The following is a 288,358-nucleotide window of genomic DNA, read 5'->3' on the forward strand; positions in this document are numbered from 1 at the left end:
AACATGGCTGCAACTTTACTGACTCTCCAGCTTGTTTTTGCGTCATTTTGCTGCCATCTAAGACTTCTGGATTTCTTGTTTATGCAGGCTGATGCAAAGAATTACATCAATGCAAACTTGTGACTGTGCTTGTGCATTAACATCATACATTGCTGGAACCTAACTCCTCCATCCATGCCAGGGCACAGAATGTATAGCAAGTTTGAGGACATGATGGGGCACTAGCACTTGTAAAACAAACTGGACTTTGGGGTCAAATGTGCTTTGGTGCAGTGCAAATTGCCTAGTTCACCCTCAGTTCCTTTATGCATGCATAAAAATAAAATGTATAAGTAGACTAGAGGTCAAAAAGTTTGTGGCTGGATAGATAAACAGGTTATTTGCGTCTATGTTGCACAGTTGCTTCCACCTTAACATTCTAGTATATATATTTTAGATATTTCAATAATCATTTTAATTGTTATTGTTATTATTTATATTCTAGAGGATTGAGCTGTCGGACATAGCAGCTCTATGTGTTTTTTCCCCAGATAACAGATAAAAGTGAAATAATCAGCAGATTAATCCCCCTTCATAAGACTCATTATTTTCATTCTCATACAAATAAAATATTCAGACATCAGTATCAACAGTCCAAAATCAGTAAAATCAGTTCAGGTTCACAGGAGACCAGGATCAGCAGTGTCTAAAAACAAATCTGTTGCTCTGCAGCTGGAGGCCTCTCAGATGTAATGCAGCTTTTCTCCACACGGTGGCAGCATTGCACTGAACAACTGAATCACTGCAGAAAAAGAGGAAGTCTTCTGTCCTCACAGCTGGGACTGCAGATCTAAGCGCACTGCAATTTTATCATATAAATTATTCAGCATCAATATGTTTGGAAATGCTGAATAGCGCCCCCCAGTGGGGGAAGGATTCATTACAGACATTTTTTAGTCTAACATCCAGTGGTTATATTATGTGTATTTAGATCTTTTATTTCTGAAAAAACAAATGATCTCACTACAATATTTTGTTGAAACTGATTGCTGTGTTAGATGATTGTCATCTGTGGTTTTGACATAATTTTATGAAATGATAACTATATCTTTTAAAGTTTAATATACTGTATTACATATAGGGTCTCCAAAAAACACTCCACAAGTCCTGTACAGCATGTTTCACTGTCCCCTATGAGTAACATTAATTTTTAGATCAAATTTATGATCATATTTCCTGTTTAACTCAGCCTATTGCCATCAAACAAAAACTGAAAGAAAGCTTTAAGATCATGCTTTCCACACGAAGTGATTGCAATGCAAAATGTGACTTTGTTCTCATGCTACCATGTGACTAATGTTGTGCATAATGAAATCCTGCCACTCTGATTGGGGACCCCTAGGGGTTACACCACCCAAACGTGGTGTGGTTCAGTCTGCAGCAGTGCATAATGGTCTGAAAGATCACAGAAGATTCTGCAGCAGTGCATCATGGTCCGTAGAATACAGTTAAGTCTGCAGCAGTGAATCATGGTCCGTAGAATACAGTTAAGTCTGCAGCAGTGCATCATGGTCTTTAGGATCACAGTAGAGTCTGCAGCAGTGCATCATGGTCTGAGAATCACAGTAGAGTCTGCAGCAGTGCATCATGGTCCATAGGATCACAGAAATGTCTGCAGCAGTGCATCATGGTCCGTATAATCACAGTAGAGTCTGCAGCAGTGTATCATGGTCTGAAGGATCACGGAAGTGTCTGCAGCAGTGCATCATGGTCCGTAGGATCACAGAAATGTCTGCAGTGTCTCTGAACTGTGAGGACTGAATGGTCCGGACTCACAGGTTGAGCAGAAATCAATCTAACATCATTATTGTCCTCAGCACTGGGACCAAAAATCATTTGACAGCCGACTGCAGGAAAATTATTTCTCATTTAAATGTGTTGGTAAAAGCTGTTGCTATAGTAACGCAGTGATCTAAGATGTCCCCCGTATAACTGTGATTTCAGGGTTTTCAAATCCTGCAACAGGAGCTTTCTGATGTTTAAAATCCTTCAAATCTTCCTATTTAACTTTGATTTCATTATATAAAAAAAATTATAAAAGATGCAGTAAGAGAAACGACTTAGAAATATTATTTCCTCTGGAAGACCTAAGAGCATTTATTTATTCAGGTTTTTAAAGTATTCAGAAAGAAAACTCCTTTTTAGGTTTAACTGCTGCACTTATCTTTAAGGCAAAAGTTATTAGATCCTAACCTTTAAACAGACAGGGGATTTAAAAACTTCTTACTAAGACTCCCTACTCGATCCCTACTAGATCCCGTATTAAATGGACCATTTTAACACAGCCTGTTTTCAAAACAGGTTTTTGTCTAGATAGCTCATGATTTTAGTAGTTCAATTAGGAGAGACTAAATAGGAGTTGACAATAGTTTATTTTACAAGTTTGGAAATGTGAGATATCTTTGGAAAATAGATGCCATTGTGATGCCTGTATGAACCTGAAGGGGTAGTGAGGCCAGCAGCAGGATAGGAGTCCAAACACTGGTGGTGGTGATGGACGAAGGATAAGATAAGGAAGAGACTTTTCAGAAGCTTCACCAGGATGCTGATGAGGTGGCTGGGGTGGAGGAAGATTAGGCAGTTGCACTGAAACAAAAGAATGAGTGAGGAAAGGAGTAGAGATATAATGTTACGTTAATATTTCTACTACTCTCATCTTATCCTGCCCCCTCCAGCACTACCACCAGTGCTAGTCTCCATAGGGGAGTATCCTTTCCTGCTGTAGGCCTTTGAGTATATTCGTCTATAAATTTTGTTAACCCTTATATTCTTTCCTGACTTAAGTATTAAAATCATGAGCTTTCTAAACAAAAACCTGTTTTAAAACCAGGCTGTGAACATGTTTCTGTTGTTAAAAAATGGTCCGTTTATGCAGGATCTAGTGGGGAGTCCTTGGGTTTAGCAGATTAGCAGCAGGTGGTGATGGAAGGAGTAGGATAAATGAGGAGCAGACTTCTGAGGAGCTTGACCAGGATGTTGAAAAGATGGTTTGGAGGTGGTGAGGAAGGGATGCAGGATGGTACAGAGGAGCTGGCACTAGACACAGATGGGATGGGCTGGAGGTGGCTGGAGTGGAGGAAGGCTGCAGCGGTCGCACTGGAACAACAGAATGACTAAGGAGAGAAGTAGAGATGTAACAGTGCTGATAATATTGATCTACTTCACTGACAGAAGCATCTCAATACCACCGTTTCAAACTAAGATTTCCAGGATAAAAAGCATCATTTTTTAGTGGAGCAGAGCAGAGGGAAGTGGAAACTTCAGTTACCATCAGCCTTTGTGGTCCACTCACTGGCTTGATCTAACAACACAGCGATCTGATGATGGTGTGATTCTTGCAGAGACTGTAGATGTCCTTGTGGAGGCTCTTAACTGATGGGTGAGGAGGCTGAGGTGTTGGTACTGCACGCCTACTGGACTAAAACAAAGATCCAGGCATTTAGGGATGCCTTGGATGCTTAACCTGACACACCAGATGGATGTGTTTTACACACATCCATCTGGTAAACCTCCCATAGACAGAAAAAAAATTTGGAGGGTGATTGGATGATTGTCTGTCACATCTTTATGGGACAATCAGAGCAACAAAACACATGACATTGTAGCCCCAAACCGAGGTGCGCCGCTATCAACGAGTGGACTCCATAAGGACTGCTGAACGCGAATCATGGCGACTGTTGACATGTCAGTACACAACCTTTGTTGTTTTTGGAAAGCAAAATCAATGCTGTTCTTTGTTCTTCTTTTGACGAAGAAATGTCATCAAGTTCTGATAAAGCTTTAGCAGCATCCTTGCTAGTCTCTTCTGCCATAATTGCGCCGGCCTCCTGTTGCTGCGTGCTTACGTCACGACTCTGCCACACCCGAAAGTACTGCCCCTTGTCTCTGATTGGTCCTGTCACTTTCTAGCCGGGCCCAAATGGTTCATATGGGAGCTTTGCAAGATGGATTCAGCAGTAAGAAACACGGAAACGAGCTAATCCATCTGCTTTGCAAGGTTATTGGATGCTGGCATTGTATGTGTGTGTGAATAGTAAGAGTGTGGAAGTTGTGAGCATTTTCCCCTACCTTAGCAGTGGAATCCCTTGACCTGCTAACTGCAAGGCTGACATCAACCGTAGACTTGGATTTGCACATGGGTGATGGGTTTGCTGAGCAAGACAATGTGACGTTCCTGGTGTCTGAGCATGCAGATGAAAGTCAGAATCTTTTGGTCCTTGGTCCCTCTGCTCTTACTATACTTGCGAAGCCTGGAGGCTGACTGATGTCCAGAGGCGCCAAAAGACTCATCTTCTCTTCCGGAAGGTTTTGGGTATTGCTGACAAGACTATGTGTCTAATGCAGATGTGCTCATGAGAGCTCGGATGTAAAGGGTCAGCTGTCTGATCAGGGAATGGCAGCTGTCCTTTCACAGGCACCTGATGAGCTTTGCTGGGCCTGATCCAGCTCACTGCATACAGCGTAGACCAGACACATGCATCCTGCAGGGGTCAACTGAGAGGACACCTGGAGATATGGGCCTGGTGCATGCCTGGAGGATGGCCATCAAGAAGCCAGAGCGGTTCAGGACCGAGGAAGAGCCGAAGTGGCATGCGCCCCTATACCTGACCTGAATTTGTGGATTTCAAAAATAGATAAAACTGAGAGTATTGTAACTGAGACTATGTCCATGTTTGGAGTCCTTGTATTCTGACAGGATGCTTTTAACCTGCCTAAAAACCTCTGAGGGCTGAAGCTGGAATCTTCATGACCTCTAAAAAATAAAAAATCCTCCTGCAGAGGTTTATTTTGAAAATAAAATACCATTCACAAGAAAAATAATCCTATGAGGACAAAATTTCTGTTTCATAAAACTGTGTTCAAGACTTTATTAAAATTCATATTTTTATCTCAATAAATTATGAATAAATAATAGGACAAAATTATTATTTTTTACAGTAAATTTATGACTTTAATAATGAAACTCATTAGATTTTTCCTCAACAATTTATGACAATTTGGTTGAATATTTCTGTGATAATTTGATCAGATTTATGACTTTAATTTTGAACAATCTGAGTTTTATTTTGCAAGCCACTTTTTTCAATTTCTCAGTATTTCAATTAAATGTAAATTCATTATTTCAGTATTCTAACATCTACTATGTGTTTTACATATTACCATCCTCCTCTGGCTCTCTAATATGTCCGCTTTTCCCTTACAATGGCTCTGAAGCAACAATTCCCCATCCCATTTCCACAGATCACCAAGGTCACCTTCTTTCAGCACTGTGTAACTTTGACAGCAGGCTGTGTTTCTCTTGTGAGTACATGTACAAATTTATGACCAGCTTTCAGCTAAAAGGAGGCCAGTGAGCCCTTCTCAGTGCTGTTTGCTACAATGGCTGAGGCTAAAAGAATGAGGAGGAGTGTGACAGCTGAAGCTAAGGAGAGGAAAACGGAGGGTGACCAAGCTAGAAGCCGAGCTTGAGTAAATATTGGACAGGCCTTTACACATTGGCAAGATCTTCGTGAAACAGTAGGCTGGAAGTCCAGTAATGAGCCGTCCATGTTTCTAGTGGTTGGATGAGTAATGCACATGCAAACTGTGTGCAAACAGGACGAAGACACTAGTGGAATCATATCTGCACAAAATCTGGTATTATTCCCGCACCTTGACTTAAGACATGGTGCTTTCACCTCTCACGTCTTTGCTGGCTCCAGGGAGGGTATGGAGTTATAGTTGTGTCTTAATTCTGCCTCAGTTTAACTAATCAGAGAACTCTGAGGATGTTAAACTCTGATTGGCTGCTTTGACTCCATTTTGTTTGCAGCATCCAGGAAGTATGTCCTTCCTGCTAACTACAGCATGTCCTAAAGTATTCATAAAGCTAAATTTAATCACTTGGTTAGCAGCCAGGACATACTTCCTGGATGCTGCAATCTAATTGGAGCTGAAGCAGCCAATCAGCGATTTACGCCCCCCAAGTTCTCTAAAGGGTTAACTCTGTGGAACATTGGTAACGCTGTGCACAACCTGAGTGAGCACACGGGAAGTTAAACATGGGTATAAGGGGCAGAGTTTGAGAGAGGGATAGACAGTTTGAGCGAGTGTGCTGTGGTCAGGAAGAGTTTGTGAAAACGTTTAGAATAAGACTGCGTACGGATTAGATTGTTTGCTCTACCTGAATTTTTCTCTGCTCAGGTTTAATTTTTCCTCACATGATTAGTGTGCTTGCACAATGTATTTTTCTGCTCTTTAAGTTTCCTATTGCCTGCTCAGAACTTAGGCACAAATACAACTCCATAGTAAGGTGGGGGTCCCTTATATCTGATGCTGTTATTTTGGGGGTCACGGTGTGAAAGGTTTGGGAACCCCTGGTTTAGACCCCTAACCTAACAAGCCAGATGGATTTGTTTCACACATCTATCTGGTAAACCTCCCATAGACAGAAGAAAAACTCGGAGGGTGACTGGATGAACGTTCTGTCTGTCACATCTTTATGGGCCAATCAGAGCAACAAAACACGTGACGTAGCTGCTACGGAGGTGCGCCCCTACCAGTGAGTAAATTCCATAAGGACTGCATGACACGAACCATGGCAACTATAGATGTGTCAGTACGTGACTTTTGATGTTTTTGGAAAGTGAAATCAATGCTGTTCTTTGTTCTTCTTTTAATAAAGAAATGTCATCAAGTCCTGATAAAACTGACGCTTTAGCAGCACCCACGCTAATCTCTTCCGCCATGATTGCACTGGTCTCTCGTTGCTGGTTGCTTACATGCCGGTACGACCAGCAAGTCTTTCTTCAAGGGGCAACGCACACTGAAATCTCTAGAGGCTAATGCCAAAGGTTGTCCTCCCTTGTTAGTCTGGCAGCAGTTTTGATCCAGCTAACCTGTATCGATGAGAAGGATGTTGCTTCAATACATCAACATTTAACACAGTAATGTGTTTACGTGCTGCTGCTGGCTACACTGTATGGTACATCAACTGTATTTTGCAGCTTAATTGGTTTAATGTTCTTTTTCCATGTTTAAATTACTGTAGGCCTTATAAACAGTATTTTAAATTGTAGTGTCATCATAATGTCCTTGTAGTGTTGTGTTGAACATCAGTATGATGATAATAAAGCTTTGTACTCATTAAATAAATCACAAACTGACACTGATTTATTTCAAATTCCAATGGCTTTATTTTATGTATATAGATTTGTATATATTTATATATATATTTATATATTATATATATACTCATGTAACAACTTTTACTCAGTTGCTTGATTATCATCTTTTGTTCAGCTTAAGTTCAAACGACATGACACTAAGACCAAAGGCATTCCACACGATCATATCTTACAAAAGAGTAAAGAAAACAACATGAGAGTGTGCACTGTCCTGTCGTACAAACGCACACATACATACATCAATGTACAGGTGTCGTGGTTCTGTTCGTATCGAAAGAACTGAAACGGAAAAAAGGGGGGAAAAGACGGAGACGAGCAGACAGAGTGAGAGCGAGCGGGAGAGAAAGAGAGAAACCAAATGAACCTCTGGAGTCGAACTGGAGGATTCTGTTGCATAGATTGAAGCAAACAGGAGGAGGATGTTTGACAGAAACCGACGGGATGAGAGCGAACGAGGGGGGGGGAAGGTGACGCACACACTGAGGAAACGCACCTTAACAGAGCCGACGCACACATGGAGACACACACTCACACACAAGGAAGCACAGGAAGTTTTATTTTGGCTCACAAACAAATCAATTCTGAGGCGAAGAGTCTGCCAACCAGGACCAAAGCTCAACTGAAGGACCCGAGGTCACGTCCTCCCAGTTTGAGGAAATTCATCCTCTTCAACTAAGCGAGACTGAGTCTGAAGACATGCTAGCAGCTCTGTGGCTTTGACAGAGCAATGCTAAAGCTAAATGCTAACACCAGTTTGTTAATGATCGCGGAATAGCGTCTGAGTTTGGCTGGTAAGTTTAGGTATTTGCTAATTTTTGCTCTTTGTCTTAGCTATCATGACAAATTTTGCTTGTGTATCACTTTTACCTTCTCACATTAGCACCAAAGTAGCTAAAGTTAATTTACATGTTCACATTGAGAACTAAGCCTACAACTGCAGTAATGTAAGCTAATTTATCACAGTAACCATAAACTAATACCATCTTCATTTAGCTTGTTAACATGCTAACATTTGCTTATTATTTATGCCTACCATCTTAGTTACATCACTTAATATGTGTTAATTAATACATTTAGTCATGTCAGTTATCTTTTAGCATGCTAATGTTTCTTATTTTGACATAAACCATTTTAGTTCAACTGTATGTGTGCTAATAGTTTGCTAACTTTTACTAAAATATCTTAGAAATGTCATCAATAAAATTTAGCCTGGTCTGTAGCCAACATTGGATTAGTTACCAAATTAGTATCTAAGTTTAGCTTGTTAATATGCTAATCATTTTAGTTTAGCTAATGCATGTGCTAATATTTGGCTACTTGACCAAGCTTACAATCATCTCATGCTTTTGTTAAAAAAATAATTTAGATTATAAGTTAAACCCATAAGTTTTTACATTTACCACATTACTCATTAACATGTATCCTGTCAAGATGCTCAAATGTGTCTATTTACTCATCCAACATCCAAATTTAGCCTGCTAATATGCTAACCATTCTACTTTAGCTAGTAAATTTGCTATTATTTGGCTAATTTACAGAGCTTACCATCATCCCAAGATTACTTTTGTTAAAATATAATTCAAATTATGTTTAAAATACGCAAATTTACCACATTCATCATGAAAATTTGGCCTGTTAAGATGCATACATATTTTGCTAGCATCTAAATTTAGCATGCTTATATACTAACCATTTTATTTAAGCCAGTACATGTGCTCATATTTGGTTAATTTACCAAGGTCACTAGCATGTCCTGCTAAGCTTAGCCAAAATGGCTTTAAAATTAAGAATGTTTAGTCTAAAAATATTCTGGAATTTGTTAATTTACCATGTTCACCATTGAAATTTAACATTTTTAACCATGTTAGCATGGAAATATTCCTGTTAACATGAAAATAATTAACCCCTAGTTGTTAAATTGATGGGCAACCAAGTTAAAATATTTATAAAATATTTATCCTATTGTGGCTGTTAGTGTCTGTATTATGGTGTCATGTCACAGCTAGGTAGAAACCATTTTTCAGTCATTTATTTTGGATACCAGCAGTGGAATGATTGATGTCTAAGTAATATGGCAGGGGAAACAAAGTACAACAGTAGTCTTAAAAACAAAGTACAATCTAAGAACCCTGTATGTGAGCAGAAATATTCTTACTAAGATGTTTAGGGTCATAAACTCAACCAAACTACAACAGATATCTAGTTAACCTTTTTTAAATGGTTGCTGGTTGGTGAGGTTAAAGTAAGGCCAATAGTTTGGAACTAAATACAAAGTCAATGTTGAAATGAAGTTTAACAAGCAACAAGGAAAGCCTGACTTCTTGGTAAGCAACAAAAACGATTGCCACCAAAAGCCCCTCTAAGTAGGCTACACATTTAAGGGTACCACTAGGTGATTGCATACAAAAGGATTGTTATCACCAATGCTAAACAGAAGGAATTTGAATGTCCATGTAAAAGAATCCTGCAGATTACTTTTGTTGACTAAGTCACACTGCAAAGATTATAAACTGACAGAAACTGAACGATAAAGTGGCATAAAGGGAAAGACTTCCTTCTGTTATATTTGCAGCAAGATGATGTTCCGTTCTTGTAATATCTTGACAAACTCAAGTCCCAACACTTTAACGTTTCCAGAAAGTCCGACAGTAATCTCCTGATGAAATGGAAAACTTTAATGGTGTAAATATCGTCACTGTTACAGACTCTTTGTCCACTCGTTAGTACACGCATCGCTGACAATTTAACAAAATACTCATGGTCTGTGTCTTATCCAGAGCCAGATTAGTGGGGTTTCCATCCAGATGTTTTGGAATATTTCAACAATGATTAAAAAACATCAGCAAAAGAAAACGGAAATTTGTGTGTATATCCATCGACTATTTTTATGGAAATAACTGTTATGGAAAAAATAAAGAAGAAGAGGGCTTAACGCTGGTTTGCATTATGGTCCAAGGACTACATCTGCAAGGCTACATAAAACACTTTAAATGTGGCTGGACACCTGCCATAAAATAATAAGATCATAGAGAAATCAAAGGAAGATTTCATCTGCAGGAATGGAGAGTTTGACTCAATTTTTTCAAATTTTCTTTTATCAATATTCCAACTTTTTTACCTCCTCTAAGCATACTTTTTTAAATCAATATTCCAAAATTTCAATTTTGTAGCTTTTCCAGTCAGTTTTTTTTTATGTGCAAATTGAAAATGCGCCTAAAAACTCATGGTTGGAAACCCCACTGTTTTTCCCCTTTGCTTATAGCAGATGTTGGACAAGGCCTTGTTTTAGCCTAGCTTAGCACAAACACTGAAAGTGAAGGAAACGGTTATTCTGCCTCCATTGAAAAAGAAAAAAAAAAAAAACAGCTTTCCAACAATCCAGACCCTCTGGTTAAACGCCATTACAATCAGGTGAAAAAGTAGAAAGCTTCAGGAGACAAATTTTGGTTTAAGCAATATTTTTGGTGTTGTAAAATGTTTAAAAATTATCATGATTGTGTTGTCTGATTTTGAGCCTGATCAGTACGGATTTAGAAACAATTTTTCACAGATTTGTGACTATGGCGGGTTTTTTTAATAGACGAAGAATGACCACTGTTGAATAGCCTCTTAAACATTCAATACTTTTTGTGATATATGACCTCATCATTAGGCTTTTGACAAGATGGAGGGATTTGAAGATGTCACCTTTTATCAAAATAAATAAACACTGGGAGATTAATTAGTATTGAAAATAATCTTGGTCGTGGTAACACAAATTTCACAATAAGTAAATTTAACACTGATGTTTCTTGTTAGCCAAAATAATATTGGGCTCAAACATGGATGTAAACAGATGAGCAACAAACTCCATTATCCTCATTTCTCTCCTGAAATGGACCAGCAGAGAGAAGCAGGAGGATAATGGATGAGGGGGATCAATGGATGTGATCGGTGAGATGATGACACCTGCAGAGCAGAAGCCTACCTGAACATCATGCTGAATGTTTCAGGCTTGTAAACTGTCATCGTCTCCCTCCTCCTCTCACTGCACAGATGAGTGGGTGATGGGTTCAGGAAACGTCTGTAAATCTGGGTGTTAGTTTCTGTGATTGGAGGATGAAAACGGTGGACAAGCAGACACATTGGTATTGTTTCTGACTAAATGAGGCGATGGGGGGGGTTATATCTTCATCTTTCATCAATCCATCCATCAGAAGTCACACAGTTTTTAATTTCCTCAGTGTGTTTCACCTCACAGTGCAAATACATGTAAGTGTTTGAGTGTATGCGTGTGCTAGTAATGTGTTTGGGGCGTGTGTTTGAGATTCATTTGGAAACAAGTCAACATTTGGGGATGTTTCATTCCATACTAAAACATGCAGAACACAGAACATTGAACACATATACTGAACAGTTAGTTTTATCCAAATGCAGTTTCTCTTTTTTTATCTCTTTTTGCACAGAGTGGCTTTTGGCTACACAGAACACGACAGAACCAATCGCACCAGGTTGGACATATTGCTTTAAACCACCAAATTTTGTATATATGTCATGCATGCCACATAGATGATATTATGTTTATACAAAAATAACACCAACGCCTATTACTGTGTATCATAGTAATTACAGAAAACAAATCTTTTTCAGTCTTTTTTGCAATGAATTTCAACTGAGAAACCATATATATGTCTATGTACTTATATCTAATATAGATATATATATACAAACATATATGCATACTAGATATAAATATATAGAGATAATATATAAATATATAGATATATATGTTAAGTGGTTATGACTTTTCCAACTGTGATATTCCAGTTCATTTGGACCATTTTTTAACCCTTGCAGTAGATGTAAAGTTTCTTCAAAGAATTCCTTAAAAATCCGATGACAGGAGCTGTTTTTGAGAAAAGGCAGTGCTCTGAAGAGGAAGCAGTCAAAACGCAACAATGACTGGATAAGAAGCGAGTTCCTTCACCATACAGAAGTCCTGCTGGAAAACTGTGGCAAACCATTAAACTCAAAAAAGAAGAGGAACCTAAAACCAGGTGAAGATTTTCAGTCAGCTGCTGAGTCTCGTCCAGACTTTTATTTGTGAATCCAGAAGCACAAACAGGCCTGGAGTGTCTCTGATGGCGAGGCTGTACCGTGCGCCTGGCATGAGATGTGAGGGCAACCAGTCCAACCAGTCCAACAGATGAGCGCCACAGCCTCATCGAGGCTATGGCAAGAGTAGGGGGACAATCGTATCCAAGCAGGAGGAAGGGACGGGGGCAGCGGATTTACTAACAAACTTGTGCAGAACAAGAAAAGAAAACAACTTTGGCAGAACATTCTTAAAGCTTTGCTGGCTGATGATTGGCTGATTGCCCCCCTCCCATTTCCTGTCATGGACACAGACAGCAGGTGCACTTCATTCACTTATATGACAATATTTACATTGTACTGACTAGAGGAGCACTGGTGTTCTGTCGGATTCATTCAATGAAACAAAGAGGAAACGCATCATCGTTTTGATGTGTGCCTCATTCACAGCCAACAGACACACAGCAGGAAGAGGAAGTGATGTCATGAGCGCTTTAACAGTCCTGCTCTCTTCCCAAGTGTTTCTAAAGTTGTACAAAATTACGATGACGTTTACTGCTGCGTGTCCCGTCATTGGCTCCACCTCCTTTTATTCCAGATATTATATCACTGAATCAATTAGTAGGACTGAAGAAAAAATGTGGCGTCCTTTTACATCTTTGGAAAAAAATTTGGTAATTGTGATCCAGGGCCAGCCCAAGCTTTTTTAGGGCTCTAATTTTAATAAAACAGCCCACATAGCCCCCCCTTGCCCCCCCAGTGTGCAAACATGTACTGGATTGGTAAAATGGCATTTTTAAATGGACAAAACACATCCCATTTAGAGCAACTTTTGAAATTATATTTGCAAAAATGTAATTTCTATTTATTTTTTTGTTGCTGGAAGCTGAGTTTATGTAATACTTTCATTTCAGACAATTTCAGAGGTGAACTCAATGTGAAAGTGCCTTAAAATGGCATCCTTTCTTATGATCAGCAGAAAGTAACTTGAGTGTTTGCAACAAGATGCAAGACTTTGAAAATATTGATGGAAAAATTACCTGGGTAGTCATTCCTTTATAGAGTTTTTGAATCATGTCTAGCTTAAAGTCTTCTTGAATACATCAGCATATTTGATTGATAAATTATGGTTCCAGTTATAGTGAGATGGCCAGTAAAGCAAGCTGTTCCTGTTGACCATGACGGCTAGGAGGAACTGTAGCTACGTCATCAAGTCCTGTATTCAAAATAGTTATAGCTCCACATCTTGGATCACTCTTTGGTGAGGAGCCAGTTCTGACAGGGTTGTACTGTCTGTAGGTTCCTTTATGCACATAAGGTGGGCCCCTGTAATTGACTGGTCCCGGTTCAGGGTTTTGCCAACCCAGTTACAGCTGGGATTGGCTCAAGCCCCCGCAACCCCGAATGGAACAAGCAATGTAGCAAATCGATGGACTGGGTCTTCTTTGGAGACCTCCATGCTTAGGATGGTCACGGGACTTGTTATATATTATAACCTGGGCCGGCTCTGCTTTAGTCACTTTCTGAATTTTGGTCCATCTTCCAAACTTTTCTGGATCTTTTAAAAGGAGGCAGAGCCTGTGGATGGACACAGCCTTAATCCTCTTTCAAGTCACCGGCTTCAACGTGAGTCAGTTAGAAAACAGCATCATTCCACTCATTCAAAGAAATCAGTCGTAGTAGCTTTAAAGTACAGAAACAAAGAAACCCAGAGGTTGGATAAATAATTATACACTCCCATTTAATGTTTGATACAGTTAGCTGTATTCACGTTGCATTGGCTGAACTCTAATGGAGTTGGATAACTGCAAAATCACATAGCGTGTAGTGTATCACAACATCTTAGATAAAGTGAATATATTTGTTTAAAAGGGGGGCTGATGAGAAAAAAATTGTTGGGATTCCAATTGAACGGCCGACAGGAAGTAAACAAGTCACTGCAGGTTTCTGAGCCCTAACATTAGGTGACGACACACGTGGCATAAATATTTAGAGAGCTGTAAAAAGACAGAGTCCACGTTAGATTCATCTCATTCATGTACTGTACTGTCACCAAACTCTTCAGCCTATACATATATATTCATATATCTCCAAAATATTAAAAAGTACTTAATATAAAAATACAGAAGAATTGTAAAAAATGAGCAAAACATTGAATTTTATATGAAAACCATGCAAGAAAGATTCCCCATTTAGTTAAATAGTAACTCTAAGATTCAGGAAAGCAAGGGAATGAAAGGGAAGTGGTCGGATGAGAGAAGCGCAGGCGAACTGCCACCCACTTGCTTTTCATGTAAACATTGTAGAGGTCCTTTAAACTTGGTTCGGCAGTGACGACTGAAGATTTTCTCCTTGCTTTTTTGGTCATGTTTGGAGCACAGGGCCAGGGAAGGAAGAGGGGATGGGCTGGGGTTGGGAAAGTCCAAAGGAAACCTTGATAACAATGAGATAAAAAACAATACAGACAACCTATAAAATATGGCTCTGAGTTACATAGAAAAAGCTCATCAGAGGGGAGAGGAAGAACCTAGTCGTGACAGGAAGGTTGGAAATATGGCAGTAGTAGCACATTACTTCGATAACGTGTCCTAGATCAAAGATAGCTTGATGGCTGCTAGTTGGACTAAGAGGGGATTAGACACATCACTGCCTCTGATTGGTAGATGATTCCTTCTTCTTTTAAGACAGTAATCTGCGGACAATGGCAGGCAAGAAGTACTGAGCGGCAGCACTGACACACAGTGGGTTTAACTCTACAGGCTGACTGGTGGCATCATCAGTCTCCCATAAACCTCAGCGTAGCCGCCACACTGATGAGTGTTAATCAATCACAGCAGAGTGGAGAGGGATGATGATCAAACTCTTTCTCTACTGCCAGCTGTGCAATGATTGAGTTTCTGTTCCTAAAACTGACAAATACAGGAACAGAAACATCAGAATTGGTACTAAGATTTGTCTTTAACACAGAGAGACGGTCCAGACACTGTTCAGAGATCTGTAACTTCTTGGTTGTTGACCTGAACATCTTGCATTGTGACCCAAAACAGACTTATCAATACTACAGCTATTTTAAGAGGCAATTATAGTGCCTCTTTAGACAATAGAAAGATGGTGAACACCAAGACAATTGCTTAACAGTTCATGTTGTAAAGAAATGTTTAAGGTGGTTTCCTTTCTGATAAGGATGCCTCCAAATAAATGAATCTGGACTAGGAACATCTTGGGATTGATTAGGAAGAGCTCAGGAATATTCCTGGGAGCAGATAAGGAAAGTTTGGGCTACCTTTAACAGTATGACACCACAGAAACTCAGATCTAAATGAATAATAGGAAACTGATAGAATCTAAAGTAGGAAATTATGGACCTCTTCCTACAAGGACAACTATTCTGGGGAGGAAATGGGATGAAAACTTCTCATCCAGTGGCAGTAATGATGTTTTTGTTGGCTCTGACTTAGTAAAATAGAGCCAAGCCCAAATGGCACTTTTTTTGTTGCTGTAAGGGTCCATTGGACACAATTTGGTCATGTGAGAACAGTAAAGCTGGGCAGTGATTAGCAATGGGGGTCTTACCTCACAGTGCCATGGTCAGGTGTGTGTTTTATGATTGGTCTCCAAAATATTCTACATCAACAATGGGAAAAGAGGCAAGAGAAGCAAGCAAGGCAAGGAAGTTGGCATTTAAGACCTTGATGCAGAATAATTGGTAACTCTTTACCTAGTTTTTTTTTTTTTTTGGTTTACTTTCTTTCTGTGTCTGTTCTTAAACTTTAATGACTTAATCCAATCAATCTGCAGTCGTTTCCATGAGAAGACGCCCATTTGGGCTGGTCCCGACATGATGGAATGGCAGCAGGCAGATAGTTTCCAAGTGAGTCAGCACTCTTTCCTCTTGGCAATGAAGCTATCAAGGCTTTTTTATTTTATCACCTTTGCAATGACAAAGCAAGAAAGGCACCAATTACCCAACTGGGAATACCTGACTTTTGCCCCATGAGAACCTGGATGGGCTCCAAATCCACAAAGACCCATGAAAAAAGGACTATTTGGGTCATGTGGAAGTCATACTTGCCTACTACCTTGTCTATGCATTTTTTTTGATTGCAAAACTTCTCTAATATATGCTTAAAACAGGGAAAGAGGCAAGAAAAGCAAACAAGGCAAAGAAGTTGGTATTTAAGACCTTGATGCAGAATGCCTGAAAACTCTTAACCTAAATATTATTGGTTTAGTGTCTCTGTCACTGTTTGTAACCCTCAGTGACTTAAACCAAGAGATTTCCAGTTGGGCTGGTACAGACACTTCAGACTTTCCAGATGATTTAGCACTCTTTCTCTCTGACAATCAGGTTATTAAGCCTCTATTATACTTGTTTGATCACCTTTGCAGTGACGAAGAAAGAAAGGCACTGTTGACCCAATTAGAAGTACCCAACTTTTGCCCCATGAGAACTCAGATGGGCTCCAGAAAGACCCATTAAACAAAGGCCTTTTTGGGTTGTTTTGAAGTCCTACTTGCTACTACCTAGCTTGTGTGTATTTATTTGGTCTACAATATCCTTACAAGAAAACAGGGCAAGGGGAAAGAGAAGCTAACAAGGTAAGGAAGTTGGCTTTTTAGACCGTGATGACCCTGGTTGGTTCTGACACTTCACACTTTCTAGATGATTCAGCACTCTATCCTCTTGACAGTCAGGTCATCAGTCATCTATTCTGCCCTTATTTCATCACCTCTACAATGGCGAAACTAGAAGGCACCAAAGACCCAAATGAGAGTACCCAACTTCTGCCCCATTAGAGCTTGGATGGGCCCAAATTCTACAAGACACCACAAAATGTTGTTTCTTAAATGGTCTTAATATAAGTCTAAAACAGGGAAGCAAACAGGGCAAGAAAGCTGGCATTTGAGACTTTGATGTGGAATGATTGGTTTAGTTCCTCTCTGTGTCCGTTGCCCCAAATTACTTAATCCAACCGGTCTACTGTGGATTAAGCATGAAGATGTCCAATTGGGTTGGTCCTGACACCTAAAGAACGATAGAATGGCAGTGGACAGTAAATTCCAAGGGAAGTCATGCCTTTATATCCTCATTTTATCACCTCTGCTGTGACGCTGCAAGAAAGGCACCAATGGCCCAACTGGGAGTACCCAACTTTTGCCCCATTGGAGCTTGGATGGTCTCCTGCCCACAAGGAACCACAAAGCAAAGGACTATCTGGGTTGTACAGAAGTCTTACTCTCTGACAACCGAGCTGTTGTGTAGTCCACTTTCTTGCACATAGATTGGGGATTCCACCTGAATACTGAAGACCAACCGTGGCACAATATGCATCAGATATTTAACAGTTGCCATCAGTCTCCTTTGGGCACAGATCCAGGCCAACATAAGATCCTTCGCAGCTGTCTTGTTGGCTACTGTGAATGGTCATGAATCATGGTCTATTCTTCCTCTCACAACTCTACTGCTATATAAAGACAATTTTAACTGTAACTCATCCAACCAAGTGTTGGTAGACTGCTTTAAATAAGGTCGTAACACCCTGCAACATAGACTCCAAAGCAAGCCTGAACAGATCCAACTTTTCTCCAGTTTTCCTAACGTTTTGAGAATTGATAAGTCTGATTTAGTCTTGTTGTGCAAACAGGAAGTTCAGCCCTTTATTCAGGAAGTTAACTGAGCTCCGAACAGACGCTGCTGCAGACGAACTAACATATGGTTGTCTAAACAGAATCCCAAATATTCATTCCTAAGTTATCATGCGACTCAACACGAATGAAACATAACATGCATCCTATAAGAGGGGGAAACATGAAGCACACTCCTGTTCCCAATCGACGCCGTGGACGTACGTGGGGTAGGGGCAGAGAGAACCAGAATCCTGACTGGATGAGATGAGCAGAGAGCGAGTCCTCTCTGGACGCCACCATGTTAGATATATTTATGTGTAGTAAACATTCTGTCCTTCCACATGCAACACAGCAGCTAAAGAAAACGCGACACATACAGACACAATAAAGGGAAGAACATTTTTTAACAGTTGAACCTTGCAGGCCGTAGTGTCACACTCACAAGACATTCTCAGGAGTTTGAATCAATCATCGATTAACAATTTTAGGAGGTTAAAAAAAAGACAAAAATAAAAGATTACATTTTTGCATTTGCCTAAAAATGTTCTGATCACCAAACCTGGCTGTTAGCTGTGTAGAAGAACGAAAGCGTATGTACATGAGAATCTCTGCACTCTTTGAAAAGTTCGGTGCCGTTTTTGAGAAGCAGGAATGGAAGCAAGTACAGAACACGACATGCTGCTGCGAGTCCCGCAAAATATAAAACAGAATAGAACCCAACATATTTAAAAGCTTTTAAAATGATCGAGTAAAAAATATACATGAATGAACGAGGACAGGCCTTCCACAGTGGAGACTCTGGACTCCACCCTCTGCTGATACATGTATGGTGGTGGTGGAGGGACAAACTTACAGGCAGAACAATGCCACAGTCAGTATGACTGTATAAGAAAGAACCTTGAACCTATGAAAAACACAACGTGGCAGCGATGAATGAGGGGGGGTGAAGACGATGTGAAGCATGTGCGTGCGTGCAGAATGAGGGGATGAGCAGAGTGATGACTTCCCTCCTCGGTGCGACAGTTCGGTCGGTGGGATGACAGATGATGCTTATAGGGAGGAGGAGGAGGAGAGAGAGGAGCTCAGATGGATAACTCGCGGCTGTGGGGGAAGGCGCTGGGCAGCTCTCCTCCTCCCCCTGCCTAAGAGGAGGGGCTGGGGAGGGGGTCGATCTCGTCTCCGGTCTCCTCGATGGGGGGGATGCGAGCCTCCTCCTCGGACAGCGGGACGAACTCGGGATGGGCCATGAAGCTGTGGATGGAGCTACGGGACTCTGGGCTCTCCAGCCCCGCGTACAGGGAGCTACGGAACGCATTCACCACTTTAATCTGAAAGAAAAGCAGAAAAAAAACATCAGTGGTGTGCCAGATTAATTTCATCTATTTATGTGAAAGTGCAACATCAAAACACAGCAGGGGTTGATGGCACACATGGTGGTCATGCCTCTGAATCTGGTCAGGGAGGTGCAAAATCACAAAACACCACAATAACACATGGAAAAGAGAAAACGGTAGGAAAACTACAACAAAGTGTCCACAGAACATCAACACAAGAGTTCAAAATTATATTGCAATGCATGAGGATAAACTGCAAAAAAAAAAAAAAAAAGAAAAAAAAAAAGAGGCAGGCGACTTAATGTGGAGGGCTTCATGTCACGATATGAACCTCACACCCATGCAAACATGACAACTTGAGTCATGATATTCAGTTGGCTTACTTTCATCTGATGAGGAATCACCAAACAGCTGCCTAAACCTAACCCGTACCTAATCCTGAACCCAGGAGTGGGCAACTGGTGACCTAAGGACCTAAGGTGGCCCTCCAAAGTGGCCAGCAAGTCAAACAAATAAAAATAGACACATTCTATAGTCACTGATTATTAGTTTAAGTTTAGTTCTTTGCAAGGTGTTTGAGAAATAATTGACAGTGATTGATTCTTGACTGTAGCTTGAGTTAGTTCAAGTTCATTACATTTAGCATTTGTGTTTGCGTTTGAGTTTAAAGATATGCAGTACAGTGCAGAACTTTTAGGCATGTTTGGGCTGAAATTTGAGGCTCAAGTAGGGCCTGGCTCCCTGTGGGGACCATTTGGTGAGATGAAGGATTGACACAACCCCAGTTGTGCTCTAGATGTCCTCGCATAATACCAGGGGCATTAGAAAAAACTCTATTGAAAAAAACAACGTCTACTCCTTTATGGCAGAATATAGCCCAAAACAAACCGGTGTATTGCGTCATTTGATGCGACTCAATTGCCTTCCCTAACACACACCGACAGTGCATCGACCATCAAACTCCCTGCCAGCCACTGCTGAGCTGGGTGCTTGATACTGAGAGCTGAGAGACTGCTCAGGGATTACCTCCCCTCCTCACTGGGTAAGCGAAAAAGCAGTTGTACTCATCACCAACGGCTGAGGCCTCCTATTCTACACTTTGAACTACAGATGGCACTAAACTCATCTTTCTCTGCTCTAAAACAGAGATGCTACTACTACTACAGCAGTCGAGATAGACAAAATCAGCTGTTCTCTCAGGGAACAACCCTGCCAGCCAATGGCCACCACTGGTGTGGGTTTGTTCATAGAAAATAATGGGGGCAATCATTTTAATGTGCGTCTGACCGGTGTGTTATGTAACCTCTCATGCCTCACAAACCTCCCATAGATGCTGTTTGAGAAAGGGCAGAGCCTTTGAAAAAAAAAAAAAACTCGCAGGGTAATTGGACGCCTTCCGCCATAATTGCTCCGGGCTCTTGTCACTGCTTGCTTACGCCACAACTCTGCCACGCCCGAAAGTACTGTCCCTTTATGCTGATTGGTCCTGTCACTTTCTAACCGGGCCCAGACTGTTCAGATGGGAGCTTTGCCAGATGGATTTGCCAGTAAGAAACATGGAAACGGGCAAATCTGTCTGCTTTGCAAGGTTATGTGTTTTGAACTAAAGGGGTGAATTTGCCGAGTAAGCGCCTAGGTAGGTGTCTAGGTAGGTAGTTGGGTTGCCACAAGCCCATGCTTGTGCCGCGGATGTCCCAAGGGCCCAAAACTGCTGGTCTTTGGGTTTATTACTTAGAGGGAAAAGGCCCAGACAGAGGGGATGCCATCGAGCTTGACTCTGCCTGCCAAGTGACACGTGTCGACATGTGTAGAGCTTGACCCTACCCCCTCTCCCCTCCAGCCCTGGGTTGAGGTACACCAGGCCCCGTGAAGAATCCTTAGCCTCTAACATGCCTAAAACTTATGCACAAGACTGCAAATTTTGGGATAAATTTTGATGAAAGCTTTACATTAGGTCCAGTTATCAAATTTACAGAATTCTACACATTTTATGAATTTGGCTCTCTGAGGAGGGACAGAATTAATGTGAACCTATTGGTACTGAAGTTGCCCACCCTATCCTTTCTCCTAAAATAGACACCAAAAATCTGCCTTTTATCACCCTTGGATGCAGATTTATCCCCTTAGTATACAGTGTCTGCCGCTAACATAGTGTAAGTTTTTATTGTATGTCCAGGAAAAGGACATAAGTTATAACCCACATCCACACACAAACACACATACTTTACCCATCTGTGGTTGGATTCAGACACTCCACATTTTAATATTCAAATACAACACCATACTCTATGTGTCTACGTGTCCAGTATGTGAACACCATTTACTTGAACATCTTATGAAGCTGTATCAACCTCAAACTCTTCCAGATTCAGGCTTTTCCACGTTTTGCTTCTTGTCTGCTGGGATTGTCCTCAAAAGCATTAGTGAGAGCCAACACTGATGTTTGGACTTGAAGCCTGGTTTCCAGTCAGCGTTCATGTTCATCCCAAAGTGTGATGGATGAGGTTCAGATAAGGGCAGTCAACTTCTTCCACAACAAAGAGGAAGAAATATGTCCTGTATTTATAGGATGGTTCTGGGAACAGGGCCACAAACCAACCTAAAAGGTAGACTCTGACTAATGTCTGAAAAGCATTTGATTGTTGGAGATTTCAAATTTACCTTCTTAAAGGGATATGAAGGATTTTTTAAATTGGGATTCTAAGTGTCCTTGATAGTTTATTTCCTACAAAATAGAAAAATGGTCAGATGAAATAAATGACAAAAAATATAATCCAGAATATAAGTAGCCAAAAAACACAACCTGGTCCCAGAGGTTAAAAAAAGACTGAACTATTTTGATGCATGACCATTTCGGTTGCATTTAGAAAAATCCTGAACCCATAATCAGAGGTACCGCCACAGCCTGCTGATCACATCCTCTGGTCACTTGTTTTCTTTCATTGATGGGTCTGTGATTAAAGCAGCACTTTGTATCAGGGTTCCTGCAGATCCTTGTAAAGTCTTAAATAGTCTTAAGACATGTCCTTATTCAATCTTTGTTTTCTAGTCAATCATATATGGTTTTTAATCATCTGCCCCACAAATTGTTACATAAATATTCTCCATAATTCAGGGGATTCAGTGTTGGATGTTCTAAACTTCCTGGAGGAGGACCTCCAGACCCCGCTGACTCACTGTGATTTAATGTTGTAGAACTCAAGAACAGTCTTGGTCTGAAGACCAGTCTTAAGACCACACCTTGAATGTCTTGGCCTTGTCTTGGAATTGAGAGCATTTTTACGCTGCCATGCCTTGGTCTGGCCAGATTTGGGATTTTCCATCAAGATTGGTAAAACAACAAACAACTTCTTCTTTACTCATGGTGGTGAGCTTAGGTTTTTGAGTATTTTGTTACTGAATTTTGTTCAAGCTGGACATATGATGCCATTTTCAGTTGAAATGTTCCTGACTGATTAATGTTGTAATTTGATTTAAAACAGTTGGCGCTAGCTCACTTGTTGTTAAGGTTATAATCTTGTTTCTGTAAATGCAGAATTATGACATTAAGAGGGAGAAAAGCTGCTAAAAAGTGGTGCAGCGAGCCAAAAGCACCTGGCGACGAGAACTCTGGGCTTGCACCCAAAGCACGGGCCTCATCTAGAACTCAGGACAGAACACACTGGAAGGCTCTTGTCCTAAAGTAAGCAGTGTTAATTTTGTTGACTAAAACTATGACTAAAAACGTTAATTGACAGCCTTTTTTTCCATGACAAAAACTAGACTAAGACTAACAAAAATAGATCTTTGATGACTAAAAATGACAAAAAGTAAGTTTAGTTTTTGTCAAGATGACCAAAACTAGACTGAAATGTCATTTAGTTTTTGTCAAACGTTCAAAATCTGTGATATTCCTCCACTGTGGGTAAATCTGTCAAAAAAAATGCAGCTGTAGTTATTCTGCCTCTCAGCTGTAGAAAGCAGGGAGTGCAGAGAACATACTTCCATGATTTGGTACCAGATTTAGGCAAGAGAATAAATGCCTGGACTAAAAGTTCAGACTAAAATGTGAGGACTTTATATGGACAAAAACTAGACTAAAATGTTTTTGAGTTTTCAACGACAAAAACTAGACAAAAACTATAAAGGGTAAAAATGACTAAAATGGGACTAAAACTAAAATGCATTTCATTTCAAGACTAAAACTATAATCAAAAATTGCTGCCAAAATTAGCACTGCAAGTAAGCAGCTGTATATTCGGTAGTTTTGATCAGGACTGAAGCTTATTAAAAGAATTCATCCAAGAAAAATGTTTTCATATTTTTTTTTTACTGAATATTTTTTGCAATGAACACTTTTTGTCCTGAATGGCCTTATAGGGTACAACAATTTGCACACAGTTAACTATAGACTACTAAAACTTTAAACTGGAATTTCCACATTTATCAGGAAAGAACCCTCCTTGCCCAAAAAAGCCATATGCAGTGGTAGAGACAAAATGATCACAAAATAAAACTGAAAAATTCCTTCTTGTGGACAAAAACGTCCAGAGATACTGGAGGGTTAACTTTTCTTTGGTGATAAAAGGAATCTGCATTTAATTACTTTGCACATAAAGAACTGTGCACAAACAGAAAATGCAGATTAACATGCATGGAAAATGTGACCAGTGGAGGCTGTGGGTCTCTGCCCTCTATTTACAAACAGTTAATTCATCCTTCATGGTGCTGGCGCTGATATGAAAACGTTCAAACGATACCCTGCTCCAGTAAACAACACATGCACAGCACACAGACACACACTGGGGAAAACAACAAACACATGCACACTGTTAAGTATTTATAATCACATTCAGAGTGGAGTCATTTTGTCCTCTAGCTGCTCTCTCTCCTTTCTGCCTTAAGTCATTTCCTCTGTCATGAATCCACAGAGGCTGCAGCTGATCACACTGATTTATACGCACCAGCAGACACTCTTCATCATAATTAATAACCCTGCAGTTCAAAGCTCTCTATTACTAAACCACAGGAGAGCTGCAGGCTGAGCACTGCAGCTTAGAGCATACATGTAACCATCACACTTGCACTCACAAGTTAAAAAGCTCTTGGCTTTTAAACCATGAGAGACTTGCTGAGCCTGACAGATTTAACCCTGCTCAGGATTAACCCATAAAATTATCTTGCTGCCCAGGCTGTCGCCACAGAGAAAGAGGAAGAGGAAAAACAACAGTGAAACTAGAACAGGGACCCCCCCCCCCCGCTTTAAGTCACGAATCAGAACGATCCGCGGTTGCTTTCTCTTGTGGTCGGCCAGCAGTTGTCATTGACTCGTCAGCCAGCAAGTCACACAAGGGTTAATAGATGCGTGTTCAGAGTCTAAATCTCCACAACATGCAGGAGGAGAAGCAGCAGCCGGCCGGATGGAATTGATGAAAGGTATTAAAAAAGGAAGAGAAAGGGATTAGGATGGAGAAAAGCTACAGCAGAGCACGATGAAGAAGAGGGAGGCAAATGCAGGGAAACAGAGCAGGTTCTCTGCACATTTGGTGGAACAATACAGCTGAGCTTCATCTAACATATGTGCTTTTCTCTATTTGATCTCTGACATTTTCATGATAAAGGATATCAAAAGACACTTTAACTTTAAAGGGGCATCGTTGGATGAATGACTCCTTAAAATCTGCAGGGAAACCTCAGCATCCAATTTTAACGGCACAACTATGTTGGTACCAAACAAACCGTGTGCAATTCAGAGTGTAGGAGTTCACCTGCAATGTTTGACGCAAACTGCATTTCAAAAAAAGCTGGGGCAATGTGTTAAATATGAATTATAAACAACATACTGATTTGCAAATCCTTCTCAGTCTACTGAATACAGTGCAAGTCAAGATATTTTATGTTCAAACTTATAAACTTGGTTCTTAAGAAAATATACACACATTTCGACTTTGATGCCTTCAACATGTTTTAAAAAAGTCAGGTCAGAAGACTGTCTACCTCTGTAGAATTCTTTTCCTTTCTTAACTCATCTTAGGCCTTCTGTAAGCACGGAACCACTGAAAACGCTGTAGTATATATGCCAAGCCTGTAAGTGGCGCTGTAACGCTGCCACAGAAAGGCACAAAAAGAGAGAAAATGACTACAGAAAACGGCCACAAACTTTCTCCTATTTGCCCTTCTGGTTGTTCTCTGAGGTAGGTTTTAGAACATCTGGTGTATGATGTTCTCGGTGGTGGTAAAGGAGCATCGGATTTTGCTGTAAAAGCCATTACGAGCTCAGTAGCTTCTGCAGCATGAACTCAGTCCTGTAACCCACCATTGTTGTTTTGGGATGACCCTTGCATCTGGCTTAAGTGGGCTACGCTATGTGTGACGTAATCGTTTCAAGAAAAATGTGTTTGGCTGTCCACACAGAGACGAAATGGTAAGAGTTTACAAATTTGTTCTCTCTGGGACCGGTTTCCAAAAGTAGCATTTACAGCCTTCCAAAATACCGTGTGGATGAAATGTCGATACGACAAAAAAACTTTTGTCATATCAGCGATCCATCTTCTTTCACTTATCTGAGGTTGAGTCGCGGTGGCGACTAGCAAAGTAAATCAACCCAGATGCCCCTCTACCCAACATTGTTTTCCAGTTCCTCCGGAGGAATTCTGAAGTATTCCCAGGCCAGATGGGACATGTAATCCCTCCAGCAAGTTCTAGGTCTGCCCTGGGGTCTTCTTCCAGGAGGCATCCACATCAGATGCTTGAGCCACCTCAACTTTGAGATTCCACTAGATGTCCAAGCTCCCCACCCTATCTCTTCAAGCCGAGCCCAGACACCCTCCCAAGGAATCTTAACTCAATTGTATGAACCTGCAAACTCATTCTTTTGGTCATTATCCAGAGCTCATGACGATAGGTGAGGGTTGGAATGAAGATGGACTGTGAGATTGAAAGCTTTGCCTTCCGGCTCAGCTCCCTTTTTTCCATAACAGTACGGTGCAAAACTGCTGATGCTGCACTAATCCGCCTGTCAATCTCACAGTTCATTCTACCCTCACTAATGAAAAAGACTCAGAGATACCTGAACCCCTTCACTTGAGGCAAATACTACCCTCCAAAGGGAGCAATCTACTGTTTTACCAGCAGAGGGCCAAAGCTGCAGACTTGGATGTACTTATTTTCATATCCATATTTGCCCATGAAGTCTTTCACAAAGTGAAAACCTCACACCATAGCTGATTGTAAACAATAAGCCTTTCAAAAGTGTTCAATTTATACCCATCATGGCACCATCACCAGCTCCTACTTAATCTACTCACCTGTGGAATGTTCCAGATGTTTTTTGAGCATTCTACAACTTTCCCAGTCTTTTCTTGCCCCTGTCCCAACTTTTATGCAACCTGTTACAGGCATCAAATAGATCGGAAGGGATTTGCAAAGATCTGTACAATGTCCCAACTTTTGTGGAAGTTAATCAAAAATGTACCTGATTATCCTGAAGTATCACTATTTAACATGTTACCCTCAACACTGGTTCCAGCTGGTGCTAGTTGCTGTTAATATTGATGATAGATGATTATTCTGTATAAATGTTATCTGATTATCTACCACAGAGTTCTCTTAAATTAAAACTCAATAATAATAGAATAATAATGATGATAATAATCTCTCAGAGATCTCAGATGTGCAGAGTCCTGCTGACCAAAGACACAGTGCGATGGATTAGTGTTGGCTAGCCATGCAGCATTAATTATTTTTCATGCATTTCAAACAGAGAATCAAATAGTCCAGAGGCTGAAGCGTGACGTTAGCTGGCCTCAGGTCACCAACTCACTGCCTGCAGTGGAGGAGGAAGCAGCAGCAGCAGGGGGCGGAGCCCCAGCCGAGTTGGTGAGAGAGGAGGAGGAGCTAAGCCCTACGTGGGTGGGGCTAGAGAGAGTTTTGGCGGCGGTGGCATCATTGTGCTGGCTGACGACGGACGGCTGGCGGCGCAGGGCACCAGGCACCGCCGCCTGGCCTGTCTGGAAGGTATAGACCACATCCATCTGAAGGAAGGACAGCAGCAACACAGTGTTAGAGAGCAGAGAGACAGAGACAGAGCAAGGAGACACCTACGGAGAGGTTAAACAGAGTTTAGCGTTAGAGTTAGACAGCCTGAATTTGAAGATCAGTTATTCAACAGATTAAGAGCAGACAGACAGTAGAGGAGAGAGAGAGCAGCAGCTGGGATGTGTTGATCTTGAGAGTGAATGTGATAAAATTGCAGCTTTTAAAGGAGATAAAACAGGGCAGTGGTGACGTTTGTCAAGAAACTGTCTGCTGTTTGGGCTTAAAGGGAAAATAATACAAGTTTGACGGCAGTCAGTGTTTTCTCAGCTGTGTCTACAAATAACAATCATAAACTCAACTTTGAAAAGGTCAGTCTGCTGTTTGCTTGAGATAAAACCATTTCAACTGACCAGCAACTGCGTCACTTAGCTCCTGTTTTTAGCACAGAAATAAATGTTCCTGGACATCAGAGAGATCACAACTCCACCTGGACTGAAAAAGTCTGCATAAAACATGGAGGCTGGAATCTTTCAGTTTATTCTGAGATATGTGGAGATGACATAAAGACCTGACTAAATACTAGATTAATCAGGGACAATTATAGTGCAAAAACTCTAGTCTTAGCAAAGTACATTTATCTCATTTCTGGTCACAGATGTTGCATTACCTAAGCCAAATCCTCCACGCAGGCAAGCTAACTTATTACCATCTCTTGAAATAAGATAAAAAGTTTCTGACAAAATCATATGTTTTGTTGTAATGTTAGCCATTATTGGTGGTAACATCTGCTTTTATTAGCTGTAAATATTGACCTATACTGGCTGAAAATATTGTCCTGTGTTGGCTGTGAAAATTAGTTTATATTGGTTGTAAATATTGGCTTATATTGGCTTTAAATTTTGGCCTATATTTGCTTTAAATATTGGCCTATATTGGCTGTAAATATTGGCCTATATTGGCTTTAAATATTGGCCTATATTGGCTGTAAATATTGTCCTGTGTTGGCTGTGAATATTAGTTTATATTGGTTGTAAATATTGGCTTATATTGGCTTTATATTTTGGCCTATATTCGCTTTAAATATTGGCCTATATTGGCTGTAAATATTGGTCTATGTTGGCTGTAAATATTGGCCTGTGTTGGCTGTACATATTGGCCTTTGTTGGCTATAAATACTGGCTTATATTGGCCAATATTGACTATGTTGGCTTTAAATATTAGCCTTTATCGACTGTAAATATTGGCCTATATTGGCATTAAATATTGGCCTGTATTGGCTGTAAATATTTGCATGCATTTAGTGTTAACACTTGCCTTAATTGGCTTTAGCATTATTTTGATCAGCCACTGAGCTTTCCAAGCCTTCTAACTCAAATGTTGCTCTTATTGATCTTTGGAGAATGAGACAGACAGACAGAACATTCATCCAATCCCCCTCTGTCTTTTTCTCTTAAGGTCTGCCCCTCTCTTACGCCGTCTATGGGTTGTTTACTAAAAGGATGTGAAATATATTCAAAGGCAGGGATATGTGAACAAGTCTGGTAATTCTGGTTAGGCCTGACATGAGCAGGAATAGTATAATGATCACACTGACACCACATACAAAAATAATGGCTGTGACAAGCTTCAAATCAGCCTTAGATTGGGTTGTGCTCCCCCTGACTGTTTTGGCCAAAACCGACTTAGAATCCTCCAAAGTGTAGACAGCAGTATAGAATAGATATTTTAAAAGAAATTGGACAGTTGCATTTGCTTAAATTGGAGTTTTTGCACTAAATGCCCTCTTCATTAAGATTTTTCCCACATCTCACCTGGTGGATGGAGAAGAGGATATACTTTAGGAATAAAAAGTTGTGTTTTTTTTTTGTTTTTTTTTTTTTAACAAAGATCAAGTATAAAACCTCATCTATGATTTTGTTCTTGGTAACACATCTTTTAATAGGATAAAGTCGACAGTATTGATCCGTCCTGCTGCAGAAACATAAATCATCATGTCAATAGAAAGTCCACAGACAAAAACAAAACAGAAAAGAAGTGGATGAGGGAGAAAAGCCATTTGAAAGAAAGATGTATAAAGAAAGTGAAAGCTGTCGTTTAGTTTAGTGAATATCCAGGAGCCACTCTGACAGAACGGAGGGATGAAGAAAGAGAAGGAACGATGAATAAAGAGCTTTTGAATGTGTCTGAAAGCTCTCAGCGAGGAGGAAGAGGAGAAAATGTGTCACTCGCAGTGACTGATAAAGTTTCGTCAGCGAGGTGCTGCTTGTACCAATTATTCCCCCACTGTGTTTGACTGGCGAGGCGTTGAGCGGCACAACGCTGCCCACCAGGATTAGAGAGGAGGAGGACAGGAAGAGGAGCGTGGAGAGATAAGAACCTAATTAGCTTGCAGCCTTTTTCGTTGCCTCCCCCTCCATGCCTTCCTCCTCCTCCCCCCTCCGTCCCGGGAGGACGACAGACTGATATTACAGATACACAGACATGGAGAGAGAGCAGAGAGCTCCCTCTCTGCTCAACAGCGTGTCGGATGGTTGTAGAGACAGAGGAGGGTGAGGGGTTTATTTCTGATTGTCCCCACATCACTCCCTTCTTTGATGATGGTCTGCAGCTTCACAAAGACCTGCTGGAGATGATTTTATGACACTCAATATACCAGGATGAAGCAAACTCAGCATGTGTGAGTCAATTCAGGCGTTTCTGATCATATCATGTGAACCTAATTAGCAAAAACTGAAGACATATTTCTAGTAAATTCTAAAATTTTGTGTTTCCTGAGCATCTTAAGGAAGCCTCAGTTAGCAGATTTGAAAGTTTTCTAAACAATCAAGAAATATGACTGAAGCTCAGCTGTTTTAGCCTGCATTAAGAGAGTTCTTTCCCTTTTTTGTGGGCAGTAAAATCAACCAGTCATCATCTCTAAGACAGGAAATATTCCTGCTGTTTCACCTAGGGTTTATGTACGAGTCTGGCTTCATCATGAGCACTCTTGTACACATAGCTGCGAATAAACATCTCACATGACATGCTCCTTGAGAACCACACCTGTAGAGTGTTGAGGTCATATACAACTATCTAATGTGTGGGATGTAAACTGCAAACATGGTGACACTCAAAGAGGTTGCTATAATGTTAATTCTGAGATCAGATCTAACATAATGTTAACATCAATAATCAATAGTAGCATTAGATCAACTCAGACTGATAATCAGTGTTCAGAACATCATGTGTGCTGCACAGTTTAAACATTTTTAATTTGCATGGATGTAACAGTCCAGTCTCTAGCTTTAATAAGCATCTGTTAACTGGTGACTTTGAGCTGATTCTGTTTGTGGATGCTGTCCTTACAGCAGCTGCTGAAAACAAAATCCTCACAAATACATTTAGTTTAGTTTTCATTATTATGTCAAAACAGTCTCATCAGAAATGTATAATGAAAACCTAAACCAACATTAGGGATGTATATTATCAACATGATATTAATAATAGCAGAAACGTGCTTAAAAGTTAATAATATACATATTTATAATCATTATTTTATTCATATAATGAACCAGGCATTCTCTGTATTGTAATGATCAATGTATGACATGCTGAGGTTTACCTATCAGCCCACATGAGGTTTTCTTACCTCACCTGCACAAACTCGCTTATGTATTTTACTTGTGAAAGTTGTGCTTATACCAATTGTAATTTCTCATGTGCAAACACTAATAAATAAATGAATAAATAAATGCATATTTACTCTTAATATTGGCCTATATTAGCTTTTCATACCAGAATTGACTGACTTGTTGTGCTGGCTTGTATCTGGTGTTAACATCTGCCTACAATGGCTGTTTACATTAGGTTGTATGGGCTGTTATTATCATCCTATATTGGCTGCCAACACTGACCTGTATTATCATATATTGCCGTTTAATATCAACCTAAATTGGCTGGTACTATCAGTCTATAATGGCGGGCAATGTCAGCTTCAATCAGCTGTTAATATCTATATTGGCTGTATAAACTGGCCTATTTTGGTTGTTTACATTATCTAAATTGGCTGTTGTCAGCCTGTATTTGCTCTATAAACTTGCCTATATTGGCTATTAGTATTCATCTGTTTTGGCTAATATTGGCCTACGTAAATTGGCTGATATATAATCCAGTATAATATTTTACAATTGTCCTATATGGGTTGTAATTATTAGCCTATACTGGCTATAAATACTAGCCTGTATTGAGTGTTAACATTGCCTTGTTTGACTGCTAATATCAGACTTTATTGGGTGTTAACATCATCCTATATAGGCCCTTATGTGCTGCTATTATCAGCCTGTATTGGCTGCTAATATTGTCCTATATTTGCTGCTAATATGGGCCAATATTTGCTGCCTTTATTGGCAGCTTATATTGGCCTATATTGGCTGCTAATGCGGGCTTTTATTGGTTGTCAATATCGTCCTTTATTGGCTGCTAATATCGGCCTTCATTGGCTGCTAATGCAGGCTTTTGCTGGCTTCCAATATTGCCCTTTACTGGCTGCCCGTATCGACCTATATTGGCTGCTAATATTGGCCTATATTGGCTGCTAATACTGGCCTATATTGGCTGTTAATATGGGCCTTTATTGGCTGCTAATATAGGCTTGTATTGGCCGCCAATATCAGCCTTTATTGGCTTCTAATATAATCCTATGTTGACTGTAAACATTATTAAATGTCAGTTGAAATGATTGGCCAACATTGGTGGTTTATATCTGCCTGTATGGGCTGTACATGCCAACTGCTACTGGCTGTAAATATTTGCATATATTATCTAAAAATATAGGTCTTATCAGCTGTAAATATTGATGGTTGTGTATGATTAGGTTTGTGTAGTTTAAGGCAGGACCAACAGATCTAAATCAGCTCAAGTCTTTTCTTTTTTAACCTTTTCCCCACTTTTAGAAAGACTAAGTGTGGATCTAAATTCATTTATTGGCATTGGTTGAATCAGTAATGAATCCGTAAATATCAGCACATCAAAACCCAATATCATGCATCCTTAACTAATGCAAATGAAGCCATGGATACACATAACTGAAGTCACCACTTTACATGGTCACTAAATGAAACGATACACTGATCATTACTTCCATCTGTCCCAGCTATTTTGACGGGCATGTTTGTTGTCATAAATCAAAAACACTATACCTATGAGGATAAGTGTGGACATGGTTAATCAGTTTGCTTTGTCAAACTTTCTCTCATTGTTATTCCTGCATTGACGATCACATTTAATCTGTCTCTAGGCTGCCGTTACCCAATATGCAAACTGGAGCTTACATCCATGTTGTGTTAATTTTTGAGGAAGTGTGCTGCTGACATGCCAAACTAACCCTGGAGATGCTTGGCAGCCATCATGCCTACATGTATGCATAGAATACAGTGTATCTCCAGTCTATGCAGTGTTTCTTGTATTCCAGTCTTTTAAAGCTTTTAGAGTACAAACAGTTAACGCCTGCTGCAGCTTTAACAGATGAAACTCTTTGTGTAGTTTATAACAAAACAATGAGCACTGTGGAAACTCAAGACGGATTTAGGTGATAGTTCCACTCAGGGTCAGTTTTTTATTAAAAAACACAAGCACAGAGCCTTTGCTTTAAAAATGTGGAATAATGCATAAGTTTGAGGTCAGAAAAGATAAAGTTTGTTATTGGAAAGGACAAACACTTTGAACAACATATTCTGCCTTTAAGTATGAGACTTTCAGGGAGTTTAGAGTTTTTCAAGAAGCTTGAGCCGAGGTCAAACAGAGAAAGTGAAGAAGACTCAGCAGGAGACAGATATTAGATATTATTAATTCAGAAGAGTTTAGCCTCCAGCAACAATAACAACAAGCTAGTCCACCGCTGAGAGGAAACACATAACCTCTGCAACTCTGTGTGAGTGTGTGTGGGAGCGTCAGCGCCTTGGCTGCTGTTACTGTAGGTGGGAGTTAGCATCGAGGCTAATGAAGCCCATAGGGACTGAATGGGGACTGCCTGTGGACATGCTAACGCTCAGTGAGAGCTGATCTGTGCTGTAGGAGGAAGATAACACTCACACATGCTCAGTAGAGAGTCCCAGACTGTGCGATGACTCACGGGGGAAGGCAGCACTGCGAAGGTGCTGCTGTTTGCCTCCGACACTCACTGACTGAAGTGTAAAAATATCCAAGAAGCTTTTTGTCCCATGCTGGATGCCGTCTTTAATTTTGTGTTTTAATAAAGTGGTTCAGTACTGCCGCTCTGCAGCAGAGTGTGAAATTAACTCCAGTGTGTTTGTGTGTGGCTGTGTGCGTGTGTTAAATATCTCCTTTTAACCTGCACACACTATACTGAGATTTAATTTCTCCTTAACTCAAACATGTGGCTGTTAATGCTGAACATGGAGGACATTTAGTGTCAAAGGAGACATTTTTATGTTAAATGTTAGATATCCTTGAGCTTATTTCCCTCAGTGTTTAACCTAAACCACAGAGCTGTTATAATGCCGAAAGGGGGTTCCAACATATTTTATATTCAATATTTTATCGCTGCTCTGAGATTTTCATAAACCTCTCCTTTTCTCATTTTTCTTTCGCTGTGAGGGGATTCAATGTTTGCTGCTCACTGGGGGGCCGTGCTGCTGCAGCTGCTCAGGCTGCTGTAGAGAGAAGCTCAAGTCAAAACTAAACAGTGGAAATAATATTATTCTACATCATCATCCAGAAAAACCCACTCAATGCACCTCTATTCATTCAGCATTCATGATGCATTTTTCTTCACCTAAGGGTAAAACTGCTGCTCCAAGACTACAGGTATCTAAAAGAAGCTGGGCATTCATCCACAAGTTCTTCCTCTGACTTTATTAAAGGTTGTTAAATATTTCAATAATGGACTTCATGTGCCCTTATTTGCAGTGTAACTTCCTCTAAACATTGCATTTTGCAAGCTTGCGTAGTAATTAAGGTTATATAAACCTTCACCAATGCTTTCTTCTGTGCAGCACAGTTACAGTGCTATAAAAATGATTCAGCCCAAGTGAAAACAGATTTCTACAAATTAATGTCAATTAAATACAAATATTTAGTGTTATATATGTGACTGCATTAATATTCACCCCCTTCAAGTCAGTATTTAGTAAATGCACCTTTGGCTGCAATCATAGCACAGATTCTTGTGTGGATAGGTCCCAGTCAGACTCAAACATCTGGACACTGCAACTTTACTCCAGTCTGCTTTGCTAAACTGCTCAAGCTCTGCCAGGTTGTGCAAACAGCCCTTCTCAAGTCCAGCCACAAATTCTCTGCTGGATTTAGGTCTGAACTTTGACTTGGCCACTCCAGAACATTCAACTTTTGTTTTAAACAATTTCTATGCAGCTTTCGCTGTATGCTTCAGGTCATATTGCCTTTCTATACAAAAAAAATCTCCTCCCAAGCCGTAGTTCTCTTAAGATTTTCCTCCAGGATTTTCCTACATTTTGCTGCATTCATTTTACCCTCTACCATTACAAGCCTTCCTGGGCTGGCTGCCAAGAAGCATTCCCACAGCATGATGCTGCCACCACCGTGCTTCACGGTGGGGATGGTGTGTTTGTGGTGATGTGCAATGTTGGGCGTCTTGTCTGATGGCCAAAAAGCTTATTTTAGTCCCATCAGACCAAAGAACTTTCTTCCACTTGACCATGGAGTCTCCTACATGCCTTTTGGTGAACTCTAGTCAAGATTTAATCTGAGTTTTCTTCAACAGTCTTTGTCTTTGCCATTTTCCCATAAAGCTTTGAGTGGGGAAGAACCTGGGTAACAGTTGTTTGCAGAGTCTCTCCCATCGCAGCTGCTGAAGCTTGGAACTCTTCCAGAGTAGTCATAGGTGTCTTGGTGGCCTCTCTCACTAGTCTCCTTCTTGCATGCTCACTCGGTTTGTGAGGACGGCCTGATCTAGGCAGATTTACACATGTGCTATAATCCTTCCATTTCTTGATGATGGAATTCCTTTGACTTATACTTTTCAATAACCTTTTCTCTAAGTTGCTTTGAGTGTTTTTTTTGTCTTCAAGGTGTAATGGTAGCAGAGAATACTGATTAACAGGTGACCAGACGATCCAGACACAAGTGTCTTCATACTACAACCACTAGATACACATTCACTGCACTCAGGTGATCCCCATTTCACTAAATGTGAGAATACTAGCACCAAGTGGCTGAACTGCTACTAAATTAGGTCAGCCACTTTCAAGGGGGTGAATATTTATGCAGTCATTTATTTTAAATTACCTATTTATATCTATATGACATTGACAAACGTGTCAGTCCAATCTCAGATTTTTACTAAATTTAGCTGATTTAACGAAGCCAGAATGTTAGTTAATGCAGAGCTGTTTGAGAGCTTAAACAGCCGAGCTGAACCAGATGATTCAGAAAGAAAGCGCTGAAATTCCTGACACTGTTTAACACTCGCTGGAAAAATGCCATCATGTGTGCAGGCGGAGAGTGTGCCCTTGTGTTCCGACCTCTGTGTGGAGATTTGGTCTGATATTTCAGTGGAACTTTAACCATCAACACTTTTAAAGTTTCCAAAACTGCAAAAAACAACTACCAGAGAAATATTACCTAGTAAGTTAAGCCCATAAAAGAAACATATGGTATACCATTTAAACATTAATCTTATGTTTCCTTAATATGATCTCTTAAAAGTGTTTCCTCGGTTTGTCAGTTTCCATTTGAAGTCGTTTGTTTATCATAGTTTCATTTTATTTATTTTTCTTTGCTTGTGCATAGATTGAGGGGTGGGGTGGTTCATTGTTCTGAATGATTTTCTGTTTATGTAAAACACTTCCTGTCACATTTCGGTGGCATGAAAAAAGCAGAACTGCTTCTTCCTGCTTGAGTCTGATTTCTCAAAGAAATGTCTGTAGTGATTTAAATCTCTTCTTTTTGTCTTGTAGATTTTCCACTGCCACAGGTCGACTCTCTACCTCCCTTTGCTTCATTTGATTAATGAGGACAAAGGTGAGGAGGAACTCATAGACCAAGTTTGATCCTCACATGATAATGATCCAAAAACTACCTGAAAAATCTCCAAGATAAAGCATCTTTTCACCTGCCATAAAAACAAGACAATAAAACCTTAAAAGGAAAGTTTTATGTTAAAAGTGATCTTCTCGTCCTCTTAAATTGCTGTGGAAAATGTTGTTTCTGCAGCTCACAAGAGAGAACAGATATATAAGTCTTGAACAGGAGAAGCCCGGTCTCAGAAAATCCTTCTACAGAAAGGAAAAGTTAAAAATTTAAATGTTTTAAGTTTGCAGGGAGGCGTTCGTACCTGCGTCTGGATGCGGTTAAGACCTCTGAACCACAGGATCTGGCCTCTCCTCAGCTCCATCTCAGCGTGGTCGATCTCGTCCGTGCCCTCCGTCAGCTCCTCCTCGTGGATCTCCTCCTTCGTGATGCCGTGACCAGCCTCCTTCAGGAACTTCAGGTGGTGTGTTGGGATGGCTGAGATCAGCTGAGAATGTCAGAAAAATAAGTTAATGTGCTTTATATGGATTACCTTAATGATTTCACACATGTAGGTCAGTTTATCTTAAAGATGTTGAGCGATTTTGTGGATCCTGGAGCAAAAACTGTGAGTATAACAAATTACAGATATAACACTGAAAAGACTTGGGGATTTTAACCTGGAAGGGGTTTGACATCTTTTCATTTAGTTTAACATATTATCTTAGCCTCAGCTGTTTAATCTCCTTTAATTTGTCCCTTATGAATTCCTTTAATAGCAGAGCAATAAACTGAACAGCCCCTTTAAGAGCACCATGGGAAAGTTTTTTTCTGAATTTTCAGAGGAAGTTTGACTAATTTGTATTTAGTAAAACATAGTTAAAGGTTACCCACCAGTAAGCACAAGAATAAAACTCAATTTTTATTTCACTTTAACCACCAAAAACAGCTGTTTCTTTTAGCTCATCTTCATCACATAATTCCTCAAATTTAAAGGGGACATATTTTACATTTTTAAGACAAGTTTATATTGGTCTCAGAGGTCCCCAAAACATGCCTGTGAAACCTCTCTGTTTCAGCCCTGCTCAGAATGAGCTGTTTCTGTGTCTGTGGCTTTAAATGTTACTGATCTGTCTGGCTCCACCCCTGACCAAACCCCTTTCAGGATGTGGCACTCCTGATGTTACAATGGCACAGATGCTTCTATCCAAAATTAAGGATCTGACTGTGATTAGAACCATCAATCTCCCTGACAGTCAGCAGGGTAACACACTGAGCTATCCAGTTGAGAGGAAGATCAGGAGAAGAGGACAGAACTTTCTTCCAAGCGGGGAGGGCAAACTGAACCTGGGAGCAGGGCTAAATCCCCACATGAGGTCACGAAAGGAATATCTGAGAACAACTTGTTTTAGCACACATGGATTTTCAAATTTACTGATTTACAAAAAAAAACTGAAAAAATAGTAAAGCACATTAATATTTCTTGATTAATATGCCAAATTATAGTTATTTACTTGCATTCCTGAACAGAAAAATAGTTTTAGTGGTTTAATGTTATGCTTGATTCATTTCTGACATCTCAGAGAAGACCAGTGAGCTGGCTCAAATTTGGGTGAATTCAGTTTGAAATCCCTCATTCCTGTTCAAAATGGTAAAACGTCAAGAGCTGACTGAAAATGAAAGAGTCTGCATTAAAGCACTTCATGATGCTGGATGGTCTTTGAGACAAATATGACAGGTGGTCTAATAAATTTGTTAAGCACTGTATCTCCTTTAAGAAAAACAGAAAACCAAAACAGCATCACTTGAAGTGTTTTATGTTTGTTTCTAGCTGCTCATCATCTTACTATTCATCATGTTTGTGTCATTTTTACTGTTTTTCTATTGTTTCCTACACAGACAGTTTTTCCATTGTGATGTATTATCCTTACATTTTCTTAACATTACCTACAATTAATCAAAAGGTCTCAAACTCTTTTATAAGTCAGATCAAGCTGAGACAAGTTTCCTTTACTTATTAAATTGTCCATTTTATTTTTATTCAATTTTAACTCCAATATTTAAACAACTGTTTAAATGATTGACTGAGATTAGGATGGATTTCCTTCCACTAGCTTGTTTGTATAACGCCAGCACACCTATTGCTATAATTAGAGAGTTAGAATGACTTTATTTTCTTTTTAAACAGAGAGATCTGATTTGTTTGTTCATTTTTAAATCATAATCAGAGAATAGTATCACACTGAGCCTCCTGCTGCTGCTCAGACTTCGTCTGTCACTTTTATTCCTCTGATAGAGAAAAATAGGATTTACCTCCAGCAGACCTGAGATCAGCCTGTTTCTGTCAGCGCCTCCATGTTCCCTGTTTCTGACCTCCAGCTGAACTCACAGCTGCTTATACTCAACCATATACTGTATTTAGAGGTGTGTGTGTTAACACAATCATGCAGCTAATTCTGAGTGTGCGTGTGGGCATGTTTGTGTGTAAACAGGAGCTGCATTGCTTTCATGTGCTGAGCTCATTACCATGGCGATTGTTGTGATGGTAACGCTGCAGAAGCAGAGTGTGACAGACGACACTTTTTCCTCCACAAACATGTTTTCTCCTCCTCCTCGGTTTGTTCACTTTCTGCTCTGGTTCTGTTTGCTCTGATAAGAACACCTGTGACCCTGCTCTCACCTGTCCCCACAGCAGCTCTCCCACGCCGATGAACACGCACCACAGCCACTGGTCGATGGTCAGAGCCGTGCAGGAGAACGGCTTCCCTCCGAACTGAACGATGACGATCTGAGGAAGAAACATCAGGAAGGAGACAGTTCAGTTTGATACTTTCTTTAAATTCAAACCAAAAACCACATTAAACCATCTATTAGTGAGTGACTACACTCTAATACAGTTATTCTCAACTGGTGGGTCGGGACCCAGGAGTGGAAAAGCTCTTTGCTATGTTCTGTCGTGTTTCTTTTGAGATCCAAACTGCAACATTTTTCATTAAATACATTCCAGCAGTTGAAAATTTGTCATGAACGTGCATCTGATTTCTCTTAAGGAGGTGATGGTGGGTCCTGATGCCTGACCAGTTGAGAACCACTGGTCTAATATATGGAATAAAAACCTTTAAAACAGCCTTTCTTCAAATTAATAATGCAAAGGACCAATTTGACATGATACTCAATTTATTTGCCTCAGTGAGATTGTTTATAAACAGATAATTTTGATGCGAAAACATTCTTTTCAGAAAACACTTATGTTACTAAGAGGGACTTGGTAGAATAACAAAATATAAAAAATGAACCACTACTCTTGTTTTGTTATCCTCAAGCATCTGCAAAATCACCTAAAGTTTCATTTCCAATATTTCTCTTTTTAACCCTCAGAGCCCTTAGCTATTTTGGTTAACATTTTGTTTTGGATTCATTTCACCCTTCACCTTTCTAAGCCTTCTAAGGCCGAATGCTCAGAAGCATCCCCACAGCATGATGCTGCCACCTCTGTGTTTCACAGTGGGGATGGTGTGTTTGTGGTGATGTGCAGTGTTTGGCGTCCAACAAACACAACGTCTTGTTTGATGGCCCAAAAGCACCATTTTGGTCTCTTCAGACCAAAGACATGTCTTCCACTTGACTATGGAGTCAACTATGAAGCTGTGAAACTCAAGTTAAGATATAACCCTCTGAGCTCCAGACTTATTGTCTTAAAAATCTTGTAGAACATCAAACCTGTGGTGCTAAATCTTTTTCTTGCACAAACTTGTTCTCCCATCTCTTGGGGGTCCAAAAAGAAAACAAAAAAATTCTGTGATTAAAAAGTCCTTGTGCTTCTTTGTATTAACTCTATTTGAGCCATTATTCTCAGCAGTTCCTGTCTGCAGAGACACAACAGGCCACATCACAGGCTCTCTGTCTCTCTTTCTCTCTGTCATGGGCTTGTCAGGCTGTCTTTAGTGTGAAGACATGTGCAGATGAACAGCCTTTCACTGGTTTTCATAGCCCAGTCACAATGCATTGTAGGGATACAAAACAGACAATATAGTGGACACAATACACAATACACTTGAACATCTGGGTTTTAGATCTCCATAGAAAAGCATAGGGAACTTTGATTTTCTCGTGATTTTCATGGCTTGACCACTTAGTAAAATGGTTAAACAACTAGTTTCTCAATGTGATCTAAGGAGATGTCTGGTTCGGGCTCAAAAAAAAGAGGGTGCTGATGAAGAAGGAGTTACCTGAAGGGCGAAGGTTCCCAGGACGACGCTGCAGAAGATGGGGTTTCTGTAGATACCCTCAAACACGTTCCTCTCTCCGTGGATCTTTCTGGCATTGATTTCATTGAATAGCTGCATCATGACGAACACGTTAAAGACGATGGTGTAGTGCTCTGAAGGCGGCGAGTGCAGGGGAGCATTACGGCCACTATCGATGTCAAAAAAGTTTTCACCTGAGCAACAAAGAGCAAGAAAGGTCAACAAAATGTTTTCTAATTTGCTGAATAGAACTGAAGATTTTTGCGTTTTAAGTAGTATCTCTGCTGTGATGTGACTCACCAGCGAAGAGCAGGGTGAAGATGATGACGAGTTGGTACACAGCGTGGCCTAGAATGTTCTTCATCATGGTCCTGGAGATGAGGGGTTTGTCACGGCCATAAGGTTTACGCAGCAGCAGAGACTCGGTGGGTGGTTCGGTGGCCAGAGCGAGAGATGCCAGAGTGTCCATGATGAGGTTGACCCAGAGCATCTGCACGGCTTTCAGAGGAGAGTCCTGCAGGAGGAAGAGGAGAAGACTCAGCACTTACATCCACACAAAGACACAGACTTAAAATGGGTCTGTTTTCATGTCTTTTTTAGTGACAACCAATTAAATGTCACTGTTTTCTTCATTTTCTGGCTGTTTGGGATACCGCTTTTCCTATCAGATGCCTCTACCGGTGTGCATTATGTTAAAAACATGCAGAGACAAGCAGAAGCACATATACTCAGACAGTTAGATTTATTAGAAATTTTAGGAGTGCCCCTGATGATATATCCAACAGATATTACAGTAATGCACGCTGTTGAGTGTCCATGCATGTTAGAAAATACAGCCATGGATTACATAAGAAAATAAATACATATTTGGTGCACCCTTTTATTTTATGTTTAGCTCACAGAAGATGAATCAACACAGATTCTATCAAATCCTGTTGGTGGGTCTGGGGATTTTAACAGATGTTGAAGCTTTTGAGCGGTTTGGGTAAGATGCTCATTGCTTCCTTTTGGTTTTTACTGATGTTGTGGGAACTCTGCAATGAAATATAACTTTAACCCATCAACAGTATATTTCATACAATGCCTTGGGTCTTCTGAGGCACATCAAACACAGAGAAGTAAAAAAGGACAGCTGAAGTTTGGTCCATAAAAGAGTAAAGACTGAAACTGGCTGTGTAAATAACCACATACCAGCCAGAAGGTTCACCTGGCTCTTAAAGGGAATGAGGCCTGACTCTCTAAAACGAGATCATATCAAGCTAACCTGAGTGCCTGACTTCTTTTTTTTTTTTTAATAAGAGACAAGATACCAGGCCTCCCACACCGACCGGGTTCTCATGCGTTCTTGTGATGTCAAATGATGTCTTAGCATGTCTTAGTACCGGTGATGTTCAACATGTAGGCTTTTAAATTTAAAAAAACATTTAAAAAGTGTTCTGTAACAACAAGGACTTGGACTATGGCAACCTAGTGGCAGTAAAAAAACTGCCTTTAAAACAATTTATATAAAGAATAAGGCATGCTCCCTGTTGCCTGTTTTGCTTTTAAAGGTCATTAAGAGTCATAGGCATTCATTCTTATCTGTTCAAATGAGAGATGGAGATCATTCATTTCTATTGACACTAATAGCCATATAGATACTCCTTATCAATCCAAGTTCTTATGAATACCACTAATGATGCTCTTCTATTATTTGGTGGAAAGATTCAAGATGGCACTGAATGGCTTTTAACACTTCATATAAAACCATTATTCAGCTCATTAAGTTCTGCTGATTAACTTTAAAGCTGCCAGTCCCACCACAGACTCTACACTGGATTAATATCTTTAACAAACAGGACTTGCTACACAATTTTTAGCTTTTCAGTGCTGATCTGACTAGACAAGGAGCAGAACTGTCCAGCTGAAGCTCGAGATATGATTGCATGCTACAGTCAATGCAGGTGGAGTCCTGTGTGGAGCTGATTGTTGAAGGAACAGCATTTTAGTTTTCAGAGTTCCATTTCATATTTTTTTTGGTGTGTTTGTTGTTTGGAGGTCCTATCGATCAGAGCAGTGCAACGTCACTTCCTGCTTAAGTGTGTGACTGTGCCTCAGATTGATTGGTTGTAGGTTAGAAAATGTTGGTAACAACACGATAAAAAGGGCTTTTGTTGTGTTTTGTGCTTTGAACAATTAAAAAGCCATAATTGAAGGCATGCTTTATTCTTCCCAAATGACAACAGTGTCACAGAAGAGTTCTGTGTCTTTGGCTGAAACTAGAGAGAAGTGGGCAAATGTTGGACCGGTGCTGCGTTCTTAATGACTTTAAAGCTAGTGATCGCTCTGTGACAGCAGGAGCTGTAGTCTGTCTGCCTGTTAAAGGCTTTTACACACACCAACTTATTAAACACATTCAAGTGTTAGGCTCCAACACACATGATGTCTGATTATGACATCTCCAGTCACAAGATGGGACTGACTGTCCAGTTTGACGAAAGGAGCCTGAACACACACTCATGTACATCTATAGTTTTGTTTATTTCTTATTGTTATGATGCAAGTATTTTTTTCATAAAGGCCTAAATTATATGTTTATCTTACCAGCAATAAGATTTTTGCTCCCAATAACGTTTAACTGTACGGTTTTCATATTTTTAGCTTTTAAATCCCTAATGACCCAATCTTCCCATTGACAGCCATTCATTTTAATTGGATGTTTCCCCCAGAAAGGGGCGTGGCTTTCATCATTTGGGCAAAGTATCTGGATTGGTTGCTCTGGTCTATGTCTAATACAGTTGGCTAAATAAAAAAAAAAACTTTCATACAGTTGAGGTTGTGCTAAAAAAATGGCCCCAGACATGAGCATGGTAAACATGTTCTTAATGGCTTTTATTTTTAAAGAAAAGAATTAACAAAACAACAACAATAGCCTGTGGACTTCTAGGGGTTAAGCACGTGGAGCAATTTAAAAATGATTTGGATATGTAAAAGTAAAGTAGAATTCGGCTTTCTTGTCCTAGTAACAATGAACGCTGGTGAGGAGCGCTCTGAAACTGAGGTTTTGGGTGCTGCCAGCTCCAAAAACGAGGATGTGGACACAGACCCTCAGGCTTTTCTGCACTGTCTTCACTTTTAAATCCAAGAAGTTAAATCCATGTCTCATTTGCAGTCTGTTGTACAAGACAAAAACATAACACTTCTTTCCATGGCTTTCGTCAGCGTAAAAATGGGCTTAAAATATGAGATTCAACTTTATGCCTTTAAACTTGGGTAAAAATGTCTTCCTGCAGGTTGAACAGAGGTAAGTGGGTCAAATGTAGAATTACTACCTCGGACGTAGCTTTACTTTTTTAACAATAATGGGATTTAGAGAGCATTTACATTTGTTTTCTGCCAATGTTAGTAACTGTTACACTGTAGTATGTTGGGATTTAACTGTATAGAAATGAAGAATCCACAGATCACAGGAGCAAACCTACGCCTTGGTCTGTAAACAATAAAGATCAGTTTACAGTCTTTAATGATCTGTGCCAACATGTCAGGAGGCGAGCGCTGATGATCAGTCGTATAAACAGACCTGCTGAGTCCCTGTTATATTTCAGGAAGATGATGGTGACGTGTTGCCATGGTTTCAGGCTGTATCTTAGCCTACTTTGAGCTCGGCGCTCTGTAGACGAGTTAGTTATCTGCCCTGCCAGCTGTGAGCCTTTCAATTAATACACAGCCGCCAGTTAGTCTTTTTTTATATTGTGTCAGGGGTTCAGTTTCCTGATTAGAGACACATTAGGAAACAAAAACTGTGACACGCCGCTTCGCCTCCTCACACGCCGTCACATCCAAATGAAAAAGGACTTGTTTTTTTCCTTTTTCTGGGGAGATTTGATCAAAAACAGAAATGTACTGATGCAATGTAGGAGCAGCAGATGTATCAGACACGACATTAACCTTCAAATGTAAAACAAACATCCCAAATATAGCTTCACTTTATGTTTAATCCTCTAAATTCACAGATGGAGAAGGGAGCGATGGTGGTGTTTTTTAAAACCTGAGCAGAACAGAGAGAAACAGCCACTCAGAGTTTGTTTCAAGTGCTTTTTCTTTCAATTTACCACCCGATCCTTCTTTATCAGAACCTGATCAGACCACAAACGCTAAAATATGAAGATGATGCTTTCATCTCTTTATATAAATGATGTTGAGGAAGTCAAACTGAACCCACTGTTCTTGTGACAAATGTAATCCTTTTAATCTACAACTCAGAAAGAAAGATGTGAAATGTTATTAAAGTTTTGTTGGTTTTTCTGCAGTCAAGGAAGCACAGAGTTCATTTATGTGACTGTTTTAACCCCTTTTTAATCAACAAGATTATGTGTCTTTTTTGAAACGCTGCATCTAATCAAAGGGATCAGGATTTGTTTTTTATTACAGTGCATGATGAGTCTGTCTTTAAAGACAGATAGTTGGATATTTAAGTTTGATAATCCTCAGGGGGAAAGTATGACTGTCAAGGCAGAAAAAAACAACAGAAACATCACACGAAGAGAAAGTCACAATGACCTTTAAAAGGTAACTGGTGTTAAGATTTAAAGACGACAAAAAGCATCAGGGTGCAGAGAAAATAGTGCTGTAATACAAATAAGCCACGATGTCACAAAACCTGGAAGAAGAATTAAAAAAAAACCAAAAAAAACCTCAAAACTGATTATGGACATTTCTAACCGCTTTAACAAAAACATGTATAGTATATATCGTTTGCAGTCATGTAATCCTGAATGCCAAATGTGGGACAGGAAGTCATTTAAAGCTCTAAATGGACCTTTGTGCTGCAACTATCATCAGAAAATTTCTACATTTCTACATACATTGAGTATGATCCCTACACTTAACACTATAACAAAGAGATTTTTTTTCCATAGTTTAACAGATCTGGAGGCAATCAATGTCATAATTTATTCAGTCCTGCAGACCTTTAAGTGTCTACAATTCAAAAATAAAAAATAATATCTAAAATAAGAAAACATTTCTAACATTTTTATTTTTTTCCCTTACCATCATACTCATACTCATTATCATTATCATTATTATTAATATTATTATTATTGTTGATTTTTAAAAAATATTGATTTTCTTGCTTTTCCTTCGTTCTGTTGTCTTAAGTTTTTACACTGGGTTTTTTTCATGTCTCTCAACATAATGTCTCCTCTTGTACTGTTGTGTCCTGCATCACACAATAAATAAATAAATAAATAAATAAATAAATAAATAAATAAATAAATAAATAAATAAATAAATAAAAACATCTAGCGTCATCTAGATCATGGGTGTCAAACTCAAAGCCCGAGGCCAACAAAATTATCTCATATTTTTGTTAGAATTGGCCCATCATCCTTGATGATTTAAGATATCCTTGTTAAGTCATAAAGTCTGAAAAAGTAAGGAGTCAAAATATTTAGATAAGAAGTCAGGAATGTGGGAACAGAAATTAATTTGTGTTTTAATATCATATTTTCGATTTTGCATCTCACACTTAGGAGTCAAAGTTAGGATTCTGACTTTTTATTTTGTACTTTCAGCATTTCAACTCATTATTTTGACTTCTCATATAATATTTTTAGCTTTAGGATTCATAATTCTACATTTTTAAGTTGTATTTTGACCTTTTTAACCAATTATTTTGTATTTTATCTCATATTTTCAACTCCAAACTTTGACTTCTTAATCCCATAATTTGACCTTTCAGACTCACAATTTAAAATTTGAATTATATTTTGATTTTAATTTCATGATTATAAATTTTATTTCATATTTTGACCTTTTAAACTCATGATTTGTCTTTCTTTCTAATATATTTGCCTTTAAAAAACATTATTTTTCAATTTCAATTTCATGTTTTTACCTCTTTAACAAATTAACTTTTCTCAGATTGTGAGCCTTTAAACTTACATTTTTAACTTCTTAAATGTCAAATTCATTTATCATTGCTAAGTTTTTTCATATTTTATTACAGGTGAAATGAGGTTGACAGTTCCCGGTTAAAAAGGTGACCCTGTCAGGCCCTCAGGTTAGACCTGAATCCAGAATCCGGCCCCTGATGTGCTTGAGTTTTAGACACCCCAGATCTAGATCAGCGGTTTCCAAGGTGTGAGGCGGGCCTTCCATGGGGGGGCGCCAAAGGACTTCAGGCCTCTTACTAACTCCTGCTGTACATGAGGCAAAATGGACAGATTTTTAGTTAAAGTAGAGTTCATAGTTAATGATGAGTCGACTATTAAAGTTAGGATTTTCCTGCACTGGTCCTGATGATGCTCATCAGCCACAGTTGTTATCCGCTAAGGTCTAAGGGTATTTTCCTCAATTTTTGCATTATTTTTTCCCCTTTTAAAGGTGCTTTTGTTTAATACCAAAATTCTATGGACAGTCCTGGCTTTATACATACTGAAGTCCATTTTGTCCTCGAGGACTGTGTAAAGGCCTATTTTAGCCCATTTCTTTTTTAAATCCAATTTTTGAATCTCTGTGAAAAAACATCTTCATTCATGTGGAGAAACTGATTCAGTGCTTGAAATATGTTTACCATAGTGTGAGCTTCACAAAAGCAGTGGTATTTATGAATAAAATAAAAGGTAAGTCCAGAAAACATGTCTAGAACTAAATTTTGTCATGTCGTTTGTTGAGCATAAATGTTTTTTGTCATTCTATTTTCACAAAAACGACGCTGTGTCATCTTCATCACTGCTTCTCAGTATTTGTTCCAAAGCTTCTGCAACATTCAAATTCATTGCATCCCTCCTCTCACTTTACCTCTCCTGCAAAACTGTGATAGGGAGGGCCTTAGGGATTCCAGAGTGTCAATTGGTTGGGAAAGATTGATGGACAAAGGATTCATCCAGTGATGCACAGTGAGAGGTGACAACGTGAGCTCATTGCTCTCTTATTGACCTTGTAACTCCGACTGTGAATCACGTTGGATGGCAAGTGAGGGTGGATGTGAAAGATGAGATTGTCTCATTCAGGGAAGTCTTTGAACCACATTTCTACAGCATAAAACTAGAAAATGTGCCGGCGAGTACTTAGACCTGAGAGGGTAAAATTCATGTTAGAATTCAATCTATCTGAAGTTTCAGATTCTTGAGATAAAAACTTGATCGTTAATATCAGATATGTATGGAGACAATCTGGTGTCAGTGTAGTAACGTCATTGTGGAGTCTTTGGCCTACCTGTGTGATGCACGCGCCGGTAAACGCCACGATCACGGCCACCACGTTGACGGTCAGCTGGAACTGCAGGAATTTAGAAATGCTGTCGTAAACATTTCTTCCCCACATGACGGCTTTGACAATGCTGGTAAAGTTGTCGTCAGTCAGGATGATGTCAGATGCCTCCTTAGCCACGTCTGTCCCAGCGATTCCCTGGAGAGAAGTAGAGAGATGATCAGATTGTGCCTTCAGACATTATGAAGGTGCTAAGTAGTTAAAAAAGTGCTGATACTGTTGTGCCATCTGATGGCCTTACAGAAACCACTCCAACTGTTCTACTAGAAGCAGCGATGCTTCTGTCTTTAGTTTGGAACAAAAGGAAAACTTTGTTTTATGACTAAACTTTAGGAATTTCAGAAAGCTGAACCAATCAGATAAAACCATTCTCATTAACCTCGTCCATGCTGCAGATTTGGGTTAAATAACACCTCAGGATATTCAGTCATCAGTTTCTTAAATTAAACTTTATCACTTCTTGTTTGTGACTGTGGATTCAGTTCATGACCGCTTTTTATTAGTTGTCTTTTCATGATCATAATTAGAAGTCTTTCCAAAATTACTGCCTAAGGAAAAATTCATGAAGCAAACTATCTTAGTTCAAACTTGCAAATCATTGTTTTCTATCCTGAATTTTCTCGTTTTTGAAACTGGAGAAATGACTTTATTTTCCTATGGCATCTGCAGGATTTGAATCAAAGGTTCTAACAGAAGACAAATCTAAAAAAGTCCTGAAGAGATCAGTAACCTTAGGAAAAGAATAAAATGAGGTTTCTGCAACATTAAGTCAAACGTCTCTTGTATCGTTAAGAATCTCCTGTCCCAATTTTTCTGAATATACTAAATGAATCAAATTCAGAATGTGTATCCCTGCAAAATAAAACAATAATGTTTGCCCATTTCAAATCATTTCTGTTTTTGTTCACATTTTACACAATGTACCAACATTTTTTAAATTGTGGCTTATGTACATGTCATCTGTGAACTCATCAGAGGAATGGTACTGCTACAGCCATACAGAAAAGCAAATCTTGCCTATAAGTTGTTTAACACCAACCACTAGCTCAACCAGAACTAAAGGAAGTGCTCACTTTTGATCCCAGAGGTATCACTGCTATGCAGATGACATCACAACACAGCAAAGTACTCTAGTTGGGGGGCAGGAAGTATTTCGGCATTGCCAAAGTATTTTGCGGTTTATGGCTGGGCAAACTGTTCAAATTGTCTTGAGGCACTTTTGAATCCCAAATGTAGTGACACCAGGATTGGAAGTAGACTCTTCTTATAGGGTATTTGACAAGAAAGAGTTGGTGCATAAATGATCCTAACTGTCACTCACTTTTAACATTGTTTTGACTAGTCTGTCCTGTATTTGACCCTAAAATATTTGCTGTGCTTCCTAAAGGTACACTCTGTAAATTAAAAGCCAATTTCCTACATTATGACTGTCAGACTTGCTAGAAATTAATATTTTGTGTGTTTTCTGCAGTCTCATCTAATTTTTACAGATACACCAGCTGCAGAGGAGAACTACTCTCATATGAAACTGAGTCAAATCATCCCAGCACACAGCCGCCTTATGAAGGTCAGCGTCAGTTCATGCAGGGTACAGCAGTCATACGCTCAGCTGTGATCAGCTGACGGCCAATTATCTCCTCACAGCTCCCACAGCTCTTCCTCTCAACACAGTAGTGTATTCAGATATGACGTTCTTCTCACTGATGCCTGTTTACGTTAATGCTGATGCTCCATGCTGCTGCTTGCAACGCCTCCTCCACCCCAGCCTCCTCCTTTACAGCATAAAGCTTGTTGCACCCTCATATTCAGATTCATGCTTTTGAACTAATTTTATTGTATTCAGTATGCACTGTCATAAACGTATCTATCCATATGAGGGTTTCTAGCCATGCACTACTTGACTGTACTTGTATATCCATTTTGCAAGAAAATGATAAAATGTATGACAAGAGTGTTTTGACTGACTTGTAAACTGCTTATAGACTGTTTATAAAGCCAGTAGGAGCAAGCAAAAAAAGAGGCTTGATTAATGTCATTTACTGTATCAAAGTCACTCTATTAGGTTAGGGGATTTTTTGTTTACTTGCCCTAGTGGCTGTAATGTTGAACTAACCTGGCACTGCTCAAAATTATGGGTTTGGCTGCTGGTGGGTGGTAATTTCCCACCCTATGTGATATAAAGAGGCAAAAAGTTTAAAAAGTTCAGTGAGAAACAACAGCAGATATGGAGGAGCAGAGTCAGTCATTGCTTGTGTATGGGTTGTTTCCACAAAGTGATCTGGGTTTGGTTCAGGACCATAAACCGTGATTGCGCTTGTGTTTCCAAAGCCAATGTTCATCCAGCCTTACTTACTGTGATGGGAAATGTGTCTCTGAAATTCATTTGGCTCAGCTCAGTAAAAGAGCCAGTCTTCTGGCCCTCGGATGGATAGTTTGGTACCAGTTTGGCTTTTTAAAAGTGTATCAAATAACGGAAAATGGAAGATGGGAAAGTGGCCCTCAAACATGAGCATCCTCCTGTCGTTTATATAAGAGAGCTGGCTTGTTTGTGAACACATCATTGCTTAGGCCCCTACCCCACAGATTTATTTGCTTAACAGTATGTCAGCATTTCCATTAAAAACATGTTTACTCCAAAATGAGGGAGAAAAGCTGTTAAAAAGGCACAGCAAGCCTCTTAGCTCAGTGCTTAGCTCACTATTCTTGTCTCCCTTCATCTGGCTAGATGTGTAGTGGTAGGTGTGCAGGTCTGAGTCATACGTGGTATCAAATGGTAGGTAAATTGGTTAACCAATGGGAAAAAAAACTCTACTTGAAAAGAGTAGAGATCATACCCAATGTGTGTAGGAAATATTTAGAAATCTAGGTCACATGACTGCAAACAACCAATAAAGCATTATTGGACGATAACTGCTAAATGGTTTTGAGACTGGGTAACAAACACTTCAGCTGTGTCACTAAACAATCTCTTTCTAACGGTAGAAGATTTAAGATGGAGAAAAGGTTTAGGAGAATCGGTAAAATGATTATTTGTCCATCTTGCAGGTTTAATCTTCCTGTTGTACCTGTTTCTCCAGGCTCAGCAGCATTTTTCATCCGTACCTGCAGAGCATTGTGACAGATATGCAGAAGAGAGATATGAGCTGCTTGACTTCTGTGTTTTTTGAGATAAAATCCTGTCCAATGACTTCCTGCTGATTTGATTTGAACGCCTTTGGTTTAAAGAAATCACGCAGCTCGAGTGTGCAAAGCTTCATGTGAGAAAATAGCTGACCCACTAAAGTGACAGCTTGTTAAAAATAAAACAGTAACCATGACAAAGCTGCAGACGGAGGAGGCTCTGCGTGTTTACAGTCAAACAGGTGATAATTAAACCGGGACTTTTGGGAGCAAACTGAATCTGCCACATTGGGGGACGGGGAGGTCGTGGGTTTAAATGTGATGTGTTTGGGAGCAGACGCTGCAGTCTGACAGCTCAGCAGCTGCTCCGCTGCCTGCAGGAGAGCCCGGTGCTCACATGACTTTGTCGGTAAATAAAGGTCACAACAACATCAACAGCACACGGAGGAGGCCGCTGATGGTGCTCGGCACATCGAGGAGCTCGGTAATGTCGCTTTAATTGATTGGAACTGGCTTAAGTAGCAGGTGATTGCTTTTTAAAGCTCTTTGTGCTCTGAGCTTTTATCAGGGAAGAAAAGTAGAAGGTAATGTGCATATTTCATGATCAAATTAACAACTAATCAGTCTGACTGTGCAGGAATGCATTAGACTTTCATCTGTCCTTATTTAGCAGTATCTGTACAGTGACAGGGCTGCAACATGAAGTCAACAGGTGGATTAGTTGATCAGGTATATCTGTTTTACTGGTTATTAGACCCAATATTGAATCAGTCAAACACATGGAAGCAACGGATGCATTTAGGCAAGTAGACATGGTTCAGATGAAGTCCTGATGTTCACACTGAGAAACAGAATGGCCAAGAAATGGGATGTATATGACTTTGAATGTGCCATGCTTGTTTCACAAACTGCTGATTTACTGGGATCTTTATTCCTAACCAACAGGGAATCGGGAGAACAAGAGAAAACCGCCTGTGAGCAGCAGTTCTCCAAAAGCCTTGTTGATGTTAGAGGTCAGAGGAGATTGATCAGAACTATTAAAGCTGATAGAAAGACAACAATAAATCAAATAACCAGCACTGAGGTATGCAGAAGAGCATCTCTGATTATGTTGAACCTTGAAGCAGATGGGCTCCAGCAGCACACACCAAGCGTCATTCTATTAAAGTGGGGTTCACACTACAAGGAAACAGTGCCGATTTCCAGCCTGAATTCGCCCTTCCATCCAGAGTTGGGTTTAAAATAAAGCTGGGTTTATGCGATGGTTCCAAAGATTATCTTTAAAAGTTTTCTCAAAGCACAAGAAAACTTTTTCACTTCCAATCTGTTGTGGACCAATGTGGGCAGCTGAGAAACAGCAAAAGCCAAATCGCTGATCAAGCTGACTGAAGGAGGAAGCACAACAAACACAGCCATGGTAACGATAGCAAACATGAAGCATAAAGTTAGAATGATATCAGAAATAAAGGAGCAACTTGTTGATTTCTGGAAACAACACAAGTGCTCATACAACATACGTACATAGTAAACCACAACACAAGCTGACAAGGATAGGAGTTGGACTATAATTGGTACTGAGATGGATGTAGCATGTTGCTAACAGCTAGCCACGTTAGATTTTTTTACCCTTGAGTAGTGTTGAAGTCTGTGAGAGTTAGAGTTTTGAGAGTGGAGACTCTGGTTGTTGGGGAATTTCTCTGTTAGTTTTGCTGCGTTTGTGATCACACATGCCAAACACTTTCCGACTGTTAAATCTGTCAATATTTGTCATAATGTAAAGGGTCTCTTGGTTAAAAGTAAAAATTTTAAAATGCGTGCCAGACCTAAGATCAGAAAACAAAGGCTTTAATTCACACTGGATCACTGACATTGTACAATAGAAGATTGGAAAAATGTTGCCTGGTCTGATGAGTTTTATTTCTGCTGTGACATTCTAATGCTGGGGTCACAGTTCGGTGTAAACAACATCAAAAAGACCTTTTGACACTTTAACCCTTTAAAGCCTATTGTATCATCTTTGATAGACTATTTGTGAGACCTCTGTCTAATCAGCATGATTAATAATTAACTAAATAACCTTTTATATACAATCTGATAAATGATGAAAATACCCAGTGGGTTACGAATTACCAGAAATGAATAATGCATGAAATGTGACACACACAAAAAAGGGGAATTTTATGGCATTTTTCTTTTTTGCATTTCGGTACAAGGTTAAATAAATATCTCAGTTCAGAAAAAATTAGAACTTTCGGCTATTATTTGGGGTTCCAGGCTTTAAAAGGTTAAAGGTAAAATAACTGAGTAAATCTAGATCTAAATCCCTCAAGCCCTTTTTAAAAATGTCTTTTCTTGGCTAATTATGACATACTATATTGTATTCTAAGATTACACTCGATCCTTTGACACGTTTAACTGAACAGTAGTGCCATATTTTTTGCTAAAACTCTGAAATACACATTTTTCCAGGCAGTCTAGAGATTTTAAACTGCATTTATCTGTAAATGACTGGAGAGAGGAAAATGGAAACAACGTTGATGAAACCTAGGGAGTCTCAGTTTTATCAAAAAAAAACTAGAAGTACAAACAACAATGTTTGTTTGATGGATTTTGTTTTTTCTGTTGTTTCTCTTTCGAGTTAACATGTTTTGACATGTTGACACTACACTTCCCATCATGCTCTGGGTGATGTGAACTGTGATCAGTGAGATGGCTGCCAGCTACACATGAACTGTCCTCTCTCTATGTTTTAACCCAAAGTTATGAAGAGTCTGACATTATTAGGATCAGAGAGCAACCTCCTGATGGGGAGGGAGGAGGTCACACAGCTGACCGTAGCTCAGCACGGCAGGAGCATCAGAGGGATGTGCCAGCGTGCAAACGACACTGATCATTTTCCTTCTGGAAAAATATACAAATATTCAAAACTTCTGAGAGTGATGGATTAAACAACTGTGTGTTTAGACTCAGCATATTATGTTTGTCTACATTTGTGACTTAGATGCAGATCATATCACGTTTGATGAACAATTAATGCTGAAAACGAGATCACCTTAAAGGGTTCATATACTTTTCTTGCCTCTGTACCTATGGACTTTTGCATCAGATTGACAGAGAGAGTGACATGCAGGGAAAGGAGCTGCAAGTTGAACTTAAACCTGAGATTTTTGTTTTTTTTAACCTTTTGTATGCCAACCTCTCAAATTCATTAAACAATATCCCGCTTTAAACACTCCTACTGAGTCACTGTGTTGAGGACACTTATCAAAAATGTATGACACACTGGCTGTGTCCACAGTGCAAGAAAAAAAATGCGCTGTATAAGAAAATACAAAGCAGCCTTCTGGAGAATAAGTGTAGGTATGTAGAGGCAGAGCCCCACTGCTGCATCCGACCCATACATTTATTGATTTATTATCTATTTCACAATTTTCTTCATGACTGCATGTTACTGGCATGGCATTTAGAGAAAATACTTATTTCATGGCTGCATTAGAGAAGTAATCAACTCAAAGGGATTTCATTCTTTTGTTCCTGATGCAAAACAAACAAGCTGATAAAAATAAAAGGGTTTAATCTCACCATAGCGAATCCAACATCAGCTTTCTTGAGGGCGGGGCCGTCGTTGGTACCGTCTCCTGTCACCGCCACCACCTGTCGAGTTTCTCCAACCGTGCTGTCGATGATTCCTGATCAACAGAGCAGAACAACAAACAAACAACTGTCAACAAATCTGTGTTTTAATGAGGGAATCCACACTTCAGGAAGACATGAAGGACAATTGAACTCTCGACTTTATATTATAATTCAGAGAGATTTTAATCAGGAGGGGTCTTCCTTACATTCTCAGGGTCCTATTTTCACTTGGTATGAATTACATTACAAGATAATACTAAAGGTTATCAGGATAGTTCACATTACAAAAGAGCAAACGGAGCTGGATGCTGCAAGTTTAGACAAAAGAAAATCTGTTATAATGAAGATAATAGTGTGGAACCCCAACAGTTAATTCTTTTTGTTGGCCTGCCTCTTTATCTTATGCAAAAATTCCTGTAGAATCACAGCCCATTCAAGTACAATCAAGTTATAGAGATCTATTTTTTCAGGACAACCTGGACTACCAGACTATGTGTGCTGCAAGGATGTCAGATAAATATATCATAAGTTATATGACCAGAAGGTAAAAGAACAAAACAGAAATTGAATCTCAGAACTTTATACAAAATGCACCCAGATCAACAACAAGCAATCCTTTTCACATCTGTATTTAGTTCCTGCACGCCCCATCTATCAGGAGAATAAAAAACAACTCTCTAAAAAACCCATAACAGAAACAATCACTACTATTTATCTCTGCTAAAACAAATTCACATTTTGCACATGCAGGATTTCAGTGTAGAAAAGCACATGAATCCCATTTTAGAAGTGCACATGTCCTTTTTCATTAATTGGATCATAAAGGACTATTTTGTCTTTCTCTTGTTGATCTTTGGCTGGCCCTGATTGATCGCTACTGAAAAAGAAAAAACATCCATCCATTTTCTATACCGCTTATCCTGGAGTCGCAGGCGAGAGTTGTGGTATACCCTGGTTGCCCGTCAATCGCAGGGCTGACATATAGAGACAGACAACCAGGCACAGTCACTCTCACCCTTATGGCCAATTTAGAGTCACCAGTTAACCCAATGAGCATGTTTTTGTTAGTGGGAGGAAGCTAGAGTACCCGAAGAGAATCCATGCATGCACAGGGAGAACATGCAAACTCCGCACAGAAAGGCCCTGACTGGGAAGTGAACCAGGAACCTTCTTGCTGTGAGGCAACAGTGCTAACCCCTGCACCGCCGTGCAGAAAAATAAATAACAATAGAAGAAAAAATAATGGAGCTCTGTGATTAGCTGACCGTCTAACAGGAAGTATTTGTCTTTTACTTCCAGTATCAAAACAGAGGATTGATAGCAACACTGCAGAGTTTTTTATTGTGAAAAATATAATAAATATTCATACTGTCATGGATTTAGCAATGTGGACTTGCAGTATTAAAGTGCTGGATAAACATGATGCTTTATGCCTGGATTAGAGATGTTATAGAAGGGATATAAACATTAGGAGCCGTCTGTAGATTGGAGAAAATGTTAGCTTCTGATCACAGTTTATTCCATAGAGATCCATCTCATGATACCTGAGATATTTTAAACAATGCATGCGCTACTGCTTGGGATCATCGCCGATCCAGCAGGGTTGGGAGGGTTAAATCAAGGAAAGAAGTGTCTTGAGCACGAATTTGAGGCCACAAGTTACAAGCAACATCAGTGTATTAAATAAAAAAGATGACAGCTTAAACAAACTGATTTACTTAAAGCAGGAAAATCTGATAATTCTCCTAAATGATTCACAATGAGAAGAGCTCAGGACCATATAAAACCTTACAAGAAGAAAATGAATCCTTTAATTTTGTCTCTTTTTACTGTAAAGGTTCGTACTTTGGTTGCTTTGATGGCTCTGTAAAACCTTTCTGATGATTTCTTAGGCCTGGAGTTCATGTATTATTGGCTTTGGCCTAAACATGTACTTTTAAAAGTCCTTTACACATCAGGGGTTAAATAAATATGACACTTTTTTCATTATTCTTTAACTGCATAAAAAACTGAATAAAGCTAAAGTCTTCCCAGTATTATATACTAAACTATGTGTACACAATTTTTCGGAATGTCGGCAGCAGGAAAATTTTTATTTAGCAGAACATGAATCAGAATCTGTGTCAGGTTGGACCCACCTTTGACCAGAGTGTGTTTGTCTGTGGGTGAAGATCGAGCCAGGACACGGAGTTTGGGCCAAACTTTGTCTAGACGCTCCTGTTCCACCTGGAAATGTGAAAAAACAAACAAACAAACAAACAAACAAACAAACAAAACACTTTCAGATATTTATAGATATAGAAGATATAGATTTATAGAAGATATTTAGCAGTTTCCAGTCTGAACCAGCCGGAAAATAATAGAATAGATAGGCTTTCCTGATATGGAACTGGATAATTTTGGTGCCACAGCAGCAGGTTTTTGAAGAGATAAAATAAAGCTCCAGAGAAATAAAATATGCTATGAATAAACATAATACTACAAGAATAAAATATACGTTTAAAATTACACACAATAATAAAATAAAGCTGAAATATACAACAAAAATGTATTTAAATCAAGGCTGTCAGCTTATCACATTAATCAGAACGGTATAAAGGTTTTACGTTAATATGTTATTTTTTAAATTGCATTCACAATTGAGCTTTTTCACTTTTGGTGCACCTTTTGTACTCCCTTTTTGTCCCTTTTAGTGCGCCATAGTTAGCGGTCTTCCTGCAGCAGCAGTAATGAAAAACAGACACCACTTTGCTTTTGAGAGCCACAATATTACTTTAAAAACTGAGCTTTGGAGCTTCAGGAATGCTGCGCCTGCAGCCTGGAATCTGCTACTGGAAACCAGTTATCATTAAGTCTGGAGGAGCTGGTTTCTTTAAATCTTTTTAAAGTTAGTTTGAAGACATTAGAGGAAGATGCATCAGGTTGAAGATGTTTTGACTGATGACTGTCAGCTCTGTGACTCAGGATTTGGTTGCTCTGTGTTTGTGTCTGCTCTGTTTTTTGTGTCTGTGTCTGTGTCTTTATTCATTGTGCTGCTGCCTGTCTTGGCCAGGTCTGGTCTTTATGTATTAATGATGGTCTCTTGTGAGCCTCTTTGGGAAGGGCAGATTGCTTGTGCAGGACACAGTAACACTATTAAACCAAATTTAATCAAATCAATCAGTAGAGTATGAAACTTTTCAGTAGTTTAAAGATTATCCCTCTGAGCTGTACTTGCATACATCCTCTTCATCTTCTAAGATTATTTTTTTTGGGGGGGGGGGGGGGGCTTTTGCTTTTGCTGATTCAAACCTACAACCAGTAGGTCAGGGTGTTTTGCTTTATTTTTAGTGTTGTATTGTAGAAGTAATTCATGATCCGTTTTTTAAAGAGGAATATATGTGATCATAGATTTCCATTACAACCACTGATGTAGTTTCTTTTGATTGCAGCACTTAATATTCAGTAATATTGGGTAATTTCTCATATTTTATAAGAGCTTTAATGACAGTCCTGCCGTCTGTTTTAATCACCAGTGTGTACTCGTCTCACCTCTCCTTTGTCGTTCCTGATCTGCCGGTTGAACTCTTTCCCCTCCAGACACAGGAAGTCCTCCCCGGGCAGCAGGATGCCACACTTGGTTGCGATGGCGCGGGCGGTGTTGATGTTGTCTCCGGTGACCATGCGCACTGTGATGCCAGCACGCTGACACTTTGTTATCGCCTCAGGCACCTGCAGACCAGACAGAGAAAAACATTTAATTTTACTGGAAATTAATCTAGAATACTAGGGAGATGTCTAAGAAACTAACACACTGTTAGAGTGGTTAATGATGAGGGTTTTCTTTTTTGTTTTCAGCAAAAGCAAGCTGTGCTAAATCAGAGCTAGAATCACGTTAGAAGACACAGCCATGTGGGGCTACTCTCCTACCAGAGCGTCTCATTGTCAGCAACACTGCAGCGCTCTGTGAGGAGTCCATGTGGACATAAAAACGGTCAGTGTTTGCTGTTGGCTCTTCACTCTGCTCAACAGGAGGCTCAGCTGGTATTTTACAGAGAGCAACAGGAGCTCAGTGTTTGCTTACAAATACATTCACACATCAGAGCTTTGATTCATGCAGAGAGGAGTCTGACCTGAGTGAAGGAGTCAACATGCTGCACTGTCATTGTTAGAAGCACTTTCTACTACAAAGAAGGCCCAAAAACTCAGAGGTTCTTCTCATGAGAGCAAATCCCTGATCATGGTGTAATAGCTGTAACCAGTTGAGAATTTTAGGAGAAAATAAAAGGAGAAGAGTTTAAAAAAACTGTATGATTTTTAGGGGTTACATACCTGTTTGTAAGGAGTACAGTAGCTCTAAGAGTCAGAACTAAAGTCAGTAGCCAAGTCTTGATCTGTACTGGAGCCCACATAGCTAGATGAGCCATAGTTTCAGTCTTGGGGGCGTTTGCAAAGAAATGTAGAGCGAGAAAGTGTGCATAGCATGCACCACATTAGCCACTGAGCTAATCCTGCAGGTCTTAAGCCTCGTTTAATGGGCGTTTTGTTTTTAAAAGGTCAAAATACTTAGTCTAAGTTTCAAATAAGACCTTGTAAACACAGAATAATGTGTGACTTGGATTATTTTAATACCCTCCAAAAATGCTTTGGCTAACCTTCTCCACAGCGCTGTTCAAAAACAGCTTTTTGAAGACTTAACTGTAACATGAGCTGTGGCCAATTATGATGTACAGGATGCAACCATTAAATGCATATTTAAGAATTTAAATAAGCCAAAGTCAGTTAGCTTCTTGGCAAAAGCGAATAAATCTTCTGAACAACAGAAAATATATGTTCCCAATGGTTCTGTCCACATGCTCTATACTCAGAGGCCGATGGTCTTAAAGTGGGCAGTCTGGGCCTGTGGCTCCTTCCCTGCTCTCTCTCTCCTCAGTTTTCGGCTCTGTCACTGTCTGATCTGAAGAAATGCATAAAAGCCCCAACTTTAAAAATCTTTAAGAACATACACAAAAGTATACATGGACAAAAATTTTCAGCTGCCTGGCCCTGATTAGTGCATCCCAAAATGGTGGCTTGTGGGCAGGGTCCGCTCAAACATGCCAATTTTCTGGCCCGTATTGACTTTTATCATGATTTTATACAAAGAGTAATACAATTAAATAGTGACAAAGTTTGCAACTGCAACTTCTTTATGATTTAATTTCAGTTCTTTGTTTTGTGACATTAATACAGGATTAAGAATGACTTCACAGCCTCAACTACTTACTATAATGATCAAATAACGGCAATCAAAGCAACAATAACAGCTACAATAACTTTCATTTGTGAAAACTGGTGGTTGTTTAGGCCCTTGGCTCAACAGTCTTAACAAAATTTGGCACTTAAGATAAACTAATTCAGGAACCTTGTGTTATTCCCCCTCGGGTTTAGTCTTTTTTCTCTCTTTTTAATTTGTTTGTCACTTCTTTTTAGTTTATTCCTGTTTACTCTGTAACCCACTTCCATCCTCTCATAGAAGGTTTTGTATTATTTTGTTCCCATTCAATATAAAGAAAGAATGAACCCCTCCATGCCTATCAGCTAAACTTATGCACATAACAGCACAGTTTGTTTAGAAATAACCTCTGAGCTGCTGACTGTCTCCTGCTGCTCTCCGGTTATTTCCATCCTGTCTGTGATCTTTGTGCTCTGACATTAAAACAGCAGGCAGTACCCAGGCTTTCTGAGCTTCATTACAGGCTTCATTTAACACATCCCAGCATCACAACGCCGCACACCTGAACGGGACAAATTCTGCGGTTGTCTGTCATGGACTATTGAGATTTTACTCTCATATCCTTGAAACGCAAATACATTTTTATATCTATGAGGAGCCGTCAGATCGGTTCATGTTTCTGCTCCGTGATGTCTCTGTTTCTGTCGTTGGTTTCAGGAATGAGCTGATCTCCTGTGGCTCAGTTTCATTCAGAGACTGAGGAAAGCAATCAAGCAGCAACGACACAAATGATTCACATCAGGAGAAACATGCTGCAAATGCAAATTGAAAACACATGCAAAAGACAAATAAATGCAACAACAAAACAAAAGAACCTGCTGCAAAAAAAAAACCTGCATTAAAAGCAATCATGCAGTACATAAACACTTCATGGTCTGATGAGGAAAAATTAATGAAAAAAAGAAAAAAGCTACAAAAGTTTCTAAAGACTGTTAAACTCATCCTATGAGACAGAAAAGCATAAACTCCATTGTGCAGGGTCAACTCTTTCTAGAAATCACAAAAAAAACACTTTGTGCACTTGCAATACCTTTTTGCGAGCATAGACATTAGGCATAGTACATTTTCAGTGGGAGACAGATCTGGACTGCATGCAGGCCAATCTAGTCACTGTACTCTTTTCCCGTGAAGCCATGCTGTTGTAACCCACGCAGAATGTGTCTTGGCATTATCTTGCTGAGATAAGCTGAGATGTCACTAAAAAGACGACCTCTGAAAGGAGGCACATGTTGCTCCAAAACCTGTCTATACCTCAGTATTAATGGTGCACAGATGTGACCTCAACTTTGCATTGATAACAGTCTGGATGATCATTTTCCTCTTCAGACCTGACAGTCTTTTTTCCAAATACAATTTTAAATGTGAACTCGTCAGACCACAGGACACTTTCCCACATTCAGTCCATCTCAGATAAGCTCAGGCCTAGAGAAGCGGGCAGAGTTTCTGGATGTTGATGGTATATGACTTAGACTTTGCATGGTAGAGAAGAAGCAGTGACACACTTTGTCAAATTACAATGGTTTTCTGAAGTGTTAAAGAGCCCATGTTGCAATATCGTCACACAATTATGCCAGTGTTTAATTCAGTGCTGCCTGAGGGGTCAAAGGTCACGAACATTCAAAGTTGATTTCTGCCTTGCTCCTTATGTGCAGGTATTTCTCCAAATTCTCTGTATCTTTCCATGATATTATGGACTGCAGATGATCAGGTCAGGTATCAGATAATATGCCGGTTCAGCTCATCGCCACGCCAACCTTGGTCCTGTACTGCTCTGGCCTCCTTGTGGTTATCGTCCAGGTCTGCGCCAGGCCCATGCCCATTCTCTCCAGTTATCCTCCCAGCCGTATAGTTGCCCCTGGCGTCTGGGGGTTGCGGGTCTCCCAGTATGCGGTGAGCTGGATCAAGCCAGGGAAAGCGCCGCTGTTGTTCCCATATCAAGCTACCGTCCTTGCTCTCTTGAGCATGTAAGCATTAGACACACGGTCTTGCCAACGATACCCAAAGAGAAGCTGTCACAAAGAAGTCGAGCTGGTGCCTCTGGCCATCAGTCAAGATCTAGGCTTCATAAGAGTGTATGGTAAAACTAGAAGGACCAAGGACTGAAAGACTCTGACTCTGGTGTGCATAGCATGCTCACATACATTGGCAAAATCTCTAAATTCCTTGCAAATGCACTATTAGGAGCTTTCTTCAGAAAGTGTTGAACCATGTGCCAATACTGTCTGTCAAAAAGTGGAGAACCTAGCACCATTGTTGACTGTGACCAACTGGGCCTCTCAGGAGTGTTCCTTTTACATCTAATTATGGTACTATGAGCTATTACCAATTATTTCTAACATGTGGAATGTGACCGGTGTTACTGAGCAAACCATGACTATCCCTATCGTTTTCTGCCCCTGTCCCAACTTTCATGGAACATGTTGCAAGCATCATATTTAGAATGTAGTGAAGTTGAATGTAGGTTAGAAAGGATTTTCAAATCCCAATGTTCTGTTTTTATTTACATTTTACACAGTGTCCCAACTTTTTGGAATTTTACTTTAAAAATAGGCAAAATTAAATATATAAAAGTATAAAACAAGCTGTTTAAAGACTGTTGCATGACCCCCTATTTATCAGTGTATTCACGTTAATGTTCTCTGTACCTCGGGTCTGACGGGGTCTTCGATGCCAACCACGACAATGCAGGTCAGCTCGTTCAGGATGTCGTTCTCATTGTCCCAGTCAGGCTCTCCGGCCTCAGCAGGAAAATCCCTGTATGCCACACAGATGGTCCTAAGCCCGTCACAAGCCATTGGCTCGATCACCTTACGCACCATCTCGTCACGGTCCTTTGGCTTAAAAACTCGGGGCTGACCCTGGGCGTCCAGAATACGAGAGCATCTGAAAAAAACAAGGAGAGGGATTGTCAGTCAGAGTAAATGATGTTACCTACTCTTATCGGATTATTTTCACTTTTCTTACTTCCGCAGGACGATCTCTGATGCTCCTTTGCTGTACATCCTGAAGCCTCCGTCAGGGTTCTTCAGCACCGTGCTCATGGACTTACGAGAGGAGTTAAAGGTGTAAACTTTGTAGAGTTTCTCTTCAGGGACCTCATCTCTGACTGGTTGGTAGTCCCTCTTTAGGTCCAGCACCAGGCCGAGAAGAGCACATTCTGTCTTGTTGCCAACATGGCGGGGAAGGCCACCTTCTTTCTCTGGAGGCTGAGAGGGGACAAAAAGGTTCAGCTTCAGGGAGCATCAATTCAGCTTCTACATAAACAGTGGGTCAGCTGTGTTTGACTGTGAAGCCTGTGGAAATTTAGCTTGAACAGTCACAATAATTGCTTAATATCAAAGTTGATTCCTTCGACTGTTTTAAGGGGGTGTTTTAAGACTTGGCTTTCAATGAGGAGGTGTTCTTTCAGGTTTCATGTTTCTATTTAATGTAGTAGTATAAGTGAAGGTCTCACCAGGATCTTGGTGGTGTAGGCAGAGTTGATGGAGATGCTGTTGACCAATGTTTCCAGGGTCTCTGGTTTGATGACGTCAGGTTCAGGTACAGTTTTATGGTGCGTGTCCCCAACATACACCTGAACCACTGTCATCCTGTTCATTGTCAGCGTTCCAGTTTTGTCCGAGCAGATGGCCGTGGCGTTGCCCATGGTCTCACAGGCGTCCAGGTGACGCACCAGGTTGTTATCCTTCATCATTTTCTAAAACATGAAATGAAAGGTGAAAGGCTAACAGGTTAGAGGCTAAACCTTCGTAATCTCACTTTAAAGGTAATGGAACATTTGAGAAATCACATCTTCAGTTTTGAATCAAATCCCGCCCTGTTCACCTTCACAGAGTAGGCCAGAGAGATGGTGACGGCCAGCGGCAGACCCTCAGGAACAGCGACCACGAGCACGGTGACACCGATGATGAAGAACTTGACGAAGTACTGGATGTAGATGGGTGTGCACTCGGCCACCCAGGAGCGACCCTGAACTCCAAACGTGTCGATGACGAAATAGAGGATGAGGATGATGACGGTCACAGCAGACATGATAAGACCTAAAAAATGGCAAAATACTCAACCTGTTTAAGTCAAACTGGTCTAATGTCCACACACTTCAGGTTTTTTCTTAAGCATGGGTGAAAATATCAATACAGGGGCGTGCAGATGGCCTCGCAAGCTACATCGCTACCCATGTACCTGGGCAGCCCGGATTCGAATCCGGCCCTCACATATGAGCCTTCAGGACAGGCAGCCTCTGAAATCTTACTGGATTGCTTATGGACAAAACCTTCTTAAAACAGGGGTCTTAGAGGGAAAGACAAGATGTAAAATATAAAGAAGTGACAGTCTGGCACTGTGATCACACTTTTCACCTGTTTTAATGTTGAGTCCTGTACATCCGTATTAATACCAGCGCACTCTATGGGAGAATTTTGCCCAACTATTTATTTTAGTATCCCAAAATATAATATTATCACCCTATCCTATGGCTCAAAACAACATTTCAAGGAAAATTCATGAAATCTGTGCCTTTCTTGAACATACAGGTGCACCTCAATAAATTTGAATATCATCAAAAAGTTGATTTATTTCAGTAATTCAATTTAAAAAGTGAAACCCAGTTATTATTTTGATTCATTGAACAAAGACTGATTTATTTCAAGTGTTTATTTCTTGAAATGTTGATGACTATGGCTTACAAATAATGTAAGCCCAAAATTCAGAATCTCAGAAAAACAGAGTATTACTTTTTACTGTTCTTAACACAGAAATATTGTACTACTGAAAAGCATGAACATGTACAACACTTAATACTTGGTCAGGGCTCCTGTTGCATAAATTTCTGCTGCAATGCAGCGTGACATGGAGGCGATCAGTCTGTGGCACTGCTGAGGTTACGGAAGCCCAGGTTGCTCTGATACTGGCCTTCTGCTCTTCCATGTTCTTGGGTCTGATGTCTCTCTTCTTCTTCACAGTACCCAAAAGATTCTCTATGGGGTTTAGGTCAGACCAATCCAGCACAGGGATATCATGGTCCATGAACCAGGTGTTGGCACTATTGGCAGTGTGGGCAGGTGCCAAGTCCTGCTAGAGAATGAAATCAGCATTTCCATAAAGCTGGTCTGTAGAGAGAAGCATGAAATGCTCTAATACTTCCTGGTAGACAGTCGCACTGACCTTTGACCTGATAAAACACAGTGGACCAACACCAGCTGATGATATGGCTCCCCAAACCATCACTGACTGTGGAAACTTTAAGCAAGAAACTTGGATTCTGTGCCTATCTTTTCTTCCCCCAGACTCTGGGACCTTGGTTTACAAATGAAATGTAAAATTTATTTTAATCTGAAAAGAAGACTTGGGACCATTGAGAAAAAGTCTAATCCTTTATGTCCACAGCCCAGGTAAGACGCCTCTGTTGACACCAGGAATGGGACAAATGTAGTCCATGTTCTGGATTTGTCTGTGTGTGGTGGCTCTTGAAGCACAGACTCCACTCCTTGTGAACCTCCCCCAAATTGTTGAATGGGCTTTGTTTTTTAATCCTCTGAAGGCTGTGGTTGTCCTGTTGCTTGTGAACCTTTCTTCATGCCATTCAATTCTCCATCAATGTGCTTTGATACAGCACTCTGTGAATAACCAGCTTCTTTAGCAAGAACCTTTTGTGGCTCACCCCCCTTGTGCAGGGTGTCAATGATCGTCTTCTGGACATCTGTCCGGTCAGCAGTCTTCCCCATGATTGTGAAGGCTACTGACCCAGACTGAGAGACTATTTAAAGGCTCAGGAAACCTTTGCAGATGTCATGAGTTAATTAGCTGATTAGGGTGTGACACCATGAGTCTCAAATATTGAATATTTTCACAACATTCTAATTTTCTGAGATTCTAAACTTTGGGGTTTCGTTAGCTGTAAGCCATAATCATAAACACTTGAAATAAATCCGTCTGTGTGTAATGAATCTATATAATAAATGAGTTCCACTTTTTGAATTGAATTACCTAAATAAATGAATTTTTGATGATATTCTAACTTATTGAGATGCACCTGTTTGTTACTTTTAAAACAACTCGCATTGCAATCAGGACCTCTTTAATGTTTTCTAAGACTGGCCTCATGATCTATCGTTTTCAAAAAAATTAGGGAGACTGCAGATATTTAGTTTCAGAGAGAAGCGTGAGCAGAAGCCTTCTTGTGTCCAAGCAGTCTGTTACACATCTGTGTCATTAAAATGTCTCAGTTCAGATAACATATGCAAAAAGTTTACAGACTTTCAGGCCCAAAGATGCATTTTTATCATAATGATAGCCACTTAAATGAGGGCTAAATGCAACCTTTGAAAATACAAGAGATAATAAAACTGAATCAAAGAGGAATTTCAGTTCAATCACAGCTGAAAAGGTGTGCAGTTTGATGTCAAACACAAAGGCCTCATCCTGAACTCTAATGAAATATGGAAAAAGGAGAACCAGCTGAGTGCAGGTAAAAAGGTGAAACCCACAGCTGGTATTTTCTGCTTCATTTCTCCCCTCATAAGTGTTTTGGCCCAAATTCTATTGACTGCACTTCTGACTGAGTTTATTACTGAAGCAGGTCTGTCCTGAAAGCCCCTCAGTGTATTAAGGTCAATTGAAATGACACAGAAAATACCTCCAGTTCCGGGATGAACCAATAAAACATCTATCCAATAAAAGTGAGTGCAGTCTGACCCTCAAATCCACCTTCAAACATCTACAAACTGTTTACTTTACAGCAGACGACAGGATTGGATGACAATAAAGGTAAGGCAGGCTTTAAATCTACAGAGCAGACAATGTTGGCAGTTACTGATACTTAGAAGTCAAATCTGCTCTTAAACTATCCGGCTGAAGTGTCACCTAAGGACGGGGAATGAGCCGAGGCTGTAAATGTGGTTCTCTTTTCTTCCTTAGAGGACGGTCGGACCAAATCACTGAGGAGAAAAAGGTCAGTCATCTATAATAGAGGCTAATGAAGCTGTGACTTTGCAAAAGTCCTTCATGCAAACATGCTGTCATGTTGACGTTAGCGTGTTTAGAGGGGAGACAGTTAACTGAGAGTTTCTCGTTTCTGTGTCACCTTGGTTTTACAGACATTTAGGACAGGGCTGACAGTTCACAGACTAATCACCAAAATGGAGATGTGAACGTGAGCACAGATTAGGACGGAGTCTTTCACCCTGTAGTCACAGAAAACAGCTGCTTTTATAATCGTCCTCATTACCTATTTTATTCATTTCAATGCAATTTGATCGCTTGATAAATTTGTATTATGTCTTTCTATTGCACTCCTTCCTAAATCATGTTTACCTGCACAGAAAAATAACCTGCATCAGCTGTTAAACACTTCAGCACACCTGCTTAGGATTTTTTAATATCTGAATAAATAACTTGACCTCTCCTTCATACTTAGACACATTCTTCAAGCAAATTATCTTTAATATTATCAAAAGCTAATGTTTTGATGAATACATCAGTAGAGAAAGATTTTCTCCAAACTACTCTGTTGTGATCTGGCAAAGCAGAATCTCTTTTCTTTGCTTGAGATGAGCAATTAACAGTTTTAGATGGAAAAATGAGAAAAAAACACTTTGGTTTCGAGAGGTACCAAAAGATCCAGTTTTTAAGACGCACTTTATAATAGCTATCTTTTCTTTTAATAATTGGCTTGGTCCTCTTTGCTGGTAGGGCTAATACACCACAGTAGATTCAGAGACCACTGCTGTCATGGCTGAACGTGCAGCCTCCTCCTTTCATGTTTACTGCAAGCTGCTGCTACACGCCCCAAACGTGACAGGATACAAAGCAACAAATGAGACTAGTGAAAATTGTGACACTTTATCATCTTTTCCTCCTTATAAGGCCAAAAGCCGGTATGTGAAGAAACTGGGGTGAACTAGTGAGTAAGTAAGTAAGTAGGTTGGGCTTGGAGAAACATGAGTGAAGGCCATCAGGGGACACGGTTCTTCTCTTAGCACCTATGCGTTCTCATACATGTATGTACAGAATCTGTGAAAATGAATTTTCCAGAAGGGACAATAAACTGACTAACTAAGAAAGTGGTCAGTCAGAAACTCTAGATACTTTGCTGAGGTCATTTTCACACCCTCAGGGACCCTAAAGGGGCCCACCACCTCTCTCCCCATGATGATGGCCAAAAACATGACTCCACCACCTCCTTGCTGACGTTGCAGCCTTGTTGGGACATGATGGCCATCCACCAACCATCCCCTACTCCTCCATCTAGTCCATCCAGGGTTGCACAGCACTCATCAGTAGACAAGACTGAAAATGAGTCTTCATGTGTTTCTGGGCCCACTGCAACCATTTCTGCTTGTGAGCATTGGTTAGGGGTGGCCGAATAGTAGGTTTATGCATGACTGCAAGCCTCTGGAGGATCCTACACCTTGAGGTTGGTGGGACTCCAGACGCACGAGCACCTTCAAATACCTGTTTGCTGCTTTGTAATGGCATTTTAGCAGCTGCTCTCTTAATCCAATGAATTTGTCTGGCAGAAACCTTCCTCATTATGCCTTTGTCTGCATGAACCCATCTGGGCTCTGAATCAGCCACAAATTTCGTCACAGTACGATGATCATGCTTAAGTTTTCCTGAAATATCTAATGTTTTCATACCTTTCCAAGGCATTGCGCTATTTAATGCTTTTCAACAGCAGAGAGAGATCATTTTTCTTTCCTATATTGCTTGAAACCTGTGGCCTGCATAATAGTGTGGAACTTCCTTCTTTGGTAGTTTTCCTTTAATTAGGCTCACCTGGCAAACTAATCATCACAGGTGTCTGAGATTGATTTCAGTGATCCACAGAGTCCTGAGACACAATATCATCCATGAGTTTAACTAAAAATGAAAAACTGAATGCTTATGACAATAAAACCAATTTGCATAATAATATGGAATGCGGTGTATAGCAGAGTTTGATTTCACTTTATTAGTTGGGTTTAGTTTATTTAAGCTCCCTAAAATCTAAAGAGGAAAAAAATACTTAAAGAAAATATGAAAGCTTCAGATTGAGTAGACTTTGTTCATCCATGAATAGTTTTTCAGAGCCAGTTATGTGTATGTAGGAGCGCTACAAGACTGTAACATTGCTCATTATATGACTGAATTCTCAAACTGATAGAAGAGTGTTTATTTTGTGTTTACAAGTGTTTGTTCCTTACCAGCCTTCCCGATCTGCACAGCCAGTCTGGTCAGTTTCCCCTGCAGCACCGACTTCTCCTTCTTGGTCACGTTGACCTTCTTCACTTGCTTCACCTCCTCTTTCTCCTCCTTCTCCTCTGACTCGGCGGCCTCCTCGCTCTTCAGTGGCTGGATCTCCAGGGCGATGCCGTCCTGGGTTTTGGCTGGGAGGTGAAGGAGGAGGAAGAGAAAGGAGGGTGCAGAGTAAAGGATGGGATGGAAGATATTTTCAAGAAATGAGAGGAAAGAGAGGAAGGTTTTTGGTCAGGATCGGGGGGCAGAGGAGGAGGGGAGGCAGGTTTGCAGGTTGACAAAAGGTAAATGAATAAAATCAATAAATCATAACACATAAAAACAAAGAAAAGAGAAGAGGGAGGCAGGGTTCATGGAGGTTTAGGGGATGAAGGGTAGAGAAGCAGAGAAATTGTTACAGATTTCTGCAGGGAGAGCAGAAAACGACTGGACGTTTTAAGTCAGAGATCATAAAATAGACGTCTGATATTTATCTTTAACATGGTGACCCTTTAATGCAGAAAGCAGCGTTGTATCATTTTATGATCACACAATGTTCATGAAAAGGTCCAGGTAGCTTTCAGAGAGACGAGCTGGGAGCAGCAGAAGAGCAGCAGACAGAACAGAGAAGAGCAGAAACACCAGAGAGGACTGAACCCTCTCAGATACACACTCACTCACACTGGTACACACACAAATACACACATACAGCGTTTATTACACATCAGAGCTCAGAGTTTGTAGCTCTGAAGCCTGACATGGCGTCTCTGCTTCTCGTTTGCATAAACAAACTGTGTATTTGCATTTCACTTCATGAGCCTGTTTGGACTGTAACACTGATGGTGGAGCTGTTTGATGTGTCGGAGCTTACACTGAATCCAGCTTCCATGCCTGTTTGTCCTATTTTCCATACCAAAGAAATGTGAGCAGGTGATGAACGGAGACAAAGCTAATCTGACACACTGACGTTTTATGCCGTTTGTCCTCATGAACCTCCGAGCAGACAACATCGACCGGCATACTGATGATTTGATCGGATGTGGAATCATTGGTAGGGTTTAACATTTAACACTGGAAATGTTCTGATTAGGTCGTTAATACTCAAACATTCTCCATCTGCTAGCTGGATATTAAACCCTGTTAAAGAGTCGCTGCTGATGACGATGCCAACATCACTTCTGAACCAACAATACCAACAGATCATGGACATAAAGCAGCGTGAGAGTCCTGGATGACAAAACAAGAAGTGTCTGGTGTCGTCTTAACAGCTACAGCAAAGATATTTTCAAATCAAACCTGAAAGTTTGAGTGTTATTTAGAGAGTAGCTTAACCCCAGTGTTTCAGCAAAGGTGCATCTACCATGAAGTTTAAAAACATGCCTTTATACTTTCATGGACAGGATTGGGATGGGGGAGTGCCACGCCTGCCATAACGTAAAAGCCAGTGCTGCTTTTGCAGTTCTGATTATAAGCTATAGAGCCTTAATCATCCAATTTTGTTGAATACATACAATAACAATAAAGGCTTCTATCTATCCATGAGATGGGATGAAATAATGGTATCTGGTCCTATAAAAACCACAAGTTTCTTGTGGATCTGGCTGTTCCTGGTGTCTTACAGCTGCTGGCTGTTGTTTGTACTTAATGGTCATTTTTTTACTACCAAATGTAGGAATCAGTTTAGAAACCAGAGCTGCCATAGAAGTGGGTGCTGGCACCAAATATCACACCTACCACTAGATAAGCTAGCATTAAAATTCAATTGGAGCATCCAGCAGTCAGCCTATAGAGGGCAGTAACTGTACATGTTTCTAACACATTAGGCAGCAGAGAGGTTAACCTAAATGCAGAGCTTTGGTTTCACTTTTTGATTCATGTCCTCACCAATGAGTCTCCTCCAGAGAGTGGCTGCGATTAACCTTGCAAAGCAGATGGATTCGCCCATTTCCATGTTTCTCACTGGCGAATCTATCTTGCAAAGCTCCCATCTGAACAGTTTGAGCCTGGTCAGAAAGCGACAGGACCAATCAGCAACAAGGGGCAGTACGAGTTGTGACGTAAGCAAGCAGCGACAAGAGGCTGGTGCAATTATGGCGGAAGAGATTAGCGTGAATGCTGCTATAGCGTCAGTTCTATCAGAACTAATCGACATTTCTTTGTTAAAAGAAGAACAAAGAACTGCAGTGAGCTGTTTTCTTTTCAAAAATGACAAAAGTCTGCAGTCACCATGGTTCATGTTATGCAGTTCTCCACGGAGTTTACTTCCTGGTAGCAGCTACGTCACATGTTTTGTTGCTCTGATTGGCCCGTAAAGATGTGACAGAACGTTCATCCAATCACCCTCCGAGTTTTTTCAAAGGCTCTGCCCTTTCCCAAACACTGGCTATGGAAAGTTTTCCAGATGGATGTGTGACACAAATCCATCTAGCGGGTCAGGTTAGGCCGGAGACCACTGTGTTCCAGTTCATCTCAGAAACACAGAAATTCTTAGATATGTCATTACAAAACTCAGGCAAACTTTGGTACCCCAAAGGAATGCATTCAACTCGGGTGTTATGCCATCCCCAGCTCTGATATCCAACCTCTGAGGTAAATGGAACGCAGCATTTGCTTTAGGGATGGAGGGAACTAGGATTAGAACCAACACTCCTTTGCATTGAAAAGAGTTGGTTGAGGAGGTTTGGGCATCTGATACTGATACGGATGCCTTCTAGGAACGCCTAACTGGGAGGATACGCTGTGTTGGGCCCAGAATGCACTGGAGGAATTATGTTTCCCATCTGGCCTGAGGATATTTTTGAATCCCCCAGAAGGAGTTGGGAAATGTCACTTTGAAGAGGGATGTCTGGGTTGATTTGCTTAGCCAGCTGCTGATCTGGACCAGGATAAGTCATAGAAAACTTATGGACAGAATAAGTCAAATCTAAATATGAAATTTAGACCCTACTTGATTAACAATACTGCTAGATATGTGCAGGTTGTAACATGACAAAAAGGAAGCTCTGGGGGGTTTAGCTGCTCTTTAAATAAAATAAAAATTCTGCAGGAAAAGTTACCATAGCAGAACACTATTCTGCCTTTGTCTTTTAATTTCCTTCATCAGATTTTTAAGAACTTTTAACTTTTTAGACTATAAGCTGAGGAAAATTTTATGAGAAGCAACCAAAGAAAAATAATCAGAAGGATTATTAATCTAGTAATAAGATGGGAGGTAAATGTGGACATATCTAGCCCATTTGTGACTTTTCTTCAGCAAGTTAGAATTTTAACACACTTAGAAAAATGAGCTGACTGGACCTCATGCAAGAACCACTTCTGCAAACAAAACATTAACTTTAGAGAAGTTCAAAGGATGAATCCTGCTGTTGGATTCATGCACAGAGAGATGGCAAGCATTTTGAAGAGTCTAATCGTGCCATTGAGCAAAGATTGCATGTTTAGTGTTAACTTGGTGTCAAGTTTGGGAGGAAACTCCTTAGAATAGAGGTGTCCAAACTTTTTCATTGGGGGCCACATACAGAAATATATAAGGATGGCAGGGCCAATTTCATCCGCGTCACTTTGACGTTAAAGTTTGTAAAACCAATCTAATGTTGACTAAGATATACTCAGTGATGTGGTTTGGTTGATGGTTGACAAGGCAAATAGCCAATCATTTTAAGGATTTTGGAGAGGACAGTTAAATTTCAGGGGGCCCTGGTCGGCTCTGGCTACCACTGGCTCCGCCCCAGAACATCATTGGTGCTGCTATTTGCTGCTGTAATCCATAAGGGCGTTATAAATCAAGATATCTTTATTATTTTTGTTGCCAATATGCCTACGATTTATAGCGTTGTCTCAATTTGTTCCTGAAAAAAAAAACAGCATAAAAACTTTTCAAAATGTTTGTTTACAGTATTAGCATGTTAGCACTTCCTTGTGCTGAAACTAAGAGCAGAAATATAGTCAAGCACAAGCCTCATGCTCTGTTGAGATCCATATTTCATTTAATTTAAAGAATTTTTGGCAGATCGATCAAAAATGGGCTGCAGGCCACATTTGGCCCCCGGACCATAGCTTGGACACCTCTGCCAAAGAAGCAGCCAAAAGATAAAATAAGCAGAAAAGAGTTTATTTTTAATGATGTGGGAGTGAAATTGGAACCCTATTCAGTCTTTTTATGCCTTTTCTGCACCTTTTTTTTCTGCAAAATGTTGAAACTGCACTTTATTTACACAAATTGGCTGACTGGACTTCATGCAGGAAGTGTTTCTACAAACAAAATGTTTACCTAAGAGGAGTTTAAAGGATTTATCCTGCTGCCGGATTCATGCAAGGAGATGAGACAGTTGTGGAAGAAGCTTATTGTGCTGTGCTGCACAAACTGCATATGCAGAGTTTGAACAGAAGCCTGTGAGGCTTAAAGGCTCACAGACACTGCTGTGCTTTAAGGTATTAAGGTGTGTGGGATGTTTTCTCATTGTAAATGTATTTACTATGTTTTTATTTCACTGTTCATGTTTTAAGAGTTACATACAAATGCTGAACCTAAGGATGTTCTGTGCTCTGACAGTGTCTTAGACTGTTCCTTTCTTTTGTGTCTCCTCTAAAAGCTCTCATGTCTGTATGGAAAGCTGTCTGTAAAGCTGGTGGTTATAAGATGCTACACAAGAAGATTTCCTTTGTGTTGCCATGTCTGAACTGAAGTTATATGATTTACATTGAGGTGAACGTTCAAAGGTGTGCTCACTGAAAACTGTCACACTAGAAGATTTAGCATCTATTTAGTCAGTATGTCTACAACACATAATAAAAAATGTATTTTAATGTGGCAGTCTGACTGGACTTTTAAGAGAAGTGAACATGTGTGACTTAAATCATATTATGTTGAATTTCTCAGGTTGGACCAACACACTCAGATCAAGTGGTTGGGAGTAAATCTTCTTATGATAGAGAAAATACTTTTTGATTCTTACATTTATGTGTTTTTACTATCATAGCAGAGCACCAGTATCTTCTCAGGATTCTTCTCAAATTCATTCATAAGAAAGTTTCGAAGAGAGGTCTATATCAGATTCATGACAATATTTACCTGCTAAATTTCACATGTTCATAGTTCAGTGAATGCTATGTGCTCTAAAGCTGAAAGCTCATGCATGTTTTCCCTAATCAGGATATAAACACACCCCTTTATGCCCATATACGGGCATGAGACTGCAGGGCTCAGTGGAAGCACAGAAGGAACATTGGAGTTGGAAAAAGTACAGGACATGAGTAATGTCAAAATTACTAGACTAAAAAATATTAATTACTTCACTAGTCTTAAAGCTGATAACATGCTGCTCCGAATGAAAGCAAAAAAGGAAAATCTAGTAGTGGAGGATATTAAATACATGCTACAAACATAAATCAGATGACCCATTCAGATGGCGCTGTCATCAGATATGACATGCATCCTGTTGTGTTAAGAAAAAGATTCATCAGTACGAGTTAAAAATAGCAAAATAAACCGATGCTGTAAAATGATGGCAGACCTTAAACACTTAAATCCCTCTGCGTGAAGGTAGATTTTTAATGTTAAATAAAAAAATTATTACCAAGTTGCAAAGTTTATACCCATAATTTTAAATTTTGAAGTCAAAATCAGACATTGCATGGCTAAATTGAAATTTGAAAAAGTTTAAGGCATTTGTGCAAATATAAAGTGCTAAACTAACATAAATGCAGCAAAGTATATTACAATTACAAATTTTCATGCCTTTCTTAATTTAGCACATTTGAGAATTGATAAGGGAAAAATCTGTCGTATTATTCTCTCATATCAGCAGAAAATTTAGGTTTTGCTCCTAGCTATAAAATAATCTGTATAATGACTTTAAACTTCAAAACCTGTTGATCCTGAATGTTCTCAAATCCTTGGTGAAAGGTCTTCAATACAACTTCCTGTATGCAACTTTTTTTACTGATGATTTTTTTTTATTGCTTTTGTTCACAATTATCATATACTATAAGTTTGAGTGTTTTTGAATCAGTTTTTCTGCCATTCTTGTTAAAGTGTCTGTTAAAAAAAAACCAAGAGACCTCTGATCTCAATGAGACTAGACTGGCTAAAAAAAAATAAAATTAAATAAATAAATAAAATAAGATAAAATAAAATTAACAAAAAGGGATGAAATAGAATAACTCATAACAAAACAGAAACATTAAAAATAAATCAAAATAAAAGACAAGTAAATGAAATAAAATAAAAAAACAAATAAAATATTACAAATGTAATCAAACGACAAAGAAGTATGAAACAGAATAAAATGAAATGCAATTAAAAATTAAAATTAAAATAAAGTAAAAATAATCATTTAAAACAAAATCATCAAGAAATGAAAATGTATGCAATAAAATAAATCAAAAATAAAAATGTAAATGAAACAAAAGAATTAAAAACAAACAAAATATAATTCTTAAAAAATAAACTAGAATAAAATAAAATGATTTTCATAAATAATAGAATTAAATGCAATCAAGATAAAATTCATTTAGAGACAGTCCTCTGTAAAACTGCAAAAGAAGGTTTTATGAGTGAATTTCCTCTGAAGAACAGTTGGTATATTAGGCCCACTGAGCTTCACTGTAATAAAATCTACTCTTTAAATGTTGGCATTGCTGCTGCATGTATCGAGTCCTCACAGTAATGTGGTGTTGTACCAGACTGTTTAATGATTTCAGCTGCCTCTAATTTTTGTCCTCCATTACAGAAGAGAGCGAGAGAGAGAGAGAGGGGTAATGGAGCAGCCCCTCAAACAATGGACTCATTGTTCAGTCATATAGGCCAATTAACACCTCCATATCAATGTTAATGCTTTGTAAATTGACTTGACATTTCAATCATGGCTCCCAGTTTGGTGGTATTTAAGGTGTTTCTGTGTTGATTTCCACTGGCAGGTTTTTAAGCTCTGCACATCGAAGCTCTTTGTTGTTGCCGTGTGACATTTATTAACATTAAACTTGTAAACAAATATGCAGAGATGCATGAATAGATTACACCACTTTATGTGATTTATCTAGTTCAAACAAGTGCTTTATAAGCAGGGATGTTTGCACACTTTTGTTCAGAGAAAAGCAAACCTGATAAGACTAAATGGTTTCTGCATGGGGCTCAATCTCTCTAAAAAGAAATCTGCTAAGATGACGCACATTTCCTCCCACCTCACCACTCAGATTCTGCAGAAAACATCCACAGTGAGCTTGAGGAACATCAAAGAATGGTGGATGTTAGAGCAAACGTAGGAAATGCATCCTTAACATGTGGAAATGGGATTTTTTTCTCTGACATAATTATCCCAGAACTGGTTCACCGTCATCGCCTCACTGAGTTTCTTCAGGTTCTTAAAAAGCTCCCACACAGAATATTTGGCTAAAAGGGAAGTAATTATTTCATGACTCAACATGACATTTAGGCTGAATGTGGGTGTCAAACCAGGAGGCTGTGGAGCTTTATGCACATGGTCCACTCTGAAGACAAGCCACAACATAGAACTAACTGACACAGCTTCACATAAACAGGACTGAGACCCACTGACCAATCACAGAACTGTAAACAGGCGCAGCACTGAACCATGGGAGAGCGCACGGCGGGCAGAGGGAGGGGGGTGTCTGACAATCAAAAGAAGCAAGTCAACAAACAGAAGACGAAATCAAAGGATCACCCCAAAGAACTGAAAGAACGACAGCGATGCAGAACCACGACAGAGAGGAACAGAGGAGGCTGCAGAGCTGTGGAGGCTGCAGGAGACTTCAGCAAGACAGAAAAAGAACAGAAGAGGGAAAGAGTCAAACAGTGATTACAAGACGACATGAAGTCCTGAGCAACACCCTGCAAGGAGGCAACAGTGAGAGAAACGAGGAGTCAAAGGCGAAAAAAAGAAAAGAAACTGAAGATACACAAACAGAACAGACGACAGCCCACAGCCCAATAATACTGCAAGGGTGCAACTCCCACACGCACCGACAGCCTCGCATCAGCCAAAAAACAGCACTGCACTGTTTGGATTCCTCCACTGTGTCAACAGAAAGGCACTTTTATTATCACTGTATCAGGAATGTGCTGGAACATGTGATGGGAAAGCTGAATGTATACGATTTTTATGATCTCTAAAGGCATTACAGTGGCTCAGAGAGGGCTGTTGTTCAAAAATCTGCAGGAACTTCAGTTTAAATGAAGCCACACGCTGCCTTAGTAATGAAGAGTTATTCAAGTGTCTGCAACGCAGTGAGACATACATTTTAAGAGTAATTAGCTTATTAATTATGTTTATATTGATGTTAAACTGGTCTAAAAAGGCTAACCCCTTTAATTTTTGCAGCCACATGCTGTGACATTCATCAGTTTGGTCTTCAAGTTGTATGAAGACCAAACTGATGTAAGTCAATGCTTAATTCTGTCTCACTTTTAGATGCTGTGATACTAAAGTGTGTGCTGAGTGTCACTGACAAAACGCTGTTCAGATAAAACTTAAATCTATAATTGCAAAAATTATTTACATTTTTTAAATCCCTCTATTATTTGAGTTATCACTTCTTATAACTGTTGAAGACATCATCGTGTTATTTCTCTCTTCTTTCCTGCTTTGTCAAATAAAGGGTTAAATTTAGCCAGAGAGCAGAGGGCATGCACTACCCTAAACCTGAATGAAAAAAAAAACAGATAATCTCCACGCTGTAACAGAACGCCAAGGTTTTCATCTATTGAGTTATTACACTGTATGCAGATAATATCATTATTTCTATCATACATTTGTAACCTTATTTCTTTATCGTATCAAATACAGACTACAACTGCTTCATTCATTTTAATTTTTGCACTTGCAGCTGAAAATTGCCCTCTATTTTACATTTCTCCAGACACTGTTACATTTTTATTGCCACCAGGGGGCTCTTGACCAAAACAGTAACATAATATGACGAGTACAGACCAACACTCCCCAGCTCCACTGTTTATTTCTTGTTTGTATTACAGACAGCGTTCAGTAAAAACAGCACCTCATAAGGCGTACTTATAAAACAGAAAACTGATGTTTCGTTTCCATTCATAAATTTCTCATAATGAGAGAGAATGCACTTAACAGTGCACTTCTGTGGTCATGCTGGAAGCGGGCCCTGGATTTGCATGTGCACTGGAAGCAACACTAGAGCGCATGCAAAACAAGAAGTAGTACTGAGAAGGAAGCCGGGGAGGTGGGGGTGCTGAGTAGTCCTGCAGCCTGTTGCACCAGCGATGCTTAAGTTCTGTCTAAAGTTATACTGTAAAGTCCAAACTAAACCTATGTTTGAACTAAATTAGTAAACTAATAACTTAGGTTGTGTCATTGATCGGCTGCACCATAGAGAGGATGATCTTAACAAGAGGAGCTTCACGTCTAAACAAACCTTAATATTGTCACAGATATGATGCTTTCACTTAATTTAACCAATCAGTAAAAAGCATTTTTTTAACCCAATGTTTGTTACAGATGCTAATGGCTAAAAATAACTTACGCTAACAGCCGTTAATCCTCAAACAGCGTCCAGTGTTGATAAAAAATACGACAAAGCATTTTGCGTAAGTGATTGTTAAAGCCTACAGCCTTAACTTAAAGCCAGTATAAAATAACAACACTGACACAAAGTGATGAAATTGTCAATATCATGAGATAATTTAACAGTGGACAGTGGAAATGATCTCTGCTCATAGAAAACATGGAGATCACACAGCTGACACCAAATGACCGGTAATATCTTCTGCTCTTGGTTGTCCTCAGAGTTAACCCTCCTCTCAATACTATCATCATGACAGCCAGATCTTACAGAGGACTTTATGACTAGTAGTTGGTAGATATAATATTTAACTTATGACTTAAGCCTGAAACTATCTGAACTGGTGCAAAACCTGAAATCAACTGGAGGCCCGGGGGCCACATCAGGCCCCTCACAGTTTCCCATCCAGACCACAGAGGATTATCAAATTCAGAAAATTTGAGAGGGCAAAAATACTGCATGCTATCATTTAACTTTTTTTTGTGAAGTTTAAATAAAACCTTCAACCTAGCAGCTTATCAGACAAGAAGCACACTAGTATTTCTGTACTTTGCCATCGTAAACACATTAATTTTATTCTGACAGCTTTATGCTTATATTTTGTAATTTTTATTGTCTTACGCTTAAAGTACTTTCCCTACTGTTGAGACAAAAAGTCACCTTTATTTTGAAAGATTATAAAGAACTTCCTGTAAATAACACTGCAAGCCTAACCACAAGGTAGGCTAACAAGGTGATATCACAAGGTGCAGATGACTTGTGAATTATCTGCTATGCTGTGAGTTTTTAATGTGAAATGAGACATTTAAAGGTGCAGTGGTGTCTCGTTACACAACACTGTGGAAGCAGAAAGACACTATAGTGAGTCTTATCCAGCTAAAGCCATGCTACTGTATCTTAACTATGGTGCCAAATATGGTGCATGTGAAAACTAAAGCTTTGGACCTGATCATTAGGTTTAACAAGAAAACACTGACGGCCCTCTGACATCTCCATGGTGAGAATTGGGGAGTTAAAGACCTACTGAGAGCTTAATGTTTGGATAAAATCCGAGTACAATGGAGAAGTATCTTTCTGTATTTCTGACTATAAAGATGTATAAGTGGTAGGGTTAATAATCAGTACTGGCTGGTACCAAAAGCCCAGGTATTGGTTTCATTTAAAGGACTTCCAGCTTGGATAGGTGCATCAGTGAAGATGAAACCTGAATAAAAATGAATGTTAAAGGGCTGGTAGTCTCCAGTGAGCTCTACAGAAGTGCAGAGTTTGAAGTCCAGCCTGTAAAAGCTACAAAGAAGCCCTGGCGCCTGTCAGCGTTTCAGCAGATTTGGTTCTCTTTGTGTTATTAGTGGAGGTCATCCGTGACTTCAGCTCTGTGAATTATTTCTGCGTGCTCAAGTGTGATGAGCGTCCAAGAGCAGCGAGTGTTTGTGTGTTTCTGTGTACATCAAGAAGCATTCTGTCTGCAGCAGATGCTCCAACCGTGGGAGGTCGGGAGGAGGGGAGCGGTGTGTGTTAGAGTGTGTGACAGCAGCAGTGTGAGTGTGTTTTGAGACAGCTTGCAGAGGAAGTCGGACATGTGTCGGATCACACGGGACACTGAAGACGTTGGCTGGTTGAGTTTGGAGGTTGGAGCGATGATGTCAGCAACACAAACACGCAGTCATCGAATCTCTTCACGTAAATATTTAAAGGCACTGAGGGAGCACTTGAATTTACCACAGGGATGTCTGTGGAGGACACCTAAAGGTCAGCAGAGTGTCTGAGTGACCCCACAGTGGGAGTTATATTTGTGTCTCAGAGCGTAACGTGACATTTGGAGGGCAACCAGAGTTTTTCTAAGATCATAAATTTAAATGTAGAGAAATGTTATCACTCAATGATTTCAACAAAACAAAATAAATGTTAGCTTATATTTAATGAATACCAATACTGTTAGTGCAGCCAATGCCTACAAACAAGACAGTCTATCTGAAGGAGACTTAGTCTGAAGATTTAGCAAAAACTGGGTATCCAGCATGCATATTTTAAGATTTCCCATTGTGAAGAAATACAGAGAAGCAGAAAACTTTTTGTGCGCCTTTAGCCAAAATCTACATTTAGGGCGGCCATAACAGCTGGGTTAGCTTTAAGAGTGAATATGCTACTAGTGAGGCATGTTTTTACAAATATGTTAGAAATGTTTAGTTTACTGGGAATCAAAAGAAAGCTAGAAATAACATATGGCAGCTACGACTGACTTACGATCATGCATGCCCAATCTTGGAGTCAAACAACAATGTCAGATGTAAATGCAGCAGTGTGAAAAGATGCAAGTCACTGTTCTTTATAGTTATTTCTTTATTGGTATATGCTGTGCATTTTTTCTGCATCTCACCCATTTGAATTGTAAAGTCTTAAAACGAGGAGTTTATTAAAATTAGAGTTGGTGCTGTCTTTAACTGACAGGTAGGGGGCACTGCAACTGTTAATGGCTGTTTCAGAGTGGGTGTGTGTTAATGGTGCAACGGTTGCCGTGCATATCCACTCAGGCTTGCATCGTCACGGCTTTAATAGCAGGTGCTTGTGTCCCTGCTGTCACCGCCCTTTCTTTGAGTTCTACTTTGATAAATCTCCCTACAAATGATTTGATTCATTGTATAACCTAGCTGAGCGGCCAAACCGAGGGCCACGGTTTAGCTGAGTAAGTAGACTATTTGTCGACAGCCCTTTTTTTTTCTATGACTGAAACTAGACTAAGGCTAACAAAAATAGATCTGTGATGAATAAAACAGACAAAAGCTAAGTTTAGTTTTCGTCAAGATGATTAAAACTAGACTAAAATGTAAAGTAGTTTTCATCGGACATTCAAAATCCATGATTTTTCTCTACTGGTGGTAAATCTGTCAAAAAACAATGCAGCTGTAGATATTCTGCCTCTCAGGTGTAGAAAGCAGGGACCCCAGGTTTAGCTGGGTGCAGTAAACACACTACCATGATTTGGTACCAGATTTAGGCAACAGAATAAATGCTTGGACTAAAAGTAAAGACTTAAATGTTAGGACTTTTTATGGACTAAAACTAGACTAAAATGTCTTGAGTTTTCATTGACTAAACTAGACTAAAACTAAAAATGATAGAAATGACTAAAATGTGACTAAAACTCAAAGACATTTCATCTTGACACTAAAACTAAAATTAAAAATAGCTTCCAAAATTAACACTGCCTGTGACCAGTGATAAAGATGGCGCCGTTGTGTGTGGCTGGTCATCCACTGCTCTTAGTTGTTTTAGTGTTTTGTTGTTTTTGTCTATTGTCTATTGTCACTAATGTTTAAGGACCGCGGCCCCTATACATGGGCACCTGCTCCACCAACCAAGCCAAGCCAGGGGCCAATTGGCTTTTTTAATGACTAAACTGACACAGCAAATCAAACGGTAAATAAATTGACAACAAAAACAATGATATCTTAATTCCTAATGCCCTGAGATGAAAATAGCAGCCTTAATTGTGCTCATTTGTTCTACAAAGCATGTTGCTCTAATCATCTTCAACTCTTTAATGAAGTTTGACTGAACATATCCTAACCTACATTGGACTGGTTTTACTAACTTTAACACACTAAATATAAGGTAAAAATCAAACAGCCCCTGCAGCTTTATATCTTTTGGTGTGTGGCCTTAATGGAAAATGTTTGGACACCCCTGGTCTAGACTGACTCAAGTCAGATAGAGTCAGTAATTCTAATATGGCAACATGCCATCGTTAGGCTTTAAAACAGCTCCTCAGACATGAACTGGTGACCTTACTGAAACTACACCCATGTTTATGTATTATCTGTATTTAAAATCCATTGGTAGTAAAAAAAAAAAAGCTATTTATGGTCAAGTTTAACACATACTCAAACACTCTGATAAGCTGGCAATAAATAAGTCAATGCTTTTTTAGCATCATTATAAACAAAAGACTGACAAGAAACACAACAGCAGTGAAAAAATGCAGGCTGAAGTAATGGCTCATTAAACCAACCCCTCATTTGTTATTTAACTGACCACGAAAAAGCTTCCCAGAGAGATGGCCAAGTTTATAAGGCCTGCAAAGTAATTTCCAGTTTTAAGATAAGGAACATATGACACGTGGACTGTCCCCTGTGTGCTCTGGTCATCACAGTTTTACAGTGTTTACAGTTTCACTTTGTAACTTAAGAAACAAGGGCAGAGGTGGAGTTTAGAGACTATCTAGTACCAGATTTTTATCTTAATTACATGTAGATAAGATAACTTACAGTGATTTATAAATCCAAATAACCATCACACAGTAGCCAGTCAAGTTCTTGGCTGCATTAAAGCAGATAGAGGCATCTTTTTAAGTGTCCACATGAGGGATTTTGCAGCCTACAACCAGAGCTGGTTAAAATGTAGCTGATCATCTTGCCTACAAATGGAAACCAGATCAAAATTTAGTTCTTTAACACTAAATTTTGCAGATTTTTTGTAATTACTGAATCAGTGAGATTAGGGAAATGCCCCTAAACTCCAGCTCAACTGTGATGATTTTGTCCCTACATTAAATTGTGCCTTACTGGGACATTTCTTGAAAAGAAAAAGACAAAAATTGAGTGGATGCAGGCCTTATTATCTACTAACATTCTCCCTTGATTTTGGCGCTGCATGATATCATTTTTTCCCTTTAGTGTTGGTGTTATACTCCTTTTGGTTTATCATGTTATTTTCTAAAATGGTTTTAAAGGTTGCTTGTACAGTATTTACTCAACTTTTATTTTTTTAAATGTGCTTTATACACAATTGGAACTGAAATATTTTATTTCACATAGTTATTCTTTAAGTGATAACCTCTCTACAAAACATCATTTATGTTGTTTCAAAAACTCTTTACCCGTGCTCAAAATGCCCCCACACACTCTTTCAGGAACAAATATAGTCCCCCATGGCTGTTACCATGACAAACTGTGGATGCTCTGATTGGCTGAGGAGGACCTGAAGGTTGAGAGTTGCACCCTTTCACAGGTAAAGCAAGGCGAGAGAACGTCCCCCTTTAAACAGCAGAGAGAGAGAGAGAGAGGGAGAGAGAGATGGACTGGACGCCCCCCTCCTGCCGCTGGGTGGAGGGTGAGGAGGGGGTGAGAAACAGGGGGGGATGGAGGGACAGAGAGGGACAGATGGATGAATGGAGGGGTTACCTTTGTTGCGATTTTCGGGGGGTCCTTGTTTTTTACCTGTTCGGACAGAGAGAGAGGGCGGAATGCTGATAAGATGGCTCAAAGGAAAAAGAAGATCCAAACAAAACTGAGGGAGAACACAAAGTTCAAACTGATAGAAACCCACAGGTGTGTCTGTGTCGTGTGTTTGTTGTGGGCAGGAATGGACCAATCAGAGGAGAGAGACGCAAAACTTCCTGCTGTGGAGAACCAAGCCACAATCTATTACAGCAGATCTTTGAGAATCTTAGTAATCAATGTGGAAGAACCAGTTCTAAAATGTAGAAATCAGTGTCATACCTGCGATCCTGATGTTTATAAAGAGTATGGGCTTTGTTAATCACCTCAAAACATGTAGTAAAGTTTTAGATAATTTCTCCTGTTTTTATTTTCCATGTTTAAAAGTGTAATATTTAACTTATCAGTATTTAGCCTAACAAACTTGCCAAATATTGAACATAATCTTTAGGAGAAGGCCTTTCTAAATCAGAGTTCAATTATCTGTAATCTTAAATAGTTTCATCATTATTTGGTCCATTCTGAGGTACTGTAGAACCATGCAAGATGCAAAAATCCAAGGCTGGCCCATGAAGGAGACCCTCCCTATATAATTATAAATAAAAGACTTATTCTAAGTTAATAAGGATACAACAATTTAGCATAGTCTGGTGATTAAACAGTCATTTAGAGAGGCCCCATTATAAATATTGTGTTCCATCTTTACCAAATTTGCTCTGCTAAATGCTAAAGGCTAACTATTACACACTGATTTGTTGAGAGAAAAACTAACCAGAGTCAAATTCCCCGTTTGCATGGGCATATCTAGCCAATAGGGTTGATTCTGAAGTTTTCAGATTGTTTTTTGTCTTTGTTCCCTGCTAGTGGGTCAGGACCCAAAAGTGAGCTGCAGCATCCTGTTCAGTTGGTCCCAAATGTGGGGAAACAAAAATTGGACCTATTAGTGATTGTTGTGCTGGGCTATTGAGTTTTAATGATGACTTTTTCATAAATATATTGCATGGATATACTTCAATTTCATCTGGGAAACCTCCCATGCAAAGTGTTTGGATGACTGCTCTGTAGTGATAATCTTGACAGGTCAATCACAGCAATAAGACAAAATGAGGTAATAGACAGGCATGTTGAAGTCAATCAGGAGAAGTTGAAAAACTTCTGGTGTGGCTTTTTGCTCTTGTGATCACAAACTCATGCCGAAGCAGGTATGCTTGCTCTTGTTTTAGAAAGTAATTGTGGTGCAGTTCTGATGAAACTGCTGCTACACTGAAGCTACATCCAAGCTAATTGCTACACTGGTTGAGGCAATAATATCTGCTTGTAGTACAACTAAACCCCACCAGTAGCCACTTCCTCGTTCTCCTTGTTCAGCCCATGCTGTAGATTAGAGCTTTGCAAGATGGATTTACCTGATGACAGACATGGAGTCTGGCTGATCCATCTGCTTTGCAAGGTTAGATTTAAGCTTCCCACGATCATTAAAACAAAATATCCATCCATTTTCTATACCGCTTATCCCATTTTGGGGTCGTGGGGGTGCTGGAGAATCTCCCAGCTGTCAATTGGGCGGAGGAAGCTGGAGTACCCGAAGAGACATGCATGCACGGGGAGAACATGCAAACTCTGCACAGAAAGGCCCTGACCGGGAAGCGAACCAGGGACCTTCTTGCTGTGAGGCAACAGTGCTAACCCCTGCTACGATGTGCAGCCCCCAAAACAAAACAATCAAAACTAAATGATTACTGTGCAACATGCTATAAGCGCTTGATATGTAATTTGTGCTAAACTGAGCAAATGCACCCTCCCTTTAAAGCATGATTCCCCCACAGTGTTGTGCCTCAACAGACTAAATATTTACATATGATCATCAAATCATGAGCAAAAATGTGAGCGTAGCTCAATTTGAAGCCACAGACAGAGCGTGAATGCTTTGAGATTTGAAAGCGCTTCATCCCGCATCACATTCACTTTCTGCATCCTGACCATTAATGCACTTTAATTCAGAAGCTATTTATAGGGGCAGTTATTTTGTTGTTAAAATGACTTTGCAAAGATGGACATGTCTTTCTATGGGACCCTGTCAAACTTCCTTCAGTCATACATCACAAAGGCTGTTTGCATGCACTAATTCAATGATTTAGATTATCAGGGTAAGGGTGACTGAATTGCATGAAAATTAGACATTTGGGTTGTGATTTCCCATAGGGGAACTGACGGTGGTCCTGAGGCTTGGCAGGTCAAATTCTGCTGTTCTAATGGTATCCACTTTAAATAACTGGTTATGAGATAAATCATTAGAATGGATGATGATCTCGTGTGCAGCCAGCCTCAGTCAGCATCAGTGCAGACTCACTGCTGGAGGTTTAAATGAGAGAGTCCCACTCCACCATCAGAGGCTTTGGACTGCACTCAGTGTAACAGACCCTCCACATGCATGTGAGCATGTCTAAGTGGAAGCATAGGAAGGTCCTACATGTTGACCTTTAAACATATTGCTGTTCCATGCTGGCTGTCATGATCAAATACAGGTATGTGAGAGTATGCACGAGGAGCAATTTCCTCCTCAGGGACGTTAACTTCCTTTATCTGGACTTATTTGCTTTTATTGTGAAATGAGGTTTCAGCAAGGTCAAAGTCAGCGTGAGTACATCCACAGACTCACAGCTCTTTGTTATTCAGCTGGTGGTTTGTGATTGATGATAGTGAATCTACACAAGTGTGTGTTTTTGTTTGAACTCGCTGACTTCAGCGTGTAAGATAACCGATGGGTGTGATGCCAAGTGAATGTACGAGTGTTTGCGTGAGAGTATTAGAGGGGTGACGCATCCATCTGTGACAAAGGAGGGGATGCATTGTGTCTGCTGTTACTTAAACACAAGACACAAAACTGTGTATTTCTTTTATTTTTTTTAATGATTTTTTGTCTTTGTGAGGATGCAGGACTGATAGAGGCAGAGGTGGGGACTGGTTTTACAAAGTGTTTTGTTTGACAGGTATCTCTAAAGATTACAGCGAGGACTGAGGGGATAATATTTCATTAATGCATAAAGATAAACAGCTTTATTTGTTCATTTTGAATTTAATTTCATCTGCATCTAAGATCTTGTCTTGTGGCTCTCCTCATTAGGAATCATCATTTTTTTTTTGAAGATTTGAAAGCAGCGGTTGGAGGCCGAATGTCACCCTGAGCGTCTCTCCCCGCTGAGCTGGTTCATTCAGCCAGTTCACAATGAATGCCTGACAAACTCAAACTTTAGCCAGTAAAACAAATGATGAGACAAAAACAAACTAAAGAAAGAAGACATGGGTAAAAGGGGGTTAGCATGATCACAAGCAAATCAAAAGCAATAGAGACCGACTGCAGAAGCCTGTTGGTTTACATCAAATTGCTCTGTGATAGTACGAGGATCATCTGGACTTTGGCTTTTGAAGGGTTCCACTACAAAATGCAAACACAGTCAGGTTTGGTATTCTAACCAAAATCATATTGATTTCTAATCAGCGCCTTGGTAAAGTGGCAATAAAGTGCCATGAATAAACGAGACCATGATGTTGTGCTTCTTTAAAACCATCTACCACAATCTGATGGGGTTTTTTTATATTCCTACTGCTGTTGTTTATTATAACTGAAACCAGCTTAAAGAGAGTTGAGTTATTGGCAGTTTTCAATGAGCACTGGGAGATCAACAAAGTAAAAGATAAGAAAAATGTGTGAAACAAAAGATCTTTGATTGAGATGAAAGTCTGAAAAAGCAAAAATCTTTCTACTGATTTATTTATTGCCCCCTTTTACTGTTTCTTATTGAATATGTATGCTCAGGGTGGGTTTTTAGTACTCAATTACCCTTTGTGATGGATAAAGTCTGAACTTTAAGCAATGTCTAGCTTGTGTCAGATGAAAAAATTGGTTGTAAAGCGTCCCTGACAGATTTAATCACCTCTTCCGAGGTAATATTAAAGAGAAGTCCTACCAAGGTTAACACTACATGAACTAAACTGAGGGGATACATTTTTCAGTGCATTTCTAACTGACTTAAGAGACTTAAGGGAGCCTTATTCGGCCTTAATTTACCAAGATGCCCTGCCTGTGGAGCTCTACTATATCTTTCTAGGCATATCTGGTTCAGGAAATAATGGTTAACAGTCAGCCAAAAGCATTCTTATTACAGCACCGTCTAAAGTCACATGTGAAAGTATTAAATGTCTAGTAAACAACGTCTAGAAACTTACTGTGCAAAAGCTTTTATTTCTTCAGATCTTCCAAATACACCAAACAAAGTCCTTAGTGTTGGAAAACAATGGCTTTACAGCTTTTTCATGCTGCATTCAAGAGATAATCTCCAACAAATTAAGTTTATCCAATTTAATGATAACACTATCCTTTGGAGCTATTTAAATTGTGTTGTTTAATTTGATGAATTCACACTACATTATCTATTAATTTGTTATTTTGTTTAAGCAAGATAGCGGAAAAAAAAACAAATTGAGTTTGTAGCATTAAATTAGGAAGGCTCTGGAAGCCCTCATCAGCTGACATATAGCTGATTCGCTCTAAGCACACTATTGGCTAATCACACTCATGCTGCCATATTTAACCCGCTCTAGCCTGGCTACACTTTGGTGCTTCCTCTACAAGCCGCTTTCTACACCCTCCTCCAACCCAGCTCCTCCTTTATTCTTCTTCATCAATGTCATTCTGTTGCCTGCTCTGCTCTGGAGTTTCTTCCCCTTGTCTCCCTGCTTCAGGCAAGAAATTGTGCTGCTCCTATTTGATGCTCGAAGCTCGTGGAAGGGTAGGGGGATGTCAGCACAGCCACAATGGCAAACATAAATTAAGGAAATAAGTGCAAACTAGTAACTGCAAATAAAGAAAATACTTATAACCACAAATTTATGTGAGGTCCTGACTCAATTATATCTTTATTGTTAAATTAGGAATATTTAAGAATTACATTAAACTGACGGAGAACTTGTGATTAAATCAACATATAAATATAAATCATCATAAGCACTATGTCCAAGAGTGCTCCTGTGTCTCTCATTTTATCCCTACTTTTCCTTCTAGGGTGTAATTTCTGCTTCTACATTCTGTTTAATACCCATATTTTTCTACTTTACTTTTATAAATAATGAAAGTGTCCTGTTAATCTTGCTAAAATCGAACACAATTTCATAAGAAATACAGTATTTTGATTTTTATTCAGCTTGTGTTTGGACCGGCAGCAGTTTTGCTTTAGGTAAGGTTTGTAATTGGGATGTGCTTGTCAAAGAAAATTACTCTTAGAAAGTCACTGTCAATAAGTCAAAGAAAATTCAAAAGCTCTAAGAGGGTAACAGCTTTATCTGCATTAATTTCAACTTCAGAAAATTGTTTACCCTTCACAATACTAAGTAAAACAGAGTTTAACTGATCATTAACACAAGAATTCTCAGCCAAATTATGCAGTTTCTTAAATTAAGAGAAGTAAAGTTCTCGGGACCTAGACTGTGTCACCAGATATCAGGCTACTGCATTCTTCTTCTGTTATTTGTTAAGAGTTAAAAAACAGCTTTCAGATGCCTACAGCCATTGTTTGGCTTTATTATGACCAGGCACTTGTAACAATAATGAAATAAACAGCTCTAAATTGAAATAAAAGTTGCATAAAATCCTCAATTTTCTATATATGATAATTGTTCAAATGGAAAGATACAATACAAGGACACCATTAATCTATTTTGTAAGCAAGATTTTTGAATATTTTACCTGGATATTGGCTTTTTTTCTTATTTTTTAGCTTATTTTTTTAAAAGATAGACCAGAAATGTGGGTAGAGAGTGGTGGACATGCACCAAGCAGTTAAGTTCTATGATCAGGATGTGACCCTGCAGCCAGTGCATAGTGGACTGCAGACTCTGTATGTGGCCGCCTACATTACCAACAGAGCTGAACTGGTGTTCAGATATCGACAATTTTGATCCTGCATACGATTCACTGTTGACAGACCAAAACCAACACTACATCATCTTTAATTTACCCCATTTGGAAAGATAAAAATGAAGCTGAAAATGGCTAAAATGCAAGATTTTACATGCCTTTAAGACGTTTCTATCTCTTTATAAGAACTGCGTGTGGACTTGGCAGTGTGTATTAAATTGGTAAAACAGATATGAAATGATAAAAATTGTCTGAGGTTAAAGCTAATTTGCTTTTTTAAAAAAATCACTAATGTTGGGAATTAGAGTTAAACGGCAGGACACTGAAGGACCAAAAGACTTTAATACTGCTGGATGAGTTATCATTTCTGTTGTAGTAAATTTTAACCATAGCAAATGTTTGATCCATTTACAACCAGCTGAACCCTGACTATGTCTGTAGCTAGTGACCTAACATCAGCTCTCTTTGAATTAAGGGAATATTTTTGAACCAAACCTATTGTACTTTATTCGAACATGTGCTTTAGGGAAGAGTTTAATGAAAAATCTGATAAAAGATAAACTAGTGAATTTGCTGCTGCTGTAAAAATCCATTTGATTAGACAGTAAAATATCAGTTGCTATGACTACTGATAAACTCATCCATGGTCTCATTTATTCACTGATTGTCCTTTTTTTGGTCACATTGAAGCTGTATTAATGTCATTTATATTTAGACCCTTCAAAGAGCTCAGCTGTAATCAGCTCAGACTGGATGAACTCTACCTGCTGACAGAGTCGGCTAGTACAACAGAGGAAACTTCAAATCAACACCAGCTGATAAAAACGTGCAATATTTCCATTCTGCACTGTTAAACAGTAGAGTAGAAATATTCAGTTGCTGACACCAGGGTAGCCATCTTTCTAGCCAAACTTTTCTCCCAAAAACACTTCACACACTTTGTGTCCTCATATGACCATCAGTACTTCAACAATGATCTGTGATTTTTGAGATGTTTGTGACTTTTTTTGTCTCATGTCTTACTTTTCTTGACCTTCTTCTCCTCGTCGTTCTCGCTGGCGCCCAGCAGAGTGAAGATGATGCCGGTCTGAGAGTTGAGGCCGACGGCTGACACCACCATCCGACCTGATCCCTCCATGACGTGGGTCCCTGAGGGGAGATGAATGAGCTTTGAGTCTGGGGTGGAAGTTGGTTTGTGACTGGAAATGTAAATGTTTCTATGCTTTAACATATTCTTTTTGTGTAGGAAAGTTTGATAGTAATAACTACAAATCAGGAAATCCATCTGTGTTTGGACTGGTTCCTAACAAGCCCTACTTTCACTAAACAAGTCTGCATACAGCTTTTCAAAACTCGAAAATAAACACTCTAACTGGCATTTCCTAACCAAAAACCACAACCTTACCTCTCAGGAGACTCGATGTTTTTTACCTATGCTGATGATATACAACTCTACTTAGCAGGTCTTCCTTCAGTGATACTTGACCTAAATCTGGCATCTTTAAACTGAAAATTTTATTTAATTAATTTTTGTTGGCATTAAATTGTCATTAAAATGACATTCTGTTAGATTGAGGTGTAGTAACAAGAAGCCACCATCTTTAATAATCATGGGTGTCAACCTCAATTACAGCAGGTGCTGGATTCTGGATTCTGGATTTAGGTCTAACCTGAGGGCCTAACACAGTCAACATTTAACCATAAACTGTCAACCTGATTTTCACCTGGAATAAAATATGAAAAAAAAACAGCACTGATGGTAAATCATCTGGAAATTCAAAAAAGTAAAAATGTTATGTTTAAAGGCTCAAATCTGAGATAAAATTTCCAATTTATTAGTGCAAAAGATCAGAACCCGATATTAAAAACAGAAAAAAAAGTTTTTAAAGAGCAAATATATGAGGAGAAAGTTGCAATCATAAGTTTGAAAGGTCAAAATATGAAATCAAATTTGAAATCATGTGTTTAAAAGTCAAAATATGACTTAAAATTTTAAATTGTGAGTTTGATAGCTCAAAATATGGGATTAAAAAGCCAAAAATTAGGAGTTGAAAATGTCAAAATATGAGCTAGAATTCAAAATGATGACTTAAAAAGTGAAAATTATGACTTAAATTCAGTTTGAGAGTTTGTGTTTGACACCTGTGCCATAGATCAATCTTAGTGTCACTACTTTTTAATTTTAAAGTATGTTACCACACAGGAGACCCAGTGTTTTTCTCTATGCTTATGATGTGTTACTTTACTAAGCAGATTCTCCTCCAAGGACTACTAATCTTGGTCTCTCTCTGACATTCCTTAAACCAAAACCTAAATGACTTTTCAAATAACATTTAACCAGCATTCTTTCAGTTATATGTGTAAAAAACAAGAGGTCATAATCTTTCATACTGGTATGATCATGTTGTGGGGACCTCCAAGGATCAATATTAGTGTCATTACTTTTTAATTTCATATTACGTTAACTCTCAGGAGGCTCAATCTTTTTCTCTATGCTGATTATATACATCCTTACTAGGCAGATTATCCACCAATGATACTTGATCGTTATCTGGCATTTCTTAACCTAAACCTCATTCATTTACTTTTCAAATAACATTTAACCAGCATTCCTTCAGTTAAATGTGCAAGTAACGAAAGGTCATAATCTTTCATACTGGCGTGAACATGTGGAGTTCTCCAAGGATCAATATTAGTGCCACTACTTTTAATTTTGTACTTTTCTAACACTCAGGAGTCACAGTGTTTTTCTCTATGCTGATGATATACAACTTTACTAGGCAGATTATCCAGCAATGATACTTGATCTTATCACTCACCAGACAGGAGCATGGGGTCTTTCTCCAGAGACTTGCGTACATGATCAGATTCTCCAGTCAGAGAGCTTTCGTCAATCTTCAGGTCGTTGCCTTGGATCAGGATCCCGTCAGCAGGCAGAAGATCTCCTGTAGGTGCAAACGTTAGAGGGTGCTTTTCATTTATTTATCCAAATAGCTGTGGTGTGAAGAAATCTTTTTTTTGTCATGTTTTAGATTAACGCCTAAGTACACACTGTTCTAAGGCTGTTGGAACAAATTTCATGGTTTGAATATAATTCGAATATTTAAAAACTCATTAATATTCAAAAGCTGAAGTTACAATTCAAACGTGTTTTTTACAATATTTTTGCTGTTCACAATCAATACTGAGTCTTTCCCCCTCTCTCTTTGGCCTCTACTTCACCCATATGTAAGTTTAAGAACTAAATGTATCATCACGTCACGTGATATGATGAACAATAAAGCTTTTACACCAAAACACAGAGGCGCCAATGGCCGCCGTTGGGGATGTTCATCGCCAAGGTGGTGCACACGCTGATGATGATTTGGCAAGTGAGGCTTCGCTACATCAAGAGATGCTGATGAACAAGAGTAAAACCGGTCCAGGTATCCTCTCCTGTCCCAGCAGGCACGCCGTTACCTGTGCATTCCAGTCACCTCCGTCAGGGAGAGGGTTTTCTTCAGGGCTGGGACGATACTGAACAAAAAAACGCTCTGTTCTTGATTCAGAAGTCATGGATTGCCTTGTGTATTTAGGTAAAAACATGTGGGGACAGGATAATGCCAAAATTTTTAAAATATTTTGTTAATTATAAACTACTGTTGTTACTCGATTAAAAAAATTAATCAAATTAATCACATCACTATGCTGTGATTAATCATGATTAATCACAGCATTTTTTATAGTTTAAGTATATTTTTATGTTTTTATATATCTTTAAAGGTTGTTATTGTCAAGTGTTTCCATAGTTTGGTGGAAAGACAAAATAAGGGCAAACAAAAAAACAAAAAACAAAATATAAACACATATTCACACTGTATTAGTTTAAGGTTCTTATAAAAAACTAAATTTTCCCATCTTTATGTGACATTTTAACACATCATAACATATAAAATACAGTCGTTGTTTTTACTGAGGAACGCGTCATATTATACATCTTCAGCTTGTTAAATTCGCTGTTTAACTTCAATTTTGCCAATTCCACCCAGGATTTTTACACTGGATTAAAATTATTAACAAACAGGACTGTCTAAAAGTTTAGGAGCACTTTTCTGCATTTATCTGAGCAGCTGAAGGAAATGTCCTGAAGCAGCTGAACAGAGTGGTATGACCATGGCTTGATCCCATGTTGTTGTTAGCGTCTTTGCTAACAAACATGTGCTTTGCCTTAAGGTGGTACTGAAGGCTAATTGCGCTTCGATGTAAAGACAGTTCATCACTGCAGCATTTACACACAATTTGGATTTTATCTTAACATTCGCCAGCTTTTTTAAAAGAAAGTTGGCATTAAGCAGACCTGGGTCTGTCTCCTCACTCGTCACTGCTTGCTGTGTCTGACCCTCTCACCTCTTCACCCTCAGGCACGTAAACATCAGTGCTGGAGGACTACGGGAGCAAGCTGTGGTCAAACTTAGTCAAATGATTAAATTGCGTTATCATTTTTTTTTAACACATTAAGGTTTCAAGATCAATCACAAGCGTTAACACGTTAATGTTAACAGTCCTATTATAAACATGATGTCATCACCGCTGTAAGCTGCGCAATTTAATTTATTTGTGTTTGACATTTAATTTCTAACCTGTTTGTTCATTTAAAAGTTAACTATCATAACCAAAAATACCCGTTAAAGGCCTCGAAATCGTGCAGGTGGCTGTGTTTGCACTAAGAAGTACATTAAATTAACATTAACTACTTTTGCTTTTAGCTCATTATTTCTTCATTGCAATCTGTGATGTAATATTAGAGGGTCCTCTAATGGACAAATGTGTAACTACATGGTGATTAAAACAATGTTTTACATGCATTTCAATAAAAAATGTGCATAAATGTTCGAATATAATTCAAAATCTGTAAAAAATAATAAATGAAATTCAAATAGGACTGTACATAAACATTGACAGCCCTACACTGTTCTGAGTAAAGGGCAATTCTGCCCCGTTTGTGTCTTTTTAATGTTTTTTTCTCGTACCGTATTTGATTTGAGCGATGTCTCCCACTACAATCTCAGCCACAGGGATCTGGATGACCTGGCCTTTACGGATGACGGTGAATTTTTGTTCTTGCTCGATGCGACTCTGAAGGCCTCGGAACTGCTTTTCTTTGGACCAATCGTTAAACGCTGTCACCAAAACCACAATGATTACAGAGAACAAGATGGCAGCACCCTCTATCCAGCCGGCTTGGGACTCTCCTTCATCCTCTACCCCTCCTGCAGCCTGACCGCATGCTGTGGAATAACAGAAACATGTCAAGTTTAATGCACTTTTATTGCTTTTTCTTTCTTATTTTAAAGCCCATCTTAAGATGATCTTTTTTTTGTGATTTGACACCATCAAAGCTCTGTTTTCTTATTTGTATCTTCAGCCCTGTGTGCACAACATTTTTGGAAGTACAACACTTGATATCAGACTGACAGTACAGACCTTCACTGTCACCCCCTGGTGGATGGTAGAAAGACAGGCCCAGTGAGATGATGGCAGCAATTTCCAAGATGATAAGTGTGACATCCTGCAGAGCCTCCCACACCAGCTGCAGGAACGTCTTCGCCTTCTTTGGGGGGATGAAGTTCTGTCCAAATGCTGTGCGACGTTTCTCCAAATCGACGGGGTTTCCAGACAAACCTGCAGACACAGAAACAAGACGTTAACATTCAAATTCATACATTAAACCATCTGTTAAAAGGAAATGACAGGTGTTCTACAAAACAGGAGTAGTCATTCACTTAACAACAAAACTTTGGAGAGCAAATGGAGAGCTATTAAGTAAAATAAAAAATAGTGCTCTTCTTCGGGGTGTCTATGGGGCAGGACAAAAGAAAAAGGCAGACATGACGACACAGCCGAGTTTTAAGAGTGAATAATAGCTCAGAGGACAGAGTTGCAACAATATCTCCTGTTTATGACAATGGAATTTCACAATCAAACTGCCAGGCCCCAACCTCCTCATGTTACAGACCTCTAGAAAGACTTAATTCCTACAGAAGACAATATATCAAAAGACAATGGTTGCATTCATTAATGACTGCAAGTGTTGAAACTTTAAAGGTTTTGATCTAAAAATCTTCCTTTGAAGCCATTTTTACAGTCGCTGCTCTGCTTATGAACCAGGAATCATCTCTGCCCCTGAGACAAAGTCGATTCTTTTATCTCCAGTCCCCAGAAAATGATAAAATCATAACATCATCACCGTGCAGCTGCAGCAGCGTGCTGCAAAAGTACATGATGTAACTTTGTTTCCCATGTGTTACAAGTTTTAATGGATGCTCATGCCAAATATGGATTGACAGACACAGTCATGACCTTTATAAGCCCTGTTTAAAAACCGGTTTCACTAAAAACCTCATGAGATCTAACACTTCAGATTTCTTTATTTTATAACTGTGAAGTGTGTCAGTTACATTCACTCTATCTACATCTATCCATCACATATGTCACTTATCCCATTCAGGGTTGTAGAGGGCTGGAGCCTACCCCAGCTGCCATTGCAAGGAGACGGTTTGCCGTGGATTGGTCACCAGTTGATAACAGGCCCAAAATATCTCACCTGACACACCAGATTGACTGAACTAGATTTGAGGAATGTTCTGTCACATTTATGACGGGCCAATCAGAATAATGAGCTGACTGGCAACTGGTTGGCCATACAGTGGAGCTCCTGGGTGAAGAAAACTCATGCAAAGGCCAGTCCCGAGATGTTAAAAAACATCTTCTCTGCCAAGACAAGCTTTCAGTGTGATTATTAGTATTTGTTGTAAAAAGAAATATGGTCCAGTTCTGATTAAAGTGCCGCTTTCCTACAGCTACATCTGAGCTAATAGCTACTGCAGCGACAGCTACTGGATACGCCGACAAAGGACCCCACCCATAACGATGCCAAACTCCTGCCAAAACCAGGAGATGAGCAAAAAATACAATTTTCATTATGTCAATCTTTCAGTGTTGTTTGTGTTGTTGTTTTAATAAAGAAATGTCCTGCCGTTGTGGCTAAGTCCAAGCTCATCACTCCATTAGCGGCCATTGTATACAACCACTCACAGAACAACTAACCACCCCGTTACTCTCACAAACTCATGCCAAAGCAGGTCAGCAGAAGAGTGAAAACATCTTTTTAGTGTTGTTTTACGCTTTGTTTCATACAGACGTAAGGTCCATTTCTGACAAAACAGCAGCTACGTTGTAGCTACATTCCAGCTAATCACTGCACTGGAGGCAGCCATTGCAAATGGCCAGTGTAACTAAACCCCACCTATAGCTACCATCTCATTCTCCTCAAATCACGCTGATTGGCTCAGCAGAGCTCAGTTCAGTACGGCACAAACTGTGTGGACTGGAGCTTTTCAAGACGGATTTACCTGATGACAGAGTTGGAGTCTGGCAAATCCATCTGCTTTGCAAGGCTACAAAATATCAGGACTGTCAAACATATTCACATCTACATCAACAGACAATTTTAGATTCACCAATAAATCTGACATGTATGTCTTTACTCTGCTGTTAAAAGCCAGAGCATCAAGAGAAGGGATGAATATAGAAATCCAGTACAAACACATCTGATACCTACCATACTGAAATACTACTCAGATTTCAACACTTCATTTCAGTAACCTACCAGCCCAACACAACCTCCTACCACTCCAAATAAAGGGCATGAAAGACATTATGGGATTAATGTTATTTATGTCTACCCACTTTATTTCAGCAGAACATGAATGCATTCTTCTTATTGAGGGTACAGTCACACTGACACACATTTACTCTACTGTTTGTCTCTGAGTCAATGCCAGTATATGAATATTGCCTGAGCCTCTCACATAAAGAAGTTAGATCCACTTCCTGTTCTTATTCTAAGTCTTATCGGCTTCTTTTTAAGACATTTCCCTGAATCATTTACAATACCAACAAGCACTGGTGTGGCAACAAAAAAAAACAAAAAAACAAAAAAACAAAAGATAACACCCCTAATCCAGAGAGAGCCCATACATGTTCAGGGAGGTTTTCAGCCTCATCTGAAGACAAATCTGGATCCATGCCACAATTGCAAGTGAAACTTTAGATGACATAAACAATTGAAATGACTTACAAGGCAGACTTCAAAAATGCTAGCATTCGTCTAAAGCCTCAAAATTCCCAATACTTATTTCAAATTTACTTTTCATAATCGCAGGCAGTTGTAGCCTGAGCTGTCATAAAATGTTTGCATCACTCTCTGATCTATGTCCAGCTCTTATAACAGGCATTTTTGCAAAATCAATCAAAGAACCCATCAACTATCCTCTGATGACTATGAAGATTCTTGAAATAATGGCAAAATGTTTTAGAGGCTTTTAATGTTGATATTAAAGGACTTCCGATCATGAAATCTTTTTTCTTATGTTTCCTTTGTTTACTGTTCATTAGGGATCTAAAAGCTGAAGAGCTGAGCGGAGACATGACGTCTTGCACTGGACTGTCGGCTGCTGTTGCATTCAAGTGTCTCTAAATAGGAAGTAATCACAGCTATAGTATCATAAAATGACTATTAATGGCTCCAGAATTGAATCACTGCACAGTCGTCTTCCCTTCTTGATCCTTCCACACAGACTGTTGAGCAAATGCCGACTGAAACTCAAGCAACAACACTACTCAGACCACAATACCAAAATCTGGTCTAACAACTGCAGGATTTTTTGTTAGGGTTAGTTTTAAGGATTATTTTTGGGCTTTTTGTCTTCATTGATTGTAAATCTGAGGAGAGATAGAGAATGGGGAAGAGTATCTAAGCCTTAGTCCCAACACACCCCCACGACTTAGCCCTTACCCTACATTTCACATTTAGGGGGAGGGTGCCCTGATTCTTCGATTGGAGGGGTAGGGTGAAGTTAGTAGTCCAAGTAAGATCAGAAAATTACAACAACAATTTAATACCATAATATATGTTGTTTCAATGCATTATGGTCCTTTTGATTTTAAACCAGCATTGAAAAGCTCAAAGTAAAATGTCCAATATGGTTGCTGCATGTCTTTACATAAATGCAATCACCAACTACTGATGTTGTATCAAGAAGTTAAAGAGACTTGGGGGAAGATTTTCCCACCACCCCTTGTACCTCTGTTTCTGGGGATATGATTTCTGCTTGGGGTCCTGGATTCAAATCCTGGACAAGCCCCCATATGTCACAACCTGGCTCAGAGGAAGTGAGAAAACAAGCAGAGTAGTGATGGGCAACATTCAAATTAGAGATTTATTACAAAAATAAGGAGGTTATTAAACGAACAACAGAGCTAATACACAAAGGCTGGGGCAGATGTGGGTCGGGCTGAGTAAGAGAGACCAACATGGACAGGAAGCCAGCTTTTAAAGCCTGGGGCAGTGATACAGGGGTCATTACAAAGAGCAAGGGGACATCCAAAAATGAGAGGAAGGGGTATAGATGTTAGAAACAGGTCAAAGTATGTATCAAAAGACCAAACCAAGGACTCACACCCGCCACTGACACGTTGAGGACTGTTTTCTGCACACAGGGCACCTGCTCCACCAATGAAAACCAAAGCAGCACCACACATCAACAGATATTGCATTCCCAGGCAAATTCGGAGAGATTATTAGGTTAACACCAACTTGTTTGCTGTCTTCCTTAATCTTGTAACTCTACTAAAGAAAAATCTGAGATGTACTAAAAATTGATCTTCATCCTTCAGTTGGATTCTAATGCATTGTTCGTTAGCATGCCTTCCAAATGTGTCAGATAATAATTATTCATCTATCGTCATCTATCGTCTTCCACTCCGGGGCTGGGTTGCAGTGGCAGCAGGCTAAGCAAGTCAGCTCGGACATCTCTTTTCCCAGCAACCTTTCATGCTCTTCCTGGGGGATCCCAAGGCATTCCAGCAAGTCCAGCAATTCCTGGGTCTAACCCGGGGTCTCCTTCCAGTTGGATGTGCCCAGAAGACCTTGACAGGGAGGCGATCATCCTGATCAGTTACCTGAACCACCTCAACTGGCTCCTTTCAAGACGAAGGAGCAGCGGATCTACTTCACCCTATCTCTGAGGCTGAGCTAGCCACCCTCCTGAGGAATCTCATTTCGACTGCTTGGGCCAAAGATCTCATCTTTCGGTCATTACCCAAAGCTCATAACCATAGATGAGGGTTGGAACAAAGATAACCTCTAAATTAAGAGCTTTCCCTTCTGGCTCAGCTCCTTTTTAACAAAGCAGTGCGACCGTCTACAAAACTGCCAATGCTGCACCAATCTGCCTGCCAATCTCAAAGTCCATTCTAACCTCACTCGCAAACAGGACCCTGAGAAACTTGAACCCCCTCACTTGGGGCAAAGACTCACTCCCCACCCAAAGGGAGCATTCCACTGTTTTCCGGCAGAAAACCATGGCCTCAGAGTTGGAGGGACTGTCTGCTTTACACTCAGCTACAAACGGCTCCAGTGCCAGCTGGACATCCCGGGCTGAAGACACTAACAGAATCACATCATCTGCATAAAGCAGAGATTAAATTCTGAGGTGAACAAACACTAACCCTCCTCCCCGGGCTGCGTCTTAATATCAAAGCAATATATTTTGATATACAATTACCTTCTTTTAGGTTTTAAGCCACAGAAAACATTTAAAAACATGAATAAACAACATTTTTATGCTAAGACAGCACCCTTAGGAGTAGGTTTGTCACTGTGGATATTTTTGTGGGTATGTACATGTTTGGTATGGAAATATGTGCATGTTTTTATCTTCCCTTTGGTTTATTATTTGTTTTTCTATTTTCTTCAGCTGCTGTTGTTTCTTTTGTTCATATTTTTTTGGTTTTTGTTCACTACTGAGCTCATCATTTAAGGCAATAATCACCTTACTTTCTATGAAAAGCACCCTGGAGATTTAAGAACCTTTACAATTACTATAAAATGTAAAGAAAGAGACAAGCATGCATCCCAAGGACTAAAAAAAAAGCTCATTTTCTCCCACCGTGGGGAACTTTTACTTGTATTGTCAGCATTTTTGTGATTTTTTTCAACTTAACTGATTTCATTTTTGTCAGAACTGCCCACAGCCAAACCCTGAAAAACTCGTGTCTTAAACCTTTCCAAAGTTTGATAAGTTTGCAGCATAGCTGTGCTCCTACACAGTGAGAGGCAGGAGATCCACTGAAGTTATAAAACATGAAGATTTTACACGTTTCTATAAACAGAAGTTTTTGCAACATGACCTAGTTCTGTTAGCAGGAGGAGACTGCAGCGGCTCTTCTTTAGCGCTTTGTTTGTTTGGAGAATCTCTGACACAAATGATCCACCCCGACATATTATCTGTCTTTGTTCATTACTTCCTTTATTCTGTTTGGAGAGCCCTTGAGAAGTAAAAGACGGCATGGTCGAACAAACAAGGTGTGTTCAGGTGCAGGCATGAGCGGGATAAAATAATCACAAAGATCCCGGGTGGATCAAAACAGCTAGAGGGAGTCTTGCTGCTGTACACAAGTTACCACTGTGTGTTTTATTCAGCACTTTTAAGTTTGTGATTCTTTAAATAGACCCCTCTTAAACAGCTCTAGATTTCAAACTAGTTGCAATAAAAAAACAGTACATTTGGGTTTCATTCCTTTAATTTTAAGGATTGAAAAAGATCTGACCGGAGTGGTTGGGGGGGGGGTCATACCCGAGGAAGGCAAGAAACAATCGTGCCTAATGTGAAATAATCGCAACTAAGATATGGAAATGTAATTTCTGTGTGATTCTCTTGCTGTCGATATCTCTATTCCCTCGGTTTGGGAACCTCTCCTCTGTGATTTTTCTGTCTAATGAGCGGATGGCAGCCCAAGCTGACCTGAACCCTCCCAACAACCCGCTGAACACACAATCTGCTCCTCCACCAGAGCCAAAAACCTGCATGTGAACACAACATCACCTGATCAGACCACGGCTGTTTGGATCTGCTGCGTCACGAGGAAATATACTGTAGAGCCTCCGTGTACACGGGATAGGGACTCCAACAACTAGAGAGATGTTAAAGTGATGTATTAATTTATAATGCATGCATTGTTAGGTGTAGTATTACACCATAAGCTACTCCGCATTCACCTTCTTCAGTTTTGTAATGCTGCAGCCTCATGCTGCAATCGTTAAAATTCATTTTTATTCTTGTTAATCTACACCCAGTACCCCATAGCGACAAAGTAACACAGAATTTTAGAGATGTTTGCTAATCACACTGATATAAGTATTCAGACCCTTTGCAACAACACAACATTCATCTCAGGTTCCTCCCATTTGCCCCAATCTTTGCCGAGATCTTTCTGCACCTCGACTGGAGTCCAGCTGGGGAAAATGAAATCAAAAGCCTCACACCTGACAATGATATCAGAGCAAAAACCAAGCCATGATGTCAAAGGAACTGCCTGCAGAGCTCAGAGACAAGATTGTTGGCAGGCACAGATCTGGAGAAAGCTACAAAAAAAAGCATTCTGCTGCACTGAAGGTTCCCCAGAGCACAGCGGCCTCCAGGATTCTCAAATGGAAGAAGGTTGGCATGACCAGGGCTCTTCAAAGACCTGGTCCTCAGACAATCGGAGGAGAGGGTCCTTGGTAAGAGAGGTGACCAAGAACCCAATGGTCACTCTGACTGAGCTCCAGAGATCCTGTGTGGAGATGGGACAAAGATCCGGAAGGTCAACCAGCACTGCGACACTGATCTGGGCTTTATGACACAGAGACTAGACGGAGGACTCCTCAGTGCAAACACATGGAAGCTCACTTAGCTTTCAAACGGAGTTTTCTGCAAACTACAAGCATTAAATATGTTATTTTTGTCGCAGATTTCCTCTGTGAATATAAAAGGGCTCTCAGCATTAACCACAGTCTAACTAAGATCGATAGTTTGTGCATTATTTTTTAGACTGCATTAACTGCATCATCTGTTGTCCTTTCAAACTGGTTAAGCTACTGCAGTGCATCCAAGGTCCATAATAAGTTACTATTTTCTTTCTTATCCCATGCATTATTTTCCTTTTCTTACTTGTGTAAGAAAAGTCTTTAGTTAAGCCACGCCAGCGTCTTATTTCAAGTTGCAGTGATGTAAAATAAATCCACCACTGCTCCTTTAAGTCTCATTTCACTTTAAAAACTCACAATCAGTCAGAACTCATCTGCACCTTAGTGGCAGTGACAATCGTTCACCTTTTTACTGTTGCATTATTTTCCGTTCAGTCCACAACAAGTTACTTTTTTCCGTGGTTTAATGCATGTTAAAAATTTTTGATCTACCCCAAGGATTTTTATTTTCTTTCACAATAAAAGCAGGAAGTCTGTTACCCATAGTTTGAGACATCAGAAAAATACAAAATAAAACAAAAACGGTATTAAAAGCAAAACAGTTGATTTTCAAAATGCAACAGAAGGGGAGATTAATCAGGATTAACTATAGAAATACTGGGATTAACTCCAATTTAGATAGTTTGACAGCCCTTGAATTTACATTACTGCAGTCAGCTGATTAAAATCACTACAAATACAGAAGCTGCGTTTTCATACACACATTTTTAAAAGACATATTTTGGGTCTTTTTATAACTTTATTGACAAAGGAAGACAGTGGACAGAGTCAGATCAGGGACGAGAGAGTGGAAAAGAGACATGCAGGACAGGAGCCACAGGCCTGGGTTGGGGCCATCTGCACCCCCGATTAACATGTCTGATCAATTTTTTTTAATGTCAAGTAATCCTCTGTCGCTTTTTACTGAACAGCTGACTGGAGTGGATCCTGGAATAAGCAGCTCTCTCTAAAAACTATATGTGCTCTAAATCAGGAATCAGTTTGAATCTGATATTCATTCTGAATTGAATCCTCACTTCCAGAAATATTCACACTCTGAGCTGCAAGACCGGACAGTTTAGGCCGCAACAATCACAAAAAAATGTCTGAGAAATCCTGGAGAATCTCATGAATGCAACAACAACAAAAATAAAGGGCGTCATGAAGTGTAACAAAGCTCTTTAATCGTCCTTGAACACCAATCACTACGCTTCATCGATTAACTGATTAGTCTACTCTACCCTTCTGAGGAAAAATATCCCACAGTCCTTTACTAGCGGCAGCCCCCATACTATCCTAGATTTCCTGATTCCAGATGTGTGGCTGCCATTTAGCAGCAGTGACTCATCTCTAAAAGCTCATTCTGTCTCCTTATAAAGACAATAAAGAGATTTCAGAGAGCAGCCGGATGCTCACTCCTCTAGAGCTCCTCATTTTTTAGTTTTCTTTAATCTGGGTGAGAAGTTCAATAAAAAAAATCACCATTAACAGTTTATTTATAACACTCTGTCAGTTAATGAAGCGTTATCAGCAGCCAGTGTTTATCCTCTCCTTCTAACACCGGAGGATTTTCTGAGCCGAGTTCGTCACCACAGGACCTCATTAACCGCAACTTCAGCAATCTGTGTTTACTCACAGCAGCACAAGGACAAGTGAATGAAGAGCAGACGCACTGATCCGCTGCGCTTACTAAATCTGGGTGGTTCTTTTTGTCTGCGACTTCCTCGGTGTGATGGAGAGGGCAGAAACATGGCTGCTGTGGATTCTGGCAGGAATTGGGAGATGTGCAGTGGAACGTGATGTGAATTTCAACAGGCTGCAGAGCCTGGATCCTTCATGAAGCAGGACTCTGGAAGTCAGCATGAACATGAGCTCAGGCATGTTTCTGTCTTCATGTTTTAATAATGAACTCCTCTTCTTCTCTGATGGTTCTCTTTGGACACATGGGGCCGAGAATTACCCTCCTCCTTCCCTCAAAAGGCATCTGCAGCTGTCTTTTCTGCTTTTGGTGCAGTAATCAGGCAAAAGGACGATCCATTCTGAGAAAGGATGCAGGAAACCACAAACATTTTCTAACAAAATAACACTGTGTGTTTACTCGGATCACTCTGCATTTTGTGTTCAGTTTTTATCTCCTATTTTTCAGTCACTATAGCAGAGAAAAAAATGTATGGAAGCTCTAAGAGGACATCCATCAATGTTTTTTTAATTTTACCCTGATAAATTGAGAATTCTGTCTCTTTTCTTGAGATCCTGACTAATTTTTAGGGTTGTCCCGATGAGCACCTTTGGCCTCCGACCCCGATCCGATTTTTTAAATATTGAAAATCTGCCAATATCGAGTCCCAGAGTTTCAGGTGTTTTGTTTACAAAAACAACTGAAGTAAACAGAATAACTACTAGATGTCTCAAACGTTTTCCATTTAACTTAGTACAGCCAACATTATTGTAAACAAACAAAATCACATTTCTTCTCAAAATGGTGTACTAGCTCTGTTTTACTTTAATAATCTTTTAAAAAATAAATAAAGTCGGGGCCCAGGTGGCCGAGTGGTTAAGGTGCGCCCCATGTACGCAGACAGCCCGGGTTCGAATCTGGCCTGAGGCCCTTTACAGCATGTCTCTCCCCCGCTCTTGTCCCTGTTTCCGACTCTATCCACTGTCCTCCTCTATCAAATAAAGGCACAAAAATGGCCAAAATAAACCTTTACAAATAAATAAATAAATAAAGTTACATATTAGCTTGACCGTATTGGTCAAAACAAAAACTGAAGTCAAAACAGTTTAACTTGAATATGATCAAAAACATGAATCATACAGATTCAAAACAATTCCTATTCAAATGTAGCAGCTTACTCTGAGACATAAACAAAACACTAACACTGCAATAAAACCCAAATATCAAATACAAGGCACTCTTGTTATTACAGTGCAACTGGAGCTGCTACATCACTTTTTCCTCCCTCACTTTTATTTCCTTACCACTATTACTTCAAAATGAGGTGAAGCTTCTTGTTTAGGAACATTCTCGATGGCCTGCTTTACATGCTCTGCTGTGTGAGACCTATGAAACTGGCGTGCATGTAATACTGCACGCTTTAACTCAAAGGTGGAGAACTGTTCAGTGAGACTCAGCAGTGACATGGGGCCAACATCAGAGCTCTAAATGTCTGTAGTGAAGCTAACAGCAGTGAAGTTGCTTTTTAAATTTTCTAGTATGCTATCACTTTGTTGTACAGCTCCAGTAAGGCAGTGTCAGTACTGTCATATCAAAACGACAGGGCATAGTGTGGGTCTAAAAGCTCGAGAAGACGACAAAAACCCGAATTCTCACCACAGAGATGGGATGGTTGTCCAAAGCAATGAATTTAATCACTTTTCTGTTTTCTTTTTTACCTTGTCTGTTTTGATGCTGTCAAAATAAGATGTAGATTTATTTTTGAAAATTATGATAAGAAACATAATGCACGACAGGAAAAAAAGGTCGGGAACCACTGGTGTAGCTCACTCTGACTCTGATCCGGCTCAGCATCATCAATCTTGCCAGACCTGTGTTGACCTTTCCACAAGAATTCTTACAGAAGAAGATGTTGGCCAGGTGAGTTACACAGAGCATTGCTGAAGTGACGTACGGTTCTCCACCTCGACTATCTAGTCGTGTGGACTCTGATATAGTAGATCTAGAGAACTGTGCCACTGTAGCACATAAATCTCACCTGTTGAGATAGCAGGGTTTTTCTTTGGTTATCAGTGCATCTACAGCCCCTTAATTCCTGGCAGAGACGGCCGGTGGTCCTCTTTGAACTACCAATGCATCAGTTTCTTTGTATAAAATGTCCATATACTATCAAGGACAATCTGTACCCTCTCTCTTCCATGCATACACATGAGCTGAGGTAATCAAAAAGAGAGATGTCTACAGTAGCATTTCCTAAGATGTGTCAAATATGGAGCAGCAGAATGAAGGATAAAACTTTTTAAAGCTGGAGTTGTGTTTGCACATACTGGAAAGACAGAAGGGTGGAATTTGCTGCTGCAAAAGAGGAGAGGTGTAAATGTGTGGGGAAGAGAGAACCACCTTATCTGAGACAGTACATCAGGTAAATTAAGAAAGGTGGCTGCTGGTAATGTGAATGTTTTGTTTTAACCATGCAATTGGAGAAACGGGAGACCAATCATTTATTTGTAAGGCAAACTGTAGAACAAACAAAACTGTATTTTTAACAGTATGCATATTAGAGAATATGTGCAGTTGTCTCCTCCAGTGGTAAAGTCTGTTTTTAAAACTGACGAGATTAAATCTCCTCCACGGTACGAGAGTCAGAAAAACGAACTCATCTTCCATCTTTTTTTTTTTTTTTTTTTTTTTTTTGACTGTGTGGTTTCTGTGAGGCACGTCTCAGAGGCTTTGTGCTACAGCCTGCACACAGCTTCAAACCCCACAGAGAGGCGGAAGTTTTTGCCTGCCAGATGGAATTACCTCTCTTTAATCCTGTTGATTTGGTCATATTTCTCTGAGTTGGTTTAGCTCAGTCGGTGGAACAGGCGCAGCAGATACAGAGGCAAAGTTTCAGAAGTACTTTTCTCCGCTTTGACTCAGACCTCTGTGATTTGGGTGCATGTCATCTCTGCTCTGCAAAGGCCAATGAATCATCAGAAAATAAACAGATTTCTGGCTGTGTGGTAATATTCAAGTTCAGTTCTTAAATAGTAAACAAAGGAGACTCTTAAAAGAGGTCTGGATGCTGTAAAAAGGACTCCTCGTCTTTCCTGTGTCTGACTTCCTTACTGACTAATCATTTCTGTCACATCCATGCAGCTCCATCACAAATCAGACTGGGCATGTATTTAAAGACAAGTAGCGAGCTCCTTCTTGAGTCATTCTGCAGCATTTCTGATCTTCCACTCAGGCTTTTCTATCTTAAGGTCTGCAGCATCTACAGGTCATAAACTTCTTAAAACACAAAAATGTCAAACTGGAGCGCTGGTTAGGCGCCTCTGGTAAGGCTGGTGCCTCATATAAAGAGGAAAAGTTTGACACGATGGTTGCTGTTCACTGGTCTGCTCCGTCCAAACTGACACGTTCTGTCAGAAAAGAACAGACGTGTGTTTGATCACGGCTTGAGCGTCTTTCTGAAGCACTGCAGCTTTTCTGTGGACTCGGCTCATCTTCTGGTGTACTTGATTTACAGTTTTGAAAAATAGGTTTGAAATACAACCACTGTTCCAAAAAAAGTTGGGACGCTGTGGAAAATGTAGATGCAAACAGAATGATTTTAAAATCTCCCAAAGCTATAGTTTATTCACAATAGAACATAAACAACATTTCAGATATCTGAGACATTTTACCATTTCATTAAAGTATCAGTTTAGTTTGAATTTGATGGCATTAACACATCTCAAAAAAGTTGAGACAGGGCCATGTCTACCATTTTATAGCATGACCTCCTTTTTTAACAACAGCCTATAAACATCTGGGATGTGAGCAGACCAGTTTCTGGAGTTTTTGGAGAGGAATGTTGTCCCATTCTTATCTGTTTCTTAGCTGCTCAACACTCCTTGAGAATTGTTACCAGATTTTCATTTTATGATGCTCCAAATATTTTCTAATAGTGAAAATCCATGATATGCATATTTGTTTTTTTGCCAACATTCAGTACTATTTAAAAAATATTTTAGCCTATACTGATATAGACAATTAAATGTACATCAGACCAAAACTTCAGACCTTTAAAAAGACAATTTAAAGTTTGAGAATGAACAAATTTCAGTCCTTAAAACACTTTTAATTGTAAGGTATGATAATGAAAAAAGAAAACACCTTCTGTTGCCAAAATTGACCGCTTACATAGGCAGATTTTTTATGGGCAATATATTAGTTACAATTACTAGCAGAAATTTTAACATCAAGGATAATATGCTGATAGTTCCAGCATTGATAGTTCCTTTCCAGATGTGTAAGCTGCCCACACCATAGACACTGATGCAACCCCATACCATCAGAGATGCAGGCTTATGAAATGTGCCGGGATAACAAGCTGGATGGTTCTCTCCATTTTAGTCCACAGGACACGGCATCTGTAGTTTCTAAAAGTACAGTATAATATAATAAAAATAAAATATAATAGTTTTCACCAGGGGTGGGAATCACAAGTTGCCCCACAATACGATATGACATGATATCATGATATATCATGATACTTGGGTCCTGATCCGATATTATTGCGATTTTACATTTTGTAATACAGCGAGTATTGCGATACCATACATTGCGATATATTGTGATCTGTATCATTTTTTCAACAGTTTAGTTGATTCAGCATTAGTCTTGCTCTCATGTTTGTCGTATTTCCACAGTATTTTATTTTCATGTAGCACTTTTTGCAAACCTCATGTGTCGTGTCTATCTCATTCTTGCCCTGCTTGCATTCCTAATGTCCTTCCCCTGGTACTGCAACGTTTGTTGTACTAACTCTCTCCTGCTCTATGACAGTCACCTCTGTCAACCTCACTGGACAAACAATTGTCCAAATAATTGATTTTATTTTTCCATTATCATAGACTTTAGTTAATATTAGCAATTAATATGAAAAAAATTGATACTTGGTGAACGAGACGATATGATATGTCACCAGACAAAATATCGCAATACTATGCTGTATCAATTTTTTTTCTCCCACCCCTAGTTTTCACAGATTGGTGAACCCCTGCCCATCTTTACTTCTGAGAGACTCTGCCTCTCTAAAAAGCTCCTTTTGTACTCAGTTGTCTTGACAATAAACCTTATTGATTTCCAAATGCTCCTCCAGCTGGTTTTTATAAGTACCACTTACTTTTCCAGCCTTTTGGTACCCTGTCCCTACTTTTTTGAGATGTGGTGCTATCATCAAATTCAAAATGAATTAATATTTTTCATAAAATGGTAAGAAGTGTTAATTCCAACATCTGATTTGTTGTTTAAGTTCTACTGTGAAGAAAACATATCCACAGTGTCTCAACTTTTTTTGGAATTGGGGTTGTACAAAGCCATGAAATAACAATTTATCTTGTAATAAATGACCATGAAAGCATGATTAACAACTTTCTTTTTGCTATAGGCCATAAAAGCAGATCATTTTTGGTGCAGGAGAAGGAAAAAACTAAAATAAAACTCCAACTTTTGGTTCTGGAAGTAAAAATTCCACTAACATTCTTCTTAGTGTGTTTGATTATTAGCCATAATATCAAAAAGCTTTTTTAAACAAACTCTTTAAATATTTAGTGACTGTTGAAGCTTTCAAACATGTCCCTGTGAGCGTCTCTGTGGATTAAAGCAGACACGTTTTCATGAAGAGCTGCAGCACAAACAAAGATTATAAAAATACACCTGCTGTCAGAGTCTTCATCGCGACTTTTTCATCTCTCTGTGGTTTCTTTCAGAGTTTAGTTTGATCTGTGTGAATCAGATGATTGATGCTGCAAGATGCTGTCTCAAAAATAAAGAAAAACACAACCGCTGAGCTCTTTCACCGCCGTTTGATCGATACCAGTCTGATTTCTCCTATTTTTTTGTTGTGATTGTGGCGGCAGGTTTTGTTTGATGCTCGGCGTTGGCTCGTGTTGGTGAGCGTCCCTGCTGAGACGCAGATTAAAGCTGTGGGATGATGCTCATGTAACAGCAGAGCGGTCTGCGGCACGCTCGCTGTCGCACGTTTACGAATCTCAGCTTCCACAAATTTAATTTATTGATCCAAGACCAGTTCTGTTCCAGATCCTCATCAGCCAACATGCAGATTCACAGTTTTCTCTTTCATTCATTTTCTCTCAGCAGCACGTTTTAACGCCCGATCTCATTGTTCAGAGATTTTTTGATGTCCACTACAAACACAGACGCCTTTTCTTCTCCTGCGTCCTCCATGTTGGCAGAACTGAACCTATTTATGTTATCATCTCTGTGATTCACTCAGCAGCTTCATCTCTTCTGTGATCGTCCCACGGTGCTTTATCATTCCACTGATGTCCAAATCACTGATCAGCAATGTTCATGTAAATGTCACGTCTCAGATGCAGATCCAAACTCAGAGTTTCAGACCAAATTCAAGAACTAAAAACCATCAAATCCAGTGCTATAAACAGATTAGAGCAAAAACTCCCAACAGAAAATGTTCAAGCTTGATGAACAGTATGTAAATATGCCACAGAAATAACAAACAGATGTTTTTGTTTCATGGATGAATTTAAGATAATGAGGGAGAAATCCCAGGCTAATCTATCATCACAGGCCAAACATATGATGTAGCTCTGGAGAGCTGCTATCACTGCTAACTAAAATTAACACAAAGTGTAGTAAAAAGTAATCTTACACTGTTGGAAGGCCTGTTTAATTACCTAAATGGTGCAACATTGATAAGGATCGGTACAAAACAGTACCAATTTTTGGTACTTTTGAGGCTGAATGATATGCAGTAATAAATGTTAACCTCAAAACTTCTGAATTTAAAGGGATACTTCAACATTTTGGCAAATTCGCCCATTACCATAATTCCTATAGTTTTAGTAATAAGTTCATTTCCTTAAGTTGTCGGTGCAAGCTGTTTCTAGATCTGGGGGGACTGATATACCAGCTGCACCGCGAACGCTATTTTAGCAGACGGAATTTTTGCTTTCCCTCATCAAACTCATCAGATACACAGTCCAACAACTCCAAAACACTCTCATGGACAAGTTGTGACCTGCACATTCACCACGCTATGAAATAATAACGTATAATTATGTAACATTAAGACACATGAAACAAATACTCGGAACTATTTCTTGAGTGAACCCCTGGGCGGAGTGACACAGTACAGCGGCCATATCTGGAGTGTAGCTCTGGCTTTGCATTTAACTTTAAAACATCTCCATCTTGTAATGTTCCATGATTATTTCATTACCCCCTGGAGCTGGCAACGTTCTCCTCCACAGAGGGGGTTTATTGGAGACTAGCTCAAGAATTTGGGAGAGGAGAGGCTGGAATGTCCTGCCAGAAGTCCTGACCTCAAAGCCATTGAACACTTGTGGGATTAGCTCAGAGCGACTTGCGACAAATGCTGGTTGCAGAATGGGATACCATTCCACAGCAGTGTGTGACCAGGCTGGTGACCATCATGGTGAGGAGGAGGTGCCAGGCTGTTGTGGCTGTGTATGGTTCTTCCACACACTACTCAGGCTCCTGTTTGTTAAATGAATCAATTGTTAAACCGCCAATATGTTTCTCCAGACTTCAATCATCCAATCCACCAAACACCATACAAGAGTCAATGGCAGAATCAGCTGTAGAGAAGATTTGGAACATGGGTCATGAGTGCAACCCACATACTCAGCTCTGCTGCTCATCCCACAAATACATGATCCTTACTAGACATGAGTGATTTTGGAAAATAATTAAATTGCCCCCACCCCCAATATTGCAATTGAAATTTGATACGCGATTACTCCTTCACTTTCTTTAATTCCTAAACAAAGGCTAGACAATTCTTTAAAAACACTGAATTCTGATGATTTTGACTCGTATTGCAAATTGGATAGCAATCGTTGCATTGATGTGCTGTTGTCATTCTCATATTTAATAAGAAAAAAGAACAAAAATTAAGAAGGTAGGATTTTTTGTAGACTATTCTAAAAAAACGGCATTTAAATTATTGCATGATATGTCATGCATAACATCTCTGCTCCAAAAAAGTTTTAAACTGGTATTTTGAGACAAATTTCAGGTCAAAGAAATGTTGCAACTTCTGCTGTTTGAAAATTGCGGCAGGCCATACTGCAATTTAATCTAATTCTTGATTAGAACTGTCCAGCCCTGTTTCTTACAAATGTGGCGGCATTGAAAAGGGAAGTAAACAGGCTTTCCAACGGTATAAGATTCCTTGCCTAAAAGCAGTATTACAACACAAATTAATCTACCAAACACAAATTTCCTTACTTTTTGTGCTGGGTTTATTAGTAAAGCCAGCTTGTGAAACAAACTAATGCAAAAAGTTTTCAGTGCTGTTTTTTGCTCTTTCGTTTAATAAATAGATGTAGTCTGGTTTTGATTAAAAAAAAAAAAAAATTGTTGCTACCTTCTACAGCTAGATCCAAGCTACTCACTCCACTGATCCTAATTGTGAACCAGCAACTAGACCACGCCCGTAGCTCTTGCCTCATTCTCCTCAAATGATGCTGATTGGTCCATTTGTTCTCAGACCAAAAACATGGATCACCCTGATGGAATACATGGGATCGGTCCATCAGCTTTGCAAGGTTAGTTTTAACTTTTTAAAGAAGAAGCTTCAGTTCAAAACAAGAAGTAGGCAGTGGAAGTGGGCGGAGCTTGGTAGTGCGTCTCTACTCTTCGTATTATGTTTTTGTTTTGAGAGATTTTACTAAAGGACAGAAGAAGTCGCCAGTTAGACGAACTCTGATCCTTTGCTCACTGTCAAACATGAGAGAAAATGTTCACAACACCAAATAATTAATAAAAATTCATCAGTGAAACCCCTAATTTTCAGAATTGGTGCATCCCTGCTGCACCCTGACATGTCTTTTGTCATGTGTGTCACATATGTGTACAGGAGGTACAGTAACGTCTAATGAAGCCATCTTCAGAGTTTGATGATCATATTTTAAGCTGTTAAACCCATCGATTATTACAGGATTTTTCTATCTTACTGTCATCTGTTCTGCTTCATACATCTAATATGTCATTATTTCTGTCATTGCTCCTTTAAAACCACACTCAGCTCTGTGTGTAGCTGCTTATATCACATGACGACATTATTCAGATTTTTCCTTTTGGTCCTTGTGGGATGAAAGAGGCCTTTGACTCTGTTTAAAAATGCATGAAGAAATGGGGCTCTATGGCATGCAATGCTCTGTGGTGGCATGCAGGTCACGCATATCCATGTGCACACACACATGCTCACACTCTCACACACTACGCTATCTGAATGCTCATGTTTAATAGTTAACGGATTTGTCATTTCCTGCTTCCATTCCAGAAGAAAGAGATGCATCATGGGACATCATCACATTAACTGCAGAAATCATCGGAAAGCTGAAAGACTTTCACACAGAAATGAAACTCATTCACATTCGAGCCTCTTCGCTGCAATCAGAGCCAACTATTCTCTCTGTGTTTTCATTATACAGAGTTTTTTAATCTGGGAAGTGTTGCAACATTCATGGCTGTGCAGCCAAACTGATGAATTTAACGTCAACAATGATTTTCACTGAGCTGGAGCTGGGAGTGAACGCAGATGGAGCTTGAATCACTGAGAGTGGAATGTGGCTGATAACAGCTCCAAAAGTTGGGCATGATTTTCTCTGTGATTAAAATGATAATACTAATGTCAAAGTAATATTTACAGACTACATTTACGGATAGTTGATTTAAGTCATAAAGAGATGGAATTGTTTTCCTGATCACCAGAAAGTTCCCGTTTGACATCTCATAAATAAATCAGTGTGATTTCCTTGTATTCAAAGCAGACGCTAATTTACCCTTAGCGCCAGTTTTGTGAATGAGATGCTTTTTGATTTACATACAAAGGAGGACATTTTTCCACATGACTGCATAAAGGAGCGTTCAAAATACCTGCAAACATGATGGACACCCTAACTGCAGCACTGTTAGGGACACATTTAACCCTTTGCTGGAGTTTTGTGTCTTTTTTGTCTCCTTTGCACAAGTTTAATGAGCACAAAAGCTGCACAATCCTTTTGTTAATCAGACTCGGAGAGTGTCAGAGGAAGCAGAATCCTAAGAGGGAAATAAAGGTTTGAAGTCAGTGCCAAATCTGAGAAATGATAGCTTAGACTTCGGTACGTCATCATTATCCATTTTTAAACTATCAAACATTTTTGACTGTTTAACACCGTCTGTTTTTCACACTCTGAAAAAGTTACCCATGCTAGGCTCACATTCAGACAGACTGATAATCTGACAAAGAGCTGGGAATCATAGGGTTACTGATGAAACAGTATAAAACAATGTCTGATCCATGATAATATCATCATCCTGATAGAGTGATTCTGTGATGACTGATATATCAAAGGCTTTTACTTATCCTGCTGGGGGAATAACTCACACCTGTCATTGATAATTGCATTACATGAGTCAAGATGACTGGATGTTGCTGTAGCAACATTTTGCCCGCTCCCCTCCAAAAATTCTGTGACACTGATTTGAAATAAATTCATTTCAGTCAGAAACACTCTGGTCACACATTTTACCATTTGCATTTATTGCAAAATGGATACACAGTTTTACATGGAGGAGGAGGCTCTGCTCAAAAAGATGCTCCCTGGGTTTGTCAAGCAGCATACTACAACTTTCCAGGGAGTTCATGCCTAGACACCCCCATGTGGATGGATACAATAACGGCAATGTGTATTGGATTCAATGAAATTAGTTCAAAAGCAATTAATCTATAGCATTAATCTGAATAAGAGAGTGCAACAAGCTTTATGCTATAAAGGAGCAGGCTGGGGTGGAGGAGGTTAAGCTTTGCTAGCAGCAGCAAGGTGCATCAGCATTAATGCAAGCAGGGATTAGTGAAAAGTAAATTATACGTATATACACTGCTGTGTTGAGAGAAAGAGCTGTGATTTGCTGTGGGAGTATGGAGGCAATAACTGGAATGAGCTGATCCCAGCTGGAAATTTAACTACTGTGTCCTGCATGAACTAACGCTGAGCTTCTTTTAGACCTTGGCAGAGAAAATATGTACCTCTTTATTGACATAAAGCTGTTTTTTTGCGACCCATAAAGACTTTTCAAAGTTACACTTAACCAGAACTGGAATTCTTTTTACGTGCAGATACACTTGATGTTTGGTTTCCAACCATTTCACTTCCTTGCATTTCAGTATTTATTGCTTTTCCTTTGCTACTCCACATTTGTGTCAGCAATAACCCATAGGCAGTGTTTGGTCTGTCTGTTACATTTACTATGGGCCAATCAGAGCAAATATATGGCATACTAGGGATGCACGATGCTATCAGCATGATATTGATATCTAAAGAAATTAGCAAATTAAGTTAATCATCTATATCCTCAGGGGTGCAGGGTTAATGCTTTCAATTGTACTATAATTTCAGGGATGAATGGGAAATGTAGAGCCCTGAACAGTTGCTTCCATGGAGTCCATTAATCTCTGATAATTGGACACCTTAAAGCTGTAGTAAGCGATTTATTTTTAGTATCGTATGCCCACAAAAACAACACAACCTATCAGGGTCTTGTTATTGAAGCCATCTAACAGAATAACATATTTCTGCACTGCCTCCTCGCACTGCACTCTCACTTGAGGAAAACCAGCAAGGGACAATGATCCAGCCAATGAAGAGGCTAGCACCCGCAGCCAATCATGGTTCAGGTCAGAGGGAACGTTCCTATTGGCCGCTGTAGTAGCGTTCCTATTGGCCTCTCAGCTCAGTAAGAAGTTGATACAATTGCGGAGTTACCAGCGCTGTTTGGTCCTATGTAGAATTTGTTCATGCTGAGATGAAGTGTTTTCTTGCCAGTAATCCAGTCATTAATTTGAAGTGGTAAAGCGAAGCAAAATCACTCCACGAGAGCTTTGCCACTGTCAGTATTCGATCCAGCGGACATGCACATTTGCATGGAGGTATGTGAGAAGAGGGGCGGAGCTACGGAGCTCAAACACGGAGAAGAACAGGAAGGGACGGAGAGTAGAGTTGATTCTACACAGCTCTCATTGAATGCTACATACTCAAGTTTTAAAGGAAATTGACCAATTTATACCATGGTTACTTATCAAAGATAATTATTGATTAAAAAAAAAAAACTAATATATTATTTCATTTGTTTCACAACCAAAATAGAAAGTTTAACAAAGACAACATTTACTTTTCCCTACCAAAGCCTGAGGGCTTGACTAATAACTGGAATAGTCATTACAATCACGTAACGTTCTCAGGGAATGTAAACATTGTTCAGTACTTCAGTAAATAGGACGGACCAAAGACATGAAGGAGCAACAGGAAACAAACTAGTCGCTCAGCTGACTGAACAGCCGCTTCATTAACAGATTTCTCAATGAAAAGAGAGAGACAGAGAGCCATCTGGGATCAGACTGTAAACCTATAAGTTATCACGGACAGTCAGCTTATAGAAAAACATCATTTTAGCAGACAAGCTTTCTTTGAATAAACAGAATATCCCTTCATGCACTGAGAGGTGATGTAAAACTGAGCTGTCCCCGCCCTGCAGGTGATAATTCTCTCAGTGTGCTTCAACTTTTCTCACTTGACTGTGTCATAATCATCCATGTAAAGAAAACAATCAAAGTACTGTTCAGTAAATTAAAAATGTGGGTTGCTAATTTGACAGAAAGACTCCATAATTAAAGACAGTGGAGCAAGGCAGGGGCGTTTTAGGCTCTGTTAGAAACACATTAATATTTATCAGATAACATCATGTCAGTTTATAGGAAATATTTCCTTTGGCTCTACTAAGAAAAATCTTCTGTCAGCAGACTGATAGAAGTAAAATCGTGAGGACGTGTGTTTCTTTGAAACATTCTCAGTGTTGAGTTGAGCCTGGAAATCAGTCGTAGCTATGTCAGATGTGGAGATAAGAACATCTTTATTTGATTATTTATTTACTTTTGCCTAGCTGATGCATCAGTGATTATCGGCTAGCCTGAAGTTACACCTATAGCTGCATCCATGCTGATCTCTTCACCTGCCACTGTTGTTTACAGGCTTGCAGTAAGTTAAACTAAATCAGGCCCACAGCTACTGCCTCATCATTATTGATGACGCTGACTGGTCTATTCGTTCTCTGACCAGGAAGTCTTGCAAGATAGGTCTGTCTGATGACAGACTCTGGCCAATTGATTTGTTTTGTAAAGCTGGAATTCTGCTTTTCAGCAAGTTAAAATCATGAAGTATAAAAACAGAGACAGTGACTTCATTCAAAAAACAAATTTCAAAACTAAATCAATACATGAAGATCCAACGGAACTTCAGGCATGCTAAAAATCTGATATCAGAGATGAAAGAGGCTGGGATGATGCACGCAGAGATGCAGGTAGTCTCGCCAAACTTTTCTGGCTTTGTGCACCAAGGAGAACACAAACCGCATCCAGCTCTTCTCAAACATCCAGAAAGTGATCCTAGAATATGGATGGAAAGCTGAAAAAGCATCCAAGAAAAATGGAGTTAAAGGATTACAGAAGTATCTCGGTGTTCAGAGGAAAGAGCTGAACAACAAGGAAAAAGCCCTCTTAAGTGATGGTGAAGCGTTTCCTTCTTGGAGAGGTAACAAGAGACGGGACACAGACATCGACAGCAGCCTCTAGCATCGTTTTTCACAAACTTTACTTTTAGATGTGGTTGTAGGAACAAGCACCGGCATCTCAGCTGATAAAAGGACATTAGATTGAACAGAAGAGTTTCATTTAGAGGCTAACAGCAAGATGGGAGATTGAAAACAGTTTTCCAATCTTCAGTCTCCTCATGCTGCTGTCTACAGGATATAAAACCTGCCTTTAATACACTCACTCACATCCTCTGCTGCAGAATGATGCAACCACTGAGCTCCATAAAGCCTCAGGCCAATAAATCAGAAACACACAACACCACCAAACGACATATTTCACATCTCTTTTTAAGCTGTGTGCCAGACTGCTGGTTCGTCTGGGGTAAAGGCAGACTTTTCCTTACTGTCGGCGGGGATTTACTTAATTTAAGGGCCTGATGCATCAGTAAACAGGCAATAAAGGATGCATACACCTTTCACTGCATTGCTTTCCATGAGTTACGATGGAAGTGTGGCTACAGAGCAAAATCAAGCTTCTACCTATTTGCATGCGCAGGTAAAGGAGGAGGAAGTGGATGTGCATTTCTCTGCTTTATCTTGGATATTTTTGGAAATCTGCAGAGGGAATTCAAAGTCGAGGACAGAAAGCATGTTATTTTGTTTTCCTTCAAGAGATGTGAACGAATGAAAACGGAGCATAAAGAAAGGAAAAAGACAGAAAGAAAGACATGAAGAGCGTTGCATGTCTCGGCGTCTTTATCCCGCTCACTGATCGCTCAGAGGAGCATTCTGCTTCAACTGGCAGAGGCATGGATGACCTCAGGCTGTGTGTGTATCTCTGCGTGTTTATGGGACTGTTTATTACAGTAAATGAGACTCAGGTCACGCAGCTCAAGTAGGATCTCAGATTGGTGGCTGACTTCTCACACCACGCCGCTCTCCAAGATCTGACATGGCAGCAGGCCAAGGAACCTCTGAACCTTCAAACATGAATCCTGAGAGAGCGTGGACTGACTCAGACCTCAGATTAACCCGGGATTATGATTAGATGCTTTTTATGAACAGGTGTTCTAGAAAATCATTATTAAGGGTCACTCTGTCTGGGATGGGCATCATTTAAATGATTCTAACGATGACTTCCACTTGAATTCTTTTTAAAATTTTGAATTTATAATGGATAAATATTTAAAATATCTTATCTTGACTTGAAAACTGAGTGTGGTCAATATAAAAAGATGGTCGACATGACAGCTCACCAAAGGTGAAGCCAAAATATATAGAGCTCCCTCTCCTGCTACTGACTAGCTGCATTCTGGGTCATAAGCCCCACCTCCTCCATGTTAACAGATGAGACATGAGTCAAGTAAAGATACATCAAACATGGTTTCTATCATTTAAGCTGGTTCTAAAGCCTAAAACACACCAGCGCCACACTGCACCATCACGTCACATGACGCACCTCAATTGCCACCCCTAGCATACCCTGACAGCAGTGTGTTAACAGTCAAACTCCCCTCCAGCCACAGCTGGGCCAGTCCTGAGGCTGAGGACTTTAATAAATCTACACCTTGGACAAAAGATGCTGCTAAATTTCTGTAACTCTCAAACATAGCTGCCACTACAGCAGCCATGGCTAGCCATGCCGAGAACAGAGCAGTGGTCTAAAGTGCCTTTGCCCTGCACATCCACATGCAGCTGTGGGTTTGTTAATAGAAAATAATGAGGGTCACCATTTAGATGTGCATCAGACGGCGCCAATGTGTTTAGGGCTTTGTGATACTGATTTATGTCTAAGTAGAACTGACAAATTATGGCTAAATTCACAACTAGAATGGCCGTCTGAGGCGGCAGACCCATGCCTAAGCAGCGCCACGAGGAACTCACGCTCCCATTGATTATTATGGTATTCAAAATTCGAAGTGCGAGAAAAACCGAACGGGTGTGCGGATCATCACCAAAATCTACTTGATTCTTCCCTGTCCCTATCCTAATATTCCCTGAAAGTTTGGTGAAGATCCAACTTGCCGTTCTCAAGTTATCTTGTACACATACAAACAAACAAACATAGAAACAAAAAAGATACAGTACCCTTTACATAACCCCCTGTCGATTTCATCAGCATGGGTAATCATGCTCATTTTAACTGATATTGAGATCAATAATTGATTATTTACTGATTTCACGTCTGCATATAGGCAGAAATTCAAATAAAAAGGCCCAAACAGATCACTGATTCATGATTCTATACAGGAAAAGCTGAAGAGACGTGTACTCAACTAAAAATCAGTGCACATCAATAAAAACAAATCGATGATTCTTCATTCAGACTAACTGCCATACCTTATAGCCATGGTTTGAATTACTTTTCGGATCTCAGGAAACATTCTTTTAACATGTAAAAACATGAGCTTAAACATACAGAGGAAAAAAATTATATCGCATGTGCTGCAAGAGAAGGCAAAAAAAAAAAGCTCTTGAATAAGTATTACTATAACCTGATGATTTAAAAGCGTTAAATCATCTATAAATAAATCATAAACACCAGGACGTGAAGAAAGGTCCAAACAACTTTACAAAGTGACTTCAATGATGAAATAGCTGCTCCAGAAACAACTTCAAATTAGAAGTATTGTTTAAAAATGTGGATTGTTTCATCACTTAAAGGACAGATCGCGTATTTACTTTGAGGCATATTGTGGAAGTGGACAGACATTCTTATTGACCAGCAGACAGTGAATTTGCTTTAATGGTTTTCATCTCTTTATACCTCACAGATACACTCAGCCAGTGGTTTCAGGGTGAAGTTTTTATTTGAAATGTCAATTCACCAAAAAAATACTGCATGTTCACTGATAACACTATGAGCACTAAAGGTGATGCATGCACTCTGTTTACCACACACTGCAAACCAAGCTCATCACAGCATGCAGCAGCAATCATCTAATGTTGATTATCTTGTTTTTATAAAATCATAATTGTGATTGAAAACTCAATTAATCGCCCAGCACCAGAGGACAGGGGAATGTTTTAACACTGGTTTGACCACTTAGAGAAACATAGGGATGTGGGAATGCACGTCTGAGATTTTGGGATGTCTGTGAGTAGATCTGAATGGTTGTATCACCGTCTGCAGCCATGTATCTCACTCTAAAACACAAACTACTTGCCTGTACATTACTGTTAGGCTACCAGTAAACAATGCTGACCTGCTGACCAACCACAGGCCCCACAGTCTCTGTTATTTTGAGGCATAGATACTTTTCTGAGGGGTTATGTGGACCTATGGGGCAGCCTAAAAAGCCTCAGTTCTTTAAAAGGACTGATTTCAGACATAGCTTAAGGGGCAAACATACCATGATGTTGTTCTGGTTGCTATTAAAGGTTTATAGAAAATCCTGTCAGAAGAGCCCACATAGAAACATGAACTTCTGTCCCATACTCTTCTGACTAGTTTTGTCTCATCGCATGTTCCTGATCTGCAGGAGGAAAAATCATCAGCACATGAGAGAAGCAGCACATACAGTCAAGAGCTGTTGGTGCTTTAAATTAGCATAAACATTTGAAGATCAAATGATAAGTCACACTGTGACACTCTAATCCATTTTTATCTGCTACTTTCAGCTCTCAGAGCTGGATGTTTTTCTGCAGAGATTTAATCTCACATGAGGAAATAAAAGTGATGGTCTAAAATAAATCATCTCCTGTCTTTGTCTCACCTGAGCGCTGACAGAACGTGCAGACGTTCATTAGCATTTTCCTAAAATAAACCTTTATTTTCAGCTCTGTATGTGTCTCTTTGTGAAGCTCAGGTCCTTTGTAAATAAAGTTTACATCTGTCAGAGCGACTCATGCCAGGAGGCAGCGTGTCCTCTCAACATGAAATATGCTCAGATTTTGTAAAATGCTGACGATCAATGAGTTTCAAAGAGGCAGCAGACTGATTCATCAATACACATTAACCGGCGGGGATCAAAGCTACAGCTGACTGACGTCTGTGTGAGAGTGAGTGAGTCCAGGTTAAACTCAGTGAGCTCAGAGAAAGCAGCAGCAGAATAGAGATCTCATTATCACAGCACTTATGCAGACAGTTAAATATAACGGTGTGAACTCTGACTGCTAACATGATGCTACTGCTGATGAGCTCTACAGCTAATTGTCATCTTAGACTGTTAAAAAGGTTGTTTTTGGGTTCTGGCAATGACTGAATCACAGCAGTGACAATATTCAGTACAACACCACTTCATTAACTAAAGCATGTCACTGACTTTAAATCATCCTAGAAGATCCTGAACACCTCTGGACTGTTGGCATGGACAGTTTAGGACGCTGTGTAAAATGTGAATAAAAACAATGATAACCAACACTGAACCGTCTTAACTTCAGGCAGCTCTGAATTATAAACCATCTTGCTGTGATGGATATTACAATGTGGACTTGACAGCACTTCAGAAAACCATTGTCAGTTAACACAGAACGTCACTACATCTACAAATGTAAGTCAAGACTCTACCTTTCCAAGTCAAAGACATATATCAGACCTAAAAGCCCCACCCACTTATCTTGGTCTGAGCTCATCTAATACGACTGAGCAGCCAGGTTCAGTTTCATGAGGCGTGGTACGCATTTAGTTTCCATTATAAAAGTTGGAAAGCAGCCCAAATAACCCATCACAGTCAGGCTGCAGCCCGTGCATTTCTGACGACCACCCTCAGAGACAGTTTATCTGAGATGCTAGATATCTCAAAATGGAAAACATGCTAAACTTTCAAACTAAATTAAATGTAATTTCCATTTAAGGTTAGGTTAAGTTTTAAGGTAGGGTAAGTTAAAAGTTAAAAACCTGACATGCAAACCCTTATTTACTAAAGCAGAGTAAACAGTCCGCTTACAGGAAAAACCTCATCCTCCATGTAAATGCAGCTAATGTAGCTTATGTAGCTCCGATAGCTGCATAAGCTATGTCAACAAGAGAGCTATGTAGCTAAAGCTAATGTTGCTAATGCTAAATTAACTATAGATAACAAAGCTACATCGCTAGCATAGGTAAAACTAACTTACAAAGCAGCTATGTAAGCTATGTAGGTATGTTATCGTAGTTACATTAGCTTTAGCATCATTTGCTTGAGCTCACATTGCTAAAGTTAACTTGGCTACATTGGCTAATGCAGTAATGTTGATTATGTAGCTAGTAGGGTTGGGCAATTTATCGGAAATTAGATAAAATCAAAATATGGCATGCTGCAATTTTCAATTTGCAAAAGTTGCAAAAGCTGGAATTATGGAATTTCCTTATTGAGATAAACGCTGTCTCTGATGAACAGTCTGTGAGAGTGGCTGCCAGAAATGTACGATCTGCAGCCAGACCACTCTCAAATAACCAACCCATTCCTTCCTACTTTTTTGGCACCCTTTTGTAGGGTTGCCAAGCCTCCCTAGCCCTCCTTAAACACAGCTACACACACAACAGACACACTGCAGTTCGCTGATTGCTTAAAAGTCACTTTCTGCATGAACCAAATCAGGGTACGGATGTCTGCGGAAACGCTGAACGCCTGAACCACTGAATAGTGTTAATTTTGGCAGCTATTTTTAACTTTAGTTTTGGTTTTTAAATAAAATGCATTTTAGTTTTAGTCCAATTTTAGTGATTTCTACCCTTTTAGTTTTAGTCTAGTTTTAGTCTGTAAAAAGTCCTCACATTTTGGTCTTTATTTTTAGTCCAAGCATTTATTTTCTTGTCTAAATTTGGTACCAAGTCATGGTAACTAAAATAAACTAAACTTAGTTTTTGTCAGTTTTAGTCATCACAGATCTATTTTTTAGTTTTAGTCATAGTTTTTGTCGATGAAATTAACACTACCACTCAGGAATGGGCGGTAATATTATTATTAATATTATATTAATAATATTATTAATACCGGAGTATTAAAAAATGGCCACAGTTTTGCTTCAAATACCGTTATTAAGGCAGTGCCATGTAATGAGTGCAGCTTTTTAAAGAACTGCCTTAAAATATTTGTCCCCCTCCACCAGCAGCACCACTGCCAGTGTGTGAAGATGCTTTAACATGATAAATGAAATCCCGCTAATGGTTTCATTTCAATTTGGCAAATGATGAAGGCACTCAGAGCAATACCGGCATATTTAAACTCATGCACAGTGCACAATGGCCTGGCTCCCTGGCACAGCGGTGAGGTCTGTCTAAAGTCAAAGTTCTTGAGTGCCCTGCTGGCTATAATGTGATCCATGGTATCATGGCGGTAATACCACATACCCCGGTAAAATGTGGGGAGGGTATGACGATGTCAAAAAGTGGATACCATCCAAGCCTACTGCCACTGAAGTGTACCACACTCAATCAAACAGGACCACCAGATAAAAATGCAGCAAAGTGTGCTGTGGTTTAATGAGTCAAGATTTCAAATTGTTTGTGGAAATAATGGCAATTGAGCCCTCTGGGCTAAATGGGGAAAGGGCCATCTAGATTGTTCTCAATGCAATATTCCATAGCCAGTATCTGTGATGGTGTGGGAGTGTATTAGTGCCCATGATAGGGGTGACTTGCACATCTGTAAAGGCTCCATTAACACTGAGAGGTACATAAAAGTTTGAGAGCAACATATGCTTCCATCCAGACACCCTTTTCAGACATGTCTGCTTATTTCAGCATCACACATTCTGCATGAGTTACAACAGCATGGCTTCACAGGAAAAGAAGGCAGGTTGACTGACCACCATGTAGCTCAGACCGTAGGTCGACTGAAAATATATGGCATATTTTAAAAATAAAATATGATCAAGTGTTGAGCAATTAAAGGTGTACATCAAGAAAGAATGTGAAAGAATTCCTCCTCCACTATTTCAATGATCAGTCTTTGTCCCCCAACGCTGGCAGTGTTGTTAGAAGAAAAGATGATGTAACACAGCGGTAAACATGCTCGTCCCAGTTTTTTTAATGCATTGCAGGAATAATAGTCAGAATGTGTCCTTTTTATTTCTAAAAAATTATTAAGTTTATTAATTTTATCATTAAATATCTTGTCTTTGTGCTGTATTCAACTGAAAATAGGTTGAAAATGATTTGAGAATTACTGTATTCTCTTTTTAGTCACACTTGCACAACGCACCAACTTTTTAGGTATTTGGCTATGTATTAAGATTATTACAATTGTCAAAATAGTTTTAAAAGCTGCCCAAGTTAACTGCCACAATAACCAGTGTCAGTCCTCCCTATTCATTAACATTATACAGTAGTTGCTAATGGTAGCAGCAGCATTATCAGCCTATTTAATCACACATGGTTATTCCTACTAGTAACACTCATATTGCAGCCATAAGCCTGTCTTACTTCTTATTGTTGCTCTATCTGTCTCTCTCTCCATCCCTGACAGCTGGGGCAGATCTGTCTAACAAGAGTCTGTCTCTGCTCCAGGTTTCTGCCTCATAAAGGGACGGTTTCCTTGCCATGACTTTGCTAAATGCTGCTGTGCTCATGTCTGATAAATGTTGGGTCTTTGTAAATAACTTGAAATAACTTGGCTTAAAACAGGTGCTATAGAAGTAAAGATTGATGGGTTGAGATGAGGTACAATGTGGTCAAATAGAGAAAACGCTGAAAACCGACGAGGTACTCAGCAGGAAGAGTTGCCGCGTAAAGAACCTGCTCTGACACATTTGTCCTACTTCACAGCCGTTCACTGTAACAGTCAATCACTGCGAGCGTGCGTGTTTGCCCTCAATCTTACATCAGGGCTTCCCTCCCCCACATTCCTCCCCCCTCCCCTCACTGCAGTGAAAATATAATTACAGTTTCTTCATTAAAGTGAGTAATTTTCTTGCGTGGAGGACGAGACTACAGCTGTCCTCTGATTACTAAATGGAACAGAGCAATGATCTATGGAGCCATTAGGGGAACGGGCTGGAACTAATTTCAATCCTGGAATGGACCCGTGGTTGTAAACACACTCACACTCATAAAAACACACGGAGAGAGAGAGAGAGAAGGATCAAAAGATGAGAGAGGCAGACTCAAACAGCTGCCTGTCAGCCATTTTCTGGACTCCTATGAATCTCTGAGTGAAACCCCAACTGATCATCTATCAGCACCGAATATCGACCGTGTCTCAGTTTTACCAGAAATGTAGTCTGGCTGTATGTGGTAATCATCGCTGTTTAACGCCTCTGTCATCGCCTGATGTGAGTCTGTGAGCCTTTTCACATGGACACTCCTGATCATTTCTAGAAGATTTTAGGACAGGTGGATCCTCAAAGATGCTCTTTTACACATCCTTACATTGGGAGATTTTGACTGTGTGTGTGTGTGTGTGTGTCCACAGTAGGGCTGTCACAATACCAAACTTTTAACTTCAATACCTTAGTGTCACAGTACTCAATACTGAAACTATGCTGGTTTGATGCTGGATACCTGATGAATCAGAAACAGGATGTTTACAATTTGGAAATTACAGTTTATAGTTCTTTAACTCCTGTTTTGGGCTTCTCCACTATGACCTCTGGCCGTGCCAAGCCAGTCAGTGTATTTTCTTGCAGATCCGTTTCCTCGTTGACACCAGACTCAAAAATCGGGAAAAACTCTTGTTATCTCATTTTCCCGTTTTGACCAAAAATGGAAAAATGAGCCCCACATTAGAACATGAAGCTTTTGCTTGACTTTTTCATACTTCTTAGATTCAGCATAAGACGGTGCTGCCATGCTAATTCTGTAAACAAACATTTTGACAAGTAGAATTTATTGATGTGTTTTCTAAAATTTGTGATTAAACTAAGATGACACTGTAAATGGTTAACATATTGGCAACCAAAATAAAAATGATATACTGATGTATAAAGCCCTAATTGATTACCACAGCAAATAGCAGTACCAACAGCATTCCGGGTGCATTGCCAGTGGTAGCCAACACCAACCAGGGTCCCCTGAAATCTGACTGGCCTCTCCAAAATTCTTAAATTGATTGCCTTATGCCTATTATTTATCCTTAAGGTGGAGGAGGAATGTGGCCCCACCATTCTTTTATATTTCTATATGTGGCCCTCAGTGGAAAAAGTCTGGATGCCCTTGTATTAGAATATAGAGTCAGTAAAATCTATTTACATATAGATAATGATTTCTTTAAAGTTTATGGATGCTATGTGTTTGCTGAATGTCTAAATACTTGTGCTGAAAAAACAAAACCTTTGAGACGCATTTTTAGAGAAAGATATCTATAAGGAAATCCTTGTATTGTTTTTATTTCCTGCACTGATATGAACGGCTTTCCCTGAGAAACCAGGAAATCTGCATGCGGTCAATCATCGGGCAGACTTCTTCATCTCTTACCTTCTATGGGCGACGTTTTGAGGCGGCGGCAGATCCCCTGCACGTCCGTGTACGTGTCCTGTATCTTGTTGACGGCCTCTGCGCTCCTCAGCTCCATCAGACCCCTCAGGTCTGTCATGGTCAGCCCAAAGTCTCCGTCATGGTTGCCCTCGGCAACCGAGTTCCCCGGAGGGTGATCTGCCGTGTTGTTGGCCATGTTGGTCCTCTTCACAGCAGAGTTGTAGTTCTTGTTGAAGTTTTGTAGCTTTTGTTCCTAGGAGTGTTCTTTTATTTAATCTTAAACTGATCTTAATGTCGACCTGTGTCGTCAGTTCACAGGGATTCTGGGTAGTGTAGTTCTCACAGGAGGCAGGCGTAAGAGATGAATACTGAGGCTAACTCCTGACCCGGACGTGCATGCTCCTCTCTGGTTACCATGGAAACAGGGATGTAAACATGCTCTGCAGAAGAAACAGAAAAACAGACTTTAATAAACCAGAATAATGAAGAAAAAAGACTCCAGCTAGCATTTAAACATCAGAGGAGAGATCAGAGCAGATTCCTTTAGATTAACGGCACTCAGACTAATTGGGCCAATTAAAGCAGAGTTTCTGATCTTCAGTTATTAAAGTAGCACGCTGATCCACTGAGGTCGTTACGATATAAACTGATTATCAGTTCATGCTTCACCTCAGGGATTTATAATTAGTCTGTAAATATCTGAACTCCCTAACCTGTTTGCTTAGAGATCAGGACTCCTAGGTAGAAAAATCAATGAATACTTTCCCATCAATCCAACAAAGGTAAGAAAAGCATCATTTAAAACCCTGTCTACTGATAGATGGATGAGTAATTTTCCACCTTTAACATCCTCAAACATAAACCTGCTGATAACACTTATTAACACTCAGACCAGAGGGCGTGACAAATCAGCTGGGATAAAAATAAAACATGAAAATACCATATGTTTCTCAGATTATCATATCACTGAGGCCAAACATATTGCAGCCCAAAATAGATCTGTCTGACGGTCAGTCTCTCCCCACTACCCACTTTGCTTGAGGTAAAAACAGGAGTCTTAGTAAAGGCTTCAAAATAATAACTGGAAATCAAAGCTATAACCAGGCAAAGATCGCTGACTCAAAACATTGTGATAATTAAACTTAATGAAGCATTGAGTGAAGCCTGGATTACACCAAAAGATTCCTTTTAAATAGTAATAGATGCTGAAAATGTGAGAAAGCCCACACATGACAAATAGCAGATTTAAGAGTTTATGAGCAATGACACGATCAAAACAGCTCATTCCCTCACAACCAGAATGCTGATGAAAAACGGAAACCTCACTAAATCTGTCATGGTTAAACCTTAAACACAGGCAGAAAACAACAGTCCACAGTCTTTGGATGTTTTACAGATTAACACAATAGAAGGGCAGATGGAAGTTGTGGAGAGGACATGGCATGAGGCGCATATGTTACCACACAAGCTTATGAAACAAAGGTGATTCTTGGGTGAGCCACAATCAGTATAAAATCATTAACCATGCATGAGAGAGGTGACCACATAGGCATAAACACACTATTTGAGGGGCAAGGTTTTACGTCAAAAATTAAGCTTCTTGCTGTTGTTTAACATTTATTTCTGCTCACTAACATATATATATATCTTTACATATTTATATACTAGGCCTGTGCTAAAAATCAATAGGGCCATATATCGATACAGCTGTAAATGCTGTAAGGCAGATGAAGCATAAACATCCTCCATGGTGCAGTTTTAAAAGAACCATGCGATGGCAGCAATCGTAACACTGTATGATGTTGTACACACCTCACTCAACCAAAACAAGTCAGAGGTGGTACTCACACGGGGTAACATGGATTGCAGTTTTATCTACTGCTAGCAAGACTAAAAGCAAAGATTCTGGATTATTTAAAGTTTCTTTAAAGGTCCAGAATCTGGAGTGTGATATGTGTCATGCAAACAGTGCAATAAACAAGGTAAAACACTGCAGCAACACCAATCTTCATCCACACTCAGCTCCTTGCTTAGTAGCAGTTTGCAGCAACAGCTAGACTCATCTGGCTAATGTGTGTCGCCCCAACCATCATCAATTCATTACAGAAACAGCGACTACATTTTATGCAGGTGTAAAGCAAAAACTTATTCTTATAAATGCAAGTGGGCATATAGTGAAAAGAAAACACAATGTTACATGATAAGTGTAAAAAACAACAGCTAAAGACACAACAGAGAGGGCCGTATTAGGTCTAAAATGTTTAATATTACTGTATTTGCATTTATTAATAGCTACATGATGATAAATAGACTATTTTAATTTACTTAGATCTCTGAGGATCTGAATTTAAGGTTCAAGAACTTTAAAACAATACCTCCTCTGTTTTCCTCGACAATAAAGAACAGAAGCTGTGGTGAATTCAGTGTAGGTCATGTCTATTATGTCAGAAATAATATCTAAAATCAACATGTGCCACAATTAGTGTGGTCTCTGTATCTTAATACGTATTTTCACATATTGTGAGGCTGTTGAAAATACCCAGCCCTACTATAAACTGTATAAATGACTAAAATATTTGACAGGATAAATGGTTTACATAGTATTATAAATTTACTCACTGAGTTTGTTATTTTCAGACGTGTTGATGAAGTTAATAAATCAAAATGTCCCTTTTTTTGGTTCCACTGAAAAAGTGTCTTCCCTTTTGGCTTAATTTTTACTCTCCAGTCTCAATAAATGTTCGTTATACACATTCTGATTGGCTAGATGTCACATGAGTACTGGCCAATCTGCACTTAAGCCTGGGTACCATTGACAAGGTGTGCGTATGACATCATTTCCTGTTTATCTGCATCTACTGTGTTGCTCTGTGCTGCTTCTCATGCTGATAGAGCTAGGGCTGAAAATTTTTCTTCATTTTCTGATCATGCAATCTTACTTCTGCCACATTAGGTACATTTTGTACATCATAAGAAATGCATAAAACTTCCAAATATTGATTGTTAGTCAGGAACTTCTAGTAATGGGTATCAAAAAATCAAAATTAGTCGACCCCTAATTTGTGTACCCTACTGAATGTGCAGGGTTCTCTTCTGTCTCTGCCCTACAGACACACGGTGTCTGATAAGTCTATCATTTTACCAGATTTTTTTTAAACTCTGATATGATTCCAGTAAAAAACAAACATTCTCAACTGAATTAACGTTATTGCAACAAAAATGACATCCTAAATACACCCCGATTTAAAGACATTTCTTGATTTCAATCACCAAAATTTACAAAAAGTTCTACACAATGTGTTGCACAAATATGCTGGTAATGAAACAAGGTATGATGGGGTCTGCCTGCCATTTATGATGGAGTCATTCCTTTACCTGTCCTATAAAATACTTCTGGACTTTCATATTGTGGACCATCAACATATAAAAGATTGTTTCATACTGAAGATGTGGTATTGACATTTTAAACAACCCTAAAGCGTGTATAAACAACCCTCCTTTGGAAGAGACACAACACAATAAAGTCAGTTATGGTGACTATAAATGAGGAAAAGTAAAGATCTAAACATAGACACTAAAGTTTTTATCATCCTAAAGTCCACAGTGAGAGAGACGCTGCTTGAGAACCAGGACAGAACACTCTGCAGCTCTGAGAGCCAATCAACAACAAGCGAGGCTGAAACCACCATGAACCAGCGTGCATCAGTGTGTGTTTTTATGTCTGTATGTGTGAGTGAGGAGTGTGTGACCAAAGTGTGGCATTCCAGCCCATCAGCAGCGATTATGTAAGTGCACATCAAAGACTGTCCTCCATTTCTCACTGGTTAGTGTTGTGTCATGGTCTCACACAGACTCTGAGCCTGTTAGGAGCCGGGTTCTCCTCGGTGCTGCTCTGTGAGCTCTGAGGTCGCTGCTTCTCAATCTGGGGGGCGTGGCCCTGTAATGATACGCTCACAGCTTCATCCAAACATGACGGTGAAATGGTCTGCTGTTGGAGCTACATCTGATCCACAGGAGGAGCAGAAACAACTTAAAATGCCTTATTATTTTATGAGTCCAACTATAGCCTGACTTTTAAATGCATGTTAACATGGTAGTCTGACTGAAATCATGCTGAATCAAGACTAAAACACCTAGATAATGTAGAAAGAAATCAAATAACTCTTGGATGTATACACCCTGGTGTATCAGACCAGACTGGACTAGTTGTTCTTCAAATGCACCACAGTCTCCAAACTGGGCTCTGGCATTGAAGTCAAGCACCACATATGCTAAGCAAAGGTTGAAGATGAAAAAGAAGTCACCAACGCTCTGCTGATTCCATTGCTAAAGAGTTCTGAACTTTCACTGGCACTAATGTAAGCACAAAGACTGAGCAGCAGGAGCTTCATGGATGGGTTTCCATGGCCAAGCAGGTGCATGCTAGCCTCACATCACAGAGTCTAAAGTCAATAAGAGTAATGCAGACTGACACTGGACTGTGGAGAAGTGTTGGGTATCGTTTGGGTTTTTTCCAATAATGGTGCTAAATCGATACTTTTTATACAGTGCCGGTACCTAAACAGTGTCTAATTTGATACTTTAAAGGGAAAAAGTTGAACGCTGAAAGTCAGCGTGAGAATAAAATCTGTCTGGTGATTTGCAGAAATATCCTTAGAAAGTGCCTATACAGGATATAAAAGGAAATTGGTGTAACTAGAACATATGTCTTGCCTCTCATTGAATGGCAGGGTATCAAAATGAAGTTAATCCATGTTGTTATTCTGTCCAATAGTTATTGGATGTGTTGGTACTGGTACCATGTCGATACTGGTTTTCTATTCTAATCTCATCTCATAAACTAATGTTGTATTACAGAACCTGAGACTGGATAACAGTGTTGATAAGCTACAGCGTTACTAATTCCTGGATTCTGAAAAATACTGAACCAGGTTTTTATGTACCCAGGTTTAAATATCCATTCCTAGAAAGGACTAGGGATCAGCTCAACATCAATATCAGCAGTAGAGAGAAGAGAAGAGAAGAGAAGAGAAGAGAAGAGAAGAGAAGAGAAGAGAAGAGAAGAGAAGAGAAGAGGTTTGTTGCTGGCAGGTAGGAAGGCCTGTTGGAAAAATTCAGTGATGTACTAAAGTATAACCTGACACACCAGATGGATTTAATTCACACATCCTTCTGGTAAACCTCTCACAGACAGCGTTTAGGGAAGGGCAGAGCCTTCAAAAAAAACTCAGAGGGTGACTGGATGAACGTTCTGTGTGTCACATCTTTACAGGCCATACTCCATAGAGAGCTACATGACACGAACCATGGCAACTATAGATCTGTCAGTACACGACTTTTGTCGTTTTTGAAAAGAAAATGACTCACTGCTGTTCTTTTTTTTCTTATAACAAAGAAATGTTGTCAAGTTCTGATAAAACCGGCACTTCCTTCCACCGTAATTGCACTGGCCTCTTGTTGTTGCTTGCTTATGTCACGACTCTGCCGCACCCGAAGTTTGCCCCTCGACGCTGATTGGTCCTGTCACTTTCTGAGCGGATCCAAACTGTTCAGACGGGAGCTTTGCAAGATGGATTCGCTAGTGAGAAACAAGGAAATGGGCGAATCCATCTGCTTTACAAGGTTAGTAGATGTAAAGAAGTGATGAAAAAAACCTGGGCGTCTGCAATCAGCTAAACCATCAAACCCCAGGCTTTCAGCCTTGGTGCTCCTTCTAACTTGTATCTGTGAGAAAAGTCAGCATAAATGTTCACTGCGTCACACAATGAAAAAAGAATGACCTCCTTCTAGAGGTCTATCAAAGCCCCTCATACAAACTATTTCATAAGTATTTTTAATAGGATCATAGTTAATATGTGTAAATATGATTTTGACACCCTTAGAACAGAATAAGCCTTTCAACTCCCCCTGAGATACTTGGCGCTCTCCCCTTAGGGCGTCCCAGACCCTAAGTTGGAGACTAATGGGCTAAATGTTATTGTAAACATGGGTATCTGCACTGACTTCCACAATCAGGGCATCTACAATGAGGACAAAATGTTCGACATGGTGGAATCAAACTTAACAAACGACATTAAAACTAGGAATAAAAAGCTTTTTTGCCATCTTTGTAAATTCCCAAAGGTTTATGATTTATCTCAGTCAATAAAACAGGGAACAGTTGCATCGTTGGGGGTACGGCACTAACATGATCCTTAGAAATGTCAAATTTTGAATTTAATTTGTAACTACCTGCTCTTATTTTGGAACTGGTTTTATAATTCTTAAACGTCATCTTCCTGAGTTTTAAAGGCCCTTTACTCCTGCGGGTCTGTTTGTGTGTGTTATTTTGAACAGGCAGGACAAACGTCCACTCTCTCCACGTGTTCACTAATTATCCGTCTGTTCATAGACCAGAAGTCGAGTCGTTAGAACAACGAGACGGGGGAGAAATGAAATGAAAGAGAGCGCCTGCAGACCCGGGCACATGAATGTTTGTTGTTGATTATTATACACAAACACTGGCTGATGTCACGGTGATGAACGTGTTAATTACAGATTATGAGATTACTTAATTATACAGGCGCTAACAAGAGGAAACACACAAGTATTTCATTAGAGCAGATCAAATAGGTACATAATTCTCCATGAGTGATTCACATTAAAGCAGCAGCAGCAGCTTCTCTCACCGTTAATGGAATTAATGACAATAAATTCGGACCATAAATAATAATCATGAACTTTAACTTTTCTCAGAGTGCTGCTCTATATCACAGGAGATAAAATTATGTTCCTAGCTCAAACTGGTTTGTTTTCTTCTGTGTAGAATAAAACAGTTTTCACCAGTCACCTTTTAACTGAACCAAACCAACTAAAGAGCCTCTCATTTATCGCTGTTGAATTTTTTATCAAAATGAGAGATGTCATTAATTTTCCATGACTGATTAAAGGACGTGTGGTCTTTCCTCACAGGTCAGTCTGAACCCTTCCTAGTCTTTGTTAGTGCTAACACAGAGATGTTGATGACCAGTGAGTGATGCTGGTGGTTTTTAAGAGCTCAGAGGAAATGTGCTGTGGTCCACTCTTATAATGCTTCAACACTGTGGCTTTAAAAAGTAAAATTATTCATAATCAAGCACACAGCAAACTCATTAGCTGATTCGAAGAGAACAAAGAGCAGGTCTAGCATGGCCATAAAAACCCAACAACACCAATCAATAGAGTTAGAATTCAAGTCACATTTAAATTCATTTCAAGTTGACTGATTTAAACCTGAAACAGCCCGGATACTTCATGCAGGACACTGTAGTCATAATCCCAGCCGTGATCTGCCAACAGCCAGCCAATCACAGCTATTTCTCTCAACACAGAGGTGTATTTAAACATGACGCACTTCTCACCAATCCTGCTGCTGATGGCAAAGCTTAACCTCCTCCACCCCAGCCTTCTCTTTTATAGCATAATGCTTGTTGCACCCTCATATTCAGATCTATGCTACTATAGATTCATACTTTTGAATTAATCTTATTGTAGTATGCATTGTCATTAATGTATCCATCTATATGGAGGTTTCTAGGAGGTCTATGGAGGTTCCTGAAAGGTCAACACTTGCTGCTTGACTAACCCAGGGAGCATCTTTTGAGCACAGCCTTCTCCACCAAGTAAAACTATACATCCATTTTGCTGTAAAATGGTTAAATGAATGATGGAACTGTTCCTGAATAAAATTAAATTATGGTCATTTGTGATGGCGTTGAATTTGTACAATACTACAAACTTCATCAAGACATCAGTTTTGTGTTGATAATGAGGATGTCCATTAGGTGAAGAAAGGAAAAGCTTTCTGGGTCCAGCAGCCATGTAGAGGCCCATGAAAGTTAGAAAGGTGTACAGTAAAGGGCCCTGCAAGATTCAACAAGTTTCTATTTAAAGCTAAATACTCAGCATTAATTATCAAGGTTGCAAAACAACATGTTTCAGTGTTGTTTGTTGATAAATCACTACTTTTCAATACCATGTTTTTTGAAAGATACATTCCCTATGATTTCAGTGAGCACTGGCACTACATAAAGCTAAAGCTAATAAAGCTAATCTAAGTATTAAAAAACTACATTTATTTTGTAAAAAGCTGCTTAAAGCTGGTGGTTCAAGACTTAAAAGTGGGTCTCTGAAGCTGAACTGGACAAAAATCTGTAAAAAGTACATTATGCACTAGGGATGCACGATACTATTGGTCCGGTATTAGTATCGGCAGATAGTAGCACAAAAAGGCAAATATCAAAATTCCTGCCGATATTTACATCGATAATTTGCTTATTTCAGCATATATTGACTGTAAATTTTGTTCATATATCCTAATAAACTGGTGGAGTTTTAGGCTGAACCTACAGACCTATGTCAGTTGAAGTCCTTTTCTTTATTTATCCTCATTCTTTAGCCTAAACTTTAAAGTGTTTTTTAAGGACAAAATTTTGTTTCCTTGGTCATCATCAAACCATAACGTGTGTCCGAAAGGACTGTAATTTCTTGTCGATAAGCATATTTAAATATCAATATTGGTAATGGCTAAAATGAATCTGCATATTAGATATCATCAAAAATCCAATATCGTGCATTCCTATTACGTACAAAAACTGAATTCAGGTGACAGTCTGTTACCACAGGTGTATAAAATCACGCATCTAGCCATGCAGTCTCCTTTTGCAAACATTTGTGATACTAAATGGGTTGTTCTGAGGAGCTAAGTGACTTCAAGCCTAAAGGATGCCATCACAGTGCCTGTCCCTGCTGGATGTTCCACAACTAACTGTGAATGATATTATTAGAAAGTGGAAGTGTTTAGGAGCAACTGCAACTCAGCCACACAGCAGAGAGCTGCGTAAAATCACAGTGCTGGTCAATGCATGTCTAAAAACCCCTCTGTTCCAGCCCTGCTCAGAACGAGCTTTTTCAGTGTCTGTGGCTTTAAATGTTAATGAGCTGTCTGACTCTGACCCTGACCACACCCTTCTCTGGAAATGGATATGGCAATCCTGATGTTACAATGATACAGACACTTTTATCCAAAGTTAAGGATCTGACTGGAATTTGAACCATCAATCTCCCAGACCAAAGTCAGCAGGGTAACCCACTGAGCCCACCGGCATCTCAGCTGCTGCCAACCGAACCTGGAGGTGGTGCTAACTCCCCACATGACATCATGAGAAGAAAATCTGAGAACGGCTTGTTTCAGGCCAAGGGCACACATTTTGTTAGAAAAGACTGAAAAAGTGATTTTTGCATCATATGTCCCCTTTAATGTAAGCACTAAAACTGTGCAGTCGGAGCTTCATGAATGTTCTACAAAATCAATCAGCACAAACACTCTAAAATCTCATGGAAAGCCTTCCAAGAAGAGTGGAGACTGTTAAAACCGTAAAAGAGGAAAATCTATACTAAACTACAGGTATATATGAAGACAATGTTATTACAGTCACTGTTGGTGTAGTGGTCAGGAGGTCATATACTTTTGTCCATATAGAGTATCTTCACTCATGTTTTATTTTACTCATTTTTCCTGTGATAAAAAAGCAAAACATGATAGTTTTCTTAAACATAAATATCTTGCAAACTTAGGAGCACGGCGCTGCATTCCAAACAAAATTCATCTAGATCTCTAGATAATTACCTCAATTTGCAAATTATCATGAGAAAAATGATTAAATGCATACCTTAATTTCATGGTTTCTGTAATGATGCACTTTGCAAACATGTTTTCCTCCTGTCTTAATGCTACCATTCTATGTTTTGTTCTATTTCAAATTAAAATGGTAATATTTTCATTAAACATATTTGAGAGGTGTTCAGATATTCAGGTCCTGATTTCTGGATAACGAGGTGGGGGTTCATCCTGAGGCTGGACCAGGCGAAAACCACTAGTCTGTATTGAGCAAAATCCCCTGCCAAGGTATTTGTGCAATTTTGAATGTGTACCTAAGTATAAATGAATTTTTGTCAAATCAAAACAAGAAATGTCCCAGTACTGAGTGTCTAAGATGTATTTTGTGCCATTATAAGAGAGCAGGTATCAAGAGTGACTCTCACTAGTAGGAGAAGGATGTTTAAAGTTCTTGTATGATGACAGCTCTATTTTGAACAGAAAGCAGAGTTTGGAGCATTCTGACTCACAAAGCGACTCCAGTGATGGATTCTGGGCGTAGTTTCACAAACATACACATGAACATAAATCCACACCTTTTTTTTTGCTTGTTAGCTGCAGCACCACACCCACTCAGGTCCAAAGGTGAGCATTCCTATCTTTAGACCTTAATGACATACCTGCCCTCTGAGTCATGTGACTCAGTCTGCAGCAGTAACCGAAGTTTAACACACCCTCCACCTGCTCTCTCACTCTGCTGTACCTGTAGCTTCAGGTGTAGAGATAAAGGAAAAGAGGATACACACACAGAGACGAGCGCTGTGTTCAGTCGAGCTCTGACTCACCATCATCTTCCTCTTAACGCACTGATTCCTCCTCTCAGGTTCTGAGTATTTTCCATCTTCAATCAGCACACTCCACTTCCTGTCTGATGAGTGCAAACACCTGAGCACCTGCAATCCTGCCAACAGATCCTGACCTGAAGATTTATGCTTCCGGGGTAACAAACCAGCCAGTCAGAGGTGTTTAGGGTGGGGCTAAAGTAAACCACTGCACAGAATAAAGGAGTGTCCTTCCTTTTTTACACTAAGAACTCATGCAACTCATAAACAAAAGAAAGCTTCAGGCAAACCACAACTACACTCTCTGTTCACAAGCTGCATCATGTGTTGTTTTTTCTTTTTTAATACCTGTCTGTTTTTGTCGTCTCCTCAGAGAACACAGGCGTAAATCAGAAAGATTATGAAGCAACTATGGCAACAGAGTTCTTCAAAGTGCTTCATACATGACATTAAAGTATTAAGGAAAGAAGGGAAACAAGTAAAATGATGAGAGTATTCAAAAATTTAGAAATTAAAAAGCCAAGAATGGATTAAATAAATAGTAAAATCTTTGGCCACAACATTTTAAAAAGCTCAAATAGAAGATTGACTCAATATTTCTTCAATCTTAATTTATTTTAGGCTTCTTAATTACAGCTGTTGAAGTTTTTAAGTTTAAAAACTGAGCTTTTATTTCCATAGCACCACCCTGGAGGGGGTTTCCTGTGAACTAAAGGCCGTGCCTCACAGATGGAGCCAAACATGAGCCTAAATCCTCAGGAAGAGGATAAGACATAAATATAGGTAAATATAATTGTTAAGAAATTCTTTAAAAGAGAAAGGAAGCAAATTAGGACAAATTTCAAATATATAATGAGGTGTAAATGTGATTTCAGACCAGGGGTAGAAGCTGCATCACAGCCTGATTTTCACTTCAGCTTGCATGTTAACATGTCAGGACTCTCAGACCGCTGATGGTAGTCCTGCATCTAACATGCTGTTAATCTAGAGAATAGAAAGCCCGCCTATTATTTTCTGGGAGCTGTGTGCATCTTTTGTTAAAAACAGAAAAAACAATCACTAAAGACCAACAGTGGAAAAAGTACATGACTACTGTACTCAAGTAAAAGTAAAGTTACCCTGGTTAAAAGTTACTTAAGTAGAAGTGAAAGTACTGGTCTATAAATCTACTCAAGTAAGAGTAAAAGTATTTAATTTAAAGTTGATTTTAGTGCTGAGTAGTCTGCATGATGTGGAGGGCATAATATCCCTGCTGCAAAAAAGTTTTAAAGCGACACATTTCAGGTTAAACACAAATTGCACCTTCTGGGATTTTTAAAATACATCAGGCTGGATTGCAATTTAATCTAAATTTTTTTTATAAATTTTGTGCTATAAAATGATCGATCTTTACTTATTGGCAATAACAAGAGAATAGATCTCCAAGCAGATTTTTCAGGATAAAGTCACACCTCTACAATAAAGTTAAGTGTTAATTTAACTCAGAGAGTTAAATTTAAAATTTGAAAACAATCTACATTGGTCCACACTACAGTTAAACTACACCTTGAAAGTGTTAAATATTTTACAATATGACAGAGCCATCTTCATAGGAACACTATGCATACTGATGAAGAATGGTCACAATGCGATCATCAGGAACATCTAATGTCACAGGTGGGAATGCAAACTCGGGGGGATAACTTCACTCATGGTGCAAATGTCTCTCACATCAAAAACAACAATCCACCAAAAACACGAGCAAAAGATGACCACCAGGGGTCACTGTACAACAAGCATCATCTTAATATGACCAAACACATTAAACATGTCTAAACACTCTGCCCAAGGGCATGATGGGAGACTTTGCACTGGTGGATCAACACTGTCAAATCTCTCCAACACAGAAGATTATTTCTCTCAGAATAGAGATAAAGCTACACTCTGGGGGTTCAAATCAACTTTGAAATATTCAATCTCTCAATATCAACATTCCAGCTTTGGCTGTTTCTAGATGTGATGTGGAATCATTTTCTCACTATGTTCTACTGTGTAGTCAAAAGTTCTTAAGTAAAAGTACAGTCACTTTGGTTAAAACCTACTAAAGTAGTAGTAAAAGTACTGATTTCAAAATCAAAAATGTTTAAGTACCTAAAAGACCCTACCTAATTACATAAAATTGCGTAAATGTAGTTAGTTACTCTCCACCCTTGCCAGAGGGCCATATTTACCTTGTTTTAGCTGCAGTGTGTTTCTCTGTGACCCTGATGAAGGCCACGAACCAAACGTGTGGGTGTATTAAAGTTGCCCTCTGAACTTCAGTGCTGCTGGAGTTTTCTGTTTCCATATCAGTAGAATAATCACAGGGAAGATAAGCAGAGTACAACTGCACTTCTGTTTAGAGCTTTTCAAAGTGAAAGCCTGGTTTCTGTGAAAAAACTCACTTGTGTCAGGAACACCCCCTCCACACATTTGACCATTTTATTGTAAAATGGATATTCAGTTTTACTCAGCGGAGAAGGCTCTGCTGAAAAGATGGACCCTGGGTTAGTCAAGCAGCATGCTTTGACTTTCCAGGGAGTGCATGGCTATACAGTAAACCCCCATATGGATAGATACATTTATGACAATGTATATTTAATACAATAAAATTAGTTAGAAGCAATTAATCCGTAGTACCATGAATATGCAACAAACATTTTGCTATAAAGGAAGAGGCTGGGGTGGAGGAGGTTAAGCTTTAGCAACAGCAGCAACGTGGTGCATCAGCATTAACGCAAACAGGGATAAGTGAGAACTCTCATATTCAAATACAGCACTGTCTTGAGAGAAAGAGCTGTGATTGGTTGTGGAAACCGGGAGGCGAGACTTAGGATCAGCTGGCTGTCAGCTGATCATGGCTAGGCGTATGGCTACCATGTCCTGCATGAAACAAGGCTCAGCTTCATTTTGGCTCAGCTAAGCTAAACACTCGATCAGGTCATTTGCAGGGAGGTTTACCATGAAGAAACAGCCAATGCTGTCATGCACTGGTTGGTCTGTTTTCTTGTCTGGATTTTTACTTTAATATTCATGTGAGCCTGACTTAAGCCAACCAGCATTTCAATCTTATGTTCACTAGGGGTTTGCATATGAAAATGACAACAGATTGAGACTTAATGTGGAAATTCAATCCAGTTGGATGGTGAAATTGTTGACATTTTAATGTTTAACCCTGGTTAAGTCAATGAGGAGTGTGAAAGAAGCCTGTTAGGTGATAAGGAGGTGGTGCTGAGTAACTGTGTGGGTTATCAGTGAAATTAAACTACGCTGTGGACTGATTTAGACTCGAGTCAGGTGATCACTTTCGACAAAGATCAAACAGAAGAAAGAAAAACTTCAATGAGAGATTATATCAAGTGACAGAAGCTCGACAGGACGAGATATGACGACTCCAACTGTCTAAATATAGATGAAGAGTCAAAGATGTTGTGTGGGAGAGAGCCACTGTGTCTGTTCTCTGTCCATCTTATCTCTTCATTATTGACTCCAGATGAAATTAGACTGCAGCCACCATGTTGCCAGCCTCTCAGCTTCTATACATGTGTATGTGAGATACAATAAGCCAGTGCCAGGCAGAACAAACTGATTAATGCCTGTGTAGGTGATCCAGCCTTCTGCGTCTTCACAGGATTGTTAATTTATGCAGAAAATGTTTGTGTCTTTTGATCATTTCATAATACGTTACACAACAGCAGCTGTGAGCATCCTGCCTCACGCTGCGCTCACATCATAAAGAGACGGAAACACTCCCATCTTTATGATCGTCTCATTGCTTTTTCTATATTCTGATAGAATGAGGGGCTAAACAAAAGGAGAGATCTGAGTTTGTTGTTTTGAGGGTGAATCTGATTTAAAAAACACCTTAGAACATGAAGTAAACACATCTTTTAACGTGTAAACACTTCTCCAGGAATAATCCGCCTTAGTAGAACATGATGTGCGCTCTGGCTGAGTTTGCAGTGAACACGTCAGGATTAGGTATGGTTAGACTAAACAGGTTGAAGAAGCTGAATGACTCAGTTACTGACATCACAGCCACCATGTTTTTGGTATGAAGAAATCAGAGGCGTTTTACTCAGAGGACCAAGCTAATATGAGTAATTTTTACATGTGCAGTTTGGAAAATTCTGAACATTTTCAGGCAGACAGCCCCTGAAATCTTTCTTAATCATCCACAAACTCCATGTTTTCTGTATCTGCTGAACTGAGTATACCATGGTCTTGCTCTAACCAGTAACTCATGTCAAGCCCCACTAGATGTACAGTACTGTGCAGAAGTTTTAGGCATGTAGAGCGCTAACAGTTCTTCACAGGTCCTGACGTTCCACATCCCCTGGCTGAAAGATGGAGGGAGGGCGGGCGGCCAGAGTCAGTGTCGACACATTTGACATGTACATGTGTCGCTCAGCAGCCAAGGTCGAGCTTAACATCATTTTTGTCCAGGCCTTTGCACCCCTGGTAATACGCCCAGCAACAACCAACAGTTTTCAGGTTCTTAGAACATACACACAACAACCGAGGGGTTGTGGCAACCCTCCTACCCACCGTAACAGTACCCTAGGCTATGTTTAAGCACCATATCTACCCATAACTCTGCCCTAAAGCTGTGGTTTTTGTTTTGTTTTCATCAGATTATTTTCCCGTGCCCTTGGTAATGTACAAAGACATCCAGTGCATGCATGACCTGGGTTGTGTCAATCCTCCCTCCCGCCCGACGGGGACTTCGGGTGGGTGTACTCGCCATTACACGCCTTACTTCACCCTCAAATTTCAGCCCAAACATGCCTAAAACTTCTGCCCAGTAATGTATTTCTAAAGCGATGCACAGCCAAGCACAGCCTTGAAAAAATCCCAAAGTCACAGGCTTGTGTCTAAGTTATTTGAGCAGAACTGCTGTGAAAATAAGGTTTTGCATCACTCTATGTGCCTCTTCCTACCTGAGTTTCCCATGCAGCATTGCTTCTCTGTCTTGCTGTACCTCTCATTCACTCAGCTGCACACTCCCACAGTTTCTCGCTCCACCTGGGGGTTCTGTGCAGAATCTTAGCTGGCTTCTGGATCGCAGATGTTGTTCCTAAAATCTGCAGGAAGCACTCTCCCAGTTGGATGGCTACAGCCCTGATTGCTACCATTACCATTGGTTGCCTTCAAGCCCCACATATTCTCTCTTGTGAGCCTAGATGGGTGTTGAAGTAACCATGGTTCCCACACTCTGCTTATATCTACTTTAACTGGGGCTGCTTGCACAGTAACATTCCAGGAGTTCCCCATTCTATGCCCTAATCCTGGAATGTCTTGTTCCAGTAGCCTACTTGTCATAAGGCTGCCCTGTTTCCCCAACACACCTGATGTAGATATTGTTGACCAAGGCGAAGACTGAGCTTTCATTTCAATTGCACTCATATCTGGGGTATGGGCAGGAACTGGAAGTGTCAAATGCCTTGCTTAAGGGCCCACATGGGGTACTGGGTACTTAAAAAAAACTGTTTTGTGAGTTTCTATGAGTTTCAAAAGGTATACAACAGTCTCTCTCAGGCTGTTGTTGGAGCTGTATTTGTCTGAAGCTGTCGTCTCTGGTGGATCAGGAAAAAGCTCAGATAGAGAAGTAAATATAATCATCTGGATCTACTTATGCTAGCAGGCTAACAGCAGCACTTGACAGAGCTGTAAATTCTACAGCTTCTTATCAGACACTCCAGGTTCATTATCTCTCTCAGTGTCTTTACTCTGACTCCAACCAATCAGCATCCTCCCTGCTCTGATTTGTTTGCCTTTCAGTCATAAAATCAGAATGTAAACAAAGAAGATCAGCTGAACTAAAGAGCGCCATCACCCCTCCTAAACTTCATCCTAAGCTTCGTGTTTTCATGTGTCAGAATTTATGAGGAATTTTACACCGAGTGTCAGACTGGGAGGATTAACATTTAACAGGGTGCTTTCCCACTTTAATCTGACTTTTTAGGTTCTTTTAATGACTAATAGTGGAAGCTCTCTCTTTAGTCACTTACAACCCCCCCCCCCAAAAGTTGGGACACTGTGTGCAGTACAATTTAACAGTTGCTTTACACGTTTAGATTTCAGTTAAAACTTTGAAACAAGCTGAGTTTAAATCACCTGCAAGTACAGAATGCATGGGTCTAGGAACACTTCTAGAAACCTGCAAAGTAGGCTGTGCTATCCACAAATGCAAGTTAAAGCTGCATGATGCCAAGAAGAAACCATATGTGAACATGATCCAGGAACACTGCCATCTTCTCTTGGCTAAAGCTCATTTAAAATGGACTGAGGCAATATGGAAGACTGTTCTGTGGTCACATCAATCAAAATGTGAAATCCTATTTGGAAACCACATATGGATGTGTCCTGTGAAAGGGATCATCCAGTTTGTCATCAACCCGTTGTTCAAAGGCCTGATCTCTGAGGTTGCAGTAATGCCTATGTTGTGGTCAGCTTACACATCTGGAAAGGAACTATCAATGCTCAAAAGCAGAGAGAAGTTTTAGAGCAACATACACTCCCATCCAGACAACGTCTCTTTCAGCAAGACAATGCTTTACCACATACCACATCCGTCACAACAGCATGGCGTCACAGTTGAAGAGTCTGGGAGCTTAACTGACCAGTCTGCAGTCCAGACCTTTCACCTGTAGAAAACATTTGGAGCATTATAAATCTGGCAGTGAAGACACAGGACGGTTGAGCAGCTAGACATCAGACAAGAATGGGACAACATTCCTCCTCAAAAACTCCAGCAACTGCTCTCCTCACTGCCCAGATGACAGAGTGTTGTTAGAAGAGGGGATGCTACACATTGGTAAACATGGCCCCATGACAATTTACACAGCATCCCAACATTTTCGGAATTGAGGCTGTAATATATTCAGTAACAGTGCTTATGATATTAATAAATATATTTTATTAACACTTAAAACGCTGTTGTCATGTAAACAAACAGTCAAACTGTGATAAACAACTGTTTTTTTTTTTATGCTGAAACTAGTGGCATGTAAATGTGGCCTTGGCATGGCTCATGAATAGGCTGTCTGGCTTTTCTTCTTCTCTGTTCTTTATTTTGAATCAAAGCGTCCCTCCGTTTCAGCCGCTGCTCTCCTCCTTCCTCTTCCTCCTCTCTGCCTCTGCAGACACACCTGCTCTGCATACTAAACTAGCAGCCTGCACCCGCCGCCGCACACTCTAACACACAACCCCACTATGCAAACTCCCTGCAGGCCACACCCTCCACACAGAGAGGAACTTTTCCCTTCTTACAGCCAGCAACAGATCTACACACAAACAGATCTGCATGGTCCAGCACACACTCCCAATCCCACTGAATCTGTCACAGTGGCTTCACTCAGACGTTTTACATGCGGGGCACGTCAAAGAGCCCACACTGAGCCAAGAGTGTGTGTTTGGTCTAGACGGGGGCTGTGAGTGAGTGTGTTATTGAAAGAGAGAGAGTGTCGCAGCACGCCAGATGGAGCAACAAGAGAGTGAGTGAGCAGGAGAAAGAGAGAGGCCAGGAATGCAGGAGACCACACCCATATCTGCAGTCATGTGACCCGAGTGGAAAAAGGAAATCCCCACACTGCAGAGAGACAAGGCCGAGGGCTGAGACACAGACACTGCTGTTTGTCTCACTTCAGTTTGTGTAAAGATGGCGACACGTTCTGGACAGTTATCAGGATCGTATTAAGGTTTCACAAACAAACACATTAACAAAGACACACACTCTGTAACACACACTAACACACACTAGTTGAATGAGTCATCAGGAAATGTTACAGATGTGGACCTGCTGATAGTTTCCTGTTTGTCTCTGTTCTCTGTAAACCTGCCCTCTTTTAACCCTTTAGACTCCACTTTAGGCCAAAGTTTGCTCACACCAACAGATGCACAAGATGTGAGGAACATTTGCAGGAAATCCGTCTAAACTGATGCAGACATGTAGATAATTGAAGTCAACCCTACCTGTAAAGCCGATAGGAACTTAAGAATAAAAAAGGAGGAAAATAGATTTAATTTTCAGAGTTTCATTTAAAGTTTTAAAGGTGCAATAGGAGTTTAATTTTAAGATTATGAGGGCTTTCTTTTATGCATTTTTTGTTAAATTCTACTTTATATAAATGCAAAATCAACAGGAGTAAAATATTATCCAGCTTGTGGCAAGTCAAAACATTACATGTGTCCTGATGTGTATATTCCAAATTACTGATATGCTGGCAGCAGTCATGGCTGTCAGTAAAATCTAGATTATATTAACTCCTGTTTCCGCACAATGGCAACAAAAATAGAAGCACTTAGCACTCTGTATCGGGAACTTTTCAGCTTTTAATGACCAAAAAGGAAGTCAACCCCTGCACAATGTCTGAATTAGACATTACACTTGCATCTAGAAATCCTATATATTCCAGTATAGAAATCCTGCCATCTGTATCCCTGCTTTAAAATGGTATGCAGGAGTTTTTCTAACAGAATCATTCCTTCAGTGCCGAAACACTGGCAATGCATTCATAAAACTCTTTATGAAACATGGTACAAATATTTTGTTAAACCGAATTCAACAGTGTCCATACTTTTTCTACAGATGGCCAGATCCAGAAAAATTGAAGGATGATGGGGCCACTTTCCTATATCTCACCTTTGGGATATCAACCCCTGAGCCCTCAGCTATTTTACAACTATTGTGTCTCACATGGATTTTTTTTTCTCTAAAAGCTTGTAAAACATCAATCCTGCAGTGCACAGTCAAGCTCTAAACATCCTTTGTTTCCAGGAAGACCTGGGCTTTAAGAAAATGTGTGCTGCAGTAATGTCACTTGAATTTTTTAAAAGTAAAGGGATTAGAAAGACAAAAGAAAAAACAAAACAGGAATTGAAACTCAGTAAACATTAACGACTAGGAGTTTTTTGGAACAAACTTGTTCTCTCATCTAGTGGGGACCAAAAAGTGAAAAAAAATCATTCTGTGACAAAAATTCTTCAAAATATTCACATATTAACCAAAAAAAGTGAATCTGAGTCATTATTCAAAGCAGTTCCTGTCTACAGAAACACAGAGGTACATGTCACGGCCTCCCTGTGTCTCTTTCTCCCTATTGTGAGTCATTCAGGCTCCTTCAGTTTTCAAATGTTTGCATATGGGCTATTGGGCAAAGCATGACATGACAATGCAACAGCCTGCCATTGGTTGTCACCGCCCAATCACAATGCATTGTGGAACACAAACATGGCAGGCAGTATTAGCCGCTAACTGCAGGAATGAACAAAAATGATTATAAAACGGATAAAGACATCTAATATCAGAGTTACTGTTGTGGATTTAATCTTTTAAAACACCAGAAAGTTACTGAAGTTCCAGGCTCACTAGAAAATGTTCTGTAAGAGCTATGAAGCTGTGGATAGCATCGTTAGAACAGAAAAACAGTGGGCTTTCACAGGAAAAGTCAAGTGGTTACGTTTTATGGATAAAAGTTATTTTACTTTGAATAAAATGTGTCCCTTCTTATATATGATAATACCGAGCTCTGAGGTTTAAAGTTAGTAAAAACCAATCTGCTGAAGGTCAAGACATTCTTAGTGATTGGATATGCTTTATTGGCTAGATAGAATTCAAACCCTGACTACACTGCTTCTGCCCATGGTCAGAATGAGAACGACATCCGTGCAGAAGAGATGCTGATGATGCAGAATGATAATGAAACATCTCTTCTGAGATGCAGAAGAGACTCTCATGGCTTATCTCCACAATTCAGAAAAAAAAAACAAGAGCAAGCTGCACAAAGCTGACAAACTTTAAAGGAGTGCTAAGAATGATTAAAGTGAAATGCTTGGAAATCGGACCCTGAGACGGAGCAAAAAGTGGCACAGAGACACGCCATTGGTATTGCTATTTGCTGCAGTTATTCATCAGGGTGTTATCGATCAAGATATCTTTATTATCTTGGTCATCAAGCGTTAACTACTCACAGTGCTGTCTCAGATTATGTCATGAGAAAATGACAAGTGCTAAAACTCTGAATATGATCTGGTAAGGACTTGTTTTAATGTGGGTCAAATTCTATTCTCTCTTTAGAATTTTCTGTGGGCCAATTAAAAATGGACCACAGGCCACATTTGGACCCCTGGCCATAATTTGGACACCCCGGACCTAGATAATGTGCAAAAGTTTGCCCACAATATCGGATTGACAAAACCCTCTCTTTTGGTCTGTATCAGCCAGTCTTCATACAGACCGTGTATTTCTTGGTTCTTGTGGAGGTAAAATTGTTGTCATGATGAGTGGGAAGTCCGAGCATTAAAACTCTAATAAAACCTGATCTTGCGTGCTGGTCTGGCTACTTCAGGTGACTTGACCCATGTGTAGAATCCCTGAATCACTGGCTGCAGGTTTGAAACCAGTCTATCTTTTGTTGTGCTGCATTTGTCTTCTAAATTTAATGTAGTTTTTGTTTCTAGAAACATTTATCATCAAAGTAAACATGCAGGTAAGATTTTATGTATCGCATCACAGTATGTCCTATCCCATTCTGATGCACCGTGATATTTCCACCCCCAGATCAAACCGACTGGCTGAAATCCTGTCTAAAGCCAATTGCTGACCTCATGCTGCCGTCATGGTCGGGTTGGGGTAAAGTGCACAGCAGGAATCAATCCTGGATGTTATGACAGCATGCAGAAGGGTTGAACAGCTTACAGGACTGGCTGAGTTACATAAATACAGAGACGAGAGGACCCCGAGTTAGAGTGCATCCTAGAATAGGAACAGACATTCAGTTTAGTTTGATAGAACTTTCTATAAATTTAAAAAGATACATCAGTGTCTGCAGTTTTTCTCCACTAACTCTCTGGTTTATTAGTGCTGGAGTCAGACAGACTGTCGAGCTGCTGTCAGTGTTTGATAAAGGTTCATCTGGTGTCATCACAATCAATCCTTTATCAAACATTCAGCAGAGAAACAGGCTTATGTAACTGGAGAAAGATTTTCATTATTAATACTATTATTGATATTTTCTTTTGAGCTGCTGCAGTATACCCCAGTGGATGTTCAAAGAGGATTCTCTTATCATATCTTTATCATATACAGCTGCATACATACATTCAAGTTACACAAACATGGGCAGTTTATGTTTGGGCAAACATAAGCACAGATCTGAAGACTTGGGGCCTAATACAACAGTATTGTGAGGCTTTTTTGCCCATGAAACATGTGCAAAAGAAACAAAAGGAAGTGTCCAATTCACAAAGCATAAGCAAAGGGTTAAATGCTGCCATCTGTTCACTGCAGAGCAAACAACACCACAGCTGTTAGCATGTTTAGATCAGTTATTATGCAGCGTCATTCAGAGAGGGGTTGGCATCTTTCATGCAAATATATCTCAGCAAAATGCAACAGTCACATGCAGTCAGAAGAATATCCATTATCAATCTCAGTTTTTTACTCTGGACTCAGGCTAGGAATGCATAAAGACTCGTACACTTGAACCCTCCATCTCCAAACCCAAGCTCCGACAGACTGAGCTACTGACTCCTGTTAAAACAAAAACTACAATGTCTGAAGAGAGTTAGCAAAAGCTGCAGATCAGTTTTTTAAAGTTTTTCTTCATCAGCTGAGAGGACAGCTGAAGAGACACAAGAAATGTGGGAGGAAGAAAGAGCAGGGCAGATGCCAAGCCTGCAGCCGATATATCAGTGACTGTTCACGGGTCATGTCAATCAACCGAGCCAAACTGGTAGCATGCACAGGCTTTAAAAGTAGAGTAGGGTGCCCAATAAAGGGTTGTTGTTGATATCTGACCTATATAAATTTGATGCTGAGTCAAGTGGAGCTGAGAAAGAGAGGTAGACAGTCTAGTGGTTGTTCAGTGTCAAGGGTTTCATTTAAGATATTCAGGGCTCTTGGTAGACCTCTTGAGTGTGTAGCTCCCTGGGAAACCACCTATGCCTGATGGTACAGCTGGATATTTTAATGATATTTTAACCTCTTTAAAAACTTTATAAACATCGACCCAGTGGTGCACAGTCAAGTTCTAAACATCCTATGCTTTCTGGAGAACCTGGATTTTAAAACTATGCATGCTGCAGTCATTCAAAAATGACAAAAAAAAAAAAAAAAAAAAAAAAAGAACTAAATAGGAATGAAAACTTTAGATTTCTATGTAATACCACAGTAAGCAATAATGACTAAGACTTTTTTGGCACAAACTTGTGATCCCATCTCTTAGGGACCAAATAGTGAAAAAAAAAAAAAAAATCATTCTGTGGCAAAAAGTATTCAAAATATTCAGTTTGAGAATTCAAGTCATTATTCAAAGCAGTTCCTGTCTGCAGAGACACAGAGGGACACGTCACAGCCTCTCTGTGTCTCTTTCTCTACATGAGTGGTAATGGTGGTTTTGCAAGGTTATCTATAAGCTTGGAGAGAACATCAAAATGAACTTAGTGTAAGGACCAAAAGTCTGTCCATATGCGTTTCAAATGCAGAGCACCTGTATCAGGAAAAACAAAAAAGGATACCCAAAACTTCTTACAAAAGTTACAACGCTCAAACTTTCCAGATTTCATGACAACAATTCTCTCTCTGCAGGACCTGGGAAGCACACTGTCTGTCCACAGGCTAAGCAGAAAGAACCAAAAATTACTTTTCTTTTTTTAATCTTTGAAACAACAAAAAAACCGGGAAAAATGGGAAACGAAACAAGTCAGCTCTTGGAACCGGCTCGTCCACAAATGACACATCATGGCCTCCTCTTCACCTGTTGTCTTGATTTGTCATTTCAATTTCACCAGAACCAACAGGGTTAATTTGCCAAATAGTATATCTCCATGTCCTTCAAAAGCATTTTTAGGAAAAGATGATGGAGAAAAGCAGCTAAAGAGACACCACTAACATCTTACTTTGCCCCCATTCATTCTTATCATCAGTGTCTCTAAGCAGTAAGTCCAAAGGGTAGAGGACTGGAGGAAATAAGATATAAGAAAGTCCATAGCAGGGACTGGATTAAAAACAGATCAATGAACCAGGAAAACCAAGAATTTAACAATAGAAACAGTTATCAACTTTTAGGAACATTGGTCCCATTTATGAGCTATAAATGAAGTTTAAAGTTTGCAAAGTTAGAGAAAAACCACCACTGATTTACTGTGACTTCCCGTTAAACACCATGATTGTCAGTCTCACATTTATTTGTGACAGAGCAATGAAGATCATGGATTTATAAACCTTTTGAGACAGAATTTAATCCTTTAAGTGAGACATTTAAGTAGTAGACATATCAAAAAGACTATAAATAATAAACACCCCACACAATCCACACAGACAGACACACTAGAGTGCACCGAGTCTTTAGTTTCATGTAGATTTCTCATTCCAGGGATTCCTGACCAGCCGGCTGGATGAGTGGACAGTTTAGACAACCTGAGGCCCCTCTGTCTATTATACTGCTGTCTGCATGTATGTGTGACTGCACAGCTATTTCAGTGAGAAAAAAGGGCAAACCCTGCCTGTCCTCTCCTCTCTGCAGCAAAGAAAAAGAGTCAAACTATGGAAAGCCAGCTGGCCAAAAACATGTGAATTCTTGTGTACAGTCTGTGCTTCTTTAAAGGTAAAAGCTGGAAGCTCCTGATGTTCAATGGGCCAATAAACAAGTGTGAACACATTCGCCTACGCAGAGGATTGAAGCAGAGCTGTGTCTGCGTCAGATTGGGATTAAAATCACTTCTTGATGTTTCAAAGTTAAAGCTGAACAATCTTTAGACAAAGAACTTCAGAGACGAGGGGCTTTAAAAGCTGACTCAAACTCTGGATCACTTCCTTCTGATGAATGCTTCTCCTCATTCTTTGACTGATTCTTTAAAGGTTCAACACACTTTAAGGTCAATATCTAAGCTGGGTAAACCTCCTGTTCCCTTAAGGCTTCTGCAACATTGATTAGTTGTCTTCATTACATCTGTAAACAGATTTAGGAGAGGGAAGGTAGAAATAATAAGTGGTCTGAGCTCCTCCTCAATCAAAAAAGTAACTATCAGACCTGTGAGGGTTCAAATATTCATCCCAAATCGTCACAGATCAGATGTAAAGGTTTGGTGCATGCAGTTCTACCCATCAATCCTGGTCACAATAGGTTGTTGGCAGGATAGTGGATCTGATGAGTGTCAATATTTACGCATTTGGAACTCTTGGCATATTTATTAACAGCTCCAAACACAGCCTTTTCAGTAGTGTTCTCAGAAATTCCTTTTTGCCCCACAGATGGATTTCCCCACTGCAGCGTGATGTCATCTGCAAAGAGCCTATAGCAACACTTCCTGTGGTCCCTCCTCTACTTCTGTGGCTCTGTGCTGTTTGTAGCATCAAGAGGTGGTGATCCCTGATGTTTTTTTAATGTCTTTATGCCTACAAGTACAGAAGTCATCATCAAGCTCTCACTTTTAGCAGCTGAAATTATTTTCTTTTTGACTACTGCTGCTACGGCTGCTTCTCCAGCTATGGCCTCTTTCTCTGCCTTTCTGCTCTCCCCCTAAATTCATATCAGCTCCAAATTCATGTCATCAGCCTCATGGTCTGTGTCAGCCCTGAATAATCAACATCAGTCAACCTCTACTTCATATGCATAATGACAGAAATGACCTAATCTTGGGTGTCGAGGACTTTTATTTCTGTATTTCAAATATGTTATATATGATAACTTAAATTTAATGATCCTTTTGATAAACTGCATTTGAAAACCATAATAAAGCTGTGTGATTCTGTTTGTCTGCAGTGACAGGGGTGGGTGGGGGTGCACAAAGACAAAAAGGTGGAGCACCAGACACTAGCGATGAACTCAGATCGACTCAGAGGACTCGTCCTTCATGAAAGACGACGTCACCAGGGAGGAGACGGATCAGAACCAAACAAAGCTGGAGCATTTGGAGAGCGTCCAGAGCTCCAATAATCCCGTTTACAGTGTCAGCCTCTTCATCACTGACTGTAAGTACAGTAAAATGGTCTGAAACAGACCTGCAGCATCCCGTCTCTGTGTGCGGACACATCAGACACCAGCGGTACCAGTTGGTCCCCAGGTGTGAACGGTGAGCAGAGGAGCAGTCAGATAAAAGGCTCCATTGTTGCAGCAGATAAAGGACCACAGCCTGCAGAAATCAAAACACAGCGGGCTGAAGGATTTACAGCTCTGCGCCTTTAATGTTTCTGCTTTTCATGAAACAATGTCGTCCATTAGGGTTTCTTCACAGCAGGGAGGGAGTCAGGCTGAGGGAATGACCAGATCCACTGAACTAATACAGTCAACACGTCCCTGACGGGTCCATGAATGCTGTCAGTGCTGATACCTTCTGTGGGATGAATTCAGAGCTATAGCATTGGTTTTCATTAAAGGTTTTTATGAACAGGCTCTCCTTTAATTTCTCAGAAATTTGATTGAATGTTATAGTCAAACGTGCAAAAAGCAGATGCATGCTCTCTGCATGGGTGTGAATAAGGCCATCAGGCTGATTTGGTTGCTGACATGTGCATGAGTTGCTCCCAGTAAGGACTCAATGTTAGGCTGTGTCTGATCACATACTTTTATACTATTTCTACTCAATATGATGTCACTCATGACAGGCTTTTAAAGTATGGTGGAGCTGCATAATAACTAGTGATGCACCAGTGCATCGGTGGTGGCCTTGTGAACCCTCATCGGGGAAAAATGAGAAACGAAGACAGTTGCTGATGTTTGTCAAATATGGAGTGCGTGCTGCTGTACAAGACAATGCTTAAATATGACTGAAGTGATTATGGACCGCGGTCTGGCATGTTTTTGCTGCACGCACCTCCAGCTGTCTGTCCAGATCAGCCAAGTCTCAGCGCGGCGTCTCTGAAATTAGGAAAAAAAGAGGAAGAATTTAAACATTTTCCCACTGTCTACTCGCGTGTGCAAGCTGTGTAGACGCAGTCAGGAATGAAGCCATAAAGATGGTAGCAGGACGTGTTGACTCGGTGGAGCAGCACGTTTAAAACCTGATAAAAACGTCTTTGAATGAAAACGCCCACTCACCACATGTCCTGTGGACTATGATCTCCCTGCAACTTTAACCGCACACAGTTAGTTTGAAGACTTTACCACACTTCTCTCTGCATTGATCCATCTGCTGCTGATGTGATCTCATTGGTAAGAGCCCTGAAACGTGTTTTTACATAAGGAAGTAGACTCTGATCCAAGGTTATAATAATCTTGGATTTTTCATAAGGTTTTATTTTTATTTTGTTTTCACTTTCTGTGTTCGATTTCAGTTTAGTTTTTATTAGTTTTGACTGCTGGTTTGTTAGTTGAGTTTAGCTTTTATTTTGCAAAAATGCTTTGTTTTAGTTTAGTTTTAGGTTAGTTTTGGTTTTTTACAGATAGATGTCAGGGCTGAGTGTCATACATTTTTAAAAACTTATTAAAACAGGGTACTCTTTACTTATCATTTTATTTACTTAATGATGATGTTTGAATACAACTCCAGACATAAAACTACCACTGTGTGAAGTCTTAACCAATCAGATCAGGTCATTTTACACTCCCCAGACCTGGGTGTGCCAGTCAGTATGGCTGTGTCAAAGACTAAAACTAAGGATATTTTGTCTCCCTTTTTATTTTTAGTGTTTTAACTTTATAACACGTTTTTGTTGTTTTTTTGAAAGGTGACAAGACATTTACATGAATATTTCCATCCAAGATAGCAGGATAAATAAGTGAAGATCTCAAGAAAACAATCAGAATTTACTCATTTGTCCTGCAAAATACAGTATATGGATAGATGTCTGCCTCGTGACCCACTGAAAACAGCCCCACAACCGACTTTTGGGTCCCGACCCACCAGTTGAGAACCACTGCTCTAGTCAACTGTCTTTCATTCAAGATTCTTTGTGATTAAATCAGCTCCACAAGTTTCATTCACTAATCAGTGTACCACTGTTTTCTTCTCATCTACGCTGACGACCCAATCAGGGGAAAATGTTTAAAAGTGGCACCCCCCCCCACCGGCCTGGTCTGTGTGTCAGCATAGTGTGAGCTGTGAAGCAACCACATGCAAAACACCAGAAAAGAATTGCATCTCTGATTACATTTGCTGGTGTGCAGTGTGAGATGGATGTGGATGCATCTGTGGTCATGACAGCACGTGTCTCATTGGTGTATGGGTTGCTCTGGTTTATATCACAGCCAGCTTTTAAAATGAGAAAAAAAAAAAAAAAAAAAAACAGGTTATGAAAAAGCATCTTACATAACAGTATGTGTAATAATAAAACCATTATTGGACATGTTAATGGATAGTTTGACATTTAATAAGAAGAATTCCTCGAGTTTATCAGATTACCAATGTTCAGTATTTATGTCACATTAGAATAATCACACATCTCCTCTTTAATCAACATTTTAATTGACATGAGGAATGTTAACCGATCCTGGCATGAAGCTACATTCTCCACCAATGAAGAGAGAGAGAAATCAAACCCTCTGAGTCTGACAAAAAGCACACAGCAGAGAAAATGTGCTTCAGTCTCTGCTTATTGAAAGTGTAACTCCAGACCGGTGAACAGCTGAGTCAGCAGGTCTCAGGTGTTTTCAGGTTTGACCTCGACACCAGAGAAACCTGTTTACTGTAAATGCTGAAAAACTTTAGCAACAAACACGCCATGCTGTGATACCTGGGAACAGCAGATCCCCTCACATCCCATCAGATCCTTTTCACAACATGAGGGTGGTTTAACAGCCAGAGCTGATCAAACTCAGCCTGTTTTACCTGGCCTCAGGTGCTCTGAGGCTAAAACTCATGCTTTCCCTTCATGGCCAACGGAAAAATGTTCTATGTACTCTAAAAACAGGCAGAAAAATACAGCAAAAGTCTCTGTTAGTGATGACACAAGTTCCAAAACAGTAAATGGACAGTCCTGCTTTAGTTTCATGTTAAATGAATTTCATCTAAAGCCCCATTGCCAAACAAATGAAACCACACAGCTCTCTCCTTATGGTTTAAGTAGCACACAGTAACCTTCTACCACGGCTAGCTCTGTGAGCCAATAAAGTTCAATGCATTCATGTTTTACCTGTTTTTCGCAGACAGAGTTTTGGCCCATCTGTTTTTGGCAGCTCAATATTTCTGGAACATATCTGTAAAGCCACGCCCCCTTATTTGAGTGATCCAATCAAATAGGGTTTGTTCAAATACGCCTCATATCTACAGTATAACACACCGGACTCCCATATTCTGTTTCACTCAGATAAACCTCACATTAGGGGGATAAAATAATCTAACCGCTGCTTTACTGTGACTTAAACGTAGAAGGCTTAATGAAACTGAGGGTCATCAGTTTGTGTTTCACTAATCACTGTTTAACATGACCATGAGCTCTAAGCTTTTAAAGGTCCACAAAAATGGTTTTAACATTTAAGGAGGACTGTCTTATTTCTTAGAAGGCCTGGGACCCAAAAAAATCATTATTCACTATTTTAGGCTGAATGTTGAAATCTGGAGTTTTTGGTTCAGTAGAGAATTAAATGTTTTTAAACCAGCAGAATTATTAACTTTGATTTAATTCTAATTAAAAAATCAAACCTGTTGGCCTCCAGGCCACCTGATATTGGACTTTTTTTTATCTCACTTACTAAAAATTGAAGACAAACTCCTACACATAGTAAAGTACCGTGTTCTTACTGCACATATTAACCACAGTCAGCTAACAGCTGATTACTGTGGTTTATTTAGTAGTATTTAGACATTCAGCAAGAAACAGAGCCTGATGCAGCTTCGATGCAGCGTGACATCCACCCCTATTGCCCTGTTACTATTTTTCAGCTGTCTCAGATGGTGACAAGGTACCAGGCAACTCTGCAAAGCAGACTCTATCTCTGTCATCAGGTAAATCTATCTTGGAACACTCCAGTCTAGAGCATTTGTGCAGCATTATTTAAGGAGAACATGGCAGCAGCCAGTAACTAGGTTTATTTATACAAGCTGTTTGCAATGGCTGCCTCCAGTGAGGTGATTAGCTCAGATGTAGCTACAACATTGTGGCAGTTTTATCAGAGCTGAACCACGTCTCTGTACTAAATACAGAGTAAAAACAACACTGAAAACATGTCTTCACTCTTCCTCCAGCTATCTCCATCATGGGTTTGCAATCATTGCAGGTGTGGAAAAACTACGCAGCTCAAAGCCATCAAAGGCTTGTCAGTGCACCTCATTCGTTTTAGTGCTTTCAAAATAAAAGCACTACATGTCACATGTTTTACAAGGGAAAACAGATGCTTACAGAGCATGGGATTTAATATTTAACACAGCTGATCTTAACTGGTCTGGCATAATGACATACCTCGAAATCCTTAAAGATAATGTGAAACTCACATTTCTGAAAGTTTCCAACCAATCAGATTTAAAGAAAAACTGTGAAAATTGGATCTTAGATGGTAGAAAACTTCTAAAAGAAAAAGACATTCCAGAAAAACATGTTTTAAAGCACCTTAATTTTGTTTGATTTTTTCCCGGGACACATTTACGACCCAGTTTTGGGTCCCAACCCACCAGTTGAGACCCACCACTGATTTAATGAATGCAGTGTGGGCAGTAAGTGTATGCTGGTGCATGATGCGATGCAATGTAGAAAACTGTTTGTGTTTGTGCAATGTAGACAGCATGGAGGAGTTTGCCTGCAGACTTTTCATAATCAAAATTTTGTAATAGATGTCTGGGATTTAATTTTTGTTACAGGGTTCATTATGACCTTTGAGTGGAGAAAAATGTTTTTCATGAGAAACAAATTACCTGCTTTGCATTTTTTTACTTCCTGGGTTTTAAAACCACAACTGTCCCTTATTACTTTAATGTGGTATTTGACTGTTTTTTCCTTCTTACAAACAACTTATTTATATAATGATTTTTTTTTAAACCTATAGGTTTTAACATACCTTTTTATCATTGACTTGGAACATCAAATATCTTGTTCATGTGTGCATGTATTTATATTTGCATGTGCACACCTGTTTGTTTCTAAGCCTGCGTGTATATAAACTGCATATGGACACATTTTCATTGTCTTTACCTATTTTGTGTAAATTATGCATGTATTGACCAGTCAACCTTGATATAAATGCTTTATTTGAGCTGTCGTTACTTATTCAGTAGAAGGTGGTGGGTCCTTGAGGCTCAGCCAGCAGAAAAACACCGATATAAACGATGTCGTCTCATCCCATTTGAAAGTTTATTCGTCAATATACCTTCAATACTGAATACAGCTTACATTACAGTCTTACACCGTCCCTGAAATATTGATAAGGTGATGTTAAATAAAAAGGTGAGGTTAATCTACCCTTCACCTTGTTCTATAAGGACCCCTCAGAGTCAAACTGTTTAACATGAGTTCATACATTTATTCATCTTCCTCCTCCTCCCCCTGCTCTGACCTGTGCGCTCTTTGAAGGGGAAATGTTTGAAGTGCGTCAGCAGCTGTGCAGCCGAGGAGAACCTCCCAAATCAGCTCCGACAGCTAACGAGCTCCGCAGGGCTGCGAGGGCGGGGCTTTGCCACTTTGATGAAGCCCAGGTGAAGGTACCTGCAGCTGGGGTCAGAGCCAGCTGACCTCCCCTGAGCCGCTCACTAACAGGTGGAGCCCCCAGCCAAAAACCTCCCTGAGGGTTCGATCAAACTCTGGAGCTGCTGGTCTGACAAATACGAGCAGAGGGTTCAAACAGATCATCAATTTTTGCTCAGAATTATGATTGGAGCATCACTTCCAATTCACTCAGTTTCTCCACACTGACTGTTAGCAAAGCGTTTATAGAGAAATAAAGAAAAATAACCCAAGGAGTACTGAGCTCTGATGAGGGCTGTCTATGAGCTTAGCACCATTACCATCCACTTTATTTACCAGAGCAGATGCAGGATCAGGGAAGTTAAAAAATGCACATCCCTGCAAACAGGAAAAACGTGGAAAGTTGGAAATGTAGGAAAAACTACATGCCTTGCTGACAACAGACACTAAAAATAAGGTGGATTGAGCAAATCTTTGATTGTTTTATGAATAATTTGCAATTGCCATGGCTATTTTTGCTTTGCCATGTGATCTTTAAATTGGCAGTAGACAACTACCTGATGTGTGGGATGTAAACTAAAAAAATGGAAACAGTCAAAGAGGTTATAAAAATGTTAATTTGGAGATTGGAAGTCACATAATATTAAATTCAATAATCAATAATAATGTAGGGTCAGCTCAGAATGATGATTGGTCAACAGCACTTTGTTTCAACAACATTTTCCACCGTGTGCAGAAGCAACAGACATGGTGTATTGGTTTAATTAGTGACCGGGTTAACTAGTGACTTTCAGCCAACCATGATTGTGGATCAGATAAGCAGAAGAAGATGGATCAGTGGATGTTTGTGGATGTTGATATTGCAGCTGATAAAACAGAAAGGGTTTCTGAGAATATCTCTGTGTTCATCTTTTCAATATAAAGTCAAAAGGTTGAACAATTCGTTGCTTTGCAACCATGATGGCAATGTGTGCATTCACAATAGTCACATTGCAGGACATGTGATGTTAGTCACGTGATCTGAGGCACATCATGCCGCCTTGCAAAGCATCTTTGTCTTTCTGAACGTGTCAGAAATGTTAAGACAATAACAAGCAACATGCTTATTTGGTAATTTTACGAAGAAACTTGGCATGCCATGGAGGGAGAAAGGCAAGTGTGTGTTTTTCAGAGCTAGTGTCAATCCAAAAGGATGTATAAACCCAAATTAGAAAAAAAACTGATTGCAAATTTTCATGCATACATATTAAAAGAGACTGATTTTATGTAGTTTACTCTTCTATATATATATAAAAAAGGATCTGAATTTCAGTCAGGAACACTCCTGACTTACATTTTACTATTTCATTGCAAAATTGATATTCAGTTCAGAGAAGGCTCTGCTTTAGAGATGCTCCCTGGGTTAGTCAGGCAGCATGCTTTGACTTTCCAGGGAGTGCATAGCTAGAAACTCCCATATGGATTGAAACATTTGACTATGTATACTGAATACAATAAAATTCAAAAGCACTAAATTCACAGTAGCATGAATCTGAATATGAGGGTGCAACAAGCTTTATGCTTATAAAGGAGGAGGCTGGTATGGAGGAGGTTGAACTTTGCCAGCAACAGCAGCGTGGTGCATCAGCATTAATGCAGTGAAGAGAGAAGGAGCTGTGACTGGCTGTGGGAGCTGGGAGGTGATCAATAGCATCAGGTGGCTGTCAGCTGATCATGGCTGGTTGCATGACTACCATGTCCAGCATGAACTAACGCTGCTGAGCTTCATAAATATCGCAGACAAAAAATATCTTCAGGCCAGTTACTTCCGTTGCCGTTCAGCTGGTGATTCTGTTGTTGTGTTTGTGTTTCAGATTTGCATCTCTAAATGTCAGTGATGACTCGCTGCTGTCCTCTCAGACAGAAAAAGGCCAACATTACTCTATGAATGTTCCTGAAATGACTACATGATAATTACTGAGTGTGAAATTAAGCGTTTCCTCTTTAAGAGCATCACAGAGAGGAGTCAGAAGAGTGTCTGAGTGCTCTGAGGGAACATGTTTGTGTTATGGAGAACGTCTCTCTCACGTTAGATAACGGCGTCTGTCTGCAGCTCCATGATAAGCAGGGCACGCCGAGCGGAACGCGGCAGATTTTTCCTCGTGAGGTGAATGAAGAAGAAGACATAGCTAAAAATATGACAGCACTGCGTCGTGAACATCCTGACAAGATAACACACACAACACATCACACAGAGGATGTTAGGCCACACCCCTTCCTGATGACATCCTGAACCTGATTGTGCTTACATACTATCGATATCAGATGAGTGAGGATCAGAGGAATGTGAGCGTTCAACAAGTGCAGGACAAAGAGAGAGCAAACTTAGATTTCACTGCTCTTCATGATGAGGATTTACAATGAGCGTTCACACACTGAATTCTGGGAAAAAGAAGATAATTGTTTAAAAAGGATTGACACAAAGCAGAACGAGATTAAGTCTAAAAACAGACTCAGCTGAGAACGTATGGAGGCATGAATGCTGATGTGAGTTAGCCTCTGTTTGACTCACTGAGCTACTTCACATGTGAACATACAGAGCTTATCTACACACAGGAGGAAGTTCAACTGCACTGATTCAGAAACAGCTGCAGGAGGCAGCTTATCTCCTCTTTGCATTTTTATCATAGCTACAATAAGAATTTTTAACGGGGTTATAAAGCACATTCAGAAACACTTTAATGACCTACATTTACAACGAGAGCAGAGAGAAGATCGGCCATTTATTACGACATCTTTTGATGTTTATCAGCATTTCTCCATGTAAAATCCAGTAGAATGTTCAGGAAGATTGGCAGTAGGGCTGTCTTAAGATTAGAATTCTTAATCTCAGAATTTTTGTTGTTGATTGTTAATTGCATCATTTTTACCACATTTAAAATTTCTCTATTGACATTTAAAACTGTCTAATAATAAAGTTAACTGCAGACAGGCTTTTTTATATAGATTAAAGATTATGATGTGAACCTAACCATGGAAAATCAGCTTGAGCAGGAATTTCTTTGAAATTTTCCTTTTCCAAAATCCAGACAAATTCCCTAAAATTTCAGAAAAAACGCAAAGAAATTACTTTAAATTTCTGTGAAAATTAGCCAGAAAAATTCCCCCCATATTTCTATAAATAAAATTTAAAATTAAAAAAAATTTTAAATAAAATAAAATTAAAATTTCTTAGCAAATTTTAAAAAATTAAAACGAATAGTCCAAAATTTCATGACAATGACAGAAACATCCAAACAAATTCCCAGAAAGTTTCATCAAAATTCTGAAATTTGCAAAGGACAACCCCACCTCCAAATTCCCAATCCAATTACAAATAAATATTCATGATTCCCATGAAAACGCAAAAAAAATAAAATCCAATCAGTTTCCCCACATCTTCTAATGAAACTCTCCAAAATATACAAACATGTATCCTAAATTTTCATGGATGTTTTAATAACACAAAGTGTGCTGAAAGAGACGATAGTTCTGACCATTAATCATGATTTTAAAAAGGGAGTGAGTTAAAAAAGCAATTTATCATCATAAAATCCTGATTATAAATCACATCTGTTTCTAGTACCATCTATCTGGACCATGTGGAGTTCACAATCCTGTTAGTTATGACCGTGGTTCCCAAAGTGGGGGTACTTGGGACCCCTGGGGGTTGTGGGACCCTAACAGGGCCATAGGATGCTTTAAAAAAAAAAATAGAAAAAAAAAAAATAAGTAGAAACTTTAAATGATTTAAGGTGGTATATTTTATCCACTATTGTAAAAAATATTCCAAAAATTAGTTCACAATAAAATAAACATTTGCGATATATGAGAGTAATGTCAAGTTTTACCTCTGCCAAGGAGGCTATGTGATTGGGTGGGTTTGTTAGCTAGTTTGTTTGTTTGTTAGCTTGTTAGCAACATAACTCAAAACGTTGTGGATGGATTTTGATGAAATTTTCAGGAAATGTCAGAAATGGCATAAGGAAGAACTGATTAGATTTTAGGAGTGATCTGGATCACCGTCTGGATCCAGGAATTTTTAAAAGGATTCTTTACTATTGGGGGATAGGGCTAATGACAGAGGTCTGCACTCTCTGAGTGCTTTTCTAGTTACATGATGCTTTGTGCAACATTGTATGCTTTAAATACCTCCAATCAAACTCCTGCACATCGTCTAAAATGTACAAAACTACTGTCTATTTTTCTGAACTGAAATATTTCAGATATTTGTATGGTTTTGACGGTCAGCAGGAGTTTGCTTGTAAGCTTTAGTAAATAAAATAAGAAATGAGCCAATACTGAGAACCATAGAGTGTCTGGGATTTGAAGTTTTGATGTGGTGTCTCAGACATCAATATCACCTGATATCAACTGTAGCAAAACTTAACAACCTGGTACTATGACATCCCTGGTTTATAATCTATGAATGACTTCTAGATTTTGAGTTTAAATGTTTAATATTATGGGAATAAAGTTCAACATTTACAAAACATAACAGGTAAAGAAAAAAGTCCTGAATCAACAAGATTAAAGTCATAAAATGCTGATATTACAAACATAAATGTCTTTAATAAAATAGGGACTATAATCTCATTAACTAATGTATCATCAATTTATGATTTCCATCTCATTAAATTGTGACAACCTTGAAATCTCTGATCCTTTCTTTAATGTGATCATAAATCTCTGCAGAAATAACTGTTTCCTATTGGTCAATCAAAAAACATATAAAGTAATCCGGTAACCTAACACTGCCTTGTTTAAATGTGTTGATGATGTTTCTAAAGCCACTACAGGGACAGGGCTGCACTAAGACTGACTTACGGTTATTGCAGTCGACAGTCTGGTCCAGCTGCAGTGTTCCCCTTTTTAAGATTAAATCCTTCAGTCTTGTGAGGTCCCCTTCTCTCGGTCTCCGGGGCAGTCCTGTAAAAAAGGGAGATTCTGTGTTATTCCATCTCCTTAGTAACGCCCGTCTGTTTAACATTGTTGCTGTTTCGATCAGTTTCTCTATTCCCACAGTCTCTAACTAAGAGCTCACCCGGCAACCTGCATGAGAACTCAAAGTCAGCTTTAGAATCTGTGGATTTGTTCCTGACGTTGTGAACTTCAGGACACTGGCCTCTCTGTACCCTTGGAATTCTGCCTTCCCAACCAGTCGACTGTGTTTCTACGGCTTTATCAATGTCTGGATGTTAAAGATTGGCTGTTTCTGCAGAGTTATTCTTAAACGGTCCCCTGGAGCGATTCTCAACTAAATTAGTCTAAACCCAATATGGACAAGAAAAGCTTTGTTTATAGTTTCCCAGAAAAACTCTGACAGCAACTGCAGCGCTTAGCTGCTAATGTAAAGCTGGACGAGAGACTTGCTGTAAAAACTTTGTGGTTGTAACTGATATAAAAGACGGGAAAAGACAGGGGGAAAAGTAAAGAATGAATTTCAGACCATAAAAAATGGTCAGAAATGAAAACACAAGCTGGCCTGGTCCCTCATTCAGCAGCTAGAGGAGAACTCTGCTTTAACTCTGACCTGCTCCTCTCGAACAGTCCAGATATGTAGAGGAATAGGAAAAGGTCTTTAAACATATGAAGAGGTGGCTGCCTTAGGCGCCCCACATTTATGGAGGCCAATCATGAGCTCTGAATATTCTGAATGAAACCCAAAACGTAAAACAACTACCAGACTACTTCTAAGCTCTGTTTGACAAAAGCCCAAGACACAACAGCGTCAAATGACGCGTCTCAATTGCCATCCCTAGCACACACCAGCAACAACTCATCAATGATCTAACTCCCCCATCTGTTGGGCCAGATGCTTGATACCAGAGCTGAGAGCCTGCCTGGGCTCAGCCCCCCATCTCACTGGGTAAGAGAAGTAACGATAGGAACAGTGGTATTCATCACCAGCAGCCAAGCCCTCCAGTTATTCTCTCATTAATTTTCTTCTGTGCTCTCAAACAGAGCTGCTACTACGGCAGCCGAGATGGACAAAACAGCTTGGACCTTCAGGGAAACTCTCTGCAAGCCGTGGAAAGCAGCATCAGGAAAAGAGTGGTGGTGCAAAGTGCTGTGGTGTGTCCACATGCGTCAGGCGGCCGCCAGTGTGGGTTTGTTCATAGACAACAGTAGGGGCAATCGTTAAAAAAGTGTGCACACGGAAGCTTAAGTTAATTCATAAATACCAATCATCAAGTCAGCAAACGTCCAATATCCTGCATCTCCATTTTGCAGGATGAAAGCACAGAATGCTGGGAGCTCCACTGCTGGCTCTGCAGATCCCATTCCCGCCACTGTAACTCCTGTTACTACCTCTGAAGACGACATAGACAAGCCTTTGCAACCCTCATGGAGAAGCATCACAGACATTAAATATCATGGCTTTATGAGCCACTGTGAATCAGCAGCATCCTTTCTGAAAACCAAATCCGGCTGATAAAAGTAGAGAATACAAGAGGAGCCCTCATTCTCGGATCCTCTACTGCATCTGTCCATGAGGGCCCCATAAATCAACACAAAAACAACAGATCCTTGCAGCTGCTTCAAACAGAAGCTGTGTTTTAGAATTAATTCATCCCTAGATCATACTCAAAGACCAGAAGCTCCTGAATCCTCTGTACTGGGAGCACTGGGAGCATTCAGCAGCTTCCTGTAGCCCAGATTTAATGTCTCCATGTTTCTGCTGCTTATCAAAGAGGGAAATGGGTTCAGCAATCAGCCTCTTTCCTTCCTGATTTGCTTTGTTTTGTTTTATGTTCCATAAACCGACATCACCCTCACATGCAGACCCTTCCTCTCAATCCGAGCTTTATTTCTCAGCTACTATACGAACAAGACGACACTAAATCAGCCCAAAACCTCCACTACAGCACGATAACACATAGGACAGCATTCACTCATCACTGTTCAGACTTTAAGAGAGAGAGAGAGAGAGACACCTTTTAAAGCACATGATGTTTTCCCTGCTCTTCGCTGTCCTCTGTGAATGCCAGTCTGTCTCAGCTGGTCATCAGTTTCCAGTTTGGAGTTTAAATGACTTCCCCGTGCCTTTACTTCAGCTGTTTATTGAATTTACACCACACAAAATTGTTTTAAGCAAACTATGCATCACTTTAATCATGCAAACATTTTTCATGCTGCATAATACACTGAAAAAGCAATCCCAGAGAGCTGATAGCTAATATGCATGTAGGTTTTCCTGCAGTTCATCAAAGTTGCACAACGTATCTCTGCAAGGGAAATAAAATTGAGTTTGAGAGGGAAGCAAAGAGGAAATCCCAGGTCTCTAAGGTGGATGCCCACGCTTTGTGCTTCACAGCTAATGATCTTTCTACAGAGCAGTGTCTGCAAAATGATCCCTCATAATGATTTTTGAAACGGAAGATGAGTCTTCTCGTTGCACGTTCCTGCTGAGAGCACGACTGAAGAGTAAGAGTAGCAGGGAACATCACTAACAAGATTAAAGAAACTGAACTGGTTCTTTCCAGCTGGTACTAAAGTTGAGCTGGGTGATATGGCCTAAAATTGATATCCTGATATATTTTTGCTAGTCAATATATATCGCAATATTTTGAAATGGCCTCTCAGCAGCTGTTTAATGTTCAATCCAGCCCCAAATTACACTAGTTTGGAGATAAAAATAGACTGTTCTATTGGATTTTTAATAAAATTGTTTGCAAAAGACTTCATTCAATCTTGTACTAATAAATCAAAAATACATAAATCATAAATACTCTGTATTTTACAGCATATGGAAAGTCCTGAAATGTTTTCTGTGTTATGTTTACTATTGCTGATTATGAAATGATTATTTCCCTCATTAAGGGTGAAGCAAATCTACACAAAACTCACCACTCCTACATGCAGCCAACAGCCAAAACCCTGCAGTCTAGTCCACTATTCAGGCTCACAGCTGTGATTATATTAGTCTGTTATCTGTGCTGATGAACACTGAACCAGTTTCTGACAAGTTCATGAGTGTCTTTAGACCTTATTCAAGAAACCCTCCCGTCTGATCATGGGAGGGGGGAGCTTGTCTGGAGGTGGGAATGTTTTAAGTCCTCGTTGTTGGTGTTTTGAACTGTTAGACTGAGATAAGGCTCTAAAGTTGTGTAGAGGTGGATCACATTAGTCCGCTGCTGGGCCATCTTCTCTGACATGTACAACTCTGGCAGGGAGTTTAAGCACAATGTTTGCACCCAGGCAAATCATGTATTCTGGGTTAAGTGTCTTTATGAGATTTTTAAATCGTGGCTTTTCAACAACACTGGGCTCATGTCTTTACACTGTAAGACATTTCAAGCTAGTTAAACTTGCAAACAAGTTCCACTGCTGCCTTTAAAATGCAAGTTAAGTCAAGTAGTTGATATAACTAAAATTTTGTAGTTGACTTAACATTACAAGCCAAGTTCTGACTGATGATTAACTTTTAAGACCTTGTTGTTTCAACTAAATATTTGAATTAAATTAAAGAATTATTGTAAACTGATAAAAGGAATGTCTCTCATCAATTCAAATAAACTCATATTTCTTTGTGGTTTTAGCTCTCAATTTTAAGTTGATTTTAGGTTAAAATAAATGAGACATTTATATTACTTGCCATCATAAGCTTAGATGATTTCAATTTCTAATTTGTTTCAACTCTGCTGTGCAAGTTATTTCAATGATACTTACAAGCACGCTGTTTTAAGATCGAGAAGGAATTCTTACAAATCTTCCTTTCAAAAAAAATACATTTATTTCATACATTAGTATTCAACTCACTGTATAGCTCTGTATTTTCCCCAACATACTATGCTACAATACTATGTAGCAAACATAGCTTGGAGCTGAAAAAGGCTTTTTGCTCTCAACATTTTCTTACACTCTCAGTGAAACAGTAACAATGTTGTGCACTGGAAACTGGCTAAAAACATCTGCAAAAGTTAAACACACTACCAACTATCGGTGTATTCACAGAACTTGGCTTCAGTAGTGGCTTAAGGCTTGCATCAGGCAATTCAACCAGAATAATTTAAATTTAAGAGAAAACTTAAAAAAAAAAAAAAAAACAAGAAAAAAAAAACAATGGACCACAAAGAAGGCATTTCAGGTGTAAAATACAATACTGCAATTTGTCACTGTACAACTTTCCACAATAGTCATCAACCTTGTCTTTATGAACAAACTTTTCAAAGTTAAAAACACAAACAAAAAGCAAGATAAAAACATTTCAGATTTTCAATGAACGCAATCCTCTGAGTTACTCATTCACAGCATCCTCATGATTACAGCAGTCTATTTCTGAACCTGTGGTTGCTCACCGAGCAGTGGCCCGGCTTGATTTTCACGATGACCTTCTGTAGAAACTCAAAGGAGTACCTTGTCTCATGAGGGTACTTTAGGTTGAGGCAGTAGATGGTCACCATTGACATGGAAAGGCCTGTAGGTACATCTCTAAGGTTGTGCAGGATGGTCACCTCAACTACCACTGCCACACTGATGGGTTGAGGAGGGAATGCTTCATGCAGACAATCTTCAAGTCAGATCAACAGTTCAACAAGCATTCCTTTCTTCAGCACATCCAGGGTTTCACCGTGGAATTAAAAAGAAAAACACACATATTTATTTATTTGTAAATTTTACAGTTATGAAATTATTGCATTTTTAATACATAAAGGTTAAGATGCCCTTCACATATATACTCATATTTACCAGTGTTTAAATTTAGAAAGAAATAAGATCAAATTCAGTGTGGGTTTTTAAAATTCATTTCACATAAAAAAACATCTCAAACTTTTCTTCAATAACTTACATCACATATCCTGATGACATTAGAGGAATACTCTGCAAAGAAGCATGGAAGGCCAAGTAGGGCAGCTGTTCTTCTGTTGTGGTTTGTGTCCTACAAAAGCAAAAAAAAACTATAGGTGAAAGTGACCAGTGGTTGAAGGTTCTCACGTTCTCAGATTGTCAACAAAAAATCCACAAGAGGTAAATCCATCATAGTCTACAGAAGGCTATTTAAATTAATTAGGAATAGGGGGCAGTTACTGAGAAAGGATCCCTTATTAAGGGCCAGAGAAATATCAAACCTAATAAGTTAACTTTTCATGGGTTACAGCCCTGTTCACAGCTCTGTTATATTACAGAACTCAAACCACAAATGTAGACTTTATCTTTCAGTTTATTACAAAAATAAAAGTCTGCACATGATGACCTTTTTGTCATCTTTCCATATCAGACAACACCGAGGTCAAAAACTAATCTAAAGAAGAAACTAAAGCTTTCAGGGTAAAAAGTGAATGACATTTGCCTCTGATAAAAACTAGTAGAAAAAAGCTCTAGAAAATATAGAAAAGAATAATCAAAAGATGAATGATGACCTCAATTATTCGTGAAGAACAGTGCCATAGTACGCTTAGGTATACAAGTTAAAGTTTTACATTTTTGGATGATTAAGATGGAAAAATGTATTTCTATAGTGCATACCTCTCTTTCAAGACACTGTAAACCGCTGCTCTGGGTAGCCCTCCTGTTTGATGCAACAGCTGCCTAGCACTATCTGATAAGACTTCACACCAAGGTATCTAGTTCACCCAGAAATGACTCCAGTTGGTTTGTGGTGATGGCACGCTTGAATTTGGCACTTAGCTGAAACAGATAGACGACAAGAGGACAGAGAAAGGTGAAGCATTAGGAAAAAAAGCTTTAAAACTTACAAACAAAAAGGTTTTTGTTTTGTAAATTGTTTAGTTGATGTATCATGTAATGTCCATTACAAATATTTGACTGTTAATTTTCTTTAACTTAGAAAAAAATCTTTAAAGCTGCAACAAATCACACAATCATTCATATCTCAAGAATTCATAAAACTTACATTTCCACCTCACAACCTGGACATGCTTCTTTACATCTGTAAACAGAAAAAAAGATTCGAGTGCTGAGGCTATGTCCCAGCTATCACAAAATATTAAATATAAAAGACATGCTTCATCAATAACCATTCATGTGAGAAAAATAACACAAGTAATCTAAAAAGGCTATAAACAAGCACTTATTTCCATGGTCTTTGAATGCTGATCAAGAAAAAATCATTTCCCCAATACAGCCTTCACATTTTTAAGAATGGTGTGTTTGATAAGTATATTACTAGTTTGTGTAAATTTTTTACTCACTCAAAAGAAGGCACACACAAAAAAATCACACACAGGCAAACGACCACACATACACCAACGGCTGCCAGCGCAACCAACAACCACACACACTCATACCAAGCAACGACCACACAGGCACTTACCGATCAGTGTCTGTTCAGTTTTGAGTTGTTACCATGGTGTAAAAATCTATTAGTACTTTCTGACTACATGGTCAAAGAAAGAAACAACCTGTGACATTCAAATATGATTCTCAGCTTCAACTTGACCATGCAACTAGGTGGTTTATAAGCTAACTTTAAGACGACACAACAAGCCAGCTAGCCCAAGTCAAAAGAGGAAGAGCAGGGGAAAATCATATTAAATCTAAAGCCGCAATGATGAATTTAGACTTTCCTGACAGTGCTCGACGCTAAAATGTCACAATTAACATACATTTTGGGGAGAATGAAACAAAAAAAGTATCAAACTTACACAAATGTCATGGAGCTGCAGTTGGCTGAGAACGTCTCCTCGCTGCCTCACAGCCTTGCTGAATCACTCCTCTTCTGTTCAAATTGTTGCCGGGTGCAGGTTTCTTCCGCCAGCGGAAGTAGTCCTCTGCTGTTCATGTCAAACTGTCGTGATTTTTTTGTTGAAATTCGGATAAAAGGCACATATCCACGGTATAACTACTATATTAGAGTTGTGCTTTAACCTTACCATGGATTAAGGAAGACAATTGTCACAGTTAAAATACATGGCAAAACTTTGTTTTAAAGTCCTGCCACCACACCTGCTGTCCTTTTTTTACTGACAAGTTAAAGAACCAAGTTCAAAGAACTTAAATAGATGTGGCAAAAGTCAACATAACAAATCCTTGTAAGTTCCACATTTCAAAACACATACAATTAAGTTCAAATTTCCAAACTTGCCAGGGCTCTTTGAGTTAAAGAGAAGAAGTGGACATAGCCAAATCAGGCTGTCATGTTTTACAGTATAGCGACGTGTTGTGTTGCTGCCTCAAGTAGTACTCTTGTGGCGTATTTTAACAAATACCGCCTGAGTTATACCTCTAACTTTTCAAAGTTGAATGACTGCTCAAAGCTGCAGTTCCAGACTGTTTCTCGTTGTCCATCTAAAAACGCAGCTAACTCTCCGCTAACTCTCTGCGCTGCTCTGTTTACCTCCCCTCCCTTGCTTCTCTCGCTGCTGATACCAAGATATGCGCATGTGCAAAGGAGTTTTCTGGATGGGCGGGGGAGTGACAGAGAGCTCAATGCTGTGAGAGACGCGTTTAGGGACAATGGGAGAAGCGAAACTCCAGCAAGAAATGCACGCTGACGGCTCAAAACTTCCACATAATTTATACTCGATGTTCGCAATAGTCATTTTATACATCGTGCGTGTCAAAAATGGGTGTCTCCCTTCAAGAATAAAGAACAAATTTCATTAAAAAAGGACTGATTATCATCTTTTCTTAGGGTAACAATCAGGAGTTGATTGCTGTTTTACACATGCATCTCACAGCTCAAGATTTTAACTGTGTTAAGGGAAAGCAGTCACAAGAGGAAGCTCATGACATACATAGGATGCTGCAGAAATGGAAGACAAGGCAACAGAAGCTGCATACACACTGGTTCCACAACAGCAGCATTGTGATTTCACTCTGCAGGAACGAGAGCTCCACATATACATACCAAGGCAAGCACATGCACAGCACTGTTATCAGACAATGCTTAGTCATGTGAGCATATTTGCACCCACCCAAGTAAGTATCATGCTGCTGATATCAGCCTTTACTCATGCAATACACTACTAGCATTCCCACCTGCAGCTCACCTGCAATGATAACTGAATACAAAGTGAAGCATTCCAAAAGATGAGTGTTATTATTCGAGTGTCTGAAAGAACAGCAATGAAGAACAGAGGCAAATGTGATTTAAAGAAATACAAGAACAGGTGAGGAATACAGTCACTGACATCTATCAGTCTAGAAAAGGTTACAAAGCCATTCCCAAGGCTTTAGGACTCCAGCAAACCACGGTGAGAGCCATTATCCACAAATGGGGGAAACTTTGGAACAGTGGTGAACCTTCCCAGGAGTGGCCAGCCTACCAAAATGACTCCAAGAGCGCATGGACGACTCATCCAGGGGGTCCCGGAAGAACAGAGATCAACATCTAAAGATCTGCAGGCCTCACTGAATCAGTTCAGTTCAGGTCAGTGCTGATGACTGAACAATAACAAAGAGACTGGGCAAAGATGGCATCATGGGAGAGCTACAAGGACAAAACCACAAAGAACACAAAGGTTTGTCTAACATTTGACAAAAAAAAAAAGACTTGATGATCCCCAAGACTTTTGGGAAATATTCTGCGGGCTGGTGAGACAAAAGTTGAACCTTATGGAAGGCTTGGAAGGTTGGGGTGACCTTGTCAAAGTCTGGACTTTAATCGAGATGCTGTAGCAGGATCTTTAACAGGCTTGTGCCTGTTAACCCTCCAATTTGGCTGAATTAAAACAATTTTCCAAAAAAAGTGGGCCAAAATTCCTCCACATTGATGTGAAAGACTCAATGCCAGCTATCATAAGGGTGGCACAACCAATTATCAGCCATACTGATGGCAGGACATACTCACTTGGAGTTATTGTTTTAGTTTATGTGTGTGTGTGTGTGTGTGTGTGTATATATATATATATATATATATATATATATATATATATATATATATATATATAAATATATATATTTATATATATTTATATATATATTATTTACTAGCAGGCTAGCTGGAAGAATTCTGGGTAAAATCCGGTTAACAAATCTACCTTTTTGTGATCACACAGGCTGATCACCTTAAAGCAGGGGTGTCATACTCATATTGAGTCTGGGGCCAGATTTGCTCCAATAAGACGTCCTGAGGGCCAGAAAAGTTAGGCCAGCATCGTGGATTCTGAATTTAGGCCTAACCTAAGAGCCTAATAAAGTCAACATTTAACCATTAACTGTCAGCCTCATTTTCACCAGAAGTAAAATGTGAAAAAATAGATAAATAATAAAACTGATAATAGATCATTCTGAGATAATAGAGTTGAAATGATAAGTTTAACCCCTTAAAGCCTGTTGTATTATATTTGATATGTACTTTTATGATACCTCTATCAATATGATCAATAGATTACTAAAAAGAAATTCTGAATACAATCTGATAAATGATAAAAATGCCCTCAAGTGGATTATCAGTTACCAAAAATACCCAATGTATCAAATGAGATACAAAAATATATGTTAAATTTAAAGGAAATTTGGATTTTTTTGAATTTCAGTAGAAAGCTAAATAAACATTTCAGTTCCAAAAAATGAGAATTTCTGGCTTTAATATTTGTATTCAGGCTTTAATGGGTTAAAGGCTCAGAGTCTAAGATAAAAAGTCAAACTTATTAGTTCAAAAGTTCAAAACACAAGATTTAAAGGCAAAATACCTTTTTTGTTAAGTGCTGTAAATTCATGTTTTTTACTGCACCAACTGGGAAATCAAAAATCATGGTTTTAATGGGTTTAAAGGGGGCATTTTTGGTCACCAACATCCTGAGTGTGTACAAAAAGTCTCCTGACTCGTTATGGGTTCTGAAAAAAAAAGTACCTTCCTAAATGTATGCATTAGCATTAACACGGTCAAAACAATAAAAAAGGAAACAAAAAATGACCAAAAAAGCCACACATGGCCTCATAATCCTCTAAAGGTTAAGTGAAATCAGCAGAGCTGACTCTACGTGTATGATGCTAGACAGGGCACCACAAGGAATCAGAGCAGTTTCCTACCTTAAATTTCTACCTTCCTGCTCATTTTCAGGGGTATTAGAGGATGAGTGAAACCTGTATCCTGGAGCACTGCTGTGTTATATGTTTAATGTCTTACATGGGCCTCTTTGCGTAATGTGTTTTCTTGTGTTTTAAATGGCAGGAATCTGCACATGCAGGTCAGAGTAAAAAGCAGAATGAGACACCGAATCCCCTCTACCCTTCTCCTAAAAACTCTACTTTAAATTTTCACCCTGAACATGCAGACAGGAACACATTTCCTCTGTCACATCCTCAAATTCCTCCGCTAAATGTGAGCCTGTCACACTCAGCTGCTCTCTGATTGGACGGTCAGATAAACCACTCCCACTCGGTAACATGAATGTCAGCTTGTGTTTCTCCGTGCGGCCTGAACAGTTAGTTTTTTTCTTCATAAAAACCCAGGAATGTGTGGTGTCACATTGTCCAACTGCTTTTCAGGCCAATAAACAGCAGACTGTGAAGCTTTTTTTCCACTTGGTCACAAGATGCTCCACCAGCAGTCATCTGAGGCTGAGTAATGTGGGTGTATTTGTGCGTTGCTGCAGAGGACTGCGAGAGGCTGACGGCTGAGATGAGGGGTTACTTCACTGCACAATGGGAGAGAAAATGTTTCACAAATGAGCCGCTTAGGTCTGCAGAAAGCCTCAGCAGAGTTTGGGGTGAAACTCAAACAACAACAGTTGTGAGTTTCTGCTGCAGAGCTTTCCTGGAACATCTCTGTAAGCATCTACAGTTGTTGTTTAGTCATGTCATTGCTACAGGCATGATGTTTACGGGTGTTGTCCATCCTTATGTCCCACTCTTCTCAGACCAGTATCACAGGAATGCACGCAGGAAATTACTTCACATTTGGAGCAAACATGCACCTAGACTCAGGGATGAACTGAGAAGATTCCGGCAGTGGTCAAGGTTACTGTGATAAGTTTTTTCTCATCAAGTATAGGATGCAAAAACTAAGTTAGAGCTGTGATTGTAAGAAGAAAGCCCACACCCAATGTTGGCTAACTTCTTGTTTTCAGTTGTCAAAAACTGGAATAACATTCCCGCACCCAGTCTGAAATTTTAGAAACAAAACTGAGGATGTTTTTGTGCGATTTAGCAGAAGTGTAATGGTTCATAGAGGTCATAGATAGATTTTTTTTTTTTACTCAGCTTTGGGGTCACAGTTCAGTATAGATTTGATTTAATATGAAAAAAAGCAACAAGGAGTCCTGGGAGGACATTTCATCAAGCTCATCACCAACTCATAATGAGCTCAACAGTGAGGTTTCTGCACTAAACCTGCAGAACAACAACAGTGCTACCACTGACCCTTATAGAGGTACTGTTGTTTTCAAAATAGGGAAACTCATTTTTTTAAGTTCCTAATAAAGAAAAATCAAATGTGCTGCATTTCTTCCCCTTACTGAACTAAAAATATACTGAGCTGTGACATTTTTATGCACCATCACACCCCCATTATCTACCTTTGCTCTACTTCTACAGAAGGAATTGGGCTGGAAATTGGAAGGTCACCGGTTTGAGTCTCGGTCGGAGCACATCTGGACACATCTGGTCGAAGTGCCCTCAAGCAAGGCACTGAACCCCCAACAGCTAACGGCAGCGTTTCAGTTAGAGCAGCAAGGCCATCACACTGTCTATGTGTGTATAGCATGTAAAACAATAGAGTGTAAACTGTGAATTTCCCTTTGGGGATTAATGAAGTATGACTTTATTTTACTTTCTATGTCCTTTATGTGCTGTTGCATGAAAAAAAATATGACAATGAAATTATTTTGAAGGACAGTATTACTGATTCTGTCATCATTAAATATTTTACAACGATAAGGGCATACTAGTTTAAATAAGGTCGTTAAAGCACCTGAATGATAGCAGGCTTATTAAGAGTTTCACATTTCAGTGTAACTCTCTATACAGAGAGTTGCTTTGGACTTTGAGGTTTTTGAAACTTGAATATCAGATCTGTTCTAAAGTCCTGGCTCTGAATCAGAGGATTGTAATCAAACTTTATGATCAAAGCAACCAGAAGGTGAAACTGATAGTCTTTTTTTTTACCATCGCTGCAGTACAGCCTGATTAAAACCTGCATCAGTGAACATGTGATGATGATGATGATGACTCATTTTGTATTGTGATTCATTTAGAACCAGGACCACATTGTTTATGCTTCCTCATTAAAAACGCACTCATTGCAGTATGATATAGCTGATGTTGTGCCAGCTCTCCAGCTGTCTGCAGACATCCCAGTCAGGATGTAAACACAAACAGCAGGAGCAGGAGAACAGGTGAGACCACTTCACGGCCCTACCTGTGCTGGAACTCATCATTAAACAGGAAGTCCATGCTCTACTTCTCTATACCATCTGGTAGTCGCACTACAAAGCTGCATGTCTGAGTGTGCAGAACAATGACAGTGTCATCATTCCATACACCCTCTTCCCACCAAGTTTCTGACACTTTCCACTGTCCAGACACTTAAATAAAGGCATAAACACCCCAAAGTCAACCTTTAAAAAATGTATAGTCTATATCAGTGGTTCTCAAATGGTGTGGACTTTTATGGATGCAACTTTTAACCAAGTTGACAATTTTGTTTACCTTTTTGCTGCTTTTTTTTAGCATTTTTGCCACTTCTCATTACTACTTTTGACCCATTTTTGCCACTTTATTGGAACTTTTGGCCACATTTATCCCATTTTTGCTACCTTTTTGACCACTTTTGTTACTGTTTGGCCATTTTTTGCAAAGACGTTTAAGACGTTGCACTGTAGCATCTATCATGTTCATATCAACCATAGAATGAAACACAAAGGGGCCAGAATTTGCAGTCATGCAAAAAAAAAAAAAAATTAAAAAAACTGAGCCAAAAAGTTTAACCGTCTCTCTCCAAATTCACACAGTGCCATGATGCACAAACTCATGCAAAATTTTTTTCTTTTCAGTAAAAGATATGTTTGAAAAATAAATGCAAACTTGGTGTACAAGTGAGTGAGTGATGTAACAAATCCTGACTCTGACAAATGCATCCAAATAACCTCTTCAGTCTGCAGAGACTTTAATCCTTCAGATAGAGCAAACATTTGTACAAAGATGGATGAAAATCCATCTGGGAGTTTAAAACATAAAAAATAAAAAAGTCTCAGAAACATGGAAACAATAACTTAAAAAGCATAATGTTTCTGCTAGTCTTCCCGCCTTTCATCAAAATTGTATTATATATCCATGCAAATTTGATGCAGGGGCATACAGGTTGTTATTCTGAATTAAAAAAAAAAAATCAGTTTATGTAGTTTAAAATTTGGCATTTAACAACTGAATCCTACTTTATTTCTTCTTAAACTTAAGACCATTTTCATCGTATGCCTGCACTGTGATGTGAAACAATATTGTGACAGGATACAAAATAAAAAATGATATTTAAAAATCTGTATCAGCTTGAGTTATAGTTGTTTCTCCAGATCTTCAACATCTTTTTAACCTGACACACCAGATGGACCAGGCCTGTTCAATTAGCGGCCCGGGGGCCACATGCGGCCTGGAACCAACCCCCAAGTGGCCCAGCCTGTGGTCATGCCAGAGATGCAGGAGGCAACCTGTTTCACAAGGGTTCATAAATTCCCACAGTATTTCAGACAGTGGATGCTACACAGTGCGAAGCCTAGCAACAGTCTACCCACAATGCACTGCGGTGTTTTTTTGGCTAGCGATGCTGGCAGAAGTAGCCCCCCAAATACAGAGTAACCTTAGTTTTTAAGCACTTGAAGATATGCCTGGGATTGCTTTTTTAAAATTCTATTTATTTTTATTCAAGTGAAAAAAACATTTAAGGTTATGTTTAAATGCAGCTCTGTTGATATGTTTTTATGCACTTTTTCATGTACTTTTGTCATGTTGCCAAATTTAAAAGGAAGACTATGAATAAAAAGTGCTTATTTTTCTTCAAAATTGATCTGTACTGGTTCCAAATTTGACAATACCAGCTACTTACTGGGGGCCGAACATGCCTGGCGCTGCTACTTTTCTTGACTTTTAAAATTTGGCCCAGTTGAATTTGTATTTGAATAGCCCTGAGACAGACTGTTTTAAATATCCATTGCATTAATAGATTTCACCTTCATCCGGGAAAGCTCACAAGTAAGCACTTTTCAACAAATTCTTAGAAGCTGATTGGAGGAAAGTTCTGTCTGTCACCGTCATGACAGACCAATCAGAGCGACAGGACAAAATGGCAACCTCACCCATAATGATAGCAAACCTATGCCGAAGCAGACCGGGAGATGAGCAAAAACATCTTTTCCGTCATGAAAAGCTTTTGGCATTTGTTTTGATTCTTTATTTCATGCAGAAATGTGGTCCACTTCTGTTAAAACTAATGCTGCACTAGAGCTGTATCGTAGCTAATCACTGCACTGGAGGCAGCCATTGCTAACAGCTTTGAGTACAACTAAACCCTGACCGTAGCTCCCGCCTCGTTCTCCTCAAATCACATGGAGTGGTTCGAGCAGTGCTCAGTTGGGGATTGGAGCTTTTCAAGATGGATCTGCCCAATCAGAGATGGAGTCTTGCATCTGATTTGCAAGGTTAGCATCTTTTTTCTTGAATGAACTGGCAAAAAAAAAAAAGAGTGTAGTCAATTTCAAACTCAGGCCTCCATTCAACTGGTAAAAAGTGCAAAGACAAAGTGGAAAAGCACTGCTTGTAAAAAAAGAAACATATCAACCAAATACTGTGATAACAACAAAATCAAGGATTATTGTAGGGTTCTGAAATTGTTGGATAAATGCCAATTAGTTTGGTAGTGCAAGCAGACACGTTGTCATTTCACTTGGAAATGTGGGTATAAAATATAATATCATATTATAATCACCTGCTTATATAGTGTGTCAAAAACAATATTTATACGTAAGTTATTAATTTGAAATCAATAGCATTTTTCTGAAAGCAGAAAGTAATTATCCATTAACTAGTATATAATTATGTAATGTAGTTATACTGTAATATCAAGTGGAGCAGTTGTTGTGTTTACGACAGCTTTAAAATCACCAAGCAACCACCAGATTTATTCAATCATCACAGCAGTGGAAACAGGAACTAATAAAGCTAATGCAGCATATTTCTAATGTTGCATAATTGACAGTATAAAAACACAGAGAGAGGGAAACTCCGCTCCACGGTGCTTAGTGAAGTTCCTTCAGCGTAGAGGACCTGATAGAGATGGCTGCTGTTTCCAGCGTGCGTCTCTAGGGTTGACTTTGTGTCTGTGAGCCCATTAACCTGAAGGATGCTTGAGTCCACGGTGTGAGGCTGCAGGAGAATCAATCAATCAGACAGGTAGACCCCCCCATCTTCCTCCTCTCCAGAGACGGATGAGCGTGGACCTCACAGCTCCACATGAATAATGGTCGTCATAATGACTCGTGCTCTCTGATGCACACCTGACCTCTTCAGCTGATGCTCTCATTGATTTTTCTTCACTTGCTCTCTCGTTTGTTCTGCGATCGACAAGAAAAATGTAGCTTTGAATGTTTTTCTTTCAGCCTTTACTCTATACATCCGACATTTCCTCTGGCCCTTGTTGTTACCTTAAAGCCAATACAACACCGTTTTAATGCAATACATCAGAACGACATACACCACAGGCATTACCAAGATAGACTGGGGTCGATGGCTATATTTCTATACAGCAGTCTCTGTCACAGAATCAGGAGTGCAAATGTCCAGGCTTTATCCCATCAACCTCTGAGTAGATGTCTGCATGATGTAGGGCTGTGTCTCATTTCAGCATCCTGTGAAAGAACCTAGCTTTCAGAGCCCACACAGACACTCAGGCTGATGTTAATTGAGTCTGATTCAAAGAAGATTCCCAGTTTGGATCATCTGCTCTTCCTGCCTTTATCCTGTCATTTTAAAGTAACAATAAGCGACCACTTCCTCTTCATTTGCAGATTAACACACGAGGACAAATACAGAAAATGCTGCCACTAGGAGGACAGATGTGATCGGTCAATGTTACTGTAATTCCAAATTATTCTGTCATTGAATGACGTTACCCTGGCGATGTAAAATGTTGTGGAAAGCACAATAATCCTTGAGCTGGAGGGGAAGCATTATCTTACCCGGCAACAGCAGAGATGGAAAATTCTGATAGGATAGGGCACTGTTCTCATTCATTCAGTCCTTAACTTACCAACACCACCTGAAAGGGCTATCTTAAGGAGGTTATTGTCTAGGAAATACTTTAAATATTGACTGTTAAAGTACAAAATATAAAACACAGTTTTAACTGATGCCTGCTCTGAGGCAGTGGCTGACTTAGGATTTTTGGGCCCAAGGCAAACCTAAGCAATGGGCCCTCTACATCCATTGTTCTCCCCCTTTCTTAACCATTGCTTATCTAAGAAAGTCCACAAAAAATGAAACAGTTTATTCCATAAAATACGATAAAATCATGTTTGCATAAACAAAACAAAATCTGTAAAACGATGCACTTTATGGTCCATTTATCCATCTTGTAGGGGTTCTTGAGAGGACGATCTTGGATCATGAAGAAATAGATTGTATTATCGATCTGCTAAAGCTGATTTATCATAGATTTGGCTCAAATACTACATCTTTGTTCACTCAACCTCTCCCCAGAGCAGAAAATGCACACATTTGTACCATGAAATCAATCAGAATATAGGAAAACAAATGTTTCCTGCTGATATAACCTGGAGAAAGCCTCCCAACCCGCTTACAGGATGGGGTGAACAATGATACTTGCAAATTTTTCAAATATTCCATGCATTGACCATCAGGTTGTTGCAGAAGAACTGCCATGTGCTGTCATAAATAACCAGTTTCTAGAAGGCTCTCTTGTAAGCTACACTGCTAAGCTGCTAGGTTTTCATGAATTACAGGTATTCTGCTGCCATTAATGAGAATATAGATTTTTATAACAATAAGGTTAATTAAAGACAGGTAGAAATATCAGCTCAACATTACGTTTATTAGGTACTCATGGGGTAGTCTGGAGGCCCCAGGTAGCTGCCTACCTTTGCGTTAGCATAAAGTCGGCCTGTACTCTGTGGGTATAGATTATCCTGACAGTTCCCCAGTGTCACAGGTGGGTCAAAGTGAGTTTAACTGCCAAGAAAGTATTTTTTGAACGCAATCATTAAATTTTTGGTATTTGGTACCAGCAATTTGATACTCATACAAAGTAATCAGAACAGGTCACAGCTAGCTTTTATATGTTATTTTTTTGTGTGTTCTGTTCCATTTTTCTTTGTGACAGAAAACTCAAGATCTTTGGTTTGCTACTACAAATTCAAGAAAAAGTTACCTTTTGTTCAAATTTACATACCAAATAACTTCCTGAGATAAAACAAAACAAAAAAAAAAAAACAATGGATTATCAAGGGGTAAATCATCATAATTCATAACCAACCCAACTGATCCCCAAATGAAATTCTGACTCATGCGAGTGTATCAAACACAGATGATCTCCCACTGTGAGGTGCATGTGTAAAAGACGTCTCTGGAAAACACCAGGTTATAAAATTATGTAAAAATATCAGCCATTAAATTGAAAAAAGGGCAATCAGTTTCTTTAATAATACCCTGGCTACAGGGTAAAGCTTCACATTGGGGCATTGGGGCAATTTGTGTGCTTTTTTATTGCCTTTCTGAACGAAAACTTAAGCTCTTTAGTTTGCCACTAAACAACAAACTTCTAACTATTTTGTGGACCAAATATTTACATGAGAAAACAATGAATAAATAAACAAAGAAAATAATTATGATCTATGAACAAACAAACCAATACCCAAAATCAAGGCAAGCTTGCAAGGAGAAGGTGTTGACACAGATAATCTCCGGCTGTGAACTACTTGTGTGAAAGAAGTCCCTGGAAAATATCGGCCATAAAGTTATGTAAAAATGACAGAAGTTTAGAGGCAAAGAGGCAATGAAGATATAAGAATGAGGGAAAGAGGAAAACGTTGCAGTATGACCCTCATTCTCTATCTAGAGCCAACGTTAACAGAACACTGACGTGTTTTGTTGAGGTCAAATTAATTTAAAGCCGCCTTAAACTTTCCATGCTTTAGTAAGCAGAATGTAGAAGTATGACACATTTAAAACTACATGTGAAACTACTTTATCAACATACACGCAGCCCTCTCCTCCCTGTTTTTTCTGTTGAACTTTGAAATGAAAAGCCATTTCAGTTTCATCCAGCACATGATCTCTGAGAGCCGAGGCCAGAGGCGAGCCGAGAGTCCGACTGTGACAAACACAATCACAGGTCAGGAGGACAGAACCTCCAGATCTGACTCTGCTCCCCTGAGCCCGATGTCATTGAGTTAAAACGACATGAAGAGCCCAACAATCTCACTAGTCAATTTTTGTCTTTGTAGTGAAGTTCCCAAACAGCAGAGGAGCAGCCAGTCTCTGCTCTGTCTGATGGTTTTATGTTTCAACACTCCTCCTCTCGTCCCAGGCCGCCCTGTCTTGGCTGTGACAGAAGAGAGAGAACAGATCTGAGCTGAGTGTGATGAACACCTGCGTGCTGATTATGTTCAGTCATTGTGGTCAAACACGGCCACGCCCAGCTCTGTAATACAAACACTGCATTCCTCGGGGTCCACCCCTCACACACATGAACACTCACATAAGCATGCAGCAGAGGATCCAGGAGCAGACTCCAAACCTGCTAGACAGAGGTAGTTAGAGAGTCTGTGAGAGTGAGAGCTGGCAGTGCTCCCGTACTTCTCATCACACTGACAGGAGGCAGAGAAGAAGCTCAGCAGGGACTCTGTGCAGCGTCTGCGGTCTGAACAGACACCAGGATGGAGCGTCAGCAGGGTTTCCCTGCAACTCTTCATCCACTCAGACCCTGACTCACCTCGGCTTGTGACCACAGCTGGTGACTACTCAAAAATGGGCCACAAGTTTGGCCAGCTGCACTGTTTATGCAACTCTTAAAGTAGTTAGCATACAGGGCCATTTTTTAAATGCAACATTGAATTTAATACTTTTTATATGCCTTTATCAAGGCCCCTTTCATACATCCTAAGACCCTATCACATCCACAATTTCTAACAGTTACATAAGCAAAACAGTTTCATATTTTAAAGTTTAAGCTTTCTCTGGGCATTTGAATGATTCTTGCTTATGCTAAATTGATTATCACCTCTTAATACTTTTTAAGACCCCAGAGACCCCCTGAGCTAAAACATTTAGCCCCTTTCCCACATGCACAAAATTCATGAAAGTTTCCAGAATCTTTGGAATGAGCTGTAAGCCTGAATGTAACCTAATCTGGACTTTTAAGCACACAATATGCTGGGTGACTAATCGAGTTTCAGATGTCAGACCTGAAACTATGCAAAATTAAGCCCCACAAGACAACCTAACAAACATATTTTATCATTTAAATGTCAATATAAACAAGCATGTGTGCTTCTAGCTGCGTCATAAGCATTTTTGTAAGTTTACCTGCCTTTACCCAACACATGATAATGGAAGAGCCCACTAGGGGGCAATCAAGAGCACTCAGGCCTACCTGATGTGTGGGATGTAAACTACAAACATGGTAACACTTGAGGAGGTCACCATACTGTTAATTCAGATATCAGAAGTCACTTTATAGTAACGTCAGCTATCAGCAGGAACATCAGATCGTTGCAGATGTTGACATTTTCCTTTACACATGGATGCTCCCATAAAATCCTTATTACCACACTTTGAATGAATAAACCACGGTAACCATCTACCTCCACTCTTATGACCGTGGTACATTTGATTCAGCACAAAAAAGCACTCATCTTGGTATATTTCATTACCAAGATGAGGGAATTATGCATCCAAGTTCGTGAAATTCATTCAATTCCTTGCTAAGGACAGCTTTTCAAGCTTTCAAGCCATACATGTACGTTTTTAAACATGTATCTTTATTGCAGTGTTTACATTTTTGATGATAATGTTGTTATATATTATTAGGGCTGCATCAATCAATTAATCTTGTAATTGAGCACTCTATTGATTCTTCTGGTGATTAATCAAGTACTCTAATAAGAAATGTTGCATTTTTTTTACCGATCACTTTTGCTTTTTAAGAGAGGTAGTACTAGACAAATGAGTAAAGAAGCTGGGACCCTTAAATCAACTACTTCTATATTAAAAATTGTTATTAATAGGTTCTCAAAAGAAAATATATTCTACAAAGTGCGATGACGTTCTGATGGCAGTTCACAATTCTTAAAGTTACACGGAAAGGAAGTTAAATAATTACGTTAGATTATGCCATATTTGGGGTTTTAGGGATGCTCTCCCAGAAAATGTTTGGTGCCAACACTTTATTTCTTCTATTATAGTTTATTTCTATTCTCCACTTTGTCATTAAAGTAAAGGGACACTCAATCATTTTAACATCCTCTAGTTTATGCATGAATGTAATATTTCACATTATAGCAAGAATAATCCTCCATAATTCACACAGCAGTCTGATGATATCTGAAAGGTGAACCTTTAGATTACAGGAATATGGTCTATTTTTCAAAGGGTGTTCACTTTTAATTTTTGCACATTTTTGTTGGTGAGTTCTTCCACCATAATAATCTGAATTTTAAGACCATCCACTGACATGGAGAACACATTTTAGGGGTTAAGCTGCCTCTGTGACCTGTTGAATCCTGACTGTATGATGATGAACTTTACCTATTTAGTCTCAGTCACTGTCTGTGGCAATAACGTGTTTCTAAAAGTCTTATCAAATTATTCGGGATGCTGAAACTTTTTTAAAAAATATGCTGCAATCAAGACATCAGTGCATTTAATGTAAATTATTTATAATTAAATGTATAACATGCATGCGGAAGAGAGGGAGAGAGAGAAAGAGAGAGGGAGAGGGAAGGCACCAAAGCAGGACTTGAATCGTGACGCCTGACGGTTTTCTGTAAAACCGTCAGGTCAGTCAGAGAACTTTGTGAAATGCCCTGAAGTCTGCAGACACAAACTGAGCCCTATCTCACACCAGCGAGTCATGCAGGCAGCGCGTAAACTCGGAGAGCTGTGTAGGTTCATCGGTACAGGCGTAGTGCAGCATCTGCCATGAAGCAACGGGTACTGGCAGCGTAACACAGGTCGCGTGCCTGTAAACATCACTGCATCAACTTCTCTTCCCTTGTGATTTTCACGCCTCAACTCATGCATGTTATGTTATAGTAACAGCGAAAACAATTGCATTGTGCCACATATATAGCTGTCTGTGCGAAACACAGCATGCCGTGCAACACACGGCGTGATGTCCAGGCTACAGCATGGGCATATATGGATACATGACTGATTTAAGTGAAGCCTTGAGGCAGACAATTTGCCTCGAGAAAGTTTTTTAATTGAATTACCTGAATAATTCCAGGAATCGTTTCAGCCCTATTTATTATAACTGAAGTATTTATTGTCATCATCAACAGTTGAAAGTCTTCATTCGCGAGTGCAGTAGACAGTTCCATGTTTACAGGAGACAACACCAATCAGAGACATCACTGTGACACTCTAGGATTGTGGGTACTGTAGTATTTCTGGCAAAGATCATGAATAAAGTTATTTTGGAAACAGGGTTATATCTTATGAACGTTTGTCTTCTACAGGAGCATATGCCATCGTTCACACTCAGGAAGCTTGTTGAAAGTCTTCCTCGGATATTAACTTTTTGCACTTTTAGAAGGGCAACGGCAATCTTATTTTCATTGTTTAACATTGTTTTCTAGAATTTTCTTCCCCAGCTGGTTTGACAGACCTGTTCCTCACTGTGCAGTCATCTCAGCCGATTCACACTCAGCTGCAAACCACAACAAAGCCTGCTGGATTCCACCAGCTTAGGAAGCCAACAGCGTCACATCATCTGCATAAAAGCAGAGCCAAAATTCTCAGGTCGCAACACCAGAAACCTCCCTCCATCCTCGGGCTGTGCCGTGGGATTCTGTAGACAAAGCAACTGTGATTATGACTTTTGCAATAATGGTGTAGCTTCCTTGCTTTGAAAAACAGTATATTTTGCATACATGAAAATAATTTTTTTAATATGAATTCACTGCCACCATCTCAACCAGCTCACTTAATCCTGACTCGAAATTTCATTGAGAACTGGGGTTTAAAGGCCCCATCCTACAGACCAGTACCACAGATGGGCAGCACACTGTAGAAAATACATTGGACAACCAGGAGATGCAAGTCTAACATTTTTTTTTATAACAAATGAATATAATTTGCAGGTAATTAATGCCTTGTTCATACCATAATGAAGAGTACCTAAATACTAAAATTACTCAAAAAGGCCCACCCCTGTAAACAAGGACAAACTAACTGAGAAAAGGCAGAAGTTAAGATGATGAAACCATAAAATGTTCAACTGTTAAATAAAACAACAACTATTCCAAATACCTGTTTAAGGTATTTAGGATGTTATTCCTTTTTAACAGTCAACTTTCTCAGATCTGGCTTTTAAAATGGGAAAAATTTCTTATTTTTTAACTCCTCTGTGATAGAAGTCTTCTTAACAAGATAACTGGAAAAGTCATCCTGGACTGCTGAAGAACCAAAATTACATTTTTCATTATTTTCTGACATTTTCTGAACAAAACGACAAACTGAAAAGAAGCAAATGAATTAATAAAGAAGAAAATCTTGAGGAAGTTATAACTGTACTGCCCTAAATTTATCACAGACTCTGAAACAGATCTGTGTTCTCGTTTAAAGACTGAACAAGTTTCCAAAGCTGTATCAGTAAATCTTCACAGCCTGATTTGATATGTGGCATTTTAACATGCTGCTGTGATTAATTAGCCTGAAGTCGACATAAATCACCAGTCAGATCAAACACCTGATCGCTGTAACTACAAGATAATGACTTGCTAGAGTTTCCCATGAAGTTTAACAGGCCTAACGTCACAGATGGAAGAATTCTCCTCGTATTGGTGGAGTCGCTGCAGACTCAAGGCGTGGAGAAAGAGCTGGACTGAAATCTGAAACACACACTCAGCACCTGTTAGCCATACAGGAAGTGAAATCTCGACTGTCGCCAACACAACATGAGGAAATCACAGAGCCTTCACTTCCTGTTGGCTCTTCAGCCGGCCTCCATCTGCTCACTTCCTCCTCTGACCCACGCCTTTCTCTCCAAACCTCTGAGGGGAATATTCACTCACAGACACCTCTCCACCCTCCAGTCCACGAGCACCCTTCAGTCTGAAGTGACTCCAGTGTCTGAGTGGATTCTCGTCCTGCTGTTGAACCAAACTACAGACTACTGCACCAGTCTTATCCTTACAGATGCTGTTATTCTTTTATTAATGCTCCTTAACAAAAAGTTGATCATTTTTCCACTTAATCAGGATGGAATTAAGTTGGATAATGAGTAAATACTCCCTACTAAAGCTGCAACCTCTGGGTTTAGACATGTTGACAATGGGGAAGTGAAATAGACTGCAGCTGTCCACTTAAGGCTCTGGACGGTCCACAAATCACACACATGCCCATGTTAAAGTGCTCTTTTTACAGCAGGAATAAAAATGTCAAAGCCTGGTTCAAAAATACGTTTGGTCTGAATAGTTCATGTCTTTACTGGCACACACTTTACAGGGTGTTAATTTTATTTATAACATGTTTGATTTCACAAAGGATAAGACCTTTTGAAGGCGTGTAGCTGATCTGACTAACAGATCGAGGCCCGCCTCAGCTCCAGCTGTTTGCCTGATATTAGCTTCACCAAAAGTAAGGTTGAGTCACATTTTTCAACATGACAGACACTTCAAAATCCCCTCATGTACAATAGGGATGCACAAATGCATCAATTTAACATGCATCTGCCAATATCAGCCCTTTATGAAAAATATATAAATAATGACAGCATGAACCGTGTTTATCCGTTGGATTGCATTACTTTAGTGCTGACATTTAGAACAACAAACAGCTGATTCAGAAAAGAGATGTATTACCTTGCAGAAGATTTGACTTGCTGTAAAAACTCAGATCTGTTCTTGTGGTCATGCATTGTGGTAGTTTTATTCCAACAGCAGTAATCAATAAAACATCACCACTAGTATGGGAAATCTGATTAACAGTTATTTTAAACATTAGTGCAGGCATCAGCCTGGACTTCTACAGTCAGTGTTTTTTTTCAAATGTTTCCTGCTAAGCCCAAGCGCAATTTCTCCCCCATCCCATCTCCCTTGCTGGTCTGTGTTCACATTCATAACACTCTGGTGTTACCGAGCACACTTACATATGTACATGCACATGCTTACTATGGCTGAGCGATTTTGGAAAAGAATCTAATTGCGATGTTTTTCCCTAATATTGCAATTGCAATTTGATATATGATTATTCCTTAACTTTCTAATACTCCTAAACAAGGGCTGAACAATTCTTTAAAAGTATTGAATTCTGATGATTTTGACTTGTATTGCAAATTGGATATGAATTGTTGCATTGAGGTTTTTTTTTGTCATTCTTATATTTAACAAGAAAAAAGTACAAAAATGAGGAAGGTAGGATTTTTGAAGACTATTCTAAAAAAAATGGCACCTGAATGATTGCATGATATGTCATGCATAAAAACCCTGCTGCAAAAAAAAAAAAAAAAAAAAGTTTAAAACTGGCATTTTGACTCAAATTTCAGGTCAAAGAAATACTGCATCATTTGCAATTTGAATTTTTTGCAGCAGGCCATATTGCAATTCAATCTAATTTTCGATTAATTGCCCAGCCCTAATGCATACTGTCATCTACAGGTGCTTCTAAAAATAGAATAGCATGTAAAAGTTCATTTTTTGTTTTGATTCAGTTTAAAAGGTTTAATTTAAACATATTCTAGATTCATCTCATACAAGTGAAATATGTCAAGACGTTGTTTTTATTGTTATCTTGATGATTACAGCTCACAAAAATCCATTATCTCAAAATTAGGATAAGAAAATGTAGAATAAAATTAAAACAAATTGAAAATTGTTGAAAATTCGGATTTTTGTCAGTTATTTCTCTCACCCTGCTTCAGTTCACACAACCAGAATCATGGGGAAGACTGCTGACTTGGCATCTGTCCAGAAAGAAAATCATTGACACCCTTTACAAGAAGGTTATGCCACAGAAGGTCACAGCTGAATGAGTAGGCTGTTCTCTGATGCTGTATCAAAGCAAAGAGAAAAGTGTGGTTAGAAAAGGAGCACAAGCAACAGGGATGAGCTCAGCCTTCAGAGGATTGTCAAACAGCAGATTCTTAACTTAGGGGAGCATCACAAGTAGAGGACTGAGGCTGGAGTGGGATGAATCCAGAACATATGGAAGTTCCAACTTTCTGAATTAACAAAAAATGATATTCTATTTTTTTAAATCACCTGTATAGGTGCACATGGTGGTATGCATGTGGTTGGTTTGCAAATCTGCCAAAAAGAAAAAAGAAGAAGCAACCATGCTCACTCTGGTGGACATTTGTTCATGTTTGATGGGGACAATGGAGCCCAGCCTGCCAGCTTCAATGGATGGTTTTGTTATTCTAAGAAGCAAACAACAACCCTCTGGGTCATTAAAAGTATCATAGCAGAGGGATATGTGGCAGAAAACAGTAAATTTAATCCCAAACTGCTGTCTCTCTGCTCTGGCACAGAGCCAGGCAGCTGCACTCTGGTCAGAAACATCTTTAAAATGAGAGAGGACTGCATTTCGCCCGAGTGGGCGTGGCTTGAGCTCATTCAACCGACACGCCTACACCATCCCAGAGCAGATTTTACTGCCTTATACTTTTTGATGTTGAAGCTTACTTTTATAAACTTAGAGATGTTTTTCATGACTGAAATTTGACCTGGTGGTTCACGACACAGTAGCCATGCACACAGCAAATCTAAAATACAGATTTATTTTTCACTGTGCAGGGACTTTAATGTGAAACCACCCATTCCAGTCTATGTTTGTTGTCATGAAGCGCTTCTCATTTCACACTGCTGATTCTCTAAATTCTCTCCTTGTATGAAGTCTAATGTTGTAAAAACATTAAAAATTTTAATAGTAGATTTGATGTTACTTTAATGATCAGTGGTACCAAAAGCACCAAAGCTATTAAAAACTCCAGAGCATGCTGTGAGAGAGAGAGAACCAGCTGAACTGCAGAAAACCATTGGCGATGTTTCAGTACCAACACACTGCCAGTGTAAAAACTGTAATTGTTCATATCAGACAGTGTGCTGCAGTTTCCCTGCAGTTACTGGTGATTAAAAAATAAACCACTAAATATTTGGTGCTGAGGACTTCTGTTTTTGTTGCTGTGGTGCCCAAACGTACTGGTGTGGTTTGATTTTCCAGTGTCATATGAAGTGTGGCATCAACAGACCTAATTGGGGCATTTTTTTTAGCAATAAGCCTATTCACAGTGATAATAGATTTGTAAATATTGGATGTGTCTAAAGAAGATAAAGCTGTACTTTGTTAGCTTGCTAGGCTAAACATTTCTGTTTGTTTCTGTATCAACTTTCAGGCATATGTCCTGTTTTGATTTAAGATTACATTCATGTGATGAAGGGAACAAACTAGTTAGTGTTACATGGTTTTGTTCTTTGTTCTTTGTCCCTGTTAGAAGCCAGTTTCTCTTAATGACACAGATTTTTAACACATTTAGTCTGGACCACAGACTCGTGACTGCAAAGTCTCATTGTATAATTCAGCAAACAGAAATCAGGTGCATTTCTGTGAATCTGTCGATGCTGTAGCCACAAAGGAAAGACATTTAAGAGAAAGAAAAAAGCTGAGTGAAGGTGGATGTGACAAGAGTTTGAGGACAAAAATATAAACAAGTCATAATAATAATGACTTAGATTTTCACAGAGCCTTTCAGAGGATCCAATGATGTTTTTCATGAGTGCAGACTAATAACACATTCACAAAAGACAGAAAAACAGCAAACAAAGCCACAAAAAGAAACACCACAGGGATTTGGAGGTGTTTAGAGGTTGTTAACAGTAACAAAAATGTCAAGAGACTCAAACAACTAAAAGGCAGTCAAACCTCAGCCTGTCACTGTACCGATTCTCATGGCCTGTTAACCTCGTCTCACTTCCCATTCATGAGAAATGTTCCATTCAAAGTGAATAATAACAGCTAAGTAGGCTAATTTAAAGGTGAGGGTTTACCATAGAGCTGGAACAGCAAAATCTTAAAGGTTGTTTTTCTTTAACTAAGGACATTATTTAGGTTAAGGGTAAAACATGTTAAGTATTTTCCCACTGACATGTTTGTTAAAAACGACTAAACCTATGTCAAAAACATGGTTGAGTACTCACATTATCTCAAATTTTCCAACTGTTTTCAAATGCAGAGAAAGCCTTCATTTTTGAGGGGGAAAAGCTGTTAAAGCTTGTTAGTATCCAAGTGATCCCCTGAGTGACCTTCAAAGCTGACAGATCGGCCAGACAGCATCTGTTGTTTCCATCTTGCAAAGCTTCAAGCTGAGATGCTCAATCTCTGAATGATCGATTAGTCAGTACTGTTTGAGGAGAAAGAGGTGTGGTTTAGCTGAAGTGACAGCAAACCTGTAAACACTGGTGACCAATGAAGCGATTAGCATGGATTAGGGATGCTCAACAGTGGATTTTTACCAAAATCCAACGTGCAATATTTACAAACTCATTTTAACCAATACTGGTTTTGATATGGATATTTATATCAGTAGTTTAGACCTGAAACGTCAGTCCTTAAAGCAGAATTTAAAGTATAAGGAATGAGGATAAACAAAGAAAAGAATTCAGCTTAAGGTCTGGTGGTCCAGCCTAAAACTCTACTGACTTTTTCATACATATAGCCACATGTGCAGCCGATACACTGGCTGTTTAAGCATCAACAGAAATTTTTATGTCTGCTTATGCATAGTGGCGGTTTTCCATCAGTCAGGATCGCAGGGGCTGGAGCAAATTCCAGCTGTCAATGGGCACAGGGTTAACATACAGACATGTGCATAAGTTCAAAGGTTGCAGGGTGCTAAGGAATACCACGGGGCACAATGTGCCACAACCAGGGGTTAAAGCGGGATCCTTGACAGCATCGGGCCTTTTGCTTCCTCCCTACTTCCATCTCTCTATTCAACGAACAATCTGCACTAACATAATGCTCCAGTATAAGTGTTTTCATACTCTTGCATTAGTCTTATTGTGATATTTGCTTTTTACTGCCACATTGGTATTTTGTTGTATTATTGGTATTTTGTTATGTCGTTGGTATTTCACTGTGACCTTGGGTACTGCCTATGACATTTGTATTACTTTTATTGTTGACCATTGTACCTGATACTAACTTGCCCATTCCTTTTTCATCAGTATCTCATTGCATTTATATTCCTGTACAATTTGTATGTCTTAACTTGTTTTGGTTTCTACTTGGTTGTCATGAACCAGTCATTATGTGCTTTCTTCAGGCATTTTGCCATCTTGCACCAGGAGAATGTGCAATATATTTTCAAACTTTTACTGGAGTAAAGCCAGTGCAATATCACAGGGCAGGTGCAATACAATATTCTACTTATAACTCTCTCTTATTCTGAGGTCAGTGTGGACCACTGTCTGTCTGGGTATTGCCTGTTTGTTTTTTTTGTTTTTTTTTGGTTTTGTTTTTTTCGTGATGAATGTATTGATTGTGAGCAGCACTGCAATTATATCCATGACAAATTTCCCCTGGGGACAATAAAGTTTATCTTACTTTATCTTATCTTATCTTATCTTAATATTGCCACAGACTGCCAGAGGTTCCCAGGTCCTGGGAAGATCCAACAGCATGACCAGGGGCTCATTCTACCCATCTAGATGGTATTCTAGGCCCTTGGTTCTCAACATGGGGCCTGGAACCCCCTTGAGGAGGCGCCAGAGATTTTAGGGGGGGCATGTTGGCCTCTCTGCTCTGGAGTTGTTAAAATTAGGTTGACTCAAACTACCTAAAATCATGATAAAACCCAAATGGAAGGTTCATACTATGGTCTTTTGCTTATAACACTTAACGCTTACAACCACTGCCCTAGGCTATGCTTCTTACTCAGCACGTTCTTCCCTTCCTGCGGTAATATGCAGCTGGTAATATGTAAGGACATCCAGAGTAGGCTGGGGTTGTGCCAATCCTCCTTCCCACCCAATGGTGCCTTCAGGCAGGCTTACTCTCTACATCTACGCATGATTAGAAATTCTGCAGAGACAAGCTTACGTTCTCACGGTCAATTTAGAGTCACCAGTTAGCCTTATATGCATGGTTTTGGTCTGTGGGAATAAGCCAGAGAGAATCCTAACATGCATGGGGAGAACATGCACACTGGTTCTGACTGGGTTTTCAAACAGGAACCTTGCTGTAGGAAAATGGCACTAACCCCTGCTGGACATTTCTTTGTTGAAAGAAGAGCAAAGAGCATAGAGTCAGACGGCTCCTCAGATAATGAAGATTTTTGATTTTAAACATCATTGTTGATTTTTGTTGCCTGTCAAGATGGCGTTTTGTAGTGTCCTCCTACGTGGGGGCATGCCTATCTTTTTTGCTCTGATGGCAAATTTGTCCAGTCACTCTCCAGGTTTTTACTTGAAAGGTTCTGACCTTCACAGACCCCAGCTACAGCTACTCAGATGGATATGAAATATATCTCATGCAGTGAAGTGTGAAACAGTCTATCTGGAGGGCCAGACTTTCCTCAGAAACCTGAAAAGCACAGACCAGGAAGGCCACTTTTTAAGTTTTCTCCCCCCCAAAAAGGTCCAAAGTGCTTATCAAAAGTCCAAATGGATTTCAGTTTTTAGTGAAAAAAAGAAAACCCTCAAATTTAAACATAAGCATAGTTTTGTTATACATTTGATTGAGAGCCCCCTAGTGGCAGAACTTACATAAAGTGTTTTGATTCTAAAAAAATATTTCTAATCCATTTATGAGTTACAATATCAGTATTTAGGAGGCAGCTGTTTATTAAGCAGTACAATGAACATTCAGCAGGTCATTAGAACACAATAGCAACCTTCTTTTTTGTGCATTATCCTTTATGTAACACTCCAATCACATACTAACCTTTATTTGTTCTAAAAAGTGGAAAATGTTCTCCCTCTTTTGCATTTTGACATTTTCTTTACTTCTCCTGAACACAAAAGCAGACCAGTGAGCACATCCATGATAGTCTCTCTCTCATCTCCTGTTTAAAGTCTTTATAAACTCAAACTGAGGTTAACGTTCCCGATCTTCAGGAGGGAAAACACACCGCGGAAGGAAACATTATAAAAGTACAAACTCACACATTCACACAGAATGAGGTTTATACGAGAACAGATTTAGGTCGCTGTTGGGCTTCTGAAGCTCCGTCTTTAGACAGTGATGAAATAATGAGCCTCTAACCGAGTCAGCTCACTTTCTGCTCTCTACTGCGTGTGTGTGTGTGTGTGTGTGTGTGTGTTTCTCTTCTGGCAGCTTATTTGTAAAAAGCTCAGCGCTCTGTGATACACACTCTGTGTGCCGCAGCATTCCTCTCTCTCTATTCTCTCATCTTTATCAGTTGTTAACATGCTGCAGAGGGATGCCAAGTAAGCCGCCCGTGTTAAACACACACAGAAATGGACAACAGAACTCCACCAGCACTCGTCTAAAAGGCCCAGCTGCTCGGTGCTGGACCTGACTCAGTCCGCTGCAGTCTGCAGGATGATGGATAAATTATGGCATTATAGACATTTAGAACATTTAGACAGCTGAGTCATATGAAAACATGACAGTGGAGGAGTAACAAACATCCATTCATTAATGCTTCCCTGTTCTAAAGACCAACATGACACTGCAGCAACAGAAGCTAATTCACTCACCTGCACTGTTAAACTCAATCAGATTTAAAGGCTGTTTGGTATCAAAGACAAACTAACTATTTAGTGTTTATTAAGCTGAATATAAAATGTAATGGTCAGCTGATTATCAGCCTGGCCAATTATCTGTGTCAGCACTTTATTATAGGGATCATACATAAGAAAAGTGTCCTATTTTCAACCTCACAAAGCCATGGATTGGCCAGATTCCATGTCTGTCATCAGGAAGATACACCTTGCAAAGTTAACGATTGAACCAAGTCTAAGACCTGATGAACCAATCAGCATCATCTGAGTAAAGAGTAAATTAAAAACAGAACGCAATGGATTGCAAATCTCATAAACCCATATTTAAGTCACAATAGAGCATGACTGATATATCACATGTTAAACTGAGGCTTAAAAGTGTGGAACAATTTCTGACAAGTGCTCCTCATTAAACACTGCAAAGACCTTGAATATCCCTCCAGCCACGGTCCATAATATCATCAAAAAATTCAGAGCGTCTGGAGAAATCTCTGTGAACAAGGGGCAAAGCCAAAGGTCAGTTTTGGATACTCACGAACTCTCAGGCAGCACTGCATTAAAAACAGGAATGATTCTGTACTTGAAATCACTGCATGGGCTCATCAAAACTTCCAGAAACCATTGTCTGTCAACACAGTTGGCTGTGCCATCTACAAATCCAAGTTAAAGCTGGATCATGTAAAGAAGTCATACTGTCTGTGAACATGATCCAGAAAGGCTGCCATCTTCTGTGGATTGGTGAACATGGTCTTGTCCCTACTTTTTTGAGATGTGCTGCTGCCTTCAAATTCAAAATGTGTTAATATTTTTAATGAAATGGTAAAATGTCTAATTTTCGACATCTGATATGTTGTTTATGTTCTATTGTGAATCAAAGATGGGTTTAGGAGATTTGTAAATCCTTGCATTCTGTTTTATTTCCTTTTTTTAACACAATGCCCCAACTTTTTTGGAGCTGGGTGGTAGCTGCAGTGCTGCTGTAGTTTAATCAACACCATATCAATTTTCATATTCAACAAAGCATGCTATCAAATTGTCTTTAACAGACTAGTCTTAAGTGGAGAAAAGGCTCAGAAAATTCATCACAGAGTCATCATGGCTGTCGGGTCATAGGGTATATGACATGAGACTGGTATGCTGAGTAGTAGTGGCTAAAGTTACTGTAGAAAACTGCTGAAAATTTACACAACATGTGACAGTGTGGTGCAGATCAGAGAAGAGAAGGCCTGTATTAGACAGGACAATGTACTGCTGTTTCATATTGTATTCAGTCAGTCATATTTGGCCTCAACAGCATCAGAAACTTGTAGCGAATACAGGCAGAGATGAGCATTTCTAACTGTCCCTGTGTGGCTTTACTGTAGCTGTCTTAGCCTGACACAGACGGCGATGCTCCACTGCATAAGCTCTCAATGCAGAGGAATAAATCCAGCATCAGAAGCTGTGGAGTCTCTGGTGTGTCAGAGTTTGGATTAACCCAAAAATGACATCTGCATAAGTTTAAAATATTCTTTATTAAAATACACATCACACTCATGACATCCCATCTTCTGTATGGTTTCATACCGAATCAAAAAAGCACTGTTATATCACAATGAGGCGCAGAAGGATCAATAACACACCAATCAATCTGCAGAGAGGGAATACAGACGATAAAAGTCAGCTAACTGATATTTATTGATCCTCATAGCAACTGTTGACGCACATCAACACTGTCACAGTCCACAGAGCAGCACATGTAACATTCCCACACACACGGCTGAGCTCAGAGCAGCTCATCACTTTCACAACAAGCTTCAACACCTCTCTGCACCAACGGCTTCATCAGGATTAAGATACACAGACACACAGGGACACAGACGCTTGGATGTGTCACAGCAGCACCTTCACCTTCAGGAGGTGAGAAGAGTTAAAGTTAGAGCACAGGGAGACAGAGAGATGAGCAGAAAAAGACACAGCATCCAGGAATATTTTCTCTTTGAGGCTATGAAATCATCCGTTTATAACAGAGACGCACAGATTGGAAGAATTAGGGCCAATACTGATTAAAATTAGGGCTGATACTGACACCAATGTCCATGTCATTACTGAGCCAACCAGGGAATAACACATTTTTGGTGTAACTCATCCACTATGCCGACAGTTTCTCTCATGTTTGACCATGAATACAGATCACTAGGCCACAATCTTCATCGTCTAAGAAGAATTCCGTTCTTAAAACCCACATACAGGTTTTAAGAAGGTTCCAACATTCACCAAAGGTTTCCTTTGTGTGAGTTTTTCTCAGGTAGACAAAATCTAGAAACACTAGAGAGCACTCTTACACACATTTAGGTGCTGATATGGCTGCAAAAGGATTTATTTTGCTATTATAAGCTCACAAAAGGCAGAACAGACACTAACCTACCACACATTGCCAACATGTTTTTTGTGCGATTCAAACCATGTGCAAGATTTTGCAAACATTTTCTGTAATAAAAACAAGACATTTCCAATTATACAGTATCTGGACTGCTATTCTTATTTCCATGGTATCAGAAATAGTATCACTATGATTTTTTACTAGAACTGTTCTGATACTGCTCTGAAGTCTGACTGGAGAATCTTCCCTTATTGACCTGCTGGTCTCTCCAAATCTCAGAGATTTAGGTTCACAGTTTGGTCTGTCTGTGTAGGGCACAGCTGCCATAGAAAACCCCCTGCAGAGGTGCTGCGGTCAAAAAACATTCAGCCATAATCACTTCAAACTTCAACAGTTGTAACTGAAACGCTTCAGACATAACAGGATCTGCAACTCATCCTTATTTTCATGATTATGATCTAATAAACGAGTTTTCATACCTCTTTAAATGCTGCCTCTTCTGTCTGGACTTCATGTTAGACCTTTACCTTTAGAACTAGAGCACTTTGTGTCAGATGATTTTGGTTTCCATGCCATTTGAATGTGGTAAATAAAGCACCACGTGGACTCTGTTGACCTACATAGATGTTAAAGATCAGCACAGTTTGGCTTTAAAGATGGACCAAAACAAGGCTGGTTTAACCCCGCTGAGTCACTAACCACATCTATGGTTTTCACCATAACTCAGAAAGGTCTGCCGTGACACTGTTGTAACTTTTTCCCAGGATGGAAGAACTAACAGCCAGTCAAAGTACAGTAGATAGTGACGTAGCCGTTCTACTATGCAAAGGTGCTGTCCCCACATTTCTGAAGGCTTTCAGCCAGTGAAACCAAAACTCACCTGAAACAAGACCTTTTTTCACAAATCATCCATACTGCAAATATTTCATAATATTTTGCAGCTATGGTGAAATATGCACCTACTCCAGTCAAAATAATGTAACCTGTTGCCTGGTTGTACTTTGGTTCTCGATATCATTCAGTAAAGATTAACAGGTTAAACACAAAAGGAAAAAAAAAAACAAAAAACATGATGCAACAGGATCTGATGCAATACATGAAGACAGGATATGCTTTACTCTGATTTTATGATACAACATGGACTATAAAACATGATGTGATGTTATATAATCTGATACAAAATGATCTGACACAAAATAACAATAAAAAATAAAAAAATCAGATAGAGTTGTGGGCAGAGCATTAGGAGAGACTGGAGAGTGAAAGCAGAGCCATAGGGAGGATGCTCACTGCAGGGAAACCGCAAAAACTGGTTACAAAATGTAGCTGTAAATATGACAATATCTGCTGTTGCTGATATCTAATTCAATGCTATTATATGTTAATACTGATATCATGCTGATACTATCATGCATCTCTGTTTTTTAACCTATGAATTTTAGCAGTGATCAGTAAAAAAAAAACAAAACAAAAAAGCAGGTACAAGTAATGTGACAAAGGTTCCACTGTAATCAGTTAGGCCAATCATCAGTAAACCCCAAAACACAATGTGCTTTGTTTTCCATGTAGGAATATTTCTCTTAACTTGAATACTGCACTTCTTATCTCTACCACAATGGCACTGATAAATGTAACTGACAACAGATCATATCAGTTATTGATTATTAGATTAGGATAATTTCATAATAGTTTAAGTGACACTTTTGGCTCAAGCCCAGTTTATGTGCAGCTAGTGTCTGTGCTCTAAAGACATTTCTTTAATCCCTCTTTTTAAGCACCATTTCAGCTTCTGAACAGAGGCAGATTTATTCATCAGCACCTCATCTCATTTTCAGGTTGGAGTGATGATTTGTCACTATGAGCAAACCCCCCAAAAAGAAATTAATGCCTCAAGTTTCTGAGAAAACCAGAGGTGATTATGAAGATAAATTCAATCTGAGTTGTAGTTTTTTAAAGAAATGGAGTTACTCGTAAATGATGAAAGCTGAAGTTGATTAGATTTGATGAGCAGAATTGAGACTAAACCTCCAAACGCCATCAGCTAACAGATCACAGGAGAGAAAGCCTGGTTGATTCATTCTAACTGCTCTAAGGTGTTGAGTGTTCATCCTGCTGCCCAAACCTTCCTGTCTATCACACACACTAACGCCTACAAACCCACCTACCAAACACCTGCCAGCAGCCACACAAACGCTCACAGCGGGGTGTTATGTAAGCAGGACCCTCGGATGGTCAAGTTTCAATCCTGTTGACGCCTCCACGTCATCTGTTTGGAGATTTTCCTAAAGCAGGTGCAGAATGAACCCACAGAAACAACAGTGAGGAGGCAACATGTCGGCTCATATGTTAGGTCTATAATTGAACCATTCCATATAACCAGAGCACCTATCAGATTTTAGAAACAGTCCATAGAAGCATCAGTACTGCTGCTTGAGATTTAACATACTTCTAAAACTTTATCACAGACCAATCAGATCACTTTCTGCAGATGGTTATGTTTTCATGATCATATCTATAAACCACATGCTGCTTTATATACTATAGGGGCTCCTTATGAAATATCCCATCTTGAATTATTAGTCTAATATAGCAAAATATAGTCATGATAATTTAAACTGTTATTGGGATTCATTCATCCATCTTCTTCCACGTATCTATGGGGCCATGGCAGTGGTAGCAGGCTGAGCCAAAACGTCTCTCTCCCCAGCGACATTTTCCAACTCATGGGATCCTGGGGCATTCCCAGACCAGACAGGGTATACAGTCCTACCAGTGCATTTTGGGTCTTCCCTGAAGTCTCCTCCTAACTGGACATGGGACATGAAGCCCTTCAAAAGGAGGCAACCAGGAGGCATCCTGATCAAATGCCCCAGCCACCTCAACTTGCTCCTTTAGATGCAAGGGAGCAGCAGCTCTACTCTAAGTTCTCTCCGGATGTCTGAACTTCTCACCCTATCTTTAAGGCTGAGCCCAGACATCCTCCTGAGAAAATTCATTTTGGCCGCTAGGTCATTACCCAGAGGGCATGACCAGAGGTGAAGGTTGGGAGGTACAAGATCCCGAGATACTTGAACTCCTTCACCACATCTGGAGGAAGCAATTCCTCTTTTTTCCAGCAGTGAACCATGGCCTCGGACTTGTAGGTGCTGAGCCTCATCCCAACCACCTCACTCAGCTGCCAACTTTCCCAGTAACTGCTGGAAGTCCCCAGCTGAGGAAGCTAACAGAACCACATCATCTACAAAAATCAGAGCTGTAATTCTGAGGAATTCAGATTAAAACCCCTCCTTCTTCTGACTTTGCCTTGAGATCTTGTCCATGAAAATCTCAGGGTTAGAGATAACAGGAAGCCCTGGTGGAGGAAAATATGCACCAACTTTGTGCTGACAATGCAAACACAACTCCCACTATGGTTATAAAGGGACCTGATGGCTTGCCACAGTGCAAGGGGCCCAATATTCCTGTGGGGCCACCAACAGGAGACATGATCGTAAGACTTCTCAAAGTCCACAGAACACACGTAAACTGAATGAGCAAACTCCCATGCTCCCACAAGAAGGGTAAAGAGTCGGTCCACTGATCAAGGGCCCGGACATTGACCTGATAACCTGATAATCCAAGCACAAAGTTTCAATTACCAGGGTGTTATTAAAACCATGATATTAAACATTATTACTCATTGATTTTAACATCTGCATAACATGCATACATCACACTCTGAACATTTAAGAAATAATGCTCTGGAAAACAAGCAATAAATCAAGTTACATAGCCCAAATATATATATAAGATGTGCAACAATAATAATATAAAGTGCTCGAATCAGCTGCAATTTAGCCATCACACTTCATTTTAAGAAATGAGCATAAGAGGGCAATATTCCCCAGACTCATTTATGCATTCTGCTGATATGTATGACTGGCACATCAGCTGTAAATGTTGACAGAAATGTTCAAATCTGCCAATAAAGATCATTTAGTGGTCAAATGTGCTAATATGTTGAGGAGTTTATTGGGTGTACTCTTCCAACTGAGTTTCTCGTTCATGTAAGGTTGTCTTAATACCAGAATTCTGAACTGTGATATTAATCCTTGAAAAAATCGACTCACATCAGTACCTGATCCAATCAAATGACAACAGAAACAGAAGTCATGGCCACTCACAAGAGGGAACTTTCATTCATCAGTATATTCAGAATGCACATGCAAATTCCTGCATGCCAAGCTGCACAAATACATTGAAACGTTGCCAAAGCACCTGTACAGTTTAGACAGTGTGAAGGAATTTGCCGGTCATTTTTCACGGATTCATTCCTCCCCTAAGCACCTGTCTTATAAACAATGGTAGTTTTATATAAAGCTCTGGCACTTTTGGATGCCATCTTTCATCTGGCAGGGTCTGCATGAAAAAGATTAAAAAAAAAAAAAAAAACAGGTGGAATTTTAAAGTATTAAAGATCATGACTACCTTAGAATAAGTGTATTAGGATCAATTCCATGCTAATGTTAGAAGAAAACCTGCTGTGCAGCTGCAGAATGAGGTAAAACTGTGTCCAGGCTTATTCTGAATTTGTCAAAGGGATAAGGCTGCAGACCTCTGTGAACACTGAGCCCTTATTAAAGAGGCTGGTTGACTTTGTCCCCATGTAGAGCTGAGAGTTCATTTCCCACACATTAATTAAAGGTTAAATTCTCAAATAGATAAATTAATAATCGTCCATGGTCATTTTAAGCAGGTCTCTGTTACAGAGGGGTTTGCTCCTTGCTGCCAGCAGGGTCATGAAATAATGATAAAGGCCAAAAGCTCGATTATAACCATAAACACAGAGGCCCTGCTGAGCAGAGAGCTTCCATATCTTAAATATAGGACAGAGACATTAATTATTGATGTGACTTACATAAGAGACAAAGTGTGCGCTGCAGGATCTGTTCACAGGCAGGGATTCCGTCTGCAGAGGGGTTCCCACTTTTACTTGATGTTAAAAAAAAAAAAAATCCATCCACAGCAGCAGAAACCTCCAGCTTTAAGAGCAACGGTCTCTGCAGGTGTAGAAATGTAAATGTGCAGATGCATAATAATCTCCAGACAATAGAGGGTGTTATTATTAACACCTATCATCTTCATCGTGATCAGAGAGGAGAGAAGCTTCTAGACCTGTTTTACACTCACTGCAGTGATAAATGTTGGGCTGTGCTCATGGCACTTTTTTTAAAATTTCTCATGTCCCTCAAGATACATGATAGATAAACTGGGTAGTTGTCAGTTTTTGCAACATTCATACAGAGGTTTCTGCTCAAAGGTACAGTTTTTGAACTGAAATGTCAGGATCAGGGTACACCGATCAGTTTCCCCCATGGGCCAAATTATTTCAAGAAAAAACACCATGGGCCAATGGTCCAATTGTCTCCATATTATTCAGCAATAACAAGCATATGTACAATTACCAGTACTTGTAATAATAGTGGGTCAAGTGTCAGGAGAGAGGGTGTAGTCTGCGTTGTAGGATTAGGTCAAAATAGAAGCAAACAGATAAGTGGCTCTAGTGGGTCTGTCTGTGTCAATTTGCTTTAGGAAACCAGTTTACTTTTAACCATTTAACTTTAATGTGACTTTCTTATTAAGTTACTATCACTCTGTTTTTGAGGGAACAGAAGGATTTCTTTACATTTTAAACATCAGTTAGGATGTGATTATACACGTAGATGTGTCTTAAAATGTTGGAAATATCGGACTGTTACACTGGTTATAATTATTTTATATCAGGGTTATCTAAACTGCAGCTCATTCAATAAATTTAAGGCTATTTATGTTTAACTAGTGAACATTTTATTCATGTACATAAACAGGACACTCTTTTTCTATGGAAAAGTTAGTGGAAAGGTTAAAAAATGGAATTCCAAACAAAAAAACAGAAAAAACAGAATTTGGCAAAAAAGAAAATGGACTTTAGCAAAAGATAAAACTGATTTCACAGGGCCCAAATTGCATGCCCTGATACCAGTGGGAGCAGAATTATGATGTTTTATCAAGGACAACCAAATAAGGAATAGTGAACAGCTACAGGAAGCTGCTGTTCTGTTGCTGTATCCCATTCATATTTTGTGCCCCTTACCCGTGATTGGCCCCCGATATTCTCTGCCAACAGCTGTGCATTTACTTCTAAGCCCCCCACAATAGTTCCTCTTGAGTAGGGCTGAACGATTTTGGAAAATAATCTTATCACAATTTTTTCTTCAACACTGCGATTGCGATTTGATATGCGATTATTCCTTAAGTCTCCTTCAGTTCTTTAGGAATATCTTATTATGATGATTTTGCAAATTGGATATGACTTGTTGCATTGAAGGTTTTTTGTCACTCATTTTTAATAAGAAAGAAGTACAAAAATGAACATAGGACTTTTTATAGACTATTCTAAAAAAATTGGCACTTGAATAATTGCATATGTCATGCATAACATCTCTGCAGAAAAAAAATTTTAATCTTGTATTTTGACACAAATTTCAGGTCAAAGAAATATTGCACATTCTGCGATTTGAAAATTGCAGCAGGCTATATTATGATTTTATCTAATTTGCAATTAATTTCCCAGCCCTGCTCTGGAGTTCATCTACAGCCAGAAGCTTTCATTTCATTGTAGCTCTAAAAATAGAATACTACATCCTTGATTTAAACTCAGCTCATGTGTGACCAGTGTTTTCACTAAAATCTAGAAAACTAGAAAAAAAAATCATCACTCCTAGTATGCCATTTTCTGTCATGTTTGACAATGAAACCAGATCAGAGTTTGGCCAACAGGCCACTTTTCTATCCTGAAGATAATGTTTTATTTGACCGAGCAGTAGATATACCATGCCAGTATTAAATTGCCTGGACAGAACAGATAAACGATGGTAACTGATGTCTGCTCATGCCACATAATCTGTCTGATGGCTGAAGTTTGTAAACAGGGCCCATTCAGTAAATCTGGATTTATGTGAGTTTTGAAGCTCTGTGATTGCATACTCTGATGTGTAAAGTGGTTAAATGACCAACAATGTCAGTTATTTGTCTATAAATGGATTCTGAGGGGTTTTCCAGGAAAATACACATCACAGTCAAAAGACAATGCTAGAATTCATGTTGATCCACTGTGCCTCTTACAAATCCCTTTAGTTTGCTAATAATGACACACTAAAACATATATTAAGGGAATGTTGTCCTAATTGAAGACATGAAATAAAGCATCACATGATGCCTTCATCAGAAGATCCTGCAATAATCTCAGTTATGTGTTACATCACATCTGTTCGGCATATTCTTAACATTGAACCGGGTTTTACTGGGTTACAAGATTTCTGAAGTATGCTGCACTCAATGACAAACAGCTTCATCCTTCTACAGTTATCAAGATTCAAGTTCAAGTTAGTAATTCAACTCTCACTGCTCTTTTTGAATGAAAGGAAGAGTTTCAGAGTTAAAAGTCTGGCATAATGTCAGACAAAGGGAATAAGTTAATACATCAAAAACAATTTTTCAGTATAGAGTAACTTTAAACATACTTCACCATTATATTATCAACAGGAACATCAAATATCTGAGCATGCTACAAAGCATCCTTTTCCGTTAGTTTTTGTGTATTTTTCCCTAACAGGGTTGTCATTAAACCAGAATTCTGAACCTAAATAACCTGGTAGAAATGATATGGTGCCCGTTTTGATACCATGGTTTTTATTAAGGATATCTTTGTATGTGGCTCCATTAAGCTTTCCCTCAACCCTGACCAGTCTCCGACTCCCTGCTGATGAAAAACACCCCCACAGCATGATGCTGCCACCACTATGCTTCATTGTTGGGATGGTATGAGGCAGGTGCTGAGGCTAAAAAGGTCAATCTTGGTTTCATCAGACCAGACAGGTAAGAGTTTGAATGTCCCCCAGGTGCTTTTTTTTTCAGGTGCATAACTGAAAGAAGTCAGAGGAGGATATATGAGGTGAGAGGCAGTGTTAATTTTGTTGACTAAAGTACGACTAAAACTATTTGTCGACAGCCTTTTTTTCCATGACAAAAACTAGACTAAAACTAACAAATATAGATCTTTGATGACTAAAACTGACAAAAACTAAGTTTAGTTTTCATCAAGATGACTAAAACTAGACTAAATTGTAATGTACTTTGCATCAGAAATTCGAAATCTGTGATATTTCTCCATTGTGGGTAAATCTGTCAAAAAATAATGCAGCTGTAGCTATTCTGCCTCTCAGCTGTAGAAAGCAGGGACCCCAGGTTTGACAGAATGCGTAGAACATACTACAATGACTTGGTACCAGATTTAGGCAAGAGAATAAATGCTTGGACTAAAGGAGATACTAAAATGTGAGGACTTTTTATGGACTAAAACTAGACTAAAATGTTTTGAGTTTTCGTCAACTAAAACTAGACTAAAACTACGTGACTAAAACTAAAATGCATTTCATTCAAGACTAAAATTAAAACTAGCTGCCAAAATTAACACTGGTGAGAGGGTAGTTTTGTGTTTTCAACTAGCAAAATTGACCCACAAACTCCTGCAAAATTCACCAAAACATTGGCAGTGCAGGAGTTTTGATTGAATCAGTCCTCTTCTGCACCTCCGTCTTATGAAAAAGATGTAGTTTCTCTTCTCCTCTACATGCAGGAAAGGAGCAATAGGGTGGATCTGAACCTCCTTGAGAAGAACACTCTGTCTATGGGGTACCTGGAGTCCCAACAGTTCAGAGTTCAGCAGTGAGGAAGAAACTGGTCCTGCCCTGTGTAAATCAGGATTAGACCCCATGATCAGTCTGTTGATTTGACTGGAAATGCACAAAGAACTACAGTTATAGAGACCGCTATGGCCTCAAAATTCAATTAGAAGTCTGGAATATGATTCAATAATCCAACAAAGAAGAATTCAAAATCACTGAATGAGGGGCTTTTTATAGTGTCACCATTTTGAAACAAGCATCCCTAGAAAAATCAGCACTAGCAGATCCCAGGTAAAGTTGCTCTTTAGATTTACTGTAATGTTTTACAACCTCAATCAGAATTAGGTAATTAAATAGTCCTGCTGTTACATATTCAACCTTAATAACAATGCAAAGTCTATTTGTTGATTATCAAAACAACCTCTGCCCACTGTGCATGCTGTAATTTGGCTAATGCATTCATCTAGTCCCATAAAGTTATCAGCCACTTGAAGCTGTGTTGCTATTGACATTTTTCAGCAAAGTTTCAGTGTTTTTTCTCTTCAAACTCAACCCTCTGAACTTTTGAAAGATCCTCAAATACAATAACAAAAACAAGACAAACAGTGTTGTGACAGAACGTCACCAAACCTCAGAGCTAACCTTGAACTGAGCAGCCGACATTCCCTTCATCAAAACCCCCCGGAGCTTCCGTCTCAGGTAACCGATCTGAGAGTTTCTTCATGAACTATCTGTCTGACTGTGACATTAATCACAGTGAAATATTAAATCTACTCCTCTTATTAGTGCTGGAGGAGTCTGAGCCTCCTGCAGGACGTTCAGAGGAGAGACACACTGAGTCAGCATCCGTCACTTCCTGTGATCATCAGGAGTTCACAGCAGCTTCAGACGCAAACAAAAACACTGGCTGTCTGCAAGTACACCCCACTTTATCTGCAGGTACACCCACAGTGGCTCTGCAGATAAAGCTGGGAGAAATACCACGGTTTAAAGATACATCAGTACATTTTCTAACTGTTAATGGGTAAGACCTTCTTATCCTTTATATTAATGTAGTATGTGCTGATGTTAAAAACATGCATGCTTAGCCATATCCATCAGTACAATTTTTCATTTATCAGTGATATAGAAATGATTCCTTTAAGTCAGATGATTGACCATGATGATGAAAACGTTTTCCTGACATCTGTCTGGGGAATGTTCGGGGGTCTGCTGTTGCACGCCTGGATAAGATGATCCACCTGTTCCACATTCCCCACTCAAAGTCAGCGCTGTTGTTGCATTAGCATCTAATGATGATGACAGTAATAGATTGGCAAAAATAAAGTTAAGATTTACCTACTGTCTGCAAGAGCTGATGGAAGGGGCTGCAGTTTTAGTGATGCACAAACTTTCCAGAGATCAGGAAACAATTCCACCTCTGTATGACTGTAAAGATAAATTATGTGTAAATATGGTTGGTAAAAATTACTCTAATATTGCTATTACTAAGCAATAAACAGGAGCTAAATCAGCCTCAGACTCCAAGCTGCTCTTCTTTAAGTATGGCACCTTTATGCATGATGAAGAACTGTTTTGCAGTTTGGATTGTTAAAAATCCCTGCAGAATGAGGGCACCCTGTTGTGGGTGCAGGCAGGGGTGGGCGGCATGCACTGCAAGAGTGGGCTGTAATGGTCAGAAATCCAGCTAGAGTGGACAGGAGTGGGATTAAGAAAAGAGTCCCGTGTAGGACTCTACTGAGAACCACTGTTATAAACAGAGTAGCATCAGAACCCATCACCATGTTCTTAATGACTTATCACACAAAAATATTGTTACAATTTTCAATGCTCACCATCTTTTAAATTCAAAATGGCTGCTGTCTGGAACTGAGATGGATCAAATGATGTAACAGAACAAAGAGATTCCCTTCAAATAAAACCATATCAAAGACTTGTTGCCACATTTTTCTCTAAGCACACATCCATGACTCACTGAAATTGGCTTTGCAACCCACTTTTGGGTCTATTGAAAACCGAGGCTCTAGATAAGTACTGACGACAATTCAGAAACATGAAGGGTCACCCCTGTTCATAGAGGAACATCTGCCACTTCTAACGGTTTCAAGAGTCTTGAGGACACTCAAAACAAGGGCTGGGGTAAAAGTTAGAGGCCTAATCTGAGCCTAACTGTTCCCAAAGTATATGTGCAATTTAGGCAGTGATCTTCCACTCTTATGGTTCAACTGAGAATTAGTAGATTTCTATAGCGTTTAATACCATGGATCATTATAATAAGGGGGTTCTGATCTTTATGAAACACATGGACTTGTGTGGAAAGTATTAATAAGTGCAATTTGCAGAAATGTTGCCAATGTTATTGTACAACTTAGACAAGTGTTTCTCTACCATTTTTCCTTGGAGTTCCCCCTACATGTGCCTAAGAAAAGCCCCCCCCCCCGGCCCCAAGAGAGAAAAAAAAAGTAACACATTGTCAACAAAGATTTGAATTTTTTTTTCTGATAAAACCCTAAAAAGGCCTATGCATGCTTTTCTTATCAAAAGACCTTTGCATAAACTACTTAATAACTGCTTTATCATGGTTTTTGGCAGCAGTCTTTGGGTCCTGGACCCCAGGTTTGCAACCAAGGACTAAGGCCCCGTCCACACGGAGACGAATTCAGGAGTATACGGCAAAAGTTTTTTGTCGTATCTGCGTTTCATCCACACGGAAATGGCTTTTTGGGTGACTGTACACAATACTTTTTGAAAACGGGTCCCAGAGTGCACAAATCCGTAGCTACTGAGCTTATTATGGCTTTAACAGCAAGATCTGATGCTCCTTTACCACCACCGCGAACCCAACGTGGAGAACAACCAGAAGGACAACTAGAAGAAAGTTTGTCAGTTTTCTGTGATCTTCTTCTCTCTTTTGGTGCATTTCAGTGGCAGCAATACAGCGCCACATACAGGCTTGGCATATGCACTGCAATGTTTTCAGTCGTTTTCAGTGTTTCCGTGCTTACGCAGATATTTCCTGAAACGATCCTGTCTTTATAAAAAACTTTTTCCAAACAAAACGGCAATATATCGTTATCGTCTCCGTGTGGACGGGGCCTTAGACATTGTGTACGAGTTTGTCTTCAGTTTTTGGTCATTAAAACATAAAATGCCCAATGTTGGATGCCTAGGACTAACAAACAGGTCTGAGCATTGTTTGAGTTTTACTGGAACCATATCAAAGTTTATAATGCTGGTATTGTAAATAAAAAAAAAAAATAAATAAATATTGCCATATATAACATGCATCACAAATCAGCTAAAATAGGATTTTTGGTCTATTGGGCCCAACCTTAGGGTAAAGTATTGTATATCTGCAGGCTAACCTTTATGTCGGCAGGTAAACTCCACTGAGAATCCACAAGTAAACCCATGTATGTCTTCTTCCTGTCATTTAAATGAAAAATGTTTTGTGGAGGAATTTTCAACTGCTCTAGCTCTCCAATCAAGGCTTAAAACCTGGAAGAGGAAACCACACCCATCCTGCACAAGCTGGCATTGTATCAGTCTAGTTAAGGTTTTAAGAGCACCCACTCATGACTAAATAAGTGTAACTGGATACACTAACATTAGGCTAACATCAGGGTTCTCCCACAGTGTGTTTATCTGGAATTAAGTTAATCCAGGCAGCAGGTAAGCAAACATTTATGGGCGTCAGACCTGTACGCTCGTCCTGTTCTTTTATTAATGTGTGAATCAAAGGTTTAAGGCATGTTTCGGTAGGAAGAGGACTTCCGCTGGCAAGACATAAGGAAACATAAAACAAACTTTAACCCAGTGACAGTGCTAAAAACACACTCCAGTTAAGGATGTACTTGTGTATATAAGGAAGACGTGAAAAGATGGCCAACATTTTTGTGTTGAGGAATGCCTACACTGTGTAACAACATCACTTGTGATAACATGCAGAGATATTTGGCCAAATTTTCCAGCAGGATGAGAGATAAACTGAAAGGCACATGGGAGTTTTAGTATGCATAGTAGGATATAGGAGGTGTGCAAGCTAGTATCTCTGCAGAAGCATTATTCCCATCCAGATTTATAGAGAGGACTGCAACTAAATAGATACCTATTTGAAGTTAGTCAAATAAGTCAGTCAACAAATTCAGCAAATCCTCACATTGAAGAGGCATTTTTTTTTTACTTTTTAAGACTTTAGGATTCATTTTCTATAGGAGATTCTCTTCAAATCGGACTGAGATAAGCTGCTGCGGCTAAGTGCATCACCAACTTTTTCCATTAAGATAGTCAAAATACATTATTGTCAGTTAAATCATACATTGATTTGTTACAAGATTAACACATGAAGGTACACTTAGATAAAGACCACCTTGGCTCTGCAAGAATTAAGTACATTTACCTACAAAACTACAAATTTTTCCTTCAGGGACAAGAGCAGAGGTGGCATCTTGTTGTAAATGTCTTAAATGTAGTGTAGATTATTTTGTCTTTTAATTAGGACGATGCAAAGGAAAATGCATGGGGTGCAGAGTCTCTTGGTAATAAAAAATGTTGAGGATCACAAGCAGAAGGACAGTCACAACAGATTTATAATCCTTCAATTGCACATGATCCGGCCAGAACAAAAGACCACTCTTCTGCTGGTCATTGCAGTGATTTCACAGCGGAGACTCCTCATCATCTCACAGAATCTCCCATGATCAAATGTGGCTTCAGCTATGCTTTGAACCATCTCTGCCAAAGTTCAAACATTGTCTTGAATGTAAGTTTTGCTGCAGCTATGTAGGCTTATGTTACACCTTAAATTTTACACCCAAGGTCAGAGCATAATGGGGGTAGATGGTGTCAGGTGCTGTTTGGTGTATGCAGTGTTTTTCCATGATGGATTACATCCCCCAGAAATAACATATGTTTTATTGAAAGCCGGGGCCGTGACAGTAGGAAGATTCCAATTGGCTTTGAGCACATTTGTATCAATGTTGTGTTGTGAGCTTTAATAGTATGTAGCATCCAGTCTTCTTGTTCTCATTGGCTATTGCAGTTATTCCATTAGAGGCTTCCTGATCTAGAATGCACATACCTGATTACTGGAATCAGGTATGTGACCTGGCTTAAAGGAGTAAAATAATCATATTGGCATCTTGATTGTTATTTAACTAATGAGTTGTGACAGACCTTGATTTGGATCAGGTGGGTCTACAGACCCATAATCATACCTAAGGTCATCTAGCATGCTGAATAGGGGTCAACAGATACTGTTTTCAGGGCCAATACCAATCACTAATAGTTCATGAGACTGATAATACATACTTGGAACCAATTTGCTATCATTATGTTATAAAAATTCACTTTATGTGGCAAAAGTAAAATGATAAGGTCAAAAAACAAAAAAACAAACACGAGTTAGCCATAGTAGCAGCAGGAAAACAGGAAGTGATACCATATACAGTGGCACCCTGGCTCAAGTGTTGATTGGCTAGTGCTCATGTGACATTCAGCCAATCAGACCGTGTTATATACAGGTACATCTCATGTAGATATAGAATATCATGAAAAAGTTCAATATTTTTGGTCACTCATTTAATAATGTTCCATGATTATTTCTATGAAATAATCATGGAACATTACGAGACGGAGATGTTTTAAAGCTAAATGCAATGCCGGAACTACACTCCAGATATGGCTGCTACACTGTGTCACTCCGCCCAGTGGTTTACTCAAGAAATAGTTCTCAGTATTTGCTTCATGTGTCGTAATGTTACATAAGTGTACGTTATTATTAGCGTGCACCGACAACTGAAGGTAACGAACCTATTACTAAGACTATAGGAATTATGGCAATGGGCGAATTTGTCAAAATGTTAAAGTATCCCTTTAAGTCTCTCTAGGTTTACTTCTGTCTAACTGTACTACAAGTTTCGCATTTCATCTCCAACATGATGAGGTGTGTTAAGCTGCTAATGACTTGAACACGTTTCCTGGTGAAGGCATTGACAATAAAAACATTTCTGGAAAATAACAGCCGCATACTTTTATTTTGAAGAGCTTGACGGAAGTATTGTGTTTAGCATTGAGTTAGCTTAGCTTTGGCTGCCATACCGGAGAATACAGCTAGTTCACAGCAGCTTTTCTGACCTCATTTAACATCGCAGCCTGGATCTTTGACTCACGGTGCATTTAGAAAAGAAAGTCATAAGTTAAAATAGACTTAAACTGTTGTTTATGCCATTGTAAGAGGAAGAGCTGCAGCGCTGGGCTCTGCGACCAGCCAAAGCAGCACTTAGCTTGTGTTACAGCCTCAGACAGGCTTACAGAGACAGCACACTGACTTAGTTGCGGTACAGCCGTCAGACTTTGAGAGAAAAAAGACGTGTTTTTGCCTAACTGTGCCTAGTTACAGCAGCAATAGTCCCTGACATTCAGTTAGTTACCTGGCTACACATAATGCTAGAGCTAAAAGTGCTATTGACTAGATTCAGCCTGAGCTGTGTGTCACAACTCACTCTCTCCGCCAGCTGTGGGACGATATAATACCGGTTTACAGCCCGCCTCTACGTAGCACTGTTTTTTAACCAGCTCCTCCTGCTCCGTGCTCTCTGTGCTTGAAGCCATTGTCACACTGAGGCAGATACAATGACGTCATCAACAAGCGTTATCACGACTGGTCGGTAGAGTCCAAATCTCTACTGTTGGCCAAATTTATATAATTTATACCATCTACCTCAGATACCACACAGCCCTAGTGAACAGCATCAAGGTTTAATCATTAAAAAGACGCCACTTTTCAGATTAAATAAAGCCGTTTACTCCATACGGATTCCTGTCACTGTGTCTGCCACTCAGCAGCTGGAACGGCAGAGACTCGTGCTGCTGTGATGTCACATGCATTGCCTCTATTGACCGCTACCATAGTGCACATGTGTGCTTTTAGAAAAATTGCACTTTGCCTGTCTACACCTGACCCAACGGAGATAGGGGTGTTTTAAAATGTTTCACTCTGGATCCATCCATCCAGTTTCTGTATGGCTTATTCCGTTGGGGGTCGTGGGGGGGCTGGAACCTATCCCAGCTGTCATTGGGGAGAACATGCAAACTCCACACAGAAAGGCCCTGACCGGGGAGCAACCCAGGGACCTTCTTGCTGTGAGGCAACAGCACTAACCCCTGCGCCACCATGCAACCCTCACTCTGGAGCTCATATCCAAACTGTTTGGTACCCAAAACGCCACTCTTGTGAAGTCAGGCAGCCAAAACGTGACTTAAGTTTTGCAATTTCACTTGAAAATGCTGTCCTGTACTGGAAAGAGGATTAACCACCTACTTTTAAGAGATGGATTAATGAAGCTGCATCATGTATCACTTCATGTAAGTATGCTGTATGTTCTGCGGTCATCCGAACCCCATGTTTGTAATCATAGAAATTAATGAAAAAACAAAAGGGGAAAAAAGAAAAGACTGACGTGTAATCAAGGCCTGGGAACACAGCTGGGGGGCACACTTTACAGTGGAACTAAAGTAGCACAATTTTTGATTCATTAATTTCAACAATTACCAGTAAAATTAAGTGCCAGTGACAACTGGCCAAATGCCAAACATCAACCTCAATAATCAACCAGGTGGATAATCCGTCCACCCGTAGTGTCTAGTCATGTAGATTTGGGAATAATGGATGGCAACTGCCCAGTGGTGCAATATTTCAACATATCATCCTGTAAAGACATCGTCATACAGTTATCTACATATATAAAGAAAATTAGCCAATGCATCAGTGACTATGCCTTAGGATATACATGCTCTCTCTTAAATTCTGATAATAAAAGGTTTTAGTTGCAAAGATTAACCTCTTTGGACTCTCAGCTGGTAAAAGCAACACTATTCTATAAAAAACAAGCCATTATTCCCAGAGGATGCAGTAAACAACATAACTGCTGTGCCATGGCTCTACTTAGGTCCACCTAAAATTAAACATTTTCCTATAAAAGGACATTAAAGTTTTCCTTTCAACTGTCTCTCTCTGCATCAAGCTTCTCTGTTTGGTGAATTTAGCAGCAGAGGAGAGCAGAAGGAGCAATGCCCTCGTTTGGAGGTCACAAGCTGAGGAGGAGTCACCATGAGCCAAGATGCGGGATCCCCCCTCCTTCCTAACGCAATAAGGCAGGACACACCCAGATAGAGAGGGGAGGAGGTGGACGAGGAGGAGGAGGAGAAGGATGAAATGAGAGGAGAGGAGGAAAAAGAAGCAAGAGCAGCTACTGGTGCTCATCCGCCCATCTCTGCAGATGACGTAAGGACGGTTGATGGCGACCTGAACGCCCGTTAATTAAAAGAAAACGAGCTCGGTAAAGATTTTTTTTACCCCCGCTCCCGTTTTCCCTGCCGGCCGTCATTATGACAGCCTGAAAAGCAGAAGTACTGTTTACAATGTGAGCGCTAAATGTGGGCAAACCACTCCAACAAGCTGAACAAGCTCCTCCTGGAGGCGCCGCATTCATGACAACAGTGCGAGGACACCACATAGATACCAGAAAATACACGGCGGTAATATCACACCGCAGCAACCAGTGTTCGCTGAAAAAAACGACTGTTTTTTAATCAAGTTTCATGACATGGTGTAATTTCACTGACGACAAAGGGGGGTTCCTTTGGTTACCAGGGGAAATATCACTCGGAAAACAAAACATTGCAGGCAGAGACTATGAGCAAACTGTTTCCAGACACTCGGAGACATCCGCAGGCGAGCCGCCTCTCAGCCTCTGCAACAGTAGATACGTGCCGTACTGTTGCCCGGGGAGACACTTAACTGCAGAATCCCATTCTGATTCTCACAGTTAAACATTATCTTCCTATTTGAAAAGAAAACTCTTGCTTTTACATGTATTAAATGGCACAAGTTAACTCCCTGATGGCATCATTTTAATTCGGCATTCCTTGAGTGCACGGCCAACATTTAAGCTAGCTTAAATTTCTACTTTAACTGAAGGGTACGCATCCACTTTGCCTATCTGGAAAACACAGCAGACTCAAAGTACACAGCACTGCGTATCAAGTCGAAAAGTTGACATTTCATTAAAATGGGATGCTATTTGATGTATTAAACATGAATTTATTTCAACTACATCGTATTACGACACTATGTGTGTTTAACGGTCGTTTTCGCCTGTCGCAAGTCGATGTAAGTTAGCGTCCACATTTTTGAATGGAGACTTGACAGCGTTTACCGCAGACGAGGAAAATGCACGTAACGTTAATCGGGGCGAGGAAAATGGATAGAAAGCGTGTCATGTGAGTTTGAGTTACACTGTACGGATTAATTAGTCTTAAAATACCTTAAACAGACGTTAAAACGGCCAAGAACGAGCAAGTTTTGCGTTCACACCTGTGGAAAATCCAAAAATCGCCTGTTGTTGCTAATAAGTGGGTGTCAAGGTAAAGAAACAGCAGTTATGAACGTTACCCGGATGCAAAGCAGTGCGGACAACTGGGGACACGACAGACTCCTTCAAAAACACGTTCAATTCACTTTAATTGAAACAGGCAGGCAAAAGATGGCGTTTTCCTTGTCTTTCAGCTACAAGTGAATCGAAAGAAACGGGACTTGTAGCGCGTAAAGTTTGAAAAAAGCCAGAGATTAGACGTTACCTCCACTCGGGGATCCTCGTCCAAATCACGTCCTGTGGTTGTGTTGGTGAGGAAGAGCAGCGCCTTCACTTCAGAGGGGTTTGTCCATTTCCCAACAGGGCTCCAAGTTGACAACTGCAGTGGTGGAAAAATGATTGACACACCGGGTGGAGAAAGAAAGGGTCTTCAGCCTCCTTTTGTTCCGGCGTTTAGAGCAGTTTCTTTGACAGTAATTAGCCTACATTCGTAGATGCATCAAGCCGAGGTCCTGCAGCAGAGGAAGATCCAGATTCAGTCAGAAATCAATCCACAAATAAAGTCCCCTTCTCTCTCCTGGATTCAAAGAGGCAGAGGAGGGGAAGGCTCTGATAACAAAGCGCAGATCCAGTAAATGAGGACTGGTGGTGTGTTTGTGTTGGAGAGCGGTGGGTGGGACTGGGGAGGGGGTAGAGGGGGAGGTGGGGGTCCGACACATTCAAACAGGACCACAGAAAAGACCCAACGTCCGGATCAGCGTCTTTTTCCTGGCGAGGCGAGCTGGGGGAACTGAGAGAGAGAGAGGGAGGGAAGTGAACTGGTGCTGGTGGAGACCAGAGAGAGAGAGGGAGGGACCAGCCCGGGATTACCCTGTATTTAAGGTGGATCTATGAATTAATGAGGTAATCAGGCAGAAACAGAACCCTGCTATCGAGAACATCAGCCCCGGGGTGAAGAATCAGCCTGCTGCAGTCCTGGAAACTTGAGATGAAGCATCATAACAAGAGAGAGAGAGAGAGAGAGAGAGAGAGAGAGAGGAGAGGAGATCCACATCTGGATCTGCTCTACAGCAAAGTATGGAGGCTCATTTCCGCCCATGGCAGAAAATCAACCATCAGATATCATCTCTTATTTATTATTTCACAGTTTCTAATATCTTATTTTCTGAGATGAGGGGGGAAAACTGGCACTGTCAAGAAAAGTAAGGTTTAGATGATTCCAATAAGGAGAGTCATATTTTCATATTAAAGTTGTGCATAAAAAAATGGAAACGTATGGAGGACGATTGGGGCCACTACAAAATATTTTTGTTTCCAATGCCGAGAAAATAATAACAATTCTGAGACTAAAAGTCAGAATTCTGTGATCAAAAGAAGAGTTTACAGAGGGGGAAAACGTATTCTGATTTGCATCTCAAAATTAAGACTTTGATCTCAAAATTAAGACTTTAAAACTCAGGATTCTGAATTTGATGTTGAATGCTCAACTTTGATCTCACTTTTTTTTTCCAGGATTTTGTCTTTCCTCAGCAATCTAACTTCAATCTACAATTTCAGATTTTTTCTCAGAGTTTAGATTTTCTTTTTATGGTTTTTACAGAATTCTCAATTTGTTCTCAGAATTCTTACTTTTATTAAAGTAATCTGACATTGATCTAAGATTTCCGTTTTTCCCTCGATATTCTCACTTTCATCCAGAAAAAATCTGTTTTTTTTATTCTGATATTTTTATACCATAATTCTGTTTTGTTTTTTTTTTTTTGTCTTATCATTCTGACTTTCATCTAAAAATACCTGACTGTTATCTCCGTAATTTTGACTGTGATCTCAGAATTTCAGAATTTTTCTTAGAGTTTCCTTTTTTTTTTTTTTTCTCAGAATTCGGGCTTTAATCTATGAATTCTGACTGTCTCCTCTAAGAAATTAGATTTTTTTTACACTTTCAATTTGAACTTTTTTATTTCTTAGAATTCTGACTTTTTTTTTAAAGATTATTTTTGGCCTTTTTTTTGATAGGACAGCGGACAGAGTAGGAAACAGAGAAGAGAGCGGGGAGAGACATGCAGGAAATAGTGCCATGGGCCAGATTCAAACCCGCGTCACCTGCGTACATGGCATGCGCCTTAATCACTCGACTACTGGCCCGCCCCAGAATTTTGACTTTTTTATCTCAAAATTAAGACTTTTTAAAACTCAGGAGTCTGAATTTGATGTTGAATGCTCAACTTTGATCTCAGAATTTTGATCCTAATGCCAGAATTCCAACTTTTCCCCCTCCAAGAGGTCTTACTTTTAACTCAGAATTCTTTTCCCCTAAAAAAGTCAGAATTTTTTTATCCTTCAATTTGATTTTTTTTTTAAATCTCAGAAGTCTGACTTTTATATCTCATTATTCTTTTTGTGAACTTAAAAAAACAATTTATTCTCATAATTCTAACTTTAATCTAACAATTTTGACTTTTACTTTAGAAATCCAACTTTCCCCCTAAAAATCGAACTAGTTTATCTTTTAATTTTGACTTTAATCTCAGAATTTCAGATATTTTCCTTAGAGTTAAGATTTTTTTCTCAGAATTCTGGCTTAAATCTTTGAATTCTGAATTTTTTACTCAGAATTCTGACTTCAATCTAAGACTTCAGATTTTTTCTCAGAGTTTAGATTTTCTTTGTTATGGTTTTTACAGAATTCTCACTTTGTTCTCAGAATTCTTACTTTTATTAAAGTATTCTGACATTGATCTAAGATTTCTGTTTTTCCTCGATATTCTCACTTTCATCCAGAAATAATCCAATGTTGTTATTACTTTTTTTTTTTTTATTCGGACTTTTTTACACAATAATTCTGTTTTTTGTTTTGTTTAGTTTTTTGTCTTGTCATTCAGACTTTCATCTAAAAAAAATCTGGTATTTCATAATTTTGACTTTAATCTCAGATTTTCAGAAATTTTCTTACAGTGCAGACTTTTTTTTTTTCAGAATTCTGGCTTTAATCTATGAATTCTGAGTTTTCAATTCAGAATTCTGTCTATTTCCCCTTAAAAAAAATCACAATTTTTTATCTTTCAATTTGAACTTTTTTAAAATCTCAGAAGTCTGACTTTTCCTCATCCCATGATTCTTTTTGTGAACTTAAAAAAAACAGAATTTATTCTCATAATTCTAACCTTAATCTAAGAATTCTGACTTTTACTTTAGAATTCCAGCTTTTCCCCCTAAAACACTGACTATTTTATCTTTTAATTTTGACTGTTTTTATCTCAGAATTATGACTTTGAGCTAATAAATGCTGACTTTAACCTTTAGAATTTTAAAGTTAAGAATAATATACTGTAAGAAAAGAAACGGTAAAAATGTCAGGTTTCACCAAGAATACAAATTTCAGAATCACATTTGTAATATTTCAAGAACATCTTTAAAATGAAGAAATTTCATCATGAATATTGTTGAAGTTATTTCTGGGCTATGATATCCAGTCCAGTAGATGTCTGGTGAAATTGTTCAATTGAGAATCAAATAACGTTCCTATCAGATAAAGATAAAAAACAATCTCAGAACTAATTGTTAATTTTTTAGAAAATTATGGATGACATTATCATTTGATTAAAATAAAAATCGAATGTAACTAACTTACAATATTTTAGATCATAGTGTTTAGTGATCACATCATAGATAGATAGATAGATAGATAGATAGATAGATAGATAGATAGATAGATAGATAGATATAGCCTGTTTCTGAAAGTTCCAGTCCTTGGTTAATCAGTATTCCTTGCTACCATTACACCTTGAAGACAAAAGAACACTCAAAGCAATGCAGGAAAAAGGTTAATGAAAAGTTTATGTCAGGGAGTGGATACAAAAAAAATCCAAGGCTCTGAACATTATGTTCAATCCAAAATTAAGAAATGGAAGGTAAACGGCACGTGTAAATCTGCCTAGGTCAGGTCGTCCTCACAAACTTAGTGACCGTGCAAGAAGGAGACTAGTGAGAGAGGCCACCAGGACACCTCTGACTACTGTTAAGTTCCAAGTTTCGGCAGATTAGATGGAAGAGACTCTGCAGACAACCACTGGCCGGGTTCTTCACCAGTCAAAACTTTATGGGAGAGTGGCAAAGAGAAAGTCACTGTTGGAGAAAACTCAGATTAAATCTGGATTAGAGTTCTACTAAAGGCACGTGGGAGAAAGTTATTCAGTCTGATGAGACCAAAATGGAACTTTTTGACCATCTGACAAGACATCAAACACTGCACATCACCACAAACACACCATCCCTGCTATGAAGCACAATGGTGTCATTATCATGCTGTGGGGATGCTTCTCAGCAGCCAGCCCTGGAAAACTTGTAAAGGTAGAGAGAAAAATAAACCCAGTATGATATAGGAAAATCCTGAAGGACAAGAGACTTTAGCAGAGAGCGAGGAGTAACGGGGACAGATAGACACAGCTTTTTTTTAAATCAGCCTGGATTAAGGACATATCAGTTAAGATGTTGGTTCCTAGAGTGCTAGGTTTAAGTGACACTGAGACACCATTCCAGTTTGTAACCTGCATCCTGACATGGCATCACTGTGGTCTCACAGCATGGCTGTCCATTTCTGTGTCAGAACAGGACATACAGAAGTCTGGGTAAATTTCACATTACTTTTAGTAACCTGCTGGACACTGTGGCTGGTAGGCTGGGCAAACTCACCTGATACTGAGCACAAACTCTGGCATTTGGCTGGCTTTGGCCTAAATGTTTTCATAGGCTATAATACCATTGGGGCCCCAGTATGTAACTGAGGCCCTGTCCATATGGAGATGAAAACAATATATTGCCGTTTTGTTTTGAAAATTTTTCCGTAAAGACTTCAGGAAATATCCACGTAAGCACGGAACCGCTGAAAATGCTGTAGTGCTTATGCCAAAGCTGTGCGTGGCGCTGTAATGCTGCGACAGACATTCGCCAAACGAGAGAAGATCACAGAAAACTGACACAAACTTTCTTCTAGTTCCTGGTGGTGGTAAAGGAGTATCAGATTTTGCTATAAAATCCATAAAAAGCTCAGTAGCTTCTGCAGCACAAACACAACCCTGTATTCAGCCATTGTTGTTTTGGTCAGACCCGTGCAGGAGTCATAAGAGAGTTACACTGTGTGTGATGTAATCGTTCTAAGAAAGATGCGAAGAGGAGATGAAACGGTAGTCGTTTACGGATTTATGCACTCTGGGACCCGTTTTCAAAAAGTTTACAGTCACCCGAAATGCCGTTTCCATATGAATAAAACGCCGATCAGACAAAAAACTTTTGCATATACACCTGAATTCGTTTCCATGTGGACGGGGCCTGAGTCTCACATTTAGTCCTGCAAAAAAACCTAGCCCTGAAAGGGGAGAACAACTTTCTAATGGTCACAATCCATAGTTAAGTCACATTTCTTCCTCTTTACATCGACTTTAGTCCAACATATTTAGAGATAAACTCCTGATTTTGCTTTTTAGTAACTAAGTAAATTTGCTTATTGTACTAACATCTATCATATCATTTGAAAATAGACCTTATGTTTTTTTGCCCTTAAGATCTTCACATTAGATTTTTATCCGGACTTTCCAGGCAGATCTGGCTTATATTAAGTTTAGTTAAATGTTTTTGACAGGAAATCAGACAATATGCTTGCTAATATTTGACCATTGTCAGATCTCAGTTTGTGATTAATTCCTTCAACAAAAGGGACAGTTTGGGTTTTTAAAATTAAGTTACAGCCAAAAGGACATCATTTATACCCTTTATGTTTTTATAAGACACATACTATTGCATTAAATCTGAGCTAAATGGAAATAAAATCCAATCAGACACACATAACAAATAATGTTATTGAATAGTGGATATTACTGAGTGTTTCAAACATTTGCAAAAGAGCAGAGAAGGTCTGATCAGATGCTGTTTGAGCTCTCAGCTGTGAAGATGTCTGTTAAACAGCTGCTGGGTACAGATCTATAAAACTGCAGCTATTGAAGCCTCTGAGTCTCCTTCCATCACATCCTCATAAATAAGAAACAGAAAGGTACACCGATGGGACTGTGTTCATGATGTTTGTCGTGAATATTTCTGATCCAAACACAGAACAGGAACCAAGAATCTGAAAAGAAATTTCTCTCTGACTGCCAACTGGCCACTCAATCAGCACAGCCTCCTACGCTATGCTAATGACAGGGAGGCAGAGAGGTGGTTAAAGCTGCCATTTAACAACACAGTACACAGCTTCACTTTCATTACACACTGACTGCAAGATGAAGGAGAGCCGCTGATTCTCATATCTGCTCCCAAAGTCGCATCAGTCACTGAAAAACACAGATCCTCATCTTTTCTGTGTCACTGCTGTGTACAGATCCCTGAACTGTATATTTTTCATTCAGTTTTATCTGCACATATAGCTCGGTATCACATTGAACAAATATGCCTGAAGGTGTTTCACGATCTGTACATCATCCAGCACCATCTATCTGTAGTCCCTGGGATTCGATTAGGGAAAACTCACAGGAGAAAATCCTTTGAAAGGAGAAGAATTGGAAAATTCTTGGGGAAAAATAGAAGAGGAATGTGGGTATCATGGACTTAATCTAAATAAATGAAAATATCTTTCAGGTTTAAAGTGAAGCAGGAATGCCTGAAGTGTGATGTCTTTATTATTGCTAGCAGGGGGATGGGGTTCTTTCAAATCTCTCAAAATAAAACTCTTTTTTTTTGTGGCAGTGATGAAACGACTGAAAGAATGAGATCATGGATACAAGCATCTGAAGTGAGATTCCTCAGGAGGGTGTGTGGACTCAGCCTTGGAAATATGGGGGAGAGGAGCTCGGACGTCCGGAGGAACTCAAAGTAGAGCCGCTGCTCCTTCGTGTTGAACAGAGCCAGTTGAGGTGGTTCAGGTGTCTGACTAGGATGCTGCCTGGACCAGTGGTGTCGTGCAGGGCATACAGGGGTATACAGGTTATTCTTTGTCTGGACCTACGGTTGGATCACGGGTGTATTTAGTGTGACATTTATGCCAGCAGTATTAATTATAGTGGGAAGCTCCACCCTATCCCATTAAACCAGAATAAGAATGTTGGGGCTACTTTAATATCCACAAGATGAGGTATATGACATTGATTCACTCAGAAGCAGAGTAAAGGAGGAGCTGGGGTGGAGGTTGGCTGCAAGAGCAGCTTGTAGAGAGTGACAGAGCCAGGCAAGAGCAGTTTGAATGCACTGCTTTCCACATTATTATGCAAATGACAGTCAGAATATTTTTCAAGTCATCAGCTGTTAGAGTATAATTCAAATGTTTCTGAACAAACTTCATAATGATAACTGTTATTTAAAAAAAATAAAAACCTCAAAATGTACTGTTCCACATTATTATGCAAAACAGAGTTCTAAAAGATTTTTTTGGTTGTAAAGAACTGAAAAAGGGGCCTACCAGCTCTATCCTCATGAATCCAGCCCAGAACATGACTCCGCCCCCTCCTTGCTGATGTCACAGCCTTGTTGGGGCATGGTGGCCATCCACCAACCATCCACTACTCTTCCATCTGTACCATCCAGTGCTGCATAGCACTCATCAGAAAAAAGACAGTTTGAAAATGAGTCTTCATGTATTTCTGGGCCCACTGCAACCGTTTCTGCTTGTGAGCATTGGTTAGGGGTGGCTGAATAGTAGGTTAATAGATGACTGCAAGCTTCTGGAGGATCCTACACCTTGAGGTTGGTGGGACTTGAGAGGCACCAGCAGCTTCAAATACCTGCTTGCTGTTTTGTAACAACATTTTAGCAGCTGCTCTCTTAATCGATGTATTTATCGGGCAGAAACCTTCCTCGTTATGCCTTTATCTGCAGGAACTCGTCTGTGCTCTGAATGTCTTCTATGTTCACATGTAACTCGGCCTGTTTAGATGTTTTTGATTGAAATAGCTTTTGATTTCAGTAAATATGACCTCCTAATGCTGAAAATTCAATGAATTAACATTTTCAGTTCTTTACAACCAATAAAATATTTTAAAAGTCTGTTTTGCATAATAATGTGGAACAATGCATTTTTAGGTTTTTATTTAAAAAAAAATGGTTATCATTATGAAGCTTGTTCAGAAACATTTGAATTATGCTTTAACGGCTGATGACTTGAATAATATTCTGTCATTTGCATTAATATTTAGGAAAATAAGAGAAAAATGTCATTTGCATAATAATGTGGAAAGCGGTGTAAGCCATATGAGAGCAACTAGCCAATCGTGTGCTAAAGGCAAATCAGCTGGCCGTCAGCTGATGAGGGCATTAGATCAGCTGATTGGGCCAGTGTGCCTGAACAGGTGCTAAAAGCTTGATGTAATGACTAACAAGGTAAATAGACAATAAGTCTAGGTGTTTAGGGGATGCCAATACTGCCACTGGCTCCGCCCCTGTGATATTATTGGTGCTGCTGTTTGCTGCCAAAACTCATCAGGGAGTTAGGAACCAAGATGTCATTATTCAGATTGCCAATAGTTTTACTTTGTACAGTGTTGTCTCAGTTAAGTCACAAAAAACACCTCAATAAATTCTTGTTGAGATGTTTGTTTACAGAATTAGCATGGTAGCACCGTCTTATGCTGAAACAATGAAGTGCAAAACAGCAGAGTACAAGCTCTATGTTCAAACGTGGGCCATATTTCATTTTATTTCTAGAATTTGCTGCGGGCCAATCAAAACTGGAGTGCGGGCCACATTTGGCCCACGGGTCATAGTTTGATCACCTGCACTAAATCATAAAAACCCATAAAAATAACAACATTAAAACATAAAACAAGGCCACTGGATTGGAAAGTCAGTCCCCAATGCTCGGCTAATTAAAAAGAAACGTATTGTTCAAGACCAGATGGCCACTGAAGGCCCAAGGGGTTAGGCAAGCAAAGAAAGTCTTTGTGACAGAGGTGACATGGCTTCCTCTTCAGTCGTGTAAAACAGAAAATGCCAGGCCATGACCAGATTGAGTCCAGAATTACCCCAGCTAGAACCAGCCATTAGTCCAACTAACCAGCCATGGACAGCACAGATGGCAGAATTGATAAGCATTAACATACATAAAATGAAGTTGTTGGGTCATGATGGCTTGTACCTTGTAAAACGTGGGTCATCAGAACCAAAATTTGTTTAAAGCCATAGAGTATATCCACTTAAAATGAAGTGTTCCCACTTCTAAAGAGTATATAAATTAAGAGTATACTCATTTCTGCACAACACTGGCCTGGATGTCTTCCTGTGGAGGTCTTCCGGGCATGCCCAACTGGGAGGACACCCTGGGTAGACAATAGACTGTAAAAAAAGTGGACAAAGTCTGTGTGATGTTGGCCATTTGATCACAATAGGCTGGCTCAGACAGCTTTTGAAGCCAGTTCGTGGCGACTTCCGTATTGAATTGCTGTCTCAACCAAATTTTGGATCATCCTAATGGCAGACAAGAGCGGCGCACTGAGCTCAACTTCTCGTCAGCTAAGCTATCACTAAAGCTAGCCTTCTGGTTGACTGGTGGCGTCTGCCTGCCAAGCTATCCGTCATTCAAATGACATGCGCCAGTCAGTGCACTGTGAAGTTTCTCCTAAATATAATCCAAATGGTTGCGGTACAGTGTGTGCTCATGAAGACATTAGCTATAGTGATGAGTCGTACGTGAACGAGCCGGTTCAAAGAGCCGGCTCTTTTATGTGAATGATAAGAGCCAGCTCCCGTTAGAGAGCCGTTGTTGTACTTTTATGACTATTATTATTATTATTATGATCATCATTTGTAAATAGATTGCATGTGTCTGTGTGTTATTTGATTGATTAGTAGGAATGATTTTTGATCCCCTACCATAGGCACACCTTGCATTAAGGGCTCATGTTTGATGGTGTAACATTCATGTTTTATGTCAGGTGTGTCATACATCCCAACCAGTGAGCAGATTTTATCTAACCCACGAGGTGCTTTGGGAAGACAGTACATTTTTTAGAATATTTGCATGATATTTTCAGCAATTTTAAAAATTGAGCATAGTTGGAGTTAAATACCAACGCAAATATCAGTCATATGTTATGAAATTGCTAAGACTGGCAGGTCAAATGAGGCCAAACAGGTACCCAAATGAAGAACCGTTTGGGATCCGAAAGAGCCGACTCTTTTTGCTGAGCAGAGCCAAATGAGCTGGATCACTTAAAAGAGTTGAAATTCCCACCGTTTAATAGCTTATGAGACACGTTTTGTTTTTGTTTTTTTTAACCAGCCTATAAACCAGTTTATCTCCAGTGTAGAAAACTGCTTTTTAACAGGTGTTGTGTAAATGACTTTCTGTGTTCCTGCAGCAAGCATCGAGTGGACACTCGCAGTATTGCAATTTTTTACACTTCTGCATTGGCTTCATTGTTCTCGACCAGAGGTCGCTGCTTGGGGTAGACCCAGGACTCATTTAAAAGATAATATATCTCATCTGGCCTTGGAATCCCCAGTAAGAGCTGGAAAATGTGGAGAGAAATGTCTGGGCTTACTTGCTTAGCCTGCTGCCACCGTGCCCAGATAAGTGGAAGAAAAAGGATGTATGGATTTATCACTTTTTTCACAAGTATGAAACTAGCACTGTTCATGTCCAAAACTTTCTCTGTGTGCAATCAAAACGTCATTGGATGATCCTACATCTGTTTTCTATTGGTTATTTAATCAAAAAAGTCCAAGAGAAGAGATATGTTTTAAGTGTAAGCAGAGAAAGTTTCGTACGCATGCACAGAAAAAAATCAGAGTAGCAGTTCAACTGAGAGCAGAATGGTTTGAGGAAAGGCCTTTTGCTCTCCGAATCAGTTTTTTTGGTCCAAAGGTTTGTTCTAATCATGTTTGCATACTGATGCTGAAATTTTTGGCCATCATTGTCTTTTTTTCCAAACAGGCATCAGTCCAAGTCATGTAAATGGGGATTGATGATGCAAAACAGCACCTGCTACTTCCTCCTTGCTCACTCACCCCTACCCAACCCCTCCACTCTCTCACTCTCCATCTTGCACCGTAGCCTCACTTTAAACACCTGATTTGCTTGTGCGTTATGTGGACATCAACCATAGAAATATAACAGATAAAGGCATTAGTCTGTGGCCCTTTCACAGGTCAAAATAGAGACTGAATTCAAAAGTTGTTCTCCATCTCTCCATCATGGTAAAGATAAAATCCGTTCTGTTATCTCTATAGGTTGGTGCCTAACTTTGTCTTTCTTGCAGTGATCTAATTCAGGGGGTATTACATTTCTCTAAAAGCATATTCTCTGTAAGTATATAACAATCAGACAGGGCTGCCAGGTGGTCATTTTGTCCTCTATCTCTACAATCACCTGTTAAACACTGGAATTAAGCAGCAAAATCATCCACCTGGAGAGTTCTTCCATAGATCTCATTTATAGATTTCCTCCCAGGAACCCTCTTTTCTCTCTGACTGGGCATCTGGTTAGAATAAATATCTGTTTTTAGCCTTAACCTGGCAGCATCATTCAGGTGGATTTCTGTTGGTAAGGTTAGACACTGAGTATGACTCCAGAGGTGTCCGTCTCTGATCCATGCAGAGCCGGACGGTCTGCAGGTTTTCATTTGAATCACCTCAACAGGCGGTTTGACTGCAGAGCTGATCTTCTCCACCTGAGTGAGTGCTTATTAGTGGGTGGAGTGTTGGCTGTTTTGTTGAGTATAAACCTGCAGTCTGTTGGCTCCTCACTCCTCCCTGTTATTGATGCTTTAGGTCAGAGTTTATTCAAGTAGTAAGCGGGTCATAATTGGAAAAATGTGTACGGTTATAGAGACTGTGTTTAAGGTGTGAACAAAAGCAGGAGGACTGGGTTTTAGGCACAGAAGATGCTGATGGCATGATTCTGCAGAATCCGCAGAGACCTTATGTGAAGGTGAATATTTGCACGTTAAATTTAAAGGTACAATATGTTGAATTTTAGGACCAAAATGTCTACATCATTATATACATATGGCTGAGAACTAACACCCTCAATTCCAAAAAAAAGTTGCAGCTGCTAATAGCAGAACATAACATATTGGATGTTGAAACTGAGACATTTTACAGTTTCATAAAAAATATTAGGTCATTTTAAATTTGATGGCAGCTGCTCATCTCAGAAAAGTAGGGACAGGGCCATGTTGACCATTGTGTAGCATTCCCTCTTCTTTTAACATCTGGGAAGTGAGGACCAGTTGCTGGAGTTTTGGGAGAGGAATGTTGTCCCATTCTTGTCTCATGTAGGATTCTAGCTGCTCACTAATCCTGGATCTTCTTTGCTGGAGTTTTCATTTTATTATGCCCCAAATGTTTTCTAGTGGTGAAAGGTCTGGACTGCAGGTTGGTCAGTTCAGCACCTGGACTCTTCTACTGTGAAGCCATGATGTTGTGATGGATGGTGTACGTGCTTTAGTATTGTCTTGTTGAAAAATGTGCATCCATCCCTGAAAGAGACATTGTCTGGATGAGCTCATATGTTGCTCTCAAACCTCAATGTCTTTCTCAGCATTGATAGTTCTTCTCCAGATGTGCAAGCTGCCCACACCATAGACAGTAATGCAACCAACATACCATCAAAGATGCAGGCTGCAGAACTGTGGCTGGATGGTCCCTCTCCTCTTATGTCCGTGGGACACGGCATCCACAATTTCCAAAAAGAATTTCAAATTTTGATCCGTCCAACCACAGAACAGTTTTCCATTTTGCCTTAGTCTATTTTAAATGAGCTTTGGCTCAGAGAAGATGGCAGTGAAGTTTCTGAATCCTGTTCACATATGGATTCTTCTTTGCATGATGAAGCTTGAACTCACATTTGTGGATGGCACAGCCAACGACATTAACAGACAATGATTTCTGGAAGCCCATGTAGCGATTTCCAGTACAGAATCATGCCTGTTTTTAATGCATTGCAAAGATCACGAGCATCCAGTATTGAACTTCAGTCTTGTCCCTTGTGCACAGAGATTTCTCCAGATTCTCTGAATCTTTTAATGATAATGTGGACTGTAGCTGGAGAATTATTCAGTCTTTGCAATTTAACATTGAGGAACATTTTTCTTAAATTGTTCCACAACTTTGACAGTTTTCTTTTTTCACAGATTGTTGAACCTCTGCCCATCTTTACTTCTGAGAGACTCTGCATGTCTAAAATGCTACTTTTATACCCAGTCGTGTTGCCAATAAACCTTATTAGTCCAGATGTTTTTATTAGAACCCCTAAGTTTTCCAGCCTTTTGTTGCCCTGTCCCTACTTTTTTTCAGATGTAAAGCAGCTATCAAATCCAAACGAGCTAATATTTTTATTTTTATTTTATTTTTTAAAGATCTATTTTCGGTGCTTTTGTGCATTTATATGCTAGAGGAGGACAGTGAGGGTGAGACATGCAGTAAAGGGCCTCAGGCCGGATTCAAACCCGGGCTGCCCATGTACTTGGGGCACCCCGTAAACCACTAAGCCACCTGCGTCCCATAAGCTAATGTTTTTCACGAAATGGTAAAATGTTTCAGTTTCAACATCTGATATGTTGTTTATTGTTCTATTGAGAATTAAATATGGGTTTATGACATGTGCATTCTGTTTTGAACATTTTATAAAGCGCCTCAACTTTTTAGAAATTGTTGTTGTACAATATTTTTAAACAGAATTATGGATCCAGGTCCATGGCTGTTTTTGTCAAAACTGCAGAACCTTTTTGAAAATTAAAAGCGATTGAGTTTCAGTGGATGATTTTGGCCTAAGTGTGGTCTGACCTGTTGACAGTATAGTGAATGTTTAATCCCTTTTTTTTTGTTGTCATGGTCCAATTTAGAGTAAATTATTAATAAAGAGGAGTTTACTCAGGGACACTGTTACAAGGTTTGACTCTAAGTTGTGTTTTTAAGAAACCTTAGATCAATGATTACCTTATAATGAACACTCAGGACCCTTTTTTTACTGTCTCTCCTATAGTTTGATGACTATCTTTAGATCTCAGTCCATGTGTGGGACCCCTCCACCTTCTCCACCCCCTGCTGTGGGTCAGATCAGAGGGATGCACCGTGTCACCCTCCTCATTCACTGCGTACAACCCTGACACTGTTGTCACAACACACCCGTGTATCTAATGTCAATACCTCCCGCAGAGTCCCTGACATGACGGGCCATAGAGGAGACCAACATTAAAGTCTCCGTGTCAGCACTGAGCTGTAATTTTCTAGCCTGCTTTTAAATCAGTGGAGAGCATGGAAGCAAGTTCAGTCTAAGAAATGTCAATACATGACATGAGTCAGTAAACTGCAGAAGCTTAAATCAGACATGTATATCAGAGTGTGATGTTTGTTGTCTGTCACATGAAAAGAAAGCTAATAATCCAGTGATGGCCATGAGAGCAGCTTTATTAAGTCACTGGTGTAGGGTTGATAATTTAGTGGAAACTTAATAGACTGTTGAAAGCACTGGCTCTGGTTCGGAGGCTCTGAGGGAGCAAACATTCATCTCTTATGTTACTATAAAAACTGATGCTCTCATATTTTGAGAAAGTTGTAGCTTGTAAGCTTAAACCAATAAAGAACTTCAGCTTAGACCAGTATCCTCCAGTAACTGCATCAATAGTTTATCAAAATAAGGATAACTGAATAAATGCTTATGGTAAGACGGTCATTTAAAAGGAGGTTCCGGTATGTGGTAATGGTAGTGGCACTGGACTCAAGAGATTTCAATGTGTGCTGTCCCTTTAAGCAGGATGTGCTTGAAAAAGCTATGGGCCAGTGGTTTTCAACATTTTCTTGCCCAAGGCACACCACAGATCAGACCAAAATCTCAAGGAACACCATATCCATTTCTGTCACAACAATCTCTTTAATACATGTTCAGTTAGGACCACTTTGTCAAGAAACATCCATAGTTCCCAGTTATAGCAATTTCATTTTAGTAGCAGCTTTTATTATGTATTTATTGACTCATTTGTTCTCCCCTGCCATTCCACGAGCCTTTGTGGTAAGCATCAAGCAGGAACAGCTCATGTTCCTACCCTTCCTTCCAACAATAAAAGCCTGAGGCAGGGAGATAAACAGCCAAAACCCCAGAGCAGAGCAGGCATCAGTAACAACAGAATGGCACTGATTAAGTCAGATGTAACATAATGGAGGAGCTGGGGTGGAGGAGGGTTGCAAAAATAGCTTGCAGAGGGAACAGCAAAGAGTAGGCAGCCAAAGCAGCTTGAGTGCATTTAGCCAATAGGCATCCTAGTGTGAATCAGCTGATGAGGGCTTGTATGAGATCAGCTGATCTCAAGGAAATGGCTGCACTTGACACAGTGGCCTGCTTGAACTAACACTATATGCTTTATTTATTATGGTGATAAAAATAGCGATAATAGCGATTTAGACTGGAGTGCCAATTACACACCATTTACTGTGAATATGAGAGGTTACACAGAGGAACAACTTCTGCAGATGGAGACTCACTGGGAAGAAAGAGCGAAGGGAGAGGGCTAAGTCATCTTTAGATTTCTCCTGGCAAGTATGTAAACATAAATTTCCCTTTATGTTTTCTCTAATGTTTAGTACAGAGTGTGTGTGACTGTATGTCTGTTGCAGCCTATGAGTAGACAGGCTAAATAAACACTCATCATATCCATGTAGCCTATCACATCCTGACCTGTACGCAAAGCATCACATCAGTAAACATCCCACCAATCACAGACAATCAAGCGCTATTTCTGAGGTTACAGCTAGCAGAAAGTGTTGATTTCAGCAAAGATGATGGACAAACAAACATTTGAAGACAAACGTGACCAAGAAGTCACCAGCAGCAGTGGAACCACTGAAACAACAGCTGACACACCAGACGACACTGAGTTACCAGACACCTGCACAGCTAGCTGAGAGCTGAGATGAAGCCTTTGCAACTTGGACTTTTTCACATGTCTTAATATTTTAGGTTGGTGGATTTTTTTGATTTTCATGAGCTGTAAGCCATAATCATCAGGATTAATCCACTTTGTATGAGATGAATCTGGAATACATGGAAATGTAACATTCGGCAGTAAATCACAGGAGAATATGAACTTTTACATGATATATTCTAATATTTTGAGATGCATCTGTAAACCCTCCACCTTAATGGCTGTTTTTTGCTATGTCCTTCACTTTCTACTGGATTGGGAGTGGCGATGGAGTGGTTTAAGAAAGGCCTTACATCAGTGCTACCCTAAGTATGGGCACTAGAGGAGCTGCAGATGGGCCATGAGAGGACGCTTACAATAACTAAAAATATATTTAACCTCCTGAGACCCGATCCTTTGTTTGGAAAGCATTTTTAGTTTCTCCCACTTATTTGGGATAAATATGATCTGATAGGTTAAAACATCAGTCTTGTCGTTGAAAAGGAATTTCTTGGAAATTTTCCTTTCCAAAACCAAAAAGTTCCATAATTTAAAAAAAAAAATCTTTGAAAATTCTTAAACATATTTTAAAGAGTCCCATGAAAAATACCCAATGGTTTCTTTAGATCATCCTCAATTTTTCAGTGAAAATCCCCCGTAAAGCCTGAAAATTCTAATATAGATTTCCCCCAAAAAATCTAATGCAAAATACTTGAAAATTTTCAGCAAATTCCCCATTCAATTTCTTGACAAACTCTAGAAATTTTCAAAAATACTATCCAAAATTCCATAAAAATGATGTAAACATCCCCAAGTCCCTAAAATTTCTTAGAAAAATCCAGAAAATTTCAAAGGACAATCTTGAACCCAAAATTTCCAATCCAATGCCCCCCAAATTTATTAATAAATTCCCCATATTCCCATGAAAATAGAAAAAAAAGGAAGAAAGAAAGAAAGAAAAAGAAAAGTGAAACTCTCCAAAATTTACAGACATATCCTCTTGATTTCCATAAAAAAAAAAACTTTGATATTTTCCAAGTAAATTCCCTAAAATATCCAAACAGCAGATAGCATTTCAAGCAAATACCTTAAACTTGAATGGACATTTTGGACAATTATTGCATCATTTTTAATACCAAAATGTGATGTCCTCATATGTGGATGCAGGGTCTTTGGAGGTTAAATACATTTTTAATGATCCTAACTTACTTAATTTCATGTTTTTGTTTTAAGACTCAAAACAGCCAGAATTTTTAGCTCATGTCACCTTTATGTCATTTATTTTGTCTGAAGAAAACGACTGATGTCATGGTTTAACTGGTGTTAGATTAATTGGAGACACTTTGTTAACCATTCTACTACCCCGCTTTCTTCCTGATTTTAAGAATTTATCAGAGTCTTCACAGACTTTAGAGAGGAGTTTACTCGCCAGAAAAAAGACATTTACAGAGATGAAATTAGAAAAGGAAATTTAAACAATTTTACTTGATAAAATAAAGTAATGGCAGGAGCTTATTAATGGTACATTAATGTGAACTGTGAACACTTTCAGATTAATGCTGAAATTCCTTGTTTATGAAACTAAATATGACAAATTGACATATTTCAGTCTCATGTTGTAGTTGTACAAGGTCGTTGTTTGGTGGCCCCAGAAGATTTTCAGGGAAAGGCTGCCTTTCATCATTTGCCAAACCTACCTGCAAAGGTGAAGGACATCAGGTGTTACTGGCCAAAAGAGGTAAAATACGAGGACATCTGGTGGGGAGGTAGAGAACTGCAGGAGGAACAGGAGGGAAGAACTGCCTAGAAGTGAGTGAAAGTAGAACAATTAAACTGGTCTATAGTGGAACAGTGAACTGGTTATCATTTTTCCTTGGAAAAAGAGACACTGTGGCCCAAATACCATCCAGGATATGAGAGTGAGCAGACATTAGTCTACAGGCCAGGCCTAGAGAGCTTTCTGGATCCCAGCCAGACTGGGGGCCCATGGAGGTCAGCAAAATCATTGTCCACCATATAGTTAATCTGTAATAACCACATTTTATTTTTAACCTTAATAATAATAATGAATATGAATTATTTATTATTCTGTAGTACAATATTGCCTTTTCTTTAAATTGAACTACCTTTTTATTGGTAATGTAAACACTGTGGATGGAAATGGGTAAAAAGTGGCCAAAATGGTGAAAACTGGTTAAAAAGTGGCCAAAAATAAATAAATAAAATAAAAAATATGTGGGGGGAAAAAAGGGGGAAAATTGTCTTCAAATGGAAAAAAGTTGCAAAAAATAAGTTAAAATGTATAAAAGAAGAAGAGGGGTAAGAAAAAAGTGTGTCAAAAATGGGTTGTGGAAAATGGTGAAAAGCAGTTCAAAAGTGGCAGAACAATGATTAGCAAAAATGGGCAGAGTGGCAAAAATTGGTTAAAGAGGCAAAAATGGGCAAAAAAGGCAAGAAAAAAAAGGGTTACAAATGGCAAAAAGTTGAATAACAAGATAAGGTGATAAGAAGGGGTTAAAAAGTGGCAAAAAAAACCACATTAAAAGTGGGAAAAGTGGCAATATGGACAAGAAAGAGAAAAGAGGTTAAAAAAAATGTTTCAAAAGCAGCACAAATAAACATCAGAATCCAACAACAGCTTGATTTTCAGCTTTAAAATGAAGTTACTGTTAGCCAGGATGCTAGCAACAGTGCGACTGATCCAACACACATGTACTGACATTGTCAATAAATCATGACTTGGGATGGTCTTCTCTGGGTTTGGGCCGGCCTGCATACTTTGGGTAGAGTTGTAACTTCAGAAAAACACAATTGTCACCAAACTATCTGCATGTCTATCTGTGGTTAAAATATAAGAAAGAAAAATAGAAGTGGGAGTCAGTAACCGCAAAAGCTATTGCTGAGGTTTCTCAGAGTGGATGCTTGAGAAACAGAGATCCATCTTCCCACCCTCCAACCAAGCTAAGCGTCTACTCTGAAACAAACTGAGCCTGAAAAGCTGGAAAGACAGCTAAGCTGCTCTGATGCTCCTCTCTCACACATCAGCATCGTGTGACACATTGAGAGTGAGAGTTAAAAATCAGATTCAGCTTCCAGAGCATCAGCTAAGACACATCTGCAGGAATCAGACCACAGCTGCATCTCAAACAGCCTCTAAATGTGCTTTTCATGAGGCTCTCTGACCTTCTTAAATCTCTATGTGAAGCCAGAAAGAGGCCCTGTCGTATCCCATAGAGCCAAACTAATAAGATAAGTTGATCAGCTTAATATTTATGATGTGATCAACAACATTACTCACCCACAGAAGAGTAGCCACTCTGTTAGAGACTGTGTGGTTGATACAGGGAGAGCCAGACGTTTGGGTTTTGGGTATTTACATAAATTAAGAACAGGTTATATAATCTGCCACCAGTTTGTCATCTTGAACCTGTGGAAGATAGCGAGCAGACTAGAAATGAGCAGCTGCTAATGCTACTGAAATACTCTGCACTTTGTGCTGCGATTATAAAACAAGGAGGTGAGTGAGAAGTTAGTGTGAGTCAGAGTCTGACAGGGACCCACAGAGTCAGTATTTCTGGGAGTTTGACTGTTTTTATCAAGATTTTTATGATTTAATATCAAGAGAGGAAATGATATACAAGGGACACAGAGCATGGGTGAAGAGGGGTCAAGGACTCACTCTGCATAAATGCAACCCTACAATGAAGGCATGCTGACTTTAGTGGACTTCGTCTGTTATTTGCATGTTAACTTAGAAACAGACAGGATTTATATATTTTGAAAAAATACAACAAAAAGATTTGAATGCAGGCTGCCATTTTTGTTAAATGCACTTTCCCATGCATCCATGACAGGGCATATATATTTAACATGTATCTGGGTAATGACCCAAAGTCCAATGGTTCTCATCTGGTCTAGTCTCAGGACCAATCACCCGCACTTATGAGAGATCATAACCAAAATTTAAGTCCAGAACTCTTCAGCTATGGAATCAACAGAGTGTCTGTGACTTTTACTCACCATGCGCCTTAGCAGTTGTTGACTTTGCTCTGTGTTTTTACATGATCTTCCACTTCATGGCTGAGTTGCTGTTGTTCCGAAACTCTTCCATTTTATACTTAAACCCTGTTAAGCCCGAGCCTCTTTTATTATGCTACTGCTCGAAATTTCCAGCCAATCTTTAAATGAGTATAACTCTGTAACCACAAGGTCCATTTGAATGATCAAGGTACCATTATGAAGAGGGCACTTATGGAATTTATTCAGAAGTGCAAATATGTGTATATATGTTACTGGATCAAAGAGAATCAAGCTGGCAAATTAATTTTTTTTTATTTTTGCCCTTTTTTTAATTCATTTATTTTGCAATTTTAGCATATATGCAGTTGAAGTCCAAAACTCTCCAGTAGGCCAAAGCACCAAATTTTGACATTACCTCTTTCAAATTTCATACCACTAGAGGGTTATTAGGACGAAATAAGAGAGAATTTAGTAAAAAAAAAATATTCAGGTGAAATCCCCTCTTGTGCCATTTGGGCACAATTTGGCACAATCTCTGCCATTTGAAAAATCACAGGTATTAAACTTTTTTTTTTTTTTTTAACTCATTTGCCATTATGGGTGGTCACTGCATCATGGGATTCTTTTTTTCCCCTTAAATCTCCCAGACCTCCATATAAAACAAAAGTAAGGAGATTTGTGTTTGGTACATTATTTCTTTGTTGTAACAATGCTTCTTGGTAATAAATCTTATACCGTTGGAAAGCCTGTTCATTACCCTTTTAAACGATGCCACATTTGTAAGGACCATGCATTTGTGGGATGAGCAGCAGAGCTGAGTATGTGGGTTGCGCCCATGAAAAATGTGCCAAATCTTCTCTGCCAATGCCAAACAGCTTATTTTACTGTTGCTATTGACTCTTGTTTTGAGCTTCTGGTACCCACAGGTTCTGCTAATCAGGTGCCTGATTGGCAGCACCTGTGAGTAGGGCCCTGCTACAGTGGTCAATAGATGTCTGCTTCAAGAAGTCACATGGATAGTGCCTATCGATTGGGCAACTTCAAGCTGGTGTTCCACATAACCAAGTTGCAGCATTGTATGGAGTGAACCCTTGTACCATCTCCAAACTGAAGGCCAAGTTCCATATAACAGGGGAATGTCAGAGACAGGATGCGAAGTCCAGTGGGACCCCCCACTGTACCTGAAGGTGGTTGAACACAGCCATGCACAATCAAGAATAGTTGTGTGCAGACAAGATCGTCCATAAGGAGGGATAAAGGGGGAGGTTTCTGGGACCCAGCCAGACTGGGGGCCCATGGAGGTCAGCAAAATCATGGTCCATTGGGAAGTTAACCCCTTTATGGCCTGAAAACACAAATTATAACCAGAAAATTATATTTTTTTTGGAACTGAAACGTTTATTTCACTTTCTACTGAAATCCAAAAAAATCAAAATTTCCATTAAATTTAACATTTATATTTTTTTGTATCTCATTTCTGTGTTTTTGGTAACTGATAATCCACTTGAGGACATTTTTTTAAATCATTTTTCAGATTGTATTCAGATTTTTTTTTTTTTTTAGTAATTTATGATCATATTGATTAGATAAAAGTATATAAAAGTGTGTATCAAATATGATACAGCAGGCTTTAAGGGGTTAAGCCTTAAATGAAATAAATTTAGTTAAAAACATATTTAAAATGGGTAAAAAAAAATTTGCTTAAATTAGTGAATAATGGCAAAAAATGGTGGAAAAGTTGTTTAAAATAGATTTTTAAAAAACATAAATGGGTAAAAAGTGGCAAAAATTAGATAAAAATGGCCAAAAAAACAAACAAAAATGGATTAAACTGGCAAGAATGGGTACAAAAAGTGGATTAATAAGTGGCTGAAATGGCTTTAAAGTGCAAAAACAAATAGGGAAATTAGGTGGACTGGGATGAAAAAATGATATAGACTGGCAAAAATGGGATGACTGTGGTTAAAATGGGCAAAAAGGGGTGTAAAAAGTGGTCAATAGTGGGAATAATGAGACAGCAATAGGTAGAAAATGGCATGAATTGGTTTAGAAGTGACAAAAACAGGCAGAAAAAAAGTGGTGGAAAGAGTTTAAAATTGACACAAATGGGTTTTAAGTGGCAAAAATGTGCTAAAATTGACAAATTTGGTGTTAAAAAGTGATGAAAAAGGGTTGACATTTGTGTAAAGTGGCAACAGTGTAATTTAAAAAATATTCTTAGTTTTCTTTAAGGCATCTGGTGACCCCCTCTCAGTGTCTCGCTCCCCCAATGAGGTCCCGACCCCAAGGTTGAGAATCACTGCTCTATAAAATCATGTATTATATGATTTTTTTCTGACCATGTTTTGATAAATTTAAGTTAAGCCTTCAAACAAAAGTTCACATAAATATTCTATCTCCAGATGTTGTCCTCAGTTTTCCTCCAAACTGCTCTGTTTGAAGGTTTTAGCCCAACATGTTTAACAAATGGCACTCTAATCCGTAACCTAAACAATCTGAAGCATCTATTTGGTTACTGGAGGAGTTCCAGAGGCAGAAAGTGTCCTGAGAGACTCGGTTCAGGGCAAAAAAGTCAACGCTCCATCTGTTCATGGCCTCAAAAGCAGCAGGAGCTCAAACACAAATACACACTAAACACACACCCATAACAAGTTCAGTCGAGCAAGGAGGAAATGTGATGGTTTCTCTTTCAGGGTCGATTTCAAGAGGATTGGTGCTTTTATTGTGGAGGAGGTCGGAGGATACAGGCAGATATAGAGTGGAGAACGGTGATGCAGCAAAGCACTAAGGGTGGGAGTCGAACCATGGCTGCCAGAATAGAGGACTGTGGCCTCTGAACATTTGGTGTGGGACATAGCTGCTGGGCCAGTGCTTCTCTTTCTGCTTAACATCACATATTAACACATAAAATCTATCACTGTATGCTAAACACACCATCATTCTCAACTTCTGCACACAAATTCCTTTGGTCTAGAATTTAACTCAAATACTGTAGCTTAAAAGAGGCTGAAAAGATGAAATATTCCTCAAAGATTCAAACTTTTAGCCCTGCAAAGACTACCACTCCTAGTTCATTCTCAGCTCTCCTCTATAACTAGAGAATCCTCGCACATTAATCTCCCACAGGTAGGATGGGGGCTGCTCATGAGACATGACTCCTCATTTTTTTCTAGTCTTAGTTTTAGGAGTGATAGATGTGCCTTTCAAAATAAAAGCCCATCTTAGACTTTTTGCCTCATTTTTTCCAGTCAAACATCAGTGACCTTCAGGAAATGGCTTTAAGGCCAACTTTTGTGTTCAACCCACCTATTGAAATCCACAATTTTAATCCTTTAAGTGTTTTTTAACCAATGTGTCTCGCTTGGACTTCTTGTCTTAAAAAGCTTGTAAAACATCAACCCTGTGGTGTACAGTCAAACTCTAAACATCCTGTTTTTTGGGACAATCTGGGCTTAAAAACATGTGTGCTGCAGTAATGTCACATGAATTTTAGTAAGTTGCGGGACTATAAAGACAAAAAAAAAAACGTGTGACACACTGTGTCTCCCACTTCTCTTGTGAACATTAAAGTGAAAAAATAATCATTTTGTGACAAAAAAATCTGCAAAATATTCACATATTTACAAAAAAAATCTTTGCACTTCTTTGTATTGGTGCTATTTGTGCCATTATTCAGAGCAGTTCCTGTCTGCAGTGACATAGAGGGCCCCATCATGGCCTCTCTGTGTCTCTTTCTCTCCATTATGAGCTTTTCTACTGCTTGATCTGTGCAGTCTGAACATCTCAGTTTGATAGAAACATGAAGCAACAATGGAACAGCCTGCCATTGGTTGCCCAGGCCTGTCACAAAGCACTTTGGGATACAAAAAATGGATAAAAAATGGATGAGAAGCTATTCAATATCAGAGTTGGTGTGGATTTAACCTTTAAAGACCGCTAATAGTCATCCAAGTTCCAGGCTTGCTAGAAAGGCTACAATAAGGGCTACAAAGGTGTGGATAGCGTCATTAGAATGACATGACGACTGGCTTCAATAGGGAAAAAAGTAATTGGCTACATTATATGGTTCAAAAGTTGTTAACTTTTAAAACCTGTGTTACTTCTTGTTGTATATGACAATGAAAATGTCTCAGCAGGATAAACCATTTTTGACAATGTTTTAAAAATGTTGTTATCCTTGTACAGCCTAAAGTATTGAGCCTATTCTTTTACTAAAGCCAAATTTAAAAATCTGTCAAATCAATTCAATTTAGATCAAACTTTGCTGGGTTTTAAGAATGGTTAAGAGCCTAGCAATATGAGACTATTGTGTTGCCTAGTAAAGGTAACCAGGGAGGTCAGGGTGGGATAAGAGTCAAAGCACTGTTACAAAAGCACTGGTTACTCTGTCCACCATCTTGGATCTCTGCTGTGCCTTCATTACATCACAACTGTCAGCTTTACGTTGTTAGGGACCAACTGTATGTGACCAGCAACTCCTTCAAGGCCAGGTTGTCCTGGGGGGGAGGGGGGGTTATTTCTCTGTTGTAACAGTGCCTCTTGGAAATAAATCGTATACTGTTGGAAAGCCTGTTTATTACCCTTTTAAATGGTGCAACATTTATGAGGAGCATGCTTTCATGGGATGAGCAGCAGAGCTGAGGATGTGGGTTGCACACTAAAACTTCACCAAATCTTCTCTGCCAATGCCAACAGCTTATTCTGCCATTGAGTCATATTTGGTGTTTGGTGGATTGGTTGATTGAAGGCTGAAGAAACAAGACATATTGGCAATTTAACAATTGATTCATCTAACAAACAGGAGCCTCAGTAGCATGTGGAAGCACCACAGCCACAACAGCCTGGCTCCTCCTCCTCATGCTGGTCACCAGCTTGGTCACACACTGCTGTGGGATACCATCCCATTCTTCAACCAGCATTTGTCCGAAGTCAGCCAATGTGGTTGTGTTGGTCACACCAACAGCACACCCAAGCTGATCCCACAGGTGTTCAATGGGGTTGAGGTCAGGACTGCTGCTGATAAACCCCTCTCTATGGGGCAAGCATTGTCATCATGGAGGATAAAGTTCGGTCCCAGGCTGAGGAGATATAGAATCGTCACTCCAGATATCTGGAGTATCTACCAACCCATGAAATGTGGAATAAGACAACCCAGTCCCTTAGTAGTGACCCGCCGGTGTCTGCAAACAAAACCTGATGGTTTGTTCAGAATCTGAGCTCATCCCAGAACATCTCCAGAGGGGAGGTGAGAATAAACTCAATTAAAGAGACAAGGTCCAAACAGACCATACTAGGCAGTCATTTTAGAGCTAGTTTACACAGGGTCACAAACCCCCTCTGCTGCTTCATCCCTCTTATATTTTGACCAAAGCCCTGCCCAGTTGCCCAAAGCTGAGACCACAGTGGACTGTGTTAAAAGCTGCAAAAAGAATACAATAAGTTGCCTTTAAATTTCCTAGATATTGTCTGAGATCATTTGAAAACAGATCTTGAAATCTTCCCCGTAATCTAATTTCTGAAAACAAGTAGCCAATGGTGCTGACTCATTTCCTGAGTCAGGGCAATGAAAATGAAAAGCAGACAATAATGCAGACCAGTTCTCCTCCAACAGTTGTCTCTAAATGGGTTCCTGTTCAGCCTGTCGATGTGACCAGTCCCTCCAGTCTCATAAAGTCATGCACGACTCAGTTTTGTTTCTCTCGCTGCCTCTAAATCAGCTCCTCTCTCTTCCTGCTTCAGTGGAAATGAAACTTGTAGCTTGAAATCATCCTTCAGCGGCAGCAGCAGCTCTGTAACTAGAATATCATTAGACATGTATGAATGATTTCATTAAGTAAAAGTGTTAATGGTCGAGCTCTGTGTGAGCTGTATTTGTTAAAGGCTGCTGCAGCACAGACTGGAGCCAGCTGCTGACTGATCTTGTTGTCTGCAGCGTAATAGCGTCATACATCACTGTGTGCTGTGTTATTGGTGCTTCTGCCCCGCAGTTTTACAGATACGAAAGACTGATTCCACCTGCAGCTCCAAGTCACTGCAGCACTGAGCAGGTGGCTTCATGGAAACAGGACTTTATGTTTTATATTTGTCTGCGTGGCTCCCAGCAATATGATTCAAAGAGAGACATGCAGAGCAGTGGCTCCCATTCATTTTGTCCTTGGGGCCACCCATACGCAGATCTAAGAGGAGCTGAACCCCAACCCAGAACCCCAACCAAAGCAGTAGAAAACTAAACATCAAATGTAATTGTTTTTATTGATAATGTCTCTTTTTTGGTAAGAGCTATACATATATTTATATTTTAAAATACCAACAGAATAAGCTGACGCACACATATAGTATCTCAGGTGGGCAACAGCGAACTTTGGGGAGTCATTTGGTAATGTCTGGACTCTGCTGATGAAGCTGTGATCCTTGCAGAGACTGTAGATGTCCTTGTGGAGTCTCCTAACCTGCTGAGTGAGATGGTTGAAGTGTTGGGAATGCACATTCCCTGGGCCAAATCAAAGATCCAGGCATTTGGGAATGCCTTGGAAGCTGCCATTGAATCTGTCTTTGGAAGTTGTAGAGCAGTTCACTTGGCAGCGTAATCCATCAATGCGCTGACTGGGATGCTGAGATCAACCGCAGACTTGGAGTCTTTCGGTTCTTGGTCCTTCTGGTCTTATCAAACTCCTGTGAGGCCTGAGGTGTCAGCAGGACTCTTTTTGACAACTCTTCTTCAGCACATTTTTGGGTTTCGTTTGCAAGACCGTGTCTAATGCTGATGTGCTCAAGAGAGCGGTGATGGGATTGCCACATGGCATGCTTTCCTTGGCATGACACAGCTCACTGCAAACTGGTTGCCTTGGACCCATTGGGCTGAGGGGGGCAGCTGGTGGGTTTTGGCATGGACCTGGAGTAGGCCTGGAGGATTGCCATCAGGAAGTAAGAGCAGTACAGGACCAAGGTTGACACAGCAAAGTGGCGAACAGGCATATACTCCCATACCGGACCTGACACACATCTCCAACAGAAGACCTTGGTATGACTGCCAAGTACGAGTTTTGTCATGGCTTTAGTTTAAATGTGCATTTCTTATTATGACAACCTCAAACCAGACAAGCCCTCAACCCATCTGGGGAGCCCAGACCACAGTCTGGGACCCACCAATGCAAACACATGCTGGATGGATCAAAATAAAGTTAACTCTTGACATGACAAGTAAAGATTCTACAGGAAAAATGCTGATAAATAAAACCATGGAAATGTAGAATCTCTAAGTTTCTGGTTTTAGTTTGTAGTATTTTTGTGGTCAGAGTAGTAATAACTAGTGTTGTACTTAAGAATACACACTATCCAAGACCAAGACTTGCCTGAGACCGGAGTGCACCGAGACCAAGACAAGACCAAGACTTTTGGGGGTCCAGACCGAGCCAAAACCAGGACCAAGACAAGCCCATAAAATTCTATTTTAAAACCCATGAAGAGGTTGAACAGTTAAGATCATTCTCTCTTCAATTTTATTTTCCATCCATCTATCCATTTTCTATACCACTTATCCTACTCTGGGTTGCAGGGGGCTGGAGCCTTTCCCAGCTGTCATTGGGAGAGAGGCGGGGTACACCCTAGACTGGTCACCAGTCAATCACAGGGTTGACATGTAGAGACAGACAACCAGGGACACTTTAAAAGACAGACTTTAAACTTTCATTACGTTTGAATTAGGAGATGTTTGTAGTGGAAAACTCAAGACTGTTCAAATGCAATTCAATCATGAAAAACAACTTTTTTCAAGTTCATGCCGCCTGAGTCAAGCCTCTGTGTAACTTATATTTACAGTTAAACTAAGAATGTCTACAAACTAGAGATCTAATGGTATCGTTATTTGGGACAAAAGCATCTCAGTGTCATCCTGGACATTTGACGTGGGTCTTCAGGCAGGAGTGGACTGGCAAGCTGGCATACCGTCATTTTCCCAGTGGCCAGATGTACTTGGGGGACTTGTCTTGTTTTCTTTGATACATAGAGCAGAGGCATTGTTCCTTTCCAGTTGTACATGCTCGGAGGAACTCGGAGGACCCTAACCTTAACCCTAACTCTAAAGGAAAAGAATCAGAGGCTTCCTGATCAGACGTCCTAACCATGTCAACTCCTTTTGATATGAAGGACGTGGAGCTGTACTCTGAGTTCCCTCAAGATCTGATGGATCCTCACCCTATCCTGTCTCTAAGGCTGAGTCCAGACACCCTCTTGAGGGTGGAACATAAATCAGCAGGTGAAAGCTTCACCTTCAGGTTACGCTTTGTCTTTACCATAATGGTCTGGTGCAACTCCTGCAATAAATCTGATTTTGCATTTGCCCCTCGATATCACAATCCATTTTACCTTCACTTATTAGCAAACTCTGAAGATACTTGAACTCCTCCACCTGTGGCAGAGACTCATTCCCACCTGGAGGGAGCAATCCACTGTTTTCAGGGGCAACTGAACTAGAAATGACAGGGATTATTTTGCAGACATAGCTGGAGAATTATGTTTGGTTTATTCCCATTGTTGTGACTGAATGCATGGTCACTGCTGAAGCTGTTAAGTGGGCTCTTAACAGTACAGTACAAACCCAATATAGTCTTTGCTGACTGCATGAGGATTACCATAAGTTGGTCATAGATTCCAAAGACATCATCGTCGTCAGAGGATAAATATGGACTTGTGGTGTGGTACAATTAAAGGTTTTAATGCTACATTTGAAAACCTTTAAACCTATTGACTAGAAAAGAGCATAGTTAAACAGAATGATGGTCTCTCCCCTTTACTGAGCCGCCATTATTCCTCACTGACTCTGCTCTCATTCTGCTCACTGAAGCCTCAGGTTTCCTCATTGACTTTATTTGTTGAGTTCAAGAGAGCAGCAGCTCATTCAATCAGCCAATCAACAGCCACACAGAGACCCTATGCATTCTGCAGTATATTGAAGTTTTAGATTTGCTTCTGTAGCAGTATTTCCATGCTAATGCACAGGTAGGGACTTGTTTTACATTACACAGTAATCAGTGGTTTGATTGGTTATCGACGGGCTGATGGAGGCTTTACTGGAAACAAAATTTGGATTTGATTGGAAAGGGATGAACAATGGAAGACATCTAATATATAACCTCATTTCCAAAAAAGCTGGGGCGCTTTGTAAAATGTGAATAAAAGCGGAATGCAATAGTCTGCAAATGTCATGAAGCCATATCTTACTCACAATAGAACATAAAAAAACATATCAGATGTTGAAACTGGGACACTTTACCATTTCAAGGAAAACAGTAGCTTGTTATGAATTTGATGGCAGCAACACATCTCAAAAAAGTAGGGACAGGCCAACAAAAGGCTGGAAAAGTCAGTGGTACCAATGACAGTCTCCTCCATGCTGGAGGAGCATGCTTTGCAAGATTAGGCAGCGTTCAGCACATCATTAAACAGTAGAGCTGCGACGATATCGTTAATACTGCGGTGTTATGGTACGAGAAGTGCCTCAATGTCATCCCGGACATGTGACGTTTCAAGCAGTAGGTCTTCAGGGCAAAAAGCGTAGTGTTTTTTGGTGAAGCAGTGCAAAGGGAAGTGGGAACTACAGGCTATTGGGAGACCCGAGTGACTGAAGTTTTTGAGATTGTCAAGGTTTCAGAGACTTTTTAATCTGACATGGGGAAGCATTTTAGTTTCCTGGTGTCAAGAAATAAGAGAGGAGGAAAAGTGAGGGACCAACAAAAACAACTAGAAAAGCATTCAGAGAGCGCAGACCTCCGCCTTTAGCCCTATCTCCCAATAGTGAAGAATCCTTGAAGAACATTCCTGGATCCAGATGGTGATCCGGATCACTCCCAAAATCTAATTTGCAAGTACTCACTCCCTGGTGGGGTGGAGACATGGTGAGGCAAAGCATTGGCTTCGCTACGTGTGGACTGGCATGGTGAAAGCACCCATGGTCTCACTGGATGACTGAAAGTCATGGCAGAGGGTGAATATTCCTCTGTTCCTCCCAGCATTATGAGTATTCTCGCTACAATTAGCTGTCTTTCTCTCTGTTACGCTCCGACTTGTCTCCTCCACCGGGCATGCGTCTTTCAAACTCTATAAACTCCAAAACTTTGAATAGAAACACACCAAAAAGTTTTAACATGTATGTATATGTTTATACATTTAAACCTAATGTGCACCGCCCATGTTCATTTGGGCCCCACATGAGTTATATGTGGGCTAGCATGGGTCCCATGTGGATTTATCGATGGGTTCCATGCTGGCCCAACCTGTGATTGCCCATGTGAACTGCAAGTGTGGATCAGCCCATTGAGACCCATATAGGCCCCATCTAGAGATCCTTGCAACTGCCCATGTTGAGTACAGGCAGGATCTATCTTGGATCTCTAGAGATGGGGCCTATACCATGGAACCCACAGACAAACCCACATGGGACCCATACTAGCCCACATATAACCAGTGTTAATTCTGACAGGCATTTTTAATTTTAGTCTCAGTCTTAGTCACTTGATTACATGTATTTTAGTTTTACTCACATGTAGTCATTTCTACCCTTTATAGTTTTAGTCAAGCTTTAAGTCCATAAAAAGAGAAAGCAAAAAAAGCGCGGGCAGCCGGGGTTTGAATCTGGCCTGTGGCCCTTTACTGCATGTCTCTCCCCACTCTTTTCCCTGTTTCCGGATCTATCCACAGGCATGAAAGGGCCCAAAAATAAATCTTAAAAAAAAAAAGTCCTCACACTTTAGTCTTTACTTTTAGTCAAAGCATTTATTCTCTTGCCTGAATCTGGTACCAAGTCATGGTAGTGTGTTCTCTACACCCTGCTAAACCTGGGGTCCCTGTTTTCTACAGCTGAGAGACAGAAGAGATACACATGCATCGTTTTTAGACAGATTTACCTAAAGTGGAGAAATATCACGGATTGTTAATGTCCGACAAAAACTCCATTACATTTTTGTCAGTTTTAGTCATCACAGATTTATTTTTGTTAGTCTTAGTCTAGTTTGATCATGGAAAAAAAGGCTGTTGACCAACATTTTTAGTCATAGTTTTAGTTGACGAAATGAACACTGCATACCCATGTGGTGCCCACAGGGACATGCTGGCTGGGCTATGGCACTTTTTGACGTTATGTAATTTTTAAAGTAAAACTGTTCTTTAAAAATTTTCCAAGGCTTCTGTTTTTTTTATTGTTATTATTATTATTATTATTATTATTATTATTATTATTATTATTATTTAGCGATAAGCGATAAATATCATAAGGTGGACTTGTTACCAAGGTAACAAGAAGAAGGGTGTCAAACTCAATCACAGCAGGGTCTGGATTCTAGATTCAGGTCTAACCTGAGGGCCTAACAGGGTCACCTTTTTAACCATAAACTGTCAACCTCATTTCACTAGTAATAAAATATGAAAAGAAAATTAGCACTATTGATAAATGTTTTTGACATTTTAGAAGTTAAAAAGATAAGTTTAAAGGCTCACAATCTGAAAAAGGTAAATTTATTTGTTCAAAAAGGTCGAAACATGAAACTGAAAAATAATGTTTATAAAGGCAAAAATTTAGAAAGAAAGTCAAAATCATGAGATTAAAAGGTTAAAATATGAAATAAAATATGTAATAATGAAATATAACGTCAAAATATAAGTCAATTTTTTAAATTATGAGACTAAAAGGTCAAACTATGGGGTTATGAAGTCAAAGTTTGGATTAGAAAATATATCACAAAATACAAAATAATTGATTAAAAAGGTCAAAATGACTTAAAGTTTAGAATAATGAATCTTAAAGCTTAAAATATTATATGAGAAATCAAAATTATGAGTTGAAATGCTCAAAGTATGGCATAAAGAGCCAAAATCCTCACTTTGAGTCCTTATTGTGAGATGCAAAATTGAAAACAGAAAATTAAAAACACAAATTGATTTCTTTTACCACATTCCTGACTTCTTATCTATTTGTATTCCTTACTTTTTCAGATTTGATGACTTAACAAAGATATCTCAAATCATCAAGGATACATTTACATTTTTATACTTGAGGAAATCTGCAGACCTCGTATTGATGGGCCAGTTAGAACAGAAATATGAGATCATCTTGAGGGCCAGATTTGGCCCCTGGGCCTTGAGTTTGACACCCCTGCTGTAAAACAACAGACCCCAGGACTGTTAAGCCACTAGAATCTTACACCAGACAAGAATGGGGCAACATTCCTCACCCAAACCCACATAACTGGTTTCCTCACTTCTCAGCTGAAGAGGAGATGCTACACAATGGTAAACATGGCCCTGTCCCTAATGTTTTCAGATGTGTTGATGCGATCAAATTTAAAAAGAGCTAATATTTTCCCTGAAATGGTAAAAAGTCTCAGTTTTAACATCTGATATGTTGTTTATGTTCTATTGTGAATAAGATATGAGTTTATGAAATTTGCAAATCATTGCATTTTGTTTTTAGTTACATTCTACACCATGTCCCATCTTTTTTGGAACAGGGTTTTTTTTAAAGGCAATACATCTCAAACTATCACAGTTAGATTTTCTTAACTGATGCAATTATTAACAAATATGACCTCCTCATAACTGGATTTATGGAGTTTCTTGTCACTTCACGGCTCGGATCCCTCAGGAGGAGCTGAGAACGTTGCAGCATAGAGGGATGGCTGGGTTGAGTTGCTTAGCTTGCTGCCACCCTGATGCATCCCTGGATAAGTAGGAGAAAATCGATGGATTGGGTTTTGTTGGATTTCCTTAGCTGCATGTATTTCCAATAAATGATTAGGTTCTTTTCCTTCTTACTCAACCAGGTTTTGTGTGACTGGTTGGCAAACATCTCTGTTCTTGGAGTGCGGTGGCTTTTGAAGAAATACTGAAAAAAAGTTCAACCTTGGATCTGCACTGTTTTGAATGAGGATTTCTTAAAATGCTGAACAAATAGGAGCAGCAAAGTTGTTCCTAATTTAAACTTCAGACCTTCTCTTCAACCATGAACATGACAGAAGTCAAAAAAATCACCTTACACCACATTTTCTCTGTTTTTGATTATAGTGTCAGACTCTGGGAGAGAAATCTCTGCACATTTTTGTGTCCTTAAATTTCCCTGAATGGAACAAAAAGGTATCGTCCTTGGCATGTACTCTCTCTCTCTCTCAGTGATGATGTTATTATGAGGATGATTCAGTGTCCTAAATTTCAGCTTACTGCTCTCTAAAGAACCACCGAGTGTTCATTATGTAGGGGGGAAGTGAATCAGCGAGCAGGGGGAGATTTCAGACCAGTTTGAGAGAGTAGAATATTTTCAGAACAGAGGGAAATCATGTTTAAGCCTCTAAAAATGAGGCAAAAAGCAGAATTATGCATGAATTTTCTCAGCTACGTGTCCAGGCTTTATAAAAATCATGTTAACACCTCGACTGGAGGCTTTCAGGTCTTGTATGTGGGAGTTAAAAGGGAGCGAAGAGATCAGGAACTTCTCCAAAAGCAGCGAGGGTTTCATGAAATCATTGATCCTGCAGGAATGCCTCACAGTTCTCCACCTAAACTTTTTCAGCATTAATGTTAATTATGAAATGGAGGCTGTGATTCAAATCCATCAGGCTTATGTAACGCTGTGACTTCCTGGGGTCAGGATCCACCTACACTGCAGCTATCTGACAACACACAGCATTTAGACAACTACTTGAGGTGGAAACACATAAATCTCTCCATATATGCACTGACAAGGGTGACTGGATGTTGTATCCATGGCTACCCTCTCACCACGTAATCTGAATTATTTTTATCACAAAGACTTTGCTGTTTTTTCCTCCGGAGCTTACAGCTAACATCATGTACACAGATTCACTTCTATATGTGAGGGAAGCAGAAGCAAACAGGCTCAGGATCACAGAGACGTTTAAATCCACCCAAAGATGGAGAAACTCCAGTCAAACCAGTCCCAGAGATATGATTTTCCTTTGATCCCTGTTTGGCAGCAGGTTTTACACATTCATGATGAAGAAGACAACAAATAACCGGTGCAAATCCTTACATTTTTAAACAAAATAACTCCAGATTAAAGTTTTCTTCCATGTTAGCTGGAAGGCTGTGGAGCATGCATGCTACACGTCAGCTGACTTTTGTGCAGTATCCTCCTCTCTTGCTTGTTTGCTGCATCCCTTTTCCCTGAGCTACCACAGAGAAGAAAACTCAGCTGCAAAGAATAATATTTCTGCTTTTGAATGGATCATTTAGTCACAGTCCAGTGTGAAAGAATAGATGACAAAGTGTTATAAACGTGCATGAGTGCTCCAGCCCTTTGTACAGTCTGACAAAGTGAAGTAGGCTAAAAGATCTCCAACTCATCATGGCGCCGTCTGAAGAAAGTCAAGAACAGATGAGATACAATGTCACTGACATCTATCAGTCATTTCCAAGGCTTTAGGACTACAGCCAACCAGGGTGAGAGCCATTATCCACAAATGGCGAAAACTTGGGACAGTGGTGAACCTTCCCTGAAGTGATCAGCAAACCAAAATGACTCAGAGAGCGCATGAATGACTCCTCCAGGAGGTCCCAAAAGAAGCCAGAACAATGTCTAAAGACCTGCAAGCCTCACAGTTAAGGTCAGAAGTCATGATTCAACAATAAGGAAGTGACTGGGCAAAAATAGCATCCATGGGAGAGTTCCAAGACCAAAACCACTGCTGAGGAAAAAGAACACAAAGGCTCGTCTCACATTTGACTAAAAACATCAGGGAAAATATTCTGTGGACTGACCAGACGAAAGTTTAAGAAGGTGGGCGTCCCGTTATATTTCTGCATTTCATCAAAAGAACATCATACCAACAGTCAAACATGGTGCTGGCAGTGTGATGGTCTGGGGCTGCTTTACTGCATCAGGACATGGATCACATGCTATGATTGACAGAACAGTGAATTCTCTTCTTTACCAGAAAATCCTGAAGGCAAATATCCGGCCATCCGTTCATGCTCTCAAACTCAAGCACTCTTGGGTCATGTAGCAGGACAATGACCCCGAACACACAGGCAAATCCACCTCTCAATGGGTTGAAAATGAAGGTTTTTGAGTGGCCTAGTAAAAGTCTGGACATAAGTCTGATTGAGATGCTGGGGCATGCTGGAAAGCCCTCCAACATGGCTGAATTCAAACATCCATTTCACAGTGATGTGAAAGAGTCAATGCCAGTTCCTACCCTCAAAGCATTGTTGAGATGTCTCATTCACAGGCACGGGATGGAGGTGAAGCCCAGTAACCTTGACCACTGAATTACACTCTATTGCCAAAAGTATTTACTCACCCATCCAAATAATTGAAATCAGGTGTTCCAATCACTTCCATGGCCACAGGTGTAGAAAATCAAGCACCTAGGCATGCAGACAGTTTCTACAAACATTTGTGAAAGAATGGCTCGCTCTCAGGAGCTCAGTGAATTCCAGAATGGTACTGTCATGGGATGCCACCTGTGCAACAAGTCCAGTGGTGAAATTTCCTCACTCCTAAATATTCCACAGTCAACTGTCAGTGGTCACATTTACATGGACATTATTCCAATCTGATTGAAATCAACCCAATTAAATGTTTTGGGTCAAGCGTTTACAAGGTGTGTGATCTATCCGATCGGGTGTTTACGTGTGCCCGTTTTTAATCGGAATGGTGGCCACTGCGTCAATGGTAACCAATAGCAGCCATAAATCCTTCAGCATACTTAGAGATTTTGGACAATTCCATGCTCCCAACTTCGTGGGAACAGTTTGGGGATGGCCCCTTCCTGTTCCAGCATGACTGTGCACCAGTGCACAAAGCAAGGTCCATAAAGACATGGATGAGAGAGTTTGGTGTGGATGAACTTGACTGGCCTGCACAGAGTCCTGACCTCAACCCCATAGAACAACACTGATTCCTAACTTCAAGCATCAGTACACATCTATGATGAAGGGATCAGGCTGAAAGAAAGAAGTGCCGCCAGCTCCACTCACATCACTGGACATCCCAGAGAAGTACAACACATGACCCACCCTGCTCTACCTCTGACTGGGTTAGTCTGATATGCTCACCTAACCAACAAGCAGAGGCAATAAACTAATATTAGCCAGAGAGGTGAATTAAGGTGAAAGCAGCATAGTACTAAAGGATGTGCATCAGAGGGGGAATACTCTACGGAGACTAAAAAATAAGCGGGTATGCACGGTTTACCTGCACATACTCTGCACTAAACCACAGTTTTATGGTCTGTTTAAATGTGGATATTACTGACATCTGGCCCTGCAGCCTCATGTCTTTATAAAGGCATAAAAATCTCAAGAAAAAATCAAAGAAAAATCTTTGAATTGGTGAACAGGTCCCAACACGATGCCTCCATAAGCCAGTGTACTTGTTCAGTGTGGACTGAAGTAATGAACACACCAACTGAAGAAGACTGTGAACAATAGAGCCAAACTTTTGGCATGACTGAAGGGAAAAGAGTGACGAACACTTGTTGGACAAACCAACATGTCCTGATCCTCATGTTTCTAGTGAAGCAGAGTCACAGTGAGCTGTGGTCAGAGGATTTCTCCGCTCTGCACAACACAGTCAATAAATGCAAGAATTTCTAAGGATTAAGGAAGATTATAGGGACAGAATAATAAGAGAGCAGCTACTCAGCAAGCCAAAAAAACTCCAGAGTGATTCAGCTTGTTGGACGGTGTTTTGGGCCACTGATCAGATGGAAGAAACACGGACTCCTGAGAGAAAATCAATAAGAACATCAGCTCGACCTCAGTCATTCCAGTCTGTCCCGCAGCCACCGACTTCACTCTTCTATCAAACAGAAAAAACGTTGGCAGGTGAATCTTTTATTATTTTAAAGAACAGCCACATCCAACTCATCCTCTTTCAAAAAATATGATCACAATATGTAAAACACTGCTGTTGGATCAGACTTTAAGTTTCCTTAGTGGATACCAAAGCTCATTCATCAAAACTCACTAAAAAGCTGCTGCTTGTTTGATGTATTGATTTAAAACAGAATATATATACTGATGTGCTCTGAATGATCAACATTTACTTGATTTAAGATAATTTTACACAGACAACATAAAAACTCACAGGTAACATGTCCTGGCATTAGGTCTAGATCAGGAAATTAAGCCTCCAATAGCCAGATTAGTTTCTCCTCCCCTGTTGTTGAAGATCATGTAAGAAGTCCCGCCCCTTCTTGATTTTGATTGGCCTCCAAAGCACTGTAGTGCTCCCTGTTGACAAATGTTCAGTTTTGTGATATTTATCCTCATTAAAGTAGTTTTTAAGTCTGAAAAATGTTGGCAAACATGTATGACTGAGATTGTGCTTGAGACGATCATAGCTATCAAAGCTTTTTTCTGCATCCCCCTCCTCTCTCTTTGCTTCACCTCCAACTCCTTTTTCCTGCATTCCCCTCTTGAACAGAATCTCCTTTCTTCTGCATTTCTGTCTCATTTCTGCATCTTCTTTTATCTACATCTCCTTCTTCTATCTACATCCATATGCATCGGCCTCTTTTATCTGCATCTCTGTTTCCTTTCTTTATTCAGTCCCCGTTCTATCTATATTGGCCTCTTCTGTCTGCATCATCTATTTCTTTGTATTAGCCCCTACCTCCTTCTTTCTATCTGTTTACTTCTTCTATCTGCATCCCCCTTTTCTTTGTATCAGCATCTCCCTCTACCATTTCAGTATCTCTATGCATACATACTTACATACAGCTATATATGCATATTTTGTACAATATTACATACATAGATACACTTATATATGCTTTTCTGGTGCAATAATGTATGCATAAGCACATCTGTTAATTCTAACTATGTGCAACAGGGCTATGTGCATTAATATTAGCACTTTAACTAACCAGGCCATGGAGGATGTGCAATTTCTTCTTTAAGCACACTCATGATCATGTGCAATATATCAGCACTTTAGCACTACAGCACTTTATCGTCTGCCTTATGCACTCTAACTGCTTTATTTCACTTTATTTCTGGTCTGTCCTGAGCTAAGGTCATGCAGCAACCTACTTTATTGTTATATTTGGGTCTTTGTATTTTATTGTATTGTCCATGTTGTCTGATTTTGGTGTTGTCTGATTTTTATGTAGATTTTTAATGGACTCTTTGTTGTACATACCACCAACCTGCTAGGGACTACAGATGGAAATTAGCCTATGGCTACAATCTGGCACTTTTACATGTTCATGTCCATTGATGTGCATTGTCCCATGTTACAAATAAATAAATAAAATAAAATAAAATAAAATAAAATAAAATAAATACGGTCTGTAATCTCCTCTTTTCATATGCATCCACCTTTTCTTTCTTTCTGTGTTTTCCTCTTCCAGCTGCATCTATCACATTTAACCTGACACACTAGATGGATTTGTTTCACTCATCCATCTGGAAAACCTTCCATAAACAGGGTTTGGGAAAGGGCAGACGATTGGATGAATGTTCTGTCTGTGACATCTTTACGGGCCAACCAGAACAACAAAACGTGACGTAGCCGCTACCAAGGTGTAAACTCCATAGAGAACTGTGTAACGCAAACCATGGCGACTGTAGACATGTCAGTACACGACTTTTGTCATTTTTGAAAAGACAAGTCACTGCTGTTCTTTGTTCTTCTTTTAACAAAGAAATGTCGGCAAGTTCTGATAAAACTGACGCTATAGCAGCATCCACGCTACTGTCTTGAATCTGGTGAAACTGGTCTCTGCCTGTTAAAGGGATATTTTTCTTTGTCACTGTAACTTTGCTAAGTGTTGCTCAGTCCTGAGCACATGGTGGATTGATTGTGAATTTTTATAATGAGACCAAATAAAGTGCCATCAGATAACACTGAATTTGTGCCGTACAAATAAAGACTGGTTGATTGACTTAATGGTTGAAGGTTGTGTGAGCTCAGTAACAAATCTGCCAACACTGAGGATGTTTTACGCTCTAACAACACTGAACTAACATGGCTCTGTAATGAGAATATACAGTAGCCACTGCCAAAACAAAATCAAGTCTTACTGGACACAGGATCCTCATGTTCTAGAAAAAAATCCACCTACTTCTCTTTGAAGATATTCTGAGTAAAACTTTGTGTCCTAACAAGCCGTTGTATTTATGTATGTCTTCATGCCAAAGGAATTAACCAGTGAACTTTCTAAAGCCCCTTCTCATTTTGTGAGCTTTTGTTTCAGATCTTGTTTTCATCTCTTCTAATACGAGGATTAAAGGTCATGATTAACCACAACACAAACAGTCAGACTGATTAAAACTGCTCCTGCTGCAGCTCTGGTCAAACAGCCTCTGATGTAGCAGCGTCAAATCTGCAATTTATTTCACTGTGAGGATGAATATGATTGTGTTTAATGAAAAGAAGCATCCTGCTTCTACGGAGCTTTTGAATTATGTAAATGAACCCGTCACTAATTCAAACGTATGCAGATTAAGCACAGCCTCAGCTGTTCCCAGGCTTGACAAAGAAGAAATACCGCCTTCGACAGCAGGGGTCAAAAGTCAGAGAAGAATCACTGCGAGGCGACGCTTCTCAAGATCGAAGCATTAATCCTCGTCACCTGCTCGGGGAGTTTCCCATCATCCTCAGCTCTTCGGCTCCTGCGGCCAGCTGTCAGCTGATGGATACCCAGGCAGAGGAGTCCCCACCCCGAGCAGCAGGGGGAAGGCGTCCCTCCTGGTCTGGAGCACCGCCGGTGGTCCTTGACATGAAGTCCAACCCTGTCATTACTGCAGCCCGGGGGGGCGGAGCTGCTTGCTGATAACATTAACTTTTCATCAGCAGCTCCGGATGTCAGTTCCGAGGAGTCTGTTCTGTTACTGACTCTGGTCACCTACAGGTATCTCCATTATTAGTGAATGATGCAACACATTCATGGGAAATGTGCACAAATTCAACAATGTCAAATCAAGCTTTAAATCTGATTGATGATGTGTCATAAAGGCCAATCAGTATTGAGATTTTTGGACTCCCTGTGATGCACCAGAAAAGATCAATTAGAAGTGTATTTCCAGAGACGTATTAGACAAACTCAAGTCTGTTTGCCAAGTTGGTGTGTTTTATTTTCACTGCTGTGAAAGCTGCCAGCAGATCCCTGATGTGGACTTCCATCTATCCATCCATCCATCCATCCATCCGTCCATCCATCCATCCACCTATTCATCCATCCATCCACCTATTCATCCATCCATCCATCCATCCATCCATCCATCCATCCATCCATCCACCCATGAAGCAGCAAAGCAGCTCCAGACCATCACACTGCCACCACCATGTTTGACTGTTGGCATGATGTTCTTTTTATCAAATGCTGTGTTATTTTTACTTCGGATGTAACGGGTCGCATACCTTCTAAAAAGTTTCACTTTTGTCTCATCAGTCCACAGAATATTTTCCTAAAGTCTTGGGGATCATCATCATGTTCTTTTTCCTCAGCAGTGGTTTTTGCCTTGGAACTCTCCCATGGATGCCATTTTTGCCTGGTGTATTTCTTATGGTTGAGTCATGAACTCTGATCTTAACTGAGGCCAGTGAGGCCTACAGGTCTTTGGATGTGGTTCTGGGTTCTTCTGTGACCTCCTGGATGAATCGTTGTTGCACTCTTGGAGTCATTTTGGTTTGCTGATCACCTCAGGGAAGGTTCACCACTGTCCCCCGTTTTCTCCATTTGTGGATAATGGCTCTGACCGTGGTTCACTGGAGTCCCAAAGCCTTGGAAATGGCTTTGTAACCTTTTCCAAACTGATAGATTTCAATCACTTTGTTTCTCATTTATTCCTGAATTTCTTTCGATGGTGGCATGATGCATTTCTTTTTGAGATCTTGTAGCCTACTTCACTTTGTCTGACAGCTTCTATTTAAGTGATTTCTTGGTTCAACAAATCTGGCTGTAATCAGGCCTGGGTGTGGCCAGTGAAATTGAACTTAGCTTTCCAAGACCTGTGGTTAATCACAGTTAACTCATGATTTAACAAGGGGGGTAATTACTTTTTCACAAGGGGTGAGATAGGTTTGGATTTTTTCCCCTTCATGAATAGAATCATCATTTAGAAACTGCACTTTGTATTTACTTGGGTTGTCTTTGTGAGATGTTAAAATTGGTTTGATGATCTGAAATATTAAGTGTGATAAATATGCAAACAAAAAAAAAAAAAGGGAATTACGCCAATATAAAAGAAACAAGTGACCGACAGAGTTAGACAGCATATCTTGCAGTCAGTAGGTCTGTATGTCACAATCATCCCTATATCCTGAGAGCTCAGCTACTGTAGAGTTAGCTAGCAGGTTTAGAAACTCCACGTGGAGAAACCAGATGGTGCTGAGAGAGCGACACTGCTGCACACAAACTTCATGTTGAGGACTTTGCTGAGTGCCATAGAAACCCTTTATTCCCACGCTGGGGGGACGCTGAAAACAGCCTTTATACTGGAGTGACTGAGGGAGCACTCACACTGGGGTCAGTTGTCCTGCACAGGGCTGAAGCATGACTGTCCCACCACCACAGTCCCCCACTGACATGCACTCACTGTGCTTCAAGTCTAACAGGGCCTGAGCATGCAGTTTAAAAGATGTGGTCTCACAGAGTCAGCAGAATGAAGACAAAGAAGACATGACAGTAACTTTACTCACTCTGTAGCTTATTTAGGTTGTTCTGGTCTGATGTAAAAACTCAACCATCATCTAAAATGATTCTTAAGAACAATGGTCGCATGGATGATGTCACATCCATAGTGCATACTTGTGAAGCATGCTTGAGCAATAATGCCAAAGCCAACCTCTTCAGTTTGTGCAATGTAAGCTCAGGATACAGAGCTCTTACAGGTGAAGCACTGGACTTTAGGGGTCAAATGCACCAGGGTACAGTACAGAAGAGATATTTTGGATCCTGCAGTAAAAAGCTGAATTTTTTCTTCAGGTTTATATTGCTGATGTGCAGTGCAGCTAGTCTCAGTGCAGCCCCCCCCAATAGAAATTCTGTATGAAGTCTGAGCGCGCCGTGAGCGCAGCAGGAAATATTCAAGAAAAATCCCAGAGGGAAACAGAAGGGGGTGATGAGGCTGACGTCATGTGACCTGTGAGCAACCAGTGTGATTTCAGTGCGTGCGATGAAGTCGTTTTATTTCCTTTCCTGCCCACACATTCTTTTACAGTTGTTTAGTGAAACTGCAAATGGGTGGAATTGCACATTAGCATTCATACAAAGACAAAAGATATGATCATAGCATTGGATGCTGCTGCTCCATCTGCCATTTCCACATTTCTTTAACACCCTGCCTCTGCAGAGTGTTCCATCTCATCTCATCTGATAGGGATTGCCCCTCTTCTATCCTTTATATCCATGCTATGTGTAATCTATTAGAATCATTCTATGGTCATGCACCAGTCTGAATATAAACAGCCCCACCTCCTCTCACCCACTGATGGTGAATTCTCTTGATTATTTACCTTGCAAAGACCGCACCATCAACAGGATGGGATTTGACAATTATTTATTGATGGATTTGAAATGATTCTCTTGAGCAGTGAATCAGCCGTAGCTCCCAGCCATGACAAAATCCCTTTTAGGTCCCTACAGACAGGATGAAGAAAGAAATAGAGGAAAAGGAGGGGAGGAGATGGGCAGGTTTGAATATATAGAAACCCAGGACGAGGTGTGGTTGAGGAGTGGTCCTGCTCCTGAAACTTTGTCATGCAGCATCTCCTCCTGCTGCATCCTCACATCAGCTCATTCAGATTAAAAAAAAAAATTCTACTAAAGATCCCGGCAGGAGCAACTCCAGATAAAGTCAGACTGAAAAATCTGGCTGTTTGCATTCACACATGGAGCTCACCAGGAGTTTTTAGGAGGTTTGTGCATGTTTGACTGCTTTATTAACACATGAACTGAGGCTCATGGTCAGCAGATGAAGAGGTGAGTCTCAGTCAGAGAAATCTCTTCCAGGGAATTAAATTTATCAGAATAATGAAAATGTTGATGAGGCCAACATACACATATTGCCAAAAGTATTCACTCACCTGCCTTGACTGGCATATGAACTGAAGTAACATCCCATTCTTAATCCGTAGGGTTTAATATGACGTCGGTCCACCCTTTGCAGCTATAACAGCTTCAACTCTTCTGGAAAGGCTTTCCACAAGGTTTAGGAGTGTGTTTATGGGAATTTTTGACCATTCTTCCTGAAACGCATATGTGAGGTCACACACTGATGTTGGACGAGAAGGCCTGGCTCTCAGTCTCCGCTCTAATTCATCCCAAAGGTGTTCTTTTGAGTTGAGGTCAGGACTTTGTGCAGACCAGTCAAGTTCATCCACACCAAACTCTCTCATCCATGTCTTTATGGACCTTGCTCTGTGCACTGGTGCACAGTCATGTTGGACCAGGAAGGAGCCATCCCCAAACTGTTCCCACAAAGTTGGGAGCATGGAATTGTCCATGCTGGTATGCTGAAGCATTCAGAGTTCCTTTCACTGGAACTAAGGGGCCAAGCCCAGCTCCTGAAAAAACAAGCCCACACCATAATCCCTCTTCCACCAAACTTTACACTTTGTGGTGATTGTGCACATTTCTGTTTTATTTTGAAAACTTCCAGAGATCTGCTTCCTGCTTCGTGTTCTGTTGTGTTTATCTTTACAGAGATTGGGCCCCTCCTCCGCACTGGTTCCGGCACTCTCGCACCTGCACACAATCACCGCAATCACCACGGCCTCTTAAGCTCTGCTGTGAGGAGCTGCAGGCACCAGATTATTCCGCTTCAACCGTGGTATCGGCCTCATGCTCGAGATTTGTATCCCCAGTGATTTATAGCACATTTACCAGTGTTCTCTTGTGATCATGTGACTTACCTTGCCTGTCGTCCGTCTTTTTCAGTGCCTGCCAGTGCCGCCAGTGCCTCAGCCCAATCTCTGTTCCACTGCCAGACTCTCACTCACCTCTCACTCTGGACCTCACATTGCCTCACGGACTCACTCACTCCCCACTCGCTCTAGACCTCCAGCCTCACGACTCGGACTCCCTCTCGGATCTCTGGCTCTGGACTCCCCCCCTCAAGCTTCCTGGACCTCGTGGATCTCCCTCACTCCCTGGCCCCAGATTCCCCCCTCCCCTTCCTCAAACCTGTTCCTGCATAATAAATCTGTTGTATGTAAAACTGTTGCTTCTGCCTCCAGTCCGCTCCTGGGTTCAGATTAAAACAACACCAATCATTACACACTTGGCACAATGCAGTCAGACAAGTACTGCTGGGAACCACCAAACCCAGACTAGTCCATCGGATTGCCAGATGGAGAAGTACAATTGGTTACTCCAGAGAACACGTCTCCACTGCTCTAGAGTCCAGTGGCGGCGTGCTTTACACCACTGCATCCGGTGCTTTGCATTGCAATTGGTGATGTATGGCTTGGATGCAGCTGCTCGGCCATGGAAACCCATTCCATGAAGCTCTCTACGCACTGTTCTTGAGCTAATCTGAAGGCCACATGAAATTTGGAGGTCTGTAGCGATTGACTCTGCAGAAAGTTGGGGACCTCTGCGCACTATGCACCTCAGCATCTGCTGACCCCGCTCCGTCATTTTACATGGCCTACCACTTGGTGGCTGAGTTGCTGTCGTTCCCAATTGCTTCCACTTTGTTATAATACCACTGACAGTTGACTGTGGAATATTTAGGAGCCAGGAAATTTCACCACTGGACTTGTTGCACAGGTGGCATCCTATCACAGTACCACGCTGTGATATTCAATGAGCTCCTGAGAGCGAGCCATTCTTTCACAAATGTTAGTAGAAACAGTCTGCATGCCTAGGTGCTTGATTTTATACACCTGTGGCCATGGCAGTGATTGGAACACCTGATTTCAATTATTTGGATGGGTGAGTGAATACTTTTGGCAATAAAGTGTATTTGGAGAGGCAAATGTATGTTCCATTTTTGTAGTTTTTTCACTTCTGCTCTGAAACTCCCTTAGGTACGAGGTCTAAGAGGAACACCTGCAGCTCGTTAGGTGTCAGATGTGTTGCGCCAGATTGATTTCATCTCTCTACCTAATAACCAAAAAGAATAAAACTTCTATTCTAAAGACTGCACCAAAACCCTCTGCTCAGGAACAGAGCCAGGACTAAACCACACGTCTAATAACCTGTCAGTCCTTCTTATACCTGTTTGTCTCATTTTTCAAAAACCTTCCTCTTTTTTCCTCCCCCTCATCCATTTCCCTCCCTCATCCCTGTTCACAGTCTCTGTCTCTCTCTCTTATTCAGTCCTGTGCATACCGCTCCATCTCTCCATGTAAGTACTGTCTGGGTCCTGTAATCTGCTCAGGTGACTCAACTCCACAGACAGACTCCCCACACAGTCAGTCTCCTGCTCTGAGACCTTCAATATACCTGTAAAAAAATGGACAGCTTCCTCCCCCACATTCGTCCTCTTCCTCACATCCGCTCATCCACCGTCAACATCCATCCAGCTTCTCTTTGTTTCATAAACCTTTAAAACCACAGAGAAGTGGCGAGCTTCCTTCATCTATCAAAGAAGGTTTAGATTTATTTCAGAGGATAACAGACAGACATGACAGGTGGAAAAATAGGCCAGAAGACACAAGGTTAAGGTCGGCCATAAGGTCAGCAGGGCCTTCACTGCAGGCCCCAGTACTATATCCATGAAGTTATTTTTGTTTTGTTTTGTTTTTTTCATATATTTACAGCTAATTTATGTGTATAATGTATTATTTTATCTTAATTTCATAACCACTCACACAGCTCCTTTTAGCTTTCATCCAATCAGATTTCACCCCTGTGTTGTCTCCAGGTAAAAATATCTTCCCTGAGGCTGCAGCAGTGGTGGGCTCAGGATCCTTGAGGGGCAGGGGCCAAAATGATAACAAAGGCACCCACTATGTGCAGTGGGGCACCATCGTTCTAAAGTTGTGATCTATAGTGAAATAGTTGGAAACCCTGGTTAAAAATTTTTGGATTTCAATTTTTTCTAAATTTTGTTTATTCCTGCTATACCCCTGTAAAAAAATGGCAAGAAATTCCTAACCTATTTAACCATGATTGAGGGGACATGTGAATTCATCCACTGAGAGGAGACCCTGGCAAACTGGAAGACACCCTGGAGGGAACTTTTATCACTTATTCTCCTCTGGAAGGATATCATAGAGGGTAATTTATCAAGTTTTATCCATTGTCCAACATAGAAATTTTGTCATTTATTGTCCACTGGAGAGATCTTAATGGGACACTTTGTCAAGTTTTGTAAAGTTCAAGAGGGCACTTTGTCAAGTTTTATCTAAATAACAGGGTACTTTTTCTAGTTTTGTAGAGTTAAGAGGGCACTTTGTCAAGTTTTGTCTAACAGGGTACTTTTTCTAGTTTTGTAGAGTTAAGAGGGCACTTTGTCAAGTTTTGTCTAATTAAGAGGACGATGTCAAGTTTTGTTAAGTTAAGATGGCACTTTGTCAAGTTTTGTCTAATTAAGAGGACGATGTCAAGTTTTGTTAAGTTAAAAGGGCACTTTGTCAAGTTTTGTTAAGTTAAGATGGCACTTTGTCAAGTTTTGTAAAGTTAAGAGGGCACTTTGACAAGTTTTATCTTATTAAGAGGACACTTTGTCAAGTTTGTTAAGTTAAGAGGCAGTTTGTCATGTCTTGTCCAATTAAGAGGACACTTTGTCAAGTTTTGTTATGAGGGCACTTTGACAAGTTTTGTAAAGTTAAGAGGACACTTTGTCACGTTTTACCTAATTAAGATGATTTTTGTGAAGAAGGCTCTTAAGTGGCAATTTGTTAAATTTGTCTTTTGGGGGCAATTATAAGGGCAATTAATAGAGAATCTGTCCAACATTGTCTATTTAAAGGGAACTTAAGTAGCAACTTAGCTATTTTGTCTATTCAGTTGTCATTTAAGAGGGAGCGCTGCCAAACTGTCCATTTAAAGGCCTCTATTTTGTCCAAATAGAGGCACCATATGAGGCACTGTGGCAAAAACTTGCCTTAGGGCACTAAGCGGGGCACCACCCTGCCCCCCACCTGAGTTCAGCAGTGCCCTGCAGGACTCAGAGTGAAGCCCCTCTGTAGCTGAAGAAACTGAACATAGTATTTTCGATTGCCCAGTTTCAACTATTATTTGATAGATCACAAAGAATAGACAGCATTTTCAACATTACAGCTACTACTTAGCTTTAGCATTCCTCCTCTGACTCCAGAGGGTGACCTCACTGAGATGATGAACATATTTTACATGGTATAGGTTAGAGACACAAACTTCTTCTAATGAAATGTCTTCATACCCTAACCAAGGTCAGACTACACACTTTTAGCAAATGATTACCTGATCTGACAGTTGTAGGGCTCTGTGTCCTGCTGTTTCATTTATTGAAAATCACTGATACACCTTATGACCTCCCCACAGGAGGGCTAGCATGTTTGATTTATATCCTGCCTTCTGTGATTCGCTCCATGCCGTCAGTGAGATCGACCAGTAAGAACACAGAGCGCTCTGCATGATCATCAGTCACAGATGTAAATGAACCAAATGGCAACGTGGAAGAAGAGGGAGGAGGTTGGTGCTGTGAGGCGGATCTTTGAAACAGAGGAAAGTTTGTTGATCTCTGACGAAACATCCCTGTATGTCGTGAATGATCAACACTGGCGGGACATAGCAGACGCACTTACGCAACTGGTTAGTACATATCATCAGCATTAACATCAAGATAGCAAATAATTCAGTATGTTTGGATTGACAAACATGGTACAGTGCAGTAAATAAGGTCTGTTTACAAACCTCTTTCCTGGCACTGTGTAGCCCTCCTCCTCTTCCTTCCAGTGCCATCATTGATCACTGTGACTGATGGTGTTCCTCCATGTAGTCTGTCATGTCTGTCTGCAGAGTTACAGCATGAATTTATGGCTCTGTGTTCACCTAATCTGACACAGCGACCATCATTACAGACAAAAGAACTGTAGTCTGACCTCGGCTTTAGGCTGTTTTATGTAATGTGCCTCAGCCCTGATGTATATGGTGGTGGACTCAGAATGTTTAAGAGCAGGGATGACTGCCCATTTATTTTAAACAGAGGCACAAGGGGGAAAAAGTAAACATAAACTGAATAGGCTTACATCAGTTTATTTCATGTTCTCTCCTGTTGGACATGTGCCACAAGAGCAGAAATTGTGTTCATTTAGAGGACACCAAAAAGGCAGTCTGTCAAACTTTGTCCATTTAAAGGCACCAGAAAGGGCACTTAGTCAAGTTTTGTATAAGTAAGAGGGTATTTTGTCAAACTTTCTTTAGCCACATGATACCTGGGAGGGCACCTCATCATGGTTATCTACCATAAAGTCATCCTAAAGGGCACATTAGCTGCATTTATTTCAACACTGGGGCACCAAGGGGGGGGTGGAGTTGCCCTGCTGACCCCCTCTGAGTCCACCAGTGTTTAAACATTATGTTAAAAATGAAACCTGAAATGTGAGCTTGAATGCCCACACAGCCCTGAGAAACTGATCTAACATCAGGACAATAGACTGAAAAGAATTGGACAAAGCCTGTGTGATGTCAGCTGTCTGCTTACAATAGCCAGACTCAAACAGCTCTTGAAGCCAATCCGTGGCTGCTTCCATATTGAAGTCGCAGTCTCAACCGAACTTTGGATCAACCTAATGGCCCGCCCACTAAATTGGCATCCTGTCAGCTAGCTCGCTTGCATTCAGGTTGACAGAAAGGTAGCTTCTGCCTGTCAAGCTATCTGTCAATCAAGTGATCTAAACTATTGCAGTTTTTTAAACTTTTGCATTGGCTTCATTTTTCAGGACCGGAGGTTGCTGCTTGGTCAGGGCCCACCAAGACATCATTAACAACCAGTGTTAGGCAAGTTACTGAAAAATAGTAACTAGTTACAGTTACTAGTTACTGCTTGCAAAAAGTCACTGAGTTAGTAACTGAGTAACTGCTTTGTAAAAGTAATTAGTTACTTTGAAAAGTAAGTCAGACGTTACTTTTGTCACTTGAATCCTCATTATTGTACACATCACATTAATTTGTGTTGTTATGACAGTGTGAGAGGAAATAACTCAAATTTCATATAACATTGTAGCCATTATTATGTTGGAAAGTGGTGAAACAATAGAACTCAGTAGAAATGTTTCTCAATTTTTGACAGTGTCAAAGCATTTTTGACACTGTAAGAAGTCTCAAATAGATCTAGGCCACTCTACTGACAGAGTAAAGATTAAATCCTGGCTGCTCTCTGAATACCTTTTTACATGGCGGTCCTATCCCTCGTCTTATTTTTTTCTCTTATTTTTCTGAAGACAGCGGACTACACAGCTTATATCAGAAGCGTGTCTTTAACAGCATACCTTGCTATCAGTCTGTTTAGTGCTTCCTTAGTGACACAATCTGCATCTGGTGGCAAATTAAATCCAGTTGTTTAGATGGGGCGGTTCCACCCTGCTTGCTCTGCCCAGCTAACGTGAGCTGTATCTGTACACTACTGGTTACCATAAGAAGTAACGGAGTTACTGTAACTCGTTACTTAGAAACGTGTTATGCCCAACACTGTTAACAACAAATCACATCCTAAATTTCTTATATTTTTCAGTTAAAGCCAAAATTTTTAATGAATAATAAGAAGGTTTGGTATGAGATGGAATTAGAGATGTGACTGGACAAAGAGATGGATACATATCCTTCAAAATAAAAGCACAATAAAAACTTTTTGCCACTGTTTTTTTCCCCAAAGCATACATCTATGACCTGGTGAAGATAGTTTTACACCCCACATTTGGGTTCTGACCCACTAGCTGAGAACCAGCGTTCCAAACTACCAAAAAAAAAACTGTTCTTGAACAAGATTCTCTCATAGTTATCAGTGTTTATTTTTGCGGATGTTGCATTATTATACAAACCTGACACACCACATGGACTGTCTCATACATCAGTTGCATGTGAAATGTTTCACATCTATGTGGGGAACCGTCTATAGTCTGAGATTCTGAAGGTCAGAAGCTTCGAAAAACATCTTGGAGGGTGATTGGACAAACCTGTCTGCCTGTCTTATTTATTACAGGTCAGTCAGAGCGACAGAGTAGGCCTGGACACAGCAGCCTGTCTCATTGTTAACTATCAGTGGAGACAGTTGATGAAACAAACTTTTGCTAAAGCTGCTCGAAAGAAGAGCAAGATCATCCTGTCTGCCCTGAAAATCTTTGCCCGTCTTTAAATCAGGAAATGTTGCTCTGACAAAACCGCCGCTGTAGCTAGATCTGAGCTGATCACTCCACTGACAGCCATTGTTTACCAGCATGCAGACCAACTAAAACCCTTCCATAACTGGATACTCATCGTACTCTGACTGGGATTCACACCCTCAATTTTCAGCAATCTCCTACAGAGTCAGCAGTATTAACCAGTGAATTATCTAGGTCCAATGGTTCAACATCTTTTCAGCCTAAAAAAGCTTTCAGTATGTTTTTCGTTTTCTTCTTGAAACAAAGAAATGTGGTCCAGTTCATATTGCCATTGTTTTCTGGCTTGCAGTACAACTAAACTCTGCCCACAGCTTCTGCCTCATCCTTCTAAAGTAATGCCGATTGGTCAGTCCATTCTCAGACCTGTCACCATCTGAAGACTGGAGCTTTGCAAGATGGCTCAGCCTGATGATAAACATGGAATCTGGCTGTTTGGGAGGTTACAATGACACATCACACTCTGATATCATACTCAGATCTTTTATATTTCAACCAACATTTCCAGAAGCTTTCAGACAAAGATGCATTTTATACCAACATGCATTCTAGAAGTAGTTTAACTTGTTATATTAAGTCTGTTTGATCCCAGCCATTGAAATCAGTGCATCATCTGCATAGAGACATATTGCCATGGCTGTTTTGTTTTGTCATCCCAACAGTCAGACTTGTTTTTCTTGAGTGGGTTTTATCTGTTTCACGTCTTTATCTTTCTAAATCCATGTGATCGCAGCACTGGGCTTTTGATGAATAATATGATCATTATTGTTTCATCAGCTAACAGACAGGGGTTTCCCAAACACAAGGATTTGAAGTACAATCCACAACGATCGCTGATCAATACTGTCATGACCAAATATTCAGACAATCCTAAACAGTCGATTTGTTGCTCTGCAGCAGGCTGAGCGGGTCCAGCTCTGCTGATGGAGGTTTTTGTCTGGATTCAATGTGGATGTGTTGGTGGGTTTGATTTGACGCTCTGCAGAGAGGCAGCAACACATCAACACATCCCGCCTGTTCTCTGATTCTCCACCAGGAGAAGTGTGAAATGGCAGGTTGTGATTGTGTATGTGTAGGCGGGCTCTGGCCTTTTCCCCTCCTCTCCCACGTCTCCTCCAGCTCTGCCGCAGCATTAGCATGCAAACAGCAGCTGCAACGCTGCACCCCATTGCTCACTTCAAACAGCAGCCCAACCTCAGCTCCCACTCTCACTGTGTCCATGTAGTCCAGTTCATATATCACAACAGTAAGAAAAAGCTCTTTGTACATGTCAATGAGATGCATTCATTTGACATTCAGCCCACGCACAGAGTGACACGCACACAGAGTGAACATCCCACACAGTAACACACACACACACCTGCACACACTCTGCCAACCTGTCGTCAGCGTGTGTGTGTGTTCAGGAGTGTGGAGCTGCTCAGGATGTTTTCTTGTTTCTTCACTTTCTGTCACATTCAGTCTGAGCTGGGTTTAAACTCCAGCATTATGAGGTTACAGCATAGCAACAGAGCCTCAGGAGTCTGCAGCTCCGCCACCTCCTCCACCACGGCTGACATGCTCCTCCTCACGATTCAAACTGCACACCGGGGCTATGGGATGGGCAAAAAATGAATGAACAGCTTTTACATTCTGCTTCCACACTGAATACAAAAACGCTTCCAGGAAATAGTCCCAGCCTTTAAAGCTGAGGCTGGAATGCAACACGAAATCCAGATGTGAAAAGCAACAGTTAAAGGTACAATATGTCGACTTTTAACTCTGAAATACCATAACCATAATCCTTTGATGCATGTGTTTATTAACTGAGCAATTACATCACCTCCAATATTTTAGACACATTTCAAATTCCTCAGTTTTTGTTGTTGTAATGTGTCTTGTCACATGACAGAACCACTGTGACAGCTGCAATGTTTATTGTTGGGTAAATAATGATCTCAGAGATTGCTACATAAGGGCTGCATCCCATACCTTAAACACATCAGTGCAACGTCGAGGTGCAGAGCCCCGGGCATACACTGGCAGCAGTGTGTCATTGATCAAGCTCCCCACGAGCCACTGCTGGACCAGCGAGAGTCTGCCCTGGGTTTGCCTTGCTGCCTTAAAAACACTGTATGTTTACTAATTTTCACGCAGGTAGGTGTTACCCAGGGCCCCATCTCACTTTTGGCCCCTCTAGAGGAAACTGTGTGATGGACTTACACTGGTCCACCACCAGATGGCTATTTCTCAATGGGGGCAATTTTTGAGGAAAAAAACACGGACTATTCACTTACGTTAAGGCCCCCAAAACAGGCCTTGAATTGACAGAAACTCAGAAACAATAGGCTCCCCGCCGACCCTTGGTGGATGCTCGGCCCTGACAAAACCATTTAAGATTGCAAAGCTGTCTCAACTCACAACCTAGAACAAACCATCTGATGATGTTGCCTGTGATTCAGCTTGACAACTTGCAGACAGCTGGTTTTAGGGTGTTGCTGGCAGATAAATGTGAAATGGAAGTTTTGTTTTTTAAGGCTATAAACGCCAACAAATATTTACTCATGTAAATTCTGTAAATTTTGGAAATAATCATATCTGTTATTTTTACTTTGCCCACAGAAACCATTCTTATGTCCAGTAGAAGATGGCCAAAACATAATGTGTGGCACCACTAATCCCACTCCCAAGGAAGCCAGGTACAAGTTAAGCCAAGTTCAGCCACAATTTAACCGGCTTTGCAAATGAGCAAATAACTGACGGACAGCAAGCAAAAAAGTGACAATTTCAACCCTAAACTACTGACGATGTCTTAATTTAACAAAGCTTAATATACGAAAGTTTTCAGGGAGTTAGCATCATACCTGAGTGACTTCATTCAGGTTGAAAGTGCTGGATGCTACAGTTTCACTCAGACTCAGTCCTATAATTTACTTTTGCTATCTGTGCCAAAAGTCTGTCCTGAGGCGGGTTGCAGGAGATAAGGTGTCTGGAGGAGCTGGAGCTAGTTTTTACAAAAAAAGTCAAACACTGCTTTTTGCTTGATGGATGAATTTCACATAATAAGGGAGAAAGGCTGTTAAAAGTGGCACTGGTTGGCACTGCAAGCTTCTTGCAAGGCATTCTAAAATTCTGAAAACTGGTGCTGAATCGTGGGGCTCAGTGATAGGTGAATTATCCATCCATCCAGCCATCCATCCATCCAGCCATCCATCTTCTTCTGCTTATTCTAGAACGGGTCACAGTGGCAGCAAGCAAAGCAGGTCAACCCAGACAACCCCCTTGCAACATTTTCCAGTTCCTCCTGAGGGGCTCCAAGGTGCTCCCAGGCCAGGTGGGATATATAATCCCCCCAGCGAGTTCTGGGTCTGCCTCAGGGTCTCATCGTAGTTGGATGTGCCTGGAAGACCTCCACAGGAAGGCTCCCAGAAGGCATCCTGATCAGATGCCTGAACCACCTCAGCTTGCTCCTTTTCAACTTGAAGGAGCAGCGGCTCTACTTCGAGATCCCTCCAAATGTCGGAGCGCCTCATCTCTAAGGCCAAGCCCAGACAGCCTCTTAAGGAATCTCATTTCGACCGCTTGTACCCACGATCTCATTCTTTCGGTCGTTATCTGGAGTTCACGACCATAGGTGAGGATTTGGACATAGATTGACCGGAAAATCAAAAGCTTTTCCTTTCGGCTCAGCTCTTCAGCACCTGCAAAACTGCTGACACTGCACCAATCCACCTGTCAGTCTCAAGGTCCATTCTACCCTCACTTAAGAACAAGACCCCGAGATACTCGAACCCCCTCACTTGGGGCAAAGACTCACTCCCCAGGTGAAATTAGCCCACTGAAAAGAAAGTCTTGGCTTGAAGTTGTCTGATGTAAACTCTTGGCTCCTCTGGGATTGCATTGTTGTAATCCATCCCTCCAGAGTCATACTGATGACAGCTGATGGGTTCTGTTGTTGTGAAGTGTCTCTGGCATCAGTTTAGATTCACCTAAACCATCTCAAACACCAAAACTGAGCAGTAATGGCTCAGGACTGGTTATAATGGCACCAGGAGGGGATCCAGATGATCACAAATCAGTCTGCAGTTTGCTGATTATCATGTAAACCCCTGGATTCATGTGAGAGTGACCCCGGGTCTGATCCCTGCCTCTACACAGATGGCAGTTTCTAATTACACATTCCCAACATTTGGGGGGCTGGTGAGAACGAGAGCAGAGTGCATTAATTAGCTGACATGTTCAGATGGATGCTGCTCCTTTCATGAGATGAGATCCAGAGCTGCAGATAAGACTTCACTGAACAGAGGAGCCTCACTGCGTGAGTCTGTGCGTCTTCATGTGCTCGGGTTTGTTCATAGATTTAATTTGCTAATTTTCTCTCGGATAAGGCTTTGTCTTCTTCACAACGATTCCTTTTGACTGTAGACAACAGGAAACCAGGGGAGAGGATGTCTGATTGACTTCCTGCTGCGTCTAAAGTTAAATGTTGGTGGTTTGATTTTGTGTTATCAGCAAAGCTCAGGCATTTATTGAGATATAGACTGGTCAGAGGGAAACTTTACGATCCTGAAAATGAAATTAACTGAGGAATACAAATCAAAGTTGGTGCAAAGGGGATGCAGACTGTCTCATCATACTAGCAGACTTTTGTCCAAAATATATTTCCAGTGAACATTAACAAATGTTCAAAGTTTATTATTATTGTTTGCAAAAATAAAACGATGTGTAATTAACTGAGTTTTCTTAAGACCATGATTTCACAATCTGTACCATTTATGTAAGCTGAATTTTAAAATAATTTAACCAAAATATAGTTTCCACAATTGCCCAATCGCTAAGCCCAGCCCTCCATCTCCATGAGCCAATCACATTTCTTACACAGCAAAGTGTCTCCTGTTGTTTAAAGACCCTGTAAAGTGAAAATAAATCTGTATTAAGGTTTGTTATATGGCAGGTCACTGTGTTGTGAACCCCTAGGTCAAATTTCACTCAAATAAAACATCTCGAAATTTATAAAATGAAGCCTCAAAATCATGAAAAATGAGGCAGTCAAGTCTGCTCCAGGATGGCGTGGGCATGTCTGTTGCATGAGCTGAAGCCACGCCCACTCAGAAGAAATACGATCCTTCTGAATTGAGCAAAGCTCTCATGCTGTTGGCCTGCCTCTTGACCTTTGAAGAAGAGACAAAGTCCATTTTCTGGCTCAAAATCTCTGTTGTGATGCTTTAAATGATCTATAGACCTCTGTGGATCATAGATTTGACAAATTTATCTCACAATGAACAGAAAAACAGCCTTTAACTGTCTGTTAACTTTCAATAAAGGCAGTGACATCAGCTAGCAACAGACTGTACTGAGATGAACTGCTCTGTGATTTTATATTGTAGTGTTAGAGGGGCGGGGTCATTCCCTACTGTGAACCTGTGACATCACAAGCCCACATATTGGTCCCGCCCCGATTTAACCAAGCCAGGAAAGAGGTGAAAAACTTTCTTACAGTTTAAATCCAGAATTCAGTCATGTTGATCTCAGTGTTTTCACATGTTTACAGCAACCAACATATCTAGAGTGTTAAGACACAAATTTTGGATTTCACTTTACAGGGTCTTTAAAGTAGACACAAACAGCAGAATAATAAAGTGTTGGTTGACTTTAGGAGGTGTTATGCATGTTTTTCATTCAAACTAACCTAGCAAGAGGGCAGATAACTGTCCATGTGGATCTTTAAGGCTCACAGTTTTGTCAGCATGAAGTTTAATATTTGCACCATTTAAACAGAGCAGAAAACTGCAGTGTTCAAGATCTGTTCCTAAAACTGTCAAACACTTTTTAAATGTCCAAATCCATGTTTAACATGAATTACATCAGCAGCACAAACACAGGAGATTTTCATGGTACACATTCAGCAAACATCCATATTCATCATGTAATGCGCATGTATGACATTAACATGTACGTATCTGTATGCATATGTAACGGAGGTGGAACTGTTTAAAGCAGCTCACAAAAGCAGTCTCTCCTCCCTCACAGCGACACACTCTTCAGTTCAGTGTGTGTGTTGATTCAGATGCGACTGTGCCACCTAAATCATGTAGGCGCTGCAGCAGAGTGTCAGATATCGACGCCATGGCAACAACACAAAGCTGTGTGGTTACATAAAGACGATAAGAGTTTCAGAGCAAAGAGACAAACTGATGGAGGAAAAATAACAGAGCAGGATTCCTCTGAGGAGCTGCTGCCCTCGTCTGATCTGAACCGGTCTGATCTCAGACCCCGTTTACCCACTTTTACAGAGTCCTGAGTTCAGAAACAGTCAACATGCATCTGATCAAACCCAGTCTCAGACACCAGTGTTGATCTGATAAACAGATAATACCTTTAGGAATGGAGGTGAGTACAGTAGTTAGCAGTTAACAACTTCCAGAACAGATTTTATTTTCTGTTTGTTGTCATTTCTCTTTTTCCCAGAGTGCCTTTCACCCACTGAGCCTTCAGGAGAATGTCTCTAAAATACTGCAGCTTTACTACTCATTTCAGCAGCATGTGCCCACAAAATAAACAGATTTAAATGTGACCTTCTCAAAATTAAAATCAATAAAGTCTGCTGAATAAACATCTGGATGTAGTGGTGTTAAAAGTGGAGCTTTGTCAGGTCTCTCTCTAAGACCTCACCAGGGAGGCATCCAGGAGGCTGCTCCTCTCCACGCAGAGGTCTCTCCCGGATGTCTGAGCTTCTCACCCTATCTCTAAGGGAGAGCCCAGACACCCTGCAGAGGACACTCTAGCCGCCTGTATCCACAATCTCGTTCTTTCAGTCAGTACCCACAGCTCGTGACCATAGGTGAGGGTAGGAACGTAGATCGACCGGTAAATTGAGAGCTTTGCCTTTTGACTCGGCTCTTTCTTCACCATGACAGACAGATGCAGAGACCACATCCCTGCCGATGCCACACCGATCCGACTGTCAATCTCCTGCTCCATCCTTCTCTCACTCATGAACAAGACCCTGAGATACTTGAACTCCTCCACTTGGGGCAGGATCTCACTCCCAACCTTGAGAAGGCATTCCACTCTTTTCCGACTGAGGGCCATGGCCTCAGGAGCTAGCTACTGTGTCTAATATAAAGAGTCGTTTCGTGGCACAGGCTCATTCGTAAATGACACATCATCACTCAGTTGCTTACTGCACAAGGTTTTTTTTTTGTTGACAGTATATCACCATTTAATTAAAAGCATGTTTGTGACAAAATGAGGATTTTTATCTATGAAAACGGGGCTCAATGGCCTCTTAACTCAGGACAGGACTCCTCTAGACTCTTATCTCCCTTTAGCTGACTGAGCGATGCCAGACACAAGGAGACCTGCAGGACCGAGTAATCTGTGACACTGATCGCCTCCATGCCAGGTAAATCTGTTAAACTCTTTCTTTTTGAGTGTAGGGATCCAGCTCAATGTATAGTAACTTTCTGCAGCATAGTGGTCCATTTGGAGCTAACTTTCCACCCATTCTTTTTGCTGTCCCCCACTTCCTGACCCCCAAAGGACATTTAGGATCACATGACTCCAAGAACCAATAGTAAATCTTTGGCAGCATCTGACAACAGCTGGGTTCATCGAGGTTCCTTGTCTGTAAATGGACAGAAGCTCTCGAGCGCATTCAACATACTCTAAACAACAATTTATGTAACTACCAAAATACACATACGCATTAAAATTGAATAAAGGGCCATGACAAACTAAAATTAGACCAGTTTAAATCACAGCCTGATGACTGCCTCAACATTTAGCTGATTTTTTCTTTTTGCTCCAAACCCGCCTCAATCACTTAAACACGTCTCTATCTTTAGAGCGGGCCGTTCCTCAGCCTCTCGTTCACAAATTAAATGAAGCCTTTCAGTGTAATGAGCCGTACACATAAACAGTGACGGGATTTAATCACCACTGAAATTTAATTGAATGTTAGGAAAGAGCCAAAAAGCTGACCCAGTGATGTGTTCACGCTTTCTGGGCTGTGAAACAACAACCAATGCCTCCGCCCTTCCCACTGATGTAGATGTAATGACTAGAACCACTGATGATATAGAAATAATGGGGCAGGGAGGAGGAGGGTAGTGATGGTTTCACAGAAAACTTAGAAATCTGCAGCTTTGCTCTTCGCTGCTCAGAGGGGCTTCAGAGAGAGTTCCAGCTTATTGTCAGCTGTTGGCAGGAAACTGATGACTTTAATTCTCATTTTTAATAGTTTTTTTATTCTTGAGTAGTGCTGGCTGCTGCATTCGGAGTAAATGATCTATCATTTTGTACAGAGCATCAAACAGCAGACAAACCGACACACTGAAAAAGAAACAGATTTAAGAGAGAAAGTTTAGGTCATTCAACCTTAAAATGAAAGTTTTCTGTCCCAGGAAAGGAGGTTACTTAAGCTTTGAGTCAGTTACTTTAGATGAGTCTGCAAACCTAACCTGGCTGGGGGGAGGCTTTCTTAAATAAATGCTGAGTTTCTCTTTGTCTCCTTCTCTTACAGAGCCAGAAGCACGGCCTCATTTTCGTTCACTCAGTAGTTTAGTCCATGTTCTTCCTGTTTTCACTGTTTTGTTAAAAGTGGAGTTCTTTCCCATTCTAGCATGATGTTCATCTTAATTTCTCCAAAAGTGTGGGGTTTCTGCTGTCGTATTTTGGGCCCGCCCATTTTATTGTGAAGCCATGCTGTTGTAACTCCAGCAGAATGTGGCTTGGTGTTGTCTCGTTAAAATAAGCTGGGCTGTCCCTAAAAAAGACAGAAGCATATGCCGCTCCAAAACCTGTATGGACCTCTCAGTATTAATGGTGTGATCACAGATGTGCAAGTTACCCATGCCATGGTTACAAACACACCCCCACAGCATCACAGATGCTGGCTCGACACAACCCCAATCATTCTCTAGATGTCCTTGCATATTACCAGGGGCATGGGAAAATAATCTGTTGAGAAAATTACAGTCCACACCCTTGGGCTGGAGTAAGAGGCAGATGTGACAAGTAAGTATGGCCTAGAGCAGGGGTTCTCAACCTTTTCAGCCCATGACCCCCAAAATAAAGGTGCCATAGAGCAGAAATCCCCACTGTACCTGAAGGTGGTTGAACACAGCCATGCACATTCAAGAATAGTCATGTGCAGACAAGGCTGTCCATTAGGAGGGATAAAGGGAAGAACTGGGGGCCAAACTGGGAGCCCATGGAGTTCAGCAAAATCACGGTCAATTGTAAATTTTATATTTAAACTGAATAATACCAACTCTTATCAAAACAGCAAATATCTTTTTTTACGTATTTGCGCCGTGGTATATAGCCATCTAAAAAATGTAATTCTCTTTATCTAAAAGCAGAAATAAAATGGGTTAAAAATGCAAAAAAAAAAACAGGTGTTGATGGAAAATGGGATACTAAAAATAGCAGACATGGGTTAAAAGTGGCAAAAATTAGATAAAAGTGGCAAAAAAAAAAATAGCAAAAGTGGCACAAACAGGCACAAAACGTGGCAAAAGGGGTTTAAACAGTGGCAGAAATTGATTTACATTGGGGTGGAAAATTTGTGGGAAAAAGTGGTTCAAACTGGCAAAATTGGACTGTCTGAGGCAGAAATTGGCAGAAATGGGTTAAATTGGCAAAAAAATGGGCATAACAAATAGTGAAATGTGGTTGAATGGACAAAAGTGGGCATAAAAATAGGTGAGTGGCTAGTGGCAATAAGGGGTCTACAGAGGCAACAATAGGTGAAAAGTGGCAAAAACAGGCAGAAGAAAAGTGGTTGAAAAAATGTATAAGTAACAAAAATGGGTTTAGAGTCGCAAAAACTGGTGGGAAAAAGTGATGAAAATGGGTTAAAATTTGGCAGAATTGGTGTAAAGCGGGTAAAAAGAGGCAAAATAGGGGCCAGGTTGTGCAAAACTGATGAAAAGTGACAAACAATAGAAACAAAATTGGGTGGGAAAACGTAATATCAAAATTTTCTTGTTTTTTTTTTTTCAAGGCATCTGGCGACCTCCTCTAAGTGTCGCGTGACCCCAAAGAAGGTCCTGCCCCCACATTTAGAACCAATGGTCTAGAGTACTGTCCAGGCAGGTGGTGGGGTTGCCACGAGTCTGTGGGTTTCCTGAAGAGCCAAAAACCGCTGGCAGACTCTGGGCACATTAGGGTTGAAAAGGCTGCAATAAAAGAGATGCTGTCAAGCTTGACCTTGACCTTGACACACATTTGTGTTTCCACATGCGCCCTCCTTTCCATGATGAATCCTTGTCGCCCTACATGCCTAAAACGTTTTTGTGGGAGAAACTTTGACCTCAGTGTGGATCATATTCTTATAAACTTACTGTCAAACCTTCAATCACCTCCATTCTCACCATCTAAACTTCTGTTCTGTTAAACTTCAGTCATCCACATAAACATGAATGTTTGAAAGCCTCTATGGCTCCTTGTTTCCACAGAGCGACGTGTTGAGTCTGAATGTTCTCAGTGAATTACAGTTATCAACATACAGGTGTCTGAGAGAGGCTCCTTTAAGGAGAGAGGACGAGCAGATTGGAGGACTATAAACACTTCAGAGCTTCTATTGAGGAGGAAATTAGCTTTAATTTGAACTTAGAGGTAATCTCATCCATCCACTGAGGGGTTTTCTTTCTCTGCTTGGCTGAAACTCACATCCTTCAGATGTTATTGAAGAGTTTTGTTGGGAAACTGCGTTCATGTGCTGCTCACACATTATAGCTCCATGTACAGTATTTATTATGCCTTCAAGCTTTGTTGCATTTATGTATTTGAGCAGGTGTCACAGCATTTAGCTTCTCTGTTTCTATTCAAACATTCAGGGCGTGCGTGGAAACACTCACCTTGCTTTCAGGGAAGAACTCATGAATAATGATTTCACACTCTCCAAACTCTCAAACACTTAAGCTGTGCACAGACCCTGGGAGCTGGCCTCATTATGCTGTTTGCTTGTTTACGTTCATCGTTTTGCCCAGCAGTCTCTGCAGCCGCTCGCTCTGCGCCGTCTCAGGGGTCTGGAGCCGTCCGGATCACGCTGCGTCTTCATCCCCCGGAGCGATAGCAGACGTCTCTATTCTCCAACAGAGTTCACTGCTGCTGCGAGGAGGACTTATCAAAGCTCTGCTCAAAAAGATAAATAAATAAATGAATAGGAATATTCTCTGCTTGGCCGCTGGGATTTGGCTCCAGCTGTACAACAGCACATGTATCTGAATGTGTCTCCCTCATATGTTCTTTTCCTTCCTCTCTGTCGTTTTTAACGTTCACACAGTGACAGAGAGAGAGGGCAGGTTTGAAATCATAATTATAGACCGTCCTTAGAGAGTTTTCACTCTCCAGGATGATTTTTAAAAAGCACTGCTTTAGTCTAAACCGTTTGTGTCCACACAGTTTACTCCACTTATTTATGTTTGTTGAGGAAAATGAAGTGCAAGCCCATTCATTCCTGTGGGATTCTCTCAGATATCCACCGTGCCTGCCAAGCTTCTCCTCCCCCATGTTTTCATGTGACATACGTGTCATTTACATCGCAAGAAATCAAGCATTAGCAGCGGACTGTAGAGAGACTGGACGGCAGTCTGCTGACTTTGTGAAACAAGCTCTCTGAGTGAGATATTGAAGAAGAAATAAGAAAATCTTCCTTCTGGTGTCATCTCTCTCCTTCCATGCTCCTTGTCAGTGTCCATATCAGTGTGAAAGACGAACCCCTTGTTTCTACATACATATGATTACAGAGGTAAGGAAACCAGAAGCCCATTCATTCCTATTGGAATCTCCATGTTGTCTGACCTGCCTGTGAAACTCCTCCTCCCCGGAAAGTTTCATCCAGTATGTGCCACAGTAACTTTGAAAAAAATTGAACTAGCTAACAGGCTAAGAGTCATATCTATCAGCTTGACATGATATGCAGCCATATTAACAACTGTGAAATATATCAGGATTTATCAGTCGATATGAAGAGCTGCAAGCAGCAGGGGTATAAAGGGGGAGACCTTCCAAGGGCCCAGCCAAACTGGGGGCCCATGGAGGTCTGCAAAATCATGGTCCATTATAAAGTTATGCTGTGATAACAGCTTTTTCTTTTTTGTTGCTAATGTTAACAATGCAGATGGGCTAATCAAGTAGCATATTTGTGAAGTAATGTCAGACTTCATAGCTACACCTTGATGTGCACAAATGTCAGCATGCCGGGCTTAAAGCAGAGGGAGCTGAAATAACTTTAAGGGAAAACTAATGAAATAGTGGAAAAAGAAAAAAAAGGTTAAAATGGGAACAAAGTGGAAAAGATGGCTCAAGAAAGACAAAAAAATGGGGGGAAATGGGCAAGAACATGGTGAAAAGTGGTTAAAAGTGGCAAAACGGGTTAGAATAGGCAAAGAAAGAAAGGCACAAATGGGCAGGAAAGGGTGAAAAGTAGTTTAGAAGTGGCTACAAGTAACTTGATACGCCAGATGGATTTGTTTCACATCCATCTGGGAAAGCTTCCATAGGAAACATTTGAGAAAAGGCAGAGGCTTTGAAAAAACTCAGAGCGTGATTAGATGAACGTTCTGTCGGTCACATCTCTGCGTGCGCAGCTACTGAGGAATAACGCGAAACATGGCGACTACAGACATGTGAGTACTCAACTTTTGTCGTTTTTGGAAAAGAAAACAACTCACTGCTGTTCTTTGTCCTCCTTTAAACAAAGAAATGTTGTCAAGTTCTGATAAAACTGGCGCTTTAGCAGCATCTACACTAATCTCTTCCTCCATAACTGTGCCAGCTCTTGCTGCTGCTTGTTTACATCAAGACTCTGCTGTGCCTGAAAGTACTGCCCCTTGTTGCTGATTGGTCCTCCTGTCACTTTCTAACCGGGCCCAAACGGTTCAGACAGGAGCTCTGCAAGATGGATTCGCCAGTGAAAAACAAGGAAACGGATGTATCCATCTGCTTTGCAAGGTCAGGCTACAAGGGGTTCAAAGTGGCAAAAATTGGTTAAGAAATGGAAAAAAGAAGCAAAATTGGTGACAAAATGGGGAAAAGTGGTTGAAAAGTGCCAAAAATGGGTTAGAACAGGCAAAAATTGGAAAAAAGGCAGAAATGGGGCAAATGGGTGAAGAAATGGTGAAGTGGCAAACAAAGCCACTAAAGTGGAATAAGTTTGGCAAAAATGAGTCAAGAAAGGCAACAATAAGTGGCAAATTTTGAAAAGTGGTTAAAAAGTGGCAAATAAGGGTTAGATTAGGCAAAGGAAGAAAGACAAAAATGGGCAGGAAATGGTGAAAAGGGGTTCTGAAGTTGCTACAAGGGGTTTGAAGTGGAAAAAAGGGTTTAAGAAAGGCAAAAAGAGGTAAAATGGGTGGGAAAATAAGAGAAATGGTTACAAAGTGGCAAAAATTGGTCAAGAAAGGGAACAAAGAGGCAAATTTGGTGGCAAAATGGTGCTTAGTGGTTAAGAAGTGGCACAAATGGGTCAACAGACAAGTATTGTTAAAGAAAGGCAAAAATGGGGCAAATGGGTGAAAAAATGGTCAAAAGTGGCAAAAAAAAATAGCTAAAATAGGATAAACATGGTAAAATGGGGAAAGAAAGGGGGAAATGAGTGGCAAAATTATGAAAAATGTTTAAAAAGTAGCTTAAATGAGATAATAGTGGAAAATGGGTCAGAAAGACAAAAATGGGCCAAAAGGGTGGAAAAATGGTGATAAGCAGTTAAACAATAGGATACAAGTAGAAAATGTTGAAAAACTTGGAAAAATAGGCAAAAATAGTGATGAAATGCGGTTAAAGAGTGGGGTGAATAAGTCATTTGAACATTTTAACACAGTAACAGCTTGACAAACTTCTCAGCTACAGAATGAGGTAACTGTTAGCCAGGATGCTAACACCAATGCTACTGACACACATGCAATGATACGTCACTAAATCACAACTGAGGCCTATTCTCTGGGTTTTTCAGGGGCCCAGACAAATCTGTGGCCAAGCCTGGCTGTATCGGTTTGTCAGATATATTTGAACAGAACAGTTGGAAGGGAGGGTGATTATATAAAAACCCTGTATAGCAAAGGCATCATTAATTTGGCAGTTTCAAGGTTACCGTAGTCCTTAAAATGATGGGTCTTCAGGGCAAAAGGTGTATTTTTTTGTGAAGCAGAGTGAACATAAGTGGGATTAGAAGAAATTAAACAAAACATATTGTTGGCTATCAAGATGCCAATGTCTCCACAGAGCACAGCAGCCAGTAGCCTTGACCATCAGGAGGCAGGTCATCAAGTGTGTGATGTCATGAACTGGTACTGAAAAGTTTCTAAACAAGTCATGTTTGGTACCAAAGTTCCCTAGAAAGTTCCTGCGCCAGTCTTAGATTCTTCTGCTTCTGTGTAGGTCATGACATGGAGATTAAGTTTGACATTATTTAGTTCAGAGGGCCCACCCACCGTGTGACAAAAGGCTGATACCCTCATGCTACTTTAAGAAAAGAGCATTACAATTTAAGACAAGCTAAAATGTGCAGAAGCAACAATAAATAAAGGCGTGTTTTTGTTGCACTGATAAGAATGATCAGTTTTTAGATTCGAGTTAAAATATGGTTTAAGTAACCTTACCATACATGATCCAGGGACCATGTGTTTACTGACATTTATGGGCCCCCATGTAGCTGTAGCCCCAGGAGTTCTCCTGTTTCCCCCTCCTTATGGATAACTGTGCTGCAGCACATATTTTCTGTTATGAGAAGAAAAGTTCAATTATAAAAACACTGTCCTCAGACTGAATCTAACCCTGACACTGAGCAGTGCTGCTGTCTGTTTTAAAGTCAAATGAGTCTGTATGTCTTCATCATTACTCCATCGATACTCTGTGAAAAGGTGCCAGATGTACTTCCTGTCTGCCTGAGTCAAACATTTAATAATGCGAAAATGATCTGACCCATGGAAACACCGAGTGACAGCACAGAGCCGGAGTCAATAAAAGCAGAAAGTATTCAGGGTTCACAGCTGACTCCACGACCTTTGGTGACCTTTGGTGAACATGTTGCTGAGTGTGGGAGAAGATGCTGCTCGATCAATAACGCCCACCTGACTCATCTCAGCCTGAGGAGAGGGAGAGAGGGAGAGAGAGAGAGAGAGAGGAATCATCTCTGCTGCCTGCAGCCACCAGGAAGTTTGTCAAGAGTCTCTGTGTAAGTGCGGCTGGATATCATTCAGTTTCCACGTTACATGTTCTCATTCACACAAACTTCTCCAGGCACTGAGTCAGGTTTTATAAGCCCATCATAGGGAAGTCCTCCTACTGCCCCCTAGAGGCAGGAATTATCATTAAATACAGAAAAAGAGCTGAAAAGGACAAATAAAAAACATTGATGCTGAGTACAGTGGCCCTTGGAGCCAAACACGGAGAAATAAACCAAAAATCTTTAAGAGCACATGCACAAAAACATAGTTTTTTTACTCATACGACAAAACATGAAGATCAAAATCTTCAAATAAAGACGCGAATGCTGCAACACAGCAGGACACAGCAACAAAATACTGCAACAAAATTGGACACAGCAACAAAATACTGCAACAAATCTGGAAACAGCAAAATACTTCAACAAATCTGGGCACAACAATAAATACTGCAACACAAATGCATGCAACTACTAAATACTGCAACAACATACTGGAACACAACAGGACACAGCAACAAAATACTGCAACAAAATTAGACACAGCAACAAAATACTGTAATGCATCTGAACACAGCAACAAAATACTGCAAAAAATCTGGAAACAGCAAAATACTTCAACAAATCTGGGCACAGCAATAAATACTGCAACACAGATGCATGCAACAACTAAATACAGCAACAAAATACTGCAACACAACAGGGCACAACAACAAAATACTGCAACAAAATTAGACACAGCAACAAAATACTGTAATGCATCTGAACACAGCAACAAAAAACTGCAACAAATCTGGAAACAGCAACAAAATACTGCATGCAACTACTAAATACTGCAAAACAAAATACTGCAACACAACAGGACACAGCAACAAAATAATGCAACACAACAGGACACAGCAACAAAATACTGCAACACAACGGGGCACAACAACAAATGACTGCAACACAACCGGACACAGCAACAAAATAATGCAACACACCGAACACAGCAACAAAAAACTGCAACACAACAGGACACAGCAACAAAATACTGCAACACAACGGGGCACAACAACAAAATATTGCAACACAGCAGGGCACAACAACAAAATACTGCAACACACCGAACACAGCAACAAAAAACTGCAAAACAACTGGACACAGCAACAAAATACTGCAGCAAATCTGGAAACAGCAACAAAATACAGCAACACAACAGGGCACAACAAAATACTGCAGCACAACTTGACACAGCAACAAAATACTGCAACACAACAGGGCAAGACAACAAAATACTGCAACACAACTGGACACAGCAACAAAATACTACAACCCAACAGGGCACAACAGAGTCATGACTCTGTGAATGTGACGTAAACGGAATGTAGCCAATCAAGAAGCGAACTGAGTAACAAGGAAGCAGGCGTAAATCAAAACAAGCATGATAGACCTGCTGAAGCATCATAAAGTTTGTTGTTTTAGTTCGGGATTTTTCCGGTAAAAACAGTCCCAAGGACACCATCATTCCCTCCTCTTGTATGTCCTCTTCCGTGTTGCGTGTTGTGTTCTCCAGTTGTTGCTATCTTTATTCTTCTTCGTTTTTGTGAGATCATGTGTGATCACGTGAGATTTCTCGCTTGGAGGACAAGATTCTAGATCGGTGGTGGGACAGAATCATGATGTGTGGTGTGCTGTGTTCAGATTATTGGAGCACACCGCACACAGTAAGATAAAAACTGTTCAATGCCTGATTTTTTTTATCTTCATGTGTGGGGTCTCTAACAGATAAAAAATCTCTTAAGATTTAGAAAATCCTTATGTGTGTACCCTGCTTTAGCTACCACCTCAGTTTCCTCAAATGAAGCTGATTGGTCTGAAAACAGATTGGAGCTTTTAAGTTGGATTTGCCCAACGACAGAGAAAGTCTGGAAAAATCTATCTGCTTTGCAAGGTTATTGCAGTTGAGCTTTCACAGGAAATGCAATCACTGTTGTGATTTTTAAAAACTCAGACTCAGACTTGAGCAGAATTTAGTTTTTACCCAAAATGGTGTCAATGAATCTCCTGACGGTGCCATTTTGCAGAAAATATAACACTGGATAGGTTTAAGAGCAGATGTTTTGGCTCTATGTCAAATTCCCTTAAATGTCAAAGAAACCACCTAAACTATATGTGAAAATTCTTAAACATATTTTTAAAATTAACCTATAAAAGTACCCCCAATTTTTTTTTTATATTCCCTGAATGTTTCAGAGAAACGGTTTCATTTAGCCTAAACTTCTTATTAGGATATACTGAGTCCGTGGATAGAAAATCTACAGTTTATTCTTGTGGTTCACAGTGATCCAGAAGTCTGCACTGAGCCTCTTCCATACAGAGGATACAGACATTGACAGTCCTATGTTGAAGGCTGTAATGGCACGATTATAACTCGTTGTGTCACAGATTTAACAGCCGTGCTACCGGGCAGATGTGACAGGATGTGGATCAGCTGTTTCTGTGAGACCTGAGCAGGTTTACGCGAGGTCATCCTTCACTGTATGTGGGTCGTCTGACTGACGTGTTTCTGTTCAAAGTCTCTGAGCGTAAGAAGACGCTTACTCAGCTCCTGTAAGAGTTTAATGTGCTGCTTGTGGGCCCTCGGAGACTGATGGAGGTCGACGGCTGTCTGATGTCCAACATGTTAACACCTTTGTCGTATTTCTGTATGTGTGATGAGGCGGCTCACAGCTCTGACACATGGCTGACGGGGGTCTTTGAAATTTTTAGCAGCAGAACATCAAAGACGAGCAGGATTAGCTGCTCCAGAAGCAGCACAAAGATGTAAAGAAAATCCTTTTTCTCTCTTTTATGCCTCCATACTTAAGATAAAGACCAAAGTAGAGTGCAGCTTCATCAAATGACCTGAAATATGGAGAGGAAGAGTCAGCTGCTTATTAGAATGATATCCACAACAAGGCTACAGCAACAGCTGAGGACACGGAGGTCATGTCCTCAGCACTCTGGGTAATAATGGTTTTAATTTTAGGGGCAGGATTGCTGGAAATCACATGCATTCTTTCTCGTTAATATTAAACTTTATCCAGGAAACCCTTATTGAGATAAAAAAAAAATCTCCTTTTCAAGAGTGTTCAGTTCTAAAAAGTCAGCAGCACAGTTATCAAAGTTTCCAGCAACAATGAGCACAATAAATCCTGGTGAGTATAAGCTTTTTGGTTAAATCATACTTGATGGACTCAGGGTTTTTGTTTGAGAAGGGCATGTGGTTGGAGCTTAGTGTTTTGTCAGCTGGTGATATAATAAAATAAGATATGATACAAGACAAGATGATACAAAATAATATGATACATGAGGAAAAAAGAAAAGAAGATAAAATATGATGCAACATGATACAGGTGGGTCAGATCAGGTATGGGAGCAATGCCACGTTGGTTCTGCACTGCTTTTGCCTCCTGATGGTTGGTCCAGGCCTGTGCCACGCCCCCGCCCCATCTCTGCAGGCATACTCTCAGCCGACCCCTCTACGACACATGTGGTCCTCCCCAGTATCTGGACCAGCCCACCTGGTCCTGGGTACCTAGTATGTGGTAAGCTAGATCAGGCAGCACCAGGTGCCTGTAAAAGCGTCATCTCCGTATAAAGCTGACCCTATTCCTGAGCACTTCAGCATAAGACACGCGGTCTTACCAATACTACCCAAGATGTGCAAAAGAGACGTCATTACAAAGAAGTCCAGCCAGCACCTCTGGCCATTGGTCAACGTCCGGGCGTTTAGTAAGACTGGGAGGACCAAGGACCATATAGGTCTTTACACACTGGGTCTGTTGAAATCTGTAATTCAGAAAACTTCACACACTCAAACCTTGCACACTGAGTCCGCTGCTTTTTATTGACTGCAAAATTTTGTAGAATGGGGCTAATTTTTTCAAACTGCCAGCCTGTGGCTCTGCCAGTCCTTTAAAATCACTCTGAATCCAGAGGGCTTCATATAATAGCAACTTTTCTATTTCGTCTCTGTTATTACTTGTGAGTAGGCTACAAACTTTTGCCTTTATCGGTTATATTGACATGGTTGATCTCCACATAATACATGGGAAAACCACAGAGTTTAAAGTGAGAGAGAGAGAGAGGGCCCTGCTCTGAATCATCAATCGCTATCTAAATGATTTGGACTGATGCGAAAATTTGGATAAAACAAAACCTGCTCTGTGAAAAAGGAAAAAAAGACAGACGAAAATTTCAGCATTAGTGTGCAAACATGATTGGAATGTGAGCTCGATTTTCTTTTTTAACGTGTGAAAAATTCGAACACAAAAAAACGGACTGTGTGCAAAGACCTTTTGACTCTGACTTTAGTGTGCATACTCAGATACCACGAACGCCACCCTGTCTTGCTCAGCAAACCCATCACCCCATGCATGAGTCCAAGTCTGCGTTGATCTCAGCCTCCCAAGAGTAAGAGTAAGTCAAGAGTACCTGGATGTAGCCGAAGACCTCGACTTCATCCCAGAAGTCCTCTGGAAATCCTCTATATGCTACAGATGTTTTCAACAAATACCAGCCTAATTTTTTAGAAAGGGATTGCATGCATGTGTGGTGGCAGGGGTGGAGGGGGTCTCAGAGCCCTCAAAGATTTTGTGCCAAGTGGCCTCTGGATTCTTAATCTGTGCCGGGCCGGCCTGACAGAGAGAGCAGCATGAGGTTTAGAATGATCATATGCCCTGATAGGCCTCAACTCGGTGTCTTCTGATTGTTCCAAATAGCAGTGAGTCACTTGGGGAAAGTTCATTAATGAAATTATGTTTTTTCCCCATTCTGAGTTCTGTCATTGGTGCTAATAATTTTAAGTGTGCCATAACGTCTGTACTCAAACCATACTTTGATGTGCTTTTCTTGGGAGGGGGGGCAAGTTGTATTTTTGCCTAGGGCACCAAAATAGCTAGAGCTGGCCCTCCTTCTGGTATTATAAGACATGATATGTACGTGCTCGTCCGACTTCCGGTATGAAGTTGAGGTTCTCAGCTGCATCCAGGTCCCTCTTGACTAAGCTGCCAAGGTACATGAACTGCTCTTCAACTTCTGTGCTCTCATCATCCATAGACAGATTTGATGGCAGCATCCCTAAATGCCTGGTTCTTTTTTTGGCCAAAGATACCTCAGCCTCTCACTCAGCAAGCTGTAACTGCAGGGTTTTTTCAGAACTGGACAACATTCTTAATTAAAGACCCTAAAGACCAAGGCCAAATTTCAGTCAAATAAAACATCTCCAAGTTTATAAAATTAAGCTTCAAAATTAGGAAAAATGGGGCAGTAAAATCTGCTCCAGGATGGTGTGGGTGTGTCTGTTGAATGAGCTGAAGCCACGCCCACTCAGGAGAACCATGATCCTCTCAAAAAAAAAAAAAAAAAAATGCTACAACCTCAGAAGAAGAGATAAAGTCCACTTTCTGGCTCAAATTTCTGTTATGATGCTTTCAATGATCCATAGACCACTGTGGCTGATAGATTAGACACATTTACCTCACAATGAACAAAAAGTGTAGTGTAGTGTTAGAGGGGCGGGGTCATTCATACTGGCCCCGCCCAAATTAAACCAAGCCAGGAAAGAGGTGAAAAACTTTCTAACAGTCCAAATCCAGAATTCAGTCACATGTAGATCTCAGTGTTTTCACATGTTTACAGCAACCATATTCCAACATATGTAGAGTGTTCAGACAAAAACTTTGGATTTCACTTTACAGGGTCTTTAAGAGAAGAGCAAAAACAGCTCTGAATGCTTTTGTTGGTGGAATCAATTGCTGACCAGATGAATGTGAAACTTATCAGTGCCATGGATGTGAAAGTCTATCTGCTGTGTCTGGTTAACAATGCAAAGACAGAAATAGTTTGTTGTAATCAAATACTATGAAAACGTGATAAGAGTCAGTCCTTGATTGCAGTAACAAAATCATCGCTCTTAGGAAAGTGTTCAGCTTTACAGCGTGATCTTCAGTGTTCCATGTTTATAAAAGTAAAAAGGTATTTTACCTGCTAATCTCATCTCCTAGTCTCAGCCCCACACTTTTAGCTGCAGCCGGAGCTTTCTGACCTTTGAGAGGAATATAAATGAAGGAAAGTCCAGACCCAGCAGGAGGAGCAGCTCACTCCTAACTCCGCTCTCTAATTGGTTCAAATTGACTGCAGCTTCTGCAGATTTCTGTCTGTTTAAAAGTCCAGCAGGTGAAACTGACACTGCCTAACTGAATCACTGCAAGCCTCTTTCTAACAATATTCAAATAAAGGGAACACGCTGGGAGAGGAGGAATATAATTGGGACCAGTTTTGGGAGAATTTTTTAGCCCATTAGTATGTTGTGATTCAAACAGAACAACAAGGAAGGTGAAAACTCTGGTTCAGAAATTATTTTGTTTTCTGCAGGGTGCAGAGCGCGCAGCCGGATATAGACAATTAGATTATTTGAAGCAATTATAAAAGAAAGAAACCAGCAGTCCAGCTATGATTCAGCTGACAAATCAATATTTGATTCATCATACAGTTGACTAAAACATGGACCACTAAATGATTTTTAGGTAGAGAGACTGAGGCAGAGGATTAATGAGCTCTGATAATCCTGCGTTTTCACAGACCTCTGTGATGTTTGCCGTTAATCTGCAGCTGTGTGGTGTCATCTCCAGGTGATTTAATCAAGGTGAAGCGCTGTGTGCTCTCTGAGTGGGTTCATCTAAAATCACAGGCTGCAAACTTCAGAATCAAAGAAATCTGTGGATCACAGAAGACAAAGAAAATGTTGAATCCATGAAGTCCCTTTATAACCATACCAAACCTCTTTTTAGATAACAGTGGTAAATCTCAGTGCTGCTGAACAGAGTATATGAAGACATATGGAGTATACCCACCACATCTCCTCTCTAGATTAGCAAAGGCAACAAAAAAGTAATGTGAGCATGTATTACCCTGCACAGTGCTGAGGAATAGGAGGCATTTTCACTCAGCATGCATAACCATATCAGTCCACGGGCGTCATAAAACCTGCTTTTCTCTGGTTAAGTTCATAATGATCCTTATTCCCTGAGGAAGAGCAGCAGAAGGTTAGTAACAAAGAGCAAATACCAGAGGCCTATTTTTAGATTAACTAAATGCAAAATGACCTTAAATGCTGTTGTTTACAACTCACAGAGGTTATGCTTTGCTGGATGGGTTGCTGATGAAATTTGGGGGATAAAGACTTCTCCAAGCACCGCGAAATATGGAGAATAACTAAAGGAAATATTCATGTTTTCAACACTTTTACTTTGTGTTAGACATTCACTCCAAGCTGAAAGCTGCTTTGATGACAGAAGAAAAAATTTGACTAGTGGTCCACAGATTAGCATTTCACTACCTCAGTCTAAGACAAATATCCCTGCATCATCTAAACCAGGGGTGTCAAACTCAATCACAACAGGGGCCAGATTCTGAAATTAAAGATTTCACCATAAACTGGCAACCTCATTTTCACAAGCTATAAATTATGGTGGAGAAACTAAACACTGATGCTAAATGATTTTGAGCTTTTAAAAATGTCTAAATTAAGGCTCAAAATCAAAGATGAAAAGTTAAACTTGATAGGTCAAAAGGTCAAAACATGAAAATTAAATGTCAAAATATTTTTTTTAAAAACAAATATATGGAAAATTGAAAAAGTTGTTGCCGGGCAACCAGAGCAGTTGGCAGCAAGAAAGATGCACTCAAAGGTGGCTTTCACATTAGGGGCCCGGTCCTGGATCCGAGTGTGCTTGAGCCCAAAGTTTGGGTAGTGTTAATGCAAATGAACCGCATCCAGGCACCTGGCCCAGTCCCACTTGGGGAGGTGGTCTCAGGCGCAATTCAAGTGGACCCTGGCACAGTTCGGATGAAATGTGAATGCAACCACGCCCAGATATGGGACAGAGTGTCGTATCAGCTTTATGACGTCAGCGTAAAAACTAAACTTCTTTCCACAGTGCAGCAGTTTGTTCACAGTTTTCCTCAATAAAGTGCGGAAATCATCAGAATCCAGCCAATAAACGGTCTGTTGTGACTCACCTTTACAGATGAACACAAGTTAGAGACAGTGAGAGGAGGTGCAAAGGCAATTAAAGTCTCCTGTCACCTCAAAAACCGTTGTATCTGTGCAGCACGAGCCCATTTAATCCTCTGAGCTGGAGTTGATGTGCAGATATGAAGAGCGACATTGCTGGCATCTTAAAAGTGATTTTAATCATCCATGGCTGCAGGATGGACTTTTTGCCAGGTCAAAACAAAAACAATCTTTGCTCAGGTCATGACCCCAGTGGTTGCCATGGTAGCTTCTTCTTCTCTCTCCTCCTTTGCGGGGTTGTAAACCAGCTACGTGCATACCACCACCTGCTGTTTCAAACAGAGTAAATATGCAAGTGGACCCTGACACGGTTCGATGTTGCTAGTGTGAAAGCAAGCCGGGGGGGGATCACGCTGTGGCCGTGGTTTGAAACAACTGGGCCTAATGTGAAAGCGCCCATAAGTTATATCTTGGACTTGTAGTGTTTTTCACAATTAAGTTGACAACATATGTTGAAATCTGTGACAACAGAGAAGATGGATAGTCCAGAACACCTTTGAGAGAAAGAACAGGAAGGTTCCATTAAGAAA

At 40.0% G+C, this 288,358-nt stretch overlaps 1 protein-coding gene across 9 annotated transcripts; it reads right to left on the bottom strand.

The window, feature by feature from the left end:
- Positions 1–9,865: 9,865 nt before the first annotated feature.
- Positions 9,866–215,172, bottom strand: LOC121505643 (plasma membrane calcium-transporting ATPase 1-like). 9 transcript variants are annotated; one of them, XM_041781123.1, is made up of 24 exons: positions 214,676–215,171; positions 162,975–163,076; positions 144,143–144,222; positions 127,100–127,539; positions 95,108–95,305; positions 94,654–94,911; positions 92,464–92,589; positions 90,668–90,793; positions 83,695–83,730; positions 68,935–69,117; positions 63,578–63,792; positions 63,207–63,449; positions 62,717–62,958; positions 62,398–62,635; positions 58,030–58,209; positions 56,637–56,724; positions 54,445–54,551; positions 47,689–47,880; positions 40,789–41,002; positions 40,471–40,682; positions 38,922–39,029; positions 36,567–36,749; positions 27,042–27,252; positions 19,106–19,234 (listed from the first exon to the last, which is right to left on the bottom strand). In XM_041781123.1, the coding sequence occupies exons 4-24, from the start codon at positions 127,293–127,295 to the stop codon at positions 19,230–19,232; spliced, it is 3,561 nt and encodes a 1,186-aa protein (XP_041637057.1). In that variant the 5' UTR covers positions 127,296–127,539; positions 144,143–144,222; positions 162,975–163,076; positions 214,676–215,171; the 3' UTR covers positions 19,106–19,229. The 9 variants fall into 9 exon arrangements, with proteins under 9 accessions (XP_041637101.1, XP_041637118.1, XP_041637057.1 ...); XM_041781115.1 differs by lacking the exon at positions 144,143–144,222; XM_041781167.1 differs by lacking the exons at positions 27,042–27,252; positions 144,143–144,222 and having other exon boundaries at positions 9,866–19,234; positions 214,676–215,169.
- Positions 215,173–288,358: the final 73,186 nt, after the last annotated feature.

This window comes from Cheilinus undulatus, linkage group 3, assembly GCF_018320785.1.
Source record: "Cheilinus undulatus linkage group 3, ASM1832078v1, whole genome shotgun sequence".
In the NCBI taxonomy this organism is placed as follows: Eukaryota; Metazoa; Chordata; class Actinopteri; order Labriformes; family Labridae; genus Cheilinus; species Cheilinus undulatus.

Coding starts and splice junctions, on each gene's coding strand:
- LOC121505643 (XM_041781115.1), bottom strand. CDS start 127,295: ATGGCCAACAACACGGCAGATCACCCTCCGGGGAACTCGGTTGCCGAG. Junction 62,636..62,716: donor TCAGAGATCGTCCTGCGGAA/GTAAGAAAAGTG, acceptor TGTTTTTTTCAG/ATGCTCTCGTATTCTGGACG. Junction 36,750..38,921: donor GAGAGCTGCTGTGGGGACAG/GTGAGAGCAGGG, acceptor TGACATTCTCAG/CTGATCTCAGCCATCCCAAC.